This window comes from Hylobates moloch, unplaced genomic scaffold (genome assembly GCF_009828535.3).
Source record: "Hylobates moloch isolate HMO894 unplaced genomic scaffold, HMol_V3 SCAFFOLD_5, whole genome shotgun sequence".
Taxonomy (NCBI): Eukaryota; Metazoa; Chordata; class Mammalia; order Primates; family Hylobatidae; genus Hylobates; species Hylobates moloch.
In genome coordinates, this window is record NW_026652280.1 from 105,428,331 (window position 1) to 105,716,688 (window position 288,358).

General features: G+C 42.2%; 8 protein-coding genes, 3 non-coding genes and 2 pseudogenes across 15 annotated transcripts in view; 8 read left to right on the top strand and 5 right to left on the bottom strand.

The window, feature by feature from the left end:
* The window catches only part of FCGR1A (Fc gamma receptor Ia), a 17,873-nt gene extending 13,357 nt beyond the window's left edge, over positions 1-4,516 (bottom strand). For 2 of the 3 annotated variants that reach the window (XR_009213635.1, XM_032154841.2), the window contains exons 1-3: positions 4,411-4,492; positions 3,996-4,016; positions 2,930-3,184 (exon numbers count right to left, since the gene is read on the bottom strand). Coding sequence is in view for 2 of the 3 variants with exons in the window: in XM_032154841.2 (XP_032010732.1) it covers positions 2,930-3,184; positions 3,996-4,016; positions 4,411-4,441 (307 nt within the window). In the remaining variant the exon portion in view is untranslated. Of the gene's footprint in view, positions 1-2,929; positions 3,188-3,995; positions 4,017-4,410 lie in introns of all 3 variants that reach the window. The other variant, XM_032154840.2, reaches the window with a different exon arrangement.
* A 28,612-nt stretch (positions 4,517-33,128) lies between these two features.
* LOC116469510 (ubiquitin-conjugating enzyme E2 D4-like) lies at positions 33,129-33,536 on the top strand. Its single transcript, XM_032755599.1, has one exon. It carries the CDS (start codon positions 33,129-33,131, stop codon positions 33,534-33,536), a length of 408 nt encoding a protein of 135 aa, XP_032611490.1.
* A 16,188-nt stretch (positions 33,537-49,724) lies between these two features.
* On the top strand, positions 49,725-49,797 carry TRNAV-CAC (transfer RNA valine (anticodon CAC)). The gene has a single exon. It is a non-coding gene; the product is annotated as a tRNA-Val (tRNA).
* A 3,809-nt stretch (positions 49,798-53,606) lies between these two features.
* Positions 53,607-53,677, top strand: TRNAG-CCC (transfer RNA glycine (anticodon CCC)). The gene has a single exon. It is a non-coding gene; the product is annotated as a tRNA-Gly (tRNA).
* Positions 53,678-58,252: 4,575 nt separating this feature from the next.
* On the bottom strand, positions 58,253-58,762 carry LOC116469509 (protein FAM231D). Its single transcript, XM_032154842.2, has one exon. The coding sequence runs from the start codon at positions 58,760-58,762 to the stop codon at positions 58,253-58,255; it is 510 nt and encodes a 169-aa protein (XP_032010733.1).
* A 2,914-nt stretch (positions 58,763-61,676) lies between these two features.
* On the top strand, positions 61,677-63,952 carry LOC131383575 (uncharacterized; annotated as a pseudogene).
* Positions 63,953-71,997: 8,045 nt separating this feature from the next.
* On the top strand, positions 71,998-72,069 carry TRNAE-UUC (transfer RNA glutamic acid (anticodon UUC)). The gene has a single exon. It is a non-coding gene; the product is annotated as a tRNA-Glu (tRNA).
* Positions 72,070-87,359: 15,290 nt separating this feature from the next.
* On the bottom strand, positions 87,360-89,914 carry LOC116469516 (protein FAM91A1-like; annotated as a pseudogene).
* Positions 89,915-91,009: 1,095 nt separating this feature from the next.
* LOC116467934 (myomegalin) lies at positions 91,010-105,955 on the top strand. Its single transcript, XM_058439733.1, is given in 9 exon segments — positions 91,010-91,211; positions 95,184-95,373; positions 96,061-96,185; positions 100,572-100,688; positions 101,252-101,478; positions 102,410-102,553; positions 103,640-103,778; positions 104,085-104,131; positions 105,804-105,955. Coding segments are annotated over 9 exon segments (1,233 nt in total). The 3' UTR covers positions 105,846-105,955.
* A 13,191-nt stretch (positions 105,956-119,146) lies between these two features.
* On the top strand, positions 119,147-201,852 carry GPR89A (G protein-coupled receptor 89A). Of its 3 annotated transcripts, none has more exons than XM_058439356.1 (16): positions 119,147-119,327; positions 127,552-127,611; positions 129,637-129,740; positions 134,335-134,441; positions 134,892-134,993; positions 141,822-141,942; positions 142,781-142,861; positions 161,545-161,654; positions 163,861-163,949; positions 164,849-164,941; positions 179,341-179,436; positions 181,560-181,649; positions 185,599-185,664; positions 185,808-185,939; positions 187,575-187,677; positions 199,954-201,852. In XM_058439356.1, the coding sequence occupies exons 1-15, from the start codon at positions 119,286-119,288 to the stop codon at positions 187,638-187,640; spliced, it is 1,359 nt and encodes a 452-aa protein (XP_058295339.1). In that variant the 5' UTR covers positions 119,147-119,285; the 3' UTR covers positions 187,641-187,677; positions 199,954-201,852. The 3 variants fall into 3 exon arrangements, with proteins under 3 accessions (XP_058295339.1, XP_032007521.1, XP_032007520.1); XM_032151630.2 differs by lacking the exon at positions 199,954-201,852 and adding an exon at positions 194,633-194,807; XM_032151629.2 differs by lacking the exons at positions 187,575-187,677; positions 199,954-201,852 and adding an exon at positions 186,164-187,566 and having other exon boundaries at positions 185,808-186,041.
* On the bottom strand, positions 187,328-223,735 carry PDZK1 (PDZ domain containing 1). The gene is made up of 9 exons (XM_032151625.2): positions 223,543-223,735; positions 203,904-204,115; positions 202,571-202,820; positions 198,586-198,722; positions 197,027-197,222; positions 194,537-194,733; positions 189,620-189,844; positions 188,692-188,982; positions 187,328-187,451 (listed from the first exon to the last, which is right to left on the bottom strand). Exons 2-9 carry the CDS (start codon positions 204,111-204,113, stop codon positions 187,398-187,400), a joined length of 1,560 nt encoding a protein of 519 aa, XP_032007516.1. The 5' UTR covers positions 204,114-204,115; positions 223,543-223,735; the 3' UTR covers positions 187,328-187,397.
* Positions 223,736-235,908: 12,173 nt separating this feature from the next.
* Positions 235,909-254,912, top strand: CD160 (CD160 molecule). Its single transcript, XM_032151659.2, has 6 exons — positions 235,909-235,969; positions 240,804-240,909; positions 244,520-244,664; positions 246,999-247,325; positions 252,281-252,418; positions 254,133-254,912. Exons 3-6 carry the CDS (start codon positions 244,592-244,594, stop codon positions 254,138-254,140), a joined length of 546 nt encoding a protein of 181 aa, XP_032007550.1. The 5' UTR covers positions 235,909-235,969; positions 240,804-240,909; positions 244,520-244,591; the 3' UTR covers positions 254,141-254,912.
* The window catches only part of RNF115 (ring finger protein 115), a 92,724-nt gene continuing 59,088 nt past the window's right edge, over positions 254,723-288,358 (bottom strand). The window contains exons 5-9 of the mRNA XM_032151644.2: positions 268,884-268,955; positions 267,371-267,443; positions 266,339-266,432; positions 263,931-264,046; positions 254,723-262,934 (exon numbers count right to left, since the gene is read on the bottom strand). Of these exons, the coding sequence (XP_032007535.1) occupies positions 262,803-262,934; positions 263,931-264,046; positions 266,339-266,432; positions 267,371-267,443; positions 268,884-268,955 (487 nt within the window). The 3' untranslated portion in view covers positions 254,723-262,802. The remainder of the gene's footprint in view (positions 262,935-263,930; positions 264,047-266,338; positions 266,433-267,370; positions 267,444-268,883; positions 268,956-288,358) is intronic.

Below are 288,358 nucleotides of genomic sequence, written 5' to 3' on the forward strand. Positions count from 1 at the left end.
TCCAAATAGAATTAATTCTCTTCCCTCCCTTATTCCCACCCACAGCCAGGAGGTGCTAAAAGACTGCACTGCCCAAACACTGCCATCTTTGCTTTATATATCCAAAAGAGTGGGAAATGCTGTCACATCTCCATCAGAAACTGTCAAACACTAGTAATGGTAGAAAATATTTGAATGAAACAATTAATAGGCTTGATTTTGTGGATACTCTATTTTAGAAAGAAAATTCATATGCTTTTCAAACACACATGCAATGTTAGAAAAATTAAGTGTGAACTAGGCCACAAAGCAATTTTCAACAAATACTAATGAACTGATACCATATTTAACACAAATTCTAACCAAAGTGCTATAACATTAGAAATCAATAACAAAAAACTACCCTCCAAAAAACATCTAAGTAATTCATGAATAAAATAATGTATAATGGAAATTTATGAATTTTTAAACTTAAATGGTAATGGGAGTATTATATATCAAAACTCACGAGATGCAGCTTTTAGCAGACATTACTAATTTCCTACTCAACAATCATTCCCCTACCTTCATGACTTTGGTGTCAGCCATATGATTAGGACTCGGGTCCACCAACCAGCTGCGTTTTCTTGGTCTTAGCATATGCTGATTAAATTGAAATGACTAAGAGTCAGTGAGCTGCAATTGAATTCCCCATGGCTGACTGGCAAAACATTTTAAAATAGGGCATAGACAGCACCAACCAAAAATGTTGGTGTATTGTACTGTAGTACAATTAACAAGTCTCGTTCATTGAAAACAAACAAAACTTTAATATTATAGTGAAAAGAAAAGCCACAGGGTGGGAGAAGATATTTAAGACACTTGAAAAAGGACTTATATCCAGAATATATAAATAACTCCTATAAGTCAGTAAGAAAAAGACAGACAATAGAAAAATTGTCAAAACGACCTTACAAAAAAGGAAACCCAAATAGGTAATAAACATGTGAAAAATGGTCAATATCATAGTCATTAGGGAAATGCTTAATTTGCATTTGTATATCCAAAAGAATGGGAAATTGCAACATACCTCCATCAGAAACTGTCAAACATTAGTAATGGTAGAAAATATTTGAAACATGTAAAAAAAAATATCCACAGCATTACTATTTGTAAGAGGTCAAAATCAGAAACAACCTGACTCCCTCAGCAGAATGGGAAAATATGAAATATACAGTAATAAGGACAAATGAACTTCAATTTACAACATGTATACAGTTCACAATCACAATGTTGAGAAAAATAAACCAGACACAAAAGAGTACATCCTGTCCCATACTGTAGCCCTTTATATGAAGTTCAAAAATAGGCAAAAAACCTATGGTGCTGGAAGTCAGTGTCAGGGGTGGACTAGAAATGGGCAAGAAGGAGTTTCTGAGGTGCTGGAAATGTCTAAAATAGATCTGGATGCTGTTTACTTTGCAAAAATTTACTGCGGCATACATTTATGGCTTGTTGTACATAAGTTATATTTCAATGAAAATTCACATTAAAATGTAGTGTAAAGAAGATATGATTCTCAGTAAGTCACTGATGCTGGGTGTCCTAGAGTCTGTGTAGAGGTAAAGAAAATGTCCTCTTCCCAGCCCTAGTGCTTTTGTTGTCACTTGAACCATGAAACACTTCTGCTTGAATTACCCAGAGTGTCTTGTTGAAACAGCTCTGTCAGAGGTTGCAGTGAGCCAAGATCACACCACTGCATTCCAGCCTGGGTGACGGAGTGAGACTCTGTCTCAAAAAAAAAAAAAAAAAAAAAAAAGGAAACAGCTCTGTCAGCTTCCCTCACCTCTCCATCCTAAGAACTTATTTACAGAGACCTAAGGGACACACGAGGAACATCAAGCCTTCCCTCAGACATTCTCAACATTTTCTTGGCTAAAACGCATTTCTTCTAACAGCAACCATGTCTGCGTAAAGGTAATTTTGCCTCCAGTGTGGATTAACTTTCGCATTCTCATTTTTAAAGAAGTTTAAACTCATCACTTCTGAATAACTAAATAATACATTTGGTTATTTTGTCTTGCATACTGAACGAAGCATTTTTCCCTGAAGAATACTGCAGTCTCCATCTCTTGATGAATAGAAACTCCTTACAGGTTTAAGTGGGTGGTGGGCTTTTCTGCTTCCATTTATTAAAATATGACAATAATTCCATGTCCAGAATATTATCTTAAAGATATACTATGAAATGTGCCCCAGGAATGTATGAATAAAGATGATTATTGCAGCAATGCTTGTAAAATCAAAAGAGTGGAAACATCTTATAAATTTGCTAATAGGCAGAATGGTTACATTAATTCTGGTATGGCTGTGCAGCAGACATTTTAAAGTAGATTTCTATTAATATAAACAGAACTTCGAGGTATTTTAAGTGATAAAAGTAAGATATAGTACAATACTTAGAAAGTGTTCTACCAATCACAGCTTTAAAACTATACATATGTGTGTGTATATATACATATATATAGTTTATATATAATAATGCTAATATATACATATATATGCATAATATGTATATATATATTGGCAGTTTTGTTTCTGTGGAAGGTGACTGCAGATCTAGGGTTTTGGGTGGGAGGAAGATATTTCATTGTTCATTATTGCTCATTTGTTTGAATTATTATTATTTACTATGTGCAGGCATACATTTGGAATAATGATACAATCTTAGGGCCTAAATCTTACTCTAGACATCCTACTTACAGCTGGCCCAGCTGAGGTACTGTTGGTACACAGTTTAAGGACCCTGCTGTGATGTTTTGAGTATACTGACTTAGTTTCACCTGGTAGGTACCTAGTGCTGAGACCTGCACCCAGATAAATCGACACACACACATCTGGCATCCAGAAAGGAGAGAATGCAGAGGAAGACCTTGTGGTTTCTGGCCCTCCTGGTCCAAGTCATAATTACCTCTGTGGATTTCCAGCTGTATGGGGTCACTTTGCCCTGAGAGACCTCTCTGGCACCTGTATTCACCACTGTCATTGACACTGGCAGAGGTGATTCTGTAGCTGGGGGTCGAGGTCTGAGTGGCTGTGCCATTGAGTAACCACTGTGTAGAGCTGCTCCCAGGCGGATGGAAAACCTCACACTGTAAGGTTACGGTTTCCTCTTGGAACACGCTGACCCATGGAGGCTGCAAAGTGATCACTGCCTTTGTGGTATCTACTTGGAGATTACAAGAAGAAAAAGAAAAAGATCAAGTGGAGTAAGGGGGAGGGCTCTGAGCAACTGGTAAGGCTTTTGTGGATAGCACAAGGGAAAAATACATATTTAGATTTATTTGAAAAATAGGCAAGTGGAAACCTACAAAAGCCAGCCTTTAAGAGTGTCCTCCTGCTGCAGAGACCTCTGTTCATGTTATTAAATCCTCATCTGGGTGTTGGGAATCTGGGGCTCCTGAGGATTAAATTACTGATGTAGGTTTTTCTGTTGGGAGCAATGAAGCAGGGTTTTAGACTTGGGCAAGCCGAGCAGAGCTGTTTTCCTTATCCTCTGAGGTATACTGTCTCTGAGAGTACATTGCAGGGCTTCAGCAGCTTGTACATTGGAAATGGAGGTTCAAACTCCTCTCTTTGAAGCCTTCAGTATTTGCCTGGCTCTTTCTGAGGAGAAAAAACCCACTCTGCTTTCTTGTAAAGGGGACTGGTTTAGGGGATGTTGGGAAACCCAGCAGACTACTTCAGTGTCAGCAGACTACTTCAGTGTTTGTGCAATTCTGGCCCTTTCTTGCTGTTATATATACATTCAGGCGTTTCGTTCAGAGGAAAGAGCTCATTCAGAAAACTTTAGAAAGAAAGCTTACAAATCATAGTTTTTATGAAAATCATGCTCTGAATATGGGAGATTTTACATAATTTATAAATCTTTCTTCTTTCTCTGCTTTCCCTATATGCTCTTCTTCAGGTTAATAGGACCCATCCTTTGGAAGTAGGAAATTGGCATAGGAGGAGAAGCTGAGTTAGAGATCACTCACCCACTTGCCCATCAACTGGAACTGCAAGAGATCAGAGAATAAAGATATCAGTTGGTCCAGGGAAATAATGAGGAAGAGAGAATTGGGGAGACAGAATTAATGTAGACTCTGAGGGATAAACTCGGACCTCTTGAGTTTCTATTTCTCTTTCTCAAAATCCAATACTAACAGAACTGAACAAGCTACAGGTGGTTATCAAGGAAACTTCACTGTGGTGTGTCCAGGCTTAATGCTACCTCAGGGCCCCCCTTCCCATCCTTTTCATAAAATAAGCTCTAATAAACCATGGAAGCACAGATACAAGTTGCTTCATACTCATGAGTTCTACCCAGAGTTACCACAGGAAGACAAAACTCTTGACTCCCCACAGCCATAGCCTGTACTCTTCTAACCGTCCCCTCTGAGTCCAACTTACCCCAAAGGTGCAGAACTGTCAAGAACCACATGTTGTCTCCAAGCTGGTGGGAGCAGTGAAATCTGTAACATGCAAGATATTGAAGAGGTTCTGCTGGGGGCTCCAGAGCCGAATTAGAAAAGAGGAAGGAAATTGCCTTTTCTGACCGTTTTCATCATGTTCCTTTTCTGGGAAATACATCTTGAATTCTTGAAACGTGCTTTCCCCATGCTCATACCTCTTAGCCCATCTCTCCCAGTTTGAAGCTCTGATTTTGAGGTTATGAACTCTCAGAATCCAGGGAAAATGCTAAAGTTGTATTGACATTCTATTCTATTTTTCCCTCTACCGTTTCTGTTTCTTAGGGTTAGAATAGGGCAAAACCTCACTCTTTATAATTGGTTCAATGCCTGGCTAATGCCTCCAAACAATCATTTGAATCCAGAAGTTTCTATATCAGCCTCTATGAGGCCATGGGAAAAGTTACTCATCTACGAGAGCTGCCCTAATACAAACCAGCCTCTGCTCCTCTAGGGGACACAGACAGGATCAATCTCCCATTTTGGTTAAAAAAGAAAACAAACTCTCTTCCTGAAAGACATCATGAATTTGGAGTGTTTATTTTGGCTAAATCCAAGGAAATTAAATATTTAATGTGGATGTTATGGAGAAGAAAAATAACTTATGCACATGGATAGCAATATCTTCAAGAAAAGAGTTTCAGAGTACAAGTGGGGAGCTCTTTGCCACCAAACTGAGGTGGCTCCTGAGACAGAGTCGTAACCCTATAAAAAATTTTTTAGGTATTATGGTAAGGGAGAAAGAGAGCTAAATGGAAACTAGGATGAATTCAATGAGTGCAGAGAGACTTTGGCAATCTTACTAGCAGAGAATGAAAAATGATGACAAGTCATGCTGTAGATTGGTGTACTGGCCCCAGTTTCTCACCACTCCCTGAATCTACACTCTCTCCACAGCCTCATGAGGGTACGTCTCTGACTCTTGACTGTGGCTCATCAGGAGACTTTCATTGGCCAGCGAAATGTGAATGGAAATGACACGGTGCTAATTTCAAACTTAGCACTTAGGAAGCTTCACACATTATCTCTCACCCTCTTGTTCTCCTGTGATTGCTGAGACAAGAACATTTTTTAGCTAGTCAGCCACAGTGCGAAACAGAGCTGTCCTAGACATTGTGGCTTGAGGCACAGCTGCCTCACCTGCCCTGCAAACTTGTAAGTGAGAACTAAATGCTTACCATTATATGCCACTGAGATTTTAAGATTGCTATACGAGCAAGAGCTGACTGACACAAATGAAAAGCAAGGAAGAAAGGCTGGGAAGAACTCAGGGTGTTCTGAAGAGACGAGAGAAGCCTCAGCTTGTTAAAATTTATATTCAAAGCATACATCTGTAACTATTTTACTATTTTGTCTCCAAAGTTTCCTACTGTATGCATGTACCATAATTTATTTCACCAACTTCTCTTCATGAACATGCAGGTTAGTTCTAATTTTTTACTGTATGACCAGTAAAAGAGACTGCTTACTGCCATAAATAGTCTTGTGACTACCTTTAAACATTCGACTTATTGTTTCCTTAGGACACATTCCTAGCATCAGTAGTGCTTACTCAAAGGAAATGCACATTTTTTCCTTTGGATAAGATGCTATCAGATTGTCTATGATCATTATCCTCATCACTCCATAAATTTTAGAGTGCTTATTACATGCCAGACAAATATGCTTGATACATATTTTCTTATTTAAGCCTCACAATAATCTATGAGTAGACACTAGTATCTCCATTTTACAATTGATAAACCTAGTGAAAGAGGAAATCAGTAATTTGTCCAAGGTTGTAAAAAGTAGAAGCAGGATTCAAAATCAGACAGTTTGATTTCCTTTACATACTCACTGATGGAGTATAACAGTGCCCACCCCATGCCTTGCAATTACTGCTTTGTAGTAAAATAGCTACTTCTTTGAAAAATAAGTGAAATCATTTCATTGATCAGGATAACATGAGGGAATTAGGATTGTTGTGTAAGAGGAATGTAAGATCTATAGCCTGGAAGGATAAAATACTTTCTTTCTAATAAGTGTTGTTGTTTCCAAATGTTGAGGAAATAGCCATTGATGTAGGTTTAAATTCATGTAAGAAGAGCTAGAAAAATGGGGCAAACATGGTAACAAAAGCAAACAGAGTAGTCTTCTAGCATTTGATGGACAATGAAAATCATGACACTCTGTTCTCACTTATAAGTGGGAGCTGAACGATGAGAAGACACGGACACATGGTGGGGGAACAACACATACTGCGGCCAGTCGGGTGGGGTTGGGGGAGGGAGAGTGTCAGGAAGAAGAGCTAATAAATGCTTTGCTTAATACCTAGGTGATGGGTTGATCTGTGCAGCAAATCACTATGGCACACGTTTACCTATGTAACCAACCTGCACATCCCGTACATGTACCCTGGAACTTAAAATAAAAATTCATGGAAAAAAATCATGATGCTCAGAAGAACCATTAGGAGAATTTACAGCTATATATGACATTTGTATTTCCATATATTAATACTTTTTTTTTTTGAGACGGAGTCTCACTCTGTCACCCAGACTGGAGTGCAGTGGCACGATCTTGGCTCACTGCACCCTTTACCTCCCAGGTTCAAGCAATTCTCCTGCCTCAGCCTGCCCAGTAGCTGGGACCACAGGTGCATGCCACCATGCCCAGTTAATTTTTGTATCTTTAGTAGAGACGGGGTTTTACCATGTTGGCCAGGAAGGTCTCAATCTCTTGACCTTGTGATCCGCCTGCCTCAGCCTCCCAAAGTGCTGGGATTACAGGCATGAGCCACTGCGCCTGGCCACTGATATTATTATAATGCCATCATATTCATGGGCTTCATTCTTTTAAAATCACTTTACAAATACAATTTTCTCAAAGGTAGATGCAAAATCGTATTTGCCAATTTTAAGAAAAATTGCTCTCTACTACAGAAAATGATTTATGAACAATTATTTGATTTTTTTTTTAGAGATAAGATAGGCTGGGTGCAATGGCTCATGCCCATAATCCCAACACTTCGGGAGGCCAAGGTGTGTGGATTGCTTGAGCCCAGGAATTTGAAACTGATCTGGGTAATATAGTGAGATCCCATCTCTACTAAAGATAAAAAGAATTAGCTGGGCGTGGTAGTTCATGCCTGTGGTCCCAGCTACTTGGGAGGCTGAGGCAGGAGGATTGCTTGAGTCTGGGAGGTTAAGGCTGCAGTGTGCTGTGATTGTGTCACTGCACTCTAGCCTGAGTGACAGAGCAAGACCCTGTCTCAAAAACAAACAAATAAATGCTAAGATAATGTAAATCTCATAAAGAATTGACTGATAATTTATTTTATTTTCATCTCTTTATGAGTAAAAAACAGTAATGCTTTATTTCCTACTCAATTCCTTCTTTGATGATCATGTGTTTTAGAAACTATTCAAATGTATCTGCTAAATTTTAAGTAAAGAATTGCATATAAGTAATTGTCTATAGTACAATTTTGCTTAATATGTTTTGTATACTGTTGTAACAGCTCTTGGACAGGTGAAATATATAACTTTTATGTAGTTACTAATGCTTGAGGTGTTTTTCAAAGATTCATATAAAGTTTACCTGATATTTTTCTTCAACTGCCATTCATTATGGAAAGTCCCCCAGTGGTTCAATTTTAAGTTTCCATTAGGAACTCATTAATTTTTTATTCTTAGTTATTCTTACTACTCAATCTTTTATTTAAAAAAATTCTCATCTATGATTTTATAGGAATGTTTACAGTTAATTTCTGGAGATATTATAATTTATCTTTTATAAGTTGTTTCAATTTGGGATGACCTTGTCCATTTCCTCTTCCCCTGACTTCACCTTTTTGTGTTGTCATGAATATGTCTATCAAGCCCTTTGCCTGTTTTCCTATGTGCACTTGAGATTGTTTCCTAAGCTTTTAAGGGATCAACTCGTTATAAATCTCAGTCTGTTTGCTTTTGCATATGCAGTTTTCATTTTTCCCCAGATAGCAAGGTCACTCCATTTTGATTTTGTTCCTGTATCACAGCAGCAAGAGGAGAAGGATGGGAAAAGAATTAAAACGTTTAGAGTTGGCTGAGATGGAGGGCTCTAGGTAGAAGAGGTAAGGGGTCAGAAAGGTACGTGAGGTAAGAGGTTGGCCACAGACTCTTCCTACTTCTTTGCCCTTGTTCCACCCCAGGGCTCTTCACTTTCTTTTAGAACTTAAAAAAGTTGACTAATATTTTACGCAAATGAAAAAATGTGTAATATATATGTGTATATGGTTAATGATGCAAAATAAGAAAATGAACATTTATAAACCCACAACCCAAATTAACAACTAGAATATTATTAATGATATACCAGATTTCCAGCCAAGATGGAGTAGCAGAGACTGGATTTATCCTCTCACCTGAAACAAAATTAAACTAAACAAAAGAACAAAATACATGAAACAATGTTTTTTTGAAACTGTGGACATCATGCAACAAAAGACAGTCACCCCCGAGAGATAGGGAAGAAAAACGATGAGCCCTGCAGTTGCCTCACCTACTGCATTGAGAGGGTCTCCAGGCTGTGGTACAGGGAGGGCAACTCAGGCAGATCCCAGTGGAGTCCCAGAATTGAGGAGACACAGCTGAGTCTGGAGAGACCAAGGTGGCTAGAGCTCATGGGTCAAAGAAATGGAAATGAAAAAGCTGCACACAGAATTCCAGAGATCTGCTGAGGGTCCCCACCAAGTATTCAGCAGAGTAGTAATCAGTGTGTTGATCTAGAAGGAAGGGGCTGAAGCACAAGATATAATTTGAAGAGTTTACTTGAGCCAAAGTGAGCACAGCTGCCCAGGACACACTTCCAAGTTAACTCAGGGAGTGTTCAATCAGCCTTTGTTACAAGCAGGTTTTCAAAGGCAAAGGTAAGAAGGAGTGGGTGGATACAAATTTCTTTGATAGAAATTTTCATTGGCTTACAGAGATATTGATTAGTTGTTGGTTATACATTGTTGAACTATAGGGTATGAGTTGTGGTGTCCAGCATATGGTATTTTATGGCTGCTTGGCATCAGTTAGTCTGGAGTTAGTCTGGAGCCCATATAGCAAGTGGCTTTACGAGATAATTATTTAGCTCAAGGTGGGGAGTGATGTGACTGCAGTTTCATTCCAATGCCTCTCCGAGCCTGATAGTTTAAAAGGGCTCACATTCCTCAGATAAAAGGTTTCTTCTTCTTCTTCTTTTTAATTTCACAGGTGCATGTGTGTAAAAAAACTACCCCAGGAAAGAACCACTTGTAAGCATTAGCTAGAACAGTACCCAACACTCACACAAGGGTGGAAATAGTGCCAGTTCCCAAAAACGGAGAGCACAATTCACAAGGCATGTGATAGAGAACCCGGAAGGGTCTTACCTCAGTTAAGACATGGAAAATAGAAAAACACTAAAATCCAACTTCTAGAGATGAAAACCAGTGTGCTGGATGGGATTGAGAGCACATTAGACCACAGAAAAAAAGATTAATGAATGCAAAGACAGAGCAATAGAAACAATCCAAAATGAAAGAGAGGGTTAAAAAAAAATGAAAAGAGCATCAGTGAGGTGTGAGACAACTTCAAGTGGCCTAATATATGTGTAATTGTGAAAGGAGGGGCCAGCTGGGCTTCCTGGGTCAAATAGGGGCTCAGAAAGCTGTAAAACTCACTCATTTCCTGCATCAGAACTTACTTCGGTCCTGAATGAATAGTATTAAAGATATATGCTTAAAATATTCCTAACACCAGGATTTGTGCACGTGTTTTCTTCCCCAAAAAAGCTATAAACAGCAAAAATTTTACTGTAAGCTTCCCTGTGTCCTCTCTCCCTCTCTGCCTTCCCCCTCCCCTAAAACTAAAAGGAATATTAAATGCCCGTTTTTCTATGACCAGTGAACTTTATCTATGCTCCCAATTCCAATTCCTTGTAAACATACTTTATAAAGTCCTGTAAGATTGTTTCCTTTGCCATGCTGCTGCAAGGTCATAAAATAAATAAAACCCAAGTTACAATTCTGGTTTTCTTCAAAATCTAAGACATGTCACAAAATAATTTACTGCCTTTGTTTCTCGCTCTCGTAACATCTTCCCTCTACATGTATTTCCCGCCTTAAAGAGTTTAAAAAGCAACTGCATAATCGACCTCTGACTACACGCTCGAAACCCCTTCCACACTGTAAAACCTTTGTACTGTCACTCTGATCAATAAAGCCTACAGCTTTTTTTCTCTTGGTCCGTGTCTCCATCGCCACGGGCAGCCGCCACACCAATTCTTTGGCGTGGCTAAGGCAAAAACCTTTAGTGCTACAATTGGAGTCCTTGAAAAAAGAGGAAGTTGGATATGTCAGAGGCGTTTGAACCAGAGCAACTCCATCTTGAATAGCGGCTGAGACCTATTCAGAAATAAGGCTGAGACCTTATAAGTGAAATAAGGCTGAGACCTACTGGGCTGCATTCCCAGGAGGTTAAGGCATTCTTAGTCACAGGATGAGATAGGAGGTCAGCACAAGGAACAGGTCACAAAGACCTTGCTGATAAAAGTATATGGTAAAGAAGCTGGCCAAAACCCACTAAAACCAAGATGGTGATGAAAGTGACCTTTGGTCGTCCTCACTGCTCATTATATGCTAATTATAACCATTAGCATGTTAAAAGACACTCCCACCAGCACCATGACAGTTTACAAGTGCCATGGCAACGTCAGGAAATTACACTATATGGTCTAAAAAGAGGAGGAACTGTCAGTCCCTGGAATTGCCCCCCCTTTCCTGGAAAGGAATAATAATCCACCCCTTGTTTAGCATATAATCAAGAAATAACCACAAAAATAGCCAACCAGTAACCCTTGGGGCTGGTCTGCATGTGGAGTAGTCATTCTTTATTTCTTTACTTTCTTAAATAAACTTGCTTTCACTTTAATCTATGGACTCACTGCAAATTCTTCCTTGCATGAGATCCAAGAACCCTCTCTTAGAGTCTGGATTGGGACCCCTTCCTGGTAAGAGATAGAAAAAATATTTGAACAAAGAATGACCAAAAATTTTTCGAACTTGATGAAAACTTGTAGGAGACAGGAATGTGCCACCCTAAAATACGACTTTTTGGCATAAGGATTATTTTGAGCTGATTATTTCGAGAAACGGTAGACAGCAGAATTCTAAAAGCACAGTAGAAGTTACCCTTCTGTAAGGGAAATTTACATTTTTAAAAGAAATCTCCATTTCTAAGGCTATCTCCCTCTCTGTGCTGGGAAAAGGAGGACTAAATCACAAAAGGCTCTTATCAATGGAGAAGGCACCAATTTAAATCTGCATAATAAACCTTACTCTTGTTTGATTTTCCTGAACACTTTCCCATAGCTTGCTTTCTCAACACCCTTCTTTCTTTCTTTTAGTTGAAGATGCTACATAAGCCAAAATTCTACGCCACCGCTTTGAGAGTTACTCATTTTTCCCTGATTATCTGTTTTTCTCTTGTTAATCTGTCTTTTGTTATAAAAGTCCCAGCTAAGAACTCAGAAGGGTAGAAGAAAAATTATTTTTTCTCCCCTACACTATAAATTTACAAATCCAAGATTCTCGGTGAACCCTAAGCACAAAAACAAATCAAAACACCCCCCAAAGAACAAAAACCATGAAGAAAACAGCACAAGGATTTAATGATCAAATTACTGAAAATTAGTGAAGAGAAAATCTCAAAAGTGATCAGAGATAAAAAGACATGCTACACGGCCGGGCGCGGTGGCTCACGCTTGTAATCCCAGCACTTTGGGAGGCCGAGGCGGGCGGATCACGAGGTCAGGAGATCGAGACCACGGTGAAACCCCGTCTCTACTAAAAATACCAAAAAATTAGCCGGGCGTCGTGGCGGGCGCCTGTAGTCCCAGCTACTCGGAGAGGCTGAGGCAGGAGAATGGCGTGAACCCGGGAGGCGGAGCTTGCAGTGAGCCGAGATTGCGCCACTGCACTCCAGCCTGGGTGACAGAGCGAGACTCCGTCTCAAAAAAAAAAAAAAAAAAAAAAAAAAAAAAAGACATGCTACACACAGAGGAACAAAGAAAACATCAGATTTCTTGTTGGAAATAATGCAAGTGAGAAGACAATGTAGCAACAACATCTCTAGAAGGTACTGAAAGAAAAATAAGGTGTTACAGATGTGTAAATTTTTAATTTTATAAGATGATGCCAAGTTAATTTCTACATGGCTATACTACTTTGCCCTGTCATTAACAGGATATAAGGATTTCTATGTCACTAAATCCCTTGTCAACACTTAGTATTTGTCAACAAAAAAGTCAAACTCTGTGAAATATTTGAAGAGACTTATCCTGAGCCAAATATGAGTGACAAATGGCCTGTGACACAGCCCTCAAGAGATCCTGAGAACATGTACTCAAGGTGGTCAGGATGCAGCTTGGTTTTATACATTTTACAGAGACATAAGACATCAATTAATACATGTAAAATGTGCATTGGTTCTGTTTGGAAAGGCAGGACAACTGGAAGCAGCAGGCAGCGGTGGGGTGGCTTCCAAGTCATAGGCAGATTCAAAGATTTTCTGATTGGCAATTTGTTATTATCAATAGAAAGGAATATCTGGCTTGTGATAAGGGGTTGCGGAGACCAAGGTTTTGTCATTCAGATGAAGCCTCCAGGTATCCAGGCAGCAGACTTCAGAGAGAATAGATTGTAAATGTTTTTTATCAGACTTAGAGTCTGTTCTATCAGTAATTCCAAAAGGGAGGAGGGTATGATGAAGCATGTTCGGCTCCCCCTTCCCATCACGGCCTGAACTAGTTTTTCAGGTTAACTTTGGAATGCCCTTGGCCAAGAGGAGGGGTCCATTCAGATGCTTGGGGGGCCTTAAAATTTTATTTTTGGTTTATATATTGTAAGAAGACTTCCTAGTCCCCATCTCCATTTTTGTAGTTATAAAATAGTACTCTATGGTAGTCTTAATTTAGATTTCCCTGATTACTAATGAGGTTGAGTCCTTTTTCATATGTTAATTTACCATTTATGCAGTTTCTTCCATGAAATATCTGTTTGTGGCTTTTATTTTGTTCATAGTGTGCACTTTTGTCTATTTCTTATTGGTTTATAAAGGCTTAAAAATTTAGTCTGATACAAACCCTCATGGCTTACTTCTGTTGAAATTATTTTTTTCTGATTGGCAACTCATCTCCTGACTTTATGTTGTCTTTCCATGTACAAAAGTTCTTAATTTTGATGTGGTTTAATTTGTCAGTATTTTATTTTACGATTAGTATTTTTGTCTTGCTTATGAAATCTTTGCTAATTCCAAAGTATTTTCTTCTAAAAGTATTAAAATTTTGCCTTTTACATTTAAGTCTTAAATCCATGTCTGTAGGTGATGTGAAGCAAGTATCTAATTTCTTTTTTTTCCCTTATGTATAAGCAGTTGTCTCAGTACCATTTAAAAGACCTAATCATCCTGTTTTTGATATGAACTGACAATTCTATCACAAAGTTTCATATATATGTGTTTTTAGAGCTTAGGCTATTTGACCAGCAATTTGCTTATCTTTGTCTCAATACCACATTGTCTTAATACTATAGCTTTCTAATACATCCTTATATATATGGTAGTGCACATCTCCTTATTCATCTCAGGATCTTCATAGTTATTCTTGGAGTTTTGCTCATTAATGTACACATTGAATCAAGTTGTCAGCTTTCTTAGTATTTGTTGGGATTTAGATCAGATTTACATTGAATATGTAAACAAATTTGAAGAAAATTTGTACTTAATGACATTGAGTCTTCCAAACCATAAACTTAATGTATCTATTACATTATGTGGTCTTTCTTAATAACTTCCCATAAATTGCACAGTTTTCTTCATAAATGCCCTGCACAAATCTTACGGGATTTCTTTCTAGGTGGGTGTGTGTGTGTGTGTGTGTGTGTGTGTGTGTGTGTATCTTTGTTACTTCAAATGGTAATTTCTAAATGTTTATTTTTGATATAATGGAAACACAGCTGATTTAGGGAGCATTGATTTTTATATCCAGATACCTTACTAAAGTAAGTCCTGGGAGATAGCTATTTACATGAAAATCTTACACTTTGGGGGATCAGGAGGAGCACGTGCAGTGGTTCTATTCCTTGAAAAAAATTTTTTTTGAGACAGGGTCTTGCTTTGTCTCTCAGGCTGGAGTGCAGCGGCATGATCATGACTCGCTGCAACCTTGACCTCCCGTGCTCAAGCGATCGTCCCACCTCCTGAGTGGTTGGGACTACAGGCATGCACTACCGGGCTCGGGTAATTTTTATATTTTTTGTAGAGTCAAGGTCTTCTTATGTTGCCCAGGCTGGCACTGAACTCTTGGGCTCAAGTGATCCTCCCACCTTGGCCTCCCAAAGTGCTGGGATTACAAGTATGAGCCGCTGCGCCTGGCCTGAAAGGTTTTGCACAATTGTTTTGTTTCTTAGGGTTTTATCCAGTCTGTAAGGGTAATATTGATCCTTACTCATAGTCTTGTTCTTTGTCACCACAACTTAGTTTCTCTTCCTCCAGTCACCTCTAGGCTAATTCTTAGGAAGTGAAAACAAGACTTACTGGAAAGACAGAGTAACAGAGAGAGAGAGAGAGAGAGCGAATGAGTGTGTGTGTGTTTTGCATCTATCTAAAGAAGCCCGGAACACTCCAACATTTCAACATTTTACTTAGACAAGAACATCTTACTGTTGTCTCAGTTTTGTACATGAGCTAAAGCTACAAGAGGTTAAGTTACTTCATCAGGGTCAAAAAATTAGTAAACGGTACAGTGAGACACAAACTAGCTCCATGTCTAGTTCTGTGCAGTAGTGATATAAAAATTATAAGGTTTAACAGAAACAGAATTGTTGCTAATTGTCCCTGAGTATGCTTCCCTCTACACTGTAACTCAGCAGTCTTCTCTCAGGCAATTAGCAGCTTTATCATGTGGAAGAGGAAGAGGCTAAAATTCAGTCAAAATCAGGTCCTCTTTGGGGAAAATTAGTCCTTTGCAGTAGGGGTGTAGAAAGAGAGTCAAGAAATAAAGCATTGTTGGCTGGGCACGGTGGCTCACGCCTGTAATCCCAGCACTTTGGGAGGCCGAGGTGGGTGGATCACGAGGTCAGAAGTTCAAGACCAGCCAATATGGTGAAATCCCGTCTCTACTAAAAAAATACAAAAGTTAGCCAGGCATGGTGGTGTGTGCCTGTAGTCCCAGCTACTTGGGAGGCCGAGGCAGGAGAATTGCTTGAACCCGGGAGGCAGAGGTTGCAGCAAGCTGAGATTGTGCCACTGCACTTCAGCCTGGGCGACTCTGTCTCACACACGCACAAAAAGAAATAAAGCATTGCTGGGCCTGGTGGCTCATGCCTGTAATCCCAGCTACTTGGGAGGCTGAGGCAGGAGGATCACTTGTGCCCAGGAGTTTGAGGCTTCAGTGAGCCATGATTGCACCACTGCATTCCAGCCTGGGTGACAGAGTGAGACTCTGTCTCTAAATAAATAAATAAATAAAAATAAAGCATTATATCCTCATAGTGGCTTAGTATTTGGTAGGAGTAGCAGATGTTGTACATCTTCTGACTTTTCAGAGGGTGAGTACCGGCTTCTTGTAGTCAAAAGGGACAAAGGGGAGACCATTCTCCTTACAACTATAATTTACAATACTAAGGTAGAATTCAATAAAGACCCTGTTTAAGATACTGTTAGCATTCAAGACTGGATCCTCTGGCCTCCCTTCTTCTCACCTGACTCTATGAAGATGTTGTAATATAGGATTAATGCATAGTTTGTGTCAAGGTTTTCTTTTGAACATTTTCCCAGAAAAAAGGGGGATAGCAATGCTTGTGCCCACTGCTGAGTCACAGAGGCTTGAATCAAATCCCTTTAGCAGCAGCCTAAGTAAACGATAACAAATGCTAACCCAGGAAGGATTGAGGTGGTTTCTAAGTTACAACTAGATTCTGTCCCATTCTACTACTCACTTCTAGATCCAAGTCCTGGCTCTTTTCACTTTAGAGATATCCTGTTTCCTACATGGCAGTCTTCAGTCCTGTCTCTGCAGTTTCAGGAACTATGAACTTTGATGCTGCTGGGGCTCAGAAAACAATACCCCAAAATATGGCACTTTGACATGCTGAACTAAAGAAGCAGCCTCAAGGTATCTCTCTCTGACCTCTCCCCCGCCCTTACCTACACCTCACCCCGATCCTCTTACTTTCCTGAAGCAGTAGCAGGGACTCTCTATGGAATTTCCTTAGCTGACTAAGAAAGATTCTTTCCAAAAGAATTGCTGGGCATGGTGGCTAATGCCTGTAATCCTAGCACTTTGGGAGGCTGAGGCAGGAGGATCACTTGAGGCCAGGAGTTCGAGACCAGCCTGGCCAACATGATGAAACCTCATCTCTATTAGAAATACAAAAAATTAGCTGAGTGTGGTGGCATGCACCTGTAGTCCCAGCTACTCAGTAGGCTGAGGCGGGAGAATTGCTTAAACACGAGAGGCAGAGGTTGCAGTGAGCTGAGATTGTGCCACTGCACTCCAGCCTGGGTGACAGAGCAAGACTCCATCTCAAAAAATAAAGTAATAAAATAAAATAAAATAAAATAGAAATGCAATTGTCTTAAAACTCCCTCCCTAGGAATCTCATGAAATAACCAGGGAAGATTAACCACAAGAGAAGAAACTAGGAGTCCTCACCTTGCCCTGACAGACTTTTCATGTATTCCTCCAAGGACAGCTCAGAGAGAGTATCTGAGAGGCTTTATCTGCATAATAAAACAACCTTTGTTCACAGTAAAGTTCTGTCCTTCACCTTCTGGCCACCGACCCCAGAGCTCAGAGGAACTTTGTCCCAGATCACTGTTCTTTGGGTTCATTCATTCCCCCCGAAAACCATTTACTGCTACACCCTTCATCTCCCCGTTCTCTATGTGGAAGGGTATATAAACATTTGGACCTTACTGGGTTGTTAGGTAATCATCCTCCTTTAATTCCCCTGAGCTATACATGTTAAATACATTTTGTATGGCTTTTTCTTCTATCAATTTGTCTATAGTCCATTTTCAGCAAACTTTCAGAGGATAGAAGGGAAAGCTTTTTCTTGATCCCTACAATGACAAGTTAAACAGATGAGACTAGAAGTCTGGGAGTGCAAGGACTTCTTGGGATCATATCATTGTTTTCCCTGTTTTGGTTAGGAATACTGTCTTACTAGTGCAAATCGATGGCAGTTGGTTCAGTTCAGAAAACTCACATGTGGAAAGGCAATTTCCTGTGTGTCATATTTGTGGGACCTTCACTTCCCCAAAACAGGGAGTTTAAGGGTGATTTTTCTTTCTTTTTTTTCTTTTTTTTTTTTTGAGACGGAGTCTCGCTCTGTCGCCCAGGCTGGAGTGCAGTGGCGCAATCTCGGCTCACTGCAAGCTCTGCCTCCCGGGTTCATGCCGTTCTCCTGCCTCAGCCTCTCCGAGTAGCTGGGACTACAGGGGCCCGCCACCACGCCCGGCTAATTTTTTTTTTGTATTTTTTTGTAGAGACGGGGTTTCACCATGGTCTCGATCTCCTGACCTCGTGATCCGCCCGCCTCGGCCTCCCAAAGTGCTGGGGTTACAAGCGTGAGCCACCGCGCCCGGTCATGATTTCTCTTTCATTCACATATAGAAGGCATACTCTCTGAAACATCTCCTTTCTCATTTTAGTGATTTCCAAGCTATCTCTTTAGTCAAATGGACTTATTTCAGTTAAATTACAAATAATTGCTGCTAGGATGAATCCTGACTGAGAGTAATCAGTAATTCTCTTCCTGTCCATCCTCCATCAGATTTAGATAAAAATTCAATGATGTTTTTAAATCTCTGTGGGTTGGTTAGGAGAGGTGGGAGAAGATGACGGAGAGATGACGGAAAGTGAATTTAGGTAATGTTGCTGTATTTATTCATTGTGCTTCCTTATTCCCTTAGTCAACTTAGTTTCATAAATTTCTTCAGGATCTTTTTCAAGATCTTTTGATTTTTTTTCAGCCTACTCTAATTACTCCTTGTCTATGTTACCATTCCTATTTGTAGAGAGCTCAGACTACCCTATCATGTGTTCCTGCTTTATCATTTCTTTTTTTCTTTTTTTTTTTGAGATGGAGTCTCACTCTGTCACCCAGACTGGAGGGCAGTGGTGTGATCTCAGTTCACGGCAACCTCCGCCTCCCAGGTTCAGGGGATCTTCCACCTCAGCCTCCCAAGTAGCTGGGATTACAGGCCTGTGCCACCACGCTCGGCTAATTTTTATATTTTTAATAGAGATGGGGTTTCACCACATTGACCAGGCTAGTCTCAAACTCCTGACCTCAAGTGATGCATCTGCCTTGGCCTCCCAAAGTTCTGGATTACAGGTATGAGCCATCGTACCTGTCCCATGTGTTCTTTCTTATAGTCTGTTCATTATATACATGATATATTTACTTCCCCAATTGTAGTGTAAGCATTTTTAGAGGATGCTTACACCACAACTGGGGAAGTAAATATGTCACGTTCCTATTCTATTTGTATATTGCTTTACAAAGACATTCAGATCATACATGCTTGATAATGAATATATAAATAAATGTATATTATTTACATTTAGCATCTTCTCTTCCCTCAGTCTTTGTGTATCCTGAAGAGAGCTTATATGCAAAATTAGAAGTATGGAAGTTACTAGAGTCTGTCCTGGCAGTTTCTGTATCTGTGTGTCTTGCACACAAACATTTGCTTAATGACTTTAATTTATGTTTGAAAATCTTACAACTAAGTGAAAATATGTGAAGTGAATGAAAAGTTTTTGTTATTCTAAAGAGAAAAATTAACCCAAGATACCCAACAGATAGAAAACATACAGATTAAACAAACTAAATTTATGTAAATAATAGATAAAAATAAAATAAATACAGTTTTCACGTATGAATTTTTATTGTATTCATCAAAGGAGGAAGAGGAGACTTGGTTGTAGGTGATGGTCAATAGAGGAGGACTGGGAGGGGACTATTCTTTCAAAGTGAGTGAAGACTCAGTGCCAGACCAGCATTCAATATCAAATTTAATGTGATTAATAATTTCCTTTACTTTAAGGCTTTGACCAAATAAAAGCTAAACACAAAAAGGCTTTATAGAATATTGAAATGGTGAACATGTACCGCAGATTGAAGAGTCATAGAAGATGCAACCCTCTCATTCACTTTGCTTGGCATGTGTATGAAAAACAGTATTTTGGGTTCATCTAAATATGCCATTGATTTGGTGTGGCTGTGTCCTCACCCACATCTCATCTTGAATTGTAGCTCCCATAATCCCCACATGTCATGGGAGGGACCCAGTGGGAGGTAGGTGAATCATGGGACCAGTTACCTTCATGCTGTTCTCATGATAGTGAGAGAGTTCTCACGAGATCTGATGGTTTTATAAGGGGCTTTTCCCCCACTTCGCTCTGTACTTCTTGCTGCTGCCATGTGAAGAAGGATGCGTTTGCTTCCCATTCCACCATGATTGTAAGTTTCCTGGGGTGTCCCCAGCCATGCAGAAATGTGAGTCAATGAAACCTCTTTCCTTTATAAATTACCCGGTCTCAGGTATGTCTTTATTAGCAGTGTGAGAATGGACTAATACAGTAAATTGGTACTGGGTAGTGGGGCACTGCTGTAAAGATACCTGAAAATGTAGAAGCAACTTTGGAACTGGGTAACATGCAGAGGTTGAAACAGTTTGGAGGGCTCAGAAGAAGACAGGAAGATATGGGAACGTTTGGAACTTCCTAGAGACTTGTTGAATGGCTTTAACCAAAATGCTGATAGTGATATGGACAATAAAGTCCAGGCTGAGGTGGTCTCAGATGGAAATGGTAACTAGTTGAGAACTAGAGGAAGGGTCTCTTGTTATGCTTTAGCAAAGAGACTGGCAGCATTTTACCCCCTGCTCTAGAGATCTGTGGAATTCTGAACTTGAGAGAGATGATTTAGGGTATCTGGTAGAAGAAATTTCTAAGCAGCAAAGCGTTCAAGAGGTGACAGAGCATAAAAGTTTGGAAAATTTGAAGCCTATGTGGTAGAAAAGAAAAACCCATTTTCTGTGGAGAAATTCAAGCTGGCTGCAGAAATTTGCATAAGTAATGAGGAACCAAACGTTAATCGCCAAGACAATGGGGAAAAGGTCTTCAGGGCATGTCAGAGGCCTCCCTGCTGTGTACAGTCTAGGAACTTGGTGCCCTGTGTCCCAGCCACTCCAACCATGGCTACAAGGGGCCGAGGTACAGCTTGAGTCATAACTTCAGCAAGTGCAAGCCCCGAGGCTTGGCAGCTTTCACATGGTGTTGGTCCTGCAGGTGTGCAGAGGACAAGAACTGAGGTTTGGGAACCTAGATTTCAGGGGATGTGTGGAAATACCTGGATGTCCAGGCAGAGGTGTGCTGCAAGGGCAAAGCCCTCATGGAGAACCTCTGCTAGGGCAGTGCAGAAGGGACATGTGGGGTTGGAGCCCCGACACAGAGTCCCCACTGGGACACTTCCTAGTAAAGCTACGAGAAGAGGGCCACCATCCTCTAGACCCCAGGATAGTAGAACCACTGACAGCTTGCACCATGCACCTGGAAAAGACTCAGACACTCAATGCCAGCTGTGAAAGCTGCCAGGAAGTGGGCTGTACCCTGCAAAGTCACAGGGTCAGAGCTGCCCAACATCATGGGAGCCCACCTCTTGAATCAGTGTGATCTGAATTTGAGACATGGAGTCAAAGGATACTATTTTGGAGCTTAAAGATTTAATTACTGCCCTATTGAATTCTGGACTTGCCTGGGGCCTGTAGCTCCTTTGTTTTGGCCAATTTCTCCCATTTGCAGTGGCTGTATTTACCCAATGCCTGTACTCTCATTGTATCAAGGAAGTAACTAACTTGCTTTTGATTTTGCAAGCTTATAGACAGAAGGGACTTGCCTTTGGATGAGATTTTGGACTTGGACTTTTGTGTTAATTATGGGATGAGTTAAAATTTTGGGGAACTGTTGGGAAGGTTTGATTGTGTTTTAAAATGTGAGGACATGAGATTTGGGAGGGACCGGGGCAGAATGATATGGTTTTGCTGTGTCCCCACCCAAATCACATTTTGAGTTGTAGTTCCCATAATCCCCACATAATGAGAGGGACCCAGTGGGAGGTAATTGAATTGTAGGGGCGGTTTCCCCCATGCTGTTCTCATGATGGTGAGTTCTCACGAGATCTGATGGTTTTATAAGGGGCTTTTCCCTGCTTTTACTCTGTACTTCTCCTTGCTGCTGCCATGTGAAGAGGGATGTGTTTGCATCTCCTTCTGTCATGATTGTAAGTTTCCTGAGGGCTCCCCAGCCATGCTGAACTATGAGTTAATTAAGTCTCTTTCTTTATAAATTACCTGGTCTCAGGTATGTCTTTATTAGCAGTGTGAGAACAGACTAATACAGTCATGCAATTCAAAGTTGTTTCACACAATATTCTCTGACTACAAATGGTCATGTCAGGTAAATTGGTGAGTAGTACTGTGTGTCATTCAGGGTCTAAAAGGAAAATGGGCTGGGCATGGTGGCTCACACCTGTAATCTCCACACTTTGAGATGCCAAAATGGGAGGATCACTTGAATCTAGTAGTTTAAGATTAGCCTGGGAAAAAGAGTGAGACATTGTGTCTAAAAAAAATAAAAATTAGCTGGGCATGGAGGCACACTCACTTGAGCCCAGGAGTTTAAGGCTTCAGTGAGCTATGATTGCACCACTGCACTTGAGTCTGGGTAACAGAGCAAGACCCTATCTCAAAAAAAAAAAAAAAAAAAAAAAAGAAAATGAACAGTATACCAGAGGGAATTTAACACAAGGAATTAAACAGGTATTGTAGGTCTAAGAAGGCAAAAGGGGAACTGATGTAACACAGAGATGGTAAGTGTAGAAAGCGAAGCAGTGATCAACCCTAGGGTTGTAGAAACAAAGGTAAAAGGGTTGGGTTGTTAGAACTTGGTAACTTGGATGAAGGGCCGCACATAACTGGGAGGCTGGCTTCTGAGAAGGAGGTTGCTGGTGGCCCTGGAACTCAGAGGAAGTACCTAGGATAGCAGGGACTCAGACCTCTGAAGAAGAGGTGTCCACTGGCTGATGCTCATGCCTTTGAGAGGGGGCCATGAGGCTGGCTCCGGGATTGTAAGAAAAGAAAAGAAATGAAACTGGAAACAACGACCACTCTCAGAGTAAAAAATTATGGCTGGGATGATGCTAATTGAAACAAGAAACAAAATAGGAAGCAGCCAGACCTATATCCCTCCTCCAGCCTTTCAGTCTCTTTTTAACACCCCTTATTGACAGAAACCAATAAAGCCAGCAAGCAAAAAAAAGATGTGGTTTGCAGAGTCCTCACCTTAGCATCAAAAAGCAGATTACAGAGGGTGGGCCCCTCTTTGGCCACTTCCCTACACATTCATTCATACACATCCTTCTATATATTGTCTGCTTGAAACCATGATGTCAAAATATAATTTCTTATAGCATGTTTATTTATTTTGGGGTGACAATTCATTATAATAAAAGAGGAGTTGTCCAAAAAGTGACATAACTTTATAATAGCCATCATGGCTAAAAGTCATTAATTGAACAGTCATTACATGAGGGGATCAGGAACTAAAAATCAACACTCATTATGGTCATAATGTAAAGAGATGTCACAGGAAATCATATGTATCCACCATTCATGAATAGAGGAAATCTGAGACCTAAGAACAGGAACTGGTCCAAAGGGGTAATCTGGAGCTGTATCTTTTTAAAGACAAAACACCTACTCCAGACTTAACAGAGCTTAAAGTGTGAGAACCAGGAAAAGAGGAGTCAATCTCTGGGACCTGAGCTAATATCTACTTTCATGGACACCCCTACAGTCTGACTTTCATTCATTCATTTAACTATTATATGTTGAGTACATTAAATGTTCTAGGCACTAGAGTGGTGAACGAGACTTAATCCATGCTCTGATGGAACTGACTCTTTTTCTTTTTCCTTGCCCAGGTTGGAGTGCAGTGGTGCGATCTTGGCTTATTGCAACCTCTGCCTCCCGGGTTCAAGAGATTATTGTGTCTCAGTCTCCTGCGTAGCTGGGATCACAGGTATGCATCACCATGCCTGGCTAATTTTTTCATTTGTAGTAGAGATGGGGTTTCACCATGTTGGCCAGGCTGGTCTCAAATTCCTGGCCTCAAGTGATCCGTTCACCTGGGCCTTCCAAAGTGCTGGGATTACAGGCATGAGCTATTGTGCCCAGCCAGAATTTACTCTTTAGTGGGTGATTACAACAATTAACAGGTAAAAAGTAAATATATAAAGCTTAAATAAAGATATCAAGAAGTAGTAGGTACTACAAAAGAAAATAAACAGAAAAATGAATGGAGAATAGAAATTTAAACTAACCGGTAATAAGGGAGATGCAAGTCAAGACAATTAAATGTCTTTTTCACTTCCCAGATTGGTAAAAGTATAAATTATTGATAAAAGCACCTTGTAAAGGATGAAATAAAATGGATACACTGTCAATAGGAGTAAATTGGCAAAGCATTTCAGGGAGATATTATTTAGTAGTATAGAAACAAATTTGAATTTTGCACATTAGGTTAATATATTAAGTTGAATCATATGAAATTGCCAATATTTGGCAAATTTCGGCCTAAAAAATGAACTTGAAAATAGATCAAATGAAATTATCCACACTGAAACACTGAAAGAAAAAAGAGTAAAATGTTTTCAAAATTTCAAGAACATATTGGTCAAAAGGGAACTGAACCAAACCACAGTTTATTTTTCTTTTTGGTAGCTCCAGAATGAAAGAGGCTGTCTGTTATCTACTGGTTAGATAAAGTAAGAATTTCCCTTCTACATAGGCGATGAGGGGATGGGTCAGATAATTTCAGTTGCTCCTTTTATCTGGTTTTTCTATCTCCTGAGAGAGCATCCTTCCTTTTCTGATTCCCAATCTGTGTACATAACTCATCTGAGGGATCTTTATAAGCTTGTAAGTCATAGACTTGACTGTTTCCTTTCAATGTCCAAGTATTTTATTATGTGTGATGTCTCTGGAGTCTACTTGCCACCTAAAAATTGAAAATATGGTCCCAAGCCATCATTTCTGGATATCATTTGAAGCAGGAAACGTGACAACCATTCAAATAGGAAACAATGACAATGACTATTCCCAGAGTCAACATTAGATAATGCATGGACCTGTTGCATGGGATTTATGGTGGTCAGGGGTGATAGAAGTCAGGTTTCTTGGGTTCCCTCAGTCTAAGATGTCCTTCCAGTTGGAAAGGATCCCCAAATCATTCCACTCTAGGGTCACAACCACAAAGGCATCTTTAGGATAAAAAATGGTGGATAATTTCTCTACACTTCCTTGAAGTTCTGAGTAAGTCTCATCCTGTCCTTTTGAGTTTGAGTCACTTTGGCAGCACAGTCACTTTCCTGTGCTGACTCAGATCCTTTTATTTAAATCCCTATTCCTGTCACTTGAAGGTGCTTGATGGAAACTGAAGCCCTTTGTTTATTAATTCCATGTGACCTATTCTTTAGTGGGTAGTTAAAAATTTCAAGGACACTGAAAAATACCAAAATACCAAAGAGTGTGCTGTCAGTTGTAGAGGAAACTAGGCTATGCCATTTGATTCAGATAGTTAAAGTTGGCATTGATAGTTCTATGGCAACATTCTTGATTTCCATTTGTGAAAATTTTAGCCCAATTTCCGGCCAACATACACAAATGTATATCTCTATTAGACTATTAAGAAAAACAATAGATGTTTAATTTTATATGATGTGGCTTGATTCTCTTTTACAAAGTAAAATCTGAGCATGTATGAGATTACCAGCTGGGGGTTGTTAGATTTTGAGACCGGAGTTTTTGATCTTGTGGCCTAGAACCAATTGGTCACTGGATGACTTAAGAGGGAAAAGAAAAATTCTGCATTGCTAATAAAATCTGTATTTGTGGTGACCTGACAGTTTCACAGTGGGGGGACTTATTTGTGCTCCAGCTCATGGCCTCATCAACTTAGTTTCAAGTCACAGCCATAGCAGTAAAATATGACTTTATTTTTTTGAGCATTTAGTATATTTTAAAAGTTGATGATACATTTCTGGTAACAGTGACTAAACTATTTAGGTAAAATATAGAAAACAAATATTCTTAAAAGCATCAAGATGATGATTAACACTGAAGAATTATGAGGCCTGAAGTAAAGGAAAAACTGGAACCCAGAGCCGTAAGCAAGCAGAGAAACCATTTTTTGGCTAAGGGCATTTCCTGACCTGCATATTAGGGTTTGACAGCCTTCTGTGACTAATGGGACAGACATAGAAGACCAGAGTCTGCCCAAGTTGGGGAGTTTATCAGGAGAATAATCCAACAGTAAGGTAGGACCATAAATTTCTATAATCTTGGGATAAAAATGAACTGTAAAAGAAACATCCCTTCTGTTACACAGTTTAAGTTCAGAGCATCTTTCACACGTTTTACTAGGTTAAAAGTGGTTCTGGGCTGGAAGTACCCCCAGGTGCTGGGCAAGAAAGCTTTCATTGTAGATCTCAGATTATTCCAAAAATATTTTTCCAGATACAAGATATGGCACATACTCAAAAATAATAAGGAACACAAAGAAACTAAACCAGGTGTGAAAACCAGCAGACATGTCAGGCAGTTGAAATCAAGCCCCCAAATATTAGATATATTAGAAAGACTGCAAAACAATGATGTCTACATTATTCATGAAACAAAAATTTGGAAGAATTTTGCCCACTTGGATGTTTTCTTAGCTTCAACTTAATATTCGGGCTCACAAGAAACTCAGAGGCCATACTTGACACCAGATTAATCCGAGAGACGTAGGATAAGAATTATAGCTTGCTATCAGGGCAGCATCAGGCATGATATTTCTATAGGAGCAGTCCCTGCAGCAGCAGTCCACACAGTACCTAGGAGATAGTCTCTTGACTCTCCACCCCTCACTCTCTACCTGGGGACAGCTGAGGTGCATGTGGCACTATCCTGGAGCCATTATCTCTTGTAAGAACTTAATAGTTTCCAATGCCCATGCCAGGTGTAAGCAAGTTATAGGAGTCACTGCATTCAGAGAAGCTCAAAGTCTGGCTTCTTCCAGTTACTTAGTTTTCCCAGTCCAAGTGTAGTCCATCAGTTAGGAGTCTTTTTTATGATATGCAATGTTTGCTTAGTAATATAGTTGACATTTTGTCATTAGAAGGCTCTAGGTGGACAGAGCTAGAAAGTTAATTAAGGTCAAATTATCATGCAGAAGGAGAAAAGTGTTTTGTTAACAATTTACACACCAATTAGAAACAACAAAAAAATGACAGAATAGATTTAGAGAGAGGCAAATAGAAATTCAGAAAAAAAAAAAAAAAAACAAAATTAAGAGCTCAATGGAAGAGTTTAACAGGAGAGCAGTCACAGCTGAAAAGAGAACTAGTAAAGTGGGAGATGGGGAAGAAGAAAAAAATTCAGAATATATAACAAGAAGAAAAAATAATATTTAATACACAAACACAAAAATATAGCAAATAGAGTGAGAAAGTCTATTTTATTTTTAGTTAGAGGCTCAAAAGTAGAAGAGAGAGAAAATAGAGGCAATAACTGAAGAGATAATACTTGAGAGTTTTCCAGACAAAATGAAACTCAAAGTCAACAGATTCTAGAAGGCCTACCAATCAAAGAAGATAAATAAAGGGAACTCTATAACTAAAGAAAGAATAGTAAAACTGCAGACAATTAAGAAAAAAAAAACAAAGACAAAAATAGTAAAGACAAAAAACAGAGGAAAAAAAGGAAGATTACATTCAAATAAGCAGCAGTGAGACAATTGGCTGCCTTCTGAAAAGCAACAATCAAATGCAAATATTTCAATATGCTGAAAGAAAATAACTGCCTCCAGAATTACCTACTTACTAAAAATAATCTCCAATAATTAAAGCAAAATAAAGACACTTTCAGAGAAAAATAGCTGAAACAGTTTTTCACAAGCAGACCAACACAAAAGGAAATTCTAAATGATGTTTCTCAGGCAGAAGGACCATGATTACATATGGAAATTCAGAGACATAGCAGAAATAAAGAGCAAGATAGCCGCACATATGTTGATAAATATAAATTAACATTAACTACATAAAACATATGTCTAGTCTTCCGGGGTTTAAAAATAGTAACACTGAGACCTAATAAATGATAACAGCATATATATAGAGTGAGACTAAATGGAATAAAAGTATTCCAACATCCATATATTGTCCAGGATGAGGATAAGGGTATCAATTATTACTATGTTCAATAAATTAAGGATTAGCTGGGCACGGTGGCTCACGCCTGTAATCCCAGCACTTTGAGAGGCTGAGGTGGGTGGATCATGAGGTCAAGAGATGGAGACCAACCTGGCCAACACAGTGAAACCCCCGTCTCTATTAAAAAAATACAAAAATTAGCTGCACCCGTAGTCCCAGCTACTTGGGAGGCTGAGGCAGGAGAACCACTTGAACCCGAGAGGAAGAGGTTGCCGTGAGCCAAGATTGCGGCACAGCACTCCAGCCTGGAGACAGAGTGAGACTCTGTTTCAAAAAAAAAAAAAAAAAAAATTAAGGATTAAGATTGTAATTTTTAAAGTAACCACAAAAGAATAGAAGCAACTTAAATACAATTAAAGGAAATACAATTCAAGCAACTTAAATACAATTAAAGGAAATACAATAAGGAAAAAAGTGAAGCAAAGCATATAAAAAAGTAAAAACATATAATGTTATAATAGTTTAAAATAACCAATCCAAAACAGACAAGAAAAGAAATAGAAACAGAACAAGCAGAACAAATAGAAAAAAATAAAGATGGTAGATTTAAAATTAATATATATCAACAATTACATTAAATGTAAGTGGACCAAATTATCCAGTTAAAAAAAACCCCGAAATACTGCTAGACTGGATTTTAAAATTAACTATATGATATATTTAGGAGTTGTATCTAAACCAGAAAGTGAGAGAAAGGTTGAAAATGAAAGGCGAGAAAAGGAGCTTGACTGAAAACATTAACAAAAAGGTGGCTATATTAATAGACTCTAAAGCAAAAAACATGACATCAGAATATACCTCTTAGAGAATATAACCATTCCTTTCTAAATACTTTTTATGCTGACTGGTTATCATAGATGACAATATATGTTAATCTGTCTGCACCATTTTGTTAAGACAAAAAGCTTTGGTATTTTCTTCTTCACTCTCCAACTATAAAGCTATAATAAACTAATACATCTTTAAATATTCCTTATCTTTAAAATTTTTGTATAAGTGATTATTGTCATGTTATTTAGTACAGTGATTTATTTTCATCCTTTCTTCCTAATCTCCAAGTATTGCCAGGTACTTGAGCTTTTCCAATGTACATGTATCAAAGCCAGCATGAGTCCAGAACCCACTGCCTCTGAGAGCTGATCCATGGTAATTCTTTTCCCAACATCCCCTTGGTCTCTAGGGCTCTAATGACCAAAGGAAAAGAGATTGCTGTTGCTTGGCTACTATGTTGGTAGATGTGATTTAAGGCTACAGGTATGTCCAGATTTACACTGTGGAAAGGTCACTCAGGATACAGTGTGGCAAATGGGTTGGAATAGACAAGACTGGCTGTAGAGAGGCCAGTTTTTGATCTACTTATGTTAATGAAGGTGATGGATGGACCAGCGTAGTAACAAAATGGGAATGAGTCTGTATAGAGTCCAATAAATTTAAATACTATAATTCTTTGGAAATAAATTGTTGTGTTGGGAGATTGGGAGTGTTTAAAGAAGATATCAAGATCTGATTTGAGCAGCAGGATGCATAGCAGTGAGGATAAGTGTCTAGGCAGGGGTAGAAGCGGGTTTTAGTGATCTGTTGAAACACCCACGACAACACACTACTCTTTGGGAGATGCTGGCTTGGGGCTGAACATTGAGGTAGAGGGTAGTACATGATGCTGACAGGGAACTCACTGGTGTGTTGAGTTTTAGCATCTGTGACTCTGAGATACATATGAGGCCTCTTGTAAATTTTGGAGTTGAGAGTAGAAAGTACAGGTTTGTATTTTAGAAGGAGATTTGGGAATAAATGTAGCTCTGGTTGACAGACAATATGTGAAGGTTTGTTGGCCAGAACTAGTATGTGTCTTGGGTGTTGGGCAGAGAACAGATAGAGCCAAAGCTCTGCAAGGTCAATGTGAAGGGTGATTTCCTTGTTGGGTTCAAGTTTATGACTCAGCCTGGACCTAGCTTGGCTTCTCAACTAGAGAAGAAGCATGATTCCATGTCATACACAACTCCTGTCTTTGAAAAAGTCATAATGACTCCCAGACCCAACATGTGGGGCAAACTTTCCAGATTTTTCTCTTCAGTTTAATCTTTCCAGGGAAAATTGGATAAAGAAATCTCTCTATTTGAACTTCATCAAAAGACCAATATGTTAATAGTTCAGCCATTAATATGTCTTTAAACCAGGTTACCCCTTACACAGCTATTACATGAAAGTGTATTAACTGAGGAAACTGGATTCTCCCAAACAATGAAACACTGACTGCAAGCATTATTAATCTTTTTATATCATATATTCCTTCAAATATTTTATACATTTTAGAAAGCAGACAAATAATAGTATTATAATGATTACAAGACTGATCATTACTCTTTTACAAAAAACAGCCACAAATAACTAACTCCATTAGCATTACCTTCTGTCGTTTTATTTCCTCTTTCTTCATCTTTTTTTTGCCTATGATATTCTGGTATAGCATATTTCCTCTTTCTTCTAATTCTAATTCTGATTCTGCTTCTTATTTCTTCCCTAGATTAAAACTTTACACCGGGCGCGGTGGCTCACGCTTGTAATCCCAGCACTTTGGGAGGCCGAGGCGGGCGGATCACGAGGTCAGGAGATCGAGACCACGGTGAAACCCCGTCTCTACCAAAAATACAAAAAATTAGCCGGGCGTGGTGGCGGGCGCCTGTAGTCCCAGCTACTCGGAGAGGCTGAGGCAGGAGAATGGCGTGAGCCCGGGAGGCGGAGGTTGCAGTGAGCCGAGATCGTGCCACTGCACTCCAGCCTGGGCGACAGAGCAAGACTCCGTCTCAAAAAAAAAAAAAAAAAAAAAAAAAAAACAACTTTACTTACCTATGCTGCCAGTTAGTGCTTCCTTCCCAGAGCCACTAAGGCAACAGTTTGAGGTTGAGGTCCTAAATTGAAGATTTAGGATCAGAAACAAGGAACCTGGATGAATTTCTGATGTTTTTCTATAGGAGTCTGTTACGCAGCTGGAAAGAGCCTTTTTCGTAATTAAAGTTTGATGAGACAAATAAGCTATTTTAATATTTATAGTTTTGTCTAGTAAAAGTATTCTATAAAAACCTTGGTTTTGGATGTCTACTGTTAGCTTTTAGTCAATACTGCAAAAAGCTTCTTTTGGAACAATTTCTGTCTTTTTCAGTACTGTATTTCAATTGTTTCTCCAGGACTACACTTAAGAGCTGGATTTGTGGTCCAGTGGTAGAATTCTCACCTCCTGCATAGGAAACCCTGGTTCAATTCCTGGCCAATGCAACAAGTTTTGTCCTTCACTTCTCTGTATTTATACTTCTGCCCTACACAGGCTATTCCATGTTTAAGGGCCTTGGTTGTGGAGGCTTTTGACTTATGACAATGGTAACCCAAGAGAGGGCCAATGCCTGAAGCATAAGATATTCAGGAAATGATCTAATGATCTAGTGACCTTGCAGTTAGAGTCAAGAGCCGTTCCTATAATCCCAGCACTTTGGGAGGTCAAGGCAGGTGGATCACCTGAGGTCAGGAGTTTGAGACCAGCCTGGCCAACATGGTGAAACCCAGTCTCTACTAAAAATACAAAAATTTGCCAGGCATGGTGGCACACACCTGGAGCTGCTTAGCATAGCCTATCTTTGAAAGTGGCAAGTGTTTCTGGTAGTTTGATGCAGTTTTGAATATTGGTATGTAAAACTTTTGTTACTTTCATCTATTCTCCAGGTAGATCCCAGGAATCCCAAAGAACCATCACGTCCCTGATTCGCATGCTAGACCTTGGGCTGACCGCTGGGTCATGCCTCACTATGGAGCAAGGATCAAGAAGTGAAGTCCCTGGAAGGAGAGAAGCTGTGGGGAGGAGCAATCACCTTGGTGGTGTCACATGTCAGCAGCCCAAGAAAAGGGGAGGCATGTGGGGAGGAATCCGTGTGGAGAAGAGGGGAGCAGCAGAGACATGGCTTTGGGCAGAGATGGCGAGTGGACCCTCAGGCCTGTACCCTGGACACCATGAACAGAATTAGTTAACATTGTTGTCCACCATGGCCTCCGTGTGTTCCGTGAGCCCATTTGCTTTCCCAAAAGGATTCCTAGCAATGTGTGTCAACAGGTGTTGGCCTGATTTTTTTTTTTTCTATTTTTATTTTTTGAGACTGGGCAGTGCAGCAGTGGCTTGGTCTCGACTCACTGCAACTTCCGCCTCTTGGGTTCAAAGTCCTTACCTGGCAATACTGTGTTGAAGCCATTGAAACTGTCCCTGTAAACTTTATAAAATTAATCAGGGAAGAAGGGAAGGGGAGAAACAAAAATAAACAAGCTTGCAGCAATTTTGCATTACTCCTGAGAGCAGCCTGCTCTTGGACCTGCTTCCTCACAGTTGTTTGGTGCTCTTTGTGCTAGAATCAGGCAGGCCCTAGATTATAGTTCTCCTGAACTGCTCTGTAGATAACAACCTGAACATTATGAAATGTTAAGTTTCCCGTTAGAGATATTCTTTCAGATCCTGTGTACCAGTGAAACTGCTGATGTCAGCTGGTCTGAAGGACCCCACTGAGGAACTGACTCAGAATGCCGTTTCCAAATCCTAATGATTTCATCCCCTTTCCCCTGCCCAATCAACAACCTTAATTTTCCAACCCCTCACCCTTCACAATCCCCTTAAAAACCCTAACGCAGAAGTTCTTGAGGAGATGGATTTGAGGGTCTACTCGTATCTCTCCCCTTGGCTGCCCTGTGATCATTAAATTCTTTGTTGCAAACTGCTGTCTTAGTGTATGGGTCTATTACTGCACAGTGGGCATATGAACCTACTGCTCTTATAACACCAGAGTTGTTTTCTACTTTGTTTTAACTATTTTAGGAATCTCTGTATTTGTTGAATAAAAATTGTAATGCGATATATAATGTTTTGTGTTTTTTTGTTGTTTTGTTTTGCTTTTTAGCATTTTTTTCTCTAAAGAAGAATCAGGCTTTCAGGTGAACAATCTAGGAGACTTCATTTATAAAAATGAAAATGACAGATTACTTATGTGATGAGGCACATTGAAAGAGCCCATAAAGTGGCAGAAAAAATTAAACCAGGATGATCAACTTCAAGACAATATCCTAGTAAAATTATTAGATTTTAAGGATAAAACATACTCAGGTCTCCAAGCATCACTGTGGAACAAGTTACAAAAGCAACTGAATTAGATGGGCACTAACATACAAGGCAAGGTAACAGTGAAGCAGCATTTTCAAAAAACTTATATATAGAAAGTGCAGTGTGGCTGGGCCACCCCAGCCCCCAGCAGTGGGGTAGGATGGCACTAAAGTGGATCCAGAAGGAATTAACCAACTTGCAGACGGATCCTCCTGCCCAGTGCTCCACGGGGCCTCTGGGTAATAATGACAGTCCTTGCCAAGGAGGTGTTTTCTTCCTGACCATCCACTTTCCTACGGATTGCCTGTTCAAGCCCCCAAAGCTTGCTTTCACAACCAAAATTTATCACCCCAATATCAATAGCAATGGCAGCATCTGCTTCGACATCCTATGGTCTCAGTGGTCTCCAGCAATGACTGTGTCAAAAGTTCTCTTGTCCATCTGCTCACTGCCCTGCATCCCCAACCTCAGTGATCCTCTGGTGCTAGAGAGAGCCCACACCTACAAGGCTGACAGAGAGAACTACAACAGACTAGCAAGACAGTGGACAGAAAAATATGCTATGTAAGTGCCTAGGCGATTTTACGGGAGACATTGTCTCCCTTGAATTCAAGGTCTTCCCTTGAAATTCTGGGCTGTGGCTGGGCCATTCAAAGTGTCATCTGTTCTTCAAACAAATTGATACAGGATTTAAAAAGAAATTATTTAGGCATTAGGGTAAGGAAGCCCTTGGTAAGGTTCCCTTTTAAGGAAAAGCAGCCCCCAAATAATTTCTTTTCTAACAAAGAGCAGCCTGTAAAATCGAGCTGCAGACATAGATAAGCAAGCTGGAAGCTTGCACGGGTGAATGCTGGCGGCTGTGCCAATAGGACAAGGCTACCTGGGGGGTAGGCATGTTCAACATGGTGGCTCCATCTTCCCTTTTCCTTTCTAACCACGTGTACAGTAAGGAGCAGACAACATGGCGTGAGTGAAGTAGAAAACCCATTTGCATAATAAGAAGATTAGGGTGGGGTGGCCAGCTTCTTCCAGCGCTATGTAAATGTCACACCTGGTCCAACCAATCTTTGGGCCCTATGTGAATCAGACACTGCCTCCTCAAGCCAGCCTATAAAACCCTGTGCACTTCACCACAAAACCAGAAGTTCCACTCTGGCAACCCTCTCTCTCTCAGTAGAGAGAGCTATTTTCCTTTCTCTTTCTTTTGCCTATTAAACCTCCACTCCTAAACCCACTTCTTGTGTGTCCACATCCTCAGTTCCCTTGGTGTGAGGCAACGACCCTTGGGTATTTAACCCAGACAACTATGCCACTTCAAAATGTTGGTCACCCACTCTCTCCAGCTGCAGCATGTTGGTGCCATTCTCAACAATTATGGCTTTGACAATGCCACATCTTTGATGCCAAATCAGCAGCCATAGTTGTTATCATCTGCAGCCTTCCCGGTTACACTGGAATCTCTCTCTCTGCCCCAGTTTATCTGTTGGTCTTTTGGGGAGCTAGGCCCTGCACCTGTCTCCTACCCAGCCTCAAATTGTGCCACTGCTCACAAAAGTACCACACCAGGTCTTCAGCCAGGCCCCTCACCACATAACCTTTGCCTTTTAGAACTCAGTGCCATCCTGGGTAACCAGGGTTTCCTCACACCCTGTCTGCTGCACAGCCACAGCCTGAGGAGGCTCAGCTCATGCTGGAGGGAATTGGGAACAGTGTCATTGGGAAGTGAAGGCCTTGCCCTGAGGCTTCCACCAGTCTTATTCACCATTTGCCACATGCTGGCATTTCCCCCCTCAAACCAAGAAGCAGCAAGTGGAAAATGTTAAGATATAAAGCACATAACACCCCATAAGGCATGACTATATTTTTAGAAGCAAGAGGAAAATTATGAAACCCCTAGAGGTTTGGGTTATGTTTTTCCACATGATGAGGATTTTTGCCACCCCTGCTCCTCTCACTAGGAGCCTACACTAAGTTCAAGTGTGAGCCATTCACAGACTAGAACACCAGGAGGGAGAGAGACTCCTTGGATGGATCATGAGGTCAGGAGATCAAGACCATCCTGGCTAACACAGTGAAACCCCGTCTCTACTAAAAATACAAAAAATTAGCCAGGCATGGTGGCGGGTGCCTGTAGTCCCAGCTACTCCGGAGGCTGAGGCAGGAGAATGGCGTGAACCTGGGAGGCCGAGCTTGCAGTGAGCCGAGATTGTGCCACTGCACTCCAGCCTGGGGGACAGAGTGAGACTCCATCTCAAAAAATAAAATAAAATAAATAAAATAAAATAAAATAAAATGCAATTTACTCATTAAAAAGAAGAAAGTGCAAATTAAGGATATTATATCCGATGAAACTCTCTTCAAGGTACAAGGTACAAGTTACAAGGGAATGGCTTTGCTTAAGCTTCACATAGGCAAGGCTCAACCATACTATGACTCAAACCTTGACCAAATGCCCTCCTGGACCATGGTAAGAGAAGTAGTCTTGTGAGGCATTATCATAAGACTATTTCTTACTCATCTCTTGTGGGGGCCCCCTTGTCTTGCAGCAGCCTACCAGCAGGCAGTTTCTCGCCTGTTTCTGGTAAGCCATGGAAATTTCCATCTTGCCCCGATCCCCTCAATCGTACAGCTACAAACTGTAACTGCCTAGCTGCAATATAAAATTGGCCCCTTCTTGACAGAGCAACCCACCACTTGGGTTGTCATCTAGTAACTCCAGTTTGGTGTCATACTGTGGAATTATGGATGTGGGGAGCTGACAACATACTAATCTTTCTTATGCATAGATATCCCCTATTACTTATGCTATGTGCATAAGTCCAAGTGTGAGCCATTCATAGATTTGATGCCAAACATGGGACCAGTAAGGTCACAATGCCTTCTAGGAGAAAAAACAGAAAGAACTACATGGGGCCAGGTTAGGGGGCTTGAGAAGGGCCTCCAGGATCTGGTAGCAGATGTTCTCCCCCAAGTAGTAGGTGTAAGAGGAGAGTAACAGTCCTCCTATTGTTCTATGTGTTAGTGAGTATTTGGAGGCTGAGCATTGACAGGGAGGACTGAAACCAGCCACCCAAATGGCATTTTTTGTTGTTTAAAGTTCATTGAAACTGAATGGACAGGCTGGGCATGGTGGCCCATGCCTGTAATCCTAGCATTTTGGGAGGCCAAGGCAGGTGGATAACCTGAGGTTAGGGGTTCGAGACCAGCTTGGCCAACATGGTTAAACCTCATCTCTACTAAAAATAGAAAAATTAGCCAGGCATGGTGGCAGGAGCCTGTAATCTCAGCTACTCAGGAGGCTAAGGCAGGAGAATCGCTTGAACCCAGGAGGCGGAGTTTGTAGTGAGCTGAGATCGCGCCACTGCACTCCAGCCTGGGCAACTCCGTCTCAAAAAAACCAAAAAAACTGAATGGACAGCCTCTTAAAACCAAAAGCAATTGCAGAGTTGTGCTTCCTGTTGTGCGCCTGCTCTCTTTGTGCTCCTAATTCTTCTCTTCCCCTCAACCTGACTCAGGTACTTTAAGGAAAGAAGTCTCTCTACTGCTTCTTGATGGCTAGTCACATCTCCCTGCACTCCTTGAACTCTCAGTCAAGGAGGTAAGATGTTCTCCTGGCAGGTGCTGTTGTAACTAAAGTGCATGTGTTAAACCTCTTGGTATGTGTTCCTGTAGAGTGTGAATTCCACTGACAGAGTTTGGGTAAAACTTGTAGTAAAGGGGGAAAAAAAAGTTAAAGTTATGAGTGAAGACTCTGAGCCAACTCAGTGTATAGTTGTGAAAATATGTCATTGAGATTGATGATTTACATGCTTATACAATGAATGGTCTTAAATTGTTAGAGGAGATTCTTCTGTTCAGAGTACCATCATGAGTAAAAAAAGGGCTAATAGGGCAAAAATCCCTTAACATTTGTCACCAATGAATGGGTCAGAATTTAGCCTGAGTGCCTGTAGCGTCTGATGTCTACGTTTTACCATATAAATAACGTTCTGTTGGTTGGCAAGTCAAAATTTTAAAAATCAACTGCTCTGACTGCAGTGTTATCACATCTCTGCTAGCAGGAGTGACTGATAAACACCATCCTATCCCCGCCAAAATCAATAGCTTGCTTGCCAAGTAAAGTTTCTTGGGACTATGCCAATGAATTCACAATGTTCAATTCCTCTGGCAGCCAAAAGGAAGACAAAAAACTAAAAACTCCTGCCTCTCACAAAGTAAAAGATTTGATTTCTGATGTAGAAGGCACCATTGCATGCCAGATTTGTCACTCCTGCCAAAGTTTGGCCTGTTTGTTTTGGAGAAAATATTGTTGTTTCACTGCTTGCTGGCTTCCATACGTTTTGATAAGAAAGCTATGTTATGGTTAAAATTAGAAAATTACAGAAATAATACTGAATAGTAGTCTTCATGTCCTTTAACCTGAACTCTCCAAAATAAACAATACTTAAAATTTGTTGTATATAATTTCAAAAATGGTGGAATCAGAGTACTAACTGATAGTGTCTGGCCAGAGGACCAAAGAATTCCCAAACCTCATTTTGCCAATAACCTAGGTTCTCTGGTGGATGTGGGGATTACTGTAAAAGATATATACATAGATAAAACTGATAAGGTATAGATAATCATAATTTACGGCAGGGCTTGTGCCACAGTGGAGGGAATTCCAGTAAACTGTATCAGAGGATAAGGCTCAGTTCAAGACTCTAGGGTTTTTTCTTCTGTCTAAGTGTAAAGTAACCTTTATCAAACTTCTCCAAATGAATCGGATGGCTGCAAGTTCTCTGAGAAGAGAGAACCAGAAAGAAGTCACATGGAGTGGGAATTCAAGGTTAGAAGCTCCCCTTAACACCAGCCAAGTTACCAGTTTTGATGCTCTGGTAGAAAAGGGGCAGTAATAGCCACACCCCTTTGTACAATATACTAAGTCCCCAAATAGTAACTAACAAGCTCAGTACTTGTCCTGGTATGTGAAGAATAAGAAGAGAAAAACTAACCTGAGTCTAGGTTTCCTCCTTTGTTTATTAAGGATTGGAGGAGAAAGAGAGCAGAGAATTTGTCTTTTTTACACAATTCATTCCAATTTTCTGATGTCACTCCAAGTAATGCTAAGCGAGAAGTTTATTAGGGAAGTCCTTCAAAAGGCTATTTTCTTCCCATTTTCACTCCTTTCGTGTATCATGCTGGGCCAGGAAATGGACAATTTAGTGGGCCAAGGAAATGCCATTTTAATATTACAGCATAGATATCTGAAGTATACAACACCATGCCATAAATTCAGCTATCTTAGCCCTACACTATCTAAGAGGTTACCAACACTGTCCCATTATATTTAATTTACCTCTTGAAATTACAGATGGTTATATATATATACACACACACACACACACGTATACGTGTATATACATGTACACATATATATGTGTGTGTATATGTAGTAATATGTATTACTACATAGTTGAATGTAATTCATCAGGTAGTGTTATACAGTGGACAACATATTGACAACATAAGCCAACTAAATCAAATGTGAATAATGTAAGATGTGAGACATTATTTTATTATAATTTATTATTAAATTATTATTAAATTTTTCTGAGACAAAGATTTATAGGGAAATTGATGATCCAGTAAAGAGACTTTCCCCCACTAGTGTCTTTGTCAAAATAAAGTGGCCATCAAAATGAAAATTAAATTATGAAAATTTAAATCAAATTTAAATTTCATCAAAATAAAAATTAAATTATTAAATTATGAACACAAGCCCTCTCTGGTTTTGAAAAATCTGCTTTGGTTTAAACCAGCCTTAGGTCTTCAGGCGCCGTTGCCTTTATTACTAGTGCCTATTTACTCTGCCAACACTTCCAAAGATGGGTTTTGGGACCCTTCTGTGCACCAGGTGTCCCAAGGGCCTAAAGTCTCAAGCATACCCATGAGACTATCCAAGGAACCACATTCACAAAATTTAGACCCAGTGAGAACACTGTGAGCAAAACGTCCAGGCTTACATTTTTATTACATTTATTATTTTTCTATTGTATCCAATCTTACCTGGAAGAAAAGGGTAGATGCCAAAACAGGAAAGAACAGAGAGACTATTGAATTCAAGTTTGCTGAAATTCTAGGCAGTTCTTTCAGCTTTGCCATCTCTTGCGGATTTATAGTCTAAGGGGAAATTGACTATGAATAAATCCTTTGATGATAAATATAGCTTAAAATTATCTCTGAAAGATTTGATAATTTCTAGCGTTGGTTTCAAATGCTGGGGAAAAGACGCAGTCTCACACACTTTGGGGCATGTAATTGGTGCTTATACGTTGTTGGGCTGTATACATCGGAATCTTAAATTCACAATAAATTTCACCTAGCAGTTCCACTATTTGGAATTTATCCTAGATAAATAGCTTAAATTTTAGGATCGACATTAATTCCATTTCTCCAGCAGTCTTGGAATAATTGAGCCACAGCGGTGGTAGATGGCAAACACAGGAAAGAACAATACCTCACAGTGAGGCCCCGTCCCCTGATCTGGAATCAACCAGTCCGGGCGGTGAAAACGCCAAACTTTAGCCACTAGACTACCAGGGAACCACAAAGCACATACTTTTTTTTTTTTTCCTCCTTCAATTGTTCCAGCAGAAATTACGCTGACATTGACCTCTAGAAAGCTCCATCCACCCTTCCTGGTGCCACCTGCCCATCCAAGGAATAGTCCCAAAAGGCTGTCCTCTCCCTGCTTTCTCTAAGTTGCGAGCCCACACACGACGTGCAGAGCTCTCTCCTTTCCTTCCAGCCAGTGGCGCTCCCGGAACACCTGCCAGGTTTACAAGTCTCGGAGCGAGTTGCAGCGTCCCGGCCGCACCTCACCACCGACCTAAAGATGCGCCTTTGCTAGGCGGCAGCGCGTGGAGAGACTGTCGCGGGTCAGCGGGGCCGCAGCGCACCAGGTTTCCAGGAGGAGGCTGGAGCGGGGAGGCGCCCTGGGTGAGACCGTGGCACCCTCAACATCATAAAGGACTCAGACTCCTGCATTCCCGACATCATAAACGACTCAGACGGATGCGGAAACCGAGACGGCCTGGATGGAAAACTCTTTCGAGGAAGACCCCAGGGCCCTGAAGGGAATTCCGGATATTTTCTGTACAATGTACTACACCTGCCTTTTCCCACGTTAGTTAATGGCAACTCCACCCTCCACACGTTCAGGCCAAAAACTCGACGCAGGTCTTTCTCTCATGACCCACATCCGATTAGTTAGGAAATCATGTTTCTTTTTTTGGTTGATTTTTTCATCTTTCTTCCCTCCCTCTATTCTTTCCTCCCTTCCTTCCTTCTTTCCTTCCTTCTTCCTCTTTTCCTAAGCAAGCTAACACAGGATCACGTTTCTTTTTTGGTTAATTGCAGGCTTTGATCCACACAACTATTCTCTTTCTTGGTCTGAATTTTGGCAAACGACAAGCAAGGCATAGAGATCGCTTCAACTCGCTACCCGCGGCTCGCCCAGACGTTAGGATTTTAGGCCGCAGTTAGACTTTGGCCCTGCAGGTCAAAATCAGCCACTCTAGGCCTGTCTTCTCGGAGGCCAGTGGCAGGATCTGGTCCTCTCCGCGCGGCTTCTCCTGCCGGGTACGCAACCTTGCACCCCTTTCCTGTGACCTGCAGCGAAGCTCGGCGGGGGACCGGGTATTCAACCGGCCAGGAATTCTCGAGGCGCAGGTGCGGGTGTGCAGGGACGCGCGCGGTGAGTTTGCAGTTCCTGGCGGCTCCAGCAACGCCCCGGGTCAGTCCGAACTCCGAAGGCGCCAAGGCAGGGAGGGACCGGTAGGTGAAGGGCAGCAGCCCTCTTGCGCCCTCTTTCAGTCCTCCAGTCGCTGTTGAATGGAGTTTCCGTCTCCAGTCTCAGCCAAAGCAGGCAAGGCGGACAACCTTGGCCTGGCAACCAGTGAGTATGCAGTCCCTTCTCCACCCCGTTGGGCACTTGAACTTGTGCAGTTGGTTTTTTTCTCCCCAAGCTTTCTGTGAATTCCAAGAATGCAACTGATAACTATTTAAAAACTGCCCTTAACTTGAAGAAAGAATACTTTAAAGTCTTAGCAAAGGAAATGTTCTAGATGGGTTTTAAGTCGAGGACTTTCAAGGGTGGGAGGAACACGAAAATCACTACACCAGGGAACACAAATACTGTTGAGAATGTATCACACACACCAACTACACACTTCAAGCCGGTAAGTTGTACGCTTAGGTTGGGCTCATCCTATTTTAAGTGTACTGTTGGTGGAACTTAACCTGAGTCTAGGATGAATATTTTAATTTCAAGTTTTTAATTTAAACACACATTCCAAAGAATATACAGAAAGCATATAAAGCCCACCTTATATCATTTTAACAAAAACAGCAAAAGAGATAATATGTAAATGCAGCCTCGTAAAATGGTCTTTAAGTACTGGTTGTTTCCACTAAAGTTTTTCTTCCTACAAAGAACAGAAATTGCAAACCAAACATTGTACTTCATGCTACTAAGTAACAGAAAAAAAAAATTCTTTGGCAAAAACAAAACAAAACAAAAAAACAAACCACCTCGAAAATGAACTTTTTTTCAAAGAAAATCTTAATTCATTGCTGAATGTTGCAGACATTTTACCTCTAGATCAGCTTGTAAGGTAACTGGAGATTTATTTTCTCCAGAGGGTACAATAGAGGATCTTTGGCTAAGGGGTCAACCATTATTTATGAGAGCATGTGTCCTCTAGTGAAATGAGAGAGATTAAGTGACAGCATGTCTTGATTTTCATGGTGGCACCATAGGATGTACACATTTCAGGTTTATTGAGCTGTCAAACCTGGAGGACTTACTATTAAGCTGTTTATTACTATAAACAAAACAGTGTGAATGTGACAAAAGGATACACATATTGATAAATGAAACTGAAGTGAGACACCTAAAACAGATCCTTGTTATATGGCCAATTGATTTTTTTTTTTTTTTTTTTTTCAAAAAAGGCACTAAAGCAATACAATGGGGAAGAAGTGTCATTTCAACAAGTAGTGCTGGACCAACTAGATATCTACTAGTGAGGAAAAAAATCTCAATCCCTACCTCACAACATACACAAAAGCTAATTTGAATTGGATCACAGAACAAACCATACAAACTATAAAGTTTTAGAAGAAAATGCATGAAAATGTCTTCATGACTTGGCAGAAAGCAAATATTTTCTAAATATTACACAGAGAAATAAATAAAACGGAAAAATGATAAATTAGGCTTTATCAATATGAAATATGTCTTTTCATCCAAAGACACCATTAAGTAACTGAAGAGGCAAGCCATGGACTAGGAGAAAATATTCACAACACATATTTGAGCAAGAACGTGTATCCAGAGTATATAATTAGCTCCTACAATTCAGTATTAGAAATGGAAACACCCATTTTTAAAAATGGGCAAAAGCTTAAACAGACATTTCAGAGAGGAAAATACACTAGTGGCCATTCAGTTCATAAAAGAATGCTCAATATCATTAGCTGTGAGAGAAATAGACTTAAACTTAAGATTGAGATACCACTCCTCCATTTTAGCATGGCAAAATTATAAAGTCAGAAAACACCAAATCTTGGTGAAGATGTGGAACACCCAGAACTCATACATTTTTAGAGGGAATGTAAAATGTTATCATCACTTTGGTTTGACAGTCTCCTATACATTTAAACATAAACTTTTTTTTCCTAGCAATTCTTCACCTAGATATTCTTCCAAGAGACTTTAAAACATATGTACACACACACACACACACACACACACACAAATTATAACAAGAACGTTCATAGCAGCTTTATTCACATACCCAAAACTACAATCTAAGTGTCTATTATCTGGACACTGGTAAATAAACTGTGGTATATTCGTTCAATGGAATACTACTCAGCAATAAAAAGGAATGAACATCTGATATACTCAACAATGTGAATAAAACTCAGAGACTTTATGCAGAAAGAAAGAACTGGACAGAACAGTGGGCATACTCCATGAGGCCATCTACTGGAATTCTTAGAAGCAAAACTAATTTAAGATGCAAAACATCAGCATAGTTGCTTTCAAAAATAATGCAGAGGAAAATGACAACAAGGAAGATCATTCTGATTGATTATTCATTAATCATCAACTATATCCAGACACAGCTAACAATGGCAAAATGAAGTAGACTACTTTTTTCTTTTCTGTTTTTTTTTTGAGATGGAGTTTTGCTCTGTTGCCCAGGCTGGAGTGCAGTGGTGTGATCTCAGCTCACTGCAACCTCCGCCTCCTGAGTTCAAGCAATTCTCCTGCCTCAGCTTCCTGAGTAGCTGAGATTACAAGTGGCTGCCACCAAACCCAGCTAATTTTGGTATTTTTAGTAGAGATGGAGTTTCACCATGTTGGTCAGGCTCGTCTTGAACTCCTGACTTCAAGTGATCTGCCTGCCTCGGCCTCCCAAAGTGCTGGGATTATAGGCATGAGCCACCATGCCTGGCCTAAGACTACTCTTATTAGCCCCATTTTACAGAAGACAGAATTGAGGCACATAAAGTTTAAGTTATTTATCCAATGCCACACAGGGGCAGAACTAGATTTACAAACCAGAATGCAGGTGTGGTTTGAGCACAGATCAGACCCAGTCTTTCTTCTTCTTGTGCTCTAATATCTTGAGCACAGATTAGACCAGGTCTTTCTTCTCCTCAGTTCTAGGTCTTCCTGGTTTTCTCAACTTGTAGGGGTGAGAAGAGGAGAGAGAAGAAGGGAGAAGGCAAGAGAGGGAGGGAAGGGGGATAGAAGCGCAAGGATCTATAGTTGTCAAAGAGCACAGCAGGAAACTACTGTAAATGTTGTTACATCAAGGGTTATACAAGTTTCTGGGAGATTGAACTGTCGGTCTGCAAGTTGTGGATTTTATAGTGGTTAAGCATTGTGCTGAGATCAGGAGATGAAATTAAGAAGAATTATAGATTTAAAAATAAAAACACGTTTCTGGAAGAAAATGTAGGAAAATATATTCACAATCGTAGGGTAGGAAAGATGTCTTAGAGGTCACAAAAAAATAAGAAAATTGGATTTCATCAAAATTAAAAACTACTCATCAAAAAATTACCACAAGAAAGAAGGCAAGCCTTCTTAAGACTGGGAGAAGATATTTGCAGTATACTTATTTGAAAAATAACTCAGATATTGAATATTTAGAGAGAACTTTTAGACATTAATAATAAAAGCCAAGCTATTTAAAAATGAGCAAAATACATGAATAGGCTTTCTTCACACACACAAAATTTCTAAATGGCCAAAAGACATAAAATGTTCAAAATCATTACTCATTAGGGAAACACAAATTAAAACTTTGGTGATGAGCTACCTTTATGCACTGCTATGGTCTGAATGTTTGTGTGTCTGCCTCCCCCCACTAAATTTATTTGCTGAACTCCTAATCCCCATGTTGATGGTAATAGGAGGTTTGGGCCCTTGGAAGCTGATCAGATCATGAGGACTCTGCCTTCATGCATAGGATTAGTGTCTTTATAAAAGGAAGCTGATTAGATCATGAAGACTCTGCCTTCATGCATAGGATTAGTATCTTTATAAAAGAGGCTGGAGGGAGCTTGTTTGCCCTTCCACTGTGTGAGGGCACATGGAGAAGGCACAGCCTATGAACCAGAGAGTGAGCCCTCATCAGACACAGAGTCTGCTGGCACCTTGAACTTGGATTTCCCAGCCTCCAGAACTGTGAGAAATAAATTTCTGTTGTTTGTAAGCTACTTGGTTTAAGGTATTTTAACAGCTTGAATAGAAGAAATTTGAAAGACAAGAAGTACTGACAAGAATGTGGAGTAACTATACTCTTGTTGCTGGTGAGGAGGTAAAATAGCACAACCGTTTTGGACAACTGTTTGGCAGTTTATAATAAAGTTAAATTTAGACCTACTCCATGACCTAGCAACTCCACTTCCAGGTGTAAACTGAAGAAAAATGAGTGCATATGTCTACAAAAAGAATTGTACTAGAATATAGCAGCTTTGTTCATGAGAGCCAGAATTGGAAATAACCCAGTCATCCACACAGAAATAACAGTCATCAATAACACCAAAATAATATACTCAAAACATGGATGCATCTCAAAAACATGCTGCATGAAATTAGAAGTCAGACACAAAAAAGTATATTCATTTATGTGAATTTCAGAAACAGTCAACATTCATCTGTGAAGATAGAAATCAGAATGGTTTGTCTAAGTGAAAGGAAGGTGGATGGGAATCTAAAGGAGGTTATTCACCTTTCTGGGCGGCTGGAAATTTTCTATAACTTGATCTAGGTGATGGTTCCGTTTCTATGCCCTTAAGATTTGTGCATGTTACTCTATGTGAATTATACTTCAATAATGTACTATTAGCGCTCCCATTCCCGTGCCAAATAATTAGGTGGGGGAGGTGGAGGATGGCATCCAGTTTAGGTTCTATTATATTTATTGGGTTTTATATGATCAGATTTTATGTAAAATACCCTGTTGAATGAGAACTCATACAAAGCTCATTGTCATTGCATCTAAAAAGGCCTTATTGACCTTTGAAATATCTCATCCAGAAAAATGGTTATTACCACACCATTATGTCAGTTGAAGCTACAGACAAGGCTCCTGAAGAGTCAAGGCTTTACCTTTTGAGATGGTTCCTGCACATGCTCAGACACACGGTCCCTTCTAAATTTCTCCAAAGATTCTGCCCTAGGTTAGTGCGCTGTGGGGATTTCCTTCTCTTGTCCTGACTGCGTCACAGGGAGACACAGTAAACCCTGCTCTCTGACCACAGCTACTGGGTGCAGTTGGTAAGGGGATTTAAAAAGTGAAACTGTAACACATACCAAATCTTACCAAGAAGGAAGCCAGATGCTACTGTGGCTCCAATTCCAGCCAAGGTTGCTTTGGCCACAACGAAGAGTACTAACTATTTTTTTTTTTTTTTTTTTTTTGAGACAGAGTCTCGCTCTGTCGCCCAGGCTGGAGTGCAGTGGCGCGATCTCGGCTCACTGCAAGCTCCGCATCCCGGGTTCACGCCATTCTCCTGCCTCAGCCTCTCCGAGTAGCTGGGACTACAGGCGCCCGCCACCACGCCCGGCTAATTTTTTGTATTTTTAGTAGAGACGGGGTTTCACTGTGGTCTCGATCTCCTGACCTCGTGATCCGCCCGCCTCGGCCTCCCAAAGTGCTGGGATTACAAGCGTGAGCCACCGCGCCCGGCCAACAGATTTCTCTTAAAGGCCATGGAAAGTTTAATTTTTTTTTTTCCAATTTGCCACCTTATGCCTTTTTTTTTTTCTTTTTTGATGGAGTCCCAGGCTGAGTTCAGTGGTGCGAACTTGGCTCACTGCAGCCTCTGCTTCCTGGGTTCAAGTGATTCTCCTGCCTCAGCTTCCCGAGTAGCTGGCATTACAGGCACCCACCACCATGCCCAGCTAATTTTTGTATTTTAGTGGAGACGAAGTTTCACCATGTTGGCCAGGCTGGTTTCAAACTCCTGACCTCAAGTGATCCACCCACCTTGGCCTCCCAAAGTGCTGGGATTACAGGTGTGAGCCACCACACCTGGACTACTCTATGCCTGTTAAGTGGAACTTTTAGGCCATTTACATTCAAGGTTAATATTCATGTGTGAGGTGTTATTTCTGTCATAGTGTTAAGCTAGTTGCTTTGTAGACCCAATTATGTATTGCTTTATAGGGTGTATGAGCTTTGTAATTACATGTGCTTTTATGGTAGCAAGTACCATCCATGTTTAGAACTCCTTTGAACATTTATTATAGAGCCTATCTGGTGTTAATGAATTCCCTTAGCATTTCTCTGTCTGGGAAAAACTATTTCTCCTTCATTTATGAAGCTTAAATTGGCAGAGTATGAAACTTTGAGAGGCAGTTTTTTTTTTCTTTTAGGTGGCTAAAAATAGGCCCCAGTCTCTTCTGACTTGTAAGATTTCCGTTGAGAAGTTTGCTAGTCTGATGGGATTTCCTTTATAGATAATTTGGCCCTTTTCTTCAGCTGCCTTTAAGATTTTTTCTTTCACATTTATCTTGGGAAGTCTGATGACTGTATGCTTTGCAATTGTTATCTTGTATAGTATCTTGCAGAAGTTGTCTGAATTTCTTGTATCTGAATATCAATCTCTCTAGAAAGATTAGGAAAATTCTTTCCTGAATTATTCCTTCAAATATGTTTTCCAGGTTGCTTACTTTTTCTTCTTCCCTCTCAGGAATGCCAATAAGTCATAGGTTTGATTGCTTTACATAACCCCATAATTCTCAAAAGCTTTGTTCATTTTTAAAAATTCATTTTTCTTTATTTTTGTCTGACTAGGTGAATTTGAAAGACCAACCTTCAAGCTCTGAAATTCATTCTTCTGCTTCTCTAGTCTATTGTTAAAGCTTTCAATGTATTCTGAAATTGCTTTAGTGAATTTTTCAATTATAGAAGTTCTATTTGTATTTTTCTTAATATAGGTTTCTTGTCTTTCATATTCTGTATTGTTCTTCTGGTTTCTTTGCATTGGACTTCAACTTTTTCTTGGATCTCGTTGAGTTCCCTTGCAATCCGTATTTGGAATTCTTATCTGTCATTTCTGACATTTCAGTCTGGCTAGGATCCATTGCTAGAAACTAGTGCGATCCTTTGGAAGTGTATAAATACTCTGGGTACACTGGAGTTCTTGCACTGATTCTTTCTCATCCGAGGAAGCTGTTGCTTCTTATTTTTGAATTTGGTATTGTTTGGATGAGGATTTTTAATTTTTTTATTCTTTTTTTCCCTTGATGGTATGACTGTGGTGTATGTTGTGTATGATTGTTTGGCTTCATTTCTGGGTGCTTTCAGGGGGCCCTAGCTTTGTATGTGTTTCTTGGTTGTGGATAGCTTCTGAGCAGTAGCTTTCTCAGATGCTGCTTGTTGTGGTGATATATTGGAAGCAAAAGCTAACACACTAACCCTTGCTGGGGGCTGAGGGTACGGAATTCTCAGGAAGCTTGTCTCATGGACTAGCACTAAGCCCTTTGGTAGCAGGTTTTTTTTTATTCAGAGGCCCAGTTTAGGATGCAGTCCAGTAGATGGTGCTTAAGAGTCAGGGCTGCTAGGTAGGCTGGTGTCCAGTGGAAAAACCTGCCCCGACAGGATGGTGGGAAAGAGATCATGTCGGGGTGTGCTGAGGTCTCAAGGGAAGGGGCAGAGGTGCACTAGCTCCTCCTCCTGAGTAGGCAAGAATGTGATCTGCTTCCCTATCATGCCCCTGTCACAGAGCTCACAACCTTCATTTTGTAAAGACTTTGTCCTTTGGTTCCTGGCTGTGGTGCAGCTGAAGTCTGTGGATATGCCACTCTGACAGCTACCACTAAAATGGGGTTTAGGGCAGAGCCTCTTCCCCGAGTCCAGGGCAGGCAACTCCATGGTCTGTCCTCCATTGCCAGGGCACTGCAGCTGTGTATCGGGACAGAGAATTGGGCCCGTCCTTCCTGAAAGCCCAAGCAGCACAGGCTCACTTTCAGCCTGGGTGGTGCCACCATGAATAACGTGAATAATGTTCTCTCCTGGTGCACACTCACTGGGTCCTGGAGAAAAGAACCACTGCTATGTCTGCAGCCATATACGGGGTAGGGGAGAGATGATCCCTGCTTTTCCTGCTTTTCCACGCCCGTTCCTGGGTGTCAATGCTGCCCCCTTCTGCGATTGGTGCCATGCCAGTGTTTTCTTTGTCCCTAGGAGGGCTTTGGGACAGTGAGCAAACAACTGTTCTGATAAACGCAATTTAACCCGCGACCCTTGGCTCGCTCAGGTCGTGGGGTTCAAATTATATATTGAAGCCTTAACCCCCAATGTGAAGGTATTTTGGAGGTAGGGCCTTTGGGAGGTAATCAGGTTTAGATGAGGTCATGACCATGGGACCTCATGGGAAAAGCTGCCTTTGCGCTTTTCCTTTGGATCTGCCCTTCTTCTGGGTTTGTTCTCTCGAGCTAGGGGAAGGACTGGGTCCCCTCTCTTTGGCTCCTCTTGCCTTATGAGAAACCTCACACTCCTTCATTTTCCAGAGAAGCTTCAGAGTGCTTTGCTGGGTTTGCTGGAACTCGGCAGGGCGCAAGTATGTGGGGATGCGCGCTGTGAGTCTGTGCTTCCTCCGCTGTGACGGCTCTTTCCGCTCCTGTAGGAAAAGGCAATGCCCCTTTTGTCTATGTGGGACTCCAAAGGGTCCAGACGCGACAGAAAGGCGGCGAATCCTCTCTGAGTGGGCAGGGGAGGAGATAGAATATGGGAATGGGGCGGTAGAGGGGTGGGATTTCATGAAATTTCCTGATTTAAGGCGATCATGAAGTAGGCCTCTTTGGGAGCTTGGCCCTCCAGTCGCTGGTAAGGGTAACATCCCACCAGTCTCTGGTGAGGTCCAGTCGCGTTCCCCGACTGCATTTAGAGCCAAAAGCAGAACGAGGCTGGCGCTGCGGCCTGGCGTCCAGTGACCCAGCAATCTGCATATTCCCCAGGGTGGAAGCACTTGGACTTCAGGTGTGAAGGCAATGCGGTCACCACTGCAGTAAGAAAAGCAATTAGAGAAAATGGCACCTTCTTCTCCAAACTTTTTTTGAGACACTCTCGCTCTGTCTTCCAGGCTGGAGTGCAGTGGTGCGATCTCGGATTTGAAAACTGTAATAGAAATGGCTGATCTAAGATTTTCATGATTATATTTTGCCTTTTACATTTCATGTGTGGTTTCCGTAGTGTAGTGGTTATCACGTTCGCCTCACACGCGAAAGGTCCCCGGTTCGAAACCGGGCGGAGACATAGGTGTTTTTATTTTTGTTAGCCCTTAAATTTAGTGAGTTTACTCGAGGTTGGAAAACGGAAAAGTAGTTGAACCTGTGACTACATTTTAGATCTCATCAATCTATACAGATTGTCGACCAGGCTACAATTTCCACTGGTCTGCCAGGAAGAGGACGTCACAGCAGGCCTGCTTAATATTAACTTTGGTTCCAGCAATTCCTTAAGGTTCTCTTCATTCTCTTCTATCGCCTGAATTTTCACAGGCAGACGCTGAAAGTGGATGACATCTTAGCGCATTTCCTAAGGGTCCCGCTTGGCTTCGCTTTACTCTGATACAGTTGCAGATCTGGCTGATTTGCGAGACAACAAAAACAAAATGTTTTTTAAAAAGGTTCTAAATCTGCATCTGATACTCATACAGTCAATATTCCGAAATCACACGAATTATGTATATACATTTGCATGCATACCCCTTCCCCCAAATAATCCTCAGAAAACCGGTAAGTGTCCAAACTACTCTCCGGAGCCTTAGGTAGTCAACAATTTAATAAATACAATTCCTAATGTGTGGTGTACAGATCCTGTATTGCCCACCCTTCTCTATTGCTTTGTCCCCTCGCGCCCTCTATTTTGCCTAAATGGGTTCCAGGCCATAGCCACCGGCTCTCGCTTTGCCTTCTGGCCTCTCGGCAGTGCGCGTCAGCACCATTGCACCAGATGACGCTGCTGAGAACAGCTAAGTGGCCGGCACTAGTGCAGCTGGAGGCCAAGGCCCAGAATCCTCAGGAATCTGCACTTTACGCAGGCGAAAAGCCCAAGGGCTCTCCCCACAGCTTCCCAACATCCCTCTACAGATTTTTTAAATATTAGACTTATTAACCTGTAGAGGTGGAGGGAATCAAAGAAATCACAGGGTATCTCTGAGGGAAAAAGGAGAGCACCAGCAGTAAATCACTTAAGAGTATTGCACCAGCAAGCCAAGGATAGGAGAATGGAATGGAAACTGACATAGATGGCTGCAGGGGATGGTACTGAGGTGGATGTGAACCACTACTTACTATTAATAGATTGAGCCAAGCACACTAATGGGGGCATAACCAAAATACTTAATAGGGCACGCTTTTACCCACCGTGTGTTTTACAGTATAGTTGCTAAAGGATGTATTACCCTACTAGTTTTAGAAGCTTCTGGAGCCAAGGAGCCAGAGCATGACAGCATAAAAATCCTGTCAATTGAAGCCTTGGGCTCTACACTGCTAAGCCTGGCCCAGAGGCTGGATTGCAAATGCAGGTGCTAGTGTAATGGAATGGATGTATGTGTTCCCTTCAAATTATATATTGAAGCCTTAACCCCCATTGTGAAGGTATTTTGGAGGTAGGGCCTTTGGAAGGTAATCAGGTTTAGATGAGGTCATGACCATGGGATCTCCATCATGAGATCAGTGTCATTATAAGAAACAGAAGAAATACCAGAGTGCTCTCTTTCTCTCCACCATGCGAGGACAGAGGGAGAATGTAGCAGTCTGCAAGCCAGGGAGAGAGCCCTCACCAAGGAACTGAATCAGCTGGCAGTTTGATCTTGGACTTCTCAGCCTCTCAAACTGTGAGAAAGAAATTCCTCGTGTTTAAGCCACCCAGTCTGTGGTATTTTGTTGTGGAAGCCTGAGTTAAGACAGCTGGTTCACTGGGGAATCCACTGGCGTGAACCTGTGAAAAATTTGTGACATGTCAAGTAGTTTGCTGCTCCTGGATTTGAGTATTGGCAAGAGCTGTTAGAATGATGAGCATAGAGGGAAGAAGGGTACAGAGAATATGGTATTAATCATTGTACTGAAGAAATAAAGGGACATTATATGGTTCTAGGCTGAAGTTATGTGCAGATTTAAGCTGTGGGAGGGTCACTCAGCATACAGTGTGGCAAGTGAGTGGTGCATACTACACTGGCTGTAGGGAGTCCAGTTTTTTGTTGTTGTTGTTTGTTTGTTTGTTTTTTTGAGGCAGAGTCTTGCTTTTTCGCCCAGGCTGGAGTGCAATTGTGTGGTCTTGGCTCATTGCAACCTCTGCCTTCCGAGTTCAAGTGATTCTCCTGCTTCAGCCTCCCGAGTAGCTGGGACTACAGACGGATGCCACCATGCCTGGCTAATTTTTTTTTTTTTTTTTTGTAGTTTTAGTAGAGACGGGGTTTCACCATGTTAGTCAGGATGGTCTCAATCTCCTGACCTCGTGATCCACCTGCCTTGGCCTCCCAAAGTGCTGGCGTTACAGGCTTGAGCCACCGCACCTGGCCAGGAGTCCAGTTTTTTGTCTGCTTATGTTAATGGATGCAAGAGCTGATAGATGGAAAAGTGTGGTAATAAAGTGGCAGTGAGCTTGTGGAGTATCCAATAAACTTCAACGCTATTTTTTTGAATTGAACTGAAATTGTTGTGTTGTGAAAATGAGAGAGTTTATCCAAAGAAAGATCTGGCTTGGCAGATAGGATGGATGGTGGTGAGGATAAGTGTGCTAGGCAGGGCTAGAAACAGGTTTTAGTGATCGTTGAAACGCCCAGGACAGTGCACTACTCTTTGGGAGATGCTGTGCTTGAGTCTGATCATTGGGTTTTGAGGTAGAGGGTGGTACATATTGCTGACAGGGAACTCACTGGTCTGTTGAGTTTTAGCATCTGTGACTCCGAGATGCATATGAGGCCTTTGTAAATTTAGAAGTTGAGAGTAGAAAGTACAGGTTTGTATTTTAGAAGGAGATTTGGGAATAAATGTAGCTCTGGTTGATATAGATAATATGTTAAGGTTTGTTGGCCAGAGCTGATGTGTGTCTTGGGTGTTGGGCAAAGAACAGAGAACAGTCAAAGCTCTGTGAGGTCAATGTGAAGGGTGATTTCCTTGTTGGGCTCAAGTTTATGACCCAGCCTGGACCTAGCTTGGCTTCTCAGCTAGAGAAGAAGCATGATTCCATGTCACAGCTTCTGTCTTTGAAAAAGTCATAATGACTCCCAGACCCAACATGTGGGGCAAACTCTCTGAATTTTTCTCTTCAGTTTAATCTCTCCAGGGAAAATTGAGGAAAGAAATCTCTCTACTATTTGAACTTCATCAAAAGACTAATATGTTAATATTTTGACCATCAATATTTCCTTAAACTAGTCTACTCCTTACATAGCTAATACATCAAAGCATATTAACTTAGGAAATTGGGTTCTCCCTAACAATGAAATATTGACTGCAGGCATTATTAATCTTTTTATATCACATTTCCTTTAAATGCTTTATACATCTTCAAGCAGACAAATAACAGTATTATAATGATTACAAGACCGATCATTACTGTTTCGCCAAAAAAAACCAGCGACAAAAGACTAACTCAGTGGACCAACCTTTGTTTCTTCATTATCTCTACCTTGATTCTGTCCTTTTATTTCCTCTTTCCTCTAATTCTAATTCTGCTTCTGCTTCTTATTTCCTCCCTGGATTAGAACTTTACTTACCTAAACTACCAGTTAGGCTACCTTCTCAGAACCACTAAGGCAGGAGTTTGAGGTTGACAATTGAAGATTTAGGATTAGAAAAAAGAAACATGAATGAATTTGTGACGTTTTATTATAGGGGTTTGTAATGCAGGTAGAAAAACCTTTTTCAGAGTCAAGAGTTTGATCCGACAAATGAGCTATTTTGATATTTATAACTTTGTTTAGTAAAAGTTTCCTATAAAAACATTTGGTTTGGATGTCTTTGTTAGCTTTGGGTCGACACTTGAAAGGCCGCTTGGAAGTTTCTGTCTTTCTGGATACTCTTTTCAGTAATCCTCCAGGCAGTTGCCATGGGAAGGCATTGGTGGTTCAGTGGTAGAATTCTCGCCTCCCACGCGGGAGACCCGGGTTCAATTCCTGGCCAATGCAAGATGTTCTGTTTTGCTCTTCACTGTGGCTCTTTACCCTTCTGCCCTGCAGAATTACACTGCATAACCTAATAGTGCATTTAAGGGCTTGGCCAGCACAAGGTAAACTGACAGCAACGCTGACCAAAGCAGCAGTAAAAGACATTCAGGAAACTAACCCGGGACCCATGCAGTTGTTGGACTCAACAAACTGCTAAGCAAAGTGGCAAGCACGTAGTGTTTCTGGTGAGTCACTGCGGTTTTGATATTGGTACCTGTTACTTTCATCTATTCTCTGGGCGGATCCCTGCAAACCTAAGAACCATCAGGTTCCTAATTCGTGTGCTGGACCTTAGGCTTACCGCTGAGCCACCATGGAGAGGATCAAGAAATGAAGCTCCTGGAAGGAGAGAAGCTGCGGGCGGGGCAGTCACCTCGGAGGTCCAAGAGGCCTCAGCGGCCCAAAGAAAGGGGAGGTGTGTGCGGAAGAATCTGCATGGAGATGAGGGGAGCAGGAGAAACTGGTCCTTGCGCAGAGTGGTCCTTGTGCAGAGGAGGCCAGTGGACCCTCGGGGCTGTACCCCAGACACCGTGAACCGAATTTGCTAACATCTTCAGCCACCATGGCCTCCGCGTGTTTTGTGGGCCCATCGGTGTTCCGCGAGGGATTTCGTGTGTCTGGCAATGTGTGTCAACAGGTGTTGGCCTGAAAATTGGCCGGGCACGGTGGCTCATGTCTGTAATCCCAGCACTTTGTGAGGCCGAGGCAGATGGATCGCTTGAGGTCAAGAGTTCAAGACCAGCCTGGCTAACATGGAGAAATCTCGTCTCTACTAAAAATACAAAAATTAGCCGAATGTGGTGGCGTGCACCTGCTATTCCAGCTACTTGAGAGGCTGAGGCAGGAGAATCGCTTGAACCCGGGAGGCGGAGGCTGCAGTGAGCCAAGATCACGCTACTGCACTCCGACCTGGGCAACAGAGCAACTCCGTCAAAAAAAAAAAAAAAAGAAAAAGGAGCGAAAGAAGGGAGAGGTGTCGATGGGACAATGAGACTTCCTAGGAGGCTTGTTGTAGAGGCAATGGCTGGGTCCTGAGAGATGAGATGTTTTTTAAATTATGTAGCGGAATGGGGAGAGAGTAACGGAGAAGGGCATGAAAGAGAGAAAAGCACGAAAATCTGCAGACGTTCAAGAATAAAGCATAGAAAATAGTATGAGTGTTTTTACATAAAAAAATAAGAAGTACAATGGTTGTCAGCAGGCTTTTTGGTCGGTAGTGGTCAATACTTGTAGTTGTGTTTGCCGCAAACTCGGTTCTAATCTGAGTCACAGTAGTGTTTTCTATCCTGCTATTGTAGTAGCTACAAGACCTGTCGTTTGCTTTGCCTTTAATCCTAGCAGGCTCCAGAGAGCAGAGTAAACCGCTGGCCCGGAAGGGCGCCAGCTTCTGGAGTTCAGCCCACAGTGCATAAACGAGGGGGCGGCCTGGCCAAAAGGAAAACTTGGACATGTTCTTTGTCTCACAATTGAGCAGAAAAAATTCCCGTAGGTGAAGATGCCGCCTCTCAAGGGCCCTTTGTCTGTAGTTTTCACTGATGAAATAATATGGTTATAGTCTCATCTGGTAGAGAAAACGGCTGTATCAGTGGGATTTTTTTAAAACACAAAATGAGAACAAGCTTTTAATGAGTTTACAATAAAATCTAAACTAGTTGTCATGGTCTACACAGGCTTGCCTCCATTCCCCATCCGCTAATTTTTATGAGAACAGTAAATTATTACTATTATTATTATTTTTGAGATATAGTCTTGTTCCGTCACCCAGGCTGACAAGTCTTTTTGTGCACTTGAGATGCATGGAAGTACTTCAATTGCTGGGTCATGACCTGAGTATAAGTTTAACATTAGTATAAATTGCCAGTCTTCTAGAATGTTTTCTCACCAGCAATGACAGTTGAAGTGGCACTAAATTCTTGTCAGCATTTGGTGTACTAACTTTTTAAAATGTAGCTATGCTCTCAGACCAAGCTGGCCAACATGGTGAAACCCCGTCTCTACTAAAAATACAAAAATTAGCTCCCTCCCCTCCCCTCCCCTCCCCTCTGTGGCCCAGGCTGCAATCTACTCGGCTCGCTGCTGCCCCGCGCCGCGGGCTGCCTGGGATTGCCTGCGCGCGCCACCACCGCTGCCGGCTTTTTCTCCTTTGGCTGGAGGCGCGGTTTCGCCATGTTGGCCACGCTGCTCTCCAGCTCCTGACCCCGAGTGCACTGCCCGCCTCGGCCTCCCGAGATGCTGGGTCTGCAGACGGAGTCTCGCTCACTTGGTGCTCGGTGTTGCCCAGGCTGGAGTGCGGTGGCGTGGTCTTGGCTCGCTGCAGCCTCCGCCTCCCAGCCGCCTGCCTTGGCCTCCCAGGGTGCTGGGATTGCAGCCCCTGCCCGGCCGCCGCCCCGTCTGGGAGGTGGGGAGCGTCTCTGCTCGGCCGCCCCTCTGCCCGGCCGCCCCGTCTGGGAAGTGAGGAGCGCCTCTGCCCGGCCACCCATCGTCTGGGAAGTGAGGAGCGCCTCTGCCCGGCCGCCCTGTCTGGGAAGTGAGGAGCGCCTCTGCCCGGCCACCCATCGTCTGGGAAGTGAGGAGCGCCTCTGCCCGGCCGCTCCGTCCGGGAAGAAGTGAGGAGCATCTCTGCCCGGCCGCCCCGTCTGGGAAGTGAGGAGCCCCTCTGCCCGGCCACCCATCGTCTGGGAAGTGAGGAGCGCCTCTGCCCGGCCACCCATCGTCTGGGAAGTGAGGAGCGCCTCTGCCTGGCCGCCCCGTCTGGGAAGAAATGAGGAGCACCTCTGCCCGGCCGCCCTGTCTGGGAAGAAGTGAGGAGCACCTCTGCCCGGCCGCCCTGTCTGGGAAGTGAGGAGCGCCTCTGCCTGACCCCCCGTCTGGGAGGTCTACCACGGAGGCCAGAAGCAATGTGGGGGCTGGACTTGGTGGCTCACGCCTGTGGTCCCAGCACTCTGGGGGGCCGAGGCGGGTTGATCACTTCAGGCTAGGAGTTCGAGACCAGCCTGGCCAACATGGCGAAACATATGAAAAATACAACAGAAAAACCAACCAACCAACCCAGTGTCAACAAAACAGGTCTACCCTGGAGTCATGCTCTAATTTTTTCTATTTTCCTCCCTTTCTGATCCTTTATCCCACTTTCTTTTTCTTCCTCTTCCTTCTCCTTCTTCTTTGTCAAATAGAGGATTGAGTTATTATCACTGATCCATATAAAGTGCCTCTCTCATTTATTTTCTTTAATTCCCACTCCCCATTTCTATTCCCTGTCTTCCCATGTGCAACCTTCCTAATATGTTTGATACGCATCTTTTTGTTTGTATGTATTTTTAGAAAATGTTTATTGTTTTGTGTGCAAAAAAAAATCAATAATAAAAAAAAAAATTAGCCAGGCATGGTGGCATGCATCTGTAGTCCCAGCTACTCAGGAGGGGGAGGTTGCAGTGACTCAAGATCACACTAATCGCACCATTGCACTCCAGCTCGGGTGACAGAGAGAGACCCTGTCTCGGAAAAAAAAAAACAAAAACGAAAAAGTAGCCACACACTGGTGAGTGGTTAGTGGTATCTCAGTGTGGAATTAATTTGTACTTGCCTAACGAGCAATACTATGAAGATATTTTCTTATGGCTTCCAGCATATAAGAAATTCTCCTTTGCAAAGGCCTATTCGAATATTTTGCCCGATTTTATTTGGCTTAGCTCTATATTACTGATTTATGAAAGTTCTCTTATATATTCAGGAATTGAGTCATTTTTCAAATAAATATATTGCAAACGACTTTTCCCAGTCAGGGACTTGACTGACAACTGAAAGCTGTCAACTGAAAAATCACACAATTTATAAATTTAGAAAGGAGATTTTATTTTTTTATAAAGGGTTACAGCCTACAAGCTGGCCATTCTGACAGACTGGTAGGCATACCCTCCTGCTGAAACCCCAAAAGTAGGTTTCCAGGGAACGGTGGGGGGAACAGGGATTTATGTTGATCTGGTTGGCCACATATACATATTCCACAGGGAATAGGGGGAGCTCTGAATATTTGTGAAGGGATCCTGCTGCATGCATGCTGAGTAAACATGCCTGTTACATGCAACCTATGTTCACTTTGGGGTGGAGACAACATTTAAATACATTATAATTATGCCCTATGCTTCAAAATGTGAAGCAGGGACACAAAGGCAATCAGGTGCGTAGCCTCTGTAAACTGACCAGAAGCAGTCCACAGCCAGCGGTCTCTTATCAAGAGAAAGTTACTGAAATCAGTCTCTTGTCCAATCAAAGCGGTAGTTATGGCTTGTGTAGGGAGGGCTCAGTCAGTTTATGGTAATAGGTGAGCTGCAAGTGCTTCAGCATTGCTTATCTCAAGGCCAGTGCTTGTTTAGCTAGAGAGAAAAAGGAAGAAGAAAAAAACTGGCAATTAGAACGTAGTGCCTACTGCCACACACATAACACCAAATCCTGCACTCCAAGCTTCTCCTTCTCCACCCTGGACTCCCAACCTCCAGTTAGACAATCCACATCTTCCGACACCTGCTTCAGGCTCCATCAGGCCACTGTGCCTCCCATAGCAACCAGGCCAGGGGGAATCTTGATTCCTATTACACTTCTGAGGAAGGTGGTTAGGAGGTGTGGAGGATGTGGGTGGGAGGGGGTGAGGTTGAGGGCAGAAGTGCACTGTGGTCTTCTGTCTTCTACCTCATTGGCCCAGGTGCTGCTCTCCCTCTGGTTGTCTGCTTTCAGCCCTGCGTGGGAAATCAGGTCTGCGCCCTGATCTTCCTGACTCTCATTTTGTGAGGAACCTGAACTGATGAGCCATCGCTCTTGTCCCACACATTCTGTCCAAAAGGTGCCCTCCTCTCTACTTGCTTGGGGGCCTGCCCACTGAGCTCTGGCACTCAGGCTGGGATGCCGCCCAGTACAGAGGCTCTGCAGCCCTGCAGGGGTCTGACTGTTCCACACCAGCAGGATACAGGCCACAGGGCATGCTGTGGTGGAAAAGCATTCAGAGGTGTGGGCTGAAGGCCTCTCTTTCCACAGTCGCTTTGAAGACCCCATGGAAGTAGGCACCCCTTTGAGGAACAAGGTGGCCCAAGGCCTGGCATCACATGCAGGCTCTTGGGTCCCAGTGGGTCCTCTCTGTGCCTGGTATAGCCGACTGCTTCACACATCTTACCCAGTTTCCTCTCCTCCACCACCCAAGCTCCTCCTCGACCCCCTTGCTCAGCTGTCCTTAGGACAGCAAGATCCCCAGCCCTTGGAAAAGCCCCATCTCCAGTGCTTGGGGAGGGAGTTGGGTTCAGGTCTTCTAACCACAGAAGAACAGAGAACCTGAGGCAGGAGGGAATCCCTTCCCTTGCTGGGTCTCTTGGCACAGCCCATCCAGGGGTCTGGGTCGGGGTCCAGGTATCCTCTACCCTCCTTGAGGACCTGAGTTTTCAGGTCCCCGGGGTTGGTCAATGTAGAGTCTTTCCCACTGTTCATCTGGGAACTGTAGGAATATCCCATGGGGCCCTCTCTTACTCATTAGAGACACCCAGAAAATACTCCTGCAGAAACTGGGTACAATGTACCAGACCACAATAAATCTAATTACAGGGTGTGGAGGTCAGATACATTTTGTGACTATTCTCTCTGTCTGTGGCTTGCTTGCCTTTTCACTTTCTTAGTAGTATCTTTTGATGAGAAGGTATGGCTAATGTTGATGAAGTCTAATTTATCATGTCTTTCTTTTATATATATTTTTTCAGTGTCCTACTTGTTGGTAGGCTAATCTTTGCCTACCAACAAGTCACAGAGTATCCTTGAAATGCATTATATCTTTAACTTTTAAGTTTTGGTGTATAATGCACCTCAAATTACTTTTGTATGTAGTGTGAGGGAGAATAACATTGCTGGTCTCCCACACCTCCATATGAAAGTCCACTAATTGAAATGATTTATTTTCTTTTATTGAACTGCTTTCATTGAAAACTCATTTATTGACTGTATAGCTGTGGATCAGTTTCAGGTCTCTTAACTCAGTCTGTTTACCTATTTGTCCCTCCTGATGCCTTGTCTATAATAGCTTATAGTAAGCCTTAAAGTCAGATAGTACAAGTCCTTGTTCTTTTTCAAACGTTGCAATAAATTTTGAAATAGGTAATAACTCATAAAATCATCACACACATCAGGATATGCTGTCACTTCATCCCTTTCTGATATGGTTTGGCTGTGCCCTCACCCAAATCTCAACTTGAATTGTATCTCCCAGAATTCCCATGTGTTGTGGGAGGGACCTAGGAGGAGGTAATTGAATCATGGGGGTGGATCTTTCCTGTGCTATTCTCCTGAGAGTGAGTAAGTCTCACTATCTGATGGGTTTATCAGGAGTTTCTGCTTTTGCTTCTTCCTCATTTTCTCTTGCCCCTGCCATGTAAGAAGTGCCTTTTGCCTCCCACCATGATTCTGAGGCCTCCCTAGCCATGTGGAAATGTAAGTCCAATTAAACCTCTTTGTCTTCCCAGACTCTGGTATGTTTTTGTCAGCAGCGTGAAAACGGACAAATACACTGTCATTTCAGAGTGGGACACATGCTCTCACTCACTATGCTTGTTGCTGACTTGTGACCGAAGATACTCTATTGTACCCTCTGGGGACAATATATCTCCAGTTGTCTGCTGGGAGGATGAACATACAAAAAATCCATAACGCTCAGCACAGAGTCTGGATTTAGTCCCATTAGTCTGAATGGACTAATGCCCCTATAAAAAGGACCCCAGGGAGCTCTCTCGCCTTCTCTCTGCCCCCTGAGGATACAATGAGAAGGTGGCAGTCTACAACCAGAAAAAAGTCCCTCATCATAATCCTACCATGTTGGCACCTTGATCTTGGACTTCCAACCTCCAGAACTGTGAGAAATAAATTTCTGTTGTGAATTAGCCACCCAGTTTATGGTACATAGTTATAGAAGCCCGAACTAAGACAGAGATGGAATCCCATGGAGGGTCTCTGATTTGCTGAGCTGGTCATCAGGTGGGATGTTGCAAGTTAGAAACAGGAAGGGCTGACATTTTGTGCATATGAAAGAAGATAGTGGACAGGCCCATTGTCGTTGGCTTTGTCCGCCTTTGCAAACTGGAGACGGAAGCTGGATTCACCTTCGCCAGCCACGGGAGGACCGGGAGGACCTCCAGAGGAGGTTAGGTCGACTTCATGGTAACTTTAGATCCTGAAACCTCACAGGATTTTTCTTGTCTTCCCTTTGATCTCTCTTCCGCCTACTCAACAGGACAGGACTCGCAGCCTTTCTTTCCCGTCAGAAAGGGATCCCTTCCGGACAGGACCGAAGTGAGCAGATGGTTTCCCCTAAGTGTCCTTCCTGGCCTGGGCGTCTCGGGAGCTCAGGCTGACCTGAGACCTAACTGCTGGTGAGTGGGACCTGGAAGAGCGCGCGCACCGGGGTGGAGGTTGGGCGCCGGGGGTCCAGAACCGCAGTCAAATCCTCTTCTTCCCCGCGCACCGCGCACCTGCCCACGGGGATGCCGAAGGAAGTGGCCCATAAAGCTTCTCTGCAACCGAAAGAAGCCTGAAGCTCCCGGAGGGGCGAGAGGAGCCTCGTTGAGCGAGCCCGGCCCTCTGCCCGGCTGGCCCTGGTCAACAGGCTCGGAAGAGGCCGATTTGGAGGACAGAACGGAAGAAAACACCTAAAGGTTTCGAATCTCATGATGTGGAGATGTTAAAGCCTAAATCCTAAGGTCCGACTGTGAGGGGGAGCGAGGGTGTCTCGAGCTGGATCCACCCTTGAGCCTTCACCTGGAGAGTCCTCTGCACAAGTTCAGAGAGCAGGACTACGCGCAGCAATGGTTCTCAACAGGGGGCAACTTCGCCCTCACATGCCTCTCCCAACCCCGCTGGGACACTAGGCCGCGGCTGGGGGAAGGGAGGGAGAATGTTAATCCCCTGGCATGTTTCTAGTCAGCGGAGGCGACGGATGCTGCTAAATACCTTGCAATCCACCGCAGGAGGGCCCCTACCCCACCCCGAAGTAGCCATTCCACGGAAGTGGAGAAACTCGCGTGTAGATCAATGCCCACGCACTTGGCCGACGGGAAATCACGAATTGGTGACCAATTGGATCTTGGATCTGAGGAAAAAACTCCAGCGTCAGAGGGAACTCTCGAAGTTTTGCCCAGAGCAAATGGAAGGGTGGCGTTGCCATCGCCTAAAATGGGAAAATGGCAAGTGTCACAGGTTGCAGGGGAAGGTCGGAGACCAGTTGAGTGCCCAGGAGCCTTCCTGGAAAGAGTTTCCCATCCAGCCCTTCTCGGTTTCCGCATCCGTGTGATTCCTTATGATGCTGAGGGTGCCGGGGTCTGGGTCCTTTATGATGCAGAGGGTGCCCCCGTCTCACCCCGGGCGCCTCCCCGCTCCCACCTCCTCCTGGCAACCTGGCGCGCGGCTCCGGACCTGGCGACCCGCGACCATCTTGTCAGTTGCTGCTGCCTCGCAAAGGTGCATCTCTAGGCCAGTGGTGAGCTGCGGCCGGGTGGCTGCAACTTGCTCCAGGACCCAGGACTCGTGGCCTTGGTGTCCCTCGCGAAGCCCTCGGTGTGTCTCCTGCAGGCTCTTTTTTTGAAGAAAGCAGGGAGGTAACGACCTTGTGAGACTACTCCGGGAGCAAAGAGCGACCCTCACAAGGCCCAAGTCCTCCCAGAGCACAGGAAACTGTCGCTACAGACCGAAGAAGGGAGAGAAAGCGTTCTTCCCTATCTTCCTGGTGGTCTAGTGGCTGGGATTCGGCGCTCGAAGAGCCGCGGCCCGGGTTCGATTCCCGGTCACGGAACTGTTTTGCACTGGCCGCCCTCCCGCAGAAATCTTCCTTTACTACGCTGTCTGCCGGCCTGCTCCAAGGGCCAGATGTAGAATAGCCTCCACAGCGAGGGGCAAACTCGGGCGAAGGAGGGCAAGTCGTGGTGGGCCACCTCTCACGTTTACCTCCGTGTCTGTCAACCGCAGAAACGGCTTTAGAGAGCGACTGAGCGTCTCGCTCAGGTGTACACAGCCGTGCAGAGAGGCCAGTCCCCGTGGAGCAGCACCTAATAAGCCCACCTTCTTTGCCGTCGGCGCCCCAGAGGCGCCTATCGGGCTGAGCTGCGAATAACTAAGAGAGAGGCCAAGCCAAGTCATGGCGTTTGTGCGTGCCCTGGACATGGGCACCGGTCAGTCAGCGGAGCCTCCTCACCTCCGTTCGCAGCTAAAGTGCTGATTAGGCCTTCGGAAGAGGCGACCGGAGGCGATGCCCGCGAAGTTGGGAAGGGGGTGAGCGGCGGGTGAGGTCCGCAAGGGCGGTCCCGTTTGCTGATTGAGCGGTAGAGGGAGGCGATGTTCGCTGACCCAACAAAGACAGCAGGTGGAGTAGGTACAAATGGAAAACTGTTGCCGGTGCCCTAAGCAGAATGCAGGTGTAAAAATCAGAACTAGGACGCCGAAGCGATGGTACAATGTCAAATTCCACAATGTCTACACTCTACCAAGCACTTGCGCACGCTCCCCCTTTTCCATTCAGTATTTCCAAGAGGGGTTCGGAAGAATCCCGCGTCCACTGTAAGCTCAGGGGAGAGCGGGAGCCAGGGAGGTGAAGTGCACAGACTGGGCAGAGACAGCGGGCAGAACCGCGGGGGTGAGAGAGCGCGGTGGTTGCGGGGCGGGAGCCGCTGCTGAAAGGCGGCCTGGGTTGTGGTGTGGGGTGACTGTCGGTGGAATCTTTGGCAGAGAGTGGTTTGGAAGAATGGCGAGGGGGGGCAGTGGGTAGGGTGGTGACCCTGAGCTTCCGGCCAGGGCGAGGACGCTGTGCTGTCCCTGCAGGGCATGCGCTTATTCCCGCTTACCTGGCAGGAAAGAGACCGTGGTCACGAAGGGGGTTCTCCCAGATTGAAGCTTCTTCATCGCACTCTAGGGCTACTGATCTCTGTGATTTCTTCAATGTAGGAAACGGTGTTTGTGCTAGAAGAGGGCTGCGCTCTTTACCTAACATAACGGGGTTCAAAACTGACATCGCCTCACGCCTACCCGAAAACGTTTACGTGGCTTCTTTGTCTCTTTTTTTTTTCTGTCCCAAAGTCGCCTCATCCTCACACCCCCTCATTTTTTTCTTCCACACTCGAGAGTGTCTCTCCGTCTCATTAAAAGCTCCACCAAATATTTGAAATATCTCAACCAGAGAGACTGCAATGAATACATTATTTCATTCGTGGAAGCTACAGACCAGCTAGGTTGAGAGTTGCTTGATATTTCCTGCTAAACGGTGAGGCATAGAGCACTTCGAAGGTTTCTCTTTGGGCCGTTGTTTGTGTACTATTGGGTTTCCTGGTAAACCCTGCTTTCTGGCTTTCTGGCTGCAGATAAAGGACGCAGCTGGTGCAGGAATTAAAAGCAAACCAAAAGACACGTGGGTTCGTCCCAGTAGGTCCAAGATAGAGTCTGACTGTACCAGGATTCGGATTAGAACAGAAGTTGCTGCAGGCACAAGGCAGGATACTAACCACTATAGAATCCCAATGCGCCCCACACCTACTGCCCGTCGTTTTGCTTCCCCACCCCTCTTTTATTTATTTATGCATTTTTTTTGAGAGACAGAATTTCGGTTTGTCGCCCAGGCTGGAGGGCAGTGGCATGATCTCGGCTCACTGCTACCTCTGCCTCTCAGGTTCAAGCGATTCTCCTGCCTCAGCCTCCCAAGTAGCTGGGACTACAAGCGTGAGCCACCACACCCAGCTAATTTTTGTATTTTTAGTAGAGGCGGGATTTCACCATGTTGGCCCGGCTGGTCTCGAACTCCTGACTTCAAGTGAGTGATCCACCCACCTCGGACTCCCAAAGTGCTGGGATTACAGGCGTGAGCCACTGGGCCCGGTCCCCCGATTTTTTTTTAAATGTAAACACATTTATGCGATTTTTACTTCTTTATTCTTGGGCAGCTACAGGTTCTTGTGATTTTCCCTCACGTCTTCTCCTCGCCGTTCTGATACGCGTCCCATCTTCTCTGCATCCAGCCGGTGCCCTCTGCACCGGCATCCTGGGCTGTCCCATTGTCTCGTCCTGGTCTCCCCTGCTTCTTCTCCCTCCTTCTTTTCAGGTTTTCCCTTTTGACTCCCCTGCTTCTTTCCCGCTCCCGCCCCACCAACCCCATCTACTGAAGCCGAGTTGAGTGACGGGAGAGCAAGCGGAGCAGATGATTGCCTGAAGGCGGCGCAAAAAAACAGAAAGAGCTACCATGAGAGCCGTCGGGGCGTTCAGCTTCCCTTGGGCCCTACTAGGCTCAGGCTGGGGTCGCAGATCCAGGCATTTCCAGAGGCACTGGCTTCTGAATCACGCGAGGGTCAACGCAGGGTGAAGGCCATTCGGCCGCCCTTCTGGTTTCAGAGTCAGGCAATGCACGCGTTTCTAACGTGCAACAACACGATTAGTCGACTCAGCCTCTCTGGTTTTCCGAAGCTTTGTAGTCTGCACACTTGTCCTGCAGAAAGCGAATGGCAACCCCTAGTTTAGTGATTGCTTAATCTATGTTGAGATGAAAGCGACAAACTGAGGCTATCTCCGTGGCGCAATCGGTTAGCGCGTTGGCCTGTTAACTGGAAAGTTGGTGGTTCTGAGCCTACCTAGGGATTTGCTTTTAAATGTTGGTAGTTGTGGTCAGGCGGTTAGAGCCTACCGAGGGATGTGCTTTTAAATGTTGGTAGTTGTGTTCAGGCGCGGTGGCTCACGCCTATTAATCCCAACACTTTGAGAGGCCGAAGTAGGGGAAGCCTTGCCTGAGCTCAGTTCAAGACCAGTGAGAATCCCATCTCATTAAAAAAACAACCAAAAAACAAATTGCAGTTGTTTCTCCTCAGGCCTATCATTGTATTTAAAAAGTGAGAGATTGCTCCCTTGTCTTGTGCATCCTATGAGGACACAAAGCAAAAGGTCCCCCTCCGAGCCTCCTATAAAATAAGATCCCTCCAGAACAAACTAGGTTGTATTTATGGGAACCCGAAAGTATATGAAGAAAGAAACTTCAAAAATTCTGCCTTGCTTTCCACAAAAATTAACTCATCACAGTCTGCCTTCAAGTGGTATCATACTTCTTCACATTACTCCTCTCCCTGCCTTTATGCTACTGTCATGCATTTTACTTTACACGTGTTATAAACCTTACAATCCATCTTTATTACTTTTGTTTAAAGAGTCAGATGTGTTTTTGTTTGTTTGTTTGTTTTGTTGTTGTTTTTAAGATGAGTCTCGCTCTATCAGATAAGCTGGAGTGCAGTGGCACAATCTTGGCTCACTGCAACCTCTGCTTCCCGGGTTCAGGCGATTCTCCTGACTCAGACTCCTGAGTAGCAGAGATTACAGGCGTGGGCCACCACACCGGACTAATTTTTGTATTTTTAGTAGAGAGAGGGGTTCACCATATTGGCCAAGCTGGTCTCAAACACCTGACCTCAAGTGATCTGCCTGCCTCAGCTTCCCAAAGTGCTGGGATTACAGGCGTGAGCCAGCACACCCAGCTAAACAGTTAGATGTTAAAATTATATATTTGCCTATGTAGATGTCATTTCTAGTGTTTTTTTTTTTGTTTTTTGTTTTTTTTTTTTTTTTGTACAACCAGATTTTCATCCGATGTCAGTTTCATTCTGCCTGGAGGACTCCTTTAACTTTTTTTTTTGTAGTGATGGCTGGTGGTAGTGAATTTTCAGCTTTTGTAGAATTTCACATTGACTTTTCCCCTCAGTGTGATTTTGTTTTTTTTTTTTTTATGTGGAGTCTTGCTCTGTCGCCCAGGCTGGAGTGCAGTGGAACGATCTTGGCTCACTGCAAGTTCCGCCTCCCAGGTTCACGCCATTCTCCTGCCTCAGGCTCCCGATTAGCTGGGACTACAGGTGCCCACCACCACATCCAGCTAATTTATATATATATATATATATTTTTTTTTTTTAGTAAAGACGGGGTCTCACTGTTTTAGCCAGGATGGTCTCGATCTCCTGACCTCGTGATCCACCCGCCTAGGCCTCCCAAAGTGCTGGGATTACAGGCGTGAGCCACCGCGCCTGGCCTCCCCTCAGTGCTTTTAAGATGTTGCTCCACTGCCTTCTCACTTGAATGGCTTCCAATGATATAATCTTTTTGTTTTTTGTATGTACGATGATTTTTTTCTTCTGATTTTGAGAGTTTTCAATAAGTTTGAGCAATTCATTTATGAAGCGCCTACTAGATATGGTTTTCTTCAGGTTTCTTGTGCTTGGGGTTTATTCAGCTCCTTGGCTCAGTAGGTTAACAATTTTCACTATGATTGAAAAACGTCATTGTTTCTTAAATATATTTTTCTTCTTCCCCAGTCTTTTTGGGGACTACAATTACTTGTGTATTAGGTGTCTTAAACTTGCACTATCATTCACTGATGCTCTGTTCATTAAAAAAAAAAAAAAATTGTTACCGTGGGTTGTATTTTAGATATTTCAATCATTCGAGGCTTTGTGTTTCTTTTTCTTTCTTTTTTTTTTTTTTTTTTTTTTGAGACAGAGTCTTGCTCTGTCGCCCAGGCTGGAGTGCAGTGGCACGATCTTCACTGCAAGCTCCACCTCCTGAGTTCATGCCATTCTCCTGTCTCAGCCTCCAGAGTAGCTGGGACTACAAGCGCCCGCCACGACGCCCGGCTAATTTTTTCTATTTTTTAGTAGAGACAGGGTTTCACCGTGTTAGCCAAGATGGTCTCGATCTCCTGACTTCGTGATCCACCTGCCTCGGCATCCCAAAGTGCTGGGATTACAGGCCTGAGCCACCGTGCCCGGCGGCTTTGTGTTTCATAATCTTTTTTTCTGCAGTGTCTAATCTGCTGTTAATTGCATCCAGTGAATTTATTATCTCAGATGTTGTAGTTTTTAATCTCCAAAGTTTGATTCTGACCATTTTTATATGTTTGATACCTCTGCTTAATTCTTTGGACCCATAGAATATTGTCATAATAACGGTTTTAAAGTCCTCTTCTTTTCTTTTCTTTTTTTTTTTAGACGGAGTCTCACTCTTGTTGCCTAGGCTGGAGTGCAATGGCACGATCTCAGCTCACCGCAACATCTACCTCTTGGGTTTAAGCAATTCTCCTGCCTCAGCCTCCGGAGGAGCTGGGATTACAGGCATGCACCACCACGCCTGGCTAATTTTTGTATTTTTACTGGAGACAGGGTTTCATCATGTTGATGATGAAAGGTCCCATACCTGGGAGCTTTCACATGTGAAGCGAACATGTAATCACTACACTGCAGAAACCCCTCACAGTTCCTGGCACAAGACATATTCCTGAAATGTTACCATCTGCTGTTTTTAACTACTAGAGTTTCCAATATAAGAAATTCGACTGCTTTTCAAAATTTGAGTGAAAAATACGCCAGGAAACACAATCCCTCAGGCAGACAGGGTGAATCCTCATTTATGGTTCCACGCCTAGCCCCGAAGCCAAGACCCTAGGGACCCCCAATCTGACTTCGGGATCCCGCATCTCATGCAGGGTTTCCAGGAACTGAGTGGCCGTGTGTGGGATTCTCCCGGCTGACTCTCTGGCTCCCAGAAGCTTCAGGAGTTGGTGGAGCCATGAGTGTGCCGTGCCACACAGGAGCGTGGACGCCGCCCCTGCAGGGCTGCTGACTGCCCTTCAGGGGCCTTTTCCCCGGCGCTGGCTGTTAGGGCTCTTGGCTCTTGACAGGCGATCACGCTTCGGGTCCTCCCAGGCACCATAGGACCCTCCCTGCCTGCCCTTCCCCCAGGCTGAAGGGCCTGACCCACGTGCTCTTTCCTTGCTAGCCCTTTGGCCTCAGCACCTCGAATCTTCCAAGGGGCATCGTTCACTGCCACTCTCGCTTAGTCTATTCGACTCAATTTAAGCTATATTTATCCACACGTTGAAGTTTTAGCAGGTACTATAGCAAAGGCTGTGTCTCAAGGCATTTCACTGTTTGAAAATATAGAACATCCAACCCAGGCCAAACTGTGCTTCTTGGCCTGCATTGAATTCGTTTGAAAACCAGGGCATGAAGTTTATAAAACACAACTGTTTCAGAGCCATCACCACTGAAGGGCACAGGAGCAGCCTATTCAGATTTCATGATCACAGGATCTCCACCTCCATCTTGAGATTTTTTTTTAAGGGCAGTTTTATTGCATTCTTTCAGAACACTTGAAACTTTTTATTTGCCTTTTTAATGTTCCTACTCAACAGGTCTTGAAGTGAATTATAACAAAGAGGTAAGGGCAGTTTTCAGAGAAAGGCAGTGTCTGTGAAGTTCTCAAGTTTGTCTCACAGCAAAAGATCAACAGGCAGAATTTCCTTTTGCTGAAAGATGTTAATGTTGTTTCTAAGGTGTTCTTTAGACATGAGTGTAAAAACAAATTTGGGGAAGAAAGTGCCATTTTCTCCAGCAGTTGCTTTTCTTACTGCAGTGGTTACCATGTTTCCTTCACATCCAAAGTTCAAATGCTCCCACCCTGGGGAAAGTGACAAAATGTTCGCTGGATGCCAGGCTGCAGTGTCCAGCTTTGTTCTGCTTTGGCTCAGACTGGAGACTGGGACTGAACTGGACTAGAGACTGGGAGCCCAGATCCACATGTGGCAGGCATCATGGTAACTTTTGATTAGACAATTTTGTGACATCTTTTTCTGCTTTCTTCCCTCTGAAATCTCTCTCTCTCCCTCCCCACTGACCCAGAGTAGAGGATTCACTGTCTTTCTGACTCAGAACATTTTGGGGTCCTTCCTGGGCAGAAAAAAAAAAGGCAATTGCCCTTTTACCTTACAGGAGCAGAAAGGGCTGCAGGTATCTGGAGACCCACAAACTCACTTCGTGGGCCACTGCACATCTGTGCCTTGCAGGATCCTAGCATACCCCAAACTGTGCGGCTTGAAGCTTCTCTGCCCACTGAACAGGAAGTATGGGGTTCCTAACTATTCAAGAGGAGCCACACAGAGAGGTCTTAAGCATGTCTCTGGACCTTGAACACAGGCCAGAAAGAGGCTTGAAGGTGAGGGCAGAGCCAAGAAAGGGTGGAAAGACAGGCCAACCCACTCTCCCAAGGGTACCTTCTTCAGGACAGTGATTTACTCTAATTTAGTGATCAGTAAAGGACAGGATTGTGTAGAGCAACGTCCCTACTTGAAAACATGAATTCCTACCTACATGTGGAGTCTGAGTAAAATATCGGCATCAAAAAGAACTCCGGTTGGCTGGGCAAGGTGTCTCATGCCTGTAGTCCCAGCACTTTGGGAAGCCCAGGCAGGCTGATCCCTTGAGCTCAGGAGTTTGAGACCATTTTGGGCAAAATGGCAAAACCCTGTCTCTGTGGTGGCACACCTGTGGTCCCAGCTACTCCAGAGGCTAACGTGGGAGAATCACTTGAGCCCGGGTGTTTGAGGCTGCAGTGAGCCACGATCACGCCACTGCACTCCAGCCTGAGTGACAGAGCAAGACCCTATCTTAAAACAATCAAAAATCTGTGATTTTTTTTCTCTGCATATTGCAAGGATGAGAACAAACAGTTCCAACTAAGATGGAAACGGTGCAGATGCGAAAGGTTTTAGGGAGAATCCTCTGGTGTTCTGTCAGGGACCACCGGCCTTTCTTGAAAGAAATTTCATCCAGGGTGTCTGGTTTCCTGCATGTGTCTCAGGCCTGCTGTTGGTGGTCCCAGGGGCCGAGTGCTTAGCCCCTTCTCAGCTTGGGTGCCTCCCCTTTTGCCTTCTCCCAGCAACCTGGTCCACTGCCATGGTTCCTGTGGCCATCTCTCCAGAGCCATGCCGTCACCTCGAAAAAGGGCATCTCTAGATCAGTTTTTTTCGTTAAATTGGAATATGAATATATTTATTAGGATGCTCACAAAATAAATGAGACATTAATTAGCACTCTCCTCATATAATAAAGAATACATATGACCCACACTGTGGCAAGAAACAGGGATAAGGGCTATCAGAGCTGGGACTAAGTGGCCACTGAAGAAATCTCGATTCACCAGAGAGAAGTTGTTTCCTTGGATTCCATCATCTGTGCTCTAGCTACCAGCCAGGTCTCCACAACCTTCCCAGAATCCTTCATTCCAGCACCAGTTCATGTTCTTTGCCCTGGCCACTCCTGACTCTTTCAAGACCTGAGTCCACTTTCCCATGTCTCACTCACCCACCTCTGAAATCTTGCAGCACATCTCTTTGGTATGCTGCTGCCCTGCCGCCATCAGGGGCACAATTGTCAGGTGGAGGAAGAACATACATACCGAAAGCAAACAGCAGGGCTACATCAGTAAATGACACTTGGACATAAACCAAAGAACCTCACAGAAAACATGCTTCCTCCCAAAATGATACATAATCCCCTAGAAGTAAAGGAAACCCCTCGATCATTTTAACATGTATGAATGATTCTGTATGCCAGGCACAGGGGATATATAGTGGGTGGTGTTTACTTCCATTGTAGCCTGCACACAGTAGAAAATTAGTGACTGGAAGACTGGAAGCTAGAACCAGGTCTGTATCCCCACTCCCATCAGGTTCTCCTGGCCCCTCCTGCCTTTGATGGTGTCACCACTCTACTTCCTCTGTTCTGAACATTTGTTCATTTTTCAATAGGGAGGTTAAGAGGATGAAGGATGGCAGAGAAAGGGTGGGCAGGGAGAAGGGGGAAAGCAACCCTGCAAAACAGAACAAAAACTATACAAAACCCCAGAAACCAGATTTAATACTATAATATTTTATAGCAATAGAAAGTAGCTGAAAATAACCTCAGGGGGAGGAGTCAGCAGAGATTGTGCAGCAGAGGCCACAGGTTTAGACGCCACAGGTTTAGACTAGGAGCCTTTCCATGGACTGCTGAATGGACTGAATCAGCTGTGAGCCTTCTTTGATGGTGTAGGAACAGGTGATGACAGGACTGGAGACCCCACAGGCCCCCCCCAGGGCCTGCCTGGAGTGCGCAAACATTCCAGGCAGGCCCAGCACATTCTTGTCTTCACACAGCAGTGGGAGTGCAGAATGCTCTCTTGCAGCGTGGTGTCTGCAGCCACTACAGTGAACTCACAGATGCCTCTGTTGAGGGTTTTGATGGCCTTATTGGCTCCTGTCTGAAGCTGCTGGTGGTTCCAGTGGCTCCGCACTTCTCAGGGAGCACAGCGGACTTCAGAGCCTCTAGATCAGTTTTGACTTGTGCATCTGGCAGGCTTCGTGGGCATTGCAGGCAAGTTCACCTTTTGGAGAAATCTTTGGAAGGCAAGAGGAATAAAAAGCACTCGCTCGTGTTTCCCTGGTGGTCTAGTGGCTAGGATTCGGCGCTTTCACCGCCGCGGCCCGGGTTCGATTCCCGGTCAGGGAATGTACCTTTTGTAAGGTCTCCAAAAGCAGGCTATCTTCCCCCTTGTTACTGGAACTTGCGATGTGCCCCAAGGCCCCCTGCAGGAGAGTTTCTGTAGTCTTGGGTGCCAGAAAGCTCTGGTGAAGAAGGGGAGATAATGGCGACCCTCGGCCTGTTTCTCATGCTCCTGACTGAAAACCTTGTTACCTACTCTTTTCTCCCTTGGGCACCCTAGCACTCCTGTTCTTTTCATATCTCCATTTCTCATACAGCAGTACTGACTTCAGAGGTCGACTAAGCAGCTTGCTCAAGGTTATACAGCCATGCATTGATCCACACCTGGGTGGGGCTCCTGCCCTATTTGCTGGGTTGTCATTACTGACAGAATGGGTTCTGCATCTGGTAATGGCTGCTTGCTGCTTTCAGAGTAACTGTCCCACAGATAACGACTATAAACTAGAAAAATTTATTTCCTTTATATATATATATATATTATATATATATAAATACAATTTGAAGGTGCTGGAAGACTGAACAAAAGCAGGCAGACATGTGGAAGAATGGCATGTAGTGAGTTTCCCATTTTGCAAACTTTCAGCAGAGCGCTGTTAACTGAAAAACCATACAATTTGTGAGGTTACAGAGGAAAATTTATTTTTATAAATGGTTACAGCATGTAAGGTGGTCATCCTGACAGGCTGGGAAATGCAGGAAGCCCAGAAGCAGGCACTTTGAGGGAGGGAGGGGCAAGACAGGAATTTAAGTTGAATGGGTTGGCTTAACATACATATTCAACAAGTTATAGGAGGATTCATGAATATTTATGAAGGGGGTCCTGATGCATGCTTATTGAACAAACATTCAAGTAATATACAACCTTGTTCACCTTCTTATGGATACTTAGCATTTAAATGCATTACAATTAGGCCCTATACACAAAGGTCTTTTCAGGACACAAAGGCACTCAAATGCACAGATACTGTAAAACTGACAGAACCAGTCCATGGTCGCTGGTCTTCTCATCAGAAGAAAGTTACTGAAATCAATCTTTTGTCAGTCAAGGCTGTAGTTCTGGCTTGTGGAACAGCGGGGTTCGTATCTGCTGAGGGGTGAGCAGCAAGTGCTTCAACACTCCCTATTCTCAAGGCCAGTGCTTGTTTAGCTGCTAGAGAAAAAACCTTATGGCAGTTAGAACATAGTTTATTCTTTGCATGTACGGGGTGTGTGAGTTAATCCTTGCCTGGTGTGGTCCTAAGTCCTATTTATAATTTGGTGTCTTATTGCCATAAAGAGTCTGTTCCGTCAGTCTTATGATCTCTGTGATAACATTAATGTTGGTCAGTTTTGTCTAAACTGCAAAAGGGTGGGAATATAATGAGGCTTGTCTGGCCTCCTATTCCTTCTTGGCCTGGGACTCAGTTTATAAGGTTTGCGTAGGGTCCTGTTGGCCAACGGGGGGTCCATTTAATCAGTTGGGGGACTTAGGATTTTATTTTTAGTTTATAGAACAAACTTTGCTCCCCCTTACTTGGATTAGCTAAATTACAATACAAAACCAAACTGTCTTCCTAGATTAAAGGAACAGAGGACAAAGTTTTAGACAACCACAGCAGTTGGAACATCAAGGGGTTAGGTGGAATCTCAGAAAAGAAACAGCACAGTAGGGTGACTACAGCTACCAGCAGTATATTGTACATTTCAAAGGAGCTAAGAAGAGAGAATTTGAAATGTTCCCAACACAAAGAAATGGTAAAATGTTTGAGACGATGGATATTCTAAACATCCTGATTTGATCACTATACATTGTAGGCACGTATCAAAATATCATATGTACTCCCATAAACATGTATAATTATTTTGTATCAATTAGAATATAAAACTTAAAAGAATAATAATAGTAAGCAAAGAGGAAAGGAGAGAAATTTTGGAGGTGGTAAATAGTATTTTTTTTTTTTTTTTGAGATGGAGTCTCCCTTTGCTGCCCAGGTTGGAGTGCAGTGGTGCGATCTCAGCTCACTGCAACCTCCATCTCCCAGGTTCAAGTGATTCTCGTGTCTCAGCCTCCCGAGTAGTTGAAATTACAGGTGTGCACCACTATGCTGACCAATTTTTGTATTTTTGGTAGAGATGGTGTATCACCATATTGGGCAGGCTGGTATCAAACTCCTGACCTCAAGTGATCCACCAACCTGGGCCTCCCAAAGTGCTGGGATTATAGGTGTGAGCCACTGTGCCCAGCTGAATAGTTTTATTGTATACATTGTGGTGATGATTTTTTTTTTTTTTTTGAGACGGAGTCTCACTCTGTTGCCCAGGCTGGAGTGCAGTGGTGCGATCTCCGCTCATTGCAAGCTCTGCCTCCTGGGTTCACACCATTATCCTGCCTCGGCCTCCGAAGTAGCTGGGACTACAGGCAACCACCACCACGCCTGGCTAATTTTTTTTTTGCATGTTTTTAGTAGAGACGGGGTTTCACCATGTTAGCCAGGATGGTCTCAATCTCCTGATCTCGTGATCCACCTGCCTTGGCCTCCCATAGTGCTGGGATTACAGGCGTGAGCCACTGTGCCCGGCTTGTGGTGATGATTTAATGTGTCTATACTTATTTCCAAACTCAGCAAGTTGTGTTCATTACATATGTACAGCTTTTAGTATACCAGGCATACATCAATAAATTGTTTTAAGAAAAAAATAAAGAAAATATAGTTATTATAATTGTCCTGCGGTGAATAGATGCCAAATAGAGACAAATACAAAATCTAAGAAAACACAGAATATTTGTTGATAAATAGATTTGTACAATAATATTCATGCACAGCAGCCTTCTTCATAATAGTCCAAACTAGAAATAACCAAATTATCCATCAACTGTGGTGTATTCACATATTGGAATAACACTCACCAGTAACACCCAAATAAACTAAATACATATAAAAATATGGACACATTTCGAAGACGTGAAAAAAATGCATAACACAAAAAATTAATTTATGTGAATTTCAAGAAGAGAGCAACATAATCTATGGTGATAAACATCAGAATAGTGATTAACTAAGGGGAGAAGGGTGGGATTGCCTGGAAAGGGACTCTTGGACCTTTTTAAATTTTTTATTTTTTAAATTTGAAAAAAATTTTTTATAGAGATGGGGGTCTTGCCATGTTGTCCAGGCTGGTCTCAAATTGCTGGGCTCAGTCAATCTTTCCATGTCAGCCTCCCAAGTGCTGGGATTACAAGCATGAGCTACTGTGTCTGACATCTACAGACCTTTTTGGGATGATGGAAATTTTCTATAACTTGATCTGGGTGATGAGTTCATTTGTCAATATTTAATAACCTGTCCAAGTTAATATATTTGAATTTTACACTGTGAATTACATTTCAATAGTCTGCTCTTTAGCATAAACATGGGGGGTGGGGGATGGAAGATGGAGATATGTCAGTGTAGACCATGGCAAGGAGTTTGGATTTTATTTTAAACTCAGTAAAGGCTCATTTTCATTCCCCCACTCCCTACAAAAATCCCTCCTAATATCTTAACCAGAAGAACAGCTATGACTACACAATTTCATTAGTGGAAAGTGCAGACAAGTCTCTTTGAGAAGAGGCATTTCACCTTGTGGGGTGGTTCAACGCAAGCCCAGACGTGAGGCACCTCCAAAGTTCCCAATGACCTAGTGCAGGTGTGTTTTTGATGGCCCTTGCTGTATCACGCTGGCAAGTCAGTGGTAAGCCTTGTTCTCTAGTCAAAAATAAGGGTTGCAGCCATTGTGAGAAACAGTAAAAACCAGTTACGACCACACCACTGCATTAGTGGAAGCTACAACATGGCAGATTGAAAGGTGGCATTTTACCCTTTGGGATATTTTCTGCTCAATGGTGAGACATAGGGCATGTCCCGGGCCCTAGGTGTGTGCAGTGTGGGGTCTCCTTTTTGCCTGACTGCACTGCATTGCAGGAGTCAGTGGTAAACCCTGCTAAAGGACTCGGTCAGTGCATGGATTGAAAGCAAACCAAAAGACAGCTCAGTTTCTCCCCAAAAAGATGCCACACGCTGCCATTTTGGATTGGAATAGAGGTTCTGCATTCACAACACAAAGTGCCAATCACTATACCACCGTGGCACACCACAAACTTGCTGGCAGATGCTGAGTTTTCTTTAATACTTTCGATGTAAAAATATTCACAATATTTTGTTCTTGTATCGCTTGCTTTCTGACAGGTTGAGTGGTAAGAAGCACAAATTCCTATATTCTGTTCTTTCCAAAAATGTTTAGTTTGATCAGAATGCAGGATACTGAACAAGATAATTAGCCTATCCACTTCAAAAACGTAGCAACAAGAACAAAGAAATGGAAGGACAGTTCTAGGTAAGTAAAGTGCAATTGAGGAACTTTACTTGGAACCTGGGGAAGCAACATCAGTACCACAAGTCACTTCTCTCTCTCTCTCTTAAATAAATATTATATATACACTTACATATATATATATATTACATGTGTATACAATATATATAATACACACACACACATACACACACACACACACACACACACACAGAGTTTAATTAAGCAAAGGATAATTCCTGAATCAGAAAGCTCCAGAACCAGAATAGGTTCAGAGAGGCTCCAGTGCTACTATGTGGTAGAAGAAGATTTATGGATGGAAAAGGGAAAGTGACTTACAGAAAACAGAAGTGAGGTACAAAAATAATCGGATTGGCTGCAGCTCTGAGTTTGTGTTATTTGAACCCAGTTTGAACAGTTGGCCACCTTTGATTGGCTAAAACTCAGTCATTGGCACAAGAGTGGGTTACAGGTTGTTTATACATCCAATTAGGTTATAGTTCACTACATATGGAGAAATCTTTAAAATATTGATAGAGGCAGCTTCCAGCTAATGATATGTATATATCTTTAAGATATTGATGCATATAAATATTATTAAATTAAAGCATTTATGCATATGTAATGTGCATGTGTGTTATATATACACATACATACACACATGCACACACTATGTATGCATAAATATCTATATACATGCACATATATGTGTATAGATGTGACATGTTCTAAATAGAAAATTTTTATCTGGACTATATATTAGATAATATTATTGAATAAATGTTAATATCCTCAGGTTTGATAATTGAATTATATTATAATTATATAAGATAACGTCCTTAATCTCATGAAATACATGCTGAACAATTTAGGGATGAAGTGGAGTTTTTTTGGTCTGCATTTACTATGAAATATGAATGTGTGTGTAGGTGTGTGTAGACAGAGAAAAAAGGTAAAGGAATGTTAACTGTTGAACTTGGGTGAACGGTGTAGAGGTGTTCTCTTTTTTTCAACTTTTCTGTAGGTTTGAAATCTTTCAAAGTAAATGATTGTGGAGGAAAATGTAAAACATGGGAGACTGTGAAGAGCTGGCTGAGTTCTAGGCTAAAATTTGGCTCTCTCTGGGTCTCGGCCTTGCAGGAGGGGGTGACAGATCTCAGTACCTCTCACCGCTAGAAGAAAGTGTAGGTTACCAGTCTGGTGTACAAACCTATCTAAAGGATCCCCTCCTGTTACCCAGGATATGGGCGAAGTGTCTTCTTAGTCCTTCTTACATGAATCAGCCTTCTAGCCTGGAAGTCTGGTAGGTAAGTTTGAGACTAATTTGTATGTTTCAAAGCTTCTGAAGCAGATGTCCCACTTTTACATTGGATTGCAAAAGACAAGTCAATGTGTATGAAGAATTTATTTTCAGAAAAAGAAATCCAAAGGAGAGGATTTTATTTGAAACCTAACAGTCCCATTGGGGTATATTGTTTTTACTTGTTGGCCCTTCAGAAATCTCAAGGGTGGGAATTTGGCCTATACAGGAAGATTTTTCCAGATCAGGAGTAAACAGCAAACTTTCAAGATCATTTTTTGGCAGAGATTCTACTGAGGTAGGAAAGTGGCAGGACTTATTTTGCGGTTGTGGCCTGGTTGATCAGAGCAGGATCTGGTCCAAACAGGGTGCAGTAAAGAAGCTGACTAAAACCAGCAGATGGAGACAAAAGCTACCTCTAGTTGCCCTCACTGCTCATTAGCATAAAGACACTCCTACCAGTGCTATGACAGTTTATAAATGCCATGTTAACATGCCATGGCAATGGCCAGGAAGTTACCTTATATGGTTCTGGAAACTCCTCATCCATTTTCCAGAAAGTTCTGAATAACCCACCTCCTAATTAGCATCTAATTAAAAGTGGGTATAAATACAGCTAGCTAGCAACCCACACGCTGCCCATGGGTTAGCCCTGCTCCACAAGAAGCAGTACCAGTTTAACAAAAGTTGCTTTATTTCACCGCTGAGTTGCCCTTGAATTCTTACCTGGGCAAAGCCAAGAACTCTCCTGGGCTAAGCCGCAATTTTGGGGTTGTCCTTCCTTGCATCATCTGGTGACCACAAAGTGAAGACAAGATGGGACGGGACATGACATGACACAGAACAGGACAGGACAGAGTCAAGAACTGTTTAAGGCAGGGCACTTGGTTGTGAAAAGTCCCTTACTGTGTTGACCCTGAGATGCCAAAGTCACATTGTTCAGTGGCCCCTAACTTGGCCTTTGGGGTTCACTATTGGCTACCCCCTGGAGTTTCAGCATTTGGTGTGGGGACCCTCACTGGCTGATACTTGAGTACTCTGGGTTTTTGGCATTTTGTTGTGGTAAGCGTTCCACTGTCACTGTTGGCTTCCCCCGGATGCTCTGGGGTTTTCAGCATTGACATTCCCTATAGACTGTGGATTAGAGCGCCTCCCCTGGAGGAGTGTTGGTGTCATCTTCTCTGCCTTTAAATGAAAAGATTACAATTTTCCATAACAGCCAGTTGCGGGCCCCCTCCTAAGTGACTTTGCTCAAGCCCATATTGAACTCTTGGTCACAGGGACCAGGGGTTCCTGGACCCCTGGCCCAAGTGACAACTACCCATAGTGGCAGACAAGCAGCAGCCACCCAAACATTTTGCCCAAATATTTTTCTTCAGTCTCTGTGGCTGCTAGGTAGATTTACTGGCACCTCAGTGGACAACGCTGTTCATGCCTTCCCTTCCTCCCTTCCATGATCACCTTGTTTCTTTTAACCCCTTTGCCCAAACTAAAATGCTTTTTTCACTCTGTGGAATTCAGACCCATCATTTTACTTCGCATTCATATTTCATAATCTACTTTCATAACACTTTGCTAACTGTACTTACATCTTCTCTGCAGGAGGTGGGAATTTGAAAGGGAAAGTAACAGAGCTTTTGCTAGACTTAGAAAAACTTCTGGGTGTAGTAGAGATCCTTGTTAGACATGGGGACAACGGCGAGCATCTCAAAGGACTCACCACTAGGGTGTCTTTAAGGCAATTGGAGCAAATTCAAATGAGATGGCTCAAAGAAAAAGAAACACATTTTCTTGAGAGAACAAGAAATTTGGCCTGAAACTGGTTCTTTACATTATCATACTATTTTACGATTGGACTTATTCAGTAAAAAGGAAGGAAAATGGGGAGAAATTCCTTATGTGCAGGCTTCTATGGCCCCCTACCAGATTCTGACTTAAGAGTCAACTGCAGGATGTGTCTGGCCCATGTTACTTCCAGGCACCAAGAAACTGCGTGGGATATCCTCGATGCTCCGTTCCTAGCGGCACCCCCTGGAAGGCCGATGCCCTCCCCAGGGTCTTCTCAGTCCCCCAGTTCTGCGAGGGGTCCTGCCAGTTCACCAGTGCAGGATTCCACCTCAATGTCATCAGGAAACCCTCCCTTTTATTTAGCTAGCTCCAGCCTGTATTCCCCACTGCCCAAGGAGGTAAGCCCAACCAGTACCACCAGGAGTGGAGCTCTATATCAGTCCCTGAAATTGGATCTGTGTCCATTGCGGGAGGTAGCTAGCAGAGATAGGGGAACAATCAGAGTATATGTGCCATTTCCTATGTCCAAATTGGCTTTCTTCAAGGAGAAATTTAGCTGGTTTTTGAAGGATCCAGGGAAGTTTATAGAGGAGTTTGTTAGGTTGATCGTGTCCTTTGATTTAACTTGGCACAACTTGCAAATATTGTCCACTTGCTGTATTATAGAGGAGAAGAGAGGGATTCTGGGTACTGGCCTGTGAATATGCAGATAGGGTAGCTGCTCATATCCAACGCCATGCCATTTATGTAGGGGGAGATGCAGTTCCACATAGAGACCCTCAGTGGGATTACCAGAAGGGTTCTCAAGAACTTGAACATAGAAATCACATGCTAACTTGTTTAATAGAAAGTATGAAAAGGTGTGTGATTAAGCCAGATAATTATGACAAGGATAGAGAAGTAACTCAGTGGAAGGATGAAAATCCCATTCTGTTTTAGGGCTTCTTGGTTGAGGCACTCAGGAAATATACTAATGTAGACCCAGACACCCCGGAAGGGCGGGCTCTTCTGGGCATGCATTTTATTACTCAATCTACCCTTGACATTAGGAGGAAGTTACAAAAGGCAGGAATGGGATCCCAAATTCCATGAGCCAACTCTTAAACATGACTTTTGGAGTTTACAACAATAGGAACAGGGCAGAGGAAGAGGAGAAAACCAAAAGAAATAGCCAAAAAGTGCAATTGTTTGCAGCTGCTTTCAGCCCCCTACTGCTTTTGAGCTGCCCATCCTGAGAAAGTGTTGCAAGAGTGGCTTTGGGATGCCTAGACAAAAGCCAGCTCGTCATGCCCTGGGCCGGAATCAGTGTGCCTTCTGTAAGCAAGACGGCCACTGGAGGAAAGACTGCCTCGGTCTTCAAAGGGAGTCTGAGCTTCCCGGACCCCTAATGGCTAAGAGAACAGAGGACTGACAGGGCCCAAGGTTCCCTACAGCTTCCACCAGACACCTTATCATCTCTACAGAAGAGCCTCAGGTAATTCTTGATATGGCGGGTAAAAATATTGAGTTATTGGATATGGGAGCCGCCTTCTCAGTTCTGATCTAGTCCTTGGGGCCGCTGTCTTCCCACTCCTGTACTGTAATGAGGATTGATAACCAGCTAAAAGCTAGGAGATTCACCCATTTCTTTAGTTGCACTGTGGGGAACCATATGTTTTCCCACAGATTTTTGCTTAGTCTTGAGTGCCTTATTCCTTTACTGGGAAGAGACTTACTTTCCCAATAATAGGCTGCAGTTCAATTTGGAGCACCTCAAGAGAAGGCCACAGGCTGGGAAGGGACACCTCTCCTAACTCTAAGTTCATGTCTTAACACAGATAAAGAAAAGACGTTCCTTCCACCACATATTACTTCTCAAGTAGACCTGTCTGCTTGTGACATGGTAGTTCCTGGAAGAACTGTAAATGTTCTCCCAGTCCAGGTTATTTTGAAACCCAGTGTTAATTATCTATGGGAAAAACAATATCCTTTTAGGTGTGGTGGCTCATGCCTGTAATCTCAGCAATTTCGGAGGCCAAGGCGGGCGTATCATCTGAAGCTAGGAGTTTGAGACCAGCCCGGCCAACAAGGCAAAACCCCATCTCTACTAAAAACACAAAAATTAGCTAGGTATGGTGGTGCACATCTGTAATCCCTAAACTACTCAGAAGGCTGTGGCAGGAGAATTGCTTGAACCCGGAAGGCAGAGGTAGCAGTGAGCCTTGTGCCACTGCACTCCAGCCTGAATGACAAAAAAAAAAAAAAAAAATCCAGTATCCTTTTAGATCTTTGGCTCCGAGGGGCGTCCATCCCCTGATAATGAAGAATGGATTATTACAATCCCATCAGTCCCAATGTAACACCCCCATTTTTCCTGTTAATAAGCCTAACGGGGAATATAGATTTGTTCAGGATCTTAGGGCAGTTAATGAGGCAGTAGTTCCAGTCACCCAATAGTTCCTAATCTTTATACAATAATAACCCAAGAGCCTGAAGATGCTCATTGGTTCATAGTATTCAATTTAAAAGATGTTTTCTTTTACATACCTTTACACCCAGACACCCAATACATTTTTGCATTTGAATGGACTAATCCAGACACTCATGCTGCATCTCAGCTTACCTGGACTGTCCTGTCCCCAAGGTTTTAGGACAATCCCCATCTGTTTGGCAATGCATTGGCAAAAGAGGTAAGGGAACTACAGTTAATTAATGGATCCCTCTTACCATATGTGTACCACCTATTAGTTTCCAGCCCTACTAGGGGAAGACTCTGAGAAACATACAATTCAAGTCCTTAATTTGGAAACAAAACAAGGGTATCAGGTGTCCCCCCAAAGGCCCAAATTTCTGTCCAAAGGGTCATGCATTTGGGACACATGCTCACTCCTGGGACCAGGATCTTGACCCAGGGATGAAAAGAGACCATCCTGGCACTCCAGGTCCCTCAAATTAAGAAGCCTTTTTGAGAATAGCTGGATTCTGCTGGGTTTGGATTCCCAGGTTTGGGCTCATAGCAAAACCACTCTATGAACCTCCAAAAGGGAGTGGTCACAAGCCTTCGGATTGCAATGAACCTGTCAAAAGGCATTCTTAGCCTTAAAAGAAAAGCCAGGGACAGCCCCTGCTTCAGGACTCTCGAACTTAGAAAAACCTTTCATCCTCTATGTGGATGAATAACAACGGACAGCTTTGGATGTTCTAACTCGAAGGCTCAGGAATTGCCTCGGACCAGTGGCTTATTTCTCTAAACAGCTAGACCAGGTGGCAGCTGAGTGACCAGGAAGCTTGAGATCTGTGGCTACCATCACTCTATTGGTAGAAGAAGCCAGTAAGCTTACCTTGTGACAAAAATTAGATGCCATACCATCCCCGCCCCCCGCCACCCCATGAAGTACAGTACACAGGGTCCTAGAGGCAAAAGTACACCAATGGCTAACAGGGGGCCAGTTACTTAAATATCAGGCTCTTCTGCTTGACACCCCAGATGTTACCCTTAAAGTATGCTGATTTTTAAACCCTGCTATTCTGTTGCTGGACCTCACGTCCCGAGAAACAGATCCCCAACTCATTGACTCCTGGGTGGAAACCATGGAAGAGATCTACTCTAGAAGGCCCAGCCTTGAAGACAAGCTCTTGTCTAACCCCAGTGTTGAGTGGTTTAGAGATGGAAATAGCTTTATTCATGAGGGTGTAAGAAAGGAAGTTTAGCTAACAAGAAGTCATTGAGGCCAAGGGCTTACCTTCTCAGACTTCTGCTCAAAAAGCAGAATTAGCTGCCCTTATCAGGGCCTTCCAACTGTGAAAAGACTTAAGGCTGGGTGTGGTGGCTCACGCCTATAATCCCAGCACTTTGGCAGGCCGAGGTGGGTGGTGGGTGGATCACCTGAGGTTGGGAGTTCGAGACCAGCCTGGCCAACATAGCAAAATCCCGTCTCTACTAAAAATACAAAAATTATCCGGGTATGGTGGTGGGTGCCTGTAATCACAGCTACATGGGAGGCTGGGGCATGAGAATCACTTGAACCTGAGAGGCAGAGTTTGCAGTGAGCCAAGATCATGCCACTGCACTCCAGCCTGGGCGACAGAGCAAGACTCCATTTCAAAAAAAGAAAAAAAAAACCCTCAAGAGACAATGAGTTTACTGACTCTAAATATGGGTTCCTTTTGCTTCATGCTCATGCAGCCATAGGGAAGGAAAGGGGAATATCATGAGCCAAGAGATACCCCATACAACTTTACTCAGATCTTGGAACTTTTAGATGCTGTCCAACTCCCAAAGAAATAACAAGTATTCACTGCAGGGGACACCAGAAGGGAGACGATTTTCTTATTAGAGGAAATTCCCTGGTGGAAAGAGCAGCTAAGGCCACAGCTAAGGAAACCCTGGTATTTCAGGCTGCTGCGCTACTACCAGGTCACCCATGTCAGTGGCACCATACTATACCCCTAAGGAAATTAAAGGGACTGAGTAAAAGGCTTCCAGTAAGACCCCTCTGGATGGTTGCTAGAAAATAAGAAACTCTATTCCTGAAGCTGACAAATGGGAAATAATTAAACATTTTCATGGTTCCTCACATTTGGGACAGGATTTTCCATTCAAATTAGTTTCCTAAATATTCTTGGGGAAGGGACTGTTCCAAACTATAAAAAGATTTACCAACCAGGAAGCCACCCCATACCCTGATCCCCGCTTAAACTTGTACAACACCATGGAACATACCATGGCGAAGACTGGCAGACAGATTTAACCCAGATGCCACCTTACAGGAACTACAATATTTGCTAGTATTTATAGAGACTTACACCAGGTGGATAGAAGCTTTCCCCACAAGGACAAGAAAAGTATTGGAAGTGTCTAAATTCTTACTTAAAGAAATCATCCCAAGATTTGGATTACCAAAAGGTTTGCAAGGTGATAACTGACCTCCCTTCCCAGCTAAGGTGACCCAGTGGGGTAATGCCTCAGCCTTAGGCATTACCTATCTTCACTCCTCATGGAGAGCTCAATCTCCAGATAACATAGAAAGCCAGTCGTGACATTAGCAAAACTCTTTCAGGGGACCTCAGAGGCCTGAGTTTTTCTCCTACTCATAGCCCTTTTGCATGTGAGGATGGCTCCCAAGGGAACTTTAAAGCTTAGTCCATTTGAAATGACTTATGGAAGGCCCCCCCCCCCCTTTTTAACTTGATCAACACCACAGTTTATTTGTAAATGTGTCATTTGTGTCAATAATCAAATTGACAACACTTTATAGATTTCATTGTATAATATTAACATCCTAACAGAAAACGATCCACTGTACTCATTTACAGTTTGGTATTTTAAAATCCTTAAATACAAATTGTATTTGAAACACTGCACACAAAAAAGAAACATGAATGGCAGAGAAAACTGAAAACATCAAGTAAAAGAAACCAATATTCCACCCCCCCAAAAATATAAAATCATCTGATTACATACTTTAAAAAAGAAATAAAGGAAATCAGATGATCATATTTTTTAGTGATATAAAGTTGCATTTCTTCAAACCCATTTTAGATGTGAAATTGTACCATATTAAATTCTATGTCTTTTTTTGGTATTTGTGCTTTTTTTCCTCTTGGTTTCTAAAGAATGTTTTCCAGAGTTTAAACTACATTAAGGAAGTGGGGAAAGAAAGGAAGGAATGTAGTAAAAAGCCAAATTAAATTAACTATTTGGAAAATAATTGGATATAAAGTTTTCATGAATCCTCTTTGGCAAGTAACAAAGTCTGCATTTTAAATTTACCTTTTCGTTGAAATGGATCAATACTTGTAAGATTTAAGAGATTACATGAGCTAATGTATAAGTAAAACGAAGGCAAATTCACAAAGCAAAGTGCAAACATCAACTTTTCACATTTTGCTAAAAGCTCTAAAAATGCACTCTCCCTCCTTGAGAGTACGAGAGGTCTTCAGCTCAGAATCAGATGATTACTCTTGCCTCATTCAACACAAGAAACCAGAGGGGACCCCATGGTTTTTCAGTACTTTCCCTAAAATTCATGATCACTATTAGGTTTTATTTCTTCCTCCTTTATCTCTCAAAAGAAATATAGCAGCAAATCACTCCCATATTTTAAGCTTTAAATTCACCAACAACTGGGCTCACTGCCAACAACTACAAATGTTCAATTCTTTATTAGTGTACATGTCATTACAGTTGGTTTAGATGGTTAATACAGGAATAAAGAAAATAACTACAGTTCATTCAAACAAAGGAAATTAAAATGAGATTAAAGAGCTCTGATTAAAAAAATACAACTTTCAGCTGAAAAACTGTAAAAGTTACATACGTACATACCTAATGGCACTAGGAATGTACAATATCAATAATTGGAAAAATAAGTGAGTGACTCACAGTCATAAGAAATTATTTAATATTAGTATTTTTCTTTTATAGACAAACATAACATACACATGGTTTCTACCTTCTATAAGGCAAAGTAGAAAACTAACCGTTACTGCATTTACCTCAAACACAGCACTGACTGTGCCACAGACAACATGGTCCAAAATATTCAGTTCTATAGATAGGCCATGGTATTGAATGTAGGGTTAAGTTTTAGGAAAGGCATATATTTCCAGAAGTAAGTATGTTAAATACACAAATGTCTATAAATAACAAAAAGTTATCAGCAAAAACGCTTAGGTTATAACATTCTCAAACTTTCTAACATTTTAAGTGTTTTAGATATATGTTGTCTGACCAGTTCATTTGGTTACAGTTTTAAACTAGCAAACCATTACCCTATAAGAGGAGCTAAACTGAACTGTAACACTACACAAACTTCCCAAGGAAGGTAACTTGAAAAGTCTAAAAAGTGATTCCAATTATTCTAATTAACATTTGAGATGCTAAAAGAATCGATGACTCAAGAAACACTTTGAAGTAATTCCATTTTTCTTTATCATTTTCTAAAAAAGTATTTACTTAAATTTAAGATCCAGATGGCTTAAGAGTATGTCTTCAAAGTAGGTTTATCATTAAAGCATTCTGATCCACAGACATAGTCTTAATGCTTCTAATATGTAATTCTAACCTAAGATCACAGTCCTTGGTTTGAAAACATCAAAGGTAAGAAACAAAAAAATAAATCAGGGTGAAAATGTGCAGCAGCTATAACTACAAGAGTGGAAAATAAATTCTATTTTTTCCATAAAGACTCTATGAAAATATAAAGCCCAAAGTCAGTGACAACAGAAGTCCACATATAAATGGTGTTTAACAATAGAAAGTTTTCTAAAGCTTCTCATGAGATGTCAATGAATAGTCATAATCTGAGTTAAGACCTCATAAATCAAGGTTAAGTTATACATAACTATGCTGATTTACATACCTTCTACAATGTCCAACTGGCATACATAATTTAGACACCCTTAGGAATTCATAATGCCCTATCATATCATCTCTCATTATAGTTTTACTACTTTAAGTACCAAGAAGCCTTTTCAGAGGAAGAGTTCCATCTTTTCCCTTGATCCCCCAAAGTATAGGTAACAAAATATAAAATTAAGCAAGATTATGTTTGATAAACTAACATATAAAATTACCATTGCAATTTTCATAGTGATTGCTTATAAACATAATAGTCATCATAAAACCTATAAAGTATATACTTAGTTTTATAAAAGAAATGTAGATTGCCTCAAAGTAAAAAATACAGTGTTGGCTGCTAAAAAGCACTCTGTTGCAATAAGATGTGCAATAATGAGCAAAACTTCAGAAAACATGAATATGTTCCCCAAACTTTTAATATTAGTTAAGCAAGAATTGCTCTGCAGCAGCAGGATGCTTTTTAGTGGCTGACACTATAAAGCTAACGTTAAGAAAGAAAAAAGGCAGAAAGTGTGAGCAACAAACAGTGTAACCAAATTATTGCAAATGGAGATTAGCAATAAGAAGTGAGGAAGGTGACCATCTACTCCCTTCTGATAAGACACCATCTTTAAATATTAAGTTTTTTGCAGGACGTGGAACACCCATGTCAGCATACGATGACTGTGACAGCAAACTTGAAAAACTGGGCTCTGTGTGAATATCCAATGTTGAAGCACCTTCCTGGAATGAGTGAACAAAGTTAAGGACTTGCAGAGAGAGTTTTCTACTGGAATGTAAGAGGTTTTGAAGGCTCTCTTTTCTGCAAAGGCCACGTGTAGCAATTTTCCTACAAACTTTCCGGTTTAATTTGGAACTGAACAGTGGAATTCCAAAGCACAGCTCGAGAGGAACCCAATCTGCTTCTGTTGTGGCACCAGAGGTTTGCTTTGTTGCTGAATCTATAGTTGCTTCCTCAATGACCATTTGAAATGACTCTGTACTCCCATTTACATCTGAGCCAGAAGCTAAATCAGGTTCTCCTCTCTCATTAGAAGCATCACTGAGTTTTCTATTTGCAAGTTGGCTGGAAGCATTCAACATGGTGACATATGCGCAGAGATGTTGTAAGTCCACTCTGTTCCTTAGTATCTGCAATGCTTTATGAACACCCATATTGACAAGAGTGAACTCTCCTTGTAGTTCTGTTTCATCAAATGGAAATGGGATATGGACAGTTTCTCGTATCCCATGCAGACCATGCCCCTGAATTAAAACTGCAGAATGTGTTAAAGCATCATTCAACATCGTGAGCACATTTGAAGTAGGAACTACTCCAGGATCATGACCCCAAGATTTTATTAGTGATCGATCATAACTCTGAAACATATCTGGCAGTTTTCGAGGTCTTGTACCTTTGGACAATAAAAGGGATGGTGGTCCTTGTCCAGTGATATGATAAATGTACAGTTTAAACCAGATAGAGTTGACTTCTGGGATAGCTGGTCCAATATGCTGAGGGGTGCAGCTGCTGACAGGCCGGATTTCATTGGTGAGGGGAGCCATGGAAACAAGCAGCATGTAATTTTTGTTTAGAACTCTGCTGCAAGTTGCAGGGTCCAGACCAAGAAGGCTTTCACAGCATAAGAGATCCAGGGGAAAACCATAATTGGGTTGGTCTGGCTGTGCAGTTTGCACAACTAGATCTTTGTTATGACGCAGAAACAGTATTGTGTTTCTCAGAGTAAGTGCATGATCAAAATATCTCTGTGCTTCTCCTTCACCAGTGCTCTGAACTGGTGAAAGATTTCCCATCATTAAGAAGGCAGTAAGAGTGGAGTCAAACGGGAATGCGATGCGCTTCGTGTGTCCTGTAGACAGACTCAGGCTGCTTACACTGGCTGTGTCAGCTGGATCTTCTTGACTATTTGTATCAGTGTCAGTTGCCGATGAAGCTTCTTGTACAGGCCTCCTACTTTCCCCTCCATCCCATGACAAGAGCATCTTCTGTGGAACTAAAGTATTCTTTAATCCGTTTACAGATGGAACATTCTTCCATGATGAATGAAGTTGATCCAAATTTATTACTTGTCCTTTCTTACGGGCAAAGCCCAATAGGCAATACATTGAAATAGCATTCTTAACCAGGGATAAGTCAATCTCAAGGACATTTGCAAGCTCTGCCACATTTGTGTGCTCATCTATTGAAACAAATATCTTAAAGAGTAGAGTTTCAAAATAATCAAAACAAGCACTCGATTCATTACAATACCTTCAAGACGTGGAACTGCCATACAACTGTCATCAGACATTGGTACATCCAGATAAATAAATCATTTGTTATACAATGTTATACTACATTGTAATCTAGTGATCCAGAGAGTTGAGGGCCTGAATCGACGATCTTATCAATAGCACAGTTCTCAGGCAAAGTGCATATCCTGATGTCATCTTCTGTGATATACCCAGCCTGCACCACCCACCACGCCTCTATGGCAATTTCCACTGGCTTTATCGGTAGAAGATCACGGATTGTTTTCCTTCTGAAGAATTTTTTGATGATCTACACTGATTCATAAGATCAATATACTGGTTTCTTCCTATGCCAAGAAGCCTTAGACAGTCAGCAGAGTAAAATTGGGCAATGAATCATAACTTTTCTCACTGTTCATAATATCCTCCATAATCCCAGTGTAATATGAAAATGGTGTTATCCTCAAGCCCTTCACCATAATATCCGATAGACGGTAAGGGTACAGCACGAGATGATCTCGGCTGTACTTTAGCAGTTCCTCATAGTATCTGTGTTCATCTTTCTTGACATGTTTAAGGTATTTCTGTATCGTAACTGATTGCAGATACTGTACAGGACAACCTGATTTTTATATTCTCTCTGTGAATTTCCAAGACGACTGGGATTTTCTTCCTCCTCTGCCACTCTGAACAGCAAGACCAATACTTCCTGTATTTCCTCCTCCTCAGCCTACTTGATGTGAAGACAAAGATGAAGACCTCCATGATGAGCCATCTCCACTTAATGACTGCCTCACGTTGGCCGGCAACTTGTTCCAGGGGTAGTTGTGCCGGATGTGGAACTCCAGGTCTATGTTCATGATGCCGCGGCCAGGGCCGGCGGCTGGGGCCGCGACTGCGACCCACACTACGCCTCCCGCCTGCCCGCCCACAGTCCGTCAGCGGAAGGCCCAGGCTGCCCCATGGCCTGGGCTGCCGACAGTTAAGCGCGGCCCGGGCCAACCGAGCACTGGGTCGCCTGAGCAGCTCGGAAGGCCCTTTTTAACTTTAGACCTTCTGTTTGATGAAGAGACACATAGATTATCAACTTAGGCCAGGTTCAAAAGGCCCTTCAATCACATGGAAATGAAACCGTAACCTCCCACAAGGAAAAGGATTAACTCCCCCATTCAACCAGGAGACTTACTCTTACTAAAAACTTAGAAAGAAGGATCCCCCAAGAATCAATTACAACCAAAATGGAAAGGGCCCCTATCAGGCATTATTAGGCACTCCCACTGCTGTTAAACTCCAAAGTTAATTTTTTTTCCTTTTTAGATGAAGTCTTGCTCTGTCGCCTAGGCTGGAGTACAATGGCTCAATCTTGGCTCACTGCAACCTCCACCTTCTTGGTTCAAGCAATCCTCCTGCCTCAGCCTCCTGAGGAGCTGGGATTACAGACACGTGCCACCATGCTTGGCTAATTTTTTTTTTTTTTTTTGTATTTTTAGTAGAGACGAGGTTTCACCATGTTGGCCAGGCTGGTCTTGAACTCCTGACCTTGTGAAATGTCTGCCTCAGCCTCCCAAAGTGCTGGGATTACAGGCATGAGCCACCGTGCCCAGCCTCAAAGATTCTTATGAGTCCTCACAGATGTCAGAGGAAGATGCCATGACCTATACTTGCAAACTCTCAGAAGATTAAAGCTATTGTTTTGCAAATGCACAGATAAGTATTAATAACATGATGCTGTGGATGAGCATGAAAGTTTTTCTCTTACTCCTAATTATGTTTTCTTTCTTACCGCTTTGCCCTGCTGATGGAATTCAATAAAGGAATCTCTACCAGCAGACACTTGGTTTTTACCCTTCCTAGGACCTTTAACAGATATCTTGTTATTATTAATCTTTGGTCTTTGCTTGTTTAACCTCCTTATAAAGTTTGTGTCTCCTAGATTACAATAATTCCATGTAAAGATGATGCTGGCACAAGGCTTTCAACCCATCCCCTCTTCTGACCCAGAAAATAAAGACATCCTGCCTTTGGGCCTTTTAGAACAGGTGTCCAGAGATTTTACTTCTCCAATGCTGGGCGAGGTCTATGCCCATAACATCAGCAGGAAGCAGTTACAGAAGATGAACCCCTACCCTTCTGCAAGCCCCTTAAGATTAAGGAGGAGTATATAATCTCTGATGGAGAAAAGAGGCAGGCGACCAGAAAGACTTATTTTCCAGTCACAAGCCCATTGAACAGAGCAGGATCTGGTCAAAACAGGGTGCCGTGAAGAAGCCTGCTGAAACCAGCAGATGATGATGAAAGTGACCTCTACTTGCTCTCACTGCTTATGAGCACAAAGACACTAACACTGGGACCATGGCCAGTTTACAAATGTCACGGCAACACACCTTGGCAATGGCCTGGAAGTTACTTTATATGGTTCTGGAAACTCCCTGCCCCTTTTCCAGAAAGTTCTGAAAAACCTACCTCTTAATTGGCATGTAATTAAAAGTGGGTCTAAATACAACTAGCTAGCAGCCCACAGGCACCAACTCTGGGCACACTGCCTATGGGTTAGCCCTGCTTTGCAAGAAGCAGCACCAGTTCAATAAAAGTTGCTTTCTCTCACCAGCGGCTTGCCTTTAGGAAACTACAGTCTCGGAGAAATTTCCCAGTCTACAAACCAGTTTTGGGGCTTGCCTGCCCTGCATCGCTATCATTGTTTCCTTGGGTTTCCCAGGAATGTACATGTGTGAGACTGCTGCCCTGCTTATAGATCTCTTTCCCTGCGGGAAACAGGAGTATCTTGCCTGTGGCTTCCAGAGTTGGAGATACATGTAATTTCACTACTGAATGCTAATATTTAATTTTGGAATCAAGAGATGCAATCAGACTGGCTGCTACCATTCTGTGGTATACATGTAGTGAACACATGTGTGGTTGAGTTTCCTGCTTTTAGCTGGAGCAAGAAAGTTTTATAATTGTGATTTGTACAAAAAAATTATAGGCAAGAGAATGTGTGTAAAATAAACTTTATTGTCAGAGGTTTCTGAACGCTCATCCTTCAAGGAAAATGGACATATGCTGAAGAGCTGATAAGCAGTCTACAGCAGTGTTATTCTTACTTAATCTTGGTTCCAAGTCCTTGCCATTTCCCTCTAGCTGCTATTGACTCCAGTTATACATAGGATGGGGGAAAGGGGATTATCTATGGATCTAGGCATCACTGTCTCTTGGGCAGTTATCACATTTGCAGGCTGAAGGGATGTGATTTCTACAATCAAACTATCCATTTGGAATACAAATCTGGAGTGGCTATAAAATCTGCTTCTCAGAAATGGAGTTTACAGATTTGGACTTTCAATTGTTCTGTTGTTTTAGTTTTTCTCATCAACTGCGGAACTGTTTGTGACTAAGCTTTGTTAAAAGTAGAGAAGAGCTTTCCATAGTTCCAACATTAGTTGTTACCTGAAACAAACAAACACACACACACACATACAATGAAACAATAATCTTTGGTGAGGTCTTGCTGATACCTAGCTGAGGCTGGAGTGAGAGCTAAGTGGTGATACAGGCCAGGTGCAAACTGAGTGCAGCTAAGTGGATAACCTCTGGTAGTGAACTACAGTGTAGAAGAAGATAGTAATAATAGATTGAAAAGAAAGTCTCCTGAAATGAACTAGCTGGCCTGTGGTGTAGGACACAGGACCCCAGCCACCTTATGATTCTAAAAGCCTTGCTCAAAGCTGCTGCAGATGAGTTATCTAGGTCTCTACCACCTCCTCAGCATCAACAGACTCTCCATAGTACTCCTCTGTAGAGAAATGAAGGTCTTTCACACCTCCCAGGAAGGGATTTGCTTAGCCTCAAATATTCACATTCAGAAATAGCTTGTCATAAGAAAGAGAGGATAGTTTGCCGAGAAAAAACCCTCCTAAGTCCACATCCTATTTCTTTTATTTTTTATTTTATTTTTTTTTTTTTTGAGACGGAGTCTCGCTCTTTCCCCCAGGCTGGAGTGCAGTGGCGCGATCTCGGCTCACTGCAAGCTCCGCCTCCCGGGTTCACGCCATTCTCCTGCCTCAGCCTCCCGAGTAGCTGGGACTACAGGCGCCTGCCGCCGCGCCCGGCTAATTTTTTTTTTTTTTTTTGTATTTTTAGTAGAGACGGGGTTTTCACCGTGTTAGCCAGGATGGTCTCGATCTCCTGACCTCGTGATCCGCCCGTCTCGGCCTCCCAAAGCGCTGGGATTACAGGCGTGAGCCACAGCGCCCGGCCATCCTATTTCTTTTAAATAAGAGAGTGGTGCCAAGGGAAGAGCCCTAGAATGTCAAAGCCAACAGGGTGCTCAGATACCACCCAAGTACAGTTCCATCTTTGGCCATAAGGAGAAAATGGTGTCAAGAGGCTAAGGCCATATGATGTGTAGGTGAAAAACCTGGGGTGAGAATCGAGGCCTCAAACTTTTCCACTACATCACAGAGTTTAGGAGCAGTTAGAGGGAAGGCTTCAATCTGGAGAACACGAAGAGGCTCTAGAGATTATTGGGTCATGGTTGTTGGGACAGAAATAAGGATTCACAGAAAGATGTTTGCAGTCAATGTTCTTTTACAGTAAATGTTCTTTTGGGATTTTGCTTGATAAAAAGCCTGAGCAAAAGTGAAAAAAAAATTTTTCCTCTTTCTTTTCTCTCTTTCTTTCTTTCATTTCTTTCTTCCTTCCTTCCTTCCTTCCTTCCTTCCTTCCTTTCTCTCTCTCTCTTTCTTTCTTTCTTTCTTTTTCTTTCGTTTTTTTTTGAGACAGTTTTGCTCTTGTTGCCCAGGCTGGAGTGCAATGGTGCAATCTCGGCTCACCACAACATCCACCCCCAGGGTTCGAGCAATTCTCCTGCCTCAGCCTCCCAAGTAGCTGTGATTACAGACATGCACCACCACGCCCAGCTAATTTTTTTTTTTTTTTAGTAGAGACAGGGTTCCCGTCTCATCTCTGTGAGTCAAACACTTTTCTGGGTGTTGGGAAGACAAAAGATTTGGCTACTGCTCTCAGTTCAATAGATGAAAACAAACTGTACAGAAACTTCCACAAAGTAATTTTGATGATAGAATGAAAGTTTGAGGGGAAGATGGAGCATTAAGAAGAGACTGATCTGTTCTGCCACCTACTCTGAGCTTCAGTCACATTGAATCCACTACATTTCACTGAATGTACAATTTTTTCATTGTATGCATAGTGTGCATATATGTTTTTCTCTAACACACCCTCCTCTCCCTTCTTCACTTAGGAAATCCTAGTCCTTTAATTAAGACTCACTGCAAATGTTACCTTCTCTGTGAGGTCTTTACTGACACCTGCAGGCAGACTTAGGCAGTGCAGCCTGTGTTCCCCTGGTAGCTAGCGTATGTTGCAGAACAGTTAATTCTACGTGTTGTGTCTGTTGTATGTTGCAGAATACTTTACAATTTATGTCTGTTATCTCTGCTAAACTTGTTACTTTTGAGGGGAGTGATCACATCTTGTTTTTTTTATCCTGAATAACTAACAAATTACTTGGCAATTTAGTTAATATTGCATAAAAGAATAAAAGAAACGATGTTTTGGTCTCAGGAATTTCGGGAGCTCCTACAGTATCGAGATAACTCAGACAAAACCCTTGAAGCAAATGAAATGTTGCTTGACAAACTTCGCCAGCGAATACATGATAAAGCTGTTGCTCTGGAGGTATGTACCATCATTTCGCCCACTATGCTATGGATTATTCTATCTAATAGGTATTATAGAAAATTGTGTTTACTTAAATTTGCTGCTTTTGGATTTGGTTTTCTATTCTGCCATCGTGTTAAATAGGAGTGATCAGGATAGATTATTGAACAGATGGTATGTGAGCACTTGGAAAATGGTGAGCATTAGAAAGCAGAATTTCTCTAGGAGCAAGGTAGGACAGATTAAATAAGTGGCATGAAGGGTTTTGCAAAGACAGAGATGAACCATTCTCCAGGCTGCGGGGGATGTTGAGCCAGCATGCTCTTCCCACCAACATAGGGCCTTCCTTCCCTGCTCCTTAGCTCTGTTTGTCAGGGCGGATGTGCTTGGGGTCATCTTTCTGCTGAGCTCTGGCCCCATCTTAATAAATCAATCCTGTGTTCCTCTCACCAGAGCACTCCCAGGAAACGGAAAGCCTGAGGGAGGCTCTGCTGTCCTCTCGATCCCACCTTCAAGAGCTAGAAAAGGAGCTGGAGCACCAGAAGGTGGAAAGGCAGCAGCTTTTGGAAGACTTGAGGGAGAAGCAGCAAGAGGTCTTGCATTTCAGGGAGGAACGTCTTTCCCTCCAGGAAAACGACTCCAGGTAAGAAGGGAACCATGGACAGAGAAGGCAGCATTCTTCATTCTTACATTCATTCTTATGTTACGAGAAGGGATATTGGCAAGACAATTGGTGTCCTCTTTTGGAAACCTCAGTGTTCCCTCTGCCATTCCTGATTTTTGTGTGTCAGTGGGGTGGGGGGAAGGGCGCTTTGAGCAGAAGAAAGGACTTCTCTGGGAATGCCTTGTCACTCCCAAGTTGAGAGAGTAAAACTCTGTTATAGAAGTTTTCAGTATATCAGACATGAAAAAGAAGGGTTCCCATGCTTCCAATTAGATATAGGACATTAGTCTCACCATCACCTAGGAAGCTTCTATACTGGCTGTGATTCTTGGTCCCAGCATAAGCCCTGTAACCGCTTGTCAGAATGCAAAGAGCACTGTAGGAACAGTAAGGAGACTGTGCTGGTGTGTCTGTTCTGCTGTGAACTAATGTAGGCAATGGTGTGTTTTCAAGCAAAGTTACTTGACCTCCCTCAGCCACCATTTCCACATCTGCGAAATAAAAGTGATGATCTTCCTGACCCCCTGAGTTGACATCTGGGGCTCAGATGTAACCCTGACCATAACCCTTTATGACCCCCTGAGTTGACATCTGGCTCTCAGCTTGTTGCTCTGGTGTGGCTGAGTGGCTCTGCCATCTCAGTGGGCCTTACCTCTCCCTGGTCAGACTGCAGCACAAGCTGGTTCTCCTGCAGCAACAGTGTGAAGAGAAACAGCAGCTCTTTGAGTCCCTCCAGTCAGAGCTACAAATCTACGAGGCACTTTATGGCAATTCCAAGAAGAGGCTGAAAGGTATGTGTTCTTCTCCCCTCACCCCATGAGCTTTTTGCCCTTGCATAGGTTGCTAGTGAGCTCTTTCCTTTGGGAGTTGTGGAGATCATGGGAAGCTACAGAGTTCTGTCGCAGAAACCCCCACCCGAGCCTGGGGCTCCTAGTAGGAACTCTCAAACACAAAGCCCAATGGGACAGGTTGGTGGCACGAGCAAGATCCAGCCTGATCATTCCTAATTACTTTAAGAAAATCTAGACATTCCTATCAATGTCTAGATTATAACATTTTTGAAAGCAAAAGAACTGTCCTAATGATATCATCATTTGAAAAGGCCTTTAATATTGTCAGTAATACATACTGACAACCCATTCGGCCCAATGCAGCAGGCAGTCTGCTCCCACCCTGACCCTTTCCCTAGTGACATCTGGGTCTCAGCTTATTGCCCTTTCATGTAATTTTCATAAATCCTGAGATTTAGTTTCCTGATTTTCTAAAGAGAAAGTGAACTGGAACTTGAAGAAATACAGGGGGCTCACCAGGCTGGGAGAATAGCTTAAGTACACAGTCATGGTGAGTGTTGGGTCAGTGGGACCAGCCCGACCACAGGAGAAGCTTGGGATTGGGGAAGTGAGAAGTCAGGATGGTGGAGCAGAGTCACCAAATCTTGAAAGCTCACAGGTCAGGGTGAAAGTTGACATTCTGTATCGTAGATAATGAAACTTCTTTTTCAAAGAAGATAAGCATATGATGAAAACAGAACTTTAGGATGCTAAGTTTCAGGGGATGTCCTGGAGTTGGGAGACATTAGAATCTGGGAAACCTATTGGATGGGTCTATTGATATTCTGGCACATTAAGAGATGACAGTCTAATATAAGGTGCTATTGGGAAGATGAAAGGGTATAGATAGATTTTAAAACATCTCTTAAAAAATAAGCAAAATTTGGTGAGAAGTTGGAGTGAGAAAGAGAGAGAGGAACATCATAAAACTTTGGGCAAAATTCAAGAGTAGATTATTTACCAAAGCCTCTACAACTAGTTCATCCTGAGCTCCCTTTCCTTTCATGCTTTTCTCCCTGCCTTTTAGGACTCATTTCAAAGCTACAACCACTAAAGCGCCATAATCTCTTATCTGTAATTTCAAAATCCAGTAAGATCTCCAAGTTAAATTTTTCAAATACTCATTTAGTGAAAAAATCTAGATGATCTGACAAGAGGACATTCATAAGTCTTTATTTATCTACTTAGAATATTCACATAGCTCATTGCAGAAATAGTTATATGTTTGATTAAGGATTGTGGCTCACATGCAACTGGGTACATGTTGTATATGATATATACATCCTGTTGCCTTGCTAAAAACTAAAACAAAATTTACCTTTCAAAATACATTTGACCTTAAGGTTTTCAGATAAGGGATTGTAGCCTTGTAGAATATTTCTTAGATCTCTTCATCCCCAGTACAATGAAATAGACTACATGTGGTGAATGGAGGTAAATATATATACATATATATTTTTATATATATGTATGTGTATATATATGTGTGTACATATATATGTACATGTATATATGTACATATATACACCTATATATAGTATGTATATACACACACAACATATATATACACACTATATATAGGTGTATATATGTGTACACACACACGCATATATATATAGAGAGAGAGAGAGAGAGAAAGAGAGAGAGAAATTGAAAAACTCACTTAGTTATAATCCCTGGTCTAAGGTGCCCAACTCACATTCTCACATGCTACCAGAAGACCTCCTCCTTCTCCTCTTTCATTTTTGAGAATGAGGACTGTGAAATCTCTTTCTCCCTCATCCCCTACCTTTCTCTAGCTCAGTGCTGACCTTCTACCTTGGAGGATCCTATACTTTAGCCTACAGGACTAAGGTTACTATGGAGATGAAATATGGACTTATCCTCATCTGCCAGTCAAATGCTCTATAGGTGCATGTGTGTAACTTAAACCACAGGGAAGTTTCAGACTGGATGTGTGCCATCTCAGTGCCATCCCCCGGCCACACACAGAAATGGTGACCTCTCCATCATAGATGGGTTGCATGAGACTCAGATGAGAGTGGAGGTCCTTGGCAGAAAAGAATGTCACAGAGGAGGGTTCTGACAAGTGCTTGGAAATACACTTGGGTCAATGTTACCAGACTCCTCTTCTCTCTTAGCTTACAGCCTGGATGTCTGTCACCAAATCCCTTTGAGCAGTGACCTGAGCCACCTGGTGGCAGAGGTATGAGCTCGGAGAGGGCAGCTGGAGCAGAGCATTCAGGGGAACAATTGTCTGTGACTGCAGCTGCAACAGCAGCTGGATAGCGGTGCTGGCAAAGCCAGCCTCAGCCCCTCCTCTGTTAACCAGAACTTCCCAGCCAGAGCTGACCCTGGAAACAAGCAGCTGCTCCTCCAAGGTAGGAAGGAAAGGGGACTTAGAAAGCCCTTGGCCAGTGGGGAGATCACCAGGATGTCTGCGGCAGAAGGTGCAATCTGCCTGGTCCATGCTCCTTAGGGTCAGGTTGAAATCAGAGATGCCCTAGTCTAGTAGCCTGAGTGAAAGCAAGGGATTTAGGTCAGACTGGGCTCCAGATTCTGAGTTTACCGCTTACAGGTCGTTTGATTTGGGCAAGGTGTTTAAAGTCTCCGAGGTTTAAGCCTTAGTTTCCTTATATTTAAGATGAGGATAATGATCATATGTACCTTATATGATTTTGAGCATTAAATGAAATCATTTACAAGTGCTTGGCACACTAAGAATTGCTCAATAATTAGCAGCTGTATATGTTCATATCTTCTTCTTGGATTTGCTTGGTGCTTTAGTATTAGCCAAGTGTTTTCACATTTATAATTTCATCTGAAGTAAAGCAGGTTTTGCTATCTCTGTATTTCACATAAGAAAACTTAGGTCCTGAGATATTAACAGACAAGCGAGGGTTTAGAGAAGTTATAGACAAAGCCAGGATCAGAACCAGATGTTGTGATTTTCAGTTTGTGTTCCTTCCAGCTCGTTGTGCCCTGTCTCAGTATTGCCGACCTTCCCAGATTCTCTGTTCCCCCTTTCCCTCACAGGTGGGGAACTCAGTGTGTGGTAAAATGTTCCTCCCCTAAGGAAACAGGGCTCTGGGGAAGTCCTGGATGGTGGGTGACTTACTTCGGGTGGCCATCATTCGCTTTCTCTACCCCACCCCTTGCGTCCCTTTCCAGATAGGCGTGTTTGACCAGGTCCCCCTTCTCTTCTCAATATCCCCCATCAATCTCACTTCTCCCAGTTTTCATTGAAATGTCAATGGTGTCCCCCTAGTCTCTTAAATCATTCAATTTCTACTTCCTCTGTCCTTTTCTCCTTTTGATACACCATCTAGTACACCATCTCCACTCACCTCCATGGCCATACCTTCAATTTTATTCAAATCAGGAACCACTTCTGTTCAGTTTCTCTAAAGCTAAGCTTTCAAACTCTCCTGCCAGCTATTTCTGGGTCATGTTAATCTTTATTTTTCTCTGGTTCTTGTAGATGGTCATTAATCCGACAGTAACCTTATTTGTCAAATGAAGGTGACAATAACATGATTATGCTGTTTTCAGCTTACGTTAGGTGGATGCCTTGCCCTCCTCTGGGCTGCCCTGATGGTTGTGGTGTTCAGTTATGTCTCCAACTCTTCCTTCTAACTAGGCCTTCCCCTCTCTCTGGCTTCCCACACAGCAGCCAAGACTCAGCCCCACTGGTACAGTCCCTGCCCCTCTTTCTCTAGCACCCCTGAGGCCTGAGCCAGAAAGCAGGCAATGGGCGACACTTGCCTGAGGAGGACCTTTTCTACCTTCTTTGTGATATTTTCCAATTCCTCCACCATAGGGTTGCTTTTTAGTCTCCAGCAAGATGTTAACCCACCAAGCCTTCTGTCTCCATTCTTCTCATACAAGTCAATTTTTTTCAGTATTACCTCATCAGAATGATGACTAGAATGTTGAGTTTAGTCCCCCACGAATCCATTCATTCCTTGATTCCTTGATTCTAGATTTTAATATATACTATGTATATTTATACATACTACATTTAGTTACAGGGCATCATATTAGATACCACACACAAGTTATACTCAAGACTCGATTTATAAAAATACACCTAATAATTTTTCAAACTAGAGGTTACTTTCTCGTGGAACACCCCTCAATTAAAGGAATATCTTTTTGTTCTGAAGAATGGACACATTCTGAACTCAGTGACTCATGGGCTTTTGTTTTGGCTTGTGGGGTTTGGATAATTCGGTAAGAGGAGAGTCCTGCCACCTTAGGTCTCAGTGGGGATGGCTAGGTGTGCATGTGCTTCACGTGCAGTGTGTTCCAGGGCTCCTGAAAACTGTGGTTGCCTTTACCCCCTAGATTCAGCTGTGTCCCCTCCAGTCCGGGATGTTGGTATGAATTCCCCAGCTCTGGTCCTCCCCAGCTCTGCTTCCTCTACTCTTGGATCAGAAACGGCCATAATCAACAGAACAAATGGTAAATACGGCAACTAAAGGGCCCAGGGACTGATGATGGAAAGAGATTAATGCAAACAACCTTTTGTTGTCTCTAAACATATTATCTGTATTTAGAGAGTTTTCTCTGCATGCCCCAAGGCCTTTAGCCCTACTCACTGCACCTTCTGTGGCTGCCTTTCTTGCCATTGTTCATCCTCCTGTAGTTTTCCTACCGCTGTTTTTGCTTCATTGTGCCATAATCTCTCTATTCTTGAAAATGCTCTCTATATCCAGCTTGATTGCCTTGTCTGTGTCTTCTCTACCCAGAAACTTATTATTTATCATTCATCCTATTTCATTTGCCAATAAGGAAAAAATTGTCTCCTGGCAAATTTATCATTAAGAGATAATGTAAGAAAGATTGTAAAAATGTAGAAGCCAGAAGATCTCTGTGGACTTTGCCCCACCCTTGTACATTCCAAGGCTTCCTTTCTTGTTCCCAGCCTCGTCCTTTTCTTGTTCCCTACCTCTGTTTTAGTTGGAGCAAACTGAGGATATCACGAATAACAGATGATTCTGTTGTGTTGTCATTTTCTTTTTCAGGCTTGGATTTGGATACTTCTCCAGTAATGAAGACCCCTCCCAAGCTGGAGGGTGATGCTACTGATGGCTCCTTTGCCAATAAGCATGGCCGCCATGTCATTGGCCACATGGATGACTACGGTGCCCTAAGACAGCAGATTGCGGAGGACAAGCTGCTGGTCAAAAAGATGGTGTCTCTTGTGAGATCAGCGTGCAGCTTCCCTGGCCTTGAAGCCCAAGGCACAGAGGTAATCACACCTGTAGCTTTAGGTGCACTCTTTCCTTGTGCCGTTTGTTCCTTTGATGTTAACTCCTTCTCCCACCATTTTTGTTTTTTTCATGCTTTGCATCTCTCCACAGCTGAGGCTTCCTCTTCCATGTATAGCAGCCAGGCCCTTTCTTCTCTATCTCCTATTTTTGCTGTGAGTTCTGCTCTGTTCCAGATGTAGCTGACTGGATATTTCCCCTCAGCCCCACGGAAACACGTGGTATTGCCTAGTAGCCTTTGGTGGCTTATTACCTACCACAGTCATGCAGGCACATGACCATCTGTGGGCAGATTCAACTCAATGGGATGGACAGAAACCAAAGGATTTGCAGGTGTATGGCCGCCACATGTGGAAGGGGCGAGAAGCCTGGCAGCCATGGCATTTTCTTGTGCAGACTGCATAGGGGAGGGAAGGCAGTCAGCAAAGCTTCTCAGAGCACCTTGCCAGTGAGAGAGACCAGGAACCTGTGGCTGTGCTGTCTGAGCTGCTAGAGACCCATGGATGCGTAGGGACAGCCCTGCCTCCACGGAGCCCCCACACTGGAGGGCAACACACACACCCAAGTAGATAAGCACAGTAAGGGGCTACAGGCACAGTATGAGAAGTCATCCTCTGTGCTGAGAAAGCGCCAGTGCAAACGTGATCATTTATCTCAGGCAAGGAAGGTAACAGGTTCATAGAGGACATAGCAAGGGGGGTGAGTTTTGAAAGCCTTGTGGGTTCTGCAGGTGGAGGAAGGCATTCCTGGTAAAGGGAGAAGCACCTTAGTTCTGAGAGCTGCAAACGGTTGTGCGAGGGCTTCACAGGTTCAAGCAGGCCCATGTTCTGCGCCTCACTCACAAAGGAAGCTTGAACCCACGCAGGGGGAAGAAAGTAATCTCTCCGCTCCTGTGGTGTTACCTTTCCCCAGGTGCTAGGCAGCAAAGGCATTCATGAGCTTCAGAGCAGCACCAGTGCCCTGCACCATGCCCTAGGGGAGTCGGCTTCCCTCCTCACCATGTTCTGGAGAGCGGCCCTGCCAAGCACCCACATCCCTGTGCTGCCTGGCAAAGTGGTAAGATGCCAGTGTCCTTTCTTGGTTCAAACTCAGTTCTCCTGCCCTCCAATACTGTTCTGTCTCCTCAATGTCACAGCTTTTCCAGAAAATCAGGAGCCACATCGTGAAATGGGATAGACAGGAATTTAGAGGAGTCTCCCTGGAGGGACATCTCTGACCCATGGTGGCTGCTTTCATTGCAGCTCTGAATACATCCCATTCCCCACCAGCCCCCTGGCCCCTGGATAAGAAATCAAAGAAGAAGAGGAAGAGGTGTGGAGAAGGCAGAGACATCATAACCCTGGCAATCCATAAATGTTCCGTTTCTTTACCTCTCTGAAGTTTGGCTGAGCTGAAATTCAGTTAAAGCTTCAGCACCCCTCTCCTACCCCTCAGGTCCCATGGTCCAATGATCACAGAATGCCCCATGAGACTGAGCCTTTTTAGCCCCTGCCTGGAATCCCAGCATATCACTTAAGCTGGCATCTCTGGACCAGGCCTGGGGAAAGTCAGGCACCCCTCAGGATCTGCTCAGAGCTCAGGCTAACTCTGATTGACAGACCCTTGTGTAGGCAGGTTTCAGGATCCCCTCCCCAGGGATTCTAGCTCCAGGTCAATGTCACCAATACATTTTGGATCCAACTATGCTAATTCCAGGGAGAGGGTGTTTTGCCATCTTCATGTTGGCACAAATATTTACAAACTTGCAAACTTGCCTGAGTCCAGATCTCTCTCCTGAGCATAACATTTCTGAACTCTCAATCTTACCTGTGAAGGGAGAGTGACAGAACTGATATCAGGACTAAAGCAAGGTCCTCTTCAGAGTTGGGAGTTTTACGTCAGCCTGAAGCAAGGTTCTCTTAAGCTACAGGTGTGTAGGCCTGTGCTAGTCTGCATGGAGAATTCCAGAGTCTCAATATTCCTACCTAATGGCCTCATCCTAAACTGTCCTCAGCTGGAGGTATCCGAGGCTGTGAAGGAGGAAATCCAGTTCAGGAGGGTTGAGAAGATTGTAGAATCCTTCTTTGAATTGGAAAGAGCCACAAAGCACAGGGTGTTTTAGGCCTTCTGCCTGGTCAGTAAGAGTCTGTTCCTCGTATCCAGGGAGAATCAACAGAAAGGGAACTTCTGCAACTGTGAACCAAAGTATCCAAACAGGAGCAGCTCCTTCAGAGCACAGCTGAGCATCTGAAGACGGCCAACCAGCAGAAGGAGAGCATGGAGCAGTTCATCATCAGCCAGCGTAGGTCCCCTGAGAGGGAATGGGGGAAGCAATGGGCAGTCTTCCCGATGCCCCACTTGTGCTTCAGATGAGAAGTGACCAGGGGGGCTTGGAGATGTTGGGAGTGGAGACTGATTTGATGTCCCCAAACCTCCTGTGCCACGAGCAATTGTGGATGCAGAGGGTGGGGAGGACAGGGGGTGGATAGCAGGAGACTCCAAGCTGAATGGCCAGAAAGAAATAAATGCTTTAGAATTCTCACGCTAAGCAAGTAGGGTTAATTTCTGCTGGTGATTTCTACTCTGTGGTGCTCTTTTGTTGTTTCAGTAACCAGAACACACGATGTTTTAAAGAAGGCAAGGACTAACTTAGAGGTAAGGAAACTACTGCACCAGTCAGAGGCACCAAGCCTGTCTCCAACCCATCACCATCCGTTAGCAGATCTTGTAGGCGATCCTTGGCCTGCTTCGGCCTTCCAGGAGAAGATTTGGGGTCCACTTGCAAGACCACAGGTCCTCAGTGAGCTTCCTGCTAGTTTCTGTTCCCATCACCCTCCCACCCCGTCAGCTCCTGCCCTGTATCTTGGTTCACTCTCACATTGTCATCATCTCTCCTTTTTACTCCAATTTTTCTTCTTTGATGCCAAGTCAGGAGACTGGAGAAATGCAATTCAGCTCACTCTTGAAGTCGTTAGACATTCAGGAGTCTGCCTCTGAATGAGCTTTTGGTAGAGGGATCTTGAGGCCAGTTATGTGTTCTACTCTTCGTGAAAAAGTAAAAGCAATTTGCAACCTAATAAACTGATTTCACTGCACACTCCTGGGTTAAGAACAGCAATTTGATTTTGATGTATCTTTAAGTAACATGATAAAAGAGATCTGTTGTGTCTCATTGGTCTAAAAGAGAATTTGTTAATAAATAACAACTGAACCTTGGGGGGGGTGGGGGCGGAATGTTACATATGTACCAGACATTATCTACATTTACTTAAAACACTAAGTGTTAATCATTCCCTAGGAAGTGCTTTGAAGAAAAACTTGAGGTATATGAAATGGTTTAAAAATCAGAAACTAAACCTTTTAACGTGGACTTCAAAGCTTTGTCATAAGCAATTCAGCATATTCCTAGAAATGTTTCTAAACCGTAACCTGAGAGAACGTTGATCTCCATAGTGTGAAAATGACTTGGGCCAGTTTAACTTGCTCTTTTTTTTATTTTTTCACTAATTCCCTTTTGTTTTTCTCTGATAATTCTTCTCTTTCCTGAGCCTCTTTAGAGCAGCACTTACAGGATTGCCTCTGTAAAGCCTTATTCCTGTCCCAGAAAAGGTAACCCAAAAAGTCTCTAGTATCCACTAAAAGGTAACCCAAAAGTCTCTAGTATCCACTGGCTTTCTCCAGTGTGGAAGCTTTCCCCTCCACCTCCCATAGATCACTGGAAAGGACCCGAGGCCTCGGTCCTAATCCCTGGCTTATCACTAACTGCTGTGTGGCTTTGGCTTGTCCCTTAGTCTCTGTGAGACTGCTGCACCCTCATCTGTCAAAGATGGAACTGGACTTAGTTGAGCTCTGAGGTCCCTGTGGACTTGGCCCCTCCACACCCTCATTATGGCGACTGGACATAAACTTAACAGAGGACTTCCCAGCAAAATGTCCTCTTCTTCCTACAACAGGCTGTTTCTATACGTGCATGTTTCACGCTAAGCACTTCTTTCTTGGGTGGAGATGACAAAGGCCTCTTTCTGCTGAGATAAAGTGATTTGGAGAGTCACCTGGCCCCTGAAGAGGGAGTGGTAGGATCCAGCCACCCAGTGTGCAGTGAATTGGAGCAGGGATCGCAGCACACAGGGAGGTGGGGAGGCTCCCCCTAACCTGGGGCACCTGTTGCTCCTCCAGACTGTAGCGCATGCTCTTAGCTCGTCCTCATAACTGGCTCTCACTGTGCTCCTGGCTTTGGTCACCCCGTAGCTCTCACTGCAGCTTCAGGTAGCCATCAGTAGGGCCTGGCAATATACACTGATTTGGTTTGTTTTATGTTTGTCTGCAGGTGAAACCCCTAAGGGCTCTGCTGTGTACTCCAGCCTTGTGACCCTTACCTTCCAGGAACCATGCAAGAAGCGCAGCCACCAGAAGTCCTTAAAACAGCAGGAAAGGTGGGCCTGTCCTCCTTTTGTGCAGCTACCTATCTGCTGAGGAGCATCTGGGCCTCATTCCTCCGAGTCCACTGGAGGGTCCAGAAGAGGGAGTCAGAGATGTATCCTGGCGGAGCTGGGAGAAAGGCAGAAAGCCTTTCTGACAGCTATGGAATACCGTTAGTCAAGGTCCACTTGGCCCAGCACTAAGCAAAAGATGGGTAGTTTGAATAGAAGGTTTTGTGATATTACCTCTCAACAGCCCCAGCAGCTTGGGAACTAGCAACAGCACATTTCTTGCCTCATCAGCTGTCCTGAGATGGAAAACTCAGTGGATGTGGAACCCTGATTCTGATGAATGGGGCATGTGGTCCCAATGCTGGAGCTCCTCTGACAGATTCTAAAAGCACACTACTGAGCAGCGGTGCCCTGCCAGACACTGCTGGCAGGGGCTTAGTGAGCACTACTCACAGATCCACACCTGACCCTGTTGGGTCAAGTCAGGCGGGCTTTGGTCTGCACTGTAGCACTTGTGTTCTTTGAGTTCACATCATGAATATGGTGACTTCCCAGATACCATCTCAGGCTTAACCTAGCACATCCTGTTTCTTTTCTTCTATGATATCCAAATTGGACTGACCTCACTTCAAAGATGCTTTCCCATTTTGTCATCCTATCTTACCTCGGGGAAATTGGGGACTGATGGCCAGACCAACTCTGTTGAAATTCTTGCATAGAGCAAACCTGTGCTCATTTTTAAGTGGCATGGGAGAGGCCCCCAGTCTAGTAAAGCCTAGTCTGTGTCTTCACAGTGCTGACAGAATGTGTTTGTGTGTATAAATGTATGATATAGATTTATATATGTTGCTATCTTCATATATTGAAGGCCAACATAATTGGTGGACAGGGTGCGTGACAGAAAATGAAAGTCTTTTTGGTGATTGTTAAAGCAAAATGTGTATAAAGAAATATATAGTTTTTCTTTCACTGCTTTGTTTCCCATTTCTGCCCCAATCCCTTGACAGTAAAAGAACTGGAAAGAGAAAATGGGAAAGACAAACTGTGTTTAAGAAGTGCATAGTCCAATGCTTGAACTCTAACTTTAAAAGATTAAGATTTTCCTTCCTTGTCATTTTGTAAGAATCCCCAGTCTGAAAATATGACAGAATGGTTCTTAAACTTGGTGTGCCTGAGAAGCAGCTGTGGAGATTATAGGAGCTACCTCCTGGTCTCCAATCCCAGGAGATTTAGTTGGTGTGAGCCCTATAATCTGCATTTTTTTAATATAAGCACCCCAGGTGATTCCATTACATGTGGGCTGCAGAACACAGTTTAAAAAAACAGTGTTCTGTAACATTGAATCAAAACTAAACTACATTGAAGGACTTTGAATCAAAAAGTATGTCATTCCATAAACATTGACATAAAAATTTTAAAATATTCCTTGGGAAAAGTTCTTAGCTACATGCTTTTGATCCCCAAGATTAAAATAAAGCTTTCACTTCACAATTATGTACTAGAAACATTTAAAAAATAAAATCAGGTAGAAGGTGGAGTAAGATGGTAGAATAGAATTCTCCAGCAATGGTCTCCCTGAAGGAACATCAAATTGAACAACTATCTATGTAAGAAAACACTTTCACAAGGGCTAATCAGGTGAGAGATCATAGCACCTGGTTTTAACATGCTAACAAGAAAAGATGCATTGAAGAAGGGAGGAAGGACAGTCTTGCATTGCCTGTGACACCTCTCCCCCAACCACAGGAAACACATCTCCGAGAGAGAATCTAATGGCTTGGGGACAAGGGGGAAAGTGTGGGACTTTATATTGAAACTTAGTACCAGTCTTGCCATAGTGACACACCGCACTGGACAGAACCCCACAGCACTTGATTCCAGGCTGGTGCCCACAAAAGAAGCATTTAGACCCACCCTGGGCCACAAGGGAATCTGCTGCCCCAGCAGGAAGAACCCACGAAAGTTCTGGCTGGCTTTATCACTGGAAATTTCTTGGGCTACAAATAAATTTCAGTGGCAGGCAGGCTGCAGTGACCGCAGTCCTTGGGCAAGCCCTGATGCTACATAGATGTGGAAGGCCCTGGACTTGAGGTGTGAGCCAGTATGACAGCAGCTGCAGCAGCTATGGGAATGCCTGTATCACACCTCCCCACACTCCAGGCAGTGCAGCCTGAAGAGAGATTCCTTTTGCTGGGGGGAAAGAAAGGGAAGTAAGCTAGGGGCTTTACCTGGGAATGCAGAGAACAATCCCTGATCTTCCCCAAGGCCACAGGGCTGGGGACCTAGGAATCTGTAAGAATTGCAGTGTACCTGGTCCTAGGGTGCCCTGTAGTACAAAAATGGCTGCAGTGATCACTGGCTTAGGAAACTCGTCAGCCCACTTTGAATTCCTGGAAGGTCCTCTGAAGGACAGGTACAAACAAGACCTGACTGCAAAGGCTGGAATAAATACTTTATCCTTCAATGCCCAAATATTGACAAACATTGACAGTATCAATAACATTGAAGTCAATATGACCTCAACAAATGGACCAAGTAGGGCACCCAGTGACAAACCGTGGAGAGATGGAGATGTGTAACCTCAAGGAATTCAGAATAGCTATTTTTAGAAAGCTCAATGAACTTCAAGAAAACACCGAGAAACAATTCAGAAATATATCAGAAATTTAACAAGGATACTGAAGTAAGAGAAAAAAATCAAATCCTGGAGCTGGAAAATGCATTAGCGGGTCTCAGTAGAATTGATCAAGCAGAAGAAAGAATTAGAAGCCATCATCGAGGATAATGTGTGGTCATGACCCCTTCGGCCAGGACAGTTGTTGTGTCCTCTTTTTTTTCTTTTCCTCCAGCATCTGTTTTTCTATGACACTCAGCTTTCCTGAAAACTGTTTAGTGTTTCTAATTCATCCAAATTTTCCAGTTGTATTTTTCTTTCTCATCTGCTGCATTTTTCATCTTTAAACTAGCTAGGTCTGTAGATGGAAGAAACAATGAGGTACCTCCAAAATTGAGTTAGATCAATGTAACCAACAGAAAATGATGAGATTAGATAAACACAAGTGACCTGAGCCAATGGAATATAACTTAACAATTAAAAAACTCAATAATATCTATAAGGCAGACATTGTGACAGGGAATGTCTTTATGATACTACAATTGTTCATTTCTCTAAGATCTCTCACATCAGAAGGTCAACTTTCTCCAGTTTTTTTTTCATAATTGCTTCAGCCTAAGGCACTAAATTCTAGGACAACTCTATATTTTTCTTGAATTATAGATTACTTGTCTTCCTTTAAATATTTTTTAGGAATTTACTTACGTAATAGTCAAAGAGAATTCTTCTTTACATTTTCATTAATTCTGTTGACCTAATTTTACTGTGTCTAATCAGGTCCTATATCTATTCTGGGATGGATGAGATTCTCAGTTTTATAGATAAGTAATAGATAGGGAAAATAACAACAACTAGACAGAGAATAACCTGGAGTCTGTGGAAGGTGTCAGAGACATGAGAAGAAAACAATGAAGACCAAAAGTAAAAGAATGGCATAATTGCAAAAAATCTTTACTTAAAAATAAAAATTTATTTAAAATCTGTCTTGTACTCTCAAAAAAAAGGTTAAAGAAAACATGGACTCTATAAAACAATACATGAAACACAAGATAATAAGGTATTAGACTGAATTGTAAAAGGAGCTGGCAGAGTTAGCAAACAATGCCAGAGCAGAATTTAAGAATAAAGAGCAAAATTAGCAATACATAAAACCAAATCAATTTTGTAAAGAATCAATACCAGAAATTCTCCCAAATGCCAAAAGAAAGGACAAAGAGATGAAAATTATCCAAGAAGAAATAATAGATATGGAGGAAAGACAATAAAAATCCAACACATGGATATCGATGCTCCTGAAGAAAAGTCAGGACAAGTGAACCATAAGCTCTAAAGATACAATAGAAGGAAATTTTCTTGAGCTGATAAAAGACCTGAAATTGCAAATTGGAAGGGACTCATCATGCACCAGGGAAAAAGTCTAGATAAATTTTGATTTGCAAGTATAAAGACATAATTCTATAATTTAGAAATGTAATGAAACAACCCCTGCAATGGTTTTTGTACCACTGTTTAACAGCTATGTTTTCACATTCTTGTCTGCTTGTGAACATACAGTAGGGTCATACCTCTCTCAATAGGAGATGAGGCTTCCTTGAAGATAATAGATATTTCAAATGTCAACTGCTGAACAGAGGAAGATTCTAAGATGAGAAAAGAGAATTTGGAAAGTGGGCCTTAAACAGAAACAAGAGAGAATTCCTTTCCCTGAGCCTCATTCTCTTGAGCCTGCAATCCAAAGAGTCATAATATGCTCACTAGTGCTTCCAAAAAAGGAAGGGGAAATGGCATCTGCCATATGGAGGCAAGCTAGGAACTAAGTTGGAGAGTTAATGAGTTAATACAAGTCAAGATCTTAAAACAGTGCCTGGCACATAATAAGCACTCCACAAATATTAGCTATCCTCACCTTCATAATATTGTATGTGATATGATTACTGTAATTTAGCATAGCCTTATTATTATTATTATTTTTGAGACAGTCTTGCTCTGTCACCCATGCTGGAGTCCAGTGGCACAATCTCAGCTCACTGAAACCTCCACCTCCCGAGTTCAAGCAATTCTCCTGCCTCAGCCTCCAGAGTAGCTGATACTACAGGCACATGCCACCATGCCTGGCTAATTTTTGTATTTTTTTTAGTAGAGACGGGGTTTCACCATGTTGGCCAGGCTGGTCTCGCACTCCTAACCTTGTGATCCACCCACCTCGGCCTCCCAAAGTGCTGGGGTTACAGGCAGGAACTACCACGCCCGGCCTAGTCTTACTGGAGGAAAGACAATAAAAATGCACCTTAGGCTCAGCTTTGATAGAGATTTAAGAAAAGAGTTTATGTGGTCTGGAGGGTAAAGGAGAGAGATTCCTCCTCTCCCTCAGAGGCCACTGTTGGTCATAGGGATGAGTAATAGCTCAAAAGGAAAAGGGAAGCTGGAGTGAGCATAAGGAACCAAAAACTCATGGCTCTCAGTTTCAGCCAACCCTCTCAATGTGGCGCTAGTCCTTCCAGTGCCAACTGTGGATGAAAAGAGTGTTTATCAAGTTACTTACAAAGGAAAAAAAACATCAGGCTGGCATCATACTTCTGCATAGCACATTAAATTTCAGAAAAGAAGAGATTATCCACAGAATATTGCGGATGAAAAACTTCAGCTGAAAACTCCACAACAAGCCAAATTTCATTCATGTGAAGCCAATTGAAAGGCACTCTGAATTATGCAAAAGCTCAAAATACATGCAAACCCTTCTTTAAAGAAAAATTTATTTCATAACCCACTCAAGCCAAAAGAGAAATATTTTTTGTTTTTTTGTTTTTGTTGTTTTGTTTTTTGTTTTTTCAGATGGAGTTTCACTCTTGTTGCCCAGGCTGGAGTGCAATGGTGCGATCTTGGCTCATTCAACCACCACCTCCCAGGTTCAACCAATTCTCATGCCTCAGCCTCACGAGTAGCTGGGATTAGAGGCATGTGCCACCATGCCTGGCTAATTTTTGTATTATTAGTAGAGACAGGGTTTCACCATGTTGGCCAGGCTGGTCTTGAACTCCTGACCTCTGGTGAGCCACCCGCCTCAGCCTCCCAAACTGCTGGGATTACAGGCATTAGCCACCGCGTCCGCTCAAGAGAAATATTTTTTAAAAGAATTCAAGGCCGGGCATAGTGGCTTATACCTGTAATCCCAACATTTTGAGAGGCAGAGGTGGGAAGACCACTTGAGCTCAGGGGTTTGAGACTAGCCTGGGCACATTGTGAGACCCTGTCTCTACAAAAATTTAAAAATTAGCCAGGCATGATGGTGCACGCCTATAGTCCCAGCTACTTGAGAAGCTGAGGTGGGAGGATCACTTGAGCCCAGGAACTACAGTGAGCTGTGATCATGCCACTGCACTCCAGCCCGAACAACAAAGTGAGATGCTGTCTCAGAAAAAAAAAAAAGAAAGAAATCAAGAAGGCAAAGTATGAAAGAGGCTGATGATGAATACTGAAGACATTTAAGCATAAAATGAATTCAATGTAACTATTTTAAGTATAGTTACAAAACAGAATACAAATATCATAAATAATCCTTAACAAAAATATATTTTTAAAGTAAGGTTTAAAATCCCAGATTACACCAACATAAACTTGGGTATTGTGTGGGGTGAAGGGAGTAACAAGGAGAAATGTGAGAAAGTAGAAGTGTCCTGGTATTCTCAACTTACAAAGATACTATTTTATTCTCTATGTTAGTAATAAGAAAAATATAAAGTTGTGTGTGTTATTTTAAAACAAAAGGCATGCCTTCCAGATTACTAGGAAACAAAACAAGAAACAAGGACTACACAGTCCATATAGCAAAAAGAAGAAAAAACAGAAAAAAGGCAAAAATAAAGACCAAACACAGAAAATACAAGAGCAGAATCGTTAAACCAAATCAAAATATTGGTCTTTATTAATATAAAATATAATATGCAACAAAGACATACTATGAATCATTTTGCACTGAAAAATAAGGCACTGGACTGTATGAAGCTCTCAGAAAAAATGGAGATATGGGCAGAAAAATAGTAGCAATAAAAGACTTCAGTCCTTGACGAATTGATAGAAGATGAAAATAGAGAGGACCTGAATGTAATTTACAAGTCCGATTTAATGGATATGTAATGAAATGTTAAACAAATATTTCCTATGTCTTGGAGTTTCAGTAAGGCTACATAACCAAGGACAATAAATGCTCAATGTCTACACTTTCTAAAAAGTGGTACAAAGCACAATCTAGAATTGCTTAAAAAAAAAAGAGTAGCCCCCAAACGGTCTTGCTCACAATCCACCTCTGAGTTACTTAAGAGAAAGATAAGGGTTGACCGATAGGAGCAGTCTTTGAAGAGAGTTGTCAGACTAGAAGAAAGAGCTGTGGTGTTTCTCACCCCCTTCCCTCACTCCCCTCCAAGTGAGGGGCTCAAGGAAAACCCCTGAGACTTTCTGGGAAGCACTTGCTGGGAGGGAGGCCTGACCTCTTTCTCACTAGTCATTAGCGGCCTATTGGTCTGCAGAAGTTCACAGGCTCACTTCCGGCTGCCACAGTAGCCAAGCTTGCAGGACCTTGATGTGTGTCCTCAGAATTTGCTGGAACATAGACACAGTGACCTTCCCTTGCCCAGGGAAAATTGGAGGCTTGAATAAGTGTTTCTTGTGGGCCAAATTCTTCACCATCACATTATTTTATTATAGTAAACAACACCAAAACAAAAATCCAAAAGGTAGATTGGTTAAGTTACAAATGACATAACCATATGATGGGATGTTATTGAGTCAATAAAAATGTTATAAAGTATTTGGCATTAGAAAATATTCATAATATACATTTTTTTGAGACAGGATCTCACTCTGTTGCCCAGGCTGGAATGCGGTGGTGCAATCACAGATTCTTACAGCCTCAACCTCCTAGGCTCAAGCAATCCCCACACTTCAGCCTCCAGAGTAGCTGGGATTACAGGTGTGCACCACCATGCCTGGCTAATTTTTTTTTTTTTTTTTGGTAGAGACAGGATCTCCCAATGTAACCCAGGTTGGTCTCAAACTCCTGAGCTCAAGTGATCCTCTCACCTCGGACTCCCAAAGTGCTAGGATTACAAGTTTTAGCCACCATGTCTGGCCTATAATACTGTAATATATTTCTTTTTTTTTTTTTTTTTTTTTGAGACGAAGTCTCACTCTGTCACCCAGGCTGGAGTGCAGTGGCACAATCTCAGCTCACTGCAACCTCCGCCTCCCAGGTTCAAGTGATTCTCCTGCCTCAGCTTCCCAAGTAGGTGGGATTACAGGCATGTGCCACCATGCCCAGCTAATTTTTGTATTTTTAGTAGAGACAGGGTTTCACCATGTTGACCAAGCTGGTCTCAAACTCCTGACCTGAAGTGATCCGCCCATCTTGGCCTCCCAAAGTGCTGGGACTACAGGCATGAGCCACCATGCCCAGCCCCATAAAATATTTCTAAAATGAAATATAATGAAAACTATACAACAACATAGTATGCTCATTGTCTTAGTTCATGCTATTATAACAAGATACCGTACATTAAGTGGCTTAAACAACAAAGTTTTTGAAATTTTTTATTCTTAAGTTTTGTGGGTGCATAGTAGGTGTATATATTTAACAAACATTTATTTCTCACAGTTCCAGATGCCAGAAGTCCAAGATCAGGGTGCCAGCATGGTCACTTCTTGGTGAGAGCCCTCCTTCTGGTTCACAGACAGCTGCCTTCTCACCATATACTCACTTGTCAGAAAGAGAGCGTGCTGGTTCCTTCACCTCCTTGGAAGGGCACAAATCCCATCATGGGGCTTCACTCTCATGATCTCGACTAAACCTAATCGGCTCCCAAAGGCCCCTCCTCCAAATACTATCACATCGGGAACCAGGGCTTCAACATATGCATTTTGGGGGTACACAAACGGGATCCATTTTTTCAATATTGGATCACGAGGAGTCCATAGCACTCCTCGTGATCCAATTTTGGGAAAATCAAAAGGTATATGTGCATTGGTGTGGGTATGCATCACGTTAACCAAGAATAAGAATGAATATCCCAGACTTTGGAAATATGCCAGTGTTGTACTCCTTTGCAACTGTCTTAATGTTATGGTGGCAAATCTCAATCCAATAGTAAAGATGGGGACTTCTTTAAAATAAGCAAATGTCCCTGCTGGTAGTTATCCCAAGAAGAGGTTAGTCCTGGAGCAAGAAGTGATGGGGCAGTAGGGAGAGCTTTCTGCTCTGCCTGATCACAGACAGCAGGGGACCAGAAGTTTGGAACAGTTCGTACAATAAGAATATGAACATCCTTTACTTTGAACTTCAACTAATATATTCCATTTTAAATTTAATCTCTACATATTCTTCCCCTTTGTTCACAAAGTATATGGATCAAATTCATTCTGCATGATAATTATATTAACAGAGAATCCCAAAATTAGTTTTAATAAAGTTGATGTTATATATTTCAAATAAGGCCTCTGAATCTTTCCAAATTCGAGAGCTCTACGATCACCAGTCTTTTCAGTATAATTTGAATAATTGACAACCAAAACTTTTAAATATACATTTGTAAATATTAATAAATAAGTATACATTGAAACTAATTAACAATGAAGGAAAACTGAATGTAAACTCATAATAATAATAATACTGGGTAAAAATTGTTGCATACTTACTATAAAGTGCTTATTTTCCTGAGGGCTTTATGTATATTACTTTATCTTCATGATAACCTTATGAGATAAGATACTATTACTATCTCTATTTTTCAGATGAGGAAACTGAAGTACAGAGAGTTTAGTAACTTGCATAAAAGCACACAACTATTTAATCTTCTTTATTCCTCAGGAACACGGCCTCAAGAACAACCAAGCACTTGATACAGAGTTAACTCTAACTCATATGAACCAATCAAGGCCCTGGACAGGGTAGTGCATACCAGGTCAGCACCAAGGTCAATATATCCAAAATGAGATTGTGTAAGAGGAAAGGACTGGAATGCACCTCCAAGAAGGTATGGAAAAGTGAGAACCAACTAGGGAAGAGGTTCAAAGTAGACTCAAGGAAGATGAAGGGGAATTCTTGAGCCAAAGCACAAGTGGTTGGAAAAGATTTTTAGGCTTCCTGAGGCTATGGAGTGAGCATATCTAGAGAAAGGGTGCGGGAGTGGAAAAAAGCAAAGAGCAAAGCTTGCACCACTCTGGCCCTTAGTCCCCTTTCTCTAGGCAAATCGGAGCTGGCATTTTCCTAGTGTGAAGGCGCTAACTCACTCTAGGAAAGTTTTGAGATGGGGAGCAGAGTCTCACAAACAGTCCCCAGTCAGTATGCCTAAGAATCTCCTGGCACGCTGTTAAAAATGCAGATTCCTCCTTAAAAAAAAATTGAACTCACAAAAGCAGAGAGTAGAGTGGTGATTACCAGGGGCTGGGGGGTTGGTTGGGTGGGGTTGGAGAGATGTTGGTCAAAGGATACAAAATTTCAGTTAGATAAGAGGAGTAAGTTCAAGAGATCTATTGTACAATATGGTGACTGTAACTAATAACAATGTATTGCATTTTTGAAAATCTCTAAGAGAGTAGATTTTAAGTATTCTCACCACAAAAATAAATATCTGAAGTAATACATATGCTAATTACCTTGATTTAGCCATTCCACAATGTATACATATTTCAAGATATCATTTTATGCATGATAAATACATATAATTTTTACTTATTAATTAATTGACTCCTAGATTCCTCCTGTGAGTCACTTTCAGAAATCCCAAGTCCACTGGTCTACATTAGGACTTATGAATCTACATTTTAAATAAGCTCCCCAAGTCATTAGAGAACCACACTTTGAGAAAACTGCACCTATATATTTTCTAGGTATGAAATATAGATACTGTCCGTGGGACTATTGGGAAATAAACACTCTTCCTCTGAATACTTGGGGTTTCCTGTCCAGCTTACACTGGTGACTTAGTGGGGCACACAGGGGAGTTCAGAGACTGAGTGAGCCTGGCACAGTGGGCAAAACTACAAGATAGGATGTCTATCCATGAAGGGAGACAGTTGGAGTAGGATGCCACGGAATTGGTGATATCGTATGTCTCAAAAGATCCCAGACTTACAACTGCATGTGAATCTACAACTATGTCACAATAAGTAAAAAGTTTCAAAAGAAAATCCCTAACAGAGATCATCCAGCCACTGGCATGGGCAGGCGCTATGTATGTGCATGGAGAAGAGGTACTAGGGTGTTTCCCAGGGATCTAGTGTTAGTGTCAACTCCTGGGCCCAGTCCTTTGCATTAATTTGGAGGAAGGGGGTGAAGTAGTTAGCTGTCAGTATGTGGATGGTGCTGGGAAGTGTGAGAGTACCGTAGGTATGAACACTGCAGTTGCTATGAAAAAGGACAGTAAAGTGGTGTGAGCAAACACTCATTCAAAGGACACAGACTGATCATCTTGTCAATAGGCTCTTTATAGCACATCTATGGGACGGGCTGTCAATCTCTGGATGAGTGGCAAACCATGGCTACTAGTTATGAACATGACATATTTTGAAAAGCTCCCTTAAAAAAATAGCACAAACTGGGGACTCAGAGCCCAGATGGTGTGACTGTCCATGGAGGCAGAACCAAAAGATCTCACTATTCTAAGAGGATGGCAGCAGCTAGAGTGGATCGGGAGAATATTACCAGCGGTAGAGATGGGAGGACAAGCCATTTTAGTGTCAGAGTCCACCACCAGCAGTAGAGAGTTGCTTTGAAAGAGAGTCAGTTGGATACTAAATGCAGTGCGAAGGTTTCTAAAGACATTCCCCAATCAAAATCAGGGGGTAAAGCAGTCGCTTGAATCACCTAGGCCTGTCCTTTACCTGGACACAAGTGGTACAGTAGGGAGAATTCTGAATAGTGTCACCCAAAGCTTTGCATAGGCCCTAGGCCAGCAGGCACTGCACACCTTTCTCTGCTATTCCTCGTTACTGATATTCTGATTCCCACTGTACACCCCAGTAAGCCACCAAGGTAACCTGCTTGCCTTGATAGTCTCTCTCAGCACTCTGCACTATATACACTCTTGAATGTCAGTTAGGTGCTGTTATGTGGGAATCTACCTGCTTCCCTAATAGATATAGCCTAGACACAAAGTTCTCTGGTTTATGACACTCCCATAGTACAGCTGCCTCCACAGCTCCTTGAAATTCTGGATCAGGGATTGGACATCTGCCAGGTAGTTTTGACCACTTGGTATCACAGAGTTCAATCCAACAAAAGGAAGACATGTTCCCTTGTGTGTAATGAATCTGCAGGTCACTTATTCAAACTGTAGTAGTCTGAACTCAGATGCTGGATGTTGGGTCCCCTCAGGATTGTCTTCCTGGCTTGACTGCAGCCACTCCTACACAGGGTGATTTCCTGGGTGGAGCCAGTTTGCAGGACTATGAGACTATATAGACTACAAAGCCTAGCTAGGCCCCAGGTCAGCGGCAGAGTAAGCCCCACAGCAATGCGTTAAGCCTTCATGAAATGAGTGTTGAATGAATGAGGTAGTGATTCAGTGTATATTTGATCCACTGCAACAGGTGGGAAGGGGGCAGAGGGAGCTACTTCCTAAAATAACCCTTCTTCAGACTCTTAAAGAACTGATCCTTGTTTGAATTAAAATCTATCTTTATTTAACTTCCAATCCTTTGCCCTACAGATAACTCGTAGCACCACATCAGTTCTACCCATTCTTTCACATGAAGACAGATGTCATGCTCTGAGTCATCTTTCTTCGCCTCCGTCCAGCAGCCCTTATCTGGTGGCTCACATTTGAGCGAGCTCCAATATGTCTCTGTATAATCTCTCTCTTTTTTTTCTTTTGAGATGGAGTTTCGCTCTTGTTGCCCAGGCTGGAGTGCAATGGCGTGATCTCGGCTCACCGCAACCTCCCCTCCTGGGTTCAAGCGATTCTCCTGCCTCAGCCTCCCTAGTAGCTGGGATTACAGGCATGCGCCACCACGCCTGGCTAATTTTGTATTTTTAGTAGAGACAGGGTTTCTCCACGTTGGTCAGGCTGGTCTCGAACTTGCGACCTCAGGTGATCCGCCCGCCTTGGCCTCCCCAGGTGCTGGGATTACAGGCGTGAGCCGGCCCGGCCTGTAAAATCTCTTAAAAGTGTAGTACACGGAGTGCAGTACTCCACCTGTGGCCTGACTGATATGCAGTACAATATTATCACTAAATTGCTACAGACGGTGTGCTTTTCATTGTTGTCACAGAAATGTATTTGGTTAGTTATATTTGTTAATACCTCATCTGACTTTCCAGTCTTCCCTCACTTTGTACAGTCATATTTGCCGAGTCAAGTAAAAGTTACAACATTTAGGACACAATGCCTGACTTACTATAATTACCATTATTACCTTATGATCATTACAAAACAGAATTACCTCTTAGCTCTAAGGCCCTACCTCCTTCAGCCTCAGAAATGATAACGCTACCTTGCATTGCTGCTTTTAGCCCCGCCCCTAACAAGCCCCGCCCCTGGGGCCTCCGCGGCGGGAGCCTAGCGTCCGCCCCACCCACCCCGATCCCGAAGCGGGGCTGTGGATGTAGCCGCTGATTGGCTGGCTGGGGCGCAGCTTGATGGCGTTGGACTGGAGAGCCGCAGTCTCGGCGGCGGCACCTGGGAGAAGGCAGCCTGTGTGAGGGGGCCTGTGGCACGAGCGTGCCGTGGCCTCGGGGAGTGGGAAGTGGAGGCAGGAGCCCTCCTTACACTTCGCCATGAGTTTCCTGATCGACTCCAGCATCATGATTACCTCCCAGGTGAGTCACCGCCTCCCGCCCCGACACCCGTCCACCTCCCTTTCCCGAATCGCCCTCTCGGGTCCTCCGCGGTGCGGGCTGGTCCGGGGTCTCGCTCCTCTCTTACGCGGGCTGCGCCAGTCACTCTGGGACCCAGAGCGCTAAGAGGGTGTGCGATTTGCTGCGGCCGGTTCCCTCAGCCCCGGCTGTCAGGACGCTGGCCTGCGGCCGTCCGCGGCCCCACCCGGCTTCCATCCCCGGAATTTCGTTCCCCTTTTGGAAGGGATCCGCCGGCCTCCACGCTAAGAGCCGGCGCCGCCAGCTAAGGCGGCGGTTCTAGGAGCTCCTCGAAGCTTCCGGCCTGCGCCACTGATCTTGGACTGGGGAAGCCTGTGTGGTTCTGGGCGCGGGGTCTGCGACGCGCCAATCAGGGCTGGATACTGAGGACACGTCAGTGCAGGCTTTGCTGTTAGATGTCAAATCCTGAATCCGGGTGTGGAGAAATTTGCTGCTTCAAAGTATCAATATAAGGTTATACCTATGCTTAAAAGTATAAGGTTTCGTTTTTGCACTGACACCTCGTCCTTTATCCTCTGCTTAGTTACCCACCTTTTCCGGATGTTTTTCTGACCCTCATTGCTTCTCCATTGGCCACCTTCATTTGTACAGTCAACATTTATCGACCATTATATAAAGCTCTGAGCGTACAAACATGTAAGACACTGTCTCTGCTCAATAGAAGTTTCGTCTAGTGAGCCTTTTGCTTTTACCATGTAATCTATTGTTAATTATTGTTTCTTCCTAGCATTTATTATAGCACTGGCATCATTTATGTGTGTTTATGATTTTGTTTTTTGAGATCCTGCCTTGTTCATAGCTGTATCCCCACTTCCAAGTGCAGGCATTCAATAAATAATTGTTGGCCAACTGTTAATATTTGTGAAGCTCAGACTACCTATTGATCTTTTTTTCCTCATCTTTCCAATAAAGATTTTGTGTGTGTGTGGTTGTTTTTACTTGTTCTTTCTCTCAAACGGCAAATAACAGAAACAGTTACCTTTTGGGGCTTAAAGTGAACTAAATTTGTTCTTTGATTCAGTTTTTGTATTGCTTCATCCTAATACTCGTCTCCGTAGAGCTGTGCATTGCCCTTTTCTCTTCAAAAACTTTTACAATATTTAAGAAAATAAGAAAGAAGGAAAAACCATCCATAATCCTACCGCTCTAATGCAATTAGAAATTAAGAAAATGCAGAAATTAAGAAAATCCTACCACTCTAATGCAATTAGAAATTAAGAAAATAAGAAAATAAGAAAGAAGGAAAAGCCATCCATAATCCTACCACTCTAATGCAATAGTTTTTTTTTTAATTTTTAAAATTTACCACCTTTTTTCTAGTTTTCATAAGTATTGTTTTTATTGGCTGCATAGTATTCAAATGTATTAATGTAAAAAAACTTAGACCTGTAACTCTTCTGCTTAAAACCTTTCTAAGACTACCCAGTGCCCTTGGTGACAACTCAGGGTTATTTTTAGCCCTAGTACCAATTTAAGAAAATAACAATAATTAGCTTTTCTTTTAACTTAGAACAAAGATAAGAATGTCAGTAGAAAATTGGCTTTGCATTGCAGCCTCTACGATTTTTAGCAGGGATATAATTGATACGTTGAACCAAGGAAGTGGCTTTCTAATTTTGTATGCCTTATAATCATAGACTTTCACCTCACACATGCATCCACGTGCAGTAATTCATTGTTAAACCTGCTTTTTACAAATGTGGAAGAAAGACCCAAAGATTCCTTTGCATGGAATGTTCTCTGTTGAAATATTTATGTGACTACTTTATCATCCTTTCGGTATTAATAAAAATGTCACTTTAGGAAGGTTTTACCTGATACCCTGCCCACAGCCAAAGTAGCTTTCCATTTCGGCTGCCTTCTTCCTCATTTCCATGTTTTATTTTCTTCTTGGCATTTATTACTATAGTTCATTTGTCTATTCATGTGTTTGTTATCTGTCCATGAAGTCCAAGATACTGTCTTTCTTGTTCTCTCCTGTATTCACCAGCATCTAGATCAGTTGTGGGCACATAGTAGAGTTGTAGTGAATATTTGTTTAATAAAAAGCACCTCTCTAGAGAGGTGTGGTTACCTTGGAAACACCACCATTGCCCCCTGCGCCCTTCCTCCCTCATTTTTTCTGTTTTGTGTTAACTGAAAGGTTTACTTGAAATGAAATCTGAAATCAGAGGTCACATATTGAATCTTGCTCACCACGGCACAGGATGAAGTTCAAACTCCTTTACATGGCTTTTCAGGTCCATTGTTGATGGGACCCTCGCTGTTATCAGGTCCCTTATTGATGGGACCCTGGCTCTTCTCTATTCAGCTGTGGCTTTCACCATTTTATTCTTTAGACTTCCTAAACTTCTTTTAGTTCCCTAACCTGGCCATGCTATGGTGCCTCCAGATTTCCACACGGTGTGTTTCCTCTTTCTGGGCCTTTTCCTCATATCCCTCCCCTTCTTTCAGCCTTCAGATCTCAAGTTGAACATCCAAGAAGCTTCTCCTAAGCTGGACTAGATGTCGCTATACTTACTGCCATAGTACCCTTCACCTACTTCCCCTGTAACAACACTACCACATTGTTTTGTGATTACTTGTTTATCTCCTCCGTAGATTATAAACTCCTTGAGAGTAGCATTCATGCTCTCTTGTTTGCCATTCTATCCCTTGGACCTGGCACATATTAGGCACTAATAAATATTTGTTAAGTGATTCAAAGGGTGAATAAGTGATCCAAGAAAGGTGTCTTTTATAGTTAATTATTTAATAACTATCCTGCTGATGGCCATCTTTTTTTTTTTTAACAGTAGCTAATTTTCAACCCAGAAGTCACTTTTATAAAAGCAACTGTTATCTAACTCATGTTTTGAGCCCTCCATACCATCATAAGACTTACCAGTTCCAGAGTACACTCTTAAGTCCTAAGGTCAAGACTGTACAATTCTGAAAGTATTAAGTCTCGTTTTTAATAAGAAGCTATGCGCCTTCCATTTTATTTGCAAAGCTATTTGAAATTGCATTTTGCTTCTGCTTTCTTTTTGGATCCTCTATAATCTTGCCAGAATTTGTGTTTATCTTGGATGTAAATGAATTCTCCAGCTACTTTTGTGTGTGTGTGTAGTTTAAGTCTTTTTTTTTTCAACTTTTATTTTAGATTTGGTACTTGTGCTGGGTATATTGTGGGAGCTGAGGTTTGGGGTACAAATGATCCGGTCACCCAGGTACTGAGCATAGTACTCAATAATTAGTTTTTCAACCTTTCCCCCTTCTTCCCTCCCCTGCCCCCAAGTAGTCTCCAGTTTCTGTTTTTGCCATCTTTTGTTGGTGAGTACCCAATATTTAGCTCCCACTTAGAAGTGAGAACATGTGGTATTTGGTTTTCTGTTCTTACGTTAATTTGCTTAGGATGATGGCCTCTAGCTGCATCTATGTTGCTGAAAAGGACATAATTTTGTTCTGAAAGTCTTTTTAAGCTTTCTTTGTCAATGCGAAAGGAGGCCACAATGAAATATTAAAGGTATATATCTGTTTCTCTTTTCTTCCATTCCCCTCCCCACCATATAAACTTAAAATTTTTGCTTATTTTCTCTTCCTTGTTTAAAGTTCCATTTCACAGCAATCTTGGTGATTTTTTTTTTATCATCCATTTCCACTATACATACCACCCTCAGTCCTAACTGCCCAACTTCTCTATCTTCAGTCGTGACTTCATGAGTCATATAAATACGGTGTCTAAACTCTGAATTTACATCTGTCTCCACTGGTAACTATAATAACCAAAGAACATCCTGGACATTTTCTCCTGATCTATTTGACCCTTTCCTTTTCTGCTTGATCTAGATGCTTGGATCCAACTTACTTTCTTACACCCTCTTGTTTGTTTACCTTCATATATATATAAGTCCACACTTGGATCACTGCTATAGTTTGTTTACTACTAATACAGAGGCCTGAGGGCTACTATGAAAATCACATAGCCGTGTATTTGCCAACGCCATGAGTTTAACCCTCAGCTCACTGAATTATTCCTTTTCTTGACCTTAATCAGCTACTTGTTTCATTCCCCTCAAAGTTTCTCTGAATCTTTGTCACTCTCCTCAAAGCTCCCTTTTCTATACTCACCTCTCTTACTCTTAGCAGATGACCTTGCCTCGTACTTACTCAACAAAAGTGAAGCCAAAAGGTATGATCTCCTACTATTAATACTTTCTGCATTTTAATCTAAAAGGTTATCTGTGTTCACAACCATTCTTACCTCCTTTCCTCCCATTTCAGAAAACGGGGTTCCCCTACTCCGGTTTAAAGCCATTCTACCTACCTTTAATCTTAGAGTAGCTTATTTTAAGTGGTTAAAAGCACAGATTTTTTAAACAGACAGACTCAATAAGAGCTGAAAAAATAATATTTAAAAAAAAGCACAGATTTTGGAGTCAAACAAGCTTGAGTTCAATCTTGATTCTGACACTTACTATAAATTGATTAACTTCTCTAAACCTCATCTTTCTCTGTGAAAATAGGATAATCAAACCTACCGTACTGAGTTTTTAATGTTATTTATAAGATTATAATGCTAAGTACTACTTAGAGAGCCTGCAGTAAAATAAATGCTCAATAAAAGTTACCTAATAATAATAATAAATTAATAGTATTATCAGTTCATCCTCTAGTATTCCATCATTGTTCTCATCTTTTTCTCCTTACTTGACTGCTTTCTTTCCCCTTGGCCAATAAACTTTCCCTTTATTCCACATTCTTCTCTAGCCTATTATCTGATGTTTTCTTTTTTTCTCATTCCTGGTTCTCCCTGGAGTAATTTGCATTTACTGTCCCCACTACTTTAGTCCCATTCATTCTGACCTGCTACACTCTAGTTCCTGCCTCTACCTCACCATTCAAAACTATTTTCCTTATCCTCTAGTGTTTTCTTCTTGGCACATTGCTCTCCTTACTCTAGATACTATTCCCAGGTGATCTCATGTACTTTGGTGGTTTCAACTCATAGGTATGTCTTAGACCTGCCTTCACAATCTTTTATTCCAGATGCTTGCTGGGTATCTTGACCCATCTTGCTGGCTGTCCCTCAGGTCCTTAGTGTGTTCAAAAATGAGCTCATCATTTTCCCCATCCTCTGCCCCCTTTCCTAAACCTCTTCTTTCTCCAATATTCTTTATATAAATTGGGTAGCTTCACTATTCATCCTGTATTCCAAACTAGTCATCCTTGACTTCTCCCTGCTGATTTTACCTTCTAAATAGTTCTCAAATCTGTTGTCTCCTCTTCTGTCATCAAATGTCTTAATTCAGGGCTTCATCATCTTTCATCTGAACTCCCATAACACATTTCTATAATGTTTCTCATTCTACATTGTTGTTTCCTTCAAATGTGTCTTCCACACAGCCACCATACTGCTCTATATAATATAAAACAAATCAGACCATGCCATTTCCCTGCTTAAATAACCCTCACCACTTACAGACTATAATCTAAGCTCCTTAGGGTGGCCTCAAAGCTCTCGGTGATTGGACATCCACTCCTCCTGTCTAGCCTTATTTTTAACCTCTTCCTTCTTTGAATTTCATCTTCTAGCAGCACCAAGCCATGTGTAGTTCCCAGCATATACCATGCTATTCACTCTGCGCCTTTACTCATGCCCTTTGCCATCTAGAAAGCCCTGTCCTCCTACCCCTACCACCTGTTTTTACCCTACCTGTTTCTTTTTTTGTTTGTTTATTTTGTTTTGAGACAGGGTTTTGCACTGTCACCCAGGCTGGAATAAAGTGATGTGCTCACGGCTCACTGTAGCCTCTACCTGCCAGGCTCAAGTGGCCCTTCCACCTCAGCCTCCCCATAAGCTGGAACTACAGGCACGCACCACCACACCTAGCTCATTTTTGTATTTTTTGTACAGATGGGGTTTCACCATGTTCCCCAAGCTGGTCTGGAACTCCTGGGCTCAAGTGATCCACCCGCCTTGGCCTCCCAAAGTGCTGGGATTACAGACGTGAGCCACCGTGTCCAGCCTCCTTACTTGATTTTTATTCATCCTTTGAGAGGGTGGTTTTTATGTTAGGGGTGGTGGAAACCTTTGACTGTGTGATGAATACCTTGAAACCACTCTAGAAAAATGCACATAACCCCAAAATGTGCACACAATATCAGGTTTTAACCCCAAATAAAACTTCCTTCAGCTCAGGCATTATCTCTAGAAAATCTGTCCTAACCCCCTACAGATTGGTTTGGTCTCCCTCTTTCATATTGTTTTAAAATATCATGTATGTGTTTCTATCATTGCACATCCATATTATGTTATAATTATTTATGTAGTGTCTTCACTATATTGTGAGCTCCTAGAGGGTAGTAAGCATCCTATTTATCTTTGTATCCTCAGCACTTAGCATAGCACATAGGAGTTATTACAGAAAATTTAAGATTGAATGCTGAAGAATAAACCATCTTTTATGTAGACCACTTAGCCATTCAGCAAGCACTAATGGAGAGCCTGCTACGTACCAGGCTTTGTGCTGGATGCCAAGGATACAAAGATTACAAGACAAACATGGTTTTTGTCCTCATAGAGCGTATAATCTAATGTCAAAAAATATTTAAATCACACATTACAAAACTGTATGGTAAGCACTTTGATGAGGGAAGTACAATGTAAAATAGGATTATATAAAAAGAGCAATTTATCTGCATTTGGGAGGGCAGAGAGGACCTTCCAGAGGGAGTAAATAGCATAACTGGGAGAGGGCTGGAGAGAAGTTCCTGTCGGAGGAACATCTACACAGGTCTCGATGTGGAAGAATATGGATCTAAAGAACCAAAGAAGTTACAGGGGGCTGAACACGTGAGTTTGCTAGGCAGCAGGGGCATGATAAGAAGCTAAAGTAGTCTGTGCTAAACTACTGAATTTACACTTGCTCAGTAAAGTAGTCCCTAGAAAGACATCAGATCATTTTATTCATAAAGGTCCTAGCCAGTTTAAGAAGAAAAGAGTAGTTGTGTCAGTGTGTATGTATAGAAAGTTCTATTTACTACAGACCAGCTTTGTCAGCTGTCATGTGGCTGTGGTCTGCCAGTTTGAAACAAAACTGACAAAAGAGGGATCCTGCAATCTCTCGGCTTTACACTGAGATGAAAACCACTTTATGTAGATTAGGCAGGATGGTGGAGAAGCTAAGAAAACTCTCTGAAGGAAACAGATGTAAAAAATATTAGGCTTTCTACTACTCCTCTAATTTTGGTCTCAACTCCTCTCCCCTGAAGTTTTTATTTTTTAAATTAATTTACTTTTTTTTTTATTTTTTGAGACAGGTTCTCACTCTGTTGCCCAGGCTGGAGCGCAGTGGTGCAATCATGGCTCACTGCAGCCTCAACTTCCTAGGCTCAGGTGATCCTCCCACCTCAGCCTCCCAGGTGGCTGGGACTACAGGCATGCCCCACCACCCCAGCTAATTTTTATGTGTGTGTGTTTTTTGTAGAGACGGGTTTTCACCATGTTGGCCAGGCTGGTATTATTTTTAAATACTTGCAATCAGAGATCAACCATAAGAAGCAAGTCTCACTCTGACACCTTTTCTTTTTTTTTTCGAGACCGAGTCTCACTCTGTCACCCAGGCTGGAATGCAGTGGCGCGATATTGGCTCTCTGCAACCTCCACTGCTCAGATTCAAACGATTCTCATGCCTCAGCCTCCAGAGTAGCTGGGAATACAGGTGCCCACACCCAGCTAATTTTTGTATTTTCAGTAGACAGGGCTTTGCCATGTTGGCCAGGCTGGTCTTGAACTCCTGGCTTCAGGTGATCTGCCCACCTTGTCCTCCCAAAGTGCTGGGATTACAAGCGTGAGCCACTGCGCCTGGCCACTGACTTCTTTTCTATTTGCGAACTTCTCTGGCTCATATAATGATTATTATAAGATTATGGGAAAATATGTACTTCCATTTTTGTCTTAAAGCATACTCTGTAACATGGATAACTTCAAAAATCCAAGAGCATTTAAACATTTATTTCCAATGTCATGAGCTTTAATAAGTAGGTCTTATAAGAGTGGATCTTATCTTTAATCCCTGAAATAAGTTAACTGTCTAGTTAGCAGACCTTTTATCATAAAAGAGTTTCTATAAAACATTTCTCAAAAGAAAATATGTATTGACATTCTATCTTCTTTCTCCTCCAGATACTATTTTTTGGATTTGGGTGGCTTTTCTTCATGCGCCAATTGTTTAAAGACTATGAGGTGAGAAGAAATCATTTTGTCCTACTTAAACTATATGAATTTAGATTGACAAGAAAAATGTCTCCATTAAAGAAACATTATGTTCATTTCCAAGATAGGAAGCTTTTACCAAATAAGTACTATATAACTATCAGATTGGAGAATATAAGTAGACTTAATTGATTTAAAAGGGGGGAAAAAAGACAAATCAAATATAGCCCAGAAGTTAGGAGCAAGGATTGTTATGCCTTAGTCATATCAGGATATGTACCAATAGCAAATAGTTATTCTGTAGGAGAGAATTTAATTCATAATGTCTCACAAATGTTCCCTTTCATTTGTCTATCTGGCCCTGAATTGCAAGTCTTATATTCTAAGTTAATACCAAAATCCCAAGGCTGTCGGGGTAACCAGCCCCCAATATTTCAGCGTAGGTTCTTTCTATTTTCCCTAAGTGTCGGCCAGTCTGAGAAATAAAGAGAAAGAGTACGAAGAGAGAAATTTTACAGCTGGACCTCTGGGAGTGCCATCACATATTGGTAGGATGGGGATGGTGACTCCAAGCCGCAAAACCAGCAAGTTTTTATTAGGGATTTCAAAAGGGGAGGGGGTGTACGAATAGGGAGTGGGTCACAGAGATCACATGCTGCAAAGGGCAGTAAAATCACAAGGCAGAGGCAAAAATTAGAATTACTGATGAGGGTCTGTGTCCCACTGTGCACGCATTGTCTTGATAAACATTTTAACAGGAACAGGGTTCCAGAGCAGACACCAGTCTGACTAGAATTTACCAGGCTGCAATTTCCCAATCCTAGTAAGTCTGAGGGCACTGTAGGAGACTAGGGCGTATTTCAGTCCTATCTCAACTGCATAAGACAGACACTCCCAGAGCAGCCATTCATAGACCTCCCCCACCCAGAATGCATTCCTTCCCCAGGGTTATTCCTTGCTGGGAAAAGAATTCAGCAGTATTTCTCCTACTCGCTTTCTGCAAGAAGAAAAATATGGCTCTATTCTGCCCAACCCCGCAAGCAGTCAGACCTTATGGTTGTCTTTCCTTGTTCCCTGAAAATTGCTGTTATTCTGTTCTTTTTCAGGGTGCACTAATTACATATTGTTCAAACACACATGTTTTACAAACAATTTGTACAGTTAATGTAATCATCACAGGGTCCTGAGGTGACATACATCCTCAGTTTACGAAGATGATGGGATTAAGAGATTAAAGTAAGACAGGCATAAGAAATTATAAAAGTATTAATTTGGGGAACTAATAAATGTCCATGAAATCTTCACAATTTATGTTCAGAGATTGCAGTAAAGACGGGTAAGAAATTATAAAAGTATTAATTTTCGGAACTAATAAATGTCCATGAAACAATTTATGTTCTTCTGCCGCGGCTTCAGCCAGTCCCTCCATTCAGGATCCCTGACTTCCCGCAACACAAGGCTGATGTTGTTTTTATCTTAAGCTTTGGATTCAGAAGATCACCACCCTAGACTCGACATTTCCTAATTAGTTCTCCTAATTAGTAATAAGATCAGTGGTTATAGTCTACATTTGGGTCATTTCTAGGATATTCTCCATTAAACTTTCCCAGGGAGTTTATTGTCTGAAAAAGCCTGGGATTCTGGAGATTTTCTTCTGCCCAATACTTTAAGACCTCCCAAGGAAGGTTCCAGAACTGATCCAGGATCTGCAGAGTGCTGAAGAACCCCTTTAAACATTAACCATTATATACAAATCTGTCCGTTTTTTGTCAGTGTGCATCAGGAATTCTAAGTGCTACATATGACCCTGTCACTTCATCTTCTTGTCCTCAAAATTCTTCATCCACAAGAGGATGCTGGTAATAGTGACTCAAGATTCAGAAGTGCAACCTATATTCTTTTTCTTTAGCTCCAGGCAAGTTGCTATTGTGGCCATACTTCCAATGACTTGAGAATTTCCTCAAAATAAGTTTTCTGATTTGTAACCAGAAGGAGTTTATCAGTTCAGTTTTTAAACAAGGAAATAACTTCTAGTCTCTATTTGGCTTTTAACAGATACGTCAGTATGTTGTACAGGTGATCTTCTCTGTGACGTTTGCATTTTCTTGCACCATGTTTGAGCTCATCATCTTTGAAATCTTAGGAGTATTGAATAGCAGGTGAGTAAGAGTACTGAAAACTCATCTTGAAGAGTTCTGTGCTACATTCTTTACAGTGGAAAAGCTACTTGGATCTCATAACTGAAAAAAAAAAAAAAACACTGTGTTAATAGTTTAGTCTCAGTAACTACAATGATCACAGCAGATATGGGTCACAGCCACCTGATAGCTGGTTTGATAAAGATTATGAGATACAAGGAAAAAAAAGATCTGACCATTAACTCTGAAGAACTCATTGGAGTGAGGCTGTGAAGCCACAGTCTAGGCTTCACTCCTAGAAGCTTTATTTTTCCAGGACTGCTCGCTGACTGAATCCCAGTAACAGCCCTTCAGATTGTTCTGCTGATTGAAAATCTCTACCTGAAAAGATTAGAATTCCTCAGAGCTACTTAATGATCTCTCTGAAGACTGAAACTCCAGTTCTTACTTAACGTAGTTACTTTTATTGATTTTACAGTTATGGTCAAGTTTGGTTGAATTTAAAGTGTTTCTTAAAACACTTTTTAAAAAGAACTCTTTACTCCCCTCCAAATAATAGACTTGTTAGTTTATTAGACAGTCTATCCAAAATATTTCTTGCTTGTTAATCTGCAAGCTTGAGTATGTTTTTAGGCCAGCATTTATATGTAGGGTTCATCAACTATGCTATGCAGACTTTGTTGTGCTTTTTTATCACCCCCTGCAAAAACCTTTTAGGAGTAAAGCAGTCTTTCACTCTAAAGTTGGGATTCAGTGCCAAGGTAAGTTCATTATAGACCCCTGGCACTTGAGACTTGTAGAGAGACTGTACTCTCAAATCCTTTGATAATCAGAGTTGAAAACAAAATTTAAATTAAAGAGAAAAACTTACTATACAGATGGTTAATCACAAAACATTGAAAGGTTAAAAAAAGAGAGAGGGGCCAGACACAGTGGCTCACGCCTATAATCCTAGCACTTTGGGAGGCTGAGGCAGGAGGATCACTTAAGTTCAGGGGTTCAAGACCAGCCTGGGCAACAGAGTGAGACCCTGTCTCTACAAAAAAATTTAAAAAATTAGCAGAGTGTGGTAGTACACGCCTGTAGTCCCAGCTACCCTAGAGGCTGAAGTAGGAGGATCCCTTGAGCCCAGGAGTTTGAGGATGTGTAGTGAGCTGTGATCACTGGACAAGACAATGAGACCTCATCTCTTAAAAAAAAGAGTGAGAGAGAGAGAATCAGAGTTGATAATAATGGTCTTTTGATAGAACAATGAATAACATATATTATGGTAAGACAGAAGTATGTTCTGATTCTCCTACTTTTAAACTTTAATAATCCAAACCTTTTCTTGGATGAGCTAGATATAGATCCTATGACTATAGAGAATAGACAAGTATTATTTTATGTAATGGCTATTAAATTTTATTATCACAACCTTCATCTTTCACTGCTATTTAAGCAGGGGTTGGCAGACTTTCTTCTGTAAAGGGCCAGATAGTAAATATTTTAGGCTTCTGTGGACCAGGAGGTTTCCATCGCAAGTATTCAGCTCTGCTGTTGTAGAGCGAAAGCAGTCATAGGCAATATATAAACAAACGAGCATGGCCATGCTCCAATAAACTTAATTTGTAAAAGCAGGTGGCTGTCAGGCCATAGTTTGCCAACTACTCATCTAAATATTGATACAGAGGATTCAGATATTCCAAAGCTATAGTTACTGTTTTTGGTAGATGTCCCCCAACTTTTAACTTATAGTTAATAACCCATATAGTAAGAAACATCAGTTATACTTTGGTATATATTTCTTAAATTTCTTAATTAGTTAAAGAGGATAAGAATTAGCATTGCTAAAATCCGGTTCTTCTTTGTGTGCTCTATAGAGGATTGGGTTTGTTCAGTCTGAGACATGTCTTCAGTTATACCTGTTTTTTCATGCTAATGTTTCACCCAATTATGGAACACAAATATGAACCTTGATGATGTATAACCGTCCATTGACTGGACTCAGAATCATTCTGAAAAGCGAATCTGGGCCAGAATATTCCTTTGACTCACCTTTGAGCAGAGATCGTGTGACTTCCTATTCAAATATGTAATCTTGTTGGGATCCTTAGTTTTTCCAAGAGAATATCACTTTACTCTCAGCTCAAAAGACTAGTTAAAACATGTGGTTCACTTTTAATAGGCAGTCCATACTGCTAATTAAAGTTGCACTTGTTATTTCAAACCCACTGCCTCCCAAAATCTTTCAGAAGCTTAGCTGAAATACTATGTAGTATTGCCTGGAGGATGTCCAGTTTGTTTCTTTCTCTAAATGCTCTAAAGTAGGTTCACCTAGAGGAGCAAAAAGTTGTCAGTGTATCTAGTCTAAATCTAGTCTACCCTCCCTGTAGGGTAGCTTTTACTGAATGGCTGTTTGTTTCGTGATGCCTGCCAACTGTGCTAAGGAAGGAACGGTAAGAAACAGCCCTCTGAAACTGGTATTTCTCTTGAAAAGCTGTTGTTGATGACACTGTTAATTGCCTTTGCATTTTCTTTATGAAATCTTTGAAGAAATTTCATTGTAATCTTGGTAATAATTCAGTAACAATAAATGATAATTATGCTTCCTTTGAGGAATTTTTATTTTCTTACAGACATGATGATTTTATCTAACTGATCAAATTTTTTATTTCACATTGACTATTAGAAAACTTAAAGCTAAATTTATGACGTACCCATAGCAACTTTCCAGAATTCTATTTTATAATAGCCATCAGGCTTGGCCCAATATTTTACCTGTCTGTTACCATTGTTGTTCATATTGCCTTATAGTTCATTTCATCATCCTGTATTTTATTTATCTTTGTAAGCCATTTAACCACTTAGGCCTTTTTTGAAACAAGGCTTAAGTAAGTTTAAAATCAGTAAATACAAGGGACACCAAGAAAGTGAACCACCATTCCAAGAACAAGAGAAAATTTTTATAAATTACCTATCTGATAATGGACTGGGACTCGTATCTAGAATATATAAAGAATTCTTATAGTTTAATAATATAATACAATTAAAAAATGAATAAAGGATCTGAATAGGCATTTCTCCAAAGATGATATACAAATGGCCAGTAAGCACATATGAATAGATGCCCAATACCATTAGCCATCAAGGAAATGCAAATCAAAACCACAATGAGATACCACTTCACACCAACTAAAATGGCTATAACCAAAAAAAAAAAACCAGAAAATAACAAGTGTTGACGAGGCTGAGGAGAAACTGGAACTCTCATACACTCCTGAGGAAAATGTAAAATGATGCAGCCACATTGGGAAACAGTGGGAGTGCCTAAAAGATTAGATATAGATTTATCATATGACCCAACAATTCCACTCCATTTCTACCTAAAGAGAAATGAAAACATAGGTCCACACGAAAATGTATACACACACATTCATAGCATGTCTATTTATAACAGCTAAAAACAACCCAAATATCTTCAATTAATGAATGCAGAAACAAAATATAATATATCCACATAATGGGATTAATATTGTTCAACCATAAAAGGAATTACTGATAGATACTACAACATGGATGAACCTTGCAAACATTATGGTAAGTAAAAGAAGCCAGTCACAAAAGATTACATATTGGTGGTTTCCTAGAGCTGAGGAGACTGGGGAGAAACAGGGAGTGACTGCTAATGGGTACAGCGTTTCTTTATGGCGTGATGAAAATGTTCTATTAATTTAGGTGATGGTTGCACAACTCTGAGTATACAAAAACCATTGAATTGTACACTTTAAATGGGTAAATTATATCTCATTAAAACTGTTACAAAAAGTGCTAACATAGCCGGGCGCGGTGGCTCAAGCCTGTAATCCCAGCACTTTGGGAGGCTGAGGCGGGCGGATCACGAGGTCAGGAGATCGAGACCATCCTGGCTAACACGGTGAAACCCCGTCTCTACTAAAAACACAAAAAATTAGCCGGGCGTGTTGGTGGGCGCCTGTATTCCCAGCTACTCGGGAGGCTGAGGCAGGAGAATGGCGTGAACCCAGGAGGTGGAGGTTGCGGTGAGCCGAGATCGCGCCACTGCACTCCAGCCTGGGGGACAGAGAAAGACTCCGTCTCAAAAAAAAAAAAAAAAAAAAACAAAAAGTGCTAACAAAAAGTTTTAATAAAATACATCTTATAAACTAATAAAAGTAATTCATGCAAATCAGGTGTTTATATCAAGAGTACAAAAGAAATATTTTTGAGTATAACACATATTACTGTTAACATTTATTTTCCTATAATTCTTACATTGAAATGAGATTCCTAGGGGGTGGGTAAAACAATAGTCATTCTACCAGCAATGGCATATGTTGATACATGTTAATGATATATGTTGCCTATGAATATATCAAAAACATAAACATTCTTAATATATGAAATTCTTAAGAGGTTAAGATGGTTATATATACCTTTCAAAAATTTGTATTTTTTAATCTCTACAAATGAGTAGATTATAAGAGCCTAGTAGGCTGATTAGATAGGATATATTCAATATTGAGTCCAAAGAGCAAAAGACCCTTTGGAAGACTAAAGAGAAAGAAAGTTGCTGCCCTCTCTTCCTCCCAGTGACAGTCTTTGACATTTATTTCAGCTCCCGTTATTTTCACTGGAAAATGAACCTGTGTGTAATTCTGCTGATCCTGGTTTTCATGGTGCCTTTTTACATTGGCTATTTTATTGTGAGCAATATCCGACTATGTAAGTATTTTACCCTCTCAGTCAGCACATAGATTGAAATGAGTATTTGAGGGGACTTAGATTGTGGATAGCTTCATTTCTACATTAACTTTCAGTAGCTACCTGTTTGAGGATACCTCACACACAACATCTTAAAAATAAATATAAAATAAATATTGAATGAATTGGCACAAAATAAATATTGAATGAATGATTAGGTTATTTGTTCTGCCACAGCTTTATTTTTCTACCTATTAATAATGTCCCCTTTAATTCATCCCACATCTTAAATTCAGCTAAATTTCTCTTACGATGGTAAGGATGCTTTCACTAAAAATTACGCTGTTCATCAGTCATTTGCCAAGTGAATTAGCAGCCAAATATTAGTTAGCATTATCTTATATTTTTAAATAGAGCAAGCTCTTTAACCTATATCTGTTTTTCCTAACAGTTTTGTCTCCTCTGTCTCAGTGCATAAACAACGACTGCTTTTTTCCTGTCTCTTATGGCTGACCTTTATGTATTTCTTCTGGAAACTAGGAGATCCCTTTCCCATTCTCAGCCCAAAACATGGTGAGTATATATGGCAGGGCAGAGGAACTGGGGGGAGAAGGTTTGTTTAATTTTCTGATTTCAAAAAAAATTAATTAAATTTCTTGGGGAAAAAATTTATTTGGGGAAATAATTTATTAATTCACAGGTTCTTGAGATTTGGAAAAATTTTTTTCTGATTGAGGAGGATAGCAAGCTATTTCTCTGAAAAATGTCTGATTTTGAACCACATTTTCTCCTTCGTTCTAAGAGATAACTGATGCTGGTTTTGGGACTCACTTGTATCACTCTAGAGTAGGAATTTTTGACCTTCATTTACTGAATATACTTAAAGGGTATAAGGAAAGAGAATGGTGTCTAACTCATATTGTATATGGAACTACAGGAATATATTTGTATGTGTATTTGGAGGTAAGGTATCAATAAACTTTTATCAGATTTGGGTCACAGATTTGGGTCTGTGACCCAAAAGGTAAATGGCCGCTGCTTAAGTGATGATAAAGATACATTAGGGAAGCATATATATTTGGGGAAAGGTGACATAAAACACCCACAATTAGTAGATAAAGAAAAGCTTTCCAAGAATCATTGTCTCCCCTCTAACAAAAAAAAAGTTTATTTTAAAACAAGAAATTTGGCAGAGCCCTAATTTTTAAGCTAAAAACAATGAACAAAAGTACCTCAGCTAACAAGTCCTTCCAGAACTATTTCAGAAGTATGTATGAATCTATCTAAAAAGATTAGAGAATCTATCTAAAAAGATTAGAGAGCCCATCTGTAATAAATATACTACAGCTTTCATGCTGGAACCTTTTTAAAAATATATATATACCTCTTTATTCACCATCCTGCCATACCTATTATTAGGCTTCTTATTGCAGAAGACAGAATCTACTATAACTAATTTAAAGCAGAAAGTGATTAATTATACAGTATGAGGCAATTTATAGACTTTCTAGGAAAGTAGGGATGCAAAGCTTAACTGCTATATAATGAAGAGAAATACCCAACTATGCTACAATACTAAACTAGAAAACCTCACTGAAGTCATCACCTGCCACTCAGGGTCTATGACATCAGGGACCTCAGTCCCAGCTGTTTGAGCTCCTAAGTGCTATCACCACTCCTACATTGTTCATTTCTGCATCTGAGGCCTCACATGGGCCTGGTTTTTTGGTGAAACCTAGGTAATATTTAAAACCTTAGCCTCAAGGAAGTCTGAGAAAGGGCTTTTGGCTTTCTAAACTGTAGTACCAAAACAAATGGTAGAAAAGGATATTGGAATTAATGTTGAATGAGCCAGTGTCTGCCATACCTCCCACACACCCTTCCATGTATACTCATTGCCTATAGCAGGAATTTCGGGAGAGAGAGGTTATGAGACTCTCCTGCAGTAAGATCAGAGGAGATATGCAGTTTTGAAAAGCATATGCAATACCATAAATAGTTGTGTATTTTTAAAATAAGAATAACTGTTTCAAAATTTCAAATAATGTTAAAGGCCAGAAAGCTTAACATAACACCAGCCTACCAAAAACATTCAAACTCTTAAGTGGCGTATGAGACCTTTCATGACCTGGCTGCTGTTCTCTATACATGTTGCATTCTCCAGTCCTGTGAAATTATTTCAAGTTTCTTTTTTTTTTTTTCTTTTTGAGACAGGTCTCACTCTCACCCAGGCTGGAGTGCAGTGGCATGATCTTGGCTCACTGCAACCTCCAACTCCCAGGCTCAAGTGATCCTCCCACCTCAGCCTCCTGAGTAACAGGGATTACGGGCACATGCCACCATACCCGGCTAATTTTTGTATTTTTTTCATAGAGATGGGGTTTCTCCACGTTGCTCAGGATGGTCTTGAACTCCTGAGCTCAGGGGATCGACCCACCTCGGCTTCCCAAAGTGCCGAGATTACAGGTATGAGCCACCACATCTGGCCTCAAGTTTCTAGAGCTGTTCTATCAGCCTGGACAATCCTTCACCAACCCTGTCTACCTAGAAAATGCCTATTTATCCTTTCTAGATTCAATTCTTGTCAATTCCTTTAGGAAGATTTTCCTGGCCATCATTAGGAAATATTAATTGCTCCCACCTCAAGGTATCTATGTCATCTATAAAACTTAAAATTTCATGTTTCCTTTTCCAACTTCCTCATCAAACTATGGGCTCCCCGAGGTCAGAAAACTATGTTATTTGTCTTTGTATCCCTAGAGCCTAGTGTGGAAACCAATACATAACAAGTGTTTAATACATGTTCTTTGAATCAGTGAATGGAAGAAAATTGAGTCTCTCCAAAGTGGTAGATGAGTTTACTACTTTAACACTCTGGATAGGAATTTAGGAAATGCTAATGTGATCAGCATGCCTATGTTAATGGTCAACGAAGGGAAAGACTTGCACTAAAGAGTGCTGGTACTATAGTTCTCATATAAACCTATTTCAAAGAAACCCAGACACATTTATCTGTGATGGTAGAAGTCAGAGAGAAGAGTTAGAAAAGGCCTCCAGGACTGCCGACAGGGCAAATACAGGCTCACATGCACTACAAAGACCCGACTCTGACACCTTTCTCCAGCTTTCTCCTGTGTGCATTCTGCTCACATGACCATTGTAGCCAGGCCACACCAGAGGGAAGATGAAGGCCATTGTATCTATTGTCCTTTCATCCACCCCTTTTTCTAAATTCTATGGGATTACCCTGAAAAGGACACTGAGGGAGAAAGCTAGGGAGATAGTTTCAGTTTTATTCTTCCCATTGTACTCCAATAGGCATTACAGTTTTATGCCTAAATGTTCAGGTATCTTAATTTATTTAACCCTCTAAGATAAGTAAGGAGGAATAAAAGTTTAGGTGGTAGCTGAGAAGCAACCAGCCTTACACTGCCTTCTTAGAGCTTTCCCAGGACTGTCCCAACAACCAGTGTGGTTGTTTATTGCTGTGGAGACCACAAAAAAATGGGCTGGGCAGGTTGGCTCACTCCTATAACCCCAGCACTTTGGGAGGCCAACGCAGGGAGATCACTTGAGGCCAGGAGTTAGAGACCAGCCTGGCCAACATGGTAAAACCCCGTCTGTACTAAAAATAGAAAAATTAGCCAGGCATGATGGTGCATGCCTATAATCCCAGCTACTCCCTGGAGGCTGGAGACACAAGAATTACTTAAACCCAGGAGGCTGAGGTTGCAGTGAGCTGAGATGGTGCCACTCCCCTCCAGCCTGGGCGACAGAGCAAGACTCTCAAAAAAAAAAAAAAAAAAAAAGATAAGACCAATCCTTACGTATAATGAGAAAAAAAAAATCTGTAAAAGTACTTCTTGTGCGGTGTCTGAACCAACCTTGGAATGTCATTAGTGGGAGAGAGTAAGAGAGATTACAAAAGACCGTAAGGAATCTGTGTGAGCAGGTGGCAAAGGTGAGATGATCTTCTGCTAGTCTCCTTATTCGTCTGACTTTCCATATATTAACTGGTAAATGGGGATAATGATGACTGACTCCTACTTCATAGAAATGCTGAGATTAAGTAAACACTATCTACAAAGTACTTTAAACCAGAAAAAGATATGTAATAAAAGGACAAAGACACCATGTTAAAAGGAATAAAGGTAGAGGGGGAATTTTTTCAGTTTTTCAAATTTAATAACCCATATTAATCTCTTGGATTTTTTATGTTATTGGGTGATATTATAGTCAACAAACATTTGTTGAACACCTCATATATGCCAGGCAGTAAGGAAAACAAAGATCAATAAGACATGATGTCTTCTTGTAAAGGGTTGCAAATTCAAGAGGTATACGGCAAGTAGAATCAACAGAATTTAGGTGAGGATTTATTCGTTCATTTAGCATTACACAAATATTTATTGAGCATCTACTTTATATAAATTAAGCACTGGAAATAAACCACAAACAAAACAAACGTGGTTTCTGCCCCCCTGAAATGTATAGTCCTGTGGGTGGAACTAGACAATAAAGAGGTAAATATATAAATAAATAATTGCCAATTGTGATCATTGTCATCAAGGAGTGAACAGGTTGCTGTGATAGAGAAAAATGCCGATAATGTAGTGCAAATAGTTAGATCCACCCTTTCTGAGACAGTGATATTTAAGCTGAGATTTAAAGGACAAGACCAAAGGAAGACCCAGCAAGAAAGCACAAGAGACATCACGTAAAGCCCTGAGGCAGAAAGACCTTGATGTATTCAAGGAAAGGCAAGAGATAGAATGGAGAGTAATCGTATAGTGTATAGATTTTATTATTATGGTGATTGTCATTTTCTAAGACAGGTAATGCAGAAGAAGGAACAAGTTGAGGGGAAAGATAATTTTAGTTTGGTATATGCTGAATTTGAGTTACCTATGCATATCCAGGTGATGTTAAATAAGCAATTGGATGTACAAATCAGGAGCTTAGGGAAAAGGTATACATGTATCATTCCTCATGGAGATGACTCCAGGAATCTAAACAACTAGAAATCATCAGCTAAATGCCATTAGATGAAGCTGGGGAAATTGGTGAGATCACCCAAGCAAAAAATGTGTATACTGAAATGAAAGAGAGAACTCTGGTCCAGACAGAGCAAGAAGTGATCGAGAAAAAGCAATTAAAGAAGTAAAAGGGAAAACCTAGGGAAATGGTGTTGTCGAAGCCAAGAAGATAAAATAATTTTAAACAAAAATGATTCAATGTCATAAAAGAGCCAATAAAACGAGGATTGGAAAATGTTAAATTTTGCAACCAGGACAAAACTTATTACCATGGTGTCGTAGTAGTTAAAGCCCAGACTCTGGAGCTAGACTGCACTTGAATCCTGACTCTGCCCCTTTTATCTGTGTGGCCTTAACTAAGTTACTTAACCTCTCTGTGCCTCCATTTCTTCATCTGTAAAATTAGGTTTTCAATAATATCTACCTCATAGGATTGTTATGAGGGTTAAATGAATTAGAACATGTGAAATGCTTAGAACAGTGCCTAGTCATAGCAGGTGCTTGATGAATATTACCTATTATATTGCCATTACAATTATTAGTGAAAGTAATTTCATTCAATATAGAAGAATGGGAAGAAAGCTGGATTGCAGTCAGTTAAGGAATGAACTGGAGGTGAAGAAAAGGTGACAATAACTATAAACTTCTTTTAAGAAGCCTGGCTATTAAGAGGGAAGTAGATGGGGGTTGGTAACTAGAGGTAAACTCAAAGCCAAGAACAGAATTTCTCTTAGAAAAGAGAACTGAAACTAAAGAGAAAGAACTAGCAAAGAAGGAAATATTGAATATACAAGAGAGAGGAGACAGATGATGGAACAAGACTCTGAAAGAGGTGGAAGGGATTGAATACAATCAAAAGTATGGTGACTTCTAGTTCCAAGATGGTGGCGTAGGGTCAAGCTGGCTTTGCTTACCCCCCTGGCAGAAAACCAAAAACAAATAGCACCAAGATTATCACTAGCAATATCCCAGAACTCACATATAAGCATGAGACAGTTCCCAGGGCCCAGAGAAGATCAGATGCACAAGTGGAGAAGTCAGCTTTGGATGCTACTTTGTTCTGAGGGAGACAAGTTGGGAGGATGATTGCAGATGTATATTCAATGTTATAAAAGTGCCAATAAAACAAAGATTGGAAAATGTTCAATTTTGCAACCAGGAGAAGACTCATGACCATAGTGTAGAGTGAAGGTAGTTTGTAGTAGAGTGAAGGTAGTTTATGGCTGATAGCTATGTCTTTTATAATAAGGACATTGGCAAAGGAGAAGGAAAAAGGTAGGAAAAATAAAGAGTAACTGCTGAAGACAATGGAGAGAGATGGCTGACCAAGGGCAAGATAAGGATTAGTTAATAGTGTGAGAACTCTCTTAGGACTGGAGACCATACATTTGTAATGGCTCCAAAATCAGTATGCATTCTAGCAATTTTAGGCAGCAAAACATGGGCACAGGGAAGGCAGAGTGTTAGACTGATCCAGAGTTGGGAATTTGTAGGATTAGTGCTTCAGAAGGAAGATAGTAGGAGATTGAGGCTCCTGGTGAGAGAATTTGAAGCCAGCAAGCCTGAAGTCCAAGCTAGGTGAAGAATGGAGAAGCAGAAGACCAGAGGTTGCACTGACCTCTAAAACGAGTGTAGTGGAAATAAAGGAGAAAGACTAGGAACGGAGGCCAGTAGTCAGAAAAGGAATATTGGAATTTTCAGTTTTGAAGCTGACAATTCCTGAATTATAGCTCTGGCATTTGACCATAGGAGTGGATGGCTGAAGCGAATTCTGTCCTAGAAATAGAAAGTGAAAACCAATTAAAACCATTCTTTTTCTGCAATGCCAAACTTACTGAGTTATTCTTCAGCATTGCTTTCTCTCATTTATCCCAAATACATCAACCAGCAGTATTTATTTTAACTGCTAAGTTGATTTTCAGAATTCTCACATGATATGAAACAATTGATATATCAAAGATAACTGGCACAAAGTAGTTCCTGCTATTTATACTTTTCCAGCAGATTTACTTTCTTAGTTTTTTTTTTTTTTTTGCCGATGCTTTTACTAAAAGTACTTTGCTTTGTTAGCATTCATCCTACCAAGAGTAAACAGTCAATGATTGTTATTTATAATTATTGTTGTTATTATTTTACTGCTATCACCCAATAAAAGAGAGCACTCTGAAGCATATGGGACAGAAGGAAAGTCAGTAAACTTTTAGTATATTTATTATAAATCATCTACACATTAATAATTAAAAGTTGGCTTGTATGAGTTAGTTATGTGTAATGGTTAATGTTTTCAATAATGTTTCCTTTTGCAGTACAGATGAGACCCATTTTGTCTATATTACCTGGCATTAATGTGCCTTGATGTTTTTAGGGATCTTATCCATAGAACAGCTCATCAGCCGGGTTGGTGTGATTGGAGTGACTCTCATGGCTCTCCTTTCTGGATTTGGTGCTGTCAACTGCCCATACACTTACATGTCTTACTTCCTCAGGTAACAGAGCGCTTTGCATCCTTTCTTTTTTGCCCCATTACTTCTTGAATACATGTGTCATATTATGCCACCATCTTTAAGATTATGTATTACATCTATGACACTGTCTGTCTTTTTATTCTTCTCTTCCTCTGTCCCTATGGGCATTGACCTGGAAATCTTCCTAAATAAGTATTGTCACTTGTACTGCTTGCCTTTATTATTTGTCCTACATTCATTTTTTAAATGGCAAATTTCAATCTGACACTCCCCTCCTGCTTTTTAAAGGCACATTTCTAGTGACCAGCAGTATAAACCAACCCCAACTTCAGCAGTTCAGTTCCTCCTAGAAGTATTAATAGAACAGTAGAAGACAATGCCAAGTTAAAAGTGTGCTTAAACATACATCCTAAATGTCACTGAGCTGAGATCATGCCACTGCACTCCAGCCTCGGTGACAGAGGGAGACTCTTTCATAAATAAATGACGGGTTGATGGGTGCAGCAAACCATCATGGCACGTGTATACCTATGTAACCTGCATGTTCTACACATGTATCCCAGAACTTAAAGTATAATAAAAAGTATTTTAAAAAAATATATATATATATATAAATGTCACTGGATCAAAGCTAAGAAAAACTGTAAGAGAGCTGGGTAAATTCCATTTCCCTGAGATCCCAGAGGATTAGCTATAAGAAATGACAGCAAAAGCATTTTAGTTTATTATGGTCATTTTACTATTTTCTAGAAAAAAGTAGTAGGTAACAATTGAAGTCTATGTTTGTCTCCAGATACCCTGTATCATGCCCAAGAGTGGGACCCCAAAACATTTTGCTAGCAGTTTGTGCTTTTTGTAGGAATGTGACTGACACAGATATTCTAGCCCTGGAACGGCGACTGCTGCAAACCATGGATATGATCATAAGCAAGAAGAAAAGGTAAGATATCAACACTGTAATACATTTGGACTCTGTTACAATTTCTCAACAAGAAAATTTGACTATGAGTTGGTGCTGGCAGGGAATTTTATCTTATCATTTTTATTATAAGGTAACATACCAGATTTAGTGTTGGCTGGACACAGTGGCTCACACCTGTGATCCCAGCACTTTGGGAGGCCACGACAGGGGGACCACTTGAGCCCAGAAGTTCGAGACTAGCCTGGGTAACATAGTGAGACCCCATCCCTTTAAAATAACAAGAAAATTAAAAATATAAAAAAATTTTTTAAAACGATTTAGTGTTTTCTGTGAAAGAAAATTCAATCTCATTTCTTGAATTTAGATCATTCTCCTTAAAGTATTAGAATTTTTTTGTTTAATTTTTTAAATTGTAAATTGACAAATTATAGTTGTATATATTTGTGGCATACAAAGTGGAATAATTAAATCAAGCTAATATATCTATCACCTTACATGTTTATTTTCTTGTGAAAACATTTGAAATTTACTCTCAGTGATTTTGAAATACATTATTATTTATTATATTCATGCTGTACAGTATGTTGCAAAGAAAAAAAACCTTATTCCTCCTTGTCTAACTGAAGCTTTTTACCCTTTGACCGTCATCTCTCCATTCCTCCCACCCATCCAGCCTCTGGTAACCATCATTCTACCCTCTGCTTATGTTGAGTTCACTGTTTTAGATTCCACATATAAGTGAGAACATGCAGTATTTGTCTTTCTGTGTCCAACTCATTTTGCTTAGCATAGTGTTCTCCAGTTACATTCAAGTTGTCACAAATGAAAGAATTTCCTTCCTTAAGGCTGAATAGTATTCTGTTGTATATATATGCCATATTTTCTTTATCCATTTTTCTGTTGATGGACATACAGATTGATACCATAACTTGGCTATTGTAAATAATACTGCAGTGAACATAGGTGTACAGGTATCTCTTTGACATTTTACTGATTTCAGATCTTTTGGGTAAATACTAAGAAGTGGGATTGCTGGATCATATAGCAATTCCATTTTCAGTTTTTTTTAGGAACCTCCACACTATTTTCCATAGTGGTTGTGCTAATTTATATTTCCACCAACAATGTAATAGGGTTTCCTTTTCTCAGCATCCACACCAACGTTCTTTATCTTTTGCCGCTTTGATAATAGTCATTCTGACAGGTATGAGGTGATATCTCATTGTGTCTTAGTTTGCAATTCATTAATGGCTAGTATGTATGTTAAACATTATTTGATATATCTGTTGGTCATGTGTATGCCTTCTTTTGAGAAATGTCTATTCAGGTTCCTTGCCCATTTAAAAATCAGGTTATTTGTTTTCTTTCTGTAGAGTTGTTTGAGGTCCTTATGTATTTTGTATACTAACCCCTTATCAGACATATGGCTTGCAGATATTTTCTCCCAGTCCATAGATTGTCTCTTCACTCTGTTGTTTCCTTTGTTGTGCAGAAGCTTTTTATTTTGATGTAATCCCATTTGTCTATTTTTGCTTTAATTGCCTGCACTTTGGGGGTTAAATCTAAAAAGTTATTGCCCAGAGCAATTTGTGTAGTTTTTCCCCATTTTCTTCTAGTAGTTTTATAGTTTCCAGGCTTAAGTCTTTAGTCCATTTCGAGTTAATCTTTATATATTGAGTGAGAGAAGGGTCCAATTTCATTCTTCTGCAGACGGATATTCAGTTTTCCCATCACCGTTTAGTGAAAAGACCGTCCTTTTCCCAGTATGTACATGTGGCACCCTTGTCAAAAATCAGTTGACTATACATGTGTGGGTTTATTTCTGGGTTCTTTATTCTGTTCCCTTGGTTAATGAGTCTGTGCTTATGCTCGTATCATGCTGTTTTAATTACTATTGCTTTGTAGTATAATATGAAATAAGATAGTATGATGCCTCCAGCTTTGTTCTTTTGTTCATGATTGCCTTGGCAATTCAGTTTTTTCTGGTTCCATATGAATTTTAGGATTATTTTTTCTATTTCTATGAAAAATGACATTGGAATTTTGATAGGGATTACATTAAATCTATAGATGGCTTTAGGTAGTATGGATGTTTTAACAATACTAATGTTCAATGAACATTCCAAAAATCAAGAGAACCATCCCACTTAAAATAGCTACAAGAAAAAATACTTAGGGATAAATTTAACCAAGGAGGAAGAAAGACTTGGACACTGAAAACTATACAACATTAATAGAAGAAATTGAAGAAGACACAAATAAATGGAAAGATATCCCATGCTCATGGACTGGTGTATAACTTTTGTATTCGAAGAATGGAATATTGTCTATTGTCATGATTTTTTTTTTTTTTAAGACGGAGTCTCTCTCTGTTGCCCAGGCTGGAGTGCAGTGACGTGATTTCAGCTCACTGCAGCCTCCACCTCCCAGGTTCAAGTAATTCTCCTGCCTCAGCCTCCCGAGTAGCTGGGATTATAGGCACATGCCACCACACCCAGTTTATTTCTGTATTTTTAGTAGAGACGGGGTTTCACCATGTTGGACCAGGCTGGTCTCAAACTCTTGACCTCAAGTGATCCGCCCACCTTGGCCTCCCAAAGTGCTGGGATTACAGGCGTGAGCCACCATGCCCAGCCTCATTGTCCTGATTTTTTTTTAAGTCTATTTTCCTTAATTTTTTACAATCTTTTACATATCTGATTTAGATCTCAACTTCCTTTGTTCCAACTACTTAAAATCATTTAAGTCCTCTATATCATTTTTGTTATTTAAAAAGCATTTTTAAAATGTGTATTTTCAAAGTGGGATTTCATAGAAATCTATATCACAGTGTATAAAAGCATAGGCTCTGAAATCAGACTGTGTATGAATTTGAATCCCTGATCTACAACTTAATGGTGTGACCTCGAACTAGTTACTTTATGTCTTTGTGCCTCATTTGTAAAATAGAGGTAATAATAATGAGTTAAGACTTAGAAAAACAAGTTAGAGCCCTTAGAACAATGACCCACATATAGCTAAGGACAACTACTGAACTTATTAATAATCTCTACAGTACAATCATTTGCTTTTCATGCTTTGCCTTCATTTATTCATTCATAGATTCATTCACTTAATAATTTTAGAAAACCTAGTTTACCCCAGGCACTGTACTAGATGCTAGGGATAGAATGATGAACAAGATAATCATTTCTTACCTTCATGAAGCTTATTAGTCTACTGTCTTTATTAAAGTTATTATTACCCATAAGTAAATGGTAACAGGTTTTGAATTGCATGAGTATTTTCACATTTCATATTTCCTCCTTCAACACTTTTCTATAGTAAGACCCATAGTCAAGTTAAAGAAGCCTTAATGTAAGAGATAACATTAGACATTAGAATGATAAAGGCCAGGCGCAGTGGCTCACGCCTGTAATCCCAGCACTTTGGGAGGCCGAGTTGGGCAGATCACGAGGTCAGGAGATCAAGACCATCCTGGCTAACACGGTGAAACCCCATCTCTACTAAAGATACAAAAAAGTAGCCGGGCATGATGGCAGGCGCCTGTAGTCCCAGCTACTCAGGAGGCTGAGGCAGGAGAATGGCGTGAACACGGGAGGCAGAGCTTGCAGTAAGCCCAGGTCGCGCCACTGCACTCCAGCCTGGGTGACGGAGTGAGACTCTGTCTCAAAAAAGAAAAAAAAAAAAGAATGATAAAGAAGGCTCAGGTTCACCGACTAATTATTTGTCTCTATTTCTGCATGTCTTTACTAGGCTATTGAAGGTAGACACGTGTATAATTTATTTTATTTACATTTATTGTTTATTTTACATGAGTGTATATAAATGCAGATTTTAAAAAATAGTAAGAGCAAGATTATTCAAAAGTGAAAGATTTATATAAACAATACTATTTTGATTCCCAAGGCTATTCTCTTTCTCACTGTATTTCTTTTATTCGTATAAAGAAATGAATATATAAAAGTGAAGTCATGGCCGGGTACTCATGCCGGTAACCCCAATGCTTTGAGAGGCTGAGGTCAGGAGTTCAAGACCAGCCTGGCCAACATGGCAAAACCCCATCTCTAGTAAAAATACAAAAATTATCTGGGCATAGTGGTACATGCCTGTAATCCCAGCTACTTGGGAGGCTGAGGCAGGAAAATCGCTTGAACCCGGGAGGCAGAGGTTGCAGTGAGCCGAGATTACACCACTGCACTCCAGCCTGGGGGACAGAACGAGACTCTGTCTCAAAAAAAAAAAGTGAAGTCATGAACCATGTCAAGTGTGGATACATACTTTTAAGCCATTTCATACTAACAGTGCTAAGGAATTGACTCTGATCTATACACACTATAGCCCATTTCCCCTATAATGCATCATCTGGTCAGGATCAGGAACGGTTTGTGGTCCGACAGTAAGTTTTATTAATTCGAGTGGCTCACAGAAGAATCAGCCTCCCAACATGACCCCATTACCACAGCCCTTTATCCAGTGGAACTAACAGGGCAGATAGACAGCTAACATGACAACACTGGGGCCCTTGGGATTCATGTAATGTCCTTGTCATTTACCACAATATAGAAAAACTGTTTTTGTTGTTTACAAGTGGTTTTACAAAATAAAATTTTTTTTAATAAAAAAGAAAAACTGTTTTTGCAAACACTCATAGTTGGGGAGGAGTAGTGACCAGATAACCATCTTTCACCTTAACAGTAGAGGGCCATAGTGAGATGACATACAAGAAAAGTAACATTTGTTATGTACAAAAAAGTTAATGGTTTAAAATGGGAAGAGGAAAGAGGCATACGTCTTCCTGTTTGGAACAGTGAAGGAAAAAATGTTAACCTCTACCTTGAATTAGTTTTCTAGGATCTCTTTGAAATTTTTTAGAGATAGAGGGAAGAAATATATTCACTAGTGAAATTTCAGCAACAGCCACAGCCATTCTCAATAGACGAAACTTCCAGAAATGACAGTGGAAAGAATTTAAGCAATTCCTTCTACAGAAAATCATAAAAACTGGAAAAAATATTAAAAGCAAGTATTTGAAGTTACTGGAAAATGAGCAGAGGCAGGTAGAAATTTGAGAAGAGTATCAGGTAACTATTGCAAGTTGATAGCTTTCTTGCCTGGAAGTGCTCCTTAGCCACCACCCACCCTCCCAGCACCCACTCAAATGTACAGATTGATAAGAGTTTAAATCAGCTGAGTAACTGAAAATTTAAAGGGGAAATTTTGGAAATGAGGGAAATGCAGAAGGGCTAAGATCCAAAATCGCAGTATAAACCCTTCCGAAATCTCTGTGCCATCATTAAATAATGTATTTCCACGGTAAACACCAAAGAGCCTGAGAAAAAATAGGCAGAAACTGGAAGAGAGTCTATCCTTGATATACTGAACTGCTTCTTGGTGTGATTTGCAAGGTTGCTGTGCCTTTTTTTTTTTTTTTAATTATACTTTAGGTTTTAGGGTACATGTGCACAATGTGCAGGCTTGTTACATATGTATCCATGTGCCGTGTTGGTTTGCTGCACCCATTAACTCGTCATTTAGCATTAGGTATATCTGCTAATGCTGTCCCTCCCCACTGCCCCCAACCCACAACAGTCCCTGGGGTGTGATGTTCCCCTTCCTGTGTCCATGAGTTCTCATTGTTCAATTCCCACCTATGAGTGAGAACAAGCGGTGTTTGGTTTTTTGTCCTTATGATAGTTTACTGAGAATGATGTTTTCCAGTTTCATCCATGTCCCTACAAAGGACATGAACTCATCATTTTTTATGGCTGCATAGTATTCCATGGTGTATATGTGCCACATTTTCTTAATCCAGTCTATCGTTGTTGGACATTTGGGTTGGTTCCAAGTCTTTGCTATTGTGAATAGTGCCGCAACAAACATACGTGTGCATGTGTCTTTATAGCAGCATGATTTATAGTCCTTTGGGTATATACCCAGTAATGGGATGGCTGGGTCAAATGGTATTTCTAGTTCTAGATCCCTGAGGAATCGCCACACTGAGTTCCACAATGGTTGAACTAGTTTACAGTCCCACCAACAGTGTAAAAGTGTTCCTGTTTCTCCACATCCTCTCCAGCACCTGTTGTTTCCTGACTTTTTAATGATCGCCATTCTAACTGGTGTGAGATGGTATCTCATTGTGGTTTTGATTTGCATTTCTCTAATGGCCAGTGATGATGAGCATTTTTTCATGTGTTTTTTGGCTGCATAAATGTCTTCTTTTGAGAAGTGTCTGTTCATGTCCTTCACCCACTTTTTGATGGGGTTGTTTGTTTTTTTCTTGTAAATTTGTTTGAGTTCATTGTAGATTCTGGATATTAGCCCTTTGTCAGATGAGTAGGTTGCAAAAATTTTCTCCCATTCTGTAGGTTGCCTGTTCACTTGGATGGTAGTTTCTTTTGCTGTGCAGAAGCTCTTTAGTTTAATGAGATCCCATTTGTCAATTTTGGCTTTTGTTGCCATTGCTTTTGGTGTTTTAGACATGAAGTCCTTGCCCATGCCTATGTCCTGAATGGTATTGCCTAGGCTTTCTTCTAGGGTTTTTATGGTTTTAGGTCTAACATGTAAGTCTTTAATCCATCTTGAATTAATTTTTGTATAAGGTGTAAGGAAGGGATCCAGTTTCAGCTTTCTACATATGGCTAGCCAGTTTTCCCAGCACCATTTATTAAATAGGGAATCCTTTCCCCATTTCTTGTTTTTGTCTGGTTTGTCAAAGATCAGATAGTTGTAGATATGCGGCATTATTTCTGAGGGCTCTGTTCTGTTCCATTGATCTATGTCTCTGTTGTGGTACCAGTACCATGCTGTTTTGGTTTCTGTAGCCTTGTAGTATAGTTTGAAGTCAGGTAGCCTGATGCCTCCAGCTTTGTTCTTTTGGCTTAGGATTGACTTGGTGATGCGGGCTCTTTTTTGGTTCCATATGAACTTTAAAGTAGTTTTTTCCAATTCTGTGAAGAAAGTCATTGGTAGCTTGATGGGGATGGCATTGAATCTATAAATTACCTTGGGCAGTATGGCCCTTTTCACGATATTGATTCTTCCAACCCATGAGCATGGAATGTTCTTCCATATGTTTGTGTCCTCTTTTATTTCGTTGAGCAGTGGTTTGTAGTTCTCCTTGAAGAGGTCCTTCACATCCCTTGTAAGTTGGATTCCTAGGTATTTTATTCTCTTTGAAGCAATTGTGAATGGGAGTTCACTCATGATTTGGCTCTCTGTTTGTCTGTGATTGGTATATAAGAATGATTGTGATTTTTGTACATTGATTTTGTATCCTGAGACTTTGCTGAAGTTGCTAATCAGCTTAAGGAGATTTGGGGCTGAGACAATGGGGTTTTCTAGATATACAATCATGTCATCTGCAAACAGGGACAATTTGACTTCCTCTTTTCCTAATTGAATACCCTTTATTTCCTTCTCCTGCCTGATTGCCTTGGCCAGAACTTCCAGCACTATGTTGAATAGGAGTGGTGAGAGAGGGCATCCCTGTCTTGTGCCAGTTTTCAGGGGGAATGCTTCCAGTTTTTGCCCATTCAGTATGATATTGGCTGTGGGTTTGTCATAGATAGCTCTTATTATTTTGAGATATGTCCCATCAATACCTAATTCATTGAGAGTTTTTAGCATGAAGGGTTGTTGAATTTTGTCAAAGGCCTTTTCTGCATCTATTGAGATAATCATGTGGTTTTTGTCTTTGCTTCTGTTTATATGCTGGATTACATTTATTGATTTGCATATGTTGAACCAGCCTTGCATCCCAGGGATGAAGCCCACTTGATCATGGTGTATAAGCTTTTTGATGTGCTGCTGGATTCGGTTTGCCAGTATTTTATTGAGGATTTTTGCATCAATGTTCATCAAGGATATTGGTCTGAAATTCTCTTTTTTGGTGATGTCTCTGCCAGGCTTTGGTATCAGGACGATGCTGGCCTCATAAAATGTGTTAGGGAGGATTCCCTCTTTTTCTATCAATTGGAATAGTTTCAGAAGGAATGGTACCAGTTCCTCCTTGTACCTCTGGTAGAATTCGGCTGTGAATCCTTCAGGTCCTGGACTCTTTTTGGTTGGTAAGCTATTGATTATTGCCACAATTTCAGAGCCTGTTACTGGTCTATTCAGAGATTCAACTTCTTCCTGGTTTAGTCCTGGGAGGTTGTATTTGTTGAGGAATTTATCCATTTCTTCTAGATTTTCTAGTTTATTTGCGTAGAGGTGTTGGTAGTATTCTCTGATGCTAGATTGTATTTCTGTGGGATCGATGGTGATATCCCCTTTTTCATTTTTTATTGCATCTATTTGATTCTTCTCTCTTTTCTTCTTTATTAGTCTTGCTAGCAGTCTATCAATTTTGTTGATCTTTTCAAAAAACCAGCTCCTGGATTCATTAATTTTTTGAAGGGTTTTTTGTGTCTCTATTTCCTTCATTTCTGCTCTGATTTTGGTTATTTCTAGCCTTCTGCTAGCTTTTGAATGTGTTTGCTCTTGCTTTTCTAGGTCTTTTAATTGTGATGTTAGGGTGTCAATTTTGGATCTTTCCTGCTTTCTCTTGTGGGCATTTAGTGCTATAAATTTCCCTCTACACACTGCTTTGAATGTGTCCCAGAGATTCTGGTATGTTGTGTCTTTGTTCTCGTTGGTTTCAAAGAACATCTTTATTTCTGCCTTCATTTCATTATGTACCCAGTAGTCATTCAGGAGCAGATTGTTCAGTTTCCATGTATTTGAGCGGTTTTGAGTGAGTTTCTTAATCCTGAGTTCTAGTTTGATTGCACTGTGGTCTGAGAGACAGTTTGTTATAATTTCTGTTCTTTTACATTTGCTGAGGAGAGCTTTACTTCCAACTATGTGGTCAATTTTGGAATAGGTGTGGTGTGGTGCCGAAAAAAATGTATATTCTGTTGATTTGGGGTGGAGAGTTCTGTAGATGTCTATTAGGTCCACTTTGTGCAGAGCTGAGTTCAATTCCTGGATATCCTTGTTAACTTTCTGTCCCGTTGATCTGTCTAGTGTTGACAGTGGGGTGTTAAAATCTCCCCTTATTATTGTGTGGGAGTTTAAGTCCCTTTGTAGGTCACTCAGGACTTGCTTTATGCATCTGGGTGCTCCTGTGTTGGGTGCATATATATTTAGGATAGTTAGCTCTTCTTGTTGAATTGATCCCTTTACCATTATGTAATGGCCTTCTTTGTCTCTTTTGATCTTTGTTGGTTTAAAGTCTATTTTATCAGAGACTAGGATTGCAACCCCTGCCTTTTTTTGTTTTCCATTTGCTTGATAGATCTTCCTCTATCCCTTTATTTTGAGTCTATGTGTGTCTCTGCACGTGAGATGGGTTTCCTGAATACAGCACACTGATGGGTCTTGACTCCTTATCCAGTTTGCCAGTCTGTGTCTTTTAATTGGAGCATTTAGCCCATTTACATTTAACGTTAATATTGTTATGTGTGAATTTGATCCTGTCATTATGATGTTAGTTGGTTATTTTGCTCATTAGTTGATGCAGTTTCTTCCTAGCCTCGATGGTCTTTACAATTTGGCATGTTTTTGCAGTGGCTGGTACCAGTTGTTCCTTTCCATGTTTAGTGCTTCCTTCAGGAGCTCTTTTAGGGCAGGCCTGGTGGTGACAAAATCACTCAGCATTTGCTTGTCTGTAAAGTATTTTATTTCTCCTTCACTTATGAAGCTTAGTTTGGCTGGATATGAAATTCAGGGTTGAAAATTCTTTTCTTTAAGAATGTTGAATATCGGCCCCCACTCTCTTCTGGCTTGTAGAGTTTCTGCCGAGAGATCAGCTGTTAGTCTGGTGGGTTTCCCTTTGTGGGTAACCCGACCTTTCTCTCTGGCCGCCCTTAACATTTTTTCCTTCATTTCAACTTTGGTGAATCTGACAATTATGTGTCTTGGAGTTGCTCTTCTCGAGGAGTATCTTTGTGACATTCTCTGTATTTCCTGAATCTGAATGTTGGCCTGCCTTGCAAGATTGGGGAAGTTCTCCTGGATAATATCTTGCAGAGTGTTTTCCAGCTTGGTTCCATTCTCCCCGTCATTTTCAGGTACACCAATCAGACGTAGATTTGGTCTTTTCACATAGTCCCAAATTTCTTGGAGGCTTTGTTCGTTTCTTTTTATTCTTTTTTCTCTAAACTTCCCTTCTCGCTTCATTTCATTCATTTCATCTTCCATCACTGATACCCTTTCTTCCAGTTGATCGCATCAGCTCCCGAGGCTTCTGCAATCTTCGCGTAGTTCTCGAATCTTGGCTTTCAGCTCCATCAGCTCCTTTAAGCCCTTCTCTCCATTGGTTATTCTGGTTATCCATTCATCTAATTTTTTTTTCAAAGTTTTTAACTTCTTTGGTATCGTTTTGAATTTCCTCCCGTAGCTCGGAGTAGTTTGATTGTCTGAAGCCTTCTTCTCTCAACTCGTCAAAGTCATTCTCCATCCAGCTTTGTTCCGTTGCTGGTGAGGAGCTGCGATCCTTTGGAGGAGGAGAGGTGCTCTGCTTTTTAGAGTTTCCAGTTTTTCTGCTCTGTTTTTTCCCCATCTTTGTGGTTTTATCTACTTTTGGTCTTTGATGATGGTGATGTACAGATGGGTTTTTGGTGTGGATGTCCTTTCTGTTTGTTAGTTTTCCTTCTACCAGACAGGACCCTCAGCTGCAGGTCTGTTGGAGTTTGCTAGAGGTCCACTCCAGACCCTGTTTGGCTGAGTGTCAGCAGCGGTGGCTGCAGAACAGTGGATTTTCGTGAGACCACAAATTCAGCTGTCTGATAGTACCTCTGGAAGTTTTGTCTCAGAGGAGTACCTGGCCGAGTGAGGTGTCAGTCTGTCCCTACTGGGGGGTGCCTCCCAGTTAGGCTGCTCGGGTCAGGGACCCACTTTAGGAGGCAGTCTGTCCATTCTCAGATCTCCAGCTGCGTGCTGGGAGAACCACTACTCTCTTCAAAGCTGTCAGACAGGGACATTAAAGTCTGCAGAGGTTCCTGCTGAATTTTTATTTGTCTGTGCCCTGCCCCCAGAGGTGGAGCCTACAGAGGCAGGCAGGCCTCCTTGAGCTGTGGTGGGCTCCACCCAGTTCGAGCTTCCTGGCTGCTTTGTTTACCTAAGCAAGCCTGGGCAATGGCGGGCGCCCCTCCCCCAGCCTCACTGCTGCCTTGCAGTTTGATCTCAGACTGCTGTGCTAGCAGTCAGGGAGATTCCGTGGGCATAGGACCCTCCGAGCCAGGTGAGGGACACAATCTCCTGGTGTGCCGTTTTCCAAGCCCGTTGGAAAAGCGCAGTATTAGGGTGGGACTGACCCGATTTTCCAGGTGCCGTCTGTTACCCCTTTCTTTGACTAGGAAAGGGAACTCCCTGACCCCTTGCGCTTCCCGAGTGAGGCAATGCCTCGCCCTGCTTAGGCTCGTGCCCAGTGCGCTGCACCAACTGTCCTGCACCCACTGTTTGGCACTCCCTAGTGAGATGAACCCGGTACCTCAAACGGAAATGCAGAAATCACCCGTCTTCTGTGCCGCTCACGCTGGGAGCTGTAGACTGGAGCTGTTCGTATTCAGCCATCTTCGCTGTGCCTTTGATTGAGTGCATTTTCTGAGCTATGTGCAGGTTGAACACACAGCTTGGATGACAGAAAGTGAAAGCCTTTCTGACTTGAGGTGTCAGAGGGTAGAACTCAGGACTGGTAAAGCAGTTGAAAATTTAGGAGAGATTCCTAGAAGCAAAAGATCCACAGAGAGGATAAGCCCTAAAATATGACTATAGAATCTGTCCAGACTACCACTACCCTACACAAGCTCAAGCTCAGTGGAGACTATCAGGGAGTTAGGCTAAAAAGGAGAAGCTAGAAACCAAGAAACTGAGCAGAAACATTAGCTGCTGCAGGTATGACAGATTTCACAGTTTGAGTCTAAGTAAATTATCTGCTTACTAGTACCAAAAAAATTAACAATTCTCAGAAAAACAAAACAGATTCCAAAGTCACTACAACATATTACCTTCAACCAAAACTTGCTAGACATGTAAAGAAACGAGACCATATGACCAATGTTCAAGATAAAAAGCAGCCAATAGATACTAACTCCAAGTGGATCCAGATTACACATTTAACAAATACTTGAAAGTAACCATTACGAATATATTCAAAAAAGTGAAGGAAAGCATGATACAAGTGAAAAGAGAGAATCCCAACAAAGAAATGGAAACTTTTAAAAAACAACAAAATAGAAATCCAAAGACTGAAAACTACAGTAACAGAAATAAAAATTTTACTAGGTGGGCTTAACAGGAGAATTGAGATGACAGAAGAATCAGATCCATAAAAATTCAGGCTGGGCACGGTGGCTCACACCTGTAATCCCAGCACTTTGGGAGGCCGAGGTGGTTGGACACCTGAGATCAGGAGTTTGAGACCAATCTGGCCAACATAGTGAAACCCTGTCTCTACCAAAAATACAAAACGTAGCCGGCCATGGTCGCACACGCCTGTAGTGCCAGCTACTTGGGAAGCTGAGGCAGGACAATCACTTGAACCCAGGAGGCAAGGTTGTAGTGAGTGTAGTGAGTTGAGACCATGCCACTGCACTCCAGCTTGGGTGACAGAGCGAGACTCTGTCTCAAAACATAAAAATAAAAATTGAGATAGATTAATAGAAATTAATCTGAAGAATAGAGAGATAAAAGATTGAAGAAAAATGGCCAGGTAATCCCAGCACTTTGGGAGGCCAAGGCAGGCGGATCACTTGAGGCCTGGCCAACATGGCGAAACCCCGTCTCTACCAAAAATACTAAAAAAATTAGCTGGGTGTGGTGGTGGGAGCCTGTAGTCCCAGCCACTCAGGAGGTGGAGGCAGGAGAATGGCTTGAACCTGGGCAGCGGAAGTTGCAGTGAGCTGCAGTCGCGCCTCTGCACCCCACCCCAGGTGACAGAGCGAGACTCTGTCTCAAAAAGAAGAAAAAAATAATAAATTTTTTAAAAAAAGATTGAAGAAAAATCAACAAAAGTCTCAGTAGGAGACAATATCAAGCAGTCCAACATTCTTGTGGTTGGAGTTCTAAAGAAAAGGAAAGGGGCAGAAAAAGCATTTAAAGAAATACCAGCCCAAAACATAAGAAAACTACACCTATGTGTATATATAGTGAAACTGCTAAAAGGCAAAAGTAAAGAGAAAATCCTGAAAGCAGCAAGGGGAAAATGATACATACAGGGCAACAATGGAAAAAAAAAGTAATGGTTATTCAACAACATTGTAGAATACAAAATGAACATATAAAAATCAGTTGTAGCCAGGAGCAGCGGTGAATGTGCTTGACCAGCTACTCAAGAGGCTAAAGCGAGAGGATTGTTTGAGCCCAGGAGTTTGAATGCAGCCTGAGAGCAATGTAACAAGACCCCAACTCGAAAATCAAATTTTTTTGAATCAATTGTCTTTCTATAAGCTAGCAATGGACATATGAACGTCAAATGTTTAAATACACTACTTACAATCACTCACAAAATGAAATACTTAGGTAGAAGTCTAACAAAACATGAAGATAGGACTTGTTTGCTGAAAATTATAAAACTAGTGAAAAAATCAAAGAAGATATAAATAAACCATGTTAATAGATTGGAAGACTTGAATAGTAATGATGTTAATTCTCCCCAAATTGGTATACAAATTTAATGTTACTCATTTCAAAATCCCAGCAAGATTTATTTGTAGATATACACAAAATTATTCTAAAATGTGTACAGAAAGGCAAAATAACTAGAATAGTTAATACAATGTTTAAAAAGAACAGTATGAGAGGAATTCCTCTACCTGATCTTAAAACATATTATATAGCTACAGTAATAAAGATTGTGATACTGGTAGACATAGATCACTGGAACAGAAAAGAGAACCCAGAAATACTGACACATGGCCAGGCACGGTGGCTCACGTCTGTAATCCCAATACTTTGGGAGGCTGAGGCAGGTAGATCACCTGAGGTCAGGAGTTTGAGACCATCCTGACCAATATGGCGAAACCCCCTCTCTACTAAAAATACAAAATTAGCTGGACATGGTGGCATGCGCCTGTAGTCACAGCTACTTGGGAGGTTGATACAGGAGAATTGCTTGAATCCAGGAGGCGGAGGTTGCAGTGAGCTGAGATTGCTCCCCTGCCCTCCAGCCTGGGCGACAGAGCAAAACTCCATCTCAAAAAAAAAAAAAGAAAGAAAGAAGGAAATACACCCAGCTAATTTTTGACAAAGATGCAAAAGCAGTTCAGTGGAGGAAAGACAGGCTTTCACCAAATGGTGCTAGAGCATTTAGGCATCCATAGGTTTAAAAAATGAATCTAAATCTAAGTCTTACACCTTATATAAAATTAAAACAGGCTGGGCGCGGTGGCTCACGCCTGTAATCCCAGCACTTTGGGAGGCCGAGGCGGACAGATCACTTAAGGTCAGGAGTTCAAGACTAGCCCGGCGAACATGGTGAAACCCCGTCTCTACTAAAAATACAAAAAATTAGCTGGGTGTGGTTGTGAGCGCCTCTAATCCCAGCTACTGGGGAGGCTGAGGCAGGAGAATTGCTGAACCCAGGAGGTGGAGGCTGCAGTGAGCCGAGATCCGCCATTGCCCTCCGGCCTGGGCGACAGAGTGAGACTCTGTCTCAAAAAAAAAAAAAAAATTAAAACAGATAATAGACTAAAATGTAAAACTATAAAACTTTCAGAAAAAAAAAAAAACAGGAGAGAATCTTTGGAATCAAGGGCTAGACAAGAAGTTCTTGATACCAAAAATAAAATCCGTAAAAGGAAAAATGGATAAATTGGGCTCCATCAAAATTTAACACATTTGCTCTGTAAAAGACTGTTAAGGCCAAGTGCGGTGGCTGACGCCTGTAATCCCAGCACTGGGAGGCCAGGGTGGGTGGATCACAAGGTCAGAAGTTCATGACCAGCCTGACCAAGATGGTGAAACCCCGTCTCTACTAAAAATACAATAATTAGCCAGGCATGGTGGCGAGCACCTGTAATCCCAACTACTCGGGAGGCTGAGGAAAATGGCTTGAACCTAGGAGGCGGAGGTTGCAGTGAGCCAAGATGGAGCCACTGCACTCTAGCCTGGGCGACAGAGCAAGACTCCTTCTTAAAAAAAAAAAAAAAAAAAAAGACTGTTAAGAGGATGAAAAGATAAGCTACCTACTGGGAGAAAATATTTGCAAACCACTTATTTGAGAAAGCACTAGTATCTAGAATAAAAAACATTCAAAGCTTACATTTTAAAAAAATGCGGTTAGCCACATGAAAAGGTGTTCAACGTTGTTAGCCATTATGGACATGCCATTAAAACTACATCGAGATATCACTACACACCTATCAGAATGGCTAAAATAAAAATTAGTGACAACACCAAATACTAATAAGAATGCAGAGCAACTGGATCACTCATACGTTGCTGGCATCCATGTAGAATGGTACAGTCCCTCTGGAACACAGTTTAGCTCTTTCTTTAAAAGCTAAACATACAGTTACCACACCCCAACAATTGCACTCCTGGGCATTTATCCAGAGAAATGAAGATTTATGTTCACACAAAAAATCTGTGCTTGAATGTTTATAGCAGCTTTATTCATAGTAGCCCCAAAACTGGAAATAAATGAGATATCCTTCAATGGGTGAATGGTTAAACAAACTGGTACATTCATGCCATGGAATACTACTTGGCAGGAAAAATGAACAAGCTATTGATATACGCAACAACGTGGATGAATCTCTAGAAAATTATTCTGAGTGAAAAAAGAATCCCCAAAGAATATATACCATATGATTCTAGTTATATATACATTTTTGAAATGATAAAATTACAGAAATGGAGAACAGATTCGTGGTTGCTGGAATTAAGGAATTGGAGGTGGGAGGGAGGTAAGCTATACAGGTGCACCCTGACAGATCCTTGTAGTGATGGAAGTGTGCTGTATTGTGACTCTATCAATGTCAGTATCCTGGTTGTACTAGAGTTTTGCAAGATGTTTCAATTGAGGAAATATGGGTAAAGGGTACATGGAATCTCTGTATTTTTTCTCAAAACTGCATTTTGAATCTACAATTATTTCAAAAAGTTTAACTGAAAAAAAGTAATGGCTGACTTCCTACTAGAAATAGCAGACACCAGAAAGTAGTTGCCTGACATTTAAACCTCAGTAGACATTTTTTAGCTTCTTCTGTAGTACACTACCACCAAACCTCAGCCAAGTGCGTATGTTTTTCCATATTAGGAACTTTTAAATGACATTGGGCTAATAACAAATAGATAATTCCTTGTAAGCTACCCTTGTTATAAAGAGGCAATAGTGATGATGATAGGAAAGAAAAGTTGAAGATGGAGGTGATCTAATTCTATAGTACCTCATATTGTTGGGGGGTTTTTAAATTTCTTTTCACATTTCAGAAGGTTTAATATTGTTACCTTCTTAAGTATATGATCATTTCTTTTTCATCTACAACTTATTTGATAAGAGCAAAATTGGTTTAGAATTAATAGATTCTTGATACAATTGAAAGTAAAAGTGAATTGTTTAAAACAAGGCCATGCTTGTCTATGTGCCTCTAACTTTCACTGCTTGTGATTACACTTCTTTGCCTATTACGAGACCACAGCACAGTGTCAATCACCTTTACATATTCAATTGATTCCATTCCACAGCCAGTCATTAGTGTTTGTTGTATTGTAGACACTGAAAATAAGGACAATAGAAATGAGCTCTGTGCTTCCTCTCTCACAACTGCCTCCTTTAATCCTGCATGTTAAGCTGAAATGAACTATTAAATGAATGGAATAGAACCCTTGCCTTCTTTGTGTATGTGTTCTAGCTTTTTCAACTATGAAAATATAGGCCGGGCGCGGTGGCTCACGCTTGTAATCCCAGCACTTTGGGAGGCCGAGGCGGGCGGATCACGAGGTCAGGAGATCAAGACCACGGTGAAACCCCGTCTCTACTAAAAAATACAAAAAATTAGCCGGGCGCGGTGGCGGGCGCCTGTAGTCCCAGCTACTCGGAGAGGCTGAGGCAGGAGAATGGCGGGAACCCGGGAGGCGGAGCTTGCAGTGAGCCGAGATTGCGCCACTGCACTCCAGCCTGGGCGACAGAGCGAGACTCTGTCTCAAAAAAAAAAAAAGAAAATATAAAAACCTGGAATTACTAAGCCTTAATCTTACAAGTCAGAATCTCCCTAGGTCTGAGCCTCTTCTTGGTTGTTTATTACATCTTCCCAAAATGGTGAGTGATAGTAGATGTGTAGTTAGAAGAAAGGCAGAAAGAGCTAAAAGAGCTGTGTTTCATTCACTCAGTATCCAGGCAAAGGTCATTTTCAAAAGGAAACAGTTAAGTCAACACGGCTGACATTCTTTCTTGTTAATATCATTTTAGCTAATGGCTCAAAAAATTTCACCCATAGAAATATCATTTGATCTTTGGTACCATTGGTACTATTTGTATTAGTCCCAGGCATAAATACCAATGCTACTTCTTGCTCTTCACCGTTTTTATCTTTTGCCTTCCAAAAATATCCACCTTGAGTTACATTTTTCTTTGGTCCTGCTACTCTATTTTTATTAGACTCATCCTAGTTCATTTTATGCCTGTAGGCCTTGGCCCATTAAACCCTTTAAATCAATTATGTACAAATGATCTTTTTTTTGATCCTCACTAGGACCCTGTTAATACCTTTGTGGTGAACTGGGACATGCTAGCAGCTACCACTGTACTAGTCGGTCCTCCACAGACTGAGAGGACAAGGAGTGGTAGGTTTCCTGTTGATTTATTCAGCCGTAGGACAGATTACAGAAGGTGAGGGTACTGGACTTAGAGACTGATATTTTAGAAGGGGACAGGTTTATGCAATTTTGCTATTTTTTTTTCCTTTTGGCTGCCTTTGAAAAAGAAGGAAGAAAATATGTATTGCGTTCCTAACTCTGTATTTGGTCCTTTAGTTAGGTATGTTAGCTGGTTTTTTTTGTTTGTTTGTTTTTGTTTTGTTTTTGAGATGGAGTCTCACTCTGTCACCCGGGCTGGCATGCAGTGGCGTGATCTCAGCTCACTGCAACATCTGCCTCCTAGGTTCAAGTGATTCTCCTGCCTTAGCCTCCCAAGTAGCTGGGATTACAGACATGGGTCACCACGCCCAGCTAATTTTTGTATTTTTAGTAGAGACGGGGTTTCACCATGTTGCCCATGCTGGTCTTGAACTCCCAACCTCAGGTGATCCACCTGCCTCGGCCTCCCAAAGTGCTGGGATTACAGGAGTGAGCCACCACGCCCAGCCAGGTATGTTAGCTGTTTTATTTTGTCTTTAAATGGTAACTGTAGTAATTAAACTATGTATCGCACCTTGTAGTTGACAACATGAATTCATATATATTATTTCATTTATCTTCACAACCATCCAGAGATGAGGAGATGAAAACTAAGCCCTCCCAGCTTCCAAGTAGCAGAGCCAGTCCTCAGATATATTGCCTACCCCAAATTCTATGCTTCTTCACCCAGGCCACATTGCTTCCACATAGTTTCCCTTCAGTTGTAAGTAGTAGAAAAGTAGAACTCCAGAATCAATATCCTTACATAAACAGCTCAGTACATGAGAGGCAGTTGTGAGACTGGAAAGTGGATGGAACTAGATTGTGAGGGTCCACGCTTGCTTGCTGAGGCTTTGTATTTTCTTTCATTTCAGGATGGCAATGGCACGGAGAACAATGTTCCAGAAGGGGGAAGTGCATAACAAACCATCAGGTTTCTGGGGAATGATAAAAAGTGTTACCACTTCAGCACCAGGAAGTGAAAGTATCCTTTGTCCCTCTGCTTGATTCTTTTTCTCAACTCTGGACAAAGAGCAAAAGAAAAAAAGTAGTATTGGGATAGTCCCTTCTAAGGTACCTAACTACATCAGAGTCCAAACTCCTAAGAGCTAGGCTTAGGAAATACCATGTGTACAGTCATCTTTCCAACACCTGCACAAGATCATAAAATCATTGTCTTTGAGCTGAAGCGGTCCTAAAAAGTCAGTCTTTCCATTTTACAGATGAGAAAATAGACCCAGAGAGGTTAAGTCACACAGTGGTTTGTGGCAAAGCTAGAAACATAACTGTGGTCTCCTCTTCATTGTTCTTTCCACTACACTATTACGTTTCTCAACTCTGAAAAACCACCATAAAGCATAATGGCTACCTAAAATAAATGGCCCATTTCTAAAGTAATTAGTATTCCTAAACAAATTTTAAGTAGCTCTGCTTCTCCAGCGACATTTTGGTTTAAAGAATCAAGGACAGGCTGGGCGCAGTGGCTCATCCCTGTAATCCTAGCACTTTGCAAGGCCGAGGTGGGCAGATCACTTGAACCCAGGAGTTCAAGACGAGCCTCGGCAACATGGCAAAACCTCATCTCTACCAAAAATACAAAACTTAGCCAGGCCTAGTGGCATGTGCCTGTAATCCCAACTACTCAGGAGGCTGAGGTGGGAGGATTGTTTGAACTTGGGAGGCTGAGGTAGCAGTGAGCCCAGATCACGCCACTGAACACCTGCCTAGGCAACAGAGCTAGACCCTGTCTCAAAATAAAAAAGAAAGAATAAAGGAGATTTGATTAATAGATTAATAAATTGTTCTTTCCTGACTGGTTATGATGTTGAACTACTTCCCAAATTATGTAACCAAATTTCTGTGTGGCTCTGGTGCTATTAGGTCAAAACTTTGGGGAACTAAGCATGAGATAGCATACCCCTGTTTCCTTCTCTGTCCCAGGGAAATACAAATTCCCTTTTGCCTCAATTAGAGAAGGATGTCTATTCTTGCTACAAATTATGATTTATGTCCTGGTGTCAAATGAAGATAAGAATAAGATCAAAGAAAGGCACGATGATTGTGGAAGAGAAAGAAAAAGGATTAATTTAGATTTATTTAATCAAGAAACGTTTATTTTGTATCTACTATTTCCAGGCTGAGTGCTAAGGAATAAAATGAATAGAGTATAGCCTTTCTCCTCAAGGAGCTTACCCTCTAATCATGGGAGAGACAGACATGTAACTAGTTAAACCATATTGTTTGGTGGCCTGAACCATGCCAGTACTAGCCACTATTAAGGAAGGAACTGAAGGGCACTTACTGATGTGGGTAATAGTGGGAAAAATCAGAGAGGAGGGAGGATTTGGATTGAAGTATGTGCTTCTATTTTAGAAGGGGCTATATTTACTGTGTTTATTACTTAAAAGTTCATAAAAGCCAATAATATGGGTTTGAGCTATTAGTGATGAGTCAACAAACATATCAGGATTATTTAACCTCCCTGAGCGCCTGTTCTCTAAATGGGAGAATAATAACTCTACCTGATTGAGTTTTTGGAAAATAACATAGTGTAATGGAAAGAGCAGGCTTTGGAGGAAAAGAGGATCTGACTTTGCATCTCTATCAATTAATTGTGTGACTTTGAGCAAGTTATTTAACTCTCTGAGCTTTACTTTCCTTATGTGCAAAATGGATAACACCATGGCATAAGACAATCCCATGAAGATAAGATATAAAAGAAGATAATGTTTGAAAAGAAATAAGGTAATGTCTGTAAATCCTAGCGTATATTAGAACACAGTAGAGTATTAGTTCCCTTTTCTAACATTATATTCAGATAATGTAGGAGAAAGCTATGCTTTATTATAGTGATTATTATGTAACTATTTACAATCTTGAACATTACATTTGACTTAATCTAACCAGATAAATCAAAAAACAAATGAAACCATCTGTTTGAGCCACTTGACTTAAGAGAAACTGAGTGGTAATTGTTTGGTGGTGATGCTCTTGATGGAGAAGCTTTTACATACCTACCTCAGAGGTTGGGAAAGTTGCTCTGAAGTAGCACTGCTGGCTATGAAACAGGAAATTGAGAACAGAGGCAACTCCAGGAGTCCACTATAGGAAAAACCAAAAGTATATGCTTTCTCATTGCCATTTCTTGAAATTCCTATGTGATTTAAACCTTGATGCCCATTCTATGCCAGATCTTACTCTTATTCAACAGGAAGTGGATGCTTTGGAAGAACTAAGCAGGCAGCTTTTTCTGGAAACAGCTGATCTATATGCTACCAAGGTACAGAGCAAGGAAACTGAAGTGTGGTTTTTACCAATATTATTAAAGAGAGAACAAGACTAAATGGCTTTTTAGGTTTCTCTGTGGCCAAGCAAGAGATACCTCACAGCTTCAATATCAGCCATGAAGCATTAGGGATAAAGGATCTTCACTTTTCATGAAATTGCTCCTATCACTAGCAAAATCCTTAATGGAACACTCTCAATAGTACCAATTGGTGGGATAGTCAGAAGAGGCTTTTCAACATTTAGGAAGGTGGCATGTACCACCTCCTACTAACCTGGGATAAAGATGGTAGCTTCTATTCCTTTATAAGTTAGTGATATTATAAGAGCAGTAGACACCTATCTGCCATGGATGGCCTAGCCCTATTTTAAAGGATCCAGATCAATAAGTGTCGAAACTGTAAGAAGTAACTTTCCTATGTACACCTAAAATAAAATATAATTTAAATATGCAAAATCTGTTAGTGAAGATTGCAAAGTTTTAATTCTTTTTGAGGATAACTTTACAGGAGTAACCTTATAGGATAGAGGTTAACATAGGCTTTGGAAACAGATAAACCTGAGCTTACTCACCAGCTGCGTGACTTTGAGCAAGTTATTGAACCTCTCAAAGCCTCAATTTTCTCATCTGTAAAATTAAGATAATAGAACATATCTCATAAGAGTTGTTATGAAGATTAAGTGGATAACGCATGTAAGATGTTTATCCCAGTCTCTAGCTAAAAGTAAGCATTCAGTAAATGCTGGCCACAACTACTGTTATTAGTTTAATATTATTACAATGTATGGTTTTTTGACTTAGCCTGAACAGTGATTCATAGAGAGAAGAATACTTGTGTTGAATATAAATTTATATTTTGCTGAAAACTATGTTTTGTGTTTGTTTTCCCCCAGGAGAGAATAGAATACTCCAAAACCTTCAAGGGGAAATATTTTAATTTTCTTGGTTACTTTTTCTCTATTTACTGTGTGTGGAAAATTTTCATGGTAAGTATGTTATTTTTAATTATCAGAGTTTAGATGTTTTTTCCTAGTAGTGGCAGGGAGCTAAGAGTGGATTTGACTGATATATTGAACTAAATTCCAAATGTGATTGAGTCAACAGAGAGCATGATCTTTCACATCTCTGGGCTTCATTCGTTATCCTCTCTCCTTTTTAGATTACATAGATAAGGGAGGTTGCATTTTTCTTCTGTCAGAAATTGTTAATAAGGCCTTAGTTTATGAAATATCTAAATTGAGGCCGGGTACGGTGGCTCATGCCTATAATCCCAGCACTTTCGGAGGCCAAGACAGGCATATCACCTGAGGTCAGGAGTTCGAGAACAGCCTAGCCAACATGGTGAAACCCCATCTCTACTAAAAATACAAAAATTAGCCAGGTGTGGTGGTGGGCGCCTGTAATCCCAGCTACTCAGGAGGCTGAGGCAGGAGAATCGCTTGAACCCGAGAGGCGGACGTTGCAGTGAGCTAAGATCACGCCACTGCACTCCAGCCTGGGGAGAGAGTGAGACTGCATCTCTCTCTATATATAAATAGAATATGAACATTTCTTATTTTGCATTCTGCTTTCTGTGTTACCCATGAGTACATGACTGTATATATAACTTCAACTTCTACCTTCAGCTCAGAAGTTACTTGTCCTTTTTAATAATGTGTATACCTAAAAAATTAAGTTCACAATAAATTCTAAAATGTATTTCCATAGATAAATTCATTTGCTGTACATATAGCTCTAATTCTTTTGTGGTTTTCTCTTAATATTTTTTATGTACAGTATTTGTCTTTACCTCTGACTCAGGTATTAATGGATTTCAATGTGATTACAGAAAAGGCTGATTTGACTTCCTAGTTTGATGACTTTCCTACTGGGTTTGTGTTTGTGCAAAGAAGAGCTTTGTCAGCTTGTTAGTTAATTTTGATCAATGTAGATGAATGAGGATTTTCGTTATATAAAGGATCTAGTGTTACAATAAATTGATGTCAATAATACCCAGATGACATTTTAAAATCTGGATTCATTCAGTGGGAGATAATGAATGAAGATAGTATGTTCAGTTAGCAAAGCTACTAAAAGGTATTTTCCTAAGATGCAGCCTTTAGGGGAGCATGTCTTTTTTTTTTTTTTTTTTAGGTGGAGTCTCACTCTGTCACCCAAGCTGTAGTGCAGTGGTGTGATCTCGGCTCACTGCAACCTCTGCCTCCTGGGCTTAAGCAATTCTTCTGCCTCAGCCTCCCGAGTAGCTGGGATTACAAGCACGCACCACCATGCCCGGCCAACTGTTTTGTATTTCAGTAGACACGAGCTTTCACCATGTTGCCCAAGGTGGTTTCGAACTCCTGAGCTCAGGCAATCTGCCCGTCTCAGCCTCCCAAAATGCTGGGACTACAGGCATGAGCTATCACACCCGGCCTAGGGAAGCATGTCTTTTTTTTTTTTTTTTTTTTTGTGAAGACAGAGTCTCTCTCTGTCGCCCAGGCTGGAGTGCAGTGGCATGATCTCGGCTCACTGCAACCCCTCCACCTTCCAGATTCAAGCGATTCCCCTGCCTTAGCCTCCCAAGTAGCTGGGACTACAGGTGTGCGCCACAATGCCCGGCTAATTTTTTGTATTTTTAGTAGAGACGGGGTTTCACCATCTTGGCCAGGATGATCTTGATCTCCTGACCTCGTGATCCGCCTGCCTCAGCCTCCCAAAGTGCTGGGATTACAGGCGTCAGCCACCGTGCCCAGCCAGCATGTCATTTTTTAACGGGTTTATTGGGGTATAACTGATATGTAAACCGAACATATATTTATGTACAACTGGGTACATTTTGACGTACATATATACCTATGCAACAACCATCACCACCGTCAAGACAGAGAACACATCCATCCTTCACTGCCATGAGATTCCTGAGATTCCTAGTGTCCCTTTGTAATGCCTCTCTCCCACACCTCTAGTCCCCAGACGACTGCCAATCTGCTTTCTCTCATTATATATTAGTTTGTATTTTCTAGAATGTTATGTAAGTAGAATCCTACAGTATGTATCCTTTTTCTGTCTGGCTTATTTTACTCGGCATGATTATTTTACATTTTATCCATGTTATGATTTGTATCAGTAGTTTATTCCTTTGTATTGCTGAGTAGTGTTTCCATGGTTTGGAAGTGCCACAATTTTGTTTGTCCATTCATCTGATGATGAATATTTGGTTGTTTCCAGGTTGGAGATATTACAGATAAAGTTGCTGTGAACATTTGTATACAATTTTGTGTATAGACGTGTGCTGTCTTTCTCTTGAGTAGGCACTTAGGAGTGGAATGTCTGGATCATATGGCAGAGTAATGTTTAACTTTTGAAGAAACAGCCAACTCTTTTCCAAAGAAATTGTATCATTTTCACTTCCACCTGCACTGTGTATGAGTTTCAGTTGTTCACATCCTCACCAACACTCTATATGGCCAGTCTTACTAATATTAGACATTCTAATAGATATGAGGTGATAGTGCATTGTGGTTTTAATTTATATTTTCTTAATGTCTAATGATATTGAGCATCTTTTCATGTGCTTTTTTTCCCACCCATATTTTTTTTGATGAATTATCTGTTCAAATCTTTTGCCAATTTTTTTTTTAAATTTTAAGTTCTGAGGTACATGTGCAGGATGTGCAAGTTTGTTACATAGGTAAGTATGTGCCATGGTGATTTGCTGCATCTATCAACCCATCACCTAGGTATTAAGCCCAGCATCCATTAGCTATTTTCCCTGATGCTCTCCCTCCCCGTCCCCGCCTTCGACAGGTCCCAGTTTGTGTTGTTCCCCTCCCTGTGTCTGTGTGTTCACATTGTTCAGCTCCCACTTGTAAGTGAGAACATGTGATATTTGGTTTTCTGTTCCTTCGTTAGTTTGATGAGGATGATGGCTTCCAGCTCCATCCATGTCCCTGCAAAGGACATGATCTCATTCCTTTTTATGGCAGTATAGTATTCCATGGTGGATATGTACCACATTTTCTTTATCCGGTCTATCATTGATGGGCATTTGGGTTGATTCCATGTCTTTGCTATTGTGAATAGTGCTGCAGTGGACGTACATGTTTATGTATCTTTATAATGGAATGATTTATACTCCTTTGGGTATATACCCAGTAATAGGACTGCTGGGTCAAATGGTATTTCTGGTGCTAGGTCTTTGAGGAATCACCACACTGTCTTCCACAATGGTTGAGTTAATGTACATTCCCACCAACAGTGTAAAAGCATTCCTATTTCTCTGTAGCCTCGCCAGCATCTGTTGTTTCTTGACTTTTTAATAATTGCCATTCTGACTGGTGTGAGATGGTAGCTCATTGTGGTTTTGATTTGCATTTCTCTAATGATCAGTGATACTGAGCTTGAGCTTTTTTTCATATGTTTGTTGGCTGCATAAATGTCTTCTTTTGAGAATTGTCTGTTCATGTCCTTTGCTTACTTTTTAGTGGGGTTGTTTGATTTTTTTCTTGTAAATTTGTTTAAGTTCCTTGTAGATTCTGGATATTAGGCCTTTGTCAGATGGATAGATTGCAAAAATTTTCTGCCATTCTGTTGGTTGTCTATTCACCCTGATGATAGTTTCTTTAGCTGTGCAGAAGCTCTTTAGTTTAATTAGATCCCATTTGTCAATTTTTGCTTTTGTGGCAATTGCTTTTGACATTTTTGTTGTGAAACCTTTGCCTGTGCCATGTCCTGAATGGTATTGCCTAGATTTTCTTCTAGGGTTTTTATAGTTTTGGGTTTTACATTTAAGTCTTTAATCCATCTTGAGTTAATTTTTGTATAAGGTGTAAAGAAGGGTTCCAGTTTCAATTTTCTGCATATGGCTAGCCAGTTTTCCCAGCACCATTTATTAAATAGGGAATCCTTTCCCCATTGCTTGTTTTTGTCAGTTTTGTCAAAGATCAGATGGCTGTAGATGTGTGGTCTTATTTCTGAGTTCTCTATTCTGTTCCATTGGTCCATGTGTCTGTTTTTGTACCAGTACCATGCTGTTTTGGTTACTGTAACCTTGTAGTATAGTTTGAAGTCAGGTAGCATGATGCCTCTAGCTTTGTTCTTTTTGCTTACAGTTGTCTTGACTTGTACGGGCTCTTTTTTGCTTCCATATTGAATTTTAAAATAGTTTTTTTCTAATTCTGGGAAGAATGTCAATGGTAGTTTAATGGGAGTAGCACTGAATTTATAAATTACTTTGGGCAGTATGGCCATTTTCATGATATTGATTCTTCTTCTCTGGGAGCATGGAGTGTTTTTCCATTTGTATGTGTCCTCTCTGATTTCCTTGAGCAGTGGTTTGTAGTTCTCCTTGAAGAGGTCCTTCACTCCCCTTGTTAGCTGTATTCCTAGGTATTGTATTCTCTTTGTAGCAATTGTAAATGGGAGTTCATTCATGATTTGGCTCTCTGCTTGTCTGTTGTTGGTGTATAGGAATGCTTGTGATTTTTGCACATTGACTTTGTATCCTGAGACTTTGCTGAAGTTGCTTATCAGTTTAGGTAGCTTTTGGGCTGAGACGATGGGGTTTTCTAGATAGAAGATTATGTCATATGCAAACAAAGACAATTTGACTTTCTCTCTTCCTATTTGAATACCCTTTATTTCTTTCTCTTGCCTGATTACCCTGGCCAGAACTTCCAATACTATGTTGAGGAGGAGTGGTAAGAGAGGGCGTCCTATCTTGTGCCAGTTTTCAAAGGGAATGCTTCCAGCTTTTGCCCATTCAGTGTGATATTGGCTGTGGGTTTATTATAAATCACTCTTATTATTTTGAGGTATGTTCCATCAATACCTAGTTTATTGAGAGTTTTTAGCATGAAGGGATGTTGAATTTTATCAAAGGCCTTTTCTGTGTCTATTGAGATAATCATGTGGTTTTTGTCATTGGTTCTGTTTATGTGATGGATTACATTTATTGATTTGTGTATGTTGAACCAGTGTTGCATACTGGGGATGAAGCTGACTTGATCATGGTAGATGAGCTTTTTGATGTGCTGCTGGATTTGGTTTGCCAGTATTTTATTGAGGATTTTCACATCAATGTTCTTCAGGGATATTGGCCTGAAGTTTTCTTTTTTTTGTTGTATCTCTGCCAGATTTTGGTATCAGAATGAGCTGGCCTCATAAAATGAGTTAGGGAGGAGTCCCTCTTTTTCATGTTGTTTGGAATAGTTGCAGAAGAAATGGTATCAGCTCCTCTTTTTACCTCTGAATTCAGCTGTAAATCCATCTGGTCCTGGGCTTTCCTTGGATGGTAGGCTTATTACTGCCCCAAATCAGAACTCCCTATGGGTCTATTCAGGGATTCAACTTCTTCCTGGTTCAGTCTTGGGAGGGTGTATGTGTCCAAGAATTTATCCATTTGTTCTAGACTTTCTAGTTTATTTGCATAGAGGTGTTTATAGTATTCTCTGATGGTTATTTGTATTTCTGTGGGATCAGTGGTGATGTCCCCTTTATCATTTTTTATTGTGTCTGTTTGATTCTTCTTTTCTTCTTTATTAGTCTGGTAGTGGTCTATTTTATTGATCTTTTCAAAAAACTGGCTCCTGGATTAGTTGATTTTTTTGAAGGGTTTTTCGTGTCTCTATCTCCTGCAGTTCCGCTGTGACCTTGGTTATTTCTTATATTCTGCTAGCTTTGGGGTTTGTTTGCTCTTGGTTCTCTAGTTCTTTTAGTTGTGATGTTAGGGTGTCGATTTGAGATCTTTCTAGCTTTTTGATATGGGCATTTAGTGCTATCCATTTCCCTCTTAACACTGCTTTAGCTGTGTCCCAGAGATTCTGGTATGTTGTCTCTTTGTTCTCATAGTGTCAAATAACTTCTTGATTTCTGCCTTAATTTCATTATTTATGGAGGAGTCGTTCAGGAGCAGGTTGTTCAGTTTTCACGTAGTCGTGTAGTTTTGAGTTAGTTTCTTAGTCTTGAGTTCTAATTTGATTGTCCTGTGGTCTGAGAGACTGTTATGATTTCAGTTCTTTTGCATTGAGGAGTGTTCTACTTCCAATTATGTGATCAATTTTAGAGTATGTGGCACCAAGAAGAATGTATATTCTGTTGTTTTTGGGTAGAGAGTTCTGTAGATGTCTATCAGGTCCACTTGATCCAGAGCTGAGTTCAAGTCCTAAATATACTTGTTAATTTTCTGTCTCAATGATCTGTGTAACATTGACTGTGGGGTGTTAATGCCTCCCACTATTATTATGTGAGAGTATAAGTCTCTTCGTAGGTCTCTAAGAACTTGTTTTATAGATCTGGGTGCTCCTGTATTGGGTATGTATATATTTAGGATAGTTAGCTCTTGTTGAATTGAACCCTTTAGCATTATGTAAAGCCCTTCTTTGTCTTTTTTGATCTTTGTTAGTTTAAAGTCTGTTTTGTCAGAAACTAGGATTGCAACCCCTGCTTTTTTTTTGCTTTCCATTTGCTTGGTAAATTTTCCTCCATCCCTTTATTTTGAGCCTATGTGTGTCTTTGCACATGAGATGGGCCTCCTGAATACAGCACACTGATGGGTCTTGATTCTTCATCCAGCTTGCAATTCTGTGTCTTTTAATTGGGGCATTTAGTCCATTTACATTTAAGGTTAAAATTGTTATGTGTGATTTGATCCTGTCATGATGCTAGCTGGTTATTTTGCAGACTTGTTATTGTAGTTGCTTCACAGTGTCATTGCTTTGTGTACTTCAGTGTGTTTTTGTAGTGGCTGGTAATAGTTTTTCCTTTCCATATTTAGTGCTTCCTTCAGGAGTTCTTGCAAGGTGGTGACAAGTTCCCTCAGCATTTGCTTGTCTGAAAAGGATTTTATTTATCCTTCATTTATGAAGCCAGATAGGAAATTCTGGGTTGGAAATTCTTTTCTTTAAGAATGTTGAGCTGAGCGCTGTGGCTCATGCCGGTAATCCCAGCACTTTGGGAGGCCGAGGCAGGCGGATCACGAGGTCAGGAGATCGAGACCATCCTGGCTAACACGGTGAAACCCCATCTGTACTATAAACACAAAAAATTAGCCGGGCGTTGTGGCGGGTGCCTGTAGTCCCAGCTACTCGGAGAGGCTGAGGCAGGAGAATGGCATGAACCCGGGAGGCGGAGCTCGCAGTGAGCCGAGATTGCGCCACTGCACTCCAGCCTGGGTGACAGAGGGAGACTCTGTCTCAAAAAAAAAAACAGAATGTTGAATATTGACTCCCAGTTGCTTCTGGCTTATAGGGTTTCCACTGAGAGGTCCACTGTTAGTCTGATGGACTTTCCTTTGTAGGTGACCTGTCCTTTCTCTCTGGCTGCCCTTAACATTTTTTCCTTCATTTCGACCTTGGAGAATCTGATGATTACGTGTCTTGGGGTTGATCTTCTCATGGAGTATTTTACTAGAGTTCTCTGGATTTCCTGAATTTGAATGTTGGCCTGTCTTGCTAGGTTGGAGAAGTTCTGGCTTGTCTTGCTAGGTTGGGGAAGTTCTCCTGGATGATATCCTGAAGTATGTTTTCCAACTTGAAACTTGGTTCCGTTCTCCCTGTCTCTTCTAGGTACCCGAATCAGCCGTAGGTTCGGTATTTTTATATAATCCCATAGTTCCCTTTCTCTGCCTGTCTTATTTCAGCAAGATAGTCTTCAAGCTCTGAGATTCTTTCCTCTGCTTAGTCTCTTCAGCTGTTGATACTTGTGGTTGCATTGTGAATGTCACATTGTGTATTTCAGCTCCATCAGGTTGTTTATGTTCCTCTTTAAACGGGTTATTCTGGTTAACAGCTCCTATAATGTTTTATCATGGTTCTTGGCTTCTTTGCATTGGGTTAGAACATTACTCCTTTTGCTCAGCGAAGTTTGTTACTGCCCACCTTCTAAAGCCTACTTCTGTCAGTGCATCCATCTCAGCCTCAGCCTCAGCCCAGTTCTGTGCCCTTGCTGGAGAGGTGTTGTGATCATTTGGAGAAGAGGCACTCTGGCTTTTTGAGTTTTCACCGTTTTTGTGTTGATTCTTTCTCATCATCCTCAGTTTATCTACCTTCGATTTTTGAGGCTGTTGACCTTTGGATGGGGTTTTTGTGGGGTCTTTTTTTGTTGATGTTGTTGTTGTTGCTTTCTGTTTGTTTGTTTTTAACAGTCAGGCCCTTCTTCTGTAGGGCTGCTGCCATTTGTTGGGGGTCGAATCTATACCCTACTCTCCTGGGTCCCTCTCGCACCTGGAGGTATTACCAGTGGAGGCTGCAGAACAGCAAAGATGGCAGTTTGCTCCTTCCTCTGGGAGGAAGCACTGACCTGATGCCGGCACGAACGTTCCTGTATAAGGTGTCTGGCGAGCCCTGGTGGGGGGGTCTCAGTCAGGAGGCACAGGATCAGGGACCTGCTTAAGGAAGCACTCTGACTGCCCCTTGGCAGAGCAGGTGTGCCGCACTGAAGGGAATCCCCCTCCTCTGGACTGCCCAGACCCTTCAGAGCCAGCAGGCAGGAAAGACTAAGTCTGCTGAACCACGAAGACGGTAGCCACCCCTACCCCCGGGGGCTCCTTCCCAGGGAGATCAGTTCTGCCCATAAACCCCTACCTGGAGTTGGTGACATTTCTGCAGGGAGGCCCCGCCTAGTGAGGAGGAATGGATCCGAGTCCCACCTAAAGAAGCAGTCTGGCCACAATTTGCCACTGCCACTGTGCTGTGCTGTGGGGAATTCCTCCTGGTCCAAACCACCTATTCTCCCCAGCACTGGCAGGGGAAAAGGGCAGACTGGACCCGCAGTGATGGCGGCCATCCCAGGAACTTGGTCATCTTAGGCAATTTCCAGCCTGCTGCTGCTGGCTGCAACCTCAGTGGCCACTGAGCGTCTGGGCAGCTCTGTGCTTGGGTTCCAAGGCCCTGTTGGCCTGGGCTTACGAGGGAATCTCCTGATCCACGGGTTGCACAGATCTGTGGAAGAAGCATGGTTTCCTGGACAGGGTGCCACAATCACTCACCGCCTTCCTTGGTTGGGGATGGGAACTTCCTTGCCCTATGCGGCTCCCAGGTGGGGCTGTTGCACTACCCTGCTTTTCCTCGCTCTCCATGGGTCGTGCCAACCGCCTAGTTAGTCCCAATGAGAGAACCTGGTTACCTCAGCCTGAAAGTGCAACATTCACTCGCTGTTTTCATTCTTGATAGGAGCGGCCAACAGCAGCTACTTTTAGTTGGTCACCTTGGCCCCTCCCCCGACCTTGCCAGTGTTTTCATTAAGTTGTTCCTTTCCCCGTCCTTCCTTCCTTCCTTCTTATCCTTTTTCTCCTGCTCCTCCTCCAGCCTTATTGCACTGACTAAAACCTTCAGTACAAAGTTGAATAGAAGTGGTAGGAATAGTCATCCTACTGTTATTCCAGCTCTTAGGGAGATAGCATCCAGTCTCACCTTTCATTATGATGTTAGGTTTTCCCTAGATGCCCTTTATCAGGTTGAGGAAGTTCCATTCTAATCATAGTTTATTGAGTATTGTTAATCATGAAAACGTGTTGGATTTTGTTAAATGCTTTTACTGCATCTATTGAGGTGATCGATATTTTTCTTTTTTAGTCTGCTATAGTTGATTACATTCATTAATTTTTGAATATTAAACCAATCTTGCATTCCTAGAATAAACCTCACTTGGTCATGGTGAATTATCATTTTTCTATTTTGTTAGATTCAATTTGCTAAAATTATGTTAAGAATGCTTGCATTGTCTGAGCATGTTGGCTCACACCTGTATTCCCAGTACTTTGGGAGGCTGAAGCAGGAGAACTGCTTGAGGCCAAGAATTTGAGACCAGCCTGGGCAGCATAGCAAGACCCCATCTTAGCAAAACAATAAAAATTAGCTGAGTGTGATAGCATGCCTGTGTTCCCAGCTACTCAGGAGGCTATGGTGAGAGGATCGCTTGAGCCCAGAAGTCCAAGGCCTCAGTGAGCTATTATCACACCACTGCACTCCAGCTTGAATGACAGAGGGAGATTCTGTCTCAAAAAAAAAAAAAAAATTGCCTCCATATGTATGAGGATATTGGACTATAGTTTTCTTTTCTCATAATGTCTTTATTTGGTTTTGGTGTCAGAGTAATGCTTGCTGACCTTAGAGAATGAGTTGAAAAGTACTGCCACCTCTTTAAATTAGTGGAAGTATGTGTGGAGATGTTGTTATTTCTCCCCTAAATGTGTTGTAGAGTTTATCAATAAAGCCGTCTGGGCCTGGAGGTTTCTTTGCAGGAAGATTTTTTTTAACTACCAATTCATTTTTTTAAAGATAGAGGGTTTATGCAGGTTATCTATTTCTTCTTGAATGAGCTCTTGCAATTTGAGTCTCAAGGAATTTGTCTATTTTTATTGAAGTTGTCAAATTTATTGGCATGGTATTGCTCATAATATTCTTACTATCCTTTTAATATCATAGAACCTGTAGAGACTGTTCTTTTTTTCGTGTAACAGGTTTATTGAGATATGATTCACATACAATACAATATACTCATTTAGTGTACAATGCAGTAGTTCTTAATATATTCATAGTTTTATAACCATTACCACAATCAATTTTTGAACATTTTTATCAAGCCAAAAAAAAATTCCATACTCATTAGTAGTCATTCCCCATTTCCCTCCAATTCCCACTTCCTCAGCCCTTAGCAACCACTAATCTATTTTCTGTCTCTATAGATTTCCCTATTCTGGATGTTTCATATAAATGGAATCACATAATTTATATTGTTTTATGATTGGCTTCTCTCATTTAGCATAATGGGGTTGGGGAGGGCTTTTTAAATGTAATTTTAAAAAGTATATATTTTTTTTTCATAGAGACGAGTCTCACTACATTGCCCAGGCTGAGCCACTGTACCCAGCCCTAGCATAATGTTTTTAAGGTACATCCATGTCATAGTATCTATCAATACTTCATTCCTGGCCAGGCACAGTGGCAGATGCCTGTAATCCCAACACTTTGGGAGGCCGAGGCAGGAGGATCACTTGAGCCCAGGAGTTTGAGACTATCCTGAGAAACAAAGGGAAACCCCATTATTTACCCCTCCCTCCCCGACACACACACACACACACACACACACACACACACACAAAATTAATACGGCATGGAAGTACATGCCTGTGGCCCCAGCTGCTTGGGAGGCTGAGGCGGGGAAGGATCGCTTGAGCCTGGGAAGTTGAAGCTGCAGTGAGCCGTGATTGTGCCACCGCACTCCAGCAGGCAACAGAGCAAGACTGTCTTAAAAAAAAAATTCATTATTTTCTATGGCTGAATAACATCTATTTCATTTTATAGATACACCACATTTTTTATCCATTTATTAGTTGATGTACATTAGGATTATTTCTACTTTTGGGCCATTATCAATAATGCGATGTGAACATTTGTGTATAATTTTTTTGTTTTTGTTTTGAGACAGAGTCTCACTCTGTTGCCCAGGCTGGAGTGCAGTGGGGTGATCTCAGCTCACTTCGACCTCTGCCTCCTGGGTTCAAGCGATTCTCCTGCCTCAGCCGCCTGAGTAGCTGGGATTACAGGTGCGTACCACCATGCCTGGCTGATTTTTCTATTTTTAATAGAGACGGGGTTTCACCATGTTGGCCAGGCTGATCTCAACTCCTGACCTCAGGTGATCCACCAGCCTTGGCCTCCCAAAGTGCTGGGATTACAGCCACGAGCCACCATGCCCGGCCTCGTGTATAAGTTTTTATGTGAATATATGTTTTAATTTCTCTTATGTGTGTATCTAGGGGTAGAGTTGCTGTGTCATATGCTAAGTATATGTTTAACCTTTTTATTTATTTATTTATTGAGACGAGTCTCGCTCTGTCACCCAGGCTGTAGTGCAGTGGTGCAGTCTCAGCTCACTGCAACCTCCGCCTCCCAGGTTCAAGCAATTCTCCTGCCTCAGCGTCCCTAGTAGCTGAGATTACAGGCGCATGCAACCACGCCTGGCTAACTTTTTTGTATTTTTAGTAGAGACAGGGTTTCACCACATTGGCCAGGCTGATCTCTAACTCCTAACCTTGTGATCCACCCGCTTCAGCCTCCCAAAGTGCTAAGATTATAGGCATGAGCCACTGTGACCAGCCTATGTTTAACCTTTTAAAGAACTACCAGACTTTTCCAAAACAGCAGCAACAGCTTACATTCCTGTCAGCAGGGGATGCGTGTTCCAGTTTCTCCACATCCCCACCAACAATTTTTATTAACTTTTTTATTATAGCCATCTTCATGGGTGTGACAGTGATGTCTCTCTTGTTCTTAATATTGGTAACTTGTGACTTCCCTCTTTTGTCTTTATCAGTCTAGTAGAAGTTTATTGGTTTTATTGAACTTTTCAAAGAACCAACTTTTGGGTTAATTAGTTTTCTCTCATTTTTTGCTATTTCATTGATTTCTGCTCTGGTCTTTGTTATTTCCTTTCTTCTGCTTATTTTGAGTCTCCTTTTTCTAATTTCTTAAGATGGAAACTAAGATCATTGATTGGAGACCTTTGCTGATATAGGGGTTTTAATGCTATACATTTCTTGCTATGTACTGCTATACTAGATCTCACAAATTTAATGAATTGTTTTTCTTGTTCAATTCAAAATGCTTTCGAATTTCCCTTTGATTTCTTCTTTGATTCATGGGTGATTTAGAAGTGTGTTATAAAATATTTGAGGATCTTCCAAATATTATTCTCTAATTGATTTCTAATTTAATTTCATGTGGTCTAAGAACATATTTTGTATGATATGAATCTTTTAAATTATTGACTTGTGCCGGGCGCGGTGGCTTAAGCCTGTAATCCCAGCACTTTGGGAGGCCGAGGCGGGCGGATCACGAGGTCAGGAGATCGAGACCATCCTGGCTAACATGGTGAAACCCCGTCTCTATTAAAAATACAAAAAATTAGCCGGGCGTGTTGGCGGGCGCCTGTAGTCCCAGCTACTCGGGAGGCTGAGGCAGGAGAATGGCATGAACCCGGGAGGTGGAGCTTGCAGTGAGCCGAGATCGCGCCACTGCACTCCAGCCTGGGGGACAGAGCAAGACTCCGTCTCAAAAAAAAAATAATAAATAAATAAATAAATAAATAAATAATTGACTTGTTTTCTGTCCCAGACAGAATATGGTGATAAATGTCTTACATGTATGTGAGTAGAATATGTATTGTGCTCTTGTTGGCAGGAGTGTTCCATAAATGTCAATTACATCAAATTGATTGATAGTATTATTAGAGTTTCTGACTAATTTTATCAGTTATTTAGAGAGGGGATCCAGCTGTTGTGGATTTGTCCATTTCTTTTTTATTTCTATCAGTTTTGCTTTATGTGTTTTGAAGCTCTGTCATTAGGTATATAAACATTTAGAATCATTGTGTACCCCTTGTTGAAATGATCCTTTTATCATTCTGAAATGTCCCTTTTAATACCTAGCAGTATTTTTGCTATGAAATCTACTTTGTCTGACATTAATATAGACATTCTGGCTTTCTTTTGATTAGTGTTAGCATAATATATTTTTCTGTCCTTTTACTTTTAACCTATTTGTATCTTTATATTTATTAAAGTGTTTTTTTCTTAAAGAATATATAGTTGAGTCTTGCATTTTTATCCAATCTAACAACCTCTGCCATTTCGTTGACATGTTTAGACCAAGGATCAGCAATCTATAGCCCACATGCCAAACCTAACCACTGCCTGCCTTTGGAAATAAAGTTTTACTGGAATGCAGCCAAGTCCATTCATTTGTGTATTGTCTGTGGCTGCTGCCACACTCCAGTGGCAGAGTTTGCTCACCTATTATGCAGACCATTTACATTTCATGTGATTATTGATGTGGTTGGATTTTATTTTATTTTTTAATGTGGTTGGATTTTAAACTACTGTGTTGCTATTTCTTTTCATTGGTCCCATCTGTTCTTTTCTCCTTTTTTCCTTTTTTTAAACTGCCATCTTGGGGATTAATTGGGAATTTTTCATTATTCCATTTGATATCATTTGTTGACTTATTAGCTATAACTCCTTTTTTTGTTATTTTAGTATTTGCTGTTAGAGCATTCAGAAAAGAACCACAAGGAATTACCCTGGGATTTCTTGATTCTCTTAATCTGACTTCATCTACCAGAATGTTACCTTTCTGGCTCCTGATAAATTAAGGCATAATGCCGTAGCTTTATTCCCCTTGACTGTTTACAGAAAAGAAAGATGGAGTAAATGGGGACTTTTCTTTGCCTATATATGAGTATCCAAAATAGATTTCATATATATGATTTGGATTAAGAGTAGAATTGCATTTTTAGGAACATTGACCTGTAAGATATGTTATAGTGATTAATTCATTAGTTTGAGTCACTTTTTGAAAGAGTAAGTGATTGTTAATATGCTCCGAGGTAAAAATCTGCATCTTTGCAGGCTACCATCAATATTGTTTTTGATCGAGTTGGGAAAACGGATCCTGTCACAAGAGGCATTGAGATCACTGTGAATTATCTGGGAATCCAATTTGATGTAAGTGTTATATCAAGATCCTGGTTTGTCATGTTTCTTTCTGTTTTATCTGCCATAACTTATCATTGCTAAGATTCTAATTTGTATACTTTAGGTACTTGCTTCTGCTTTTGTTCCCACTCTGTATATTTTGACATATTCACATGGAAAATTTTTATATTTTGATGTATTCACATGGAAAATTTGTAAAAGGCCAAGATTCTCTCTCTTAACATAAAGCCAGAAGTAATGACTGATAGTTAATATTGTCATGGATGCTGATTATTTCTACAGCTGCTCCTCTGCTTCTCTATAGGCAGCTACCAGTTTACCATTTTCTCCCCACCAAGGTATTCAAATACTTCTTTATGTGATTCTTGATGAGCTCTTCAAACACACAACTCACCTTTGATGCCCCAGTGGAAAATTAGCTACTAATTAGTGTTGTGTTAGAGCTGAAACGATTTCTGCTGTAAGAAATGATCTTTATCAATTAAGGTGGACCTTGGGCTAAAGATGGTCACTGTCACCTATGCACAAAATTGTTTTTTTAAATTGTCTTTTTACTGTTTCATAATACCACTGTCATAAATTCCTAATTGAAGTTCAGTGTCTTTATTCATAAACCAGAGCCAATGACTCTGGCTGAATAGCACTCTAATAGTAAGACCAATGTCATATTCTTAGTCCCAGTATAGGCCATTTAGCTGTGCTGTCAACCTAGACGCAGACTGCATGCTACCCCCAGCCATCCATCCCAGCCAGACGTGCCCCTGATCTCAAAAGGACTTGGATGAAATGAAAATGAACCAGAGCAAATTAAGCCCCAATCCTTGAGAAACAGCTCAATGTACATGTTTCTTGATGCTAGATCAATAGTGTATCCTCTTTGAGTGTGAAAGAACATGGTATCTTTTCTTCAAGTTGTATATAAATTATATTAAGTATGCTTTACAGGCCACGCACTACTGTGGCTCACGTCTGTAGTCCCAGCACTTTGAGAGGCCGAGACAGATCACTTGAGTCCAGGAGTTCAAGACCAGCCTGGGCAACATGGTGAAAACCTGTCTCTAGAAAAAATATAAAAATTAGCTGGACATGGTGGCATGCACCTGTAGTCCCAGCTATGCAGGAGTCTGAAGCAGGAGGATCACTTGAGCCGGGGAGACAGAAGTTGCAGTGAGCTGAGATAGTGCCACCGCACTCCACTCTGGGCGATAGAGTGAGACCCCTGTCTCAAAAAACAACAAAAAGTATGCCTTGCTGTTGTTGCATTTGTGTTTCCTGAAGTGTTTTACTGGGCTGAATTTTTAGCAATGCTTTTCCTTTTCTGTACTTTCTGAGGATACTTACATGGCCATGTATATATTCCATCTATAATTCATCTGTTTATGCCATATTTTGTAATTCTGAATAACAAATCTTTTAGATGTTAGTAATAGCAGCTCCCTTTCAGATACTTTTCAGAACTGAATCAAACACAGGGTCCCAAAACTCCTTCTCACTATGAAGCAATACAGGAGGAGAAAAAGGTATCATGTGGTTCCAGTGAAGTTCAACTATTTCCTAGAATTTAGCTGAGAATGTCTATATATTCTTTTACTATAAAAAGAAAGATTCCTTGAAGTTTTGGTGGTTAGGGAACTATTATTCATAGAAAATAAGCTATTATTTAGTTTCCTTTTAATTCCTGCTTTTCATTTATCACAGTAAAACTGTATCATTAGTTCTGTTTTTTCTGATTTATTAGCGTTATTTTTGTCACTTCTCGGTACTTGCTGCCGGGCATGGTGACTCATGCCTGTAATACCAACACTTTGGGAGGCTGATGTGGGAGTATTGCTTAAGCCCAGGAGTTTGAGACCAGCCTGAACTACATAGCAAGACCCTGGCTCTACAAAAAAATTTTTTTTTTAATTTTAAGGTTTAATTAAGTCTGCTAATTAAGATATCTACTGCAGTCTTTCTGTAGTTGTTTTATTTGCCACTTACTTGCTTTCCTCTCTCTCTTAAGAAAAAAAAATCAGGTTGGGTCTAATAAAGTTCCCTCTCACAGTCACGTAAATGATCAGGATATAGCTTAGCCTTTATATCTCTCTGAACAGAGATTTAGCACATATTTTTTCTTCCTGTTATGGTGGCAGGTGAAGTTTTGGTCCCAACACATTTCCTTCATTCTTGTTGGAATAATCATCGTCACATCCATCAGAGGATTGCTGATCACTCTTACCAAGGTATGTTTTATCACAGTGTTAAAAAGTACTGCTTATCATTTGTTTAATTAAATGTGGTACCAGCCGGGTGTGGTGGTTCACGCCTGTAATCCCAACACTTTGGAAGGCTGAGGTCAGTGGATCACGAGGTCAGGAGATCGAGTCCATCCTAGCCCACATGGTGAAACCCCATCTCTACTAAAAATACAACAAATTAGCTGGGTGTGGTGGCACATGCCTGTAGTCCCAGCTACTCGGGAGGCTGAGTCAGGAGAATCACTTGAACCCAGGGAGCGGAGATTGCAGTGAGCCAAGGTCGCACACTGCACTCCAGCCTGGTGACAGAGCGAGACTCCATCTCAAAAAAAAAAAAAAAAAAAAAAGGTGGTCCATGAGATAATTTTACCTCATTAAGAATTCTGCCTCCTGAGACTTTAAACAACAGTCCCAAGGATTTAAAAGACATACAACAGAATTTTTAAAAGTTAAACTACTACATAAATTGATGATGATATATTTACATCATATACCAATTATAGATAAGTACATTCACTAAAGGCAATAGAGTAAGATATGGGTCTGTTTTGTTCACTGATATGTTATCAGTATCTAGAACAGAACCTAGCACATGGTAGGCAGATATTCAGCAGATATTTGAGACTGGAAGAATAATTGTGAGAATCACTTATAGAGAAGATATGGAAGTAAGGGAGCAGAATATAGCACGTCCTCAGTGTCATCAATAAGTTCTTGGAAACAGCGGCTTTAAGCAAAACTGTATATACCAACTCCTCAAAAAAATGTTTCATTCAACATTTCATTATAATGCTGTGAGAAAAATGTAGTTTTGTTATATATCATTTCACTTAAAATCTCAGTTTCCAAGATCCTATAAATAGCATTAAGTAAGGACCTACTGAATTCAACTATTTTCTTTTTTTTTTTTAATTGTACTTTAAGTTCTAGGTACATGTGCACAACGTGCAGGTTTGTTACATATGTATACATGTGCCATGTTGGTGTGCTGCACCTATTAACTTGTCATTTACATTAGGTATATCTCCAAATGCTGTCCCTCCCTCGCCCCCCTACCCCACGACAAGCCCCATTGTGTGATGTTCCCCTTCCTGTGTCCAAGTGTTCTCATTGTTCAATTCCCACCTATGAGTGAGAACATGCGGTGTTTGGCTTTTTGTCCTTGCAATAGTTTGCTGAGAATGATGATTTCCAGCTTCATCCATGTCCCTACAAAGGACATGAACTCATCCTTTTTATGGCTGCATAGTATTCCATGGTGTATATGTGCCACATTTTCTTAATCCAGTCTGTCATTGTTGGACATTTGGGTTGGTTCCAAGTCTTTGCCATTGTGAATAGTGCCGCAATAAACACATGTGTGCATGTGTCTTTATAGCAGCATGATTTATAATCCTTTGGGTATATACCCAGTAATGGGATGGCTGAGTCAAATGTTATTTCTAGTTCTAGATCCTTGAGGAATCGCCACACTGACTTCCACAATGGTTGAACTAGTTTACAGTCCCACCAACAGTGTAAAAGTGTTCCTATTTTTCCACATCCTCTCCAGCACCTGTTGTTTCCTGACTTTTTAATGATGGCCATTCTAACTGGTGTGAGATGGTATCTCATTGTGGTTTTGATTTGCATTTCTCTGATGGCCAGTGATGATGAGCATTTTTTCATGTGTCTGTTGGCTGCATAAATGTCTTCTTTTGAGAAATGTCTGTTCATATCCTTTGCCCACTTTTTGATGGGGTTGTTTTTTTCTTGTAAATTTGTGTGAGTTCCTTGTAAATTCTGGGTATTAGCCCTTTGTCAGATGAGTAGATTGCAAAAATTTTCTCCCATTCTGTAGGTTGCCTGTTCACTCTGATGGTAGTTTCTTTTGCTGTGCAGAAGCTCTTTAGTTTAATTAGATCCCATTTGTCAATTTTGGCTTTTGTTGCCATTGCTTTTGGTGTTTTGGACATGAAGTCCTTGCCCATGCCTATGTCCTGAATGGTATTGCCTAGGTTTTCTTCTAGGGTTTTTATGGTTTTAGGTCTAACATTTAAGTCTTTAATCCATCTTGAATTAATTTTTGTGTAAGATGTAAGGAAGGGATCCAGTTTCAGCTTTCTACTTATGGCTAGCTAGTTTTCCCAGCACCATTTGTTAAATAGAGAATCCCTTCCCCATTTCTTGTTTTTGTCAGGTTTGTCAAAGATCAGATGGTTGTAGATGTGTGGTATTATTTCTGAGGGCTCTGTTCTGTTCCATTGGTCTATATCTCTGTTTTGGTACCAGTACCATGCTGTTTTAGTTACTGTAGCCTCGTAGTATAGTTTGAAGTCAGCGTGATGCCTCCAGCTTTGTTCTTTTGGTTTAGGATTGACTTGGCAATGCAGGCTCTTTTTTGATTCCATATGAACTTTAAAGTAGTTTTTTCCAATTCTGTGAAGAAAGTCATTGGTAGCTTGATGGGGATGGCATTGAATCTATAAATTACCTTGGGCAGTATGGCCATTTTCATGATACTGATTCTTCCTATCCATGAGCATGGAATGTTCTTCCATATGTTTGTATCCTCTTTTATTTCGTTGAGCAGTGGTTTGTAGTTCCCCTTGAAGAGGTCGTTCACATCCCTTGTAAGTTGGATTCCTAGGTATTTTCTTCTCTTTGAAGCAATTGTGAATGGGAGTTCACTCATGATTTGGCTGTCTTTTACTGGTGTATAAGAATGATTGTGATTTTTGCACATTGATTTTGTAGCCTGAGACTTTGCTGAAGTTGCTTATCAGCTTAAGGAGATTTTGGGCTGAGATGATGGGGTTTTCTAAATATACAATCATGTCATCTGCAAACAGGGACAATTTGACTTCCTCTTTTCCTAATTGAATACCCTTTATTTCTTTCTGCTGCCTGATTGCCCCGGCCAGAACTTCCAACACTATGTTGAATAAGAGTGGTGAGAGAGGGCATCCCTGTCTTGTGCCAGTTTTCAAAGGGAATGCTTCCAGTTTTTGCCCATTCAGTATGATATTGGCTGTGGGTTTGTCATAAATAGCTCTTATGATTTTGAGATAACGTCCCATAAATACCTAATTTATTGAGAGTTTTTAGCATGAAGGGCTGTTGAATTTTGTCAAAGGCCTTTTCTGCATCTATTGAGATAACCATGTGGTTTTTGTCTTTGGTTCTGTTTATATGCTGGATTACGTTTATTGATTTGCATATGTTGAACCAGCCTTGCATCCCAGGGATGAAGCCCACTTGATCATGGTGGATAAGCTTTTTGATGTGCTGCTGGATTCGGTTTGCCAGTATTTTATGAGGATTTTTGCATCGATGTTCATCAGCGTCTAAAATTCTCTTTTTTTGTTGTGTCTCTGCCAGGTTTTGATATCAGGATGATACCCTAACTCATTTTATGAGGCCAGCGTCATCCTGATACCAAAGCCTGAATTCAACTATTTTCTAATCAATGTAGGAAGACTTCACGGAGGTGGAAAGTGAGTCCTCTCTGGTAGGAAAGGTAGGGATTTAAAATCCAGGAGCTTTTGAATGAAAGAGAAGTGGTTAGGACAGGAAGGGATCTGCAGGCATGTAGCACAATTTTAGAAAGAGCACGGGAGCCTACTAACAATTACAAATGCTTGGAGTAGGCTGGAGTGATCTGACAATGTTTTATAGTGATGTTAAGTCATATATATCACATAGTTTCTGAAGTTTGATAGCAATAGGAATCCTTTCATATGTTATGTAATTAAATTACCTCCAGGGGGAAAGTATAACTTTTTCAGCAGTCTATTTTAAGTCTCTTCTTTAGAGTCTTAATCATATGAATTGTTCTATACAGGATTGTGGCATGGAAGAGACACTTTTAATCAAATGTTAACCATATTTCTTACTGTTCGTGACACAGGAATCTAACAGTACTGCATAAATTTATCTCCCTCTTTCTTGACAGTTCTTTTATGCCATCTCTAGCAGTAAGTCCTCCAATGTCATTGTCCTGCTATTAGCACAGATAATGGTAAGTTTAATGAGTTACCTTTATGTTTACAGCTGTAAAATATCAGAAATGTGCTTGATACTTTTAAGAATTTTAATAATTTCCTTTGTCCTGTTCCTCACTACATTCAGAGTCACTTCTGGATTAATTCATTTGACTTACAGGGCATGTACTTTGTCTCCTCTGTGCTGCTGATCCGAATGAGTATGCCTTTAGAATACCGCACCATAATCACTGAAGTCCTCGGAGAACTGCAGTTCAACTTCTATCACCGTTGGTTTGATGTGATCTTCCTGGTCAGCGCTCTCTCTAGCATACTCTTCCTCTATTTGGCTCACAAACAGGCACCAGAGAAGCAAATGGCACCTTGAACTTAAGCCTACTACAGACTGTTAGAGGCCAGTGGTTTCAAAATTTAGATATTAGAGGGGGGAAAATGGAACCAGGGCCTGACATTTTATAAACAAACAAAATGCTGTGGTAGCATTTTTCACCTCATAGCATACTCCTTCCCCCTCAGGTGGTACTATGACCATGAGTAGCATCAGCCAGAACATGAGAGGGAGAACTAACTCAAGACAATACTCAGCAGAGAGCATCCTGTGTGGATTTGAGGCTGGTGTAGAGGCGGAGAGGAGCCAAGGAACTAAAGGGGAAAAATACACTGGAACTCTGGGGCAAGAGATGTCTATGGTAGCTGGGCCAAACACATAGGATTTCCATTTTAAGGTTCACATGGAAAAGGTTATAGCTTTGCCTTGAGATTGACTCATTAAAATCAGAGACTGTAACACGTTGGCCTTACGTTCATTTTATCAAGCATAGCTTCATATTATGCTTGTGTGATCTAACATGAGTTAGCATCCCACACCTCCTCATCTGATCCTGCCCCATTAAAATAACCAAGAGGTTATCTGTTCTTTTCCGGGAAAGGGGTGGTATGCACCTGAAATAGATTCTACCAAAAGAGAGATTTCAGTTATGTCATTTTTTCTTGATTTCCTGTGAACTCTTAGTATTATATCCTACTTTCAATTTGGTAGTGATGTTTCCTTTTGTTTTTTTCTATCTGCCCTTCACGCTGTGGGGTGAAACTGTGAATAACTTAACTGGGGGAATAAGTCACTTGTGAAAGGGAAATGTTGAAAAATTTTTAGAACACTCAGACATGCAATTTAAGAAAATTCTGAATTTTATTACTAAGGTCTTATTCTGTACTTTATTGTGTTTTGGGTTTCTAGAGGCAAATGAAGGTTAAAGCATAAAAAGTGAATCCAAAACAAAAGCACTATCAAGCATACTCAAAAGGTATTTGTTAATGGTATTTATTCTAGCAACCACAACATTGTTACAAAAGCACAATTTTAATAGGCTTATCTGCTAAGGTGCTTTAATAAGCAGCTGTCACCTATACAGAGTTATAAATCATCTTTGGTGCTCAAGGAACCTGTAGAAGTAAGAGACATCATCATTCAGAGAAATGTAGTTAAGTTGAAGCTTGGAAGAGATCACATGAAAAAAATCTAGCTCTTGCCTTATCTCTTCCTAAGTTAAGCATAAAATTAGCCGTCTGCAATAGCCGCCTGTAAGACAAATGATAACAGAAGACAATCACACATGGTGAATGGTTTCCAGTGGAGTTTTTCTTCTAAAGAGACAGTAAACAGGTCACAACTCATTCCTTGAGAAAGGATTCCTATTAAATACCCGGAAACAGCTATCAAATAAACAGCCAAAGCTATTACTTGTTTTCATCACATCTCTGTATCTTCAGAATTGGAAGAAGAATGTGAGGCTGTACTGTGGGCCTGTGTATAAGAAAACAAAGAATTTACAAATGGTAGAGTAATGAAAGAGGGATGATCTATTCTAGAGTTGCATGACTTAAGTCGGGGAGTAGAGTCACTCACTAGAATTTCTTTCTTTCACAGCATGCAGTTGACAGCAATTGTCTAGAGCTGATAAATCAAGAAGTAAAAAGTTTATCAGTATTGTAATGGGAACCCCCAGAAGAGCCTGAATCAGTCGATCTAGGTATGACTAGAAGTCAGGTGACCTGAATTCTATACTTGATTGTTTTCAACTTGCTGTTTGACACATTAACAAATTCCTTAATGTCTGTATGTATTTCTTTTTTATAAGACTAGAATATTGACTTCCTAAAGAGAAATTATAGAATTTTTAAATGACAACTAATAGTATTTATTAAGCATTCCAGAATACAAATCAGTGGGCATTGTGTGTGTTCATTAAACTGAGTTTATTAAAATGAGTATTCCACCAATGAGCAGAATTAATATAATGGAAAGAAGAACAACATTGAATTAAACTTTTTTAGAGTCTCGGCTTTGCTATAAATTTCCTTTATGAACTTGGATAAGTCAGTTTACTTTTGGACCTCAAGTTCATCTATGAAAAATTGGGCAAAAATATAAAACTGAGACTTACCAAGAAATTTAATCCAAATATATAGAGAATAATATGGAGAATGCTTAATCTTTCCTAGTAATAAAACTGGAATACCTGTCAATTGTTTTAAACAATATTGTCTTTAACCATCACCACTTACATGCTCACTATGAGCCAGCCACTATTCAGAGCACTTTAATATAGTTAATACAATCTTAGTTAACATGATCCTGATAACAATCCTCCAAATTATCCCTGTTTTATGGGTGGGAAAACTGAGGAACAGAACAAATAAATCCATTTCCCCACAGCTGACAAATGACAGAACCAGAATTCATACCTAGATCATCCAATTCAGGCTCTTTTGGGGGTTCCCATTACAATACTGATAAACATTTTACTTCTTGATTTATTAGCTCTAGACAGTTGCTGTCAGCTGCATGCTATGAAAGTAAGAAATTTGTTGTCCTTATACTGCCTCCTGTCCTCTACAATAACTTGATTTGTTAGGTATCTTTACATTGTCATTTTCTAGTTTTAAAAAAAATCTGTGGCAAACATAGACATTAAATATACTCATAGGGACTGTACCCATACTCTAGTAAATTAGATCACGAAAAGAAATAGGCGCCCACTCACCCGTTCTTTTGCCATGTGTGAGTCATGCTTTGACTCCACCACTATTCCTTCTTTAGAATCTGGAGGAGTGTCAAGTGGATCAGCCAGAGAGGAAACAATAGGGATTTTCTTAGCTTGGAAATAATCATAGGCAGTCTTTCCACAGACTAGAAGTGTGACATTCTTCCCACTGCTCTGGATTCTATCCACCACCTTCTCATAGGGTTCATCTAGCACATTCACCCCATTCACTTCAATGATGACATCTTCATCCTCTAGCCCAGCCAAGTCAGCAGGGCCGCCCTTCTGTACCTGTGAACAGAAGTTCTGAGTTATCAATTTCAAACAGAGAAGGGGACATCACACTAGCTCTCCTTAAGAGGATAGATGAGGAATTCAAGAATTTATTTTTAATCATGTTATTATTTCTCCTTGAGGAATAGAAGTTGAGAAAGATATTCTAATGCTTTTATATTTATGAAGGCTATAACTTCCATACTCACATAATTAGTGGTATTATAAATAGTGGTTCAGTGTCATATGTCTTCTGGGATGAAGGGGGATAAATAGGTCTCCCTTCTTCACTCTCAACTTGAAAGCTATAGGGAGTCTTATCAGTCCCTACAGGGTAAGGGGTATTATGCCAAATGCACAGAAGCAAACAAATATGACTGCCAATCAGGGTTGATAGTGACTGTCAGCTAGAGTTCAGTCAACTCACACTGTTTGGAACAGATGTTTGGAAAACAAGAAAAACATGAGCTTATGATGTACTGGTAGCTAACCTAAAGGGTGTGGGACCATGACAACATTTATCTGAACCCAAGTGAGACCCCTCAGTGTGTGCCTTCAATGGAACCTCTCTACTAAGCCATCAATGGGTGGGAAAAGCTGACACTATCCTAACTGTGGCTGTGTTTGTTGGGCTGCTGGAACCGGATTACCATACCTCTTTGATGAATGAGCCTGGCAGACCCCGAATCGCATTTAAGTGAAAGCCATAGCCATTTTCACCTTTAGCCAGCCTGCAGAGTTTAGGCTTATGATCTACTTCCTCTGTAGTATCTGGTGGACTTGAGACTTCCAGAGAAGTGGGAGTAGGAGCTGGAGCCTCCTTGACAGAGCCATTGGGCAGTTCTTGACTTTGATAGTAGAGAAATGGAGAAAAATGAGCCTTTTGAAAAATAAAGGGAAAAAACATTAACTTAGTTGTAACCATGAGTAAGTTATACTTTGTTAAATGTGCTAATTTTTAAGGTATCATACATATTCCACTCTTCTTCTGGATGTGTCTGATTGTAGGCTGTAAAATTCCTCTACTACCCCAACCAGGAAAGGTATAAAAGATTGCGCTTCGTTATGGAGTAATGTGTATATACATGTACACAAATGCACACATGAACATAAAAGCAGTATAGGATGCAGTACAAGGATCCCAAAAGATGTCTAAAAAATTGCTAGTTTCTTTTGAGTTCATGATAGTGAACAAGTCACTGAACAAGCTATACATAATCTCCCTGTTGGGAAATGACACATCTGACTGACTAGCCGGTACCTCATGCAAAGTACATTCTTCTGGCTTTTCCTTTCGGTAAGATGGTCTTCAGAGCTCCTTAAACACATTAGAAAAAGTTAAACACAGGACCCTTGTGATAGTTAATTTTAGATGCCAACTTGACTGGATTAAGGAATACCTAGAAACCTGGTAAAGCATTATTTTGGTGTGTGTCTGTGAAGGTGGTTCCAGAGGGGATTAGCATGCGAGTCTGAGTGAATGAACTACAGAAAGGCAAAGGTGTCAGTCTGTCTGCTAGAGCTTGGACATCAGAATTCCAGGTTCTCCAGCCTTTGGACTCTAAGATCTACTGCCGCAGCCCCCCAGATTCTCAGGCCAAATGCACAGAAGCAAACAAGTAGGACTGCCAATCAGGGGTGATGCCACACTACTGGCATCCCAAGGTCTCAAGCTTGAAGACAGCCTGTTGTTGGGCTTCTCAGCCTCCGTAATCACACAAGCCAATTCCCCTAATTAATCTCCTCTCATACCTGTATCTATATCCTATTAGATCTGTCTCTCTGGAGAATGTTAATATAACACTATTTTTATCACTATCCGAAGATTCAAAGCTACTAGAAGAGACCAACCCATATACACAGTAATAATTGGTGAGAGGGTGACAGCTATTATATGGGCACATATTGTAACAAAAGTTAATTCCAACCCTTTACTGCTTGCCAACACCCTCCCCTTCCAGACCTGGGATCTGTGCTTATTTTGCTATGTATTGTAAGCATTCGTTGTCACTTCTATTATGCGAAACTCTCCAACATCTTTAAATACTCCTAATTCATATCAACTCCCAGACCATCCATGTGAAGAAATGATGATCTTGAATACCGAAGAGGCATAGAACAGGAAACAGGATTGATTTTTTGTAATAGAATTAAAAGCCTAACTGGCTGTTTTAGTTGAGACAATTAGAAGGGTGGACCTGGGTATGGTGTGATCCTGGATCAGCAGCTAAATGGCTGCCCACAAGTGTCCGGAACATTTGTTAGGTGATGAGTAGGAAATCAAGCAATGGAAGGTTGCTAACCACAAGACCACATCTCCTTCCTTTCTAAGTGAGAATACCACCAGCACAGAACCTCCTAGTTACCCAGTTCAACTAACTTCAGACCTTTCAGTCATATACTTGGAACAGTTCCACGATGGAGTCTTTCTCTTTAAAATATGGAAAATTATCAGGTGACTCATTACATGCAAAAATACATCTGATAACACTACCCAAACAAGCAAATCAACTGTATCTGACAGTCGCAGCTCATCTCGAGGCAAAGTGCAGTAACATTAAAACACTTAATGAGATTTTGGCCGGGCTTGGTGGCTCATGCCTGAAATCCCAGCACTTTGAGTACAAGGTGGGCGGATCACTTGAGGTCAGGAGTTCGAGACCAGCCTGGCCAACATGGTGAACCCTCATCTCTACTAAAAATACAAAAATTAGCCAGGTGTGGTAGCAGGCACCTGTAGTCCCAGGTACTCGAGAGACTGAGGCAGGAGAATCACTTGAACCTGGGAGGCAGAGGTTCCAGTGAGCCAAGAACATACCATTGCACTCCAGCTTGGACAACAGCGGGAGACTCTGTCTCAAAAAAAAAAAAAAAAAAAAAAAATTTTATTCATGCTTCATTCAGATAATTGGGTGTCTAGTATGTGCCAAGGACTGCTAGAGGGTTGTGTTTTACTCACTGATGTATCTCAAAGATCCACCCTCCACCCCAACCTACAGGGCTTACTTTGGAGAGGGGGGAAGGAGAGGATGAGGGCAGGCCTCTTTTTAGATCAAAGTTCTCTATTAACCAAAACAGAAAAATTACAATTAAATCATTCTATGATAAGATCAGGAGGGGTCAGAATCCCCTTTACAACAGACAGCTGCAGCAGCCGCCTCTGATTTCTGCTTGACTTTCCACCAACTGCAAAATGACATCATTTCTGGCAGCTTCAGTTGGTTCTTAAGCCAAAAGCTAGCTCCCTATGGCTTCTCTGGTCCTGTTTTGCCCCATAGGACACCTAAAAAAAAAAAAAATGTGTGGGCTGGGCGTGTTGGCTCATACCTGTAATCCCAGCACTTTGGGAGGCCGAGGCAGGCGGATTACAAGGTCAGGAGATCGAGACCATCCTGGCCAACATGGTAAAACTACTAAAATACAAAAAATTAGCTGGGCGTGGTGGTGCGCACCTGTTGTTCCAGCTACTCAGGAGGCTGAGGCAGGGGAATCGCTTGAACCTGGGAGGTGGAAATGGCAGTGAGCTGAGATGGCACACTGCACTCCAGCCTGGTGACAGAGCAAGACAACGTCTCAAAAAAAAAAAAAAAAAAAAAGTGTGCTCCTTCTTACATGTAATAGCCTTTCAAATCCTTGAAGATGCTCTCTTCTCCAAAGCCTTACTCAAGCTAAATACTCACATGGTGGCTTCCAAAACCTCTTCCCTGGTTACCCTTGTCATTGCCTTCTTAAAGTGAAGTTCTTGAAACCGGACACAATATTGATTGGACAAATTGAACATTTAGATGTGTGAGGCATTATTCTACATGCTCTGAATATTCCAATTCAACCCTCATAGCCACCCTTCACTGTAGCTACTACCCCTCTCTTACAACTAAGGAAACTGAAGCACAGAGAGAGGGGGTAACTACATTACCAGGAATTCCAAGTATGGTCTGACCAAGTAAGTACAGTAAGATGGTCATTTCCAGAAGCTAAGTGTCAGTTAATTTTTAAATTACCATTTTTGGATGGGGCAGCTACTTGGAGTATCAAGTTTCTGGTCTTTTTCTATAGTCCTCAAATCAGGTCTCACCATGTGGTATTCATACAATTTACTTTTAGGTTACTATAGTACACCTGAAATTTATTATTTCTTTAGTTTTCATTCTTTCTATCTGACTAAATATTTTGAGTATTAATTACACCGTCCAGCAAATGAATTATCTAGTACCACTTTAAGTATGCTAATATATTTTCCATATCTCCTTTCAACTTTAAACACATAAACAGTTAGGAACAAGTAGCATGCAATTAGAGACTTCTATTCAAGTTGATATTCAGGTTGATATCAAGTATTTTCTAGGTACGATTGTTCAAGTAGCTAAAAAAAAGCCATTAATCTAATTAATTGTTTAATCCTGCTTACAAGATTGTCTTGAAAAAATGTGCTGAGGAGTATGGTATAATGAATTACGGGTCCAAGAATTTGGATTCAAATACCAGCTTCAGTCTTTACTAAGCTGCGTGACTTTAGCAAAGTACTTAGTCTCTCTAAGCTTCGGTTTCCTAATCTATGAGGAGGGCCTAAGATATCACCACCCATCATATTCCCCCCTCTGTACCACTTATTTTAGATTCTATTATCATTGTATATCACAGAGGACATTTATCTTGTTCATCTTTATGATCAACACTTAGCAAGACAGATGGTACTTAGAAGGCCCCCCAGGTATCTGTTAAACTAGACTGAACCTCAGTTCTTGTATTAAAAGTGAAAAAAAAAAAAACCTTAAAACATGCAGTAGTAGGTGTTATGATAAAGAGCTGTTAAGAGAAAATAAAGTTAGTTTGATTCAGCTTGGTCTTGGTGTATCTGTGTTTCTCTTACTTGCTAAGGGCTTACAAGTTGTTTAGTCAAGGAGTCTACCATTTAGTAGATAAGAGATAAGAGACATGTCCATAATGAAGGGAGATAGAGGTTAAGTACCTTCATGCAGGGGCAGATCAAGCGCTGTGATAATTCAACCTTAGAGTAAGCTTTTCTCACTAAAAAGGTACCAGAAGCCCTCATAGTAGGGGTGGCACTTGAGTTCAGGCTTTGTAACATGAATAGATTTGGGAAAGTAGACAGAGCTGGGATAAGGAAGATCATTCCAGGAAGGTGAGAGTCATGTGAACACAGTCAGGAGACATTGGCAGTTTTACATTGCTGTTATAATCCTTTCTAGGCTTTTACGTGCAGTTGATAGCACTAACCTAAAGCTTAAAATCTAATTGTTTCCTATTTGGGGAACAATTTTATTTCCAGGAGTGTATTCTCCATAGATTTTCTCAGATCACCAAGAGTAAGTCTGCAGTTATATTCACAAATTCTTTCAAAATCTTAAGACCAAGGACTTAAAACACATTTATCAATCATTTGGCATTCTCTTATCACTACCAATTTGAGTTGAGCTTCAGTTCAGCCTTAATGATGATTGTTAGGCCTCTTCCAGTTTGAGGAACAAAGTCCTAACTCAGTGCAAAGGTTGAGGGCATGAGTGAATGGGCCCAGCCTTAATGCATGAATATATGGCCTTGTATTACTTACCAGTCTGTACATGTTGTCCGTCTCTTTGTCTACCACCAACAGTGAAGTCTGATCTCCACCCTTTCTAATCATTTCTACCACACTGTCATGATCCAGGGTTTCCACAGACTCGCCGTTGACAGCAACTACCAGGTCATTGTTCTTCAAGCCAGCCTCCTCCGCTGGACTTCCAGAATCTACGTCCTTGATGATTTGACCTACCCTCCCCCCATCCCAAAAAATAAAATTATCAGTAAGTCCCCTAAAAAAATAAAACAGATTTTCTGCTGGAGTCCAAAGCCCTGATGAAATAGATATAAAAGGCATGCTGAGTACAACTGCCGTCCCTTCCACCAGCATCCCAGGAAGCTTATAAGCACGCTATCTAGGCTCGTTTCCTGCTCGGAACTCACCCCAGAAACTAACCCAGCCATTAACAATGAAGGGGTCTTAACAAAAGTAATCCTGTTACTAAAAGTGTCTGACATTTGATTTTGGCAAAATCGCATATTAAAAGGCTGCAAGTTCCCAGAAAGTCAGTGGGCATACTTCTAGCCACGCGTCTTATGTAAAAGCTGCCATAAATGATGGGGAAGGATAAAGAACAAAACCCAAAACTTTTGACCTTAAGAAACCCATGCTGGCATTTTAGTAGCAATTGGGTGTGTTCGGTTGTGAATATATTTGTATATACATGCCTCCATGTGCCTTTGGCCTTCTGGTATCTTCGCCAGATGCCGCCAGAGCTCTCACCTTTTTTTTTTTTTTTTTTTTAACAAGTTCCTGTTTCACTTTTCCAGCTAGCTGCTGGGTATCTCCAACAAAATATCTCATAGATCTCTCAACTAATGTATTCAAACCAAAAATCAGCTCTGCCCATTCTCCATCCCAAAGCCCCTCCTCTTGGTTACCTGTTAGTGGAGCAACATCCTCCCAGTCACCAACACTTGGCAACTGATTCTTCCCCAGCATCCAGTCCCCATATCTAGACGATTGCTAAGTCCTCTGATGCTACCGTAATACTTTACACATCCCACTTCGTCTACCCTGAATGCAGTTTGTATTAGTTCCTGCCTAGAATTCTACCTAAACTATTACAGCACCTTACTTACTGCTTTCCCTTCCCCAATCCTCTCTGATACAGATCTGCCTTCAGATCCATCTTGATGCACATTCCTAACCAAGTCATTTCCTGGTGCAATAGAATGAGCATGGGCTTTGGAACTAAACAACTATTTGACCTTACATAATGACTGTATCTTCTCCAAGCCCTCAATTTCAGCAGTTCTTCTTGCATAATTGCTAGGAGTAATTGAGATGTGCAAAGCCCCCAAGACATTATAGGCTGGTTTTTTTTCTTCTCCCTTATACTGCTCAAAAAACAACTCCCCATTGTCTGATAAGCCAAGTTCAAATTCATCAGTCTGATTGCCTCCATAGAAGTCCCCTTGTCACCTCTCTCTAACCTACCCTTCCAACGAATTCTTGTACTACACATCATGTGCCAATTAAACTCTGCCAATGTCTCCTGACTGTGTTCACATGACTCCCACCTTCCTGGAATGATCTTCCTTATCCCAGCTCTGTCTACTTTCCCAAATCTATTCATGTTACAAAGCCTGAACTCAAGTGCCACGCCTGCTGTGAGGGCTTCTGGTACATTTTTAGTGAGAAAAGCTTACTCTAACGTTGAATTATCACAGCACTTGATCTGCCCCTGTATGAAGGTACTTAACCTCTATCTCCCTTCATTATGGACATAAGTCCATTTCTTATCTACTAAACGGTAGACCCCTTGACTAAAGAATTCCTGTCTGATTCATATGATATTCTTTCTCCAAGGCACTGAGGATGTTTTTACAAAACACAAACCAAATTAATATTTGATAAGTTAATGTAAACAGAGTGAAAAGAAAATAACAACAACTTATGGGTGAATAACAAGTTTATACGGCCTGAACTCATGTTCTTTTATGTATTTATCTTCCCTGAAAGAACCTAGTGTTCCTCCTATTGAGTTGCAAGGAAGGAGGACTCCTGGTTCTGAGTCCCAGATCCTCACCCACACCTCGGCCTCAGGTCCAGTGGTGTGCTATACTGGCTCACACCGGCTCGCAAAAGCCAATTCTGTGCAACACTTCATTGTGTTCAGTGACATCGTGCTAGTAAGTTGAAATTGGACATGGGAGGAGTATTTACATCACAAAAACCAACAAACGCTACCAATCTGGATTTCCCCCCACCCCCGCACCCCCCCCAACAGAGAGCCAACTTACCAGGATACCATTGCCCAGATTCCAAACTCTGCCTTATCATAATGTTATGGAAGCTTTTGATGCCCAACATCAGACCCTCATGTGACATAGACTCTGACCCAGCTGTGCCTTGTAGTTTCTTGCTATGCCCCTCATACATCTGGCTGGGAGTTGGGAGCCTTATGGAACTCTGGAGTCAGACTGGGATGAGGAATTTGTTGGTTACACTGCCGAGTTTCCTGCTCTTGTACCTTACCTTTCTGTTCTGAGCCTGCCCTCAGATAGAAACCATAGCCATTGCTTCCTTTCTGCATCTCCACAATTCGGGGCTGGTGGGGTAACAGTTTCAAACTGGCTGTTTCTCTTTTGAATTGTATCTTCTGCTCAACGTGACGCTTGTCAGTTTCTTTGTCCACCAGCAGGAACATGACACGGCTTCCTGACTTCTTCACCTGTAACAACACACACAGATGAGGAACGACATCAACCCCCAAGAACAATGCTGGGGAATAAGAAAGTTTCTGTATAAAGGCACACAGTCTCTAGGTTCAACAAAAGATAGGGGATGAAAGGCCTGAGTTTAAGCTCTTACACCATGTCCTACCAGCTAACTGATATGTATTTATCGCTTTTTTTTTTTTAGACGGAGTGTCACTCTTTCGCCCAGGCTGGAGTGCAGTGGCGCTATCTCGGCTCACTGCAAGCTCCGCCTCCCGGGTTCACGCCATTCTCCTGCCTCAGCCTCCTGAGTAGCTGGGACTACAGGCGCCCGCCACCGCGCCTGGCTAATTTTTTGTTTTTTTTGTATTTTTAGTAGAGACAGTGTCTCACCGTGTTAGCCAGGATGGTCTCAATCTCCTGACCTCGTGATCCACCCGCTTCAGCCTCCCAAAGTGCTGGGATTACAGGCGTGAGCCACCACGCCTGGCCTCTATCTCCACTTCTATAGTTGTTTTCCCTTATTTAAGTATGACCTACCCACATAGGTGCTAACTGAGCCCAAGTAGGAGCTGGAATTCAGAAAACCCATAAAGGTACCTAGATAAAAGCTAGAACAGGAGTTTGGAAAAGAAAAGAAAGTAGGAGTCCACATCAAAAAATCATTCTACAAAGAGAAGAGAAGGTTGGTCAATTTTTAAGGTTCCATATGACCTCAAAGGAAAATCTCGGTTATCTCCCACTTCCTATTAAAGCATTTCAGTATTATCAGCTCAACAGTGAATTTATTGTAAATTCAGAGGGCGCAGTGGCACACGCCCATAATCCCAGCACTTTGGGAGGCCAAGGCTGGCAGATCACTCGAGCTCAGGAGTTCAAGACCAGCCTGGCCAACATAGTGAGACCCTCTCTCTACAAAAAAACAAAAAACACAAAAATTAGCCAGGTGCGGTGGTGCACACCTGTAGTCCCAGCTACTCAGGAAGCTGAGGTGGAAGAATCATCTGAGCCCAGGAGGCTGAGACTACAATGAGCCGAGATTGTGCCACTACACTCCAGCCTGGGTAACAGAGTGAGACCCTGTCTCAATCAAACAATTCAGAGGGGGCTCCCAATCAGATACAAACAAGATCCAAAAGGTAGTTAATAGTTTTGTAGAACTCATGTGAAATTAGGGAAGGCTTTATTCCAAAACCCTATATTAACACTGCTTATACCACTAGTGTGAGTCTGTTCACCCCTAATATGAAGGGGTAACTCAACTGGATATTTTTTCCATCATAAATTCAGGCTGTCCCCTACCACCCCTGTCTTCCTGTCACCTCCAATGAGAATAGAGTGGAAGATAGGGTAAGGAAAGTACCCTTTGGGGCATACCTTTTCAACCACTTCCTCATGGCTGGCATCCTCTACATTCTCTCCATTCACTTCAATCAAGTGATCATCAGCCAGAACTCCAGCTTTCATAGCCACACCTTGAGGTGTAATATCAGTCATGTACACCCCCTTTTTACCTGGAAGAGAGTAGGGGTAAACTACATGTGGAGACAAAAGTGACTCCCTCTTGGATGGTAATCTGTGATGTTGACTTCGGATTAGCCCCAGTCCTGTGATTGCCTCCTGATTCCTACTTCATTTACTGTCCCTAGTCTAAGAACATGTCAACCTTAATGTTATCACACAAATTATAAGCTATGATGCATATAGCATTCTTAGCTATTGTGGAGGGCTGCCTTCGATTGTCTTGCTGGAGCACATATACCCTTTCCCTATGGTATATCAGCCTTGGGTCTGGGGAGTAACACAGAGATCTACATGTTTTGTGGCTGTCCAAGACCATGCTTCTGTTCGTAAGTTCCCCTGATAAATTCCAATGTACCAACAAACTGGATTTGCCTGCCTTGTCCTTTGCTTTCTCAGCTCCTTCGGCATTTGAGGACTGCTTTGCATACACCACCCTTTCACAGAACACTCCATTACACAGAAAAACTAGAAATCCAATGGTAAAGACTTTTCTCCCAATAATGTGAAACGAACTTCCGATTTTAGAGCTAACTCAAACAGCCTTTGGCTTCTGATCCAAAATCACAGTTATAGCTCCTGGCACTGAACTTGACACAGCCTTTACTCAGTGGGTATTTGTTGATTTGAATAGAATTTCTGAGGTCAGCTAAATGCAAAGATGGAATCTTGGGTGGCCTTGGCCCCTTGAACCAGAAAGCACTAAAACATGCCCACACTGCATTATTGTGTCATATACCCTTTCTTTGCATTTGTAGAATCAGAAAGCATCTGTCCCATTCTCTCCTCTTTAGTTTGAACTATTATATTAGCCATCGTATGCTGTGGAGTCATCTCACCAATGTAGGCTAACAAGGACAGGCACAGGAAGGAGGGAAGAACATGAATGCATTTAGGTGGTGAGATTTAGGTGCTACTTACGGAAATGCTGTCAATTCTTCAAAGATATTAATAGAGCAGTTCCCCCTTAACCATGGGGGATACATTCCAAGACCCCCAGTGGAGGCCTGAAACCTTAAGATAGTATACCGAACCCTGTATGTTTTTTCCTGTGCTTACATACCTACAATAGAGTTTAACTTATAAATTAGGCACAGTAAGAGATTAACAATAACTGAGCTGATCTTAGCAACCTCAGCATACGGTATTTTTTCTTTCCTTATTAAGTCGAGAACTTTTCACTTAATAGAAGCACTTTACAGCCTTTTTTTTTTTTTTTAACAGATGGAGTCTCGCTCTGTCACCTAGGCTGGAATGCAAGGCCGCCATCTTGGCTCACGGCTACCTCTGCCTCCCCGGTTCAAGCAATTCTCCTGCCTCAGCCTCTTGAGTAGCTGGGACTACAGGCGCCTGCCACCATGCCCGGCTAATTTTTGTATTTTTAGTAGAGATGGAGTTTCGTCATGTTGGCCAGGCTTGTCTCGAACTCCTGACCTCAGGTAATCCACTCGCCTCGCACTCTCAAAGTGCTAGGATTACAGACATGAGCCACTGCGCCCGGCCACTTCACAGCTTCTCTTTGTCATATCTGAACTGCCAGCATCACTAATGGTTGCATTTGTGGCTTTTTTTTTTTTTTTTTTTGAGACGGAGTCTAGCTTTATCGCCCAGCCTGGAGTGCAGTGGTGCAATCTGAGCTCACTGCAACCTCTGCCTCCCAGGTTCACACCATTCTCCTGCCTCAGCCTCCTAAGTAGCTGGGACTACAGGCGCCCGCCACCACGCAAGGCTAGTTTTTTGTATTTTTAGTAGAGACAGGGTTTCACCATGTAAGCCACGATGGTCTCGATCTCCTGACCTCATGATCTGCCCGTCTCGGCCTTCCAAAGTGCTGGGATTATAGGCGTGAGCCACTGCGCCTGGCCTGAGCTATTATTTTTTATTGATACATGACATTTGTACATATTTATAGGGTGTGTGTCATATTTTGATACCAAGAGCATATAATGAACAAATCAGGGTGTAATATTTAGGACATCCATCTTTGAACATTTATCATTTCTTTGTGTTGAGAATATTTCGAATCTTCTTACAGCTATTTTGAAATGTACAATACATTGTTGTTAACTATAGTCACCCCACTGTACTATCAAACATTAGAACTTATTCCTTCTCTCTGTGTGTTTGTACCCATTAACCTAGCTTTCTTCATCCCCACCCTACCCTACACACACACCCCTTCCCAGCCTCTGGTATCTCTCATTCTACTCTCTACCTCCATGAGATTCACCTTTTTTAGCTCCTACATAATATGAGAACATGTGATATTTTTCTTTCCGTGCTGGGCCATTATTAAGCAAAATAAAGATTATTTGAACACAGTACTTTAATACCGTGACAGTTGACCTGGTAACTGCGTAGTAGGTAGTAAGACTAACAGGCAGGTAAGCACATACCACATGGAGATGCTAGACAAACAGAGGATTCACATCCAAGATGGGGCAGGACAGCACAAGATTTCATTACACTACTCATAATGGTTCACAATGCAAAAATTATGTATGGAATTTTCCATTTAATATTTTCAGACCACAGTTGCCTGCAGGTAAGGTAACTGAAACTATGGAAAGCCAAACAGGATAAGGGGGGACTCTTGTATTTCAACCTAGGCAAGGGATCGCTTGCTAATGACTACATCAATCACTTGTAAGGAATGACAGTAACTTAAACTCTGCTTCCTTAAACACTCAGCATTTCTCCTGCTAACTTATCATATATTTGTCATGAAGAGACCATTTTCCTCATAAAGCTAACCTAAACCATTCACCATGTGCATTAGCACACGAGCCAGATGAGTAGAATCTGAATTATGATTTTCTTTTCTTTTACCACTTTACTGATAATAGGTTTCTAAGATGTGCCAACCTTCCTTTGACTACGCACACCACTGCGTTTAATAACTGACAAACCTGAGAAATACCCCTTATCGTGAGTTTACATCTCTTGGTACGGGTTAAATAAGCCTTAGAAACTATTTTAAATTTACCACTGGTCTGCTGCTGTATCACTTGCCAAATCATGACCTACCACCAGTGCTTCTCCAGCCCCAGAAAGAACATAGGCAGAGGCAGCGTTCAAGAAGGAACCGACCAGCTAACACAGCTCCTCTGGTTCCAACCAATACCCCAGAGCCAAGGTCAACTGAACATAGGTTAGTCTGCACCTCTGAAATTCCAGAAATAGAACTTCTAGTGCTTCCTGATGGTCAGGGTTTCTCAAATCACTATGTACCTCTTAGCCAGAGCTCAAAGATCCACCTCATAACAGGTGGGGCTGAGCCACAGCTGAGGATACTATCAAAATGTTACAGGAGGGTAGAGATTATTGCAGTATTCTCAGCAAAGGTAACAGTGCCTGGCACATCAGTAGGTGCTCAAGAATTTGTTGAATAAATGAATGACTATCTGGGCACTCAGATAAAAAAAAAAAAAAGATACCAATCTTACTCAAAAGTAGCTATTATGAAGAATCTCATTTTTCTTGCCTTTTATTCCTTATTCTCCCCTTCATTTTCACCCTAAGAGGGCTAGAAGCATCAACCCTCTGACCCCCTGACCTCAAAGAGTACTCAAGTGTCAGCCTGACAAACAGGGACAGGAGTGCCCAGTGCCCCCCACCCCCACTGCTGTCCAATGTCCCTCCCCCATTGCACAACTGTGCAAGGCAAGGGAAAGGGCAGGGAGGGAGCGAGAGAGGGAGGGAGGGAAGCTGTTGCAAGCTATCTATAGCAACTGAAAAGTCAGTCAAAGAAGAAAAGTCATTAACCAGTAGCATCTTTGTTCTGGAAGCCTGTTTTCTGTGCCCTGCCCCTGCCTCCCCCTGCTCCCCCAAAAATTCTGACCTTGGACAGTTTTCAGAGAGAAGCCATAGCTGCCTCCCTCCTTCACGAGATAGCAGAGCCGGGGCTGGGTCCAAGTTTGCACACCTCCATTCATCACAGGGGAAAGTGTATTATCACTCAAACCTTGCTCCTTCTGACTTTGACCCAACTCTTTCAAGTCCACCCGTGTTTTCACTGCTTTCTCATAGGAATCCTCATCCAGAACTAGTAAAGTCACTGAATTCCCACTCTTTCTGACCAGATCCACAACCTAGGAGGGAAGAAGAAAAAGATAACTTTAATAACCCTCTGTCAACTGCCAGAGGGAAATGCTGACCATCTGGCTCAATATCTGGCCCTGGAGATCCTGCTAGTTGACCCTTGACACCCAAGTAGAAGCAGGTAGTTCCTCAGCCACCTCCATCCCTGCCCTCCCGATATCCAGGTGCAGATTAGGTTGAGCTTCTGGCACTGCTGGAATATAGAGTGTGGTCCAACCCCAGCTCAGAGGGTTCTTAAAAGACTGGTCATTTCTAGAGAGGAGCGCTGCCCTAGATTGTAACTATTCCTCCCGAGTGCATGGGGACAGCACAGTGTAAGGAAAAGAGCATGGTTTTGGAGTCAGGCAGAATAGGGTAAGGCCAGACTCTCCCATATAGCCTCGGCATGAACATGTTAGCAAGCTAAGATATCTGTACTTAGTTTCCTAATCTGTGAGATTGTAACATATACCTCATGAGGTCATGATGAGGACTTAACAAGATAATGAATATAAAATTGCTGGCAGGGCGTGATGGCTCATGCCTGTAATCCCTGCACTTTGGGAGGCCAATGCGGGTGGATCACTAGGTCAGGAGATCAAGACTGTCCTGCCTAACACGGTGAAACCCCATCTCTACTAAAAATACAAAAAAAAAAAAAAAAATTAGCCGGACGTGGGGGCAGGCGCCTGTAGTCCCAGCTACTTGGGAGGCTGAGGCAGGAGAATGGCATGAACCCGGGAGGCGGAGCTTGCAGTGAACCGAGATCACACCACTGCACTCCAGCCTGGGTGAAAGAGCGAGACTCCATCTCAAAAAAAAAAAAAAAATGCCTAGCACCATTTTTGGTATATAGTGAACATGCAATTCATGTTAGACCTGACGCTATTCAAATCCAAGAGTAATGTGTACAGTTCTTGGTTCCTCATAGGGGACTTGATTGGCCAACACAAGGTATAGCAATAAAGGTGTCCTGCCTTGCCAGTGGCAGCCAGGAAAGAACCAAATTCTACCAAACCCCAAAATTATAATCAGCAGAGAAGACGTGGGGGCCGAAGAGATCCTGGAAGAAAAGCCCCAAATGTCTCATTCACCTGCATATGTTCTTCTTTGTCCACAAAGACACCATTGATCCTAAGAACTCTGTCTCCATCCTGAAGGCCAGCCTTCTCTGCTGGGCTACCCTTCTCAATCACCCGGACCAGGTGGCCCTCGGTGTCCTTCTCAATTCGCAGGAAGAAGCCATAGTTTTGCCCTTCTTGCTTGGACAGTTTACATTCTCGGAGGTTGAAGGTGGAGGTCATTTCTGTGATGAAAAAAAATTAATAAATCCATGGAAAAGAGAATCTAATTGGAGTGAGAACCCCAGCCTCCATCTCCTATAATTCTGTTCTTCCAATCACCAAATCTAGACTGCTTGGGTAGTAATGCTGGGGGCACAGGAGGACACCTTCCAGAACTTGCTAATGATTTCCAAATCTGTTTCCCCAAGGACAACCTTTTTACTAGAGTTTCAGACCCACATATTTTACTGAATACTGGACACAGATGCTTCCATTTCAATATCTCCAACCAAACTCCTCTTTGTCCTCTGACCTAAAGAAATTAAGTCCAAATACATGACCCAAAAAATTTATGACAAGCCCACTCTCATTCAAACATTTGAAGAGCTTTTCAAGTTCAAGGAATCGAGGCTAAATCTGTAGACAAGATGGACCCATACCTTGCCTTTCCTATTGGGGAACATAATTACATTTGTATAACCACGTGGTGAGTGTCATGCTGGGGAAGAATGCAGTGATAAGGGGGAAAATAACAAAGGGTCTTGGGAATAGGGAGTGGGATGGGAAGAATTAAGAACACTTCCTGAAGGAATGACACTTCCAAGAACTGAAGGATTAGTAGAAGCTTGGTGAGGTAGGACAGGACAAGGAAGAGCTTAAACCATTAAAAAAGGCAGGCGCGGTGGCTCAACCCTGTAATCCCAGCACTTTGGGAGGCCGAGGTGGGCAGATCACAAGGTCAGGAGTTTGAGACCAGCCTGGCCAATATGGTGAAACCCCCGCTCTACTAAAATTACAAAAATTAGCCGGGCGTGGTGGCAGCCACCTGTAGTCCCAGCTATTCGGGAGGCTGAGGCAGGATAATTGCTTTAACCTGGGAGGTGGAGATTGAAGTGAGCCGAGATCACACTACCGCACTCCAGCCTGGGCAACAGAGTGAGACTCTCTCAAAAAAAAAAGGACACCAGGCCTTAGAGCTGGTCCAATATGTTGGAGATGCACTAGAAAAGGCTGTTCTGGCCCCTGAAGTCTCTAGCCACAGCAGAGCAGAGATGCTCGATAGAAAAGGGATTCCAGTGGCTAGGTTGGGGCTCTCCCTCCCAGACGCTTTGTCACCCAGGCTGAAGTGCAATGGCGCAATCGCAGCTCACTGCAGCCTCGAACTCCTGGGCTTAGGCGATCCTCCCACCTCAGCCTCCTGAATAGCTAGAGCTACAGGCACATACCACTATGCCCTGCTAACTAATTTTTTTAGAGACAGTGTCTCGCTTTGTTGCCCAGGCTGGTCTCAAACTCCTGGGCTCAAGTGATCTTCATGCTTCAGGCTCCCAAAGTGCTGGAATTACAGACATGAGCCCCCATGCCTGGCCTGAAGCAGCTTCTATTTCCATTCATCCTGCCCCTCTTGTTGCCCCATTGCAGGGGCAAGGTCCTGAGCCATAGGAGGAAGACAGGACAAGCGTAAAACCGACAGCTAGGGCTCCAGCACCCAGTTATTATTAAGGGTAAGACTTCTGCCAGTGCCCCCGACACCTGCTGGCCCAAAGCTTTTTCTTTTATAGGAGAATAAGAATGGGGGCCAGAACAGCAAGAGGCTGATACAGAAGGCAGAAGGCTCGCAACAGAGCGCTGGAGTCTGCTCTTCACACCACCTGCAAGGCAAGCCCTCAAGTTCCTCTCATCACAGTTCCCTACCTACAAATCAGAATAAACCACCTATCCCTTCCCTCCTGGAGGGACAAGAACAGATGACCATACAAGATATGGGGGAGGGTGGAGAATAGGCCACAAAGTGCTCCAGGCACCCTAGAAGCCATGGCATGGTGACTGAAGATGGCCATCCCTGACCTTCATGCCCACAGAGACGTACAGTACAAATCGGACAGAGAGCCCCCAACTGCCCAATACCAGGCCTCTCATGCAGTCTCCGCAAAATCTGAAGCCCATGCCGCCAGTGGCACGAGTGACTAAGTAGCGAAGAAAGAAACAAACAAACAGACTCCCCATCGAACATTAAGGCAAGAAAACAGCAAAGCCACTCACCAGTGGTCAACACCAGCACCTTGGGAGAGCTAGGCAGCTCTGCTTTATCAAAAGCCATGACCAGCTGTCAGGAAAACACCACTCTGGGACGAAAGGAGAAAATATGGCATCACCAGAGTTGAGTCACATCCAGGCACCTGTTTGTGGCCCATTCCAGCTCCCTCACCTTTCACTCCTCTTTCTGCTGATCCCAACCTGCGAGCATCAGTTCAGTTTCAGCTTGAGTTCACATCTACATCCAAGCTCACCTGTAGATCCCTACACCTTTCCATTTCATAGGGCCAAAAGACCCCAAAAGAAAAAAAATCAGAAGAGAAAGATGAGGTCTCAATGTACTTTACTGGGAGGACCAGACAATAATTAAAATGAATAGGATCATTTCAGATAATGATATTTGCTGTGAAGAAAATAAAACAGAATGTCAAACAAAACATGCAAAGCCCTCTTAAAGCTGGGGGTAATTATTGGAGAACCTCATTCAAATCCTACAAAGTTTAAAATATGTCCTTAGAATAAGGCCAACAGATACTATGTTTTCATCAAGAGATGAGGCTGTTTGTGATCAGCATATGAATGCTTATTTCTAAGGCAATCACACCCAAGACTCAGCAATCTCACGCCCTGCAGTGTCAACCACAAACTCTTAATCTCTTTGTTTGTAGGCCAAGGATAGAAAGTGAAACCTCCTCACTAGGAGAACCAGCCCTGTGTTTGGAGAGAGGGGAAGAGGCAAAGGTTTTCCTATGTCTCACTGGAGACCTGTGAGCCTGACATACAAGGAAACACAAATCACTGTTTCTTGGCAGAATCTCAAGTTGACTTTTTTGTTTGAAGTTTTCAAACAGCCAGATGGTAATCACTCAGATCTGCACCTACGGCTTTGAAGGCTTAAGCATTCAAGGTCAGTTTCTTTTTTGTCTGGTTCAAGCCAGAAAATTAGAGCCACTTTATACCAATAGTGAAATGCTACCATACTGGTGGGGAAACAGCTACTGCTGCAAGCTGGCAACTGCCCCCTCCCACTATGTACTCCCCACCACACAGCCATTAATGGATTAATGCTGTGTCCATCGATCTGCATGTACCCAGGCCAAACTGATTAAATATTTAACACCCCCAGCTGCACCGATGGGGAAAGCAGACCTAAACCTCAAAAGCCTTGTCTTACATGGGAACCTAAAACTATTTGTTTCCTTTGCCATCTTGCAGAAAGATGATTCATCTAGGAGCCAAGGGAGCTGGGCTCTGGTCCACCTCCAGGCTTTGTTCCGTCTAGTCCACATCCTGGTGTTACTCTGTCCCCTAATTCAGAGCTGGGGTATGTCTCTTTCACAAGACTCTGTCATTGCTCCATGATAAGGATGCCTGGGACTCTGGAACACAGGGCCTAATTAGGAAGGATCTTTGTATTTAAGGATACTCTTTCCTACTTCTTTAACCCCACCTCATCTTCTGCCTCCTGAGAAAATCTAGAGATCAGACCCCTCTGGTGGATAGACACAGAAGAAGTGAAGGCCTATGGATTTCTAGAATATCATTAGCAGCAATCATCTGAAGTTGGCGTCCATTAAATCCAGCAGGCTTTGTTCCCCAGTTCAAAGAGCCAAAATACATGGTGGTACACACCTTTAGTCCCAGCTACTCAGGAGGCTTAGGTGGGAGGATGGCTTGAACCTGGAGGCAGAGGTTGCTGTGAGCTGAGATCGCACCACTGCACTCCAGCCTGGGCAACAGAATGAGACCCTGTCTCAAAAAAAGAAAAAAAAACTGGAGATGAAAGAAAGCTATAACCATTCCTGAGCTCGGGGGGGAAATCAATAGTTGACAACAAAGTTGTTTATCTGTGGGAAAGAGAACAAAGTGTTGGCTGGCAGACGGGAACCGCTCGGGGGTGAGAGCCAATGAGATTTTTTTTCACCAATTTTATTGATGAAAAAGCTAATTATACCATTAAACTTTGCTTTTTTCCAAAATGATTAGATTATTGCTGCCAGGAAAGAGAATAATGTGGCCATGGTCAAGAAGAAACATTAAATACCCTTTAGAAGTTAGGAAGGCTTGGTAATGACCATGAAAAGGAGGGTGGTATGACCTCTGGATCTGGCAGAGTAGAAAGAACTAAAGCCACTTGTCTATTTTCCATAGGAAAGAAATAGCTGGTGGGACCTAGGGGACTTCTTCCAAGCCCAAGGCAGGCCAAGGACTCTCAGGCCCCAGACGGCCATCAACAGGATTGATATATGAGATCCTCAGCACCACCCTCACCAACTCCTCTGCACAGAAAGCTGGAAGTCTGAGCTGGGAGCTGTTCCTGAGTGCTCTTTGGGTAACTCCTATGAGCTTCCAGGTGTTATTTTGAAAAGGAATTCTGGGCCTGGCATGGTGGCTCACGCCTGTAATCCCAGCACTTTGGGAGGCCAAGGTGGGTGGATCACCTGAGGTCAGGAGTTAGAGACCAGCCTGGCAAACATGGTGAAACCCCATCTCTACTAAAAATACAAAAATTAGCCAGGTATGGTGGTGTACACCTGTAATCCCAACTACTCGGGAGGCTAGGGCAGGGGAATCGCTTGAACCTGGGAGGCAGAGGTTGCAGTGAGCCGAAATCGTACCAGTGCACTCCAGCCTGGACGACAGAGTGAGACTCCATCTGGGGAAAAAAAAAAAAAGAAGAAGAAAGAAAGAAAGAATAAGAATTCTGGGCTGGGCGCAGTGGCTCATGCCTGTAATTCCAGCACTTTGGGAGGCCAAGGCAAGCGGATAACAAGGTCAGGAGATCGAAACCATCCTGGCCAACATGGTGAAACCCTGTCTCTATTAAAATTCAAAAAAAAAAAAAAAAATTAGCTGGGTGTGGTGGCGGCGTGAGGCAGGAGAATCGCTTGAACCCGGGAGGTGGAGCTTGCAGTGAGCCGAGATCGCGTCACTGTACTCCAGCCTGGCGACAGAGCGAGACTCCGTCTCAAGAAAAAAAAAAGAAGGAATTCTGAAGCTGCTAGAGACCAGACAAAACACGGGCCAGGGGTAAGTAAATTCTTCTTCTGAAGAAGGAAAATAAATGGCAACCCCCTGAGGAGTGACGTCAGCAGAATGAAAAGATCTTCCTTAATCTCCTCAGTCCTAGTTGTCCACCCATGCCCAAAGGCTCCAGCTGTCTCATCTGAGTGAGCAGAAGAATTTAGTTGAAATCGTGTAACTCTGTAGACCGTGTCAGGCAATGCTAGCAATAATAAATCATGTCATTTGAAAATTTTCTATGACACATTATCTCATTTAATGCTTGCAACACCTTACAAGTTTGATTCTCAATCCTAGCTGCCCCTCAGAATCACCTGTAGAGATTTAGGAAAATCGATGCTTAGGCCCCACCTCAGGTCTAAAGCAGACCTAAAGACCTAAACCAGAGCAAAGGAACTAGAGCTTAAAAATCACCCTAGGTGCCGGGCGCGGTGGCTCACGCCTGTAATCGCAGCACTCTGGGAGGCCGAGGCAGGCGGATCACGAGGTCAGGAGATGGAGACCATCCTGGCTAACACCGTGAAACCCCGTCTCTACTAAAAATACAAAAAATTAACCGGGCGTGGTGGCGGGCGCCTGTGGTCCCAGCTACTCGGGAGGCTGAGGCAGGAGAATGGCGTGAACCTGGGAGGTGGAGCTTGCAGTGAGCCAAGATCAGGCCACTGAACTCCAGCCTGGGTGACAGAGCGAGACTCCATCAAAAAAAAAAAAAAAAAAATCACCCTAGGCTGCCTCGACTCCTCCTGTCTCCCCTCAGCCTCAGGATAACTCCCTCCCTCATGGGTCACAGAGGAATGTTGAGATCGAATGAACTAATCACAGCCACCCTGGGCTCACCTTTATCCAACTTGACAGACCAAGGTGGCAGCCTGATTAGGAGAAGCCTTGGTCACACCGTGCAGTCCTCGGGATCCTGTGTGCCCACAATCAGTGCCCCAGCCAGCAAGATAGGAGTGTGTCGCAACCTGCAATCTGTTCCTTGTGCCTCCCTCCCCAAGTTCTAGTTCTGAGTCGGGTGAGCATAGAACCAAGCAGATAAAACAACCTTTCACTGTTCTCATGGACTCTTTATGCTATTAATTAAGTCTAGGGACTTGCTCCCCACCTCCCAAACCTAAACACCTTAAAAGCTGAGGCCATTCCTCATCCTCCTCCAACCCTATGGGCAGAATCCACTCAGGACTGAGGCCCTACCAGTCATCCTGTGAACCCTGGAGGATGAGTGATGGTTGCCAGATTTACTCCACAGTTCTTTGCTCCCTACCAATCTCTTCCCTTTCCCAAAGAATTCGCTTCTTCAGTTAGCATGCTGGGGCAGGTGAAATCTGTTTGGGATCATGAACATAGTTCCTTCTATTTTCCATTTCAGCATCAAGAAGACATACTACCAAAACCTGATTTCATTTGTTCATGCCGCAGGCATCTGCCCCTCACTTATATGCAAAACACTGTCAAGTGGTTGAAAGGATAAAGTTATACACCACCCCTATTCTCAAGAGACTTTATAGTTGAATAGAATTAAGAAAAAGTTTTAGAACAAAAATAACTGGCCAGGTGCAGTGGCTCACACCTGTAATCCCAGCACTTTGGGAGGCCGAGGAGGGCGGATCATGAGGTCAAGAGATCTAGACCATCTTGGCCAACAAGGTGAAACCCTGTCTCTACTAAAAATACAAAAATTAGCCAGGTGTGGTGGTGCATGCCTGTAGTCCCAGCTACTCAGGAGGTTGAGGCAGGAGAATCGCTTGAACCCGGGAGGTGGAGGTTACAGTGAGCTGAGATCGCACCACTACACTCCAGCCTGGGGACAGAGCAAGACTCTGTCTCAAAAAAAAAAAAAAAAGAAAGAAAGAAAGAAAGAAAGAAAAATATCATTGTGAGCAGAGTATAAGTGAGGTAAGACCTACAATATGAAACAAAGAAACCTTCAAAAATTAGGCAGGACTTGATTTAAGCCTTAACAACAGATGGATGACATTTCAACGAGTGCAGAAGGACGAGACCATTTTAGACACAGAACAGTGTGGACACCGTGTTATGAAAGTGGGAAAGTTTGCCAGGTGCGGTGGCTCACACCTGTAATCCCAACACTTTGGGAGGCAGAGGCAGAGGTGGGCAGATCACTTGAGATCAGGAGTTCAAGACCAGCCTGGCCAACATGGTGAAACCCTGCCTCTACCAAAAAATACAAAAATTAGCCAGGTATGGTGGTGGGCACCTGCAGTCCCAGCTATTGAGGAGGCTGAGGCAGGAGAATCACTTCAGCCCAGGAAGCGGAGGTTGCAGTGAGCCGAGACGGTGCACTGAACTCCAGCCCGGGTGACAGAGTGAGACACTGTCGAAAGAGAGAAAGAGGAGAGCGAGAGAGAGAGAAAGAAAGAGGGAAAGCTTGGGTGTGGTCAAGGAAGAGCTAAAACCCAATGTGGTTGAAGGACAGCCAACAGAGGGAAACCATGGGTGACAAATTAGACTATAAAGGCCTTTAATATCAGCCCAAGGGATCTGGCCTTAGCTTGGTGGAAAGGGGCACCACACAAGGCTTTTAAGCAGAGGGATAACAGGATCAGAGTTGGTTACCAAGAAGGGCAGGTAGGCTGGATTCAAGCAAAGACACACTGCAGAGAGGCCAGGTAAGAGGCTGTTGTCAAAATCCTACTCACACGTGATAAAGGGCCTGACCCACATAGCAGCCGTCAGAATAGAATGAAGGTGACAGAGGTGGAGGAACTACAGAGAGGACTAAGTGACATTGTAGTAACTCTTCAGCCTTGTTCCCTCAGATTTCTCCATGCAGAGATGATCTCAGACAGAACAGCTGTGACAACACAGATGTCCAAAACACTTCTTTACACTCACCATGACAAGTGTCCAGGAGGAACAACAGGTGTGCAGCACCCAGTGTCAGGGCCCACAGGCTCCTGCCACTCTTCCTAATGACGGCTTACTCCCCTGGCATGTAGTTATTTTGTTCTGGTTTCACTGTCATGAGGAAAGATCCCCTGGCGCAGAGTGGCAAATGCACAGTTAAGTCTTCTGAGGCCACAGCTCAATTCAAACACAATTGTGCTTTGGGCTCCTCTTAGTCCAGGGGTTGCAAGGACACTCTAGTTCTGTAGCCACTCACTTCTTCTGCCTGCTTCTCCACAAGGGCCAGCTGTATACTTTCCCTGAGCTGATAACCCTGGCTCAGTATTTTCTACTAACCAGCCTGGATACCTTTCCTACTTCAAGCCCCGAACTCCCCTTCTATTATAGACTGATTTTTGCCCCCAACTTCCAATTCATACATTGAAGCCCTAATCCCCAATGTGACTGTACTTGAAGACAGGAACTTTAAAGAAGTAACTAAGGTTAAATGAGGTCATAAGGGTGGGACCCTAATTCAACAGAACTGATGCCCGTATGTAAAGAGGAAGAGACATCAGAGATGCACTTGCACAGAGAATAAAGCCATGTGAGGACACAGGGAGAAGACAGGAGAGAGGCCTCCGAGGACCCAAACCTGTTGACACCTTGGACTTCCAGCCTCTAGAACCATGAAAAAATAAATGTTATTTAAGCCACACCTTCTGTGGTCTTCTATTACAGCAGCTCTAGCACCTTCTGAGGAATGCTGCCCACCCAGGCTGTGTGTTTGAAAGGGAATGTGTCAAAGGAAACTAATTCATGCTTTGGTGACTGGCAGAAATGTGATGCCATTAAAAGATGGCGTAGTCATGAGGAATGAGATGGCAACATCAGTTTGAGGTAGGTTTCAATTAGAGGACTTGACTGAACATCACCTAGAGCTCAGGAGATGCTGGACTAGAGTCCAGGTTTGGGACCATCTGCACAGCAGCACTACATGAAGCCCATCAATGAGATTACGAAAGGAGGGGAGCCAAGGATAAAGCCTTGTGCAATACCTGTATCTAAGTGATAGGAAGATGAAACAAAAAGGAGGCCAGACGCGGTGGCTCACACCTATAATTCCAGTACTTTGGGAGGCCGAGGAGGGCAGACCATTTGAGGTCAGGAGTTCAAGACCAGCCTGGCCAACTGGTGAAGCCCTGTCTCTTCTAAAAATACAAGAATTAGCCGGGCATGGAGGCACGTGCCTGTAAGCCCAGGTACTCGGGAGGCTGAGGCAGGAGAATCGCTTGAACCCGGGAGGCAGTGGTTGCGGTGAGCCGAGATCACACCACTGCCTCTAGTCTGGGCAACAGAGTGAGTGAGACAGGAAGGAAGGAAGGAAGGAAGGAAGGAAGGAAGGAAGGAAGGAAGGAAGGAACGGACGGAGGGAGGGAGGGAGGGAGGGAGGGAAAGAGAGAAAGAGAGAGAGAGAAAAAGAGAAAAGAAAGAGGAAGCAAAAAGGAATAATCAGAAAACACAATGCCAAAATTTTAGTGTCATCAAAACTAAAAGAAGAATTTTAAGATGGGATAGTTAACAATGCCAAATAATGCTAAGAGGTAGAGAGAATGAAAACAGAAAATGCCACTGACATTCAGAAAATGGAAGTCTGGGCCTGATAAGACACTAAGAAGCAAGTGGATACCAAGTAACAGAAGCAACAAATATTGATACATTTGGGAACAGATAAATTAGAGAGTTGGAGTAGCAGCTGGAGGGAAAAGCGGGATTGATGGATGCTTTATTTATTTATTTTTATTTTATTTTATTTTTTGAGACAGAGTCTTGCTCTGTCACACAGGCTGGAGTGCAGTGGTGTGATCTCAGCTCACTGCAACCTCTGCCTCCCAGATTCAAGCAAATCTCCTGCTCAGCCTCCTGAGTAGTTGGGGTTACAGGCACCCGCCACCACGCCCAGCTAATTTTTTTTTTTTTTTAGTAGAGCCGGGATTTCACCATGTTGGTCAGGCTGGTCTCAAACTCCTGACCTTGTGGTCCGCCCGCCTCGGCCTCCCAAAGTGCTGGATTACAGGCATGAGCCACTGCACCCAGCCTGGATATTTTTATTTTTAACATTAAGGAAACGATCAGCATGTTTCTGTATCAAGAGATGATATGGAGAATATGGAAACTGGGGTTAGCCTTGGTGAGAGGAAATACCTCTTCTCCGGGGGCAGGAGCGAAGTAGAAAAAAATATGATAAAGAAGAAAACAAGGTCACTTACCTCAGCGTCAATCTCTCCTATGAAGTAGTTGACAAAAATCAGGAACTTGAAGAATATGGAGCAAAAGTACCACAGAAAAATAGTCTCTAGGGTCAAACGGGTAAATCAGCGAAGGTGGCTGGGAGGGGACAGAGGAAAAGCTGCCGCTTTTCATGAGAAGACAACTGCCTGAGGAAGAGGAGGTCAGCATGCCACCTTTCAATTTTCAAGAGACTCTGGAAATCTAGATTTACATAAAACATCCCCATTTAAAAAAACTGACAGCTATTTCAAACTTAAAAGAAATTCTGTGTAAACCAAAACAGAATGGAGCCCCCGAGCTGGCGGTGAACTAAGACATTGAACTAATGGCCACAGCATTAGTTCACTACAAAGAGTCAATGAATTGAATTAAAATGTCTAAGAAATAACTTAGGTTAACATATATATATATATAGATAATAAACTTGCAGCAGCGTGGGTTCCCATGTATTTTTCTCATAGTAATATACATCAAGAATAGACAAGGAAAGTGGTAACTTTTACCCTAAGTTGGGGCTGACATGTTTTTAAAACATAAGGGTAGGCCAGGCACAGTGGCTCACACCTATAATCCCAGCACTTTGGGAGGCCGAGACGGGTGAATTACTTGAGGTCAGGAGTTTGCGACCAGCTTGGCCAACATGGTGAAACCTCATCTCTACTAAAAACACAAAAAACATTAGCCAGGTGTGGTGGCAGGCACCTATAACCCCATATACTCCAGAGGCTGAGGCAGGAGAATTGCTTGAACCCAGGAGGCAGAGGTTGCAGTGAGCCAAGATTGCACCACTGCACTCTGGCCTGGGTGACAGAACGAGACTCTGCCTCAAAAAATAAAAAATAAAGGCCAGGTGCAGTGGCTCATGCCTGTAATCCCAGCACTTTTGGAGGCCAAGGCAGGCGGATCACCTGAGGTCAGGAGTTTGAGACGAGCCTGGCCAACTTGGCGAAACACTGTCTCTACTGAAACTACAAAAATTAGCCAGGTGTGAGGGTGGGCGTCTGTAATCCCAGCTACTCAGGAGTCTGAGGCAGGAGAATTGCTTGAACCCAGGAGGCAGAGGTTGCAGTGAGCTGAGATCACGCCATTACACTCCAGCCTGGGCAATGAGTGAAACTTCATCTCAAATTAAAATATATATATAAGATAAATTTTAAAATTAGCTGAGCGTGGTGGTGTGTGCCTGTAATCCCGGCTACTCAGGAGGCTGAGGCACAGGAATCGCTTGAACCCGGGAGGCGGAGGTTGCAGTGAGCCAAGACTGCACCACTCACTCCAGCCTGGGTGACACAGCAAGACTCCAGCTCAAACTAACAAGCCCATAAGGGTAGGATGTGAGGATTTCTAGATTTACAAGGAGCACAGAGCTGGAATGTCAGACTGTGGGGCCAACATGAATTGGCAGATAAGAAGAGCTAGGAGTTTGGGATTGGGAAGATGAAATGTTTCAGGGACTAGCTTAACAGCATGAGTTGGGAGGAAAGAAGAAGGGACTGTGGAAGCAGTTTCAAAAGTTAGTGGGTTGACACAGGAAAAGTCATCTGAAAAGATCTTTAGAGCAGAATAGTTCCCCATGATGCAATTGTAAAGGAGCCAGATGTGTATACAAAAGGGAATCTGTGTTTTTGTTTCCATATTCCCCCAGGATCAATTCTGAGTAAGGGTAGAGTAGAAAGAGCAAGGGTTTTAGAGCCAAACCTAGTTTTTAATCCTGGCTTCACCGCTTGTTAACTGTGAGAACATGGGTGAGTTCCTTAATTTTGAGCTGAAGATAGAAGTACCCCTAGAATAGGAAGCACATGTGGATGCCGTGAAGATGACTCACAGTAGAGCATGCAAGGCCTCTCAGCACAGTTTCTGGAGTTTCTGGAGTTTCTGGAGTTTCTGAAGTCCACTCCATCCAAGTTACTCTTTCCTGTCCTCTGATGAAAGGCCTGATGCAATGGGAATCCCATTTTCTGTGAGAACATTTGAAATTTGTTCCTGATTTTCTTTTTGCAGCAGACAAGAAGAAATTATAGACTAAGAATGGGCAGGCACCTCAATGATCAGGCAAGGGATTCTCTATCCACTCAGTCCCGATCACTTCTGCAAAGCTAATTTTAGCTGCTGAAAAGTCAGGGCTGGAGATTTTGTTCCCCATGAAAGAAAGCTCAAATAATAAACTCTGGACTCAAAAGTATCCTGTAAGTCTAAAAGCCAGGGAATTACAAAATAGAACCAAATGCTGTGCATCAAGGAGGTAAAAGAGTCCAGGGAGCTTTAACAGAATTTCAAGACTAAGCTGGCCAGAGAGTTCCACCACCTGGAGTGGATGACCTCTAACAGAAGTGAACATAGGGACCCAAGGAACAGACAGCAGTGGACAAGATGGAGTGAGTGAAGCATTACCTTAGCTACAGACACCTGGCCCAGAGAGGGACCTTCATAGCCAAGGAGTAGCTAGTGAATAGGCTCGCTCACCAGACAGCATCACTGAAATGCCAAAAGATCAGAGAGAGGGCATGGGATAAACAGCATTCTGCTTGGAGGGAGAAAGACAGAAGGGGGCTGTCACCAGCGATGGCCAGATGCAATAAAATACCATCAGGAAAGAAAGAGCCCAGGTACTGTCATCTCTGCTCATCTTCCAAGGTCTGGGACTTAGAAGTGGCAGGATTATTCCATAAATATAGTCATCTACACCTGAACCCACCATCGCCTTATCTAATAGTAACTAGGAATCAATTATGCAGTCAGTATCACACCACGAAGAAAACAGAGCCTCTCCCCACAAGGCACTTACATAACCAACACTCAATCCATGAAAATGCTAAACACTAAAAACTTAGCAGGGGCTGGGTGCAGTGGCTCACGCCTGTAATCCCAGCACTTTGGGAGGCCGAGACAGGCGGATCACCTGAGGTTGGGAGTTTGAGACCAGCCTGACCAATATAGTGAAACCCCGTCTCTACTAAAAATACAAAAATTAGCTGGGCGTGGTGGCACGTGCCTGTAGTCCCAGCTACTCGGGAGGCTGAGACAGGAGAATTGCTTGAACCCAGGAGGTGGAGGTTGCAGTGAGCCAAGGTCATGCCACTGCACTCCAGCCTGGGCCACAGAGCGAGACTCCATCTCAAAAAAAAAAACAAAAAACAAAAAAACACTTACCAGGACTGCTGGTGAGGAATGTTTAACCCTAGTTACTTTGACTATGGAAGGGTATCTGATTGTATAATCTAGTATGAAACCACAGAGTAAGTTATTTCTGTTTCGTTGAGGCATAAGGAAAAGAAAGGGCAGGGTCTCTCCAGCAACATTCAATCTAGACATTATTTGCTTTCCACTGAACTCCATGCTTGCCTATAAAACACTCTGAAGTTTAGCAAGAAAAAAGCCACATTCTCAGGACGCTTGACCACAGTGTGTACTTTGAGGAATACTGTTCTTGCAGCACTTGCATGCATCTGTGTAACAAGAAAGAAGAAAACAAACCCACTAGACTTTTGTTAGGAAAATACAGTTGGTGGAGACTGTGCGACGTTAAGTCGGCAACTATAGACAGGCTTGAGAATCCCTTACAGGCATCAGCCCTGACTCCAAGGCTTCATGCCTCACACCAGCCATGGCTGGCCTCCTTCAGAGCCTGCCACAGAGCCTTGGCGCATGCTGTTCCTTCCAACAGCATAAGTAAAAAAATCCTGCTGTATCTGAGCTGCTACTGGCAGATGTCTCTAGCAAGGAAGAGATAAAGACAACTCAATTTCACCCTTCTTCAAATATATTTTACCTAGAACAGATCCTATATTTTTATGCAGATCATATTTAAGGCTGCCTGGATTTCTCCTCTGAAAAGCAAGGCATACAGAAATTCAAATACTCAAGTATATTTACTTTAAATAACTAATATCAAAAATAGAAGGAGAAGCAGGGCTCTAAAATATGTACTTGCTTAGTGTACTTTCCCATTGTGATAGTTACTGTTTGGTCTTAGCCAGGGATAAATTTCAAATGTGAGAAATCAATGAAATCCATTCCATTGAGAATTATCTGGAGAAGAGTGATCACAGACCCACTGAGTAGTTTTTATTTCTCATTTATGATCAGGAATGGAATCTACTTATCCCAAAGTTCATTTGGCCTGCTGATACTAAGTACCTTCCCTACCTCCAGCCACCATAAACAATACTTTGTCCTATATGGCAAGACTCTGGGCTGGAGTTCAAGGCCTTTCACAGTTTGATTGCTTATCTAAGAGTTCTATGAGTTGGGAGAGGGATAGAGCCAATATTGTGTGGAAACAGAGGCACCCACAGAGAGAGGACACCCTCAGGCTGCTGATAGAACTAGTACCTGAAGACAGCTCAACCGTCCTGAGTGTCAGCTGAGACAAGTGTTTTCCCCAAATCGACATTTTGTGTTACATGACTTTTTGAACTTGCATTTCTACCCCCCTCACTTTTTTTTTGGTGTGTTTAAACTACTACAAGAGTCCTGCCTCAAGACAAACTTTCTGACCCTGGTTTTATTATACTACAGTCTCAAAAAAAAAAAAAAAAAATCATTCAAGAAAAAGAAGTTTGGCCAGGCGCGGTGGCTCACGCCTGCAATCCCAGCACTTTGGGAGGCCGAGGCAGGTGGATCACCAGGTCAGGAGATTGAGACCATCCTGGCTAACATAGTGAAACCTCATCTCTACTACAAATACAAAAAATTAGCTGGGTGTGGTGGTGGACACCTATAGTTCAAACTACTTGGGAGGCTGAGGCAGGAGAATGGCGTGAACCCAAGAGGCGGAGCTTGCAGTGAGCCGAGATCGTGCCACTGCGCTCCAGCCTGGGCAACAGAGCAAGATTCCGTCTCAAAAAAAAAAAAAAAAAAGTTCAAGCTTCTTGCTCAGGCACTGAGGCTCAACATAATCCAGCCCTACCTCGGGCCCCCAGCTCCTCAGCAAGCCCCAACTGGTCTGTGCATGGTCACCCACACGAGCCTGCCCTTTGCTCATGCCCCATGCTCTGCCTGGAATCCCTTCCCCCTTCTGACTACTTACTCATAGTAAGTGCTAAGTAAACATTTTTTCCAAGTGAATGAATTTAAGACCTACCATTTTCAAGGCTCAGTTCAAATTTTAGATTATATACGAAGCCTTCCATGACCACCACAGTCTGAAGGTATCATTTCATCTGAATTTCAGTTATCGCTCATATACTTAACAAGTTCTATGTAATACCTACTGCGAGGCAGTTATCAGGGTCCAACCCAGAATAGCTACCGTCCTGCCCTGAAAGAGCCCGGAGTCCAGTAGGGAGAGTTATGAAGTTTAACTGCTGAACAACGGTGTGGGTGCTGGAATATTTAAATATAAAAGCTTTCTTATTGTTATATATATTTATTGAGCTCCCCACTAGGATCAGGAACCAGCCTAGGTACTTTTTATGGGTTCTGATTCAATCCTGATGGGCCATTTTACAAGGAAAAAGAAAAGAGACTGAAAAGTTAACTTGGTTTCCCCTGACTATTTGGATAAGCAGAGTCTGGATTCCTTCCACCATCTACCCTGCCTCCCAGGCCTGAGGTGTAGAATGTATTCGGGAAATACAAGTAGTCAGACTAGGTGACTGACTATGGTGAATGGTTCAGAAAGATCAGAGCACAGTTATATGTTGAAAAAAAGAAGTAGGTTAGACTGTGAGCACTGGACTCAGTCCAGTAGACTATAGAGGAGCTTCAGGGTCCATGTCGTGTATCCCCAGCAAGATAAGCTTTTTTTTTTTTTTGCCGGGGGGGATGGAATCTTGCTCTTGTGGTCCAGGCTAGAGTGCAGTGGTGTGATCTCGGCTCACTGCAACCTCCGCCACCTGGATTCAAGCAATTCTTCTGCCTCAGCCTCCTGAGAAGCTGGGATTGCAGGCACCTGCCACCACACCCGGCTACTTTTTGTATTTTTAGTAGAGATGGGGTTTCACTACGTTGGCCAGGCTGGTCTCAAACTCCTGACCTCAAGTGATCCACCCTCCTCAGCCTCCCAAAGTGCTGGGATTACAGGCGTGAGCCATCGTGCCCAGCCAAGATAAGCTTTCTTAAGAGCAGGCACCACAGCCCCTTTCTGTATTCTCACACCATCAAGATGTATTCAATACAACTGGTGGAAAGTCCACGGGCTTTTCTGGATCATTTAGTTTCACGTCCCCATTGGGACCCCATGGTTCTACGCAGCTTTATGAATGTCGACTATCTGTGCCTCCAACCAGGCTTGGCACTTCAGAAACCAGTGACCACCTCAGACCAACAGCAAACCTTCTCTGGTTGCCACTAAGTGGGCTAGGGCTATCTTTTCTACTTACCAAAACTCCTGCCATTCCCTGGGGGTCATGTAATAGCATTCCAGGAGTCATGTAATAGCAATGCTGTCTGAAGATTATCTCAATAGCACTTAAGATGTGCTAGACACTATGTGCATTTAACCCTCATAACTTCCGGAACTAGGTACTAATATGCCCATTTGATTGATGAGGAAATAGAAGCTTAGAGGGTCTGATCTAGAGTGCATGTTTCCAATCCCAGTGCTCATTTTCTTAATCACTTATCCATGATACCCATCAGGCAAAGAGATTAAGGAAATCTGGGCAGTCCCTCATGAAGGACCAAAGAAAGAAGTTGCTGAGATCTTGAGGAAAACACGTCTAGCTCCAGCTTGCCACTCTCATCACATCCCTATGCAATGAATGCAAGAATCATTTCACTAAGAAGTGACCAGAGAAACCCATTCCCATATGATTAGACCCTGGACTTCAGTTGCCCTGAGAGAGGATTGGAGTCCTTCAACCTCCTTTCCTGAGGAACACCTCATCAAAGCCATCGCCATCTGCATCTATTCTTCTAGCTCCTTCCCTGCCACACTAATTCCATTTATGGAAATACGTTCTATGCCAGGTAGTGCTCAAGGGGCTGGTAATACAGCAAGTAATACAAATGACAAGATCCCTGCAGTCTTGAAGCTTAACATCTGGCAAAGGTGACAAGTAAAAGAGATGATTTTTTTTTTTTTCTCGAGATGGAGTCTCCCTCTGTCACCCAGGCTGGGGTGCAATGGCACAGTCTTGGCTCACTGCAACCTCCACCTCCCAGGTTCAAGCAATTCTCCTGTCTCAGACTCCCAAGTAGCTGGTACTACACACAGGCAGTACCATGCCCAGCTAATTTTTGTATTTTTAGTAGAGATGGCGTTTCACCATGTTGGCCAGGCTGGTCTTGAACTCCTGACCTCAGGTGATCCACCCGCCTCAGCCTCCCAAAGTGCTGGGATTACAGATGTGAGCCACTGCACCCGGCCTAAATGAGATGATTTCTGATGGTACATGCTATGAATGATAGAGATACTGGTGGCATGGAGGTGGGAGGCTGATTTAGAAAGTCCTTCCTGGGAGGTGACATTTTAATTTATACCCCAATAACAAGGAGCTACCCTTCAAGGCTCCAGGATCTACCTTATACTTGGCCAACTGAAAAAGACATTAATGATGATCTGGTCTCAACTCCTTATTTGTAAGTGAGCAAACAGAGGCTCAACGAGATTAAAAGACTAGGACAAGATTTCCCAAGTGACTGCAATTTGTTTCTTCTTACTATTCTACAGAGACTTTTGATATACACATTTGAAATCTAGGCATCTTACATCGTGTTTTTAACACATTCATGGTTTTTTGTTTTTAAGACAGGATCTCACTCTGTCACCCAGGCTGGAGTGCAGTGATGCAATCATGGCTCACTGCAGCCCCGACCCCCTGGGCTCAAGCAACCCTTCCATTTCAGCCTCCCAAGTAGCTGACACCACAGACACATGCCACCATGCAGGGTTAATTTATTACTATTTTCTGTAGAGACGGGGGGGGGGGGGGTCTCACTTCATTGCCCAGGCTGGTCTCGAACTCCTGGCCTCAAGTGATCCTCCCGCTTGGGCCTCCCCAAGTGCTGGGATTACAGGCATGAGCCACCATGCCAGACCACACATTTGTACTTACAATTTTATTTTCAGTACACTCTTGGGGAAAAGATGACAGGACTTCACTTGATCAATAATGAAATTGAGGCTCCAGTTGGCTAAGTAGTTTGTCTAATGGCCTATCACTAGCAACTGAATCAAAACTCTGATGATTTGTATTCCAGTCCTATGTTCTTTCCCGTGGGGGAGAAGTAGCTGCCTAGCCAGTGGTCTATGAATATAAGACATCATTACCAGCAACTTCACACCCTATGGTGCAGAGAACATACAAAAGTCAAAGATAAGCAGAAGTTACTATCATAACACAGAAATTCAAAGACCCTGAGTAATTTGCTGTAGACTTCAGATGACTGGACAATCATGGCCTGAGGCAGTCCCTGCTACCCCCTCTTGCCTTCTGGATACAAGACTGAAAGCTGCCCTGGTGACACATTGCAGAGATTTTAGGAAATAAAGAAGAATGTGTTTCTCAGAGCCAACACCCAAATCTTCATAGCTGGATCCAACCCAGACTGGGAGTCTTCATAGAGAGTGAACCCTTAGGTAAGTGTCATACTTACTTAAGTCTCATGACACTTCTGCTTAAGAAATAAACTACTAGTGGTTCCCAAACCTACCTGCACTGATCAGAATGATTCTGGGAGAGTTTTCAAACAAAGATCTTTCAATTCACACAAGGTCTGGAGACTTAGAAATGCCAAACGTGAGAGCCTGGGGAATGTATGTTTTAAAATTCAGCCAGCCTGGAAATCCACTGGTTTTTCTCATGTCTTAGTGCTGCAGTGTGATACAGAGAGGAAAGATGCCTGCTTTTATTATCTAGTGGGCAAGCTAAGTTAGGCTGCGTCCTTTAAAGGCTGCTTCCAGAAGAGTCTTCTCTGCTACCCAAGGCCCCTGTACCAGTAGGAAGGTCCTGGGCGTATCCGCCTGGTTACCTGTGAAGTCTGTTGTCTCACTCCCTTTGGCTGCACATCAAACCCCCATACAACCCAGGGAAAGCTTTTTCTGAGACCGGTTTACCAATTTCTTTGTGAAGCAGACCCTAGCCTGCAAAGGTGAGGGGCATCTCCAGCAGAAAGAATCTCAGAGTGTGGATCATCTCTCACCCCCAACCACCACTAAGGGGCCTGGCTCCCTCCCCATGGGACTCTTCTCTGCCCTAGACAGCCAGCTACAGGCTTGGAAAAAGAAAAAGGGAAAAGGAAAAGAAAGAAGGTAGCTCAGGCCCCGGTGGCCAGCACCCTCAAGGAGGACACGAGCAGTTCTTACCTGGAGATGGAAGAGGAGCCGCTCTGTTAGTTCGCTCAGGAATTCTGTCTCTGCAGGTGAGCACTAGGCTTGCAACTCACTGGACTTTGAACAAAGATTGATTTAAAAGCTAATGTATTTAACAGGGACATGTGGTCTGAATTCAAGTGACCTCTGTCCTGCTTCCTGCCAGCTGGCTGAGCCCCGAGCTGGAAAACCTGACAAACCTCAGCAAACCAAAAGCTCTGGCCTACCTGCCTGGCCCTGCAGGGAGGCCACTGCTCACCAGCCACTCCCAGAGAACAAGGAGGGGAGAGGGGGCCAAGGACAGCCAGGGAGGAGGTGCCTCCGCTTTCCTTCGTACTCTCCCTTTGGCAGATGCCTTGGTCACACCCAACCAACCCCCAATCCTGTTAGGATCCTCCAGTCTCCCATCCCGGGGTCAGGGCCGAGGCTCATACAGGAGCATCCTCAATCACTGAGGCCTCCCCAAGGAGCAGTAGCCTATAAAACTCCCACCCAGGAGGCCAGTAAGCCCCAGGAAATGGGGCCAAGTGCTCAGGGCACCCATCCTGCTTCCCTCTGCCCTGGATTCTCACTTGTGTGCTCCCTAGGAGTTTAGCAAGCAAAGCCCTAGAGCAAGCAAAGCCCTTGCTCTTGTGTCCCAGGCTTCCTTCTTCTTATCCACTCTCTCCCCTCTCTTTTTTTCTTTTCTTTCTCACCTGACGGTGCTCTTTCTATTCTCCAGCCTAGAGATAATTGTCTTCCCCTTCACACACTCAGAGCCTCTCAGGCAAGCCCAGCAGGGTAGGTGGAAGGCATTTTTACAAACCCCTCCATCCTGCTGCCTTGCTGCCCGAGCAGTAGGCTGGTGCCGGTGTGCTCAGCCCCTAGCCCTAGCCAGGATCAGCAGCTGATCCCTATCAGCAGCACCCACACAGACAATTCTAGCACTGGCCTTCTCACTGACCTGAATCCTCAGCCCACAATGCAAATCAGGGCAAGAGATTGCTCCCGGCACTGAGGCAAAGCAAACCACAGGCCAAGGACTGGGTGACCTCACCCCTCTTCCACCCACACTGGAAGAGCCATTTGTCTTTGCTGGGCCTTGGCTTGGCCCCCAACAAAGACATGACCTGAGCCCGTGGATAAACGGTTTAAAATGACAAACATTGAGCAGCTTCCTCATACCAGCTTATCTTCCTCCACCTTGGGGCTAAGCCCTCTTGGCCTCCTCTATATCTTTCAAAGCAGAAGGTAGAATGGGAAAATCTGGATTTAGGATCAGAACACCTGAGTTCACTGCAATCCCAGCACTTTGTGAGGCTGAAGCGGGCAGATTGCCTGAGCTCAAGAGTTCGAAACCAGCCCGGGCCACATGGCAAAACCCTGTCTCTACAAAAGGTACAAAAAGCCAGGCATGGTGGCGCATGCCTGTAGTCCCAGCTACTCTGGAGGCTGAGGTGGGAGGATCACTTGATTGAGAGGCAGAGGTTGCAGTGAGCCGTGATCATGCCACTGCACTCCAGCCTCAATGACAGAGCGAGACTCTGTCTCCAAAAAAAAAAAAAGAAAGAACACCTGAGTTCAATTCCGACGCCACCATTTCCCAGGTGTTTGATCCAGAGTAATTCATTTTTAACTCTCTGGGTCTCACTTACCTTCATCATGTATAAATAGTTGTTATTGTATGGTTTTTAGAAATTTTTAAAAATTGTTGTTGTTGTTGTTTGAGATGGAGTCTCACTCTGTTACAGCCCAGGCTGAAATGCAGTGGTGCAGTCTCAGCCTACTGCAACATCTGCTTCCTGAGTTCAAGTGATTCTCCTGCCTCAGCCTCCCGAGTGGCTGGGATTACAAGTGCCCACCACCATGGCTGGCTAATTTTTTGTATTTTTAGTAAAGACAGGGTTTCACCATGTTGGCCAGGCTGGTCTCGAACTCCTGACCTCAAGTGATCTTCCTGCCTTGGCCTCCCAAAGTACTGGGATTACAGGCCTGGTGTATTCCTTTTGTCTCTGGTTTATTTCATTCAATATGATATTTGTGAAGTTCACTCATGTTGGTGGGAGTAGCTGTAGTTCATTCGTTTTCATACTAGGATTCCATTTACATAATGTCCAAATATAGGGCAGAACTTCGGGGGATTCCTGCTTAGGTGGTAACACTCGACCCTAACTTCTGGTATGCTGGCAATATTCTAGTTCTTGAGCTAAGTGAAGGTTACATAGGTATTTAAGATTAATTATCGAGCTATGCATTTTTGTTTCATGCACTTATTCTGTATAAATAATAATTAAATTATATTGAAATTTTAAACATTACAATATGTGTACAGCACACTGGAGTAAGAAGAAGCTCTTCAAGTCACCTGCCTGAGGATTTCAGCTGTGCTCAGCTCTGCATGATCTATTCAAAAATGAAAGGGATCGATATCTTGGCATGCCAATAACCTACATGTGGCACATCTGAGCAATCTGGTAAGGAAGCTTTGATCTCTCCACTTCAATTTTTAAAAATTGGCTGGGCACGGTGGCTCATGCCTATAATCTCAGCACTTTGGGAGGTTGAGGCGGGAGGAATGCTTGAGTCCAGGAGTTTGAGACCAGCCTGGGCAACATGGTGAAACCCCATCTCTACAGAAAATACAAAAATTAGCTGGGTGTGGTCGTGTGCACCTGTAGTCCCAGTTACTCAGGAGACTGAGGCAGGAGGACTGATTGAGCCTGTGAGGTCGAGGCTGCAGTGAGTCACGATCATGCCACTGCATGCCAGCCTGAGCTACAGAGCGAGACCCAGTGTCAAAAAAAAAATTAAATTGTGGTAAAATATTCATAACAAAAAATTACCATTTTAATCATTTTGATTATACAATTCAGTGGCATTAAGTACTTTCACACTGTTGGGCAACCATCACCACCATCCATCTCCAGAACTTTTTCATCTTCCCAAAGTGAAACTGTATAGCCATTAAACATGATTTTCTATTCCTTCCTCCCCAGCCCCTGGCAACCACCTTTCTACTTTGTTTCTACAAATTTGACTACTCTAAGCACCTTCTATGTGTGGAATCATATACTATTTGTCCTTTTGTGACTGGCTTATTTCACTTAGCAAATGTCTTCAAAGTTCATTCATGTTGTAGTACATGTCAGAATTTCCTTCCTTTTGAAGGGTGAATAATATTCCACTGTGTACATACACCATATTTTATTTATTTGTCCATCAAGGAATGGGTTGCTACCACCTTTAGGCTGCAGTCAATAATGCTGCCATGAAAATGGATGTACAAATATTTGTTCAAGTCCCTGTTTTCAAATCTTTTGGGTATTTGCCCAGAAAAGGAATTGCTGGATCATACATTTAATTTTTTAAGGAACCACCATACACCATACTGTTTTCCATGGTGGCTGCACCATTTCGCTTTCCCACCAGCAACATAGAAAGGTTCCAGTTTCACCACATTCCCATGAACACTTGTTATTTTCTGTTTTTTGTTTTTTTGTTTTTTAAATGATGGTCATTTTAATGGGTTTGAGGTGACATCTCATTGTGGTTTTGATTTGCATTTCCTTAATGATTCATGATGTTGGGCGTCTTTTCACATGCTTACGGGCCATTTGTATCTTCTTTAGATAAATGTCTATTCGATTTGCTTGCCCATTTTTAAAATCAAGTTGTTTTTGTTGTTATTGAATTGTACCATCTCAATTTTTCTTTATTATAAAACAAAGACTCAGAGAGGTGAAGTGACTTAGCCAAAGCCACCTCAGGCAGAAACATGGCTAAAAACGCTGTGCTTTTGCTTTTATGGCCAACGCCCTTTCTCCTATACCAGTCTGCCTGGCTCAGTGGGTATCCTCAAATTTTTCCTCCAACTTCAGGTCTGATTGTCCTAGTATGCATGTCCTACTACCTTGTCTTTTTAGTAGCTCATTAACTTACTCTGAGCCTGGAATTTTAAGCTCCACTGGTTTTCTCTCCCTGTCTAGAGTCAATATTTATGACAGGCTCCCTTTCCACTCTCTGTTACTCTGGCCTCATCCCACCTTAAGAGGCAGACTGTGTACTCTGCATACCTTTGGAGGAATTTATTAGGCCAGGGTCCAGATGCAAGACTGAGATAAATGTTTTACAGCAGTGTGGGTGACAGGCTGGAGACGGGGCAATGCCACTTGGCTGCAGCACACACTGTGGCCCCACATGACTGCTGACTGGAACTTTCTAGTTCTTTTCAGTAACCAAGTGTCAGGACGGGGAGGCCTGAGGATCCTTGGAGAGCTGTGAATTATTAACACTTGCAAGCTGGCTGCCAAGGATATCTGAGTAGTAATTCACTTGTTCTTCCTTTTCCCAGATGAGGGGTCAGGATACACAATCCTTTTCCACCACAAGAAAAAGGCACAGAACAAGAACATGCCATGTTCTGGGTTCCTGCATGTACCAAGGTGTGGTCTTGGCACTCTTGGAGTGTTGGTTAAAAGGGTATTTGGTTACCCCTTTCTGAGAGATACAGAAACAATCAGTGGTCCTTGGGCAGTTTGGATTCTGCCTTAAAAAGCCAGACCCTCAAGGGCCCCCAAAGGTCCAGAATGGGGAACAGGAGAAGAGCAAGGAAAGTGTCAGGGATATCAAGGCTACAGCCTCAGCCTGACCTCATCCCTCTGGGGACCATCCCATCCAGAGGTAAAGGGTCAGTGAGAAAGAATCAGGAACCGTGAACAGCCTAGTGGCCCAAGTCTGTAGCTTGATTTAAAAGATATCCTTCGGCCGGGCGCGGTGGCTCACACCTGTAATCCCAGCACTTTGAGAGGCCGTGGTGGGCGGATCACCTGAGGTCGGGAATTCAAGATCAGCCTGGCCAAAGTAGAAAAACCCCGTCTCTACTAAAAATACAAAATTAGCCAGGTGTGATGGTGCATGCCTGTAATCCCAACTACTAGGGAGGCTGAGGCAGAAGAATCGCTTGAACCTGGGAGGCAGAGGTTGCTGTGAGCCGAGATTGTGCCACTGCATTCCAGCCTGGGTGACAGAGCAAGACTCCCTCTCAAAAAAAATATAAATAAATAAATAAATAAAAATAATAAAAATAAAATAAAATAAAATATAGACATCCCTGCCAGGTGCGGTGGCTCATGTCTGTAATCCCAGCACTTCAGGAGGCCAAGGTGGGTAGATCACCTGAGGTCAGGAGATTGAGACCAACCTGGCCAAAATGGCAAAACGCTGTCTCTGCTAAAAATACAATGGTGGCAGGTGCCTGTAATTCCAGCTACTTGGGAGGCTGAGGCAGAAGAATTGCTTGAACCCGGGATGTGGAGGTTGCAATAAGCTGAGATCATGCCATTGCACTCCAGCCTGGGCAAGAGAACAAGACTCTGTCTCAGAAAAAAAAAAGACATTCTACCTCAAAGTATTACCTCCCCCAGAATGGTTCCAGTGCCCCCTGACATTCTAGCTTGGAAAGCAAACTAATTGTGCCCATCCTGTTTTCTCTGTTGCTTAGAATTCTTGCCAGGATGCTGGGTGCGGTGGCTCACACCTGTAATCCCTGCACTGTGGGAGGCCGAGGCAGGTGGATCACTTGAGGTCAGGAGTTCGAGACCAGCCTGGCCAACATGGTGAAACCCCGTCTCTACTAAAAAATGGGCTGGGCGTGGTGGTGGGCACCTGTAGTCTCAGCTACTTGGGAGGCTGAGGCAGGAGAATCACTTGAACCCAGGAGGCAGAGGTTGCAGTAAGCCGAGTTTGCGCAACAAAGTGAAAGGAATCTTTTCAAAAAAAAAAAAAAAAAAAGAATTCTTGCCAAGGAAAAAGCAATGTTTTTGGAAATGTAGTCTCGTTCTGTCACCCAGGCTGGAGTGCAGTGGCATGATCTCAGCTCACTGCAACCTCTGCCTCCCGGGTTCAAGTGATCCTCCTGCCTCAGCCTTCCACCCAGGATTCCAAGTGTGCTCTACTACGCCAAGGTAATTTTTGTATTTTTAGTAGAGACAGGGTTTCACTATGTTGGCCAGGCTGAATTTGAACTCCTGACCTCAAGTGATCCACCCACCTCAACCTCCCAGAGTACTGGGATTGCAGGCATGAGCCACCACACCTGACCAATGCTTGTCTTTATTATCCACTGAAGAAAGTACATTTTCTCCTCTAAAGCCCAAGTCAGCATGAGGATGGCACCATCCGGTTTGCCTTAGGGTAGAGTGCAGCCTCTGTGCCTCCAGACAACTGTAGAAGTGCCTGCAATTCCACTCAGCAGAGTATTTTTTTGCTAAGCACCCTTTGCTAAGTACTACCTATTCATTTCCTCTGGATCAATTGAAAATACCAGGGAGGGTAAATGTTAAATCTTTGATGGAAGAATGAGACATCAAGGCCTGGGACTCTTCGTGCCTGAGGGAAGGTTGAGAAAGAATGGCCATTGCCAAGTGTGGGAGACCAGTTTCCCCAACTTCTTCAGCCAAAGACAGCTTAGCAGGTGCCTTCCAGAGGAGCCCTGCACTGGGATTCACATAGTATGGCTTGCAGGCAGCTCTCGGAGATGATGAGCCAAAGAGGATGGGGGACCTGCAGTTGCAGGCCATACCCTGTCACAGTGGCATCCAGCAGGTGGAGGGGCCTGTGATGGGGCACATTCCCCTAGGCATTCACACAGCAGAGTGTAGCTTCGTGGTGGTGGGTGAGGGGGAACCCACTCCACGGTACAGACAGAGCTGTGACTGCAGCCATTTCTGCCATGAGGCTGGTGTGTCCTGGAGAAACTCAGGTTATCCCTGTGGAAATGGGTGTGCAGAGCCAGTGGCTGTGTTTGAGCCAGCAGCCCCACAGGCCTGGTCTCCCTCAGGAGGAGGCCTGGCCGCAAAGGAACTTGGTGTCCTCTATGACCGGAGAGGGACAAGACAGGACACCAAAGTAATTTGGGCACATTTTTCTATGCCTTCTGTTTTAAAAGACATAACTTGAGAGTACCTGGTGAGCCATTCACTACAGACTGGAAATTAGAATAGAGGCTGAGAGAGACATTTTTTCCAGGCCTGCCCTGTCATCTTGATACCCAAACCCCTGAAGCTGCCACCTATGTCTCCACAATCAAACAGCCCTGAGGTCAGGCGTGGTGGCTCATGCCTGTAATCCTAGCACTTTGGGAGGCCGAGGCAGGTGGATTACCTGAGGTCAGGAGTTCAAGACCGGACTGGCTAACATGGCAAAACCCCGTCTCTGCTAAAAATACAAAAATTAGCCAGGCGTGGTGGCGGGCGCCTGTAGTCCCAGCTACTCAGGAGGCGGAGGGAGGAGAATCACTTGAACTCGGGAGGCAGAGGTTGCAGTGAGCCGAGATTGTGCCACTGCACTCCAGCCTGGGCGACAAAGCGAGACTCTGTTTCAAAAAAAAAAAAAAAAAAAAAAAGCAAAACAAAAAAAACCCAGCCCTGACTCCCTCTCCATATTTCATCATTATTCTATTACCAAGGACCCTGGGCAAAAGGCCAGCAGTGACAGTGGCTGGGGCAGGGGCTGAAATGCCTGCACAGCTTTGCTGTATGTGCCTCTGGCTCTGAGGCTTGGTTTCCTTCCAGAAAAAACTGTTGGCTGTGCTAGGTGTCAGTTCACCCTTCTCCAGGGGAGAAGCTGGGCCTTGCACCAGCCCCTGGAGCCTCGAATGTGCTTCCTCACAGCCCCTGGGGCTGCTCACCAACCATCACAGTAGGCCCTGAACTGGGCCAAGGTCAGAGTTACTCTCCCTCACCCACGCTCCCCAAACTCACACATGCTAAGCAACAAGGGGAAATGCGACAGGAGAATGAGCTCTACTCTTTACATGCAGGTGTAGCCTCTGGCACCTTCATGGCCTGGAAGTCTAACACAGTCCAGTGAAATGTAGAAATAGCCACAAAGCTAAAGTGACCTTTGGCTGCAGTGAACACACGAGACTTGGACTAAGCCGAGGCAGGTGGCAGGTTTGAGCCATGTATCTGACAAGGGAGACTGACAAATTGGACTCTGTTCAGAGGGGAAAGGACAAACAAAATATTGGAACCATGAAAGCATTGAAATAATTATAAGAAATAATTGCAGGAGCTGGGGATATTTAGCCCAGAAAGGAGAAACTTTAGAATGATTAACTTTCTTCAGAGATTTGATAGACTCCCGAGTAGAAAGGAAAACTAAGTAATGCTGGCCAGGTGCGGCGGCTCACGCCTGTAATCCCAGACACTTTGGCAGGCCGAGGCAGGTGGATCGCCTAAAGTCAGGAGTTTGAGACCAGCCTGACCAACATAGTGAAACCCCTTCTCTACTAAAAAATACAAAAAATTAGCTGGGCGTGGTAGCGGTGGCTGCAATCCCAGCTGCACAGGAGGCTGAGGCACGAGCATCACTTGAACCCAGGAGACAGAGGCTGCAGTGAGCCAAGATTGTGCCACTGCACTCCAGCCTGAGCAACAGAGTGGGACACTGTCTCAAAAAAAAAAAAAAAGAAAAAGAACACTAGGTAATGATACTAGCCCACACCTGAGTATTTTTATATGCCAAGCGCCATGCCAATTGTTTTACACACTTTCTCATTCACTCTAAACAGCAGTTCTGTGATATAACTGCAATTATTATCCCCGTTCCACAGTTGAGGAAAACACAGAAAAGTTGAATGACTTATCCAAGGTCACATAGTAAGTGGTGGAGTCAGGACGTAAATCCAGGCAGTCTGCCTCATGTGCCTGAGACTTGCCTGCCATCCATAGACATTTCCCATGTAGGGCCCCCAGCAGACTTCATTGAAAGTTAAAGGCAGGCAGGACTGACAGCAGCACAAGGAAGAATTTTACTGGAAGTATTCCACAAGGGATATTGTGTGGATACTTTGGGTGGTAGTGAGCTGCAGAACAGTGGAGGGATTCAAGCAGAGGATGCAAGAGGTATTACCCTGAACAGTTCGCAAGGAGCATTACAGCAACAATAGCACCAGGGAACTTGTTAGGAATACAACTTCTTGGACCACCCCCACCCCTGCCCTGAGACCCTGAATCAGAAACTCTGCAGCTGGGCACAGCCATCTGAATTGTTCAAAGATGCACTGCTGGTGATGTTAATACACGCTCAAGTTTGGGAAACACTGGCATGCAAGTGTCTGCACACTTCCAGGGACTAGAAGACTGCTGCAGTCTCTTCTGCTTCCAAAACCCCAGAATTCTACAGAAGTAAGATGGAAATACAATTCAATGTCCACTCAGTTTTTCTTTGACTTAATGTCAAGCACTTACTATTAGTATCTTGAAAACAATCTATCAGTTGCTAAATTGTGTAACTGGACTCATATACCTTAGACATTGGAAGGCCCACAGGATACATATTTGGGAGGTTGTGGATGACCAGGAGGCAGCCTATATTTCAGCCACCTCATTGCTTCACTGACTTCCAAACCAGCCCCATATGTCCCTGCTCCTTGCTGGTTCATACTGTTCCTCTACCCCTGCCTTTCGAAATCCTGCCTTCTTTCAAAGCTCAATTTAAATGTCACATTGTCCACACAGAGTGCCTAACACTGTCTGCGCCCACAGAGCAGTCTCCTTTTCTTCCTCCCAACCTCCCCTGCTTCCTGGGTTCTCTCTCACTTCTGGGGTACTTATAGCTCTTGGTGCATTCTGCTTCTGCTTCATCTCACGGGGATGCAGGCCTCTCTCAACAGTGTGCTCGCCTTGATAGCAGGCCCCATTCCGTCATTGTCAATCCCGCAGGGCCTGGCACACAATAATCTTGTGAGAAGTGACCAAAAGCAACATTTGCAGAAAACTGTGCGTGCAACCGTTTGCAGGATGGACAGACACTACGTGGCTGGCGAAAAGGAAGTGCGCTGCGATTCACTTTTGAGCCCTGAGGTCTTTGCAGAACTTTGAGGTTTTTTGCAATAACCAGTATGAATACATGTGTGTCAGCTAGTACTTAAGTGGCCCCAACCTCACTCACCCACAACTCTGGTTGCCTTTAACTTCTCTTCATCTTGCTAATAATCACTGTTTTACAGCTCCTGGATGATAAGGAATGCTGAGTACTCTCAGAGCCAACCTTTGGACGGTTCTCATAGACCCGAGGAGGGAGAAGTCTCCATTTCAGAGAGCAGAGAGGTCATCTGTTTGAACACCATCATAGAGACAGCAAATAAGGATACTGGGATAGCAGAGACCAGGCCCAGTTTAGCAGTTTATGCCTGTGGGACCCGGTATCCTGTGGGCTGTGGTGGACTGGTCCTGTGACCAGGATGATGGTGAGACACTCCTCTTCCCAACATGGGTTCCCAACCCCCAGGCTCCCAGTAATGCACTCATTCTGCAGTGAAAGCTAACACTTTGATGGAGTGAAGAAGTATTTCTTTCCTTTTTTTTTTTTTTTAGAGACACAGTCTCACTCTGTCATCCAGGCTGGAGTGCAGTGGCGCAGTCATGGTTCACTGCAAGCTCCGCCTCCCGGGGTCACACCATTCTCCTGCTCAGCCTCCCCAGTAGCTGGGACTACAGGCACTCGCCACCACGCCCAGCTGATTTTTGTATTTTTAGTAGAGACAAGTTTCACTGTGTTAGCCAGGATGGTCTCAATCTCCTGACCTCGTGATCCACCTGCCTCGGCCTCCCAAAGTGCTGAGATTACAGGCGTGAGCAACCGTGCCCGGCTTGGAGTGAAGAAATATTTCTAATATCTGTCTCATCTGATGATGGCTTCAGTGGAGCCGTCTGGGAGTTCTCAAACCCCAGAGCACCCTACTGTTTTTAGGACCACAGAGTATACAATAACAGGAATAACAAGGAAAAGAGAGGCTCTAGACTAGTCATGAAAAATTTTCCCCCACCCTCCCTCCACCCTTGAATTCCTGGGTAGCCTGGCACTGGGTGGCAATCATGACAGGTGTTCCTCCAGAACCATGGGGCTTCCTGGTGTGCTGTGCCTTTGGCACAGGGCCTGGCCCTGCCTTGCAGGACTTAGAGCCCAATGCTTCTAATTCTCAGACTAATGCTCCTGCCATCTAAGGGCACAACCCTAGAATTTAGGAACAATCGTTGTAATCTCCCAAGCCATCACTGACCAAGGAAGAACAGAACAGAATAGAAATGGATGGGAAGCTGGGAGTGGTGGTTCGGGCCTGTAATCCCAGCACTTTGGGAGGCCAAGGCCAGAGGATTGTTTGAGCCCAGGAGTTCAAGAGCAGGCAGGGCAACATAGGGAGACCTCATCCATACAAATCATTTTTAAAGTTATCAACCGAGCGTGGTGGCTCACGCCTGTAATCCCAGCACTTTGGGAGGCCAAGGCAGGCAGATCACTTGAGGTCAGGAGTTCGAGACCAGCCTGGCCAACATGATGAAACTCTGTCTCTACTAAAAATACAAAAATTAGTCAGGCACGGTGGCAGGCTCTCGTAATCCCAGCTACTTGGAAGGTTGAGGCAGGAGCATCACTTGAGCCCAGGAGGCAGAGGTTACAGTGAGCTGAGATCACGCCACTGTACTCCAGCCTGTGTGACACAGCGAAACTCCATCTCAAAATAAATAAATAAATAAATAAATAAATAAATAAATAAATAAATAAAATAAAATAAAAAGTTATCCAGGTGTGGTGGCGTACACCTGTGGTCCTAGCTGCTTGAGGGGCTGAGGTGGGAAGATCACTCGAGCCCAGGAGGTCAAGGTTGCAGTGAGCCATGATTGCCCCACTGCACTCCAGCCTTGGTGACAGAGCAAGACGCTATCTCAAAAAAAAAAAAGGAAAGAAAGAAAAAAGAAAAAGAAAAAAAAATGGGTGGGTGCGAAGATAAGGTCAGTCATTCATCCCCCCCACCACCACATCAGGACCATTTTGGTGCCCCCACTCGTTGCCTCCCCTGCTCACCACTACCCTCACCCAAGCCTTCTTGACAGCTCCCTGCCCTTCTTCCTTTTCAGCCTGGAGCAGCTGTGTTCTCTGTCCTACTTCTAACCAAAACCTACTCTCAGGAGAAGACTTGGTACCTTTCTTTATACTTGAGAGGACATTCTGTCCTTTTATCTTCTAGTTATTCTATCACCAGTCCTTTCCTTATTATGAATTAGCAAATACAAAATCTTTGTTCCCCAGGGTAAAGAAAAGAATTTTAAGAAGTGGTTTTTCTCAGCCCCCTCAGCACCCTAGTCTATTTCTAACACCAAAAAGACAAAACAAGGGAGAGGAAAGGAGAGGAGATGGAGGACCAGTTGCAGGAAAGAAAGGAGAAAAAAATCCACAGTGGGGGTGGCGGAAGATCTATGACTGCTAACAACCCATTCTGTGGTTTTCAAAGAGCAAATATAACAGCTATGAAAGTGTGAGCAATGATGAAACTGGAGAGACAGGGTTTTAACAAGATGCAAGAACAATCCGAGGACTGAGAGCCATTTCAACGTGAGCCCGCAGTCTGAGAACAAGAAAGAAGAACTTCTGTCTTGAGGTAAAAAGGCCTGCTGGGGACCTGGGGTCCAGGCGAAGGGACGGGATAGTTGATGGAAATGCTCAGGTGAGGACAGGCTTCCCATGAGGTCCCTGAGAAACCTGCCTTTTGGAGGGAAATGTCTTCTGCCCTCTGGAGCCTGGGGAGAAGGTTATTTCTGCCTGCCAGACCAGCATGCTCGCTTTTCTTCCATGGGCATTCAGGGATCTGGCCCCATTCTGACATTCCTCAAATGGAGGAATTCCTCAAATTACCAGAGGAAAGTTACCAAAGTTTAGATCTGCTGGAGCTCTTCAAGGCTTGGCCTGAGACAAGCCGGGAGGTGCCACGGGGCTTGGAGCTGGCCCTGTGAGGCACCTCTGGGGGAAGTTCATGTCCTAGGTGGTTCACGTCATGGACCTCTTGGAGGTCCGTGAATAGATTTATTCATGGGATTTGTGAATTGGCGGAAAAATACATCTTTATTTTCACTAATCTTTAATTGAAAGTTAGCACTTGCTTCAGTTATGAATGTAGACAATGAACCACAATAGAATTTGCCATCAATAGAAAACACAAATATTTTCAAATCTCATTACAGTTGTTATAGATTTCTCCAAATGTCCTTAACGCTCAGCACTACTACAGAATTACAACAGTTATTAGGCTGATGCCAGATCTAAAGAAGCATGTGTACTGCTCTACCACACATTCTTCTAATGTTTTGACAACTGTCTTGTCATAATTTGTTCCCTTTATTATCCCATGTATCTTATGAATTTTTAAATGTTATTCTGAGAAGGGTCTCCATATGCCTTCCCAGAGTCAGGCACCTGCTTTGGTGTGTTGAGCAGGAAGCCTGAGATCTCAGACAAGAGCTTCAAGGGCCCCCCAGCCCAAACGTCTGTTTACTAACAAGTCTGGTTCTACTTTAAGGCAGTTGGGGTTGTGGAGATTGAAAAAGAAGCCCCTTCACAGCTGCAAATGAGAGCTTTCTGGGCGTCTTTTTCAGTGTTGTGGGAGATCTGTATACAGAGGTATTTGTGGAGCTCAGAGCTGACCTTCCACCTCCTCTGAGAGGTTAGATCCGGGCTCCGGTGGCAGAGGAAATGGAGTCTCTTCCTTGCCATCTTGTCCCCACCCTCCCCAGAAAAACCTCTGGCAAAGCTTTATGTGTCATCTAACCGTCACCACATTCCTATGAGGGAGCTTTAAACACAAGAGGAATGTGAGGCTGAGTGAGGTCCAGCAATGTGCTGGTCACACAAAGCTCGGATTTGAACCCAGGAGTCCACAAGACTCCAGGACCCCCTCCGAAGGTGCAGGAGGGAAGAGTTTCCCGCCGTCTGTGAGCTGTCGCCTGAGAGAGGCACCGGGCCCTGGGGCCACCAGCGCAGCTCAGGAGCCCCGGGGAAGATCAAAGATGAGGATGCCAACTCCACGGGCACCCTCCCCCCTGCCCGCGCTGGGGCTCACAACGTTTTAAGAGGGGAGACCCGCCCCTGGCGTGTAGGGGGCCCAGAAACTTCTCACGACCACCTGCTCTCCCCCTATCAAGGGCCAGACTTCTCACGATCACCCGCTCTCCCCCTATTGAGGGCCAGGTGCCGCTCTAGTACATGCTGCGTCCCCAGGACCCACTAGGCCCAACTTTGCACCCCCTCATCTCCCCTCCTAGTTTAGACTTTCCCTGGCTAGCCCTCATGCTCGCTGGATGGCCCATGGCTGGAGTGACGCGGGCCAACGCAGGGCAGGTCGGGGTCACTCGGCTTTGGCTGAAAGGCAGCGCCCTCTGGCGGCCAGAGTGCGAAATCAGCGCCCCTGGCTCCGCGCTGCCGGGTCTCCATCATACCGGGGTGCTCCCCTCTCGGGCACCAAGGTCACTTCCCAGAGCATCCTTGCACAGTGACCCCGCCGCCCCCCAGCGCTGGTGAGGGGCCCACAACAGACTTGCATGCTCTTCTTCAACTCGGCCCTAGGCACCGCGAAGCCTGGCCACTCCAGTGGAATGACCAGCTGCATCAGCCCCTCCAAGCCTGTCCGCCTGTCCTCTCTCTCCTTGGAAGCGGTCCCTACCCTGCGCCCCTCCCATCCCGCTGCACCAGTCCCTTAGGAAACACGCCTAGAGAAGGGACACGACCTTGTCAACATTCCATAGCTACCTAGTGCGGAGCCAGGACTGGAAGCCAGATCTCCTCAGCCCCTTCTCCACCTTAATTCACCCACCGTATTCTTTAGTCAACAACTCCCCAGAGCCCACAAACATCTATGAAGGCCTAACTTCATTGCCGTCTTGCAGCCTTTCCACATCCCTCATCCAGAATTTCTCCTTTGCTGCCGCTTGACACTTTATGACCTTATTACTGTTCTTAGTACAGTCGTTCTTGTGTTAACAGCTGTTCGTGAATGGATGAGTGGCTGTGAGGAGGAGGACAAAGGGGACTCCAAGAGAAAGACTCTCATAACTTGGGTTACAGTCCTGCTCCCCAACTTAGGAGCTGTGATTTTAAGCAAGTCACAAGGCCTCTCCAAGCCTGTATATGCTTGGTACAAATAATAAATTTTAAAAAATAATAACGGCTTAGTGTTTTATAAGGACTAAACACAGTCTTGCAGGTAGATATGCCTGGAACACTGTCCATTGATTCCAATATAAGAAAGCATAAAAATAATCATAGCTATCATTTATTGAGCCCTTACTCTCTGCCAGGCACTGTGCTAAGTAGTTTACATAGGTGACCTCATTTGACCCTCACAACCCTAGGAAGAGAATATTTTGTCACCATTTTATAGGTCATTAAGAGATTAAGAAACTTGCCCAATATTACACAGATAGTAAGTGTCAAAGCCAGATCTGAAACATCCTGGTCTGACTCTAGAGACCATTCAACCACTAAAACGTCTGCCTCTGCTGTGTTAGTGATCTCTGTGCCCCATGGTGCCTGACACATTACAGATGCTCCGTGTTTCTGAAATATGTCTATTTATTAAAGGCTGAGCATAGTGCCTGGCCCAGGAGCCTAAGAAACTTGACCAAATCATGCAACTATTAAGTTTTTTTGTTTTTATTTTTGTTTTTTCGAGACAGAGTCTTGCTCTGTCACCCAGGCTGGAGTGCAGTGGCGCGATCTCGGCTCACTGCAAGCTCCGCCTCTCGGGTTTACGCCATTCTCCTGTCTCAGCCTCCCGAGTAGCTGGGACTACAGGCGCCCGCCACCACGCCTGGCTAATTTTTTGTATTTTTTTTAGTAGAGATGGGGTTTCACCGTATTAGCCAGGATGGTCTCGATATCTTGACCTCGTGATCTGCCCACCTCGGCCTCCCAAAGTGCTGGGATTACAGGCGTGAGACACCGAGCCCGGCACCACTGTTAAGTTTTAGGACCAGGATTTGAACACAAACACTCTGGCTCTAGAGTCTATGCTTTTTAACCATAATTCTGGGCTGAATGAATAATTGCAATCCTTCTTTATCTTCCTCTTCGAATAAAATGATGCTTTGTCACTTAAATTATATTTATATACACTAATTTAGTTTATTATTTTATACAAATTATAATTACATAACATTCTATTCTGTGGATCTGCAATAATTTATTCAACCATTCTCACCAGTGGGTCTTCACCTGTTTCCTTTTTTTGTGGGGGCAGGAAGGCAACGAAGTTTTACTCTGTTGCCCAGGCTGGAGTGCAGTGGCGTGATCTTGGCTCACTGCAATCTCTGCCTCCCAGGTTCAAGCAATTATCCTGCCTCAGCCTCCTGAGTAGCTGGGATCACAGGCACCTGCTACAATGCCCAGCTAATTTTTGCATTTTTAGTAGAGCCAGGGTTTCACCATGTGGGCCAGGCTGGTTTCAAACTCCTGACCTCAGGTGATCCGCACACCTCCCAAAGTGCTGGGATTACAGGTGTGAGCTACCACACCTGGCCTTCACCTGTTTCTATTTTTTTGGTATTATAAACAATGCTGCAGTGAATATCCTTGTACATATATACTAGTACACTCATGCTTTTATTTCTGTAAGCTATAGCCAAAGGGACAGGGTATGTGCATTTGAAATGTTAATATATAATGAGTATTCCCCCAAAGCTCCATAACAATGTATAGTTCTACCTAGAGTGAATGATTGCACATATTTCTTCTTCACCTTACCAAAATTTGATTTATCTTTTAAATTTTTGTTCATTTAACAGGTGGTAATTCTGAAATTCTGAACTCTGAATTTTTAATTTGTACTTCCCTGAATACTTGTAAAACTGAAAAACTTTTTATTGCATTTTGTCTTTTGCGAACTGCCTATTCAGATACTCTATCTTTTATTGTTTCTAATAATTCTTAATTTTCTTGGGTTTTCCAGATGTAAGTTATATCACATATAAATAGTAATAAATTTGCCTTAAGATTTCCAATATTTATACCCTTTGCTTTATTTTCTTGTCTAAATATAATGGCAAACACTTTCAGAACAATGTGAAATAACAGAAATAATAGGAAGCATCTCTGCCTTGCTCCTAATATTAATAGAAATTATCCCATATTTTACCATTAAATATGATGCTGAAATTTTATCTGAGATATACATTTCTCCATTATATTGAATAGTATTCATCCATTACCATTTTACTTAGGATTTTAGTGGGAATTAATCTAAGATGTTATCAGAAGGTAATATCGACTTTCTTTTTTGATCCAATAGTATGTTAATTAATAGATTTCCTAATATTAAATCACCCAAGAATTTCTAAAAATGAAACCTTATTCCATTTGTCATGGTGTATTATATTTTTAATATCTTGTAGGATTGGTTAATTTTTGTGTGTGTGTAATTTTTGATTTTGGTTTTCTTGAGACAGAGTCTCACTGTCAACCAGGCCAGAGTGCAGTGAAGATCATACCTCACTGCATCCGTGAACTCCCAGGCTCCTCCCACCTAAGTTTCTTGAGTAGCTGGGACTTCAGGTATGCACCACCACACCTGGCTAATTTTTGTAGTTTTTGTAAAGACTTGGTCTCACTTTGCTGCCCAAGCTGGTCTCAAATTCCTGGGCTCAAGTGATCCTCCCACCTCAGCCTCCCAAAGGGTTGGGATTACAGGCGTGAGCCACCGCAACTGGGCCTTTCAATTTTTAAAAATTTAAATAAAATATTATAAAACAGAATACAGCAGCATATGAAAAGAATAACATACTAGGCCGGGCATGGTGGTTCATGCCTGTAATCCCAGCACTTTGGGAGGCCAAGGTAGGTGGATCACAAGGTTAGGAATTCAAGATCACCCTGGCCAAGATGGTGAAACCCCGTCTCTACTAAAAATACAAAAATTAGCCGAGCACTGTGGCAGGCGCTTGTAATCCCAGGTACTCGGGAGGCTGAGGCAGGAGAATTGCTTGAACCCGGGAGGTGGAGGTTGCAGTAAGCCGAGATCGCGCCACTGCACTCCAGCTCGGGTGACAGAGTGAGACTCTGTCTCAAAAGAAAAGAATAACATACTATGACCAAATGGCTTCAGTTTTTGTTTGTTTGTCTGAGACTGCAAAGATGTATCAATTTTAGGAAATCTATTAATGTAGATCACCATCTTAATATATCTTAAAGAAAAATAGGCCAGGACGCAGTGGCTCACGCTTGTAATCCCAGCACTTTGGGAGGCCGAGGCGGGCGGATCACGAGGTCAGGAGATCGAGACCACGGTGAAACCCCGTCTCTACTAAAAATACAAAAAATTAGCCGGGCGTGGTGGCGGGCGCCTGTAGTCCCAGCTACTCGGAGAGGCTGAGGCAGGAGAATGGCATGAACCCGGGAGGTGGAGCTTGCAGTGAGCTGAGATTGCGCCGCTGCACTCCAGCCTGGGCGACAGAGCGAGACTCCGTCTCAAAAAAAAAAAAAAAGAAAAATAATATCATTTTAGTTGATATTTAAAGGCAATTAATAAAACATTCACATCCATCCTTGACATTTTAAAACTCTTAATAGAATAGAAATAAATGTATATTCCTTAATAAAATACATCTCATTCTCAAAGCTACTATAATACTTAATAAGGAAACATTTAAGCATCCCCCATTAAACTTAGAAAAAAGACAGAGATTCATTATTACCATTATTATTTAATATTTTTTCTGGAGATATTAACCAACACAATTAGAAGAAAGAAATCAGAGATATAAAATAGAAAAGGAAGTAATTATCATTACACATAATATGACTGCATAACTGGAAAATCCAACAGAATCAACTGAAAAATGATAGAATTAAGGGAGGGGAGCTGGGTATGAAATTAATATCTAGTAAAACAAATAGCCTTTCATATATGAACAACAATGAAAAATTAAAAGATATAATGAATGATATAAAGAGACTGAAAAAATAAGTTAAAAAATACAACAAGTGGAAACAGCAGATGCTGGAGAGGATGTGGAGAAACAGGAATGCTTTTACACTGTTGATGGGACTGTAAATTAGTTCAACCACTGTGGAAGACAGTGTGGGGATTCCTCAAGGATCTAGAACTAGAAATACCATTTGACCCAGCAATCTCATTACCAGGCATATACCCAAAGGATTATAAATCATTCTATGATAAAGATGCACAAGTATGTTTATCGTGGTGCTATTCACAATAGCAAAGACTGGGAACCAACCCAAATGTCCATCAATGATAGACTGGATTAAGAAAATGTGGCACATATACACCATGGAATATTATGCAGCCATAAAAAAGAATGAGTTCATGTCCTTTGCAGGGACATAGATGAAGCTGGAAACCATCATTCTAAGCAAACTATCCCAAGGACAGGAAACCAAACACTGCATGTTCTCGCTCATAAGTAGGAGTTGAACAATGAGAACACATGGACACAGGGCGGGGAACATCACACACCGATGCCGTTCTGGGGCTGGGGGCCCTGGGGAGGGATAGCATTGGGAGAAATACCTAATGTAAATGACAAGTTGATGGGTGCAGCAAACCAACATGGCACATGTACACCTATGTAACGAACCTGCACATTGTGCACATGTACCCTAGAACTTAAAGTATATTAAAAAAAAAGATACAATGGATAAAAGATGACATTTTCAATAGTGAAAAAGAATATGAATTACTCAAGAAACAAACTTAGCTAAGAAGTAGACGAGGACTTTATGAAGAAAACTTCTATACATACCTGAGACACACATATTTGAAAAATGAATTATCACACTCTTGGTTCAAAAGAATCAATGTCACAACAAATTCAGTTCTCCCTAAGTTAAAATATAAATTGAACATATCCCAATTTTAAAATACCAATAGGACTTTTTCTTGGTGGTACACACAGTAGGAAGGGCGAGACTAGACAAGCTGATTATAAAAATCAGAAAAATAAATTTATAGAAAAATTCTTGTTTTCCCCTTTTGAATTTTAAATGCTGTGAATGTAATTATCTCTTCAAAAGTTATAAACTACAAAACTTTAAATATATTTTAAAAACATATACACACATAGAGAGGATTTTTTAAAATAAAAATGTATTTATTTTATACACATAATTGCAATTTGCCCTTTTTGACCTAATGATATATCATGAACATCCCTCCAGGCCCATATTTATAGAAGTATCTCTTTCTTTTAATAATATATAATATTTTGTCACATAGATTAACTGAAACTTATTAAACCATTTCCCTATTGATGAAATTCAAGTGTTTGTTTTTCTTCAGTTTGTTTATTTTGAAACAGGAGTAATTTTTCTTAGCCAGGATTAGAAGATGTAACTATAAAAAGTAAAACAATAAAAATATTGAAAGAAAATTATAGCCTCAATTGGAGGGAAACTTTCCTAAACAATGCAGGAAACCCAGGCAACTTAAAGGAAAAGATAGATATGTTGTATTTAATTACATACAATGCAAACTTCCCTTGTGAAAAAAAGCATCATAAAAAAAGTGAAGAGACAAACAACAAATTGGGAGAAAGTGTTTGCCTAAGAAAATGGCAGATGGGTTAATATCTCTAATACGGAGAAAGTTCCTAAAAGTTAAGAAATGTAAAGAATATGAACACACAATTCATAGACAAGGAAATACTAATGACCAATAAGCATATGAAAAGATCCTCAACCTCACTAATCATGGAAATGCAACATAAAACAGATCTAATTTTTCATCTATCAGATTGGCCAAAATGTTAAAGTACAGATAATACCCAGAGCTGGCAAGGGTACGAGGAAATGTATACTATCAAGCATTCTTGGTGAACATCTGATTCTCAACAGCCTTTTTGGAGAGCAATCTGATTATAGTAGAAAAGAAGTTTTAATCTTCATATTCTTTGACCCAGCAATCCAATTTAACTTAAAAATATATATATGAGAAAATAGCCTTTAGTGTCTCCCTATGTCTCTCCCTCCCCGGCTCCCAGTGTATCTCACTTGGTTTACCGCCTCACTTCCCAGCCAGCTGGACTCTCAGGCCCAAGCCCTCCTCTACCTCCATCATACTCTAGCCAATCAAAGCTAGAGCCTGGGATGGGGAGATGGTCTTGGAGCCCTGGAAGGCTTTGTCTAGTGGGTCCTCCTGTGTTTTCAGGAGAGTGAAGCCAAGGATACCAGCAGAGCCAACATTTGCGTCAAGTTCCTGGGCCTGCTGACAGCGTGCAGGATGCCGTTGGAACCCGGCAGAGGCTGCTGCGCCCTGGCCATCCTGCTGGCAATTGTGGACATCCAGTCTGGTGGTGAGGATAGGCCCTAGAGCAGAGACGGCCCTGGGGAGGATCCTGGGCTTGTGGGAAGGGCTGGATCCCATGATTTTCTCTGGTGGGGAAACAAAGGACTCTTTTTTTTTTTTTTGAGGGAGCCTCGCTCTGTCACCCAGGCTGGAGTGCAGTGGCGCGATCTCGGCTCACTGCAACCTCCGCCTCCCAGGTTCAAGCAATTCTCCTGGCTCAGCTTCCCAAGTAGCTGGAACTACAGGCATATGCCGCCATGCCTGGCTAATTTTTGTATTTCTAGTAGAGACGGGGTTTCACCATATTAGTCAGGCTGGTCTTGAACTCGTGCCTGACCTCAGGTGATCCTCAGGCGCCCGGCTGACTCACTCTCCTTGGCATTAAGGAACGGGTAAAAAATATATTGTCTTTTTCTTTTTCATTAGAACTGATACTACTGCCTATCAGACATTCTGTCTCTGCTATGTGTTTCAAAGAGCCTGGTAATCTGCGCCTCAACCTAAGATTCCTTTAGGCTCTTATATACTATAAATTTGTGAAATCCAGGTTTGAGATCCAGATACTGCAATCTTCATTAACTTCAGCAGCTAGTTACCCACTCTGTGCCTCAATTGGTGTATTTATAAAATGGGAACAGTAATATCTGTCTCTATGGCTATACTGAGGATTTGATATACAGAAAAGCACTCTAATAGAGACCCTATAGAAGCTCCAGCTGGAAAGTAGAAATAAAATATAAACCATTTTGGAGTTAATCAATGGCTGGGATTGCAGGTCTCCCTCAGATATGGGTCTTGGAAGACCCATATCTCTTACTCTTGTAAGAGAATGGCATTTAATATGTAGGAGGCAGCCTCCATCTCTGCCTCTTCACCATTTTCATGCGAGTGAATTTAGTTTACTGTGTATACCAAAGGGAGTCTTACAAGGAAAAGCAAGTCATAGCGGATCAAGCTGCCAAGGGAGTGGGGGAGGGGGCTGGCAGCCTCAGCATCTGCCAGATGAGTTTTCAGCAGAGAGCTGGATTTAACCAAGGTTGGGGTTTTGCAAGGATCCGTCACAGTAGGAGTAAAGCTAAGGGAGCTGAGGGTGGATATAAGCGAGAGATTATAATAATGGACTACAAAATATAGACTACAGAAGGTAGTGAAGTTTGAGGAGAGTGAGGGGCAGTACAAAGTTGGCAGGGCTAGTGCATTGCAAAATTAGGTCAGAGACACCCATTGAGCCAAAACATCCTGGGTTAACCCAACTGTTTTCTTCACTTCTGTATCCAGGTTACAGATTACTTACAGGGAAAATCAAGTGGGCAGATTGGCACCATCAGAGTCGTGGGCTTTGGATACCAATGGTCCCTCAATACTTAGTCTGTTTCTCCAGTCCATTCTAACTCCATTTCCACACAGTGGCTGTTTTTAATCATCTCTGGTATTTCTGTGGTCTCTCTTATCCTATATTTCTTAGAAAAACTTTTACTCATCCTTCAAGTCTCAGCTCCAGCACTAACTTCACTGTGAAGTTTTCCTGATTCTTCAGACTCAGGAATCTCTAAGATTCCTCAATTATAATAACTGTGGAATTAAATTGTAATTTTTTGCTAATTTGTTTTTACATTAGGCTTTAAACTGTGAGAGTGGCCAGGCACGGTGGTTCATGCCTGTAATCCCAGCAGTTTGGGAAGCAGAGGCAGGAGGGTTGCTTGATGCCTGGAGTTCAAGACTAGCCTGGACAACATAGTGAGAATCTGTCTCTACAAAATAAAAAATTAGCCAGGCATAGTGGTGCATACCTGTAGTGTTAGCTATTCGGAAGATAGAAGCAGGAGGATTGCTTGAGCCCAGGAGTTCAAAGGTGCAGTGAGATACGATTGTGCCACTGCCCTCCAGCCTGGGTGACACAGCAAGACCTTGTTTTAAAAAAATTTTTTTTAAATTAAAATTCCCCGGTCATCTAATGGTTAGGAAAAAAAAAAAAGGTCTGACAGTGGGGCTCACGCCCTAGTCATCATAGCCCCAGCAGGGCTTGGCAGAGTGAACACCTAAACATACTTGTTAAGTGGAGAAACAAATACACCTATGAATTAATGGATGCTTTGAGCATATTATTTAGTCCCTTAATTTTCATTTTCCAGATGAATAAACTACTGCCCAAGGAGTTAGGTAACTTGCTTACAGTCACACAGCCATTGATAGAGCTGGAATTTGTATTTCCTGTCTGCCAGCACTACTGCCAGGTTCTGCTTCAGTCCTTCCTTGAAGACTTCTAGTGATAAGGAACAGTTATGGTGAAATTCACAGAATGCTACCTGACCTCTGGGTAATTCTTCCCTTTCCATTCCAGGATGCATTAACATCACCAGCTCAGCTTCCCAAGAAGGAACGCGACTAAACTTAATCTGTACTGTGTGGCATAAGAAAGAAGAGGCTGAGGGGTTTGTAGTGTTTTTGTGCAAGGACAGGTCTGGAGACTGTTCTCCTGAGACCAGTTTAAAACAGCTGAGACTTAAAAGGGATCCTGGGATAGATGGTGTTGGTGAAGTATCATCTCAGTTGATGTTCACCATAAGCCAAGTCACACCGTCACACAGTGGGACCTACCAGTGTTGTGCCAGAAGCCACAAGTCAGGTATCCGCCTTCAGGGCCATTTTTTCTCCATTCTATTCACAGGTGAGTCTCTAATACTCCTAATGCCACCAGGCGGGACGGTGAGCAGGGTTGACAGCTAGAGATGTAACCAGATGGTTCAGGTCCTGGAAAGGCAGTTTCCTTCTTCCTCAATCCTTTTCCAACATCCCCATTGGCAGATGCTGCCTTTCTTCAAAGTGCACATACAAACATAATCTCATTTTGTCTTTAATTTTAAAACTCTTACTTGGGGTGGCCATCGCATTTTTACTGACAGGGAGATGGTGACACAGGGGTTGAAGAGACTTGTCCAGTGCTACTCACTGACTGGTGAAAGTAAAAACAGATAGAAATTATGCCTCCTGGCCAGGTATGGTGGCTCATGCCTGTAATCCCAGCATTTTGGGAGGCCGAGGTAGGCAGATCACCCGAGGTCAGGAGTTCAAGACCAGCCTAGCCAACATGGAGAAACCCTGTCTCTACTAAAAATACAAAATTAGCCAGGTGTGGTGGCGCATGCCTGTAATCCCAGCTACTCAGGAGGCTGAGGCAAGAGAATCGTTTGAACCTGGGAGGCAGAGGCTGCAGTGAGCCGAGATTGCACCATTGCACTCTAGCTTGGGCAACTAGAGCGAAACCGTGTCTCAAAAAAATAAAAAAATAAAAAACAAGAAAAGAAAAGAAAGAAATTAGGCCTCCTGATTCCCAATTCAGAACTCTCCCAGAAATGTGGCTATATTTCTAAATTCAGGCAGACAACGAGATTAGGTTTGAGATAATACGGGTATCTGTCTTAAGGAGCATTTAGTTGGAAGAAACAGAAACCAAAGTACCATAGATTAAAGGAGGAAAAAATAATGCAAAAAAGTACAGCTGGCCCTCCTGAGTTCTAGTTCCTGGAATCAGAAACTAGAAAGGGGACAGGACGCAAAGCAGTTACCATTTCAAACTCTGAGGCAGCAAGGCCTCTGGCTTCTGCATCTGTCTTTCACTCTGTGCATGCTCCCCCTGCTCCATTACTACTTTGGCATATCCTAAATACGGCCACTCCAGCCCCAGCTTGATGTGGCTTCCTTAAGTCAAATTGTGCCCAACAGAAAGTGTCTGTGTTCCTATATTCCCAGACAATAGAGCAAGCCTTCAAAATTCTGTGGGAAAAAAAAAGTTTACCTAGAATTATATATTCAGCCAAATTATAAACCAAATGTAAGGAAAGAAAAAAGACACTATCACGAGATGCAATGACTCAAAAAAATTTGCCTTCCATGTGATCTTTTCAAAGAAGCTACCAGAGGATGTGCTTCAGTAAAACAAGAAAGTGAATCCGTAAAGGGGATAAAATGAGATACAGGAAACAAGGAATCTAACAAGGAAGTTCTAGGCTGGACACAGTGGCTCATGCCTGTAATCCCAGCACTTTTGGAGGCCAAGGTGGGAGGATCACTTGAGCCCAGGAGTTAGAGATAAGCCTGGGCAACACAGGGAGACACCATCTCTAGTGGAAAAGAAAAAAAAAAAAAAAGGAAATTCTAGAATTAAAAAAGGGCAGTTAGTCCAGAAGAGAGCAAGAGAAAGAAGACTCCAGAAGGGAGATCTCTAGGAGGTAAAAATGGAATTGACAGACAGATCATCTTTCTAAAGGCCCATTAAAGACCCGATAAAAGGATTAAAGAAATGGATATGGAAAACTCTGCCAGTAAAAAAATAAAATAAAATCAGGCTGTAGAAAAAACTAAATTTTACAAAAGAAACATAGCACACGACTTGATTTTGCAAAAAATAACACAGAATCCAAATTATGTAAACATGACTAATTTAAATAAAATTTGTGGTACAATTATTTTTAGAAGAATGCAGAGAAGGAAAATGGGTGAAAGTATAATCCTCATCTACTATATTCTAGCACATCTTCATCTACTATAGCAGAAAACCAATAGAAAATGTCTAAATTTTATCACTAGGAAGCAGCAATATGAGCATATTATTTAGGAATATAATAAGACATCTCGAAGAGTTGACAGTGGTTGTCTCAGACAATAAGCCTAGGAGGATAAAAGGGCACTGCTATTATTCTCTATGAACTTTTACAACTATCTTACTTCTCCATTAACTTACAACTATCTTACTTTTTTTTTCTTTTTGTTTTTTTGAGACAGACTCTCACTCTGTGGTCCGGGCTGGAGAGCAGTGGCGTGATCTCGGCTCACTGCAACCTCCACCTCCAAGGTTCAAGTGATTCTCCTGCCTCAGCTGCCCAAATAGCTGGGACTACAGGCACACGCCACCACACCCTGCTAATTTTTTTGTATTTTTAGTTGAGACAGGGTTTTGCCATGATGGCCAGGATGGTCTCAAACTCCTGACCTCAGGTGATCTGTCCACCTCAGCCTCCCAAAGTGCTGGGATTACAGGTGTGAGCCACCATGCCTGACCTATCTTACTTTTTAAGAAAAATAAGTATAAATTACCCACTCACCACCCTCCCCCCATGAAAAACTGGCCCAGAGCCTTTGAACAAATGTTTTTAATCACCTCCTATGGTTCCTAGTTAATTCAAATTTTCAACTTGTTTAGTTTGATTGACTTTGTTCCTTGCTTCCTGGTGTCTTCCTGTCTGACCTAGCTATAGCATTCAGCACTTCTGACTATTCCCTCCTTCATCAAACTGTCATCTCTAGTGGCTTCTGTGACTGTACTCCCCTGGTTCTCTATCTGCCTGGCTGTTCTTTTGTCTTCTCTATTTCCTCCTCCCACCTTTCAAACATGAGTATTCCCCAAGACTCACTTCTCACCCCTTCAACCTTTACTCTCTCTCCCTAGTTCTCATCTACCCATGATTTAAACCAGCATCTCCCTGCAATTGACCAGCAAATCAACTTCTCCAGCTTGAACCCCTTTCCTAAGTTTTAATTAAATGTTTAAACTAAAAACTGTACTCCTAGCTCCTGGATGTCCCACCATTTCCTCAAACTCAGTATCAAAGCTATCCTCCTGAGACCCTATTTCTGTTCATGACTTAGTCAACTTTGGTTCCTCCTTTTTTCTTAACCCCCAATTCAGAGAGTTACTAAGTACTATTGTTCTTCCGCACAGCAGCACAGCAGTACTTAGTGGGGAGGAATAGCAGTACTTTGTTATTCCTTTCCTTCCAAAGGTGCTTTTCAAGTCTTCATCACCTCACACTTAACATATTCCTATAGTCTCCTAACTAGTGAGTCCCTAGAGTTCAGCAACTGTGCCCTACTCACCTTTATATCTCCCACACCTACCACAGGGCCTAGCACTGAGTTGTTGCCTAATAAATGGTCCAGCAACTCTAAATACTGTTTCTGCCTCCAATCCATTCTACATACTACCACCAGCTTGTCTTTCCAAAATGCTAATTTATACATGCCACATCACTCAGTTTTAATGGCTTCTCACTGACTATGGGATAAAGTCTAAATTATGTTAGCCTGGCACTAGAGACTCTGTAGCATTTCATTCTATTTATGTGAATACATTGCTTCAGTTAAACTGCACTAGTGGATACTCCTCTTTCATTCATCTAACAAATAAGTATTGTGCATCCCAGGCCCAGCGCTAAGCCTTGGAGAATAGAATGAGGTACAACACAGTCCTTGCTCCTTATAACCTAAATCTTGTTCTCCTAATATATTGTTTTAGTTGTGAAGATTCTCCCTAAGAAAGAATGCTTTTCTCATCTTCTCAGCATATTTAAGTATTGGAGTCAGCACATCTAGATGGTTTCCCAAATGTGGAAATTAGGTGCATTTTGGAAGGTAAAACTAGTTAAGAGGAGACAGGTAACACATAATAAACAATGTCAGGGTGGGTGGTGGCTCACACCTGTAATCCCAGCACTTCGGGAGGCTGAGGCTGGCAGATCACTTGAGATCAGGAGTCCGAGACAAGCCTGGCCAACATGGTGAAACCCTGTCTCTACTAAAAAAACAAAAATTAGCCCAGTGTGGTAGCACGCACCTGTAATCCCAGCTACTTGGGAGGCTGAGGCAGGAGAATCACTTGAACCCGGGAAGCAGAGGTTGCAGTGAGCCGAGATTGCGCCACTGCACTCCAGCGTGGGCGACAGAGCCAGACTCTGTCTCAAAAAAAGAAATAATAAAATAAAATAAAAAACAATGTCTGCCATTTACTGAGTGCTTACTGTGGGCCAGGCATTGTGCTAAGTGATATAATATTATTTAATCTCCATGGTCTTTTGAGCTATTGTCCTGTGATAACTCAAGCTTGAAGATAATTTATGTTCATCCAACTAGTAAATGATGGACAAAAATCCAGATCTAGTCCAGGTGCAGTGTCTCATGCCTGTAACCCCAGCACTTAGGGAGGCCAAGGCAGGTGCATCACTTGAACCCAGGAGTTCGAGACCAGCCTGGGCAACACAGTGAAAACCTGTCTCTACAAAAAATACAAAAATTGGCTGGGCATGGTGGCACATGCCTGTAGTCCCAGCTACTAGGAAAGCTGAGGTGGGAGGATCGATTGGGCTCGGGGCATGAGGCTGCAGTGAGCCATGATCACGCCACTGCATTCTAGCCTGGATGACAGAGAAAGACCCTGTCTCAAAAAAAACAAAAACAAAACAAACAAACAAACAAAAAACCCAGATCTATTCCAAAAGGGCAAGATTTTAACTTATGCTAAATTGCTTGACTCACTCTAGAAAATGGGGCTATTTGGGGATACCCAAGTCCAGGGTGACTAAGCTGTTTCAGCTATCTCTGTGGCAAAACTTTAGTTACTTTAAGATCTATCTGCATCCCTAGTGTCTGACACACAGGAGATTCTGTATTTATTTATGGCTGCTTAAGTACATCATCATTACCCACAATGTTAAAAATACTTATTTGGGCAACGAATTACAGCGGGAGGAATCCTTGGAGATCATAAAAGAGATGTTATGAGATGATGCAAAAGGAGGTACTGATGATTTCTGAAACCCTCCCCTGATCCATGATTCTCTTTTGAACCAGAGACAGGGAACTACACAGTGATGGGATTGAAACAAAGACAACATCTTGAGTTCAGCCATAATGAAGGCACTCTCAGTTCAGGCTTCCTACAAGAAAAGGTCTGGGTAATGCTGGTCACCAGCCTTGTGGCCCTTCAAGGTATGTCCAAAAGAGCCGTAAGCACCCCAAGCAATGAGGTATATGTAAGGAGTCCGTCTTCTTCACCCCAATGAAAAGTCCCACACATATAGCAGGCTCTTAATAAATTTGTTAAAGAACCTGTATGATGAATCAGATGCTTTACACATGATGATTCTAACCTTATACAACCCTTGCAAGCAAACATCCTCTGGTTACTCATCAGGAAACAGACACAAGGAAGTTAAATAGGGCCTGGTGCGGTGGCTCACGCCTGTAATCCCAGCACTTTGGGAGGCCGAGGCAGGCAGATGCCTTGAGCCTAGGAGGTTGAGGCCAGTCTGGGCAACACGGCGAAACCCCATCTATACAAAAAAACACAAAAATTAGTCAGGCATGGTGGCACACAACTGTAGTCCCAAGCTAAGGCACGAGGATCACCTGAGCCCAGGTTGGTTGAGGTTGCAGCGAGCCATGATCATGCCACTGTACTCCAGCCTGGGTGACAGGGTGAGACACTTTCTCAAAGAAAAAAAAAAAAAGGGGTTAAATGTTGCCAGTCACAGCAATTAATACAGATCCTTCTCACTCTAAAACCTTACACTCAGTAATGATCTACTATATGCAAAGCACCTCTTACCTCCTTCACCACCCCATTCATTGAGATTGACTCCTCCCCTTTCCAGAAACAGGACCACCTAAACATTCCCTATTCCAGTCCCTTATTTGCAAGTCATCAAAAGAAAACAGAGATTTCAAAAAGAAAACAGAGACCTTATCTGTAACCCTTGGTAAGGATCTTCCAAATTTAAGCCTATGCCAGTTTTCAGGAGGGAACATGAATATGAAAGTCTGACCTTTAGACATAATTTTTTATTGACTTTAAATTCCCTTGGTTAGGCTACTGTAACCAGTAAAATACATTTTAGAATAAAAATTATAAAGGGGAAATTGAATCTAGCCATACAACCTACTACCAGTTACTATCTTTGATTTGCAAGTCATCCTAGAGCAAAAAAAAAAAAAAAAAAATCATCTCTGGGCTTTTTTTCCTTTTCCACTCAGGTGAAGAGAATGAACTTTTGAATCCAATTTTTTGTTTTCTCCTACATTCAAGTAGCTTTAAAGTTAACCAAAGGAAAAAACCAAAGCTCAATATTTGATTAAACGAGAAAATATACACTACTTAGAAGCTTTCTTTTCTTTATCCTTCTTCCCCAACTCAAGGCTTAGTAGAATTATTGAAAGAGGTAGTACACATGCTTTTTCAGGTCCAGAAACACCACATAGATCAAGTTATCATGCTTACATGTGGGGAAAAGGAGGAAGGAGTTTTCTGGACCTCTGTGCCTCTCTCAGCTCATGAAACTAATTTCACTGAATATCCTTGTCTTATCACTGTGCCAACAATTCAGAGCTATACGTGGAAAACCTACCTTCAACTTTTTGAGTGGCATCTATTGCTTCTTTGATTGTTCCTTCCAGCAAGGAGCGATCAAAGGCTAGCCCCCTTCCCACTCCCACCAGAATCAGATTTGCTCAAGATTACAACCCTAATTTAGTAATAAGACGCAATACATAAAATAGTTCCCACTTTTCCTTTTCCAATCCCTTTACAGTCATGAGGGCCTATCAAGCACACATCTCAGGACAGGTCAGACTTCATTATATCAGGTATTTTGTTGCTATTCTAAGTTATAAGGCAGTAATACAAACTTTCTTTTTCTTTTCACAGCTTTGTAAGCCTTGTGCCAAAAGAAACTTTTTAAAACAGCTACAGCAAGATGAGTCTGACTCTGGCTTAGTATCTTTCTCATTACAATAGGCACAGAGAAGAATGCAACAGGGCACAGGGGAAGAGATGCTAAATATACCAAGAATCTGTGGAAATATAAGATGGGGCAAATCAGTGTAATCCCTGACTTTGCTCCTCAAACTTGCCTTCTTCCCTCCTAAGCTCCAGTAAATAGACAGAACAGCTTTCACCAAAGTGGCTAGAATAGTCCTCAAATATTGGATAAATATGTGCATTTTTGTACCCCAGAACAACTTTTCCTCCCTCTTCATCAATATAGTAAAATAAGTCAAGTCAAACAAAATGAAAACACCAAATTTTGGGAGAATAAATTTTTATTTAACACTATAAAGGAAAGAGAGACAAAACAAGCAAAGATAGGTAGGACAGAAAGGAAGACAGCCAGACTCAGTGACTGACTTGGCATGAAAGTGAGGAAATGCAGACAGACCTCAACATTCAACAACATCCACACAGCACTGCTGAAGATTTGTGCAGACCAGGAGCACCGCAGACTACCACTGCCCAGCTTCAACTAAATACTTGTTAACCTCTTTGGTCATTTCTCTTTTTAAATAAATGCCCATAGCAGTATTTGGAGTCTTTTCTCCTAAATCCACAAACTCTCTTCTTTCTCTTTGGACAGATGACCTCTTGTCATAGTTAAGCAGAGAGTGGACAGGATATTCCTGATAGGAGCAACTACATGAGTAAAGGGGTTAAGAGCACAGAAATTTAGCTACAGCTCCATGGTGAGCCATTAAAAGGAAAGAGACACTTTACCTGTGCTCCTTGGCAAGGACCTGCCAAATGTGGGAGCTTAGGTTTGTGGGAACGGAAAGAGATATGGCTGAAGTAGATGAGGAAGACCCTTATTAGTGATAGTCTTGAACCTCAAACTAAGGATTTTAGACTGTATCCTATGGAGATAAAAGGACTAGCCATGAAGTCAAAAAGACCTGGATTCAAATTCTGGCTCTACAACATACCAGCTATTTGTCATTGGGCAAATGAATTTTTTTTTTTTTTTTTTTTTTTTTGAGATGGAGTCTCACTCTGTGGCCCAGGCTGGAGTGCAGTGGCGCGATCTCGGCTCACTGCAACCTCCACCTCCCGGGTTCAAGCAATTCTCCTGCCTCAGCCTCCCAAGTAGCTGGGACTACAGGCATGCACCACCATGCCTGGCTAATTTTTGGTTTTGGTAGAGACGGGGTTTCACCATGTTGGCCAGGCTGGTCTCAAACTCCTGACCTCAAGTGATCCGCCCGCCTCAGCCTCCGAAAGTGCTGGGATTACAGGCGTGAGCCACTGCACCCAGTGCAAATGAGGTTTTGAGATGCTATTTCTGTTTACCTATCTGTAAAAAGGGATATTGCCTACTCTATCTTCTCTTTCCACAGGATTGTTCTGGGAATCAAAATGAGTGTCTGGATTTGGAACCTAAAGCCATTCGAATTCTGACTCCAAAGTCTCCAAAGCTTTCTCCACTACATCACATTCATCTTAATCTTTCTCTGTTTTAAATATGTTAGTTCTGTGTTTCTAACTAAATAATAAGCTCACATAGGTAGAGATGTCTTTTGTTTTTACTATACAAATAATCTTCTGGAGCTACTCAACATTAGACAATCACTGGAAGTCTCAGAAAGAAGATATATCCAACTATAGGAAAGGTTTCAGCCATTGTACTATACTAATCATAGTCCACATATAAAAATCTGACACATAATCACAGAAAGGAAACATGATCACTGCTTAAATGTCTTATGAAGACATTTAAGAGCATCATATTACTAGCTCTGACTCGAACTAAGCAGAATATATACAAAGCAATCACACTTTGTACATACCAACTGAGTCTTGCTTCTAAAGAGTTTATTTACTCTGCTTATCTCAAGACTTGGTTAAACAGAAATTTAAAATACTTGTGTCTTGGCTTCCAAAATGTGTTGATACAATTGACTTCAAATAAGCCTACAAATTTCACGCATAATAGGTAGTTTTCTGGACACGCATCTTAGCCCCAATCTATGTGAGTGATTCACAACCATGGGTTTTGAACCTGTGAGGCCATGAGGTTATCAGAAGGAATCTATATACCATAATCTTCAGCCTGAATAAATATCTTTCAAATATTTGTATATACTATATTTCAATTGGATGTAGATTCTGGTGTGACTAATAAAGATAAATTGACTTAAAAGTATTACTGAAATCATAGCAGCTTTTTGTTACATATTCTTTAATCAAAAATACTAATAATATGGCTATCATGTTGTTGGAAGGGAATCTAATAATTTGGGGGCTTGTTGTTTTGAGACAGGGTCTCTCTCTCTTGCCCTGGACTGCAGTGGCACAATGTTGGCTCACTACAACCTCTGCTTCCTGGGTTCAAACGATTCTCCCTCCTCAGCCTCCCAAGTAGCTGGGACTACAGGTGCATGCCACCACACCTGGCTAATTTTTGTATTTTTAGTAGACATGGTGTTTTACTGTGTTGCCCAGGCTGGTCTCAAACTCCTGACCTCAAGTGATCTGCGTGCCTCAGCCTTAAAATGCTGAGATTACAGGCATGAGCCACCATGCCCAGTCAAGAATCTAGTAATTTTTGGACCTGGAAAATTGTGTTTCTTATTAGAAAAAGTAAAAAATCAGAGGCTTACATCCTATGATCACAGATCTAAGTGTTCTGGTTGAAAGAGGAAGAAGGGGCAACATACAAACTACACTTCTGTGGACACCACGTGTAGTTTGGCAGGAAAACAAAGTATGCACATATAAAACCTTAAAAGTTGAATGCCTATAATGTACTTGTCTGTGGCAGGTATGAGAGATTGAAACCTTACAATGTCACTGGGATCAGACACGGGCTCTGTTTTGATCCTGGAAAGCATCACCAGCTGTATACAATGTATTCTATGCATTCTATTTTAAACCCCTGGAGCAGCTCAGTGGCTCCCCGGCTGAATACTGAGACACTGACACTACTGCAGGCTAGGATTTCCCCCTATAGGACAGCTACTTGTGATACTTACCCCATCAAAGTTTTCCTCCATCTTACTGTGACAGAACCTACATGAGATTCATTCGGGAAATTCTCAACAAGAGTACTCTATCCTGTAAGTCGTCCCCAATCCCCAGATCTCCAATGGATTATTCTTGTAAACAGCACTTTTATCTTCCAATCTCTCTACCACAGAGGCCAAAAAGGGTTTTCCCCTAACATCCAAATACCTACTCAGATACCAGCCCTGCTCCTTCTCTTAAAATCTGTCTTCTCACCTGGGTGCGGTGGCTAATGCCTGTAATCCCAGCACTTTGGGACGCCGAGATGGGTGATCACTTGAGGTCAGGAGTTTGAGACCAGCCTGGGCAACATGGCAAAACCCCGTCTCTACTAAAAATACAAAAATTAGCTGGACATGGTGGCACGTGCCTGTAATCCCAGCTATTTGGGAGGCTGAGGCAAGAGAATCGCTTGAACCCAGGACGGGGAGGTTGCAGTGACCTGAGATCACGCCACTGCACTCCAGCCTGGGCGAAAGAGTGAGATTGTGTCTCAAAAAAATAAAAATGTGTCTTCCAATTCTTAAGCCCCAAAGCTGTTTTGTTGTTGTTGTCATTTAAAACAGACACAGACTATGCTTCCCTCCTGATTTATTAAGACCGACATATTTAATTTGCATTTCTTGAGGGAATAGCACCTGGAAACCAGGGAGAAAGAAGCTGAAGCATGCAGGTCATGAATTATTCAATTTGGTGTCAATAATGTGTCAGAAAAATTAAAAAAAATCAATAGATAACTGTATTGTAGTTCAACTGATTATAATATAGAAGCAATAGATGATGAACACCCTTTCCTCAAAGTCATTTATTCTCAACCTTTGGAAATGATTAGGTTTTTACCTCCAGTGAACCCCTTCATCACAGAGCATAACAGGGCACCAGCCCAGGCCAACAGTGCCACATACCAGAGAACTCAGGCAAACAAAGACCCTAAAGGTTATGTACAATGACAGAATGAGACTGTGAGGCTCCAGGCCTCTTCTGTATCCCTGCTCACTTTACCTCAGTGCACACCATATCCCTTCTTCCTCCATTGTGAAATGTGCATACATGTGTTTGTCTGTGAATATATAAATATCTCTATTTACATACATATACATATATAAAAATGGGCAATACAAAGACATAAACAAGGAGTTTTTCCTAATAACTATTTAATCAGAGACTGATTGAAGAAAAAACAAGTTCTTCCCCTCAAATTTTCCTTCTAACTCGAGAACCAATTCCTGGACCAATTCCTGCTCAAAGAAAACATTTAAGAAGCACCTGTCGGCTGGGCGTGCTGGCTCACACCTGTAATCCCAGCACTTTGGGAGGCCGAGGCGGGTGGGTCACCTGAGGTCAGGAGTTTGAGACCAGCCTGGCCAACATGGTGAACCACTTCTCATAGAGACACATTATTAACTTGGTGAAACTTAAGTGGGATGAGGAGCACTCTGTATACATGTATCATTTCTGTTTTTCCTCATTGTGATGGTTAATCTTATGTGTCAACTTGACTAGGCCACATGATACCCAGATATTTGGTCATACAGTATTCTGGGTGTGTCTGTGAGGGTGTTTTTGGAAGAGACTAACATTTCAATCAGTAGACTGAATACAGCACATGTCCCTCCCTAATGTAAGTGGCCCTCATACAATCAGTTGAAGGTCTGAATAGAACAAGTAAGGGAGAAGTCCTCCTGCCTGACCTCAGTCTTTTCCTGCCTCTGAACTGGAACGGAAACATCAGCTCTTCTAGGGTATCCAAGCTGGCTTTCAGACTGGAACTACACCATCTCTAGCTGGCCCACTGGATCTCTAGCTGGCCCACTGCAGATCTTGGGACTTCTCAAACTGCATAATTGTGCGAACGAATTGCTTATAATAAATCTCAGGTTGGGCATGGTGGCTCCCATCTGTAATCCCAGCACTTTGGGAGGCCACGACAGGCAGATCACCTGAGGTCTAGAGTTCAAGACCAGCCTGGCCAACAAGGTAAAACCTTGTCTCTACTAAACATATAAAAAATTAGCTAGGCATGGGGGCAGGTGCCTGTAATCGCAGCTGCTTGGGAGGCTAAGGCAGAAGAATCACTAGAACCCAGGAGGCAGAGGTTGCAGTGAGCTGAGATTGCGCCACTGCACTCCAGCCTAGGCGACAGAGCAAGCCTCCATCTCAAAAAATAAATAAATAAATAAATAAATAATAATAATAATAAATCCCTGAAGAATCCTAACTCCTCAACATAAATTAACCTGGACATCTGAGGTGCCTCCCATTATAAGAAGAAACACAACAGATCCATTAAGTGGGACAGGTCTGGCAAACAGCAAAATGAGTCTCACACCCTCTATCCATCAGAGCAAAAAAAGTGAAGAAAATTTCATGTAACTTTGTCTGATGCTGTTTGCTATACTGTGTATAAAAAGGCAGACCCCTATCCAGTACTTTGTTTCCACCCTTTTTAAAGCTACTCAGATCCTTTCTAGTTCTCTAGGCATTGGTTCTCTAGCTGTAAGTAAAACTACAACTGCCTGTCCTGGCATCTCCAGACACTGACAAGCAAATATGTCCAGGCTGTCATAATTTTTCTGAGACAACTGATATTGTGTATTTGAAAACTGCAATGTGTCCCAAGTTCAACATAGCCTTCCTCCATCTAAGTAGTGGCGAAATATTCATAATACACCTCTAATTTCCTTCCGTCCTCCTCCCCAATTCAAAACCAGTGTGTATTCTCAAGCTACATTTCAGGGGCAACGCACAGTAAGTAGATCTCATTCCCCAAATAAACAATCACTACAGAGGTGTAATATGGGAGGTATATGAAAAAACATATTTTATTCCCTCTGGGCCCAAATGAATCATACTTTCTGGTCATGACTTTTAGAGGCAGGCTATTATTTCAGCAGGCCACTCTCTCACTTTTTCTTTTCCCTCTCTGACTCCTTCATCCTCTACCAAAGTACAGAGAAACGTTATCTCTAGCCCCCTTCCGTCACCCACAAATCAGTGTATGATAGTCAACAAAAACTGAGGAAAGACTTCTAGCCAAGAAAAAGACCCATTAAAGAGTGGTGTTTTTGTTCTGATCATTCTAAACTGATCATTCTGATCATTGTTGATGTGACAATACAAATGGTAACCCTCTGTACCTTTTTTTTGGTACACCAACAGCTGTTCTATGTCCCCATCATTTCCTTTTGAGACCTTGAAGTTTCAACAACATTTTTCACCTTCTTAATTTATCCAATGTTAAACACTTGAATGCTACAAAGAGCATGTGCATAGGACACTACTAGGCTGAAAAAATAAGGCCTACCTCTCCCAGGCCAAGCTGTTTTGGACATGATCACACTGATCAGTTTGAGTCCAAGTATAGCCAGAACCAAGGAGAAAAGGAAAGTTTCAGAGATGAAAAATAGGCTTAAAAATTAAAATGTGGCCGGGCGCGGTGGCTCACGCCTGTAATCCCAGCACTTTGGGAGGCCGAGGCGGGCGGATCACGAGGTCAGGAGATCGAGACCATCCTGGCTAACACGGTGAAACCCCGTCTCTACTAAAAATGCAAAAAATTAGCCGGGCGAGGTGGCAGGCGCCTGTAGTCCCAGCTACGCGGGAGGCTGAGGCAGGAGAATGGCGTGAACCCCGGGGGGCGGAGCCTGCAGTGAGCCGAGATCGCGCCACTGCACTCCAGCCTGGGTGAAAGAGCTAGACTCCGTCTCAAAAAAAAAAAAAAAAATTAAAATGTGACAATGTAAAATCTTAACTCCTGAAGACCAATGAATTACCAAAAACAGTGAACTGGCTGCAGACACTTATTGTCTCTATTTCTGTGAGGCAAATTATTTTAAGATTACTAGGAAAAAAGACAGTAAACAATGAGTTGAGCACTTTGAGAGGTTGAGGCAGGCAGATCGCTTGAGCCCAGGAGTTTGAGACCAGCCTGGGCAACACGGCAAAACCCTATGTCTACAAAAATACAAAAATTACCCAGGCATGGTGGCACACGCCTGTAGTCCCAGCCACTTGGGAGGCTGAGGTGGGAGGATCACTTGAGCCTGGGAGGTCGAGGCTGTGGTGAGCTGTGATCGTGCCACTGCACTCCAGCCTAGGCGACAGAAAAAAAAAAAAAAAATCTATGAGTTGGGGATTTTTTTTTTTTTTTTTTGAGATGGAGTTTCACTCTTGTTGCCCAGACTGGAGTGCGATGGTGTGATACGGCTCACCGCAACCACCTCCTGGGTTCAAGCGATTCTCCCGCCTCAGCCTCATGAGTAGCTGGGATTACAGGCATGCACCACCACGCCCAGCTAATTTTCTATTTTTAGTAGAGACAGGGTTTCTCCATGTTGGTCAGGCTGGTCTTGATCTCTTGACCTTGTGATCTGCCTGCCTCGGCCTCCCAAAGTGCTGGGATTACAGGCGTGAGCCACCGCGCCCAGCGGGAATCATTTTTTAAAATCTCAGAAGCAAAGATCTCAAACATCTGTCTTTCTGTGCCTGTATGCTGCCCAACTCATTCCCAAAAAGGAATGGGAATCAGATTCCTACCAACATAAGGCTCCCAGTATATGTTATGTAGGTTTCTGAGGAAACTACATCAACTGAAGTAGTCTTTAAAAATTAAAATAAGAGGCCAGGCGCGGTGGCTCACGCCTGTAATCCCAGCACTTTGGGAGGCTGAGGCGGGCGGAACACAAGGTCAGGAGGTTGAGACCATCCTGGCTAACATGGTGAAACCCCATCTCTACTAAATATACAAAAAATTAGCTGGGCATGGTAACAAATGCCTGTAGTCCCAGCTACTCGGGAGGCTGAGGCAGGAGAATCACTTGAACTCGGGAGGCAGAGGTTGCAATGAGCCAATATCGTGCCACTGCACTCCAGCCTAGGCGACAGAGCGAGACTCCATCTCAAAAAAACAAAACAAAACAAAATTAAAATAAGAAAACCAAAGCACACAATGATAAACCACTTTTCTCTTCTTGCTGTAATTTTTCTTTGATTTGCTCTCTGGGGATCAAGACAAAACAAAATCATTAGTCTTAGATTCCTGAATTTGACCTCGCCTCATAGCTAATGTGATCAAGAGTAGTTTGTTTGTTTTTTTTTAATACAATTAAGACAAAAGGACTTTATATCAGCAGGACTTTAGGGCTGTGGTTCCACTGTTTTTATAGTAAAATACACTAATGGTGGGGTAGAGGTTGGAGAAGGAGGTGGAAACATCCGTTACAAGGCAACACGACAGACAGCAGGACCCTAACTAGACTTTAAGGAATTAATTCTATTCAGATGGGGGGAGCCCTACATAATTAAATTTCACACTTATAAAATTATCACTCTGAATTCAGGGATAAGAGGCATTTGGTTGTAGATACAATTCTACCTGTAGATACTAACTTTAAATTTAAAGAGGAAAAACATTCATTGCATTTATATTATGTGTTGAGTTTCTTACGTGATTCCTAAATCCATCTACTAATTTTTTGTTTTGATACAATTTACAGCTATGGTAAGATGATTACCACAGCCCTGATTCAGGTGTGGTCTTTAGCTTCAGAAAGTCCATCGGTCATGTAGCTGACTGTCATTGCTAAATCTGTTGCTTGGAGAGGCCTCAGTGTTCTGGCTTTGCCGAGTAGAGTCCTCACCATTTAAGCTCTTCCTACATACAGGACATGTGTCATGCTGAAACAGAAAAATATTAGTCTATGTGAAGATCCTGGCCTGAGAAGCTGGGAGTACTGCACACTTAAATAACCCTGAGAATTGTCACATCAAAAATTATGACATGCAATAGAAAAACAATAGAGAATGCATCCTCATACAGCATGCACTGGCTCTAAGGTGCGATACCAGGATATCTCCCAAACAGAACTTTAAGCAGAACTAACAGGAATAATTCTAGGCCAGCAAGTTAATACCAGCTAACACATACCACCAAACAGAACTAACCAGAAACAGTGAGTGATCTATGACAAGAGGGTAACTGCCCATTACTTCCCATATGTTCTAGAGCAGAGGTCAGCAAACTTTTTGTTTAAAGGGACAGGAAAATTGGCCGGATGCACTGGCTCACACCTGTGATCCCAATACTTTGGGAGGCCGAGGCAGGTGGATCACTTGAGGTCAGGAGTTTGAGATCAGCATGGCGAAACCCTGTCTCTAGTAAAAACACAAAAATTGGCTGGGCATGGTGGTGCACGCCTATAATCCTAGCTACTCTGGAGACTGAGGCACAAGAATCACTTGAACCCAGGAGGTAAAGGTTTCAGTGAGCTGAGATCACGCCACTGCACTCCAGTGTAGGTGACAGAGTGAGACTCTGTCTCAAAATAAATACATAAGGGACAGAAAATAAATATTTTAGGCTTTGCAGGCCACACTACAGCTGTTACAACTAATCAACTCTGCTGATGTAGCACAAAAGTAGCCACAATCTATAAACAAATGAACATAGCTGTGTTCCAATAAAATTTTATTTACAATAACAGGTGGCAGGACACAATGACCTGTAGAACATAGTTTGCAACCCTTGGTCAGAAAAGTTCCAAACAAATAACAGTACCAGAGTTAGCCAGGGATTTATGGGATAAAATCTAATCTACTTGGATCTCAAGGAACTGTTAATTATACCTTTACTCTGAATCATCCCCCCAAGAAGCCATGACTTGCTGTACTCACCAGTTCTAGCCATGGCACAATACAACTGCTGTGAAAGAAGTGATTGCAAGGTAACTGCCGGACTTCCTCTTCAACTGTGTAATCTTCTTTGCATACTGGACACTCTAAACCCATATCTGTTGAAGAAGGAAAAGTAAACAAGCAAAAGGAAGGAAGGAAAAACCAACCCCATGTCTCTACCAATCCTATGAATGCATAAAGACACAAGAGACAAAAGAAAATGTACACCCAAGTAGCATGCAGCTAAGAGGCATGAATTATATTTCAAAACGAGGGTAAAGGTGGTAGTAGACAGAGACATGGAAAGGAGGAATGATGAATGGGGCCTACTCCAAAAAGGCCTACATAGGAACTATATAAGGCCTATTTTTTGATGTAAAGAGTTGGAAGAAATAAACTGGGGCTTAGATGATCTGTTCAGTAAAACAGGAAAAACATCTTCCCAATGTGTGACAGCCCTCTGGCAGTCAGTTGCCACTGTCAATCTGTCCACCATAGCCAAGGGATTCATCTCAGCAATCTTAGCAGTGCAGTGTCTCAAGCCACTTGCCACTTTCACCATGCTCTTTTCAGCATGGGATGAAGCATCCTATTTCAGTGTGGCTGCCCTAAAGTCCTCTGTAAAAATTGTTAATGAGGGTGAAGGCGGGTGGATCACGAGGTCAGGAGTTCAAGACCAGCCCGACCAAGATGGTAAAAACCGTGTCTCTACTAAAAATACAAAGATTAGCTGGGTGTGATGGCGGGTGCCTATAAACCCACCTACTCAGGAGGCTGAGGCAGAGAATTGCTTGAACCCGGGAGGTGGAGGTTGCAGTGAGCCAAGATCGCGCCACTGCACTCCAGCCTGGACGACAGAGCAAGACTCTGTCTCAAAAAAAAAAAAAAAAAAATTGTTAATAAAAGCTATACCAGAAAAGAAGAAAATACCAGAAGCTACACCAGAAAAGCTATACTAGAAGTGGTGCTGCAGAACTGCAAAGTCGAAGTCTAGCTCAGGTCACCAAATCAAGAGACAAAAAGCCCTCTTCCCTGAGAAGAAACAGTCATGAACTATACTGGGAGCTCCAAGCAGCAAGTTTTGAGTTTCCCAATTTGGCTAATACTGTCAGCTAGTCTATACGCCTAGTGGCTGGGATATGCTCCATGAACCAACAGCAGATAAGGCATTTGGAGCAGTACTACTACTTAATAGATTTACTCCTTACTCTCCATTCCTATCACCTTAGCCCTAATTCTTTTACTTCTCATGCCTAGTCTGCTGCAACAGCCTCCCAGCTAGTATCCCAAATTCCACGGTCTTAACCCTCCAAATATATCCTATACTTTGCTACAACTTAATTTTCCCTCAAACCAGATCCACAGCAATCCCCAGCTCCTCTTCACTTGGATTCTCAGCTGGCACCTCAAAAATCAACAAATTAAAAAATGTAAAATATCACCTCACCTCCTTACCCAAACCAGGGCCCATTCACTATTTCCCCGTCCCTTAAGATGGCAGCACCATGTTTATAGCTACAAAGCTGTGAAATCTCAGAATTCTCTTTGACTCTTTCCCCTCCTTCATCCCATTATGCAATGAGTGAGGAAAGCCTTTCTCCAAAATGATCTTCTGAATCCTTTCCTTTCTGTTAGTATTGTCACCATCACCTGAACCTCATCTGGACTGCTGCAACAGACTCTAAAATCCCTGTTTCTGCTCTCTCTCCCTTCCAATGTTTCACGCACTGCCCCTAGACTAATCTTCCCTAAAGACCACTTTACCTGACTCACACACCACGTATACTAGTTCATACTTTTCCTTAAATAGAATGACCTAAGATGGCCCACTTTGTCTTTGAAATCTCTAACTCTAAAACCGAATTGATGGGAACAGAAACTCCCAGTCCAAAATGCTGTCCCTTGTCACTAAATTCCTCCAGTGCTTACAAATAAAATAGTATCTATGACTAATATACCTAACTGTACCTGACACAAAGTAGATTTGAAACAAACTCCCAGCCTATTTTTTTCTTCTCCTTTCCGCAATGTCAGTATCATGTGTCCAACACAGTTTTTAATCATTTGATGAGTTTTTCTTCAACTTGTTACAATCAAGTCTTATCTATCTTTGTACCTCTTTATTCCCAATGGCACCTAAAAAAGAGACATAATTGCTCAGGAAATACCAACTGACTAACCTAATAAAGGGTTAGGAACTTTCCAGATTTGGCACCCAGGTAGGAATTTTAGAGGGCTATAGCTTCACTTAAAGGTCCTTAATATAGGAAGGTATTGGAATTTTTTTTCTTATTTATCTTTTTTATCTTTTTATTTTGTTCACTTTTTTAACTTTTCACCTGTCAGAAGATACAGGGATTTTGAACAGAGATCAGAAGATGACAGAATAAGTATAAAAATGAACCTACCAACTTGTTCCTGAGTTACTGTCACTGTTGGAAGAGATGTGATCTTTTCCTTGTCAGCTGGGGGAGGGCCTGTGTTTTCCAGCTGTCCTAAAAGCTACAAAAAAAGAGAAAGAAAAAGACGAAGTGGCAGACATCTCAATATCCCTTGAGAGGGAACTGCTCCAGCTGAGAACAAACAGTGCAGTCATTAGGTATGTTAGTTACTCTTACTTCTGCAAGGCTCTGAGAGGCTTGGGTTTCCCCTTTCCTGCTGCCAGAACACTCATAATTGCTTTACAATTTCAGAGTGACATTCGTATAAGCCTACAGACAAACCCATGATTGCAAGGCCCACCTCTAGGCATAAAGCAACTTCAGAGGCAGCAAAAGGGTTGTGATGTCACAAGTAAAACTACAGCTTAATAAAAAGTAGTATGTAACTGGTCCAAAAGCTTCATCTGCTGGAAGAAGAAAAAAGCAAGAGTATGAAAAGTAGCATAATGTGAGCCAAGAAATAGGTAAATTACTGCCTATAAGAAGACTGAATATAAAGGACATGCTTTCTAGTCTCAGAAATCCACAAGGGAAATGAAAAACCAATCAAATTAAAATGAACATAAACAAGTGGAAGCAATTACACATGGCATGGGAATACCTTTTTCTCTGCTTCCTTCCCCTACTTTGCTCCATCTAGCAGAAATCCCTGCTTCAACATGTGAGGAAACCCTCTTTTTTTTGTGAAATATTTGTTAATAGAATCCTCATAGGACTGAGCAAGAGAGACCAAAAATATAAAATACTATTTGTTATAGAAGTCTTTTCTTCCTATGGAGGTGAAACCATCTTCTAGAAATTCCCTCGGACCTAGGAAGTGCATGGATGCTGAGCTAACCCCATAAATCATTCATCCCTTTAGTAAAATGGAAACCCCAAAGCTCAAAATATTAGAGAAAGCAGAGTGACTGCCATTTCAGAAAGTAGCAGAAGGAAAGCAGGAAGCCTGTGGAACCATGAGACACACTGAACAGACACCCTCAAAAGGCAGCTCCTCACCTGGGTTACAATGGCATCAAGCCCTGTCTGACCCCAGGCATAGTCCCCAGGGTTGGAGTGCAGCATCCCGCTCCTATACATGAGATGAGACAGACAGCATTAGATGGAGTGACCGGGCTCTGCCTTACACTACAGAAAAAAATTGGTCTCTCTCAGACCTGGAAAGTCACTAGTCCTCCAAGATCAAGAGGCAAAGAATTCTGTACATTTTCAAGATCAAACAGACTATCCAGAGATAGTATCTCATTCTCTAGGAATTTTACTTAACTGGAACATAAAATGTGAAGCTACCTAAAGTACCACATGACATGCCAGAACAAAAAGAGTGACTCATTGCCTGTTGGTTTCAAAAATTTGTGTTTTCTGTGCCCACTTATATTAAACACAGATGGAGCTGCTTTTTAAGGACAGTTTTCCCTTCATGACTGGTCAAAATCTACAGCAAACATTCCTCATTATAAGAGGCCGCCCACAGTTCTGGACAATGAGGAGCTTTCAAGTAGAGAAGCAGCCATAGCAGTCTCTGAATCACAACTTAGAGCAATTATAAAAGGGACTTGGCAACACCTTTCTTTTTATTTTCCTCCAGAGGTGCTGGTACACTACCAGCAGAGGTCCAGACTACTGGATGACAGAGGTCCTAAAAGGACTGAGGTTCCTTTGAGCAAAGAAATCTTCTGGGCCACAGTTAGAAGCAGCAAATAATTTCTCAGACAAGAAGAAATTCCATCTTTAATCCCATCATACATAAGTGTCACTCTGATACTGAATTACAGCCTGTTTCTTCTGACAAATCCTCTTACTCTGAAAAAAATAAAGTTCAGCATGTTTTCAATTTCAGAAGTTCTTAAGGAGTAAAACATTCCTGTGTAGTCTGCTGGGGAAACCCACAAATCAGATACCAAGCCTGGCAGGGACCATCTCAATCTCTACCTCAATACAACTCTCAGACCTGAATATAAAAGGAATCAAGACATTTCTAGCACCCAAACATCCTGGGGGACCAGGACAGCCTTCCTGAGCCTGAATAATAATAAAAAAAAAAAAGTTCTGATTAAGTTTGGGCTTAGCAGATAATGGCAGTCTAGCAGCCTCCAGTTACATCTACATACTCACCTATGCAGCTCTTTTTTTTTTTTTTGAGATGGAGTCTCTTTCTGTCGCCCAGGCTAGAGTACAGTGGCGCGATCTTGGCTCACTGCAACCTCCACCTCCCGGGTTCAAGCAATTCTCCTGCCTCAGCCTCCGAGTAGCTGGGACTACAGAAGGGTGCCACCACGCCCGGCGAATTTTTTATATTTTTAGTACAGACAGGGTTTCACCGTGTTAGCCAGGATGGCCTCGATCTCCTGACCTCGTGATCCGCCAGCCTCGGCCTCCCAAAGTGCTGGGATTATAGGCATGAGCCACTGCACTCAGCCTATGCAATTCTTTTTCTCTACTACACAGAAATGACAGCACTTAAAATGATGTCACTCCAATAGAGTAAGATAGAAAGCAATTAGTTACTTACCAGGAAAAAGGGTGTGGAGATCCAGGAATGGCAGAATTTGCAAAGAATCCTGCAAAGATGTGTTGTAGTATTCTGTTAGAGAAGAAAAAATTAGATAAGACAACAGACTGATGAAAGTACTCTACAGATATCCATGGCTGCCTAATCACCAACTACTTCCCTAAATCAAAATGGCTTTTCATTGGCTAGTACACAAGAGACAGCATCAGAAATCAGCCTGCCACACAGCGGTGTGCTATTTTGCTATTATGGCTATCTTCCTGAGCTCTGCTATCTTACAGATTAATAGATTTTTGGGAATTAAGGTGGAAAGGGATCTGATGGTATGGTATAGTTTTTCAAACTATGTTCCTTGTATATCTGACATCAACATAAGGAAGGGTTAAAAGGGATGCCGAGCCAGTGGAATTCTGGACCCACTTCCCTTTAACAAGGGTAGTTCCATTTTTGTATGTTGTACACATTGGGTTTCTGAATAAGATATCATTTAAAGGGTCCTTTAAAAAAAGTTTAAGCAATAATTCTATGTTAAGGTTGTTTCAGATGATTATAACACAAACACATATAAACACACACATGCTTAGCATTTGTCACTCTGAATACTTAAGATGGCACAGGTACACAGTTCTTTATACGAATGAGTCTTTGTTACCCAAAGAGATACTGGAGTGATGCCTCAGCAAAAGAAAAACCTGAAGAAATTGTTCCACTAGATCTTCTGTGTTCTGGATGACATGCAATTTTTTCTTTTTTGAGACGGAGTCTCGCTCTGCCGCCCAGGCTGGAGTGCAGTGGAGCGATCTCGGCTCACTGCAACCTCTGCCTCCCAGGTTCAGGCACTTCTCCTGCCTTAGCTTCCCGAGTAGCTGGGATTACAGGCACCTGCCACCACACCCGGCTAATTTTTTGTATATTTAGTAGATTTAGTAGAGACGGGGTTTCACCACGTTGAGAAAGCTGATCTTGAACTCCTGACCTCATCCTCCCAAAGTGCTGAGCCACCGCGCCCAGCAATGATATGCAATTTTAAGTCCTTGGTTCCCACTTTACTTATTAGGCCAATTAATGTAACAATGACAGTAGCCAACATTGGACTTTCCCTGCTACTAAAGTTCAACAGCAGCTAACTACACTATTCCATTTGTTTGCTTGCTTTTTTGTATTATTTTTCATTACTTATTTTTAACTGACAAAAATTGCATATATTATGGTATATAACGTATTTTGAAATATGTATGCATTGTGGAATGACTACATCAAACTATCAACATATGCATTACCTCACAAACTTATTTGCAACAATAACCCTTAAAATCTACTCTCTCAGCAATTTTCAAATGTACAAAACACTGGTTGTTTTTTTTTTTCTTTTTTTGAGATGAAGTCTTGCTCTGTCACCTAGGCTGGAGTGCAGAGGCACCATCTCGGCTCACTGCAACCTCCGTACCCCAGGTTCAAGCAATTCTTGTGCTTCAGCCTCCCAAGTAGCTGGGATTACAGATGCACACCACCACGCCTGGCTAATTTTTGTATTTTTAGTTAGAGATGGGGTTTCACCATGTTGGCCGGGCTGTCAAGTAATCCGCCTGCCTTGGCCTCCCAAAGTGCTGGGATTATAGGCATGAGCCACCCCACCTGGCTGAAAACATTGTTATTAACTACAGTCACATGTTGTACAACAGATCTCTTGAACTTTTAACTGAAATTTTGTATCCTTCAACATCTCTCTAATCCACCACCTCTGCCCCACAGCTCCTGGTAACTACCATTCTATTCTCTGCTTCTATGAATTCATTGTGTGTTTTTTTTTTTTTAGAATGCTTCGTGTTGTTTTAAAAATACATCCAAAAATTATTTGATAAGCTTCCCTTCAGTGTGGGCTGGACTTAGTGACTCACTTAAATAGAATATGGCAGAATTGATCATCTGTGACTTCCAAGACAAGGCAAAAAAAAAAGCGGGGGAAATGGCCAGGTGTGGCGGCTCATGCCTGTAATCCCAGAACTTTGGGAGGCCGAGGTGGGTGGATCACTTGAGGTCAGGAGTTCGAGACCAGCCTGGCCAACATGACCCCATCTCTACTAAAAATACAAAAATTAACCGGGCACGGTGGCACGTGCCTATAGTCTCAGCTACTCAGGAGGATAAGGCAGGAGAATCACTTGAACCCAGGAGGCGGAGGTTGCAGTGAGCCAAGATCGTGCCATTACACTCCAGCCTGGATGACACAGACTTTGCCTCAAAAAAAAAAAAAGGTGGGGGGCAGGGTGGAGTGCTTTCTCCTTGTATTTCTGTCGGATCAATCACTTGCTCTGGGAGAGTGCCGTATCAAGCAGTCCTATAGAAAGGTCCATGTGATGAGGAACTGAGTACTCCTGCCAACAGCCAGAACAAACCTGCCAGAATATATGTAAAGCCTAGTCAATCTTATACTGCAGCAGTGGCCAACATCTTGACTATAAGCTCATGAAATCCTGGGCCAGAACCACTCAGGCATGCTACTCCCAACTGAACCTGTTCCTGACCCAGTGAATCTGTGAGATAATAAATATTTGTTGTTTTAAGCCACTAAGCTCTGAGATAATTTGTTATATGGCAATAGATAACATACAGATTTTGATATCTGGATATCGGTGCTGCCATAATAAAGACCTAAAACGTGAGAGTATCTTTGGAATCCAGCAGTGGGGTAGAAGTTAAAAGGACTTTGAGGAGAGCATCAGTGAAGTAAAAAAACAGAATCACTATGGCCTTTGAGGAAGTTAAAGGTGAGAGATTAAGAAAAGGCAGAAAAAAAAATCTTATTAGAAACTGGTGGGAAAAGGATCCTTGTTATATACTGGCAAAGCTGTTGCCTTACCATAACATAGAAAGTAGATGTTGTGGTCCAAAAACTGGTTGATAATCTAGCTAAAGAGATTTCCACTTTTGAAAGTACCTCCTGGCTTCTTGCTGCTTACTTTAAAATGCAAAAGAGGGATGAATTAAAGGAAGGACAGTTAAACAAAAAGGACAGAATTATATAATTCTGAGAATTCCCAGCATCTCCAGATTAGTAAATGACACTAAAATTAAGAAATGGATTTCAAGCAAAGATCGAATCCAAGGCACTGCCAAAAGACTGATTTCAGATGAAGCCAAGGATCAGACTATAACAATTCTTTGTTAAGACCTCAGAAAGGGCCAGGCACAGTGGCTCACGCCTATAATCCCAGCACTTTGGGAGGTCAAGGCAGGAGGATCACTTGAGGCCAGGAATTTGAGACCAGCCTGGCCAACATGGAGAAACCCGTCTCTACTAAAAATACAAAAATTAGCTGGGCGTGGTGGAACACACCTGTAATGCCAGCTGCTCGGGAGGCTGAAACATGAGAATCACTTGAACCCGGGACACGGAGGCTGCACTGAGCCAAGATTGCACCACTGCACTCCAACCTGGGTGACAGAGTGAGACTGTCTCAAAAAAAAAAAAAAAAAACAAACAAAAAAAACCACAACCTCACAAAGATCTAAAATGGTACCTAAAGAATCATTCAGTTAGAAAATCGGACTAAGAAGCTTAACGGTGTTATGTTAGTTTCCTAGGGCTGCTATAACAAACTACCACAAACTGGGTAGCTTAAAACAAAAGGAATTTATTCGCTCACTGATGTGGGTGTCAGTAGGGTTAATTCCTTCAGGAAGTTCTGAGGGAGATCAGTTCCATGATTCTCTCCTGGCTTCTGGTGATGTTTGACAGCAATCTTTGCCATTCCTTGATTTGTAGATGTATGCCCCCCCAACCTCTGCCTCTGTCATCACATGGCTTTCTTCTCTTTGTCTTCTGTGTTCATGTCCAAATTTCTAGCTTCTTTTTTTTTTTAGGCAGTCTCGCTCTCACTCAGGCTGGAGTGCAGTGGTGCGATCTCACCTCACTGCAACCTTTGTCTCCAGGTTTAAGCAATTCTCACACCTCAGCCTCCTGAGTAGCTGGGATTACAGGCATGGGCCACCATGCCTGACTAATTTTTGTATTTTTAGTAGACATGGGGTTTGACCACATTGGCCAGGCTGGTCTCAAACTCCTGACCTCAGCTGATCCTCCCACCTCGGCCTCCCAAAGTGCTGAGATTACAGGAGTAAGCCACCGTACCCAGACAAATTTCTCTCCTTATAAGACTATCAACCGTTCGATTAGGGCCCTTCCTGATCCAGTGTGATCTTATTATAACTTGACTACATCTGTAATGACCTATTTCCAAATAAGGTCATATTCACAGTGACCTTATCAGGGTTAGGACTTGAATACAGCTTTTTGGGGGACACAATTCTACCCACTACAAGTGGTATCTCTCAGCAATCCCAGCAGAAACACAAGGTGGAAAAAGCCTATTTAGAAGAGATTGGTGGATGTGGCTTTTGCCTAATGGCATGAATCCCAGTGAGATTCACAGGATACTCGAAGTTTTAAAAAGAAACACTGCCAGCTTAAACTGAAAGGTGGAAAAATAGTATAAAATGAAAACAGGTCTCTGGGCCCTCAAATTTCTACCGGCAAGATGCAAGCTAAGAAAGCTATGCAGCTACAAATATGAGCTACTTTTAATGGAAAAGAAAGGATGACTAACAGGGTGGACTCCAGAGTCACAGAGAAGAACTCCTGGGCAGAAGCAGAAGTCCTAGTCAAGGAACTTCTGACATTTGTCTAGACAACTATCAGAATTGCTATGAACCAGCAACTTCTTTGTGCCATCATTTTCCCTTTCGGAACACGAAATCTCTATACCTGTTCAGAATCACTGCCTGCCACATCACTGTATGTTGGGTGTGTGATAGGTAGTTAACCGGTCTCTTTAGTTTACAGGTCTTCACGTCAAAAGGAACTGTACCTGAGGAACTATACCCAAGGAGCCACACCCACATTTGGACCTGGTTAAAAGGACAGCTACCTTATATTTCAAGCTGATGCTGTAGAAGAAGGAGACTTTTTTGATAGATTTTGGGAGGAAGTGAGTGCATTTTGCACATAGAAGAAGTGTAAATAATTTGTGGCTAGAGGGCAAACTGTGGTGATTTTAAAATACATCCATAAATTCTTTAGAGGTGGAGCTAATTCTCTTCTCCTTGAATGTAGGCTAGACTTAGTGATTCACCTCTTACAGACAAAATGTAGCAGGAATGACAGTGTGTGACTTCCAAAATTAGGATATAAGAAGATATTATGGGTTTTTTTCCTTCTTCCTCTATCATTCTCTTGGATCACTAACTCCAAGAGAAGCTAGCTGCCAAGTAATAGGGACATTCGAGGAGCCCTATGGAGAGGCCCAGATGGTGAGGAACTAAGGCCTCCTGCCAACAGTCATGTGAGTGAGCCATCTTGGAAGTGGATGTTCCAGGTCCAGTTAAGTGTTCGGTTGACTGTAGCCACAGCTGACATGTTGATTATAACCTCAGGAAGCCCTTCACCAGAACCACCTAGCTAAACTGCTCCCAAATTTCTGACCCTCAAAAATACTGAGATAATAAATATTGTCATAAGCTGTTAAATTCTGGGGTAATGTGTTACACAGCAATAGGTAACTAATATATATACCCACCTATTTGTCAGTGACAAGAAGGGCAAATTATCACATGCTTAAACTGACCAATAAGTAAATGGTAATAATCAAGTTTGAGAGATAGCCTAGTTCTTGAAGCTGTAAAAGTCAATCCTACATGAATGCTTGGAATTACGAGGGACAATTCACCAGCAGCTGATCAGCTGATGATTCCTCTTTCTTGGCTACTTACTCTCTGGAAGTCAGATGTTAGTCCCATGTTTTTGTAGCAATAACAGAGACTGCTCAGGGTAGCCCCAACGCATAAGAGCTGTTGCTCGGAGAACAACAGTTGACAGAGCATTTACAATGAATTCTGTTTATTTAAAAAAAAAAAAAAAAAATCTTTTCTTGTTAAAGCTAAATGTCTGGGGAAGATGTGGAGGGAAGGAAGATAGTATACACATGTAATTTTAGAAACTCACAGAAGAGGCCGGGCGCAATGGCTCACGCCTGTAATCCCAGCACTTTGGAAGGCCGAGGAGGGCGGATCACGAGGTCAGGAGATCGAGACCATCCTGGATAACACGGTGAAACCCCGTCTCTAATAAAAATACAAAAAAATAGCCGGGCATGGTGGCGGGCACCTGTAGTCCCAGCTACTCGGGAGGCTGAGGCAGGAGAATGGCGTGAACCCGGGAAGCAGAGCTTGCAGTGAGCCGAGATCGCGCCACTGCACTCCAGTCTCTGGGAGACAGAGCGAGATTCCGTCTCAAAAATAAAAATAAAAAAGAAACTCACAGAAGAGAAAAATCAACCCACTGGGTCTGGAAGGGAAGTCACATGCTAAAACCAGTTAAGAGTCTTCACATAGTTTCCAGAGCTGTACCCTCTCTAGGTTTTCCTCATACTTCCCTGGCTGTTTCCTCTCAGTCTCCTTTGCTTATTCTTCCTTATCTTCCAAACTTCTAACCATTGAGGGCCCAGGCCTCGATTCTCTGAGCTCTACTATTTCCTATCTTGACTTCTTTGACCACTTTATCCAGCTTTATAATTTTAAATACCATATATAGGCCACAACTTCCAAATTTTATCTCCAGCCAAGACCTCTGCCTACTCAACATTTCCACTTTTGTAATAAGCACCTCAAACTTATTATGTCCCAAACTGAATGAACTCTTAAATATTTTCCTCCAAACTTACTCCTCCTAATGTTCCCCATGTCAGTGGATGGTGGCTCCATTTTTCTTGTTTTCAGGCCAAAAACCTTGGTGTCATAACTCTTCTTTCTGTTACACCCCACATCCAATCTGCCAGTAACTCCTATCATGAATATTGCCAAATTGCATCTGAAACCAAACCATTTTTCACTACTCTCACCCAAACCACCGGCATCTCTAGCTTATATTAATGCAATAGCCTCTTAAATGGTTTCTCTGCTGTGTCTTTGCCTCGCACACCTTGCAGCCCCCCCATTCTATTTTCAGCACAGCAATTAGAACAATCATTTCAAGATATAAATGACACCTAAACTCTCCACTGGAATAGAAGCTCTTATAATTGCCAACTAGGCTTCATATAATCTAATACCCACCTCCCCATTCCCACTCCCATCAACTTCTCCTACCATTCCCCTCACCTTCTCTGCCCTACATTGGTCTCTCCTTGTTTGTACATCCCTACACTTCCTTGGTGTCTACTCAGATACTTTCTCAGTAAGACATTTGCTGACTATGCTCTTTAGAAACTTCACTTCAACCATATTCCCTATCTCCCATCCCTGCTTTTCTTCCACCACAGCACTTACTACTGCTTAAAATTCTATTTATTTTGATCGTCTTATCTTTCTCCATTAGTACTTAAGCTCCACAAGGGCAGTCATTCTTGACTATTTATTGACTACTGTATGCCCAACATCTGGCACACAGTAATACACAATGTCTGTTGAATAAATTAAGAGACCTCTTATGGGGCCAGGCAAAGTGGCTCACACCTGTAATCCCAGCACATTGGGAGGCCAAGACGGGAATACAAGACCAGCCTGGACAACATAAGGAGACCCCATCTCTACAAAAAAAATTTAAAAATTAGCTGGGCCTAGTGCTGCACACCTATGGTCCTAGATGCTTAGGAAGCTGAGATGGGAGGATCACTTGAGCCCAGGAAAAAATTAATTAATTAAGAAACCTCCCCTAGATGGGCTCTGATATGGTTTGGCTGTGTCTCCACCCAAATCTCAACTTGAATTGTATCTCTCAGAATTCCCACATGCTGTGGGAGGGACCCAGGGGGAGGTAATTGAATCATGGAGGCCGATCTTTCCCATGTTATTCTCATGATAGTGAGTAAGTCTCATGAGAGCTGATGGGTTTATCAGGGGTTTCTGCTTTTGCTTCTTCCTCATTTCTCTTGCCGCTGCCATGTAAGAAGTGCCTTGCACCTCCCACCACGATTCTGAGGCCTCCCCAGCCATGTGGAACTGTAAGTCCAATTAAAGCTCTTTTTCTTCCCAGTCTTGGGTATGTCTTTATCAGCAGTGTGAAAATGGACTAATATAGTAAATTGGTGCCAGGAGTGGGGCACTGCTGAAATGATACCGAAAATGTGGAAGCGACTTTGGAACTAAGTAACAGGCAGAAGTTGGAACAGTTTGAAGGGCTCAGAAGAAGACAAGAAAATGTGGGAAAGTTTGGAACTTCCTAGAGACTTGTTCAATGGCTTTGCCCAAAATGCTAATAGTGATATGGACAATAAGGTCCAGTCTGAGGTGGTCTCAGATGGAGACAAGGAACTTGTTGGGAACTGGAGCAAAGATGACTTATGTTTTAGCAAAGAGACTGGCAGCATTTTGCCCCTGCCCTACAGATTTGTGGAACTTTGAACTTGAGAGAGATGATTCAGGATATCTGGCGGAAGAAATTTCTAAGCAGCAAAGCATTCAAGAGGCAACTTGGGTGCTGTTAACCAGTTTTATAAGGGAAACAGAGCCTAAAAATTTGGAAAATTTGCAGCCTGACTATGTGACAGAAAAGAAAAACCCATTTTTTGAGGGGAAATTCAAGCCAGCTGCAGAAATTTGTGTAAGTAGCAAGAAGCCTAATGTTAATCCCCAAGACCACAGGCAAAATGTCTCCAGGCCCCGTCAGAGACCTTCACAGAAGCCCCTCCCATCACAAGCCCAGAGGCCCAGGAGGAAAAAGTGGCTTCCTGGGCTGGGCCCAGGGTCCCCGTGCTGTGTGCAGCCTAGAGACTTGGTGCCCTGTGTCCCAGTTGCTCCAGCCATGGCTGAAAGGGGCCAACATAGAGCTTGGGTTGTGGCTTCAGAGAGTGCAAGCCCAAAGCCTTGGCAGCTTCCATGTGGTGCTGAGCCTGCGAGTGCACTGAAGACAAGAATTGAGGTTTGGGAACCTCCGCCTAGATTTCAGAAGATGTACGGAAACATCTGGATGCCCAGCCAAAAGTTTGCTGCAGGGGCGGGGCCCTCGTGGAGAACCTCTGTTAGGGCAGTGCAGAAGGAAAATGTGGGGTGGGAGCCCCCACAAAGAGTCCCTACTGGGGAACTGCCTAGTGGAGCTGTGAGAAGTAGGCCACCATCTTCCAGATCCCAGAATGGTAGATCCACTGACAGCTTGCACCAATGCGCCTGGAAAAGCCACAGACACTCAACACCAGCCAGTGAAAGCAGCCAGGAGGGAGGTTGGACCCCACAAAGCTAGAGGGGTGGAGCTGCCCAAGACCACGGGAACCCACCTTTTGCATCAGCATGACCTGGATGTGAGACTTGGACTCAAAGGAGATGATTTTGGAGCTTCAAAATTTGACTGCCCCGCTGGATTTCGGACATGCACGGGACCTGTAACCCCTTTGTTCTGGCCAATTTCTCTCATTTGGAATGGCCGTATTTACCAAATACCCGTACCTCCACTGTATCTAGGAAGTAACTAGCTTGCTTTTGATTTTACAGGCTCGCAGGCAGAAGGGACTTGCCTTATCTCAGATGAGACTTTGGACTTTGGACTTTGGACTTTTGGGTTAATGCCTAAAAGAATTAAGACTTTGGGGGATGGCTGGGAATGCATGACTGGTTTTGAAATGTGAGGACATGAGATTTGGAGAGGCCATGGGCAGAATGACATGGTTTGGCTGCTGCCATGTTAGAAGTGCCTTAGCCTCCTGCCATGATTCTGAGGCCTTCTCAGCCATGTGGAACTGTTAAATCCAATTAAACCTCTTTTTCTTCCCAGTCTCAGGTATGTCTTTATCAGTAGTGTGAAAACAGACTAATATAGGCCCCAATCAAATGTATTTTGAAAGATATATACAACCTATTAAGATAAAAAAGATTATAAAATATGTGTAGTATAATCAATTCAATTTCAATTATATAGATGTAATTATCATATATATGTATTTAAAAAGGTCTACAAGATTATACATCAAGGTGTAACTATGGCTATTTCTGGATAAGGTTGTCTTTTTATTCCATACCAAAACAAATTTTTTTTAATAAGAAAAAAAAAGTTAGCCAAAAAAAGTCAGTTATCAAAATCTGAGATGTGATCAGTGGTCAGAAATCTATGGTCCAAGAACCTAGGGTTAACTTCAGAAGAACATATTCTCTAGGTGGGAAATCTTAAAACATATTCTTTACACAGCCATAAAAAAGAACGAAATCATGTCCTTTGCAACAGCATGGATATAGCTGGAGGTCATTAGCCTAAGCAACTTAACGCAGAAAACAGAAATACCACATGTTCTCACTTATACATGGGAACTAAACATTGGGTACACAAGGGCACAAAGTAAGGAATAATAAACACTGGAGATCACAACAGGGGAGAGGGAGGGAGAAGGGCAAAGGTTGAGAAACTACCTATAGGTACTATGTTCACTGCTTAGGCCATGGGATCATTAGAAGCCCAAACCCCAGCATCACACAATATACCCGTGTAATAAACCTGCTGTTCTGTGAGTTACCAGGAGAGCAAATTTTTAAAAATTAAAAAATAAAAACCAAACCTGTACATGTACCCCCGAATCTAAAATAAAAACAATAAATTTTTAAAAGAACGTATTATTTAGGTGGGACACCTTCTTAGAAGTAACGTACCCTACAAAGCGAATCAGAAACAGCTTACTGCTAAAATCAAAGAGGCTTCCTTTATATAGCCAGGAAGGAGATTAAACCACCAAGCTAAAATGTAACGAAAAAATGAAAGAGTAAAGCACAATAAAATAAAAATGGGGCTGGGCGCAGTGGCTCATGCCTGTAATCCCAACACCTTGGGAGGCCGAAGCAGGCAGATCACTTGAGGTCAGGAGTTCGAGACCAGCCTGGCCAACATGGCAAAACCCCATCTCTACTAAAAATACAAAAAATTATCCAGGCATGGTGGCTCATGCCTGTAGTCCCAGCTACTTGGGAGGCTGAGGCAGGAGAATTGCTTGAACCTGGGAGGCAGAGGTTGCAGTGAGCTGAGATCACATCACTGCACTGCAGCCTGGGTGATAGAGACTCCCTTTCAAAAAAACAAAACAAAAACAACAAAATAAAATAAAGATGGGCTTTAATGTAGCAAGTGTAGACTAATGAGTGGTAATCTCTACTACTTGTCTGGAAAATATGAATGTGCTGGTGCTGACCTAACACAAAGGAAAAAAACCTAACAAGCATTAATATTTTACCATCCTAAAAAATTATTTGAAGTGAAATATGAGTAATTCCTTAGCATTTATCACAATCTGAATGGAATTTCTCTTAAAGATCATGCAATTTCCTTGCTGATTCTATATGTACCAAACAACCATCCGATTGCTTTCAATTTCTTGATACCTAAGAAATTCAAAGACAAGAGTATGCTAACAAACAAATGAGTTTTGTAGTCACTGAAACAGAATACCCTCAGTTATAAATTTATAAATTAATCTGCTGGCACAGGTCAGATGCACTTAAAGTCAGATAAGATGAGCTAGTCTATTCAAGACCTAATTAACTATCATTCAAAAGCTGCAGATTAGAGGATAAAGCACATATTTTAGGGACACTGAATAAATATTTGCAGAATGAATGAACAATGTGAGAGTTCCCTGTCTTTGTGTTAGTAAAAAGTTTTACTCATGCCAATGAAAAAGTCAAAGAAAATGGACATCATTTCAGGGAAACTTATTAAGTTGGTGTGAGGAACACACTAATAATCCCACAAAGGCTAATCTCTGACATCTGATTTCTTAAATACAAAGTACTCTTTTTCTTGAAATGAAGTCTTGCTCTGTCGCCCAGGCTGGAGTACAGTGGTGCAATCTCGGCTCACTGCAACCTCCACCTCTCAGGTTCAAGTGATTCTCCTGCCTCAGCCTCCTGAGTAGCTGCGATAAGAGGCAACCGCCACCATGCCTGGTTAATTTTTGGATTTTTACTAAAGATGGGATTTCATCATGTTGGCCAGGCTGGTCTGGAACTCCTGACCTCAAGTGATCCACCTGCCTCGGCCTCCCAAAGTGCTGATTACGGGTGTGAGCCACCGCACCCGGCCATTAAATACAAAGTACTCTGTCTACAGTGAAACCCGCAGAATGAACAGGAATCTGAGATGTAGCCCATGGAAACCATAAGTGGAATGCCCATATGCTCCTTCTCAAAGCAAGAGGACAAAACTGTTATCAGGAAGAAGCCATGCTAAAGTTCAATCAATTTTTTAAAATGTATAAAACATGAAATTGTACTTTCAAAACATACAGTGACATCATAATGACAATTACTGTAAAGTAACAACCATATGGAACAATCTAGGCAGGCCTGGTAGGTGGGTATAGTAATAGGCCCCAAAGATATACTGTGTTTATTTATATGTCTATGACAGAAAAGAGAAAAGAAACTGAATTTAAAACTTTCAAGTTCTATTTACTGATATACTGGTGCCTTAGAAGGAAAGTTTCTGAGAAAATTAGGGAAATGCTTAAATCTTTGGTTAAAAAATAAGTGAGAAGGCTACTTAATTTTAAATTTTTGACTTATACAAAATAGTTATACTAAAATTTTTTAGTACAAGTAAATAGTTAAAAATCTCACCAAATACAAATACTTTCATTTTTGCACTATCCTGGCTCCAATATTTAACTGCCTTTATACTCTTAGGCAATTTACCTAAACTCTCTGTGCCTCAGCTTCTCCAGTAAAATGGAGATATTCACAATACCTTCTTCACAGGGTTATAGTGAGGATGAAACAAATGAATACCTGTAAAGCATTTAGACTAGTTTCTGGCACATACTCTTAGCTATTATTACTACTAATTCATATGTTTTTTATACTTTTTAGAGACATAATTACAATTATCCACTTATTCAAAACAAACATGTTTAGTAGCCACTATAAAACCAATACTGTGCTAGAAGCTGAGAATACAGAGATAAATAAAACATTACCCTATACTATCAACCCCAGAAGTAACTGAAAAGACTGTAATAGATCTAGTTCCCAAAAAGATACCAGGTCCAGATGGAATTACAGGTAACTTGCATTAAGCCTTTAAATAATAGGTAATTCCTGTGTTACGTAAACTATTTCCAAGCATAAGAATATGGCAAGTTTTCCCAGTTCCTTTTATGAAACTAATATAATCCTGACACCAAAACTTTGATAAAGAGACTCACCCTCTTTTGAATAAATGTAAAAATTCTTAAAAAAAAAAAAAAAAAGATAAGGAACAAATCAACTCCAATAATGTGTTAAGAGACCCCAGCCTGGGCAACCTAGTCTCTACCAAAAATTGAAAAATTAGCCAGGCGTGGTGGCACGTGCTTGTAGTCCTACATAGTTCATAGGCTGAAGTGAGAGGATTGCTTGAGCCCACCGAGTTTGAGGTTGTAGTGAAACAAGATCTTGCTACTGCATTCTAGCCTGGGAAACAAAGTGAGATCCTGTTTCCCCAACCCCCGACCCCTAAAAAGGAGAGATTTGTGCTCCTTGACAAAGCAGCTTGAATAAAAACACTAGAAAACATTAGAAAACCTACTTGTTAATAAAATGCATTAACTGTTTAAGGGAGAAAAACTCTAAGGTCATTTTGATAGGACTGCAGCAAAGGGCATGTGACAAAATCATTAGTCATTCTTAATTAAAAGCCCCTAATAAATTATGAATAAAATTAAACTTTCTTAGTGTGATAGTGCATATATTAGGAACCAAAAGCAAACAAGTTTAACAAAGAAACACTAATTCATTCTCACTGAAGTCAGGAAAAAGACAAGGATGCCTATATTAAACAACTTTGTTTTGGTAGTATAGTCAATATAACAGATAAGAAAAATAAAAGGCATAAACATTGGAAAGAAAAACACAATATTTGAGGATGACAGGAGTGCTAACTAGAAAACTAAAGAGAATAAAATGAAAAACTATTACAGTTAATAAGAGAATTCAATTAAGTAACAAGATGAAGGGTAACAAAAAGCTTCCCAGCAATAATCAGTTAAAAAGTTAAATCAAACTATGAAACTTGACTGAATGATGAAAAAGTGTCCTGTATCTTCTACTCAATTGGCTGTGAACCTAAAACTGCTCTAAAAAATAAAGTCTTGCCGGGCGCGGTGGCTCACGCTTGTAATCCCAGCACTTTGGGAGGCCGAGGCGGGCGGATCACGAGGTCAGGAGATCGAGACCACGGTGAAACCCCGTCTCTACTAAAAATACAAAAAATTAGCCGGGCGTGGTGGCGGGCGCCTGTAGTCCCAGCTACTCGGAGAGGCTGAGGCAGGAGAATGGCGTGAACCCGGGAGGTGGAGCTTGCAGTGAGCCGAGACTGCGCCACTGCACTCCAGCCTAGGTGACGGAGCGAGACTCCGTCTCAATAAAAAAAATAAATAAATAAAAAAAATAAAGTCTTTAAAAAAGAAAGAAGAAGAAAGGGAGCAGACGAAGAAGGAAAAAGAAGGAAGAGGAAGAAAAGAGGAGGAGGAAGAAGATGGAAGAGAGAAGGAGAAACAAGAAAAGGGAGGAAGAAAAAGGAAGGAGGAGGAAGAGGAGGAAGAATGAGGAAGAAAGACTGAAAGAGGAAGGAGGAAGAAGAATGCAGGAGGAAGAGGAAGACAGAGGAAGAAGAAAAAAGAACCAAATAAACTGAGACCATGAGCCATGAGCCTGAGAAGTTTCAATATTACTAAAAAGTACTGGCTGGGCGCAGTGGCTCACACCTGTAATCCCAGCATTTTGGGAGGCCGAGGCAGGCAGATCACCTGAGGTCAAGAGTTCAAGACCAGCCTGGCCAACATGGCGAAACACTGTCTCTATTAAAAATACAAAAATTATCTGGGTGTGGTGGCGGATGCCTGTAATCCCAGCTACTTGGGAGGATGAGGCAGGAAGAATTGCTTGAATCGGGAGGCAGAGGTTGCACTAAGCCGAGATTGCACCACTGCACTCCAGCCTGGGCGACAGAGCAAGACTTTGTCTCAAAACAAAACAAAACAAAAGTACCACTTGTCCCCAAATTAATATATAAATTCAATGCACTTCCAATCAAAATCCTAATGGGATGGGAAAAGGGGCAGAGATTGAAAAACCAGACCTAAAATCCATTTGGAAGGGTAAACACAAGCGAAGCATTAATAAACTTTTGGTTCCTCAGCAAGCAAACTAAGAATTTTTTTTTTTTTTTTAAAGAAAAGAACAATAATGAGGGCCACCTTCCCTACCAGTTTTCAAATCATAGTATAAAATCATAGTGAGTACACCAGGATGGTACATGAATAGAAAACAAAAATAAAGACCTACAGCACATAATAGAGAATCCAGAAAGAGAAAGGTAAGTATGAAAATGTATACATAATAAAGGTGACATTTCAAATCAGATATGCTATATATTACGCTGTAAATAATTGGATATGCATATGGGGGGGATTAGATCTTTAACTCAAAAATACACAAAAATACTCCCCACCCACCAGAGATTTGGGCATAATGCCCAATCAGGGCCAGAAACCTTCCACAAAAGTCGATGGATGGGCAAGCCTGTAATCTCAGCACTTTGGGAGGCCATGGGTGGATCACTTGATGTCAGGAGTTTAAGACCAGCCTAGCCAACATGGTGAAACCCCATCTCTATTAAAAATACAAAAAAAATTAGCTAGACATGGTGGCATGTGCCTGTAATTCCAGCTACTCAGGAGGCTGAGGCACAAGAATCGCTTGGACCTGGGAGGCAGAGGTTGCAGTGAGCTGAGACCACACCACTGTACTCCAGCCAGGGAACAGAGCAAGGCTCTGTCTCAAAAAAAAAAAAAAAAAAAAAAAAAAAAGTTGACAGATGGACATATCCTCTGGGATGAATCCTCCGTAATTCTTGTAAACTTGGAGCCACCACTGGCTATCTTTCATTTTACAAAGGGAGAGCCATCATGATAACACAGGAAAGCAGATTTCAGAGAGAAAGAATGCACAGGAAAGCAGATTTGAGAGAGAAAGAATGACAGACAGATGAACATAACATATTGACTGACCATCTAGATCCACCTATAGACTTCTAATTTACATCAGTGCTTCTCAATGTCACTCCTAGGGAGTGATTTAGAAATCCGAGGGGGGCAGTTTTGCTAGTCACAATAAATGGTAGGTACCATTCACATTTACTAAGCAGGAAAAATGAGTGCCAGCTACCCTGCAATAAACAGGACAGCCAGGCCCAACAAAGAACTGTCCTCCAACATGCATATTCTGAACATTCTGCCTGGACATTCATTTGGTGAAAAACTACCTATAATTAACTGAGACCAAATCCAGCTCCATTCCACACATAAATTACTTTCCATTTGGTTTTAATATATACTGAATTTTCCAGGAATATAACTATCGTGAAAACTGAGGGAAGTTTATGCTTCCCCACAAACCCCAGAAATTTCCTAAGAGTTCTTCACCATTTTGAAAAATTATATTATTGTACCAACAATGCTTGTGGCAGATGAACTGTAAATATAATCCTCTCGTACTGTCTGCATTTGTAGCTATCATCTTAATGATTCTATATACGGAAGCAAGCACCTAATTTTTCATTTTGTCTCCCAGAATAGTTATGGCTAGGCATTTACACATTAAAATACACATATTCATATATTATTTTTGTTTCTCCTTTATATTAATTGAAGAACAGTATATATATATGCACATGTGTTTTTATTATGTTTTACAGCTTATATTATCAATGAATTTCTAATCAGGATAGTAGAGGGCATTACAAGATAATTGTTATAAAAGCGAAATGTTGGGTCTGATATAGCTAACAACCATTTGAGTTATGTGAACCAACGCATTCTAGTTTTTTGGGTTTTTTTGAGACAGAGTTGCACTCTGTCGCCCAGGTTGGAGTGCAGTGGCGCAATCTTGGCTCACTACAACCTCCGCCTCCCAGGTTCAAGAGATTCTCCTGCCTTAGCCTCCCAAGTAGACGGGATTGCAGGCACGTGCCACCATGCCCAGCTAATTTTTTTTATTTTTTGTAGAGATGTGGTTTTGCCATGTTGGCCAGGCTGGTCTCGAACTGGCCTCAAGTGATCTACCCACCTCGGCCTCCCAAAGTGCTGGGATTACAGGCATGAGCCACTGCGCCTGGCTGGTTAGTTTTTTCTTAAGTTATATTAAATTGAATTTCTATCACTTGTAACCAAAAAGAGTTCTAACATAACCATAAAAAGCATTAAAGAAAATATAGAAATTAATTTTTTAATCTTGGAGTAAGAAGAGCCTTTTTTTTTTTTGAAAAAAGACCAGGACTCACTTTCTGTTGCCCAGGCTGGAGTGCACTGACACAATCACAGCTCAGTGCAGCCACAACCTCCCAGGCTTAAGCGATCCTCCCACTCATCCTCCGGAGTAGCTGGGACTACAGGTACATGCCACCATGATCAGCTGATTTTTCATTTTTTGGGAAGATAAGGTCTTGCCATGTTGCCCAGGGTGATCTTAAATTCCTGGGCTCAAGCGATCCTCCCAGAAGTTTGAGACCAGCCTAGGCAATATAGTGAGACCCCATCTCTACAAAAAAATTTAAAAATTGGCCAAGCATTACAAGCATGGTGGTACATGCCTGTAATCCCAGCTACTTGGGAGGCTAAGGCAGGAGGATTGTGTGAGCCCAGAAGTTTGAGGTTCAGTGAGCTATGATCATGCCATTCTACTCCAGCCTGGGCAACAGAGCAAGACTCTGTTGCAAAATAAATAAATAAAGAAGAAGAAGAAAAAAAAGGTAATTTCAAGGCGTAAGAAAAAAGATTAAAAGGGTTGAATTCAGTGAACTAGATCTATTCAATAAGGATTTTAAAGTATCCACTGGGTCTGCAATTATTAATAGAAGGTTGCCAGGGATTTTAGTGAAAGGAGGGCCAGACTACAGTAGGTAGAAGACTAATGAAAGATAAAAAAGTAAATACAAACAACTCTTAAGAAATCTTATTGAAAAGAAAAGGAAAAAGATTACTAGGCAGTAACTGGAACAGTAATTCTCAATTCTGGCTACAATAACTTTAGGAGCTTTTAAAAATGACCAATGCCTGGTTTCACCCAGACTAATAAAATCACAGTCCCTGGGGATGGAGTCCAGGTACCAGTTTAAAAGATATCCTCAGTGACAATAATGTACAGCCAGGATTGAAAAACACAGAGCTAAAGAGTAAAACGGTGGCCAAGGGGCATTAACTGGGAAAGAAAGCAGGAAGAGGAAGATGGATGATACAAAATCCCAGATGAAACAGCTAGAGAATGGGTCACAACATGGGCTGATAGGCTTGCCTTGAAAAAAACAAAGGACACCTCATCTCAGGAGGCTGGAGGGAGAAATGAAAGTTGATATAGAGAAGCTGGGCACAGGGATTTGGGGAGTTCATGCCCAAGGCCCCAATTTTCATAAAGGAGAATATAAATCAGCTTCTGAGGATCAGCTATTGGATAGAAAATTTGAAGAATGAAATTTAGTGAAAATTCAAAATATCTGTTGAGGGAATGCAAAACAAAAGCCTAATCAAAAGCATGAAATCTAGGAGAGATTAAATGCATCTTATTATCTGCAGGGGCATGATTGGGCACATTTACGTGACTTTTCTAAAGCAGTACTGAACCATCCCCTAGCAAAGGAGCAAGGAAAAGTGAATCACAGCACTGCTCCAAAATTGGCCATTTAGTGGGTGTAATGGAGGAAAAAAAAAAAAAAGATGCATAGGGGGTAAAAGTTTAAATGAACTGTAGTTGAGAAACTCAATAATGGGATCTCAAATCTCAAACAGAGAAGTGAAAGTAATCTACACACAGTTTAACTGGCACAGGATATAGCAGCTTTAACTCTGGGTGCCATAAGCTATTAAAACAATGTAAGATTTTACTGATTTTTGTCCTAGACAATCTCATTAAATCAGATTTCCCATATCCTGTATTTGTTCTATGAAGCGATGTCTGCAACTAACTTTGAAATGCACAAAACATAAGATGAACTAATGGAGAGATAGATGGATAGATACGTAATAAAGTAAGTATAGTAAAATGTTAATAAAGCCTAGAAGGTGTGCGTTGGGGGAGAGGGGGAGTATAGGCTCTAGAACAGCACTGTTCAACAGAACTAAGATAATGGAAATTTTCTATAATATGTTCTATCAATTATGATAAGTATTAGCTACATGTGGCCAATGAGCACTAAAAATATAGCTATTTGGGATTGAGGTACTTTGAATTTTGAGTTTTATTAACTTTTGGTTAACTTAAATGTAAACATATGGCTACATGTGGCTAGCAGCTACCATATGAGACAATGTCGCACTATATTCATATAGCCCTAGATTCAAGTCTTAGATCCACCAATGGCTGTTACTTTATTTCTCTGAGACTCAGTTAATTATTTTATAAAATGAAAACAGCAATAGCACCTATTCATACAAATTAAACAACATAAAGCGCATAAAGCATGAGGCACAGTCCTCTGC

Bases quoted from the DNA above. Each gene is read 5' to 3' on its own strand.
- PDZK1 (XM_032151625.2), bottom strand. From the start codon at position 204,113: ATGACCTCCACCTTCAACCTCCGAGAATGTAAACTGTCCAAGCAAGAA. The intron at 202,821-203,903 runs GTGAATGAGACA...CTTCCCTCCTAG, and splicing joins ACAAAGAAGAACATATGCAG to GTTGTGGATCTGGTCAGAAA. The intron at 194,734-197,026 runs GTAAGGTACAAG...GGGGGAGGGTAG, and splicing joins GGCAGGCTCAGAACAGAAAG to GTCAAATCATCAAGGACGTA.
- LOC116469509 (XM_032154842.2), bottom strand. From the start codon at position 58,762: ATGGGGTCTTCAAAGCGACTGTGGAAAGAGAGGCCTTCAGCCCACACC.
- CD160 (XM_032151659.2), top strand. From the start codon at position 244,592: ATGCCGTTGGAACCCGGCAGAGGCTGCTGCGCCCTGGCCATCCTGCTG. The intron at 244,665-246,998 runs GTGAGGATAGGC...TTTCCATTCCAG, and splicing joins TGTGGACATCCAGTCTGGTG to GATGCATTAACATCACCAGC. The intron at 247,326-252,280 runs GTGAGTCTCTAA...CTTTTGAACCAG, and splicing joins TTTCTCCATTCTATTCACAG to AGACAGGGAACTACACAGTG.
- LOC116469510 (XM_032755599.1), top strand. From the start codon at position 33,129: ATGGCACTAAAGTGGATCCAGAAGGAATTAACCAACTTGCAGACGGAT.
- GPR89A (XM_032151629.2), top strand. From the start codon at position 119,286: ATGAGTTTCCTGATCGACTCCAGCATCATGATTACCTCCCAG. The intron at 141,943-142,780 runs GTAACAGAGCGC...TGCTTTTTGTAG, and splicing joins TACATGTCTTACTTCCTCAG to GAATGTGACTGACACAGATA. The intron at 179,437-181,559 runs GTAAGTGTTATA...TTATGGTGGCAG, and splicing joins ATCTGGGAATCCAATTTGAT to GTGAAGTTTTGGTCCCAACA.